Source organism: Hydra viridissima, unplaced genomic scaffold (genome assembly GCF_058129835.1).
Source record: "Hydra viridissima isolate aposymbiotic clone 2 unplaced genomic scaffold, HvirCarnegie_v1 scaffold_2, whole genome shotgun sequence".
In the NCBI taxonomy this organism is placed as follows: Eukaryota; Metazoa; Cnidaria; class Hydrozoa; order Anthoathecata; family Hydridae; genus Hydra; species Hydra viridissima.
The window spans coordinates 11,881,777-12,125,569 of NW_028324301.1; the positions used below are offsets into that span (position 1 = coordinate 11,881,777).

The following is a 243,793-nucleotide window of genomic DNA, read 5'->3' on the forward strand; positions in this document are numbered from 1 at the left end:
GATGAATAATAACTTAAGTGAGAAAGATTTATTTTTGAGAACAATTTACTGATTTTTTTAGTTCTAAAGTTAATTTTTGATTTTGAAGCATTATTTTCTTGTTATCTCAAAGTCAATTTAAAAAAACAAGATATTTTTGAAATTTTTTTTATATTTATGTTATATTCACTCTTGTTACTAAAAAAGTATAATCAAAAAGTGTTTATTTTATATGAGAAAATTGATCATTTTTTTTTTATTGAAAAAAAAACAACAAACATTTAGATTGAAAAATTACAAAGACCGAAAAATGGCATAGAACCAGTTGAGAAAAGTGCACAGTTAGATAAAGACAAAGAAGTCAGAAGTGATGTACAGTTTAATAGTCACAAAATTGGCAGCTACAGATTGTGATGAAAAAGACAATATTCAAGTAAATATTTCTAAAAAAAGACTAAATGAATATATAACAAACATACATGATATTATTTAAAAGCAAAATTTTTTTGGCAAAAAAAAAAAACTTCCTTCACATGTTTTGCAACATACTTATAACAGATTTATTATTTTAATTATATTACTTCTTGTATTTAATCTTAAAGGTTCATCTGATGTACTCTAACCCTAAAAATATTCTTAATAAAGTAAGGATATTTTAAATATAGGGAGTAATAATTTTTAAAACCTAGTATTTATAAGCAAACTCAAACTCATAATGAAAATTCAAAAGATATTTGACTAGATTTCTACTTTGATTCTGTTAATTCTATTTCTTTTTCAATTGTTATTATACTTTTTTCATCATTGGTTTTGGCTAGTGACTTTATCAATTATCAAAAAAAAAAAAAGAAAAAAGAAACATCTTTTTATTTTATTTACAATAGATTTTTTCATCAATCACCCAAGAACATCAAAGTGAAAAAGAGTCTTTACCCCAAACTCCACAGGTATACTGCTTTTGTAAACAAATTCATGCTTTTTAATATTTGAAGATTGATTAAAACTAATTGATCATTTGAGAGCAAAAATATTCAGCATTTCAAACTTTAATGGAAATATTTTATGTGCAACAAATGATATAGATTTTTAAAAATTTAATTTAAAGTCCTGTGATGAAGAAAGAATTGATACTCTAGAAAATGAAAGCACATCAAGATCAGATTCCAGTGAGGTATGTGAAGTTTTAACTTTAATTTACTACCACTTTGCATTTATGATATGATTTGATTTAAACAAAATGCTAATGATTTTTTAGGATGACATTGATTTTGAAGCTCTTAACTACAACTTAGTTTTAGAGGTAAATTTATTATTTTATTTGTTAAGCTGAAAACAATTTTAAATACACAAAATGTTTTTTTAAATACACAAAATGTGTTATTTAATTTAATTTTTTAAATGTTATTTGATTATGAATAACTTTTCCATGTTTAAAGTGATCAAAATCAAGTTAAGTTTATTGCTGTTTGATTTATTTTTGATTAATGTAGCAAATATCTTAATCACATTTCTTTGCAGATATCCGATATTAAAAATGCCAAAATAGCTTCAAGCACTTTTATGATAGATGATGTGACAGACAAATCTCAGGTAAAAATTAAGTTGACTTTTTAATAAAAAATATTTTAAATACTTAACATTTTAAAAACTAAGAAAAACACTGATTTTATACTAAACATAATAAATCTTTCTTAGCATTATATGAAATAAAATCAAGAAAAACTATTAAAAAAGAAAACATCTCTTACTTCATACTATTGTTAAATATTCTAGGTAGGTCAAAACAGCCAACCAACATTGCCTGATGAAGAAATGCCTAAAAAAGTTAAGGTACCTTTGAAAAATACATTTTTTTTACACAATTTATAAATCAATCTGAATAAAGTTAAATCCCAAAATTTTCAGAAATTGAAATTTAAAATTCTAAACTTTAGAATGTAAGAAAAAAGAAGCCACATCGATTTTGCATTTTTTGTAAAAAGTTTACATCATATTTAACAAGACACATAAAGCTTATGCACAAAAGTCATCCAGAAGTTGAAGTTGCATCATCAATTAAATCAAAAAAAGAAAGAGATGAAGCTTTTGGAATGTTTAAAAGAAAAGGGATTTTGGAAGTCAATGTAGCTGAAGCTGGAAAAGCGGAACCAAAATATGAAAGAGAACGAGAGGCTCAAAAATATAAAGAAATTAGTTATTGCAGTCAATGCCTTGTGTTTGTTTCAAAACGATTCTGGCACAATCATGTGAAGTCGTGTCAAAAACACTCATGTCAAAAAGTTCTTCCTGTTCCAGTGGGGCTTCTAAGATTACCTGAAGAAGCAAGATTAAGTGATGAATTTAAAAAAAACATTTTATCACATTTTCGAACAGATAAAATTGGTCAGATTTGCCTAAAAGACATAACAATTCTTAAAATTGGTTCAGTCTTTTATGATAAAGAAAAGAGGAAACTTGATAAAGTTATGGAAGCAAGAAGCTCTGTCAGAAACGCCATGAGACAATTGGCACATCTTTACAACCTATTTTTACACTTCAAAAACTTACCAACACAAAGTAAAGATTCTAGTAGTATGTTTTTGCGCTCTAACTTCTTTGCCTTAAGAGAAGCAATAGATATTTTTACAAAAAAGGCAGATTCAGGCATCAAAGCTGGTTTAAAACAAAATTTATTTTATTTAATAAAACGTGCTGCAAAAGTTCTTAAAGCATTATATTTATCAGAAGCAAATGACAATGATGCTAGTGAAACTAACAAGTTTGTTAGTGTTTTAGAAATGTGGGAGGACTTTATCTTTGGAGATGCCACTTACCAACTAAATAAAAACAAAAACGTAAAATCCCGTAAACCATCTGAACTTCCAGTTGAAGAAGATGTGATTGCTTTTCGCAATTTTGTAATTACAAAAATGGCAGATTTAGCAAAAGATTCCTACCAATGGTTTGACTCTGAATGTTTTGTTGAGCTTCGGGATTGCGCATGTGCAAGACTTACATTGCTAAATGCTAGAAGAGGTATGGAATTACAACTATTGTTTTTTATACTATTTAACAAATTCTAAAATAATATCAGCTATTAACATCATATCATTTCAGGATGAACTACTTCCATATAACTTGCATAATCTTAGTTTGTTATAATTACAAATACAATTTTATCTAAGCTTAAGAAAAAAAAAATTAGAGCTTGTAACTGATTTAATGTAATTTTAAATAGTGTTAATTTAGCAACATAACCTTGTGGTTTTTTACTATAAAAGATATTTTGTAAAACATAAAGGTTTTCAACTAATATTTATGAGATTGACATAAAAGCTTGTTGTTCTCACAAACTTTGTGGCTTTAAAGTCTGTTTACTTCATTTTTTATGTTAATTGTATACAAGATCTTTTTTTAAAATCTATGCCTACTTTTTAAGTGATATAACAAGGTCAAGAATTATAACACATGATTAATAAATCAATAGTTTCTGCTAAAAAAATTTAAAAAAAATCAAACAAGAATCCTCATAAAACAGTATTTGAGATTTTTCTTTGATTAAAGTAAAATTGTTCTTCGAATAGAATATTAACAGATTTAAATAATACAAATAATTAATTATATTGGTAAACTAAACAAACCTAGTAGAATAAACATATGAAATGGTTGATCATTATTATAAATATATGGCAAAAATATAAAGGCTAAGTGTCAATAAATATCTTTTTTTTTTTTTTCTTTTATAATAATAATAACAGTAATAGTAATAATAATAATAATTATTATTATTTATCTTTTAATTTATTTTATTTAATAATATCATTATAACTTTATATATTTTATTTAATAATATTATTTTTAATATTACTATTTATTATTACTACTATTATTATTATCTTTATTATTACTATTATTACTATTATTATTATTATTATTATTATTATTATCATTATTATTATTATTATTATTATTATTATTATTATTATTATTATTATTATTATTATTATTATTATTATTATTATTATTATTATTATTATTATTATTATTATTATTAGTATTATTATTATTAGTATTATTATTATTATTATTTTTGTTATTATTATTATTATTATTATTATTATTATTATTATTATTATTATTATTATTATTATTATTATTATTATTATTATTATTATTATTATTATTATTATTATTACTATTATTATTTTTATTTTTATTATTTTTATCGATACTATTATTACTATTATTGTTATTATTGTTATTATTATTATTATTATTATTATTATTATTATTATTATTATTATTATTATTATTATTATTATTATTATTATTATTATTATTATTATTATTATTATTATCATTACTATTATTATTATCATCATTATTACTTCTATTATTATCATTATTGTCCTTATTCAAATGTCTTAATATTATATTTAGTGTTTATATATACAAAATGTGGTATATATTAGAAAAACAAATAAAAGGATAATCCAAGTAGAAAAAATTAAAATTTTGAAGCTTTTTTTTTTATATAAAAGTAGTTATATAAAACAAACTTTAAATTTTATATTTGCATTTTACATATAAGGTGGTGAACTAGCCAGGCTTCATCTTGATGAATACCAACAAGCTATTGAAAACACATGGATAGACAAACAACGCTTGCTTGATCTAGATGAGATTGATCAAAAGCTAGTTGAAACTTTAAAAATAACTTTTATGTCTGGAAAAGGAAACAATCATCTAGTTCCTGTTCTTATTCCTCCAGATACCCTTCCAGCATTAAAAATTATAGCTAATAGCGATATAAGAAGAGAGGTAAATATACCAGAAGGAAATAAGTTTTTATTTGCATGTACAAGAAATTCTGAAGGACATACATCTGGTTGGAATGCTGTTCATAGTGTCATTCAAAAATTAAATCTAAAAAAACCAGAAAACTTGAAAGCCACTACAAATCGACATAGAGTGAGTACATTATTTTCTGCCCTTGATTTACCTGAAAAGGATAGAGCAGTATTTTTTAAGCATATGGGCCATTCAAAAGAAATAAATGAAAACACCTACCAAGTACCACTTGCCTTGATGGAGATAACTAAAGTTGGAAGACATCTTCTTAATTTTGACTCAAGTAGGTTTAACTTTTTATTATAATTTGAGAATTTATCATACAGATGTTTGATGTAGGAAAAAGAGCACTTAAGCTCAGCTCTTAGAAAAAACTAGAAAAAAAAAAAAAATTTTAACTTATATCTTTTTGATTTTATTTTCTTAAAAAGATGGAAGTTGTTCCAAGACACTTAATGAGAGCTCAAGTTTCCCTCAAACTATTAATCTTGTATCTAACAAAGCTGATGTTGAACCTAAAAATGACATAGATAAAGCTTATGCAGATTCATCAGCTGAAAGTCAAAAAGGTAGTTTACAGTTTTTGTTAAATTTGTGGTAAAGTATTTTATGTTTTCTTAATAATATAAGAAAAAGTCTTTTTGCATAAATTTGCACAAAAAGTCCAAACTTATGCAGAAATTTAAACATTTAAGAGCTGTTCTAATGTTTCTAAATTTACTGTTTTTACTTTAGTTTCCATAATATCCCATAAATTTTATCTTATATTTTGGCTAAAACTTTTTCATTTAATTCAGCTTTTAATAAATAAAAGTACTTTGTTTCAAAAGTTTCGCATTCTTATTTAAATTTTAGCTACCTTTTGAAATCATATAAAAGGTCAAAAATTACCTCAGTGTAACTGAATGATCTACATTCAAAATTTTAAACACTGTTCTTAATTTGACTGTCAGATTTTAGTATTGTTGAAAAGTATGGTTTTTTGTAACTTGTATCATTTGTTCTCTTAGAAATTGTGAAAAGAAACAAAAAGAGACAAAAAGTGGAAGAACCACAAAAAGATTTGGCAGGTATCTAATTATTTAGTAACAAATATAATTTTTAATTAGTTTTTTTGAAATGGTTAACTGTTTGAATGTTTCTGAGATATAAATAAAACTATCTGTAAACTAGAGAATCATATTTATAATAAATAATGTTTCCATAAAATTTGGCAGCCAACAATTATTGGCTTAGAAAAAAAACAAATATTTTAAAGCTTTTTAAAGATTAAACAAACAAAACAAAACTAAAAAACAAATGACTGAAATAAAAGAGAAATACCTCAAGACACATGGCGCTCCAGTGTTATTCATCACATTTTTATTTGCTAAAATAAAAAAAACAAAAACAAAACATACAGAATAAATGAAAAAATTAAAATATATTAAACATTAAAAAAAAGTCATAACAAATAAACCAGATTTAACATGACTAAACTTCTCCTAATAGTTATATATATACTCTACACAAGTATCATGTAAACATGATAGTGGTGTAGAGTATAAATACATATATATATGTGTGTGTATCTTTTTTTTGAAAAATATTTCTTTTTTATTTTGCACAAATATGCTCTAATTATTATTATCATTTTTTTCATTTTATATTTTAGAAAGAGAGTATCATGTTTGGGTGAAAAAAGAGATGAAAAAATACTGCTGGACAAATTTCAAAGTTGCATTGATGACAACAAAATGCCAAGTAATCTCCATTTTTAAAAACTATGAAATCTTTTACGCTAAGAACTATGCTTTTGATTATGTTTTACAATCTGAAACATAATCATGAGCATAAAAAATAACAAATAAATATTTTAAAACCATAGTTCTATATAAATTATAGATATACATTTATAAATAATTATTGATAATCTTAATTTCTGCTTAACTAATAAAAAATATAAAACAAACAAATAAGAGATATAAAAAGGCAATATTTCAAACTACATCATGAAAAAAAAAAGATTTAGAACACTAACTGTTTTTTCATTTGGATGTGCTAGCAAAGATGATCTCTAACTTTTTTTTTTTTTTTAGGTAAACAAGAGTTGCTTGAGTTTTTGGAAGAGTTTTTGAAGGAAATTCCATATAAAACAGCTCGAACCAAACTTACAAATGAACGAATGAAAAGTTTAAATAAAAAGAAAGAACGTTTAAAAGATATTAACATTTTATAATCATAGTTATTTTTCCTTTCTTGCGCTTTTTGATTCTATTAGGGATCCTAAAAATGAATTACTTGCTTGTATTTGAGTTTAGTCACCTAGATTTGCTTTAACACTTTGCCTTTGTCTAACAGATGCTTTAATTAATGCTACAGCAGCAAATAATCAGAATTGGAAAATATGTGTATTAACTTGAACTGCTAACAAACAAAAGCGCGTCAAAGATTATCGCATCGTGCTAATTTCTTTCCTTGTAATGCTGTTGAATTTATTATAAAAGTTCTCAAAGTACTTTGTTTTTTATTTCACGGCAACCGAAATTTTTTAAACATTTGAACGGAGAGGTCTTTTTCTTGTAATAGGGAAAGATGTTTTTGAAGCATAAAAGTTGTTACAAAAAGCCTACAAATCTGGTGGCGGATTTTAAAATTCGTTAGATATTAAAAGTCGGGCTCATAAAAAACTTAATTTTCATATTCAAGTTTTTTTTTTCGTGCCACGTACCTTTTTCCTCAAATAAAAACTTGTTCTTCTAATTTTTAATTTCTAAGTCAAACGATTTCAAATTTATGTAGGCTTATGCAAACAAAGTGTTTTGCAAATTGGCTTAAATTTTTTTCAAAATGACAAAATAAAAATTTTTGATCAAGATTCAAAAAAGAAAGCTGACATGCTATTGTTTTTTTACATGGTCGCTTTAAACTTTTTCTATTAATCTTTTGATAGTGGCTCCTTTTTTCATTACTTGGTAATCTTTCATGACTTGTGACACAAAGTAAAGTTCAAATGTAATATCATAATAATTCATTAATTGACCTAAGTTATAAAACTTAGTGCAACTTTTTTAACTTTACACATCTATCCGTAAAATAACTTTCTAATTAGGAAATCGTGCTTTGAGTGAAAATATTTCTTTATTAAATTTAAATTTAAGATTAGAAGCGAACTTTATCTATTTAAAAGTAAAATTTTGCATGTTGGTGATAATTTTTACATTTTTTCAAACACGCCAGAATTTGAACAACATTTAAAAGAAAACTAAAACTGACTGCAACATAAGCTATTTGCTCATTTTTAAAAACATCCCAAATTGTGTTTAAACATTTTTTAATTATTGCAGTAAACTGTTTTCTTTCTCTTTTACCTTTTATCGTCATTATCCTATGATTTTCTTAAACATCATTTCATAATATCAGAAATTCTATTTCCTTTGTATTTGCATATACTAGTTGAGACCGAGGAGTAGCTGCCTCTCGGAAGAAATAAAATAAGTTTTAAGATTAGAAATAGTAAAAATGTTTTTGGGGAGATGTCTAGACTCACGGAGATGAATAAGTTTAATTGCTACGCATAGTTGACAAACATACACAACAAAACACCGGATTGTTTTATATATGCTTGTCTTTTTACAATGTTAACACGTACTAAAGTTTGATGAGCGCGGTTAAAAGAATTTAAAATTTAAATAACCCTAAAGAAACATTTTTGTATAACGCAGGTTTACAAAATGGTTTCTATGGTTCTAATACTGATCAAACCGCGTTTAAGGTTTAATTCGAACCTTAAACGCGGTTTGATCAGTATTAGAACCATCCACTATGCCACGCGAACTTCAGGATAAGTTGTTGTTATTTTAAATATATACGCATTTTCCAAACAAAAACTTCCTTCACTGTATTACTGCTAACAAAGAAGACTAGACAACACTTACGAAATAATATACACAAAAATTTTTTTTTACACTAAATTTTATGCTAATAATAAATTGTAGGGGATGAGATGGGGAAAAAGAAAAACATCTGTGCTTTGTAATAAATATATGTCCTCAGGCCCATAATTGTGTCACAGTGGGGTTTCGAAGAGACTACAGCACTAACAGCCATAATCTACACCACCGTTTAATTCCACAACTAGGGTAAAGTGAGCACGTATTCAAATTTTGAAAGCTATTAACTATTAATTGTTTTAATTTTTTTCTTTCTCTTCTTCTTTTCATCATCATTTATTTCAATGATCATCTTAAATGCTATCCTTTCCTAACATCAAAAATTTTATTTTTACTTTTTACTTTTTACATGTTGCCTAAATAAATAAATAAATAAAGCTGATTAAGATATTATAAAGATATTCAATTTTAATCGAGTAAAGATATAACTTTCAGAAATACTTTCGAGACAATTTTTTTCTCGTATGATGAACATTCAAGCAATTTAAGAAAAAAATAAGCTACTTACGGCTTCGTGTTTATTGACGTCCATTTACTGTTTGCAGAACTGTTTTCAAACTTTTAAAAAAAAATTAATTTATTCCAAACAGTATAAACAAAGTGTATAAAAGTTATAAAGGTTTATAAATAATGAGTCGTATAACATTTTTTTTATTTTGTTTTTTTTGCAAAAAATATCGACCAAGAGACAACATGAACATAATCAGACAATTCCGTGTATTTATTTATCTATTTTTTTTTATTTAGTAATTCTTTTGATAATAACCAAACAAACAAACAAAAAAAATCAAAAAAATGCGGTTTCTTTAATTCTTATTAATTAATTTTATAAAGGAAGTTGTTTTGCAGTCGGAAACATGGGACGCATTAAAACGAACTTTTAAATACGTGTAGTCCTAGTATAGCTTTTAAAGATATTTTTTATTAAGGTCTACATAAAAAAATCAGAAAAATTAAGGGCTACACGAAGTTTTTAGAAAATATTATTAAAACTTTTTTTTTATATCAAGTTTACATAAAAGCTATAATCAAAGACGTAAATAGGCCAAAATTAAAATTTAATGAATATTTTAGCTAAAACACAGTGTCGCCCTTAACGCGGTTTTTTTACCATGTAGACCTAATAGCGCTCTTCACATGATATCTAAATAAAACAACTCATTTATAAACTCATAATGTACGTTTTAAACCAAAATATTTGACCAAATTATATCACATTTATGTTATCTGCACATAGTGTGTGTTGCAAAGTGAAATGTGCACAAAGTGACAGATCACATTATAGCAAGTACCCGAAAAAACAGAATGGTAGTCAAGCAAACTATCAAGAGTGTAACAGCTGACAGTTTTGGTGTCATCACAAGTTACAGTGTAGCTGTGTAGGTGCTCATCAAACTGAATAAACCTAAAATTATGGCATAACAAATGAGCTTTTTTGTCCATGATCACAATCTTGTCTATACAAATAAAGTTTGGCTCTCCATGTTCATTAATGTCTGCTATTAGTGACATTCCAGGTTTGTAAACAGTACCATAGGCTTCAATAAAATTTGCTAAATATACAACAGCATATTTATCTGCAAAATGTGATGATATTGTTTCTCCATTCGGTACAAGATTTAAAAGTGTTTCTGCAAATGTGCCCACAATAAGGCTTTGTTTAAAATAAGGCTCTGTTTTTTTCCACCACTAACTACATTGTGCAAGTTGATGACGAAATGCAAGAGTGTAGGCAATTTACAAAAATTGCACACATTGTGGGCTAATCTCTTAAAAAAGCTGTGTTTGGCTTCAAAACGCATGCACCACATCCTGGCTAATGGCCCATTTTTTAGGATTAGACTTGGATAATGTGTAAGCCTGTGGTGTTTGTACTTTAAATTCTTATTTGGAAAAAGATTTTTGAATAGGGTGTTTTGGTCAGAAATCAAAGCCGCCAAATATGTCATGTCAAATTTGTGGACTGCAGGTGAAAATACAACATTTGAAATTTTTAACAGTAGCAGCAAAAGTCTCCAGTGTTCGGAGTTACTTGGTACTTTACCACCAATCAACAAAGGCAGGACAATTAGTAAAGTCATTATTTGACTAGATCTCTGTCCAAGAAGAGAACTGTTATCTTTTAATCGATTTTCAGTTATCAGACTGGGTTTTTAATCTTGTAATGTTAATCCATAAGGAAAATGTCTAAGACAATTATTTAACAAATTTAAATCAAAAAGATGTTGAAAGTAAATAAAATTATAAAGAACCAATTTGATTTCTAAAGGAGCTATACCTTCTAAAATATCATGCATGATGTCCTCAGTATCTTTTTTTAGTGGGATGATAGTACTTAAGTTCTTTCAAAATACTTATAACTTTTATTCCAAACTCAGCTTTATAAACTTGCTGCGTAGCTAATTTGTTAATAATTTCTTCATATTGTGCTACAGTTCATTGAAGCATTGGAACTTCTGTAAAAATGTTTTGCATTGTTTTTTTTGTCAGCTGTGCAAAGATCACAACAAAAGTCACTATTAAAAGACTCTACATAGCCTAAACAAGTATGAAGTCCAAGATTGTCCCCTGTAATTTGACCAAGAATGCATCTCACATGTCTTGAAGTAGCTTCAATCAACTTTAATTTGAAATCCATCCTCCATACACTTTAAATCATCAACATTGGCTCTTAAAACTGCATTAATGCCATATTCTTTTATGTCATTGACATATGTCAATGCAACTAAATGTACATTTGCTAAATTGGAATTAAAAACAGCTGGAAAATTTTTTCAGAACAAAGTAAAATGTTCCAAGCTTATGTATGGACGCTTTTGATCCTAAAGGATTTACTGTTTCTACATCATCATAATACAGTTGAATAATAAGTTCGTGGGTGATAAAATTAACTGAAGGCAAGTGATGGCGATTTCAGTGTGCTTCGTAATTACTTCCATCTTGGTAGTCACATAAGATTCCACCTTCAGGTATATTTTCATTAAAAGTGCAGGCTGACCAGCAATCAGAGTGTCTTAAAATATACCTAAGGGTTTTGCTGATGGGTACAAACATAAAAGTGTCTTCTACTTGAACTTTGTTTCCCACCGATGTCCCAATACAATTTCAGTAGGGATATTTAATGCACCAACCCTTTCTAGATATGTACTCAGCTTTTTCATAGTATCAATATTCTGAGTGTTCAAGAGCGGCAAGAAAAATTTCTGCTGTGTTTTTATTCTCTAAACAATTCATTGTGAATACTTCACTGACTTTATGTTGCACAGCACAAGCAAAAACAGAAAACATCTCATCCAAGCCATTACAGATGTCATTTATATTGCTTAATGGAATAGCAGCAGATATAAGATTAAGAAGAAATTTGGTAGCTGGTAAATATATTCCTCTATGGTCAAAACATTCAGCTATATCAAGAATCGGTTGTGCATCAGGAGCATCATTAACATCATCAAAATCTTCTGGCACAAAGCTATCATGGGTATCAAAATTGCCTTGTGATGAATCAAGTATTTGATTAGCAACAAAAGGCACTTTCCAAACTTCCTTTTTATCATGAGAACGCACATGTTTTTGAAAACTATGAAAAGATGTAAATAATCTTTTGCATCCATATAAGTTCACTTGGCTCCTTAAGCACATGTATACCATTCATATGGCAAAGTAAAAACTTTATTGTAGGGAAATTGCGTGCACATTTAAAGCATGTTAACTTCATTTTTATTGATTGACTTTTTTATATTAGTGAGCCTGTAAACAGCAAAAATTGTTTTAGTTAAAAAATACCTTAGAATGTATAGTTGAAAATACACTTTTAATCTTTAAAAAATCTCCAAGCTTTGGAAACATCAATTTTAAATCCTCAATGGTAACCAGCATCATTGCATCAGCATCAATACCATTTTCTGAAAAAATATCAATTTAAAACAATACAATTTATTTTGCTTTCCTTTTTAGACAAGGTAGATATTATAACATTTAATTCAAAGTTTATATTTAAAATATATAGAAACAAAACTTAACTAAACTCAATTGTTTATTTCAAAGTAATTGTTTAATTTAATTGTTTAATTCAAAGTAATGTAAATTTAATTTAATTAGTACTGTTAAATTTGCATTTTGTACTAAAGGTATAACAGTACCACAAGGAAATTTAACATTTTTAAAATTATTTTTTCCAAACTTTATAGAGAAAAACAAATAGTACAAATCAAGTCTAATGTACAGAAAATTAACATACCTTCTAGAACCTGCATACTATTCTCTAACTTCTTTAGAAACAATTCATTGACAAATGCATGAAATAATTCAGTGGGTAATTGAGCCATTCTCAATTGTCAAGTTATTAAAAACTAATTCATTTTAAGAAATCAGTTAATTAAACTTTATTTATAATAAATAATAACTTATAAATTTTATGAAGTTATTGTAATATCATCATATACAATATATGAAGTATTTTAAGACAATAATAATATTATAGTAACTTCATATCCGTAATAAGTATAATATTTTAAAACCTTTCATTTTACAATACTTAGAACAAAAGTTAAGTAAACATACCACGCTAGAAATTTCACGACTGAATATTTCAAAATGGAGTAAACATGTTTTTCTTAATATGGTTGCCTGAATAAATCAGAGCACGAAATAACCTGAATCATTCAACTGAAAATCAGGAATTTCACTTGATTTTAAGGGCGGAAAAATTAACTGAATAATTCATGTAATAATTTCCCTGATTTCATCTTAGAGTGTATACCACCAAGATTCTCCTTAAAACATGCAACAGTTTATTCTTCTTTATTTAGGATTATCCTAATGCTTAGGGTGTTAAGTCAATCCCAATTGGGCTTTTTCTAAGAAACAATTTTTTTAAAAGTAGACAGAAGCATGAAAGTCATTAAGAAGTTTGGCAGGATATCAACATAACCCTTTTTTTAAACTTTCGAAATCGTTATTTGCTTTGTGTCTTGAATATTGCAACATGCTTTTTTATTATATAGATAAAAAAAAAAAAAAAAAAAAAAACATCAAAAAGATTTTATGAAAGCACCTTATAACTTTTCTATTAATCCCCTCTCTCCTTACTGAGTAAAGTCATTTTAAAATCAAATAAAGTTAACGGGAAAAAGCTCAATAATTCGTAAAATTTAAAACTTCATTCATGTATACCATTTTAAATTTTGCAATTGGATCACTGCCATCAGCATCAGCATTTTCATCATCATTGTTGAAATTCAATTTACGTTTTTTTCCTTTAATTACTCTTTCTGTTTCTATTACCTTCAAACGTTCAATCACAACATCTTCAGGCACTCACTTTCAATTTTTCTAATGTTTATTTTCTTTTGTTTTTTTACATATGAACCACAGTTAAATTGACTTTGAAAAAACTCTTTCATCGCACACTCTAAATTGGTTAAGACAAGGTTAAGATAGCTGCTTTAGTTTAACTGAATTGGAGTTGTGGGTGTTGATTGAATTAGTTGTTGAGTTGTTGTTTGTGTTAAGGGGGCAACCATAAAGTACGTACGCAGGTATGGGGGGAGGGGGGGGTTTTCCAAAAAACGCACAAATGGGTACAAGGGGAGGGGGAGTGTTCAAGACAGCGAGTACGTACGCGGTTTGACTATCTTTCTCAGAAATTATTTTTAAAACTTGATCTGCATAAAAAGCAACGAACTTTTCGAATGTAAAAGATCTTTTTTTTAAATTACGCAACCTGGTTTTTATCTTTTCAATTAAAACGTTACAACAAGTTAATTTTTTATTATTTTAAGTTAATATTTTATTATTAACTTTTTATTAACAATGTACTACTTCAAATTATTATTAAAGTTTAAATGTATTTTTTCTGATTATAAAAAACAAATATTTTTAAAAACAACAATTTTAATGCTAATAGAGACCAACACCTTTCATTGCGAAATGTAACTGCAATTAGTTTGAGTCGGGTTATTTTTTTACGTTCTTCGCTTTAACGACACTGAATCTTATGATGAAATCGTTTATTTCCAAATAAACAAAAACTTTTATCTTTCTAATCGAATAATTGAAAACGTTGCAACAAAAAAAAAACTGCTTACTCACAAGATGTCGAACGAATTTGTTGGGAACGAGGAAAAGTATCTTCAACTCCTTGAGTTATATAAGAAAGCATATTCAACACTTGAAAAACAAAAGCAGTATCAGCACGCACAGGAGTTGTGAAAAATAGTAAAATATGATCAGTCTTTGTATGAAAAAAAAGTAAACGAATTAAAAGTGAAAGCAAAAAAGTCAAAAGGATCAGTCATGTCATTCTGAGGAAATGCTTTATCACCGCCTAGCAAAAAGAAAAAAGATATCCATCCAGTGCCGTCTTCGTCAAATAAAATACAAAGTTTTCCGAACGCAACTACGACAGAACCTGAAAGGATTGAACTTAGTAAGCCATTTTTTGTAATAATTTACAAACTTTTTCTCATGATTTTCTATATATTGAATTCAACCGAATTGGTAATTAAACTACATTGTACGACTATATTGCAATTGCATAGTTTTATTCATCATAATTGGACAACTTGACCATTTTCTCTACATCCAATCTCTATAACTATCAAGAATTTATAATAGTTTATTTTTGATAATTTCCTAATTTAGATTTAACATCAAACGAGAAGGAAAGAGCAAATCCGGCGCAAGTTAAAAGTCGGAAGAAAATCTCAGATCTTGAATCACAGCTTTCATCCTTGATAATCTTACGCGATTCTGGTTTGTCTACTGTAACGAGGAAACAATTAGACAATGTGAAAGAAAGCATAAGAAGAGAAAAAACAAACTTGGAAAGGTAAATGTTAAGAGATATATCGAATAGAGCTAAGAAGTATAGACAGACGTCTTGGCCATAAAAACCAAACTTTTAAGCAGGCAGTAACTTTCAAAATTTTGTTTTTTAAATTGTCAATAAGAACTTCTAATTGAGGATTTACAAAGTTCGCAGAATCCAGAAAAACTTAAGTATAGAAGGTTTTATAACGGAATCAAAGATTTATGTAATATTTTGTTTTCAGATTGATTCGTGAATCGGCACGACAAAGAAAACGGAGGCAAAAACTTAAAGAGGGCATCGAAACAGTTTGTCAAAACAACCCTGAAGTATCAAGTGCTTTAAAACAGTTTATGCGAAACCATCCTGGACGACCACGGCTCGAAATTGATCAACCAGAACTTTTATCAACAATCATAAAAATTGTGCAAAATTCAGCAGCAGCAGATGAGCGTCGAAGAACAGAATGTCTTCGCAGTGTCTCCACTTTGGATAATCTTCAGAAAGAGCTGACGAAAATAGGCTTCAACTTGAGTAGAAGTGGTTTGTACCTTCGTCTTTTACCACGACTTGAAAACACTTCTGAAGGAAAAAAGCATGTCAACACAGTTCCAGTGAAGCTACTACGTCCAGAAAATTCACTGCGAAAAAGAAATGATGGTAGAATGTTTGCCAAATCTTTTATTGATGACATGTTTGAAGTTTGCAAATTGTTTGGACCAAAAGCTGTGCTTTTCATGTCCAATGATGATAAAGCCAGGGTACCGTTGGGTCTTACTGCTGCAAGCCTTCAAGTGCCGTTGCTGATGCATATGGATTACATGGTCAAACTTATGGATCCTGACTTTGTCGTTGGCCCACAGCACAAGTTAATCCCATCGATGTATGGCATATGCGAAGTTAACAATAATGGAAATGTATCCTACAGTGGAGACACTTTCATACGCATAAGAAGTGGGAAACACGATACATCGAATGCTTTTACACATGCTTTTGATGTTAGGGAGCTTTTTGAAACCAAGATGGTTAGACGTAAACCAATTATGTTAATGGAGACTGATGGAGCTCAAGATGAGGCACCACGCTTCCCTAAAACGTTAGCAGCTGCTGTTGATCTCTTACGCTTGCTGGATTTAGATGTCTTGCTTCACGGTGTGAATGCAGCTGGGCTTTCAGCCTTCAACCCCATTGAAAGAAGAATGGCACCTCTTTCTCGTGATTTGGCTGGAATAGTTCTTCCCCATGATTATTTTGGCGATCACCTTGATTCTTCTGGGAAGACAACCAAGAACTGGAGGTAGAAAATTTCCAAAAAGCGGCTGACGTTTTATCCCAAGTTTGGGAGAAAACCGTCATCGACGGTTACCTTGTTAATTGCCGGGCAGTGCCATTTGGAAAAGCATATAAACCGCCGAATCCTGATCCTGTTTGGGCAGAGAAACATTGCCAGCAATCGTGATACTGTCTACAAACTGTGAAATGCCAGGACAAGTTATGTTGTTCATCGTTTGAAACAAATTGGCTGAATACCATCCCCCAACGTTTCATTCCATTTCCGGCCATCTATGAGTACTGCGAGAATGGTTACAAAGCGATGGAACCGTCTCGATATTTTGAAAACATATCAAACCATTCAAACTTTGCACCTCTGACGCATAGGCTTTTGCTACAAGATATACCTACAGAAGGCTTAAAGTACGAAATTATACCATTTGATCTGTATTGTCCTTCATTGGAAAAAAAGCTTTTAAACGGAATTTGCGACAAATGCAATAAATACTGGCCGAGCGAGGCAGCAATGAAACGGCACAAGAAAGCACATAAAAAACAAAAAATAAAGAATGATATGGAGAGTGATTTAAGTGAAAGTGAAAAAGTCAGTAAGGAGATTACTAATGAAAGATTAGAAGCAGAGTTCATGCCTGTTTTCCATAACATTTTCAATTTATTTAAGTCACCATTTATGGAAATATAAATAGCTAAATTGATCTTTTTTGCATTTAATGATTTTAAAATATTTTTTTTGGAAGGGGGGGGGGGGGGAGGTCATACTTTTTAATAAATAACGCGTACGTACGCAGAGGGGGAGGGGGTGTTAAAAGCGTACAAGTGCGTACAAGGGGGGAGGGGGGTCCAAAAGCAGTGGTTTTACTGCGTACGTACTTTATGGACGTCCCCTAATTGGATTGATTGTTGTGTTGTTATTTGTGTTGATTGAGATGATTGTTGTATTGTTATTTGTGTTAATTGAGATGAATTTGTGTTAATTAAGTTGGGCCGCCAACTTAACTTCATACTTATCACTTGAAGCTTCATAGTATGAAGTTTCAAGTGATAAGTATGAAGTTAAGTTGGCGGCCCAATGTACTATACAAAATCATTTTCATATCCAATTATGAAAAATACAGACACTGTGTTTTGACGTTGTACAGCTGACCTTTGCACCAACAATCTTACAATCTATTTTGCAATTTATACACGATAGACGGCGATAAAAATTTACCAGCAGCAATAATTAACAGTGTAATTTATTTTGTTGTTGTTTCCTGTGACAGATTATGCTCTTTTAGCACTTTTTTTACAAACGATTACAATATTTCCTCGATCACCACAATAACCAGTTTCATCACAATTCCAAAAATGTGTAGATTTTGATGCAGCGATATTAAATTCATTGAATTGTTTTTTACAATTATTAAAATATTAATCAATTATTTTAATAGTGCAAGACGCAGCTCTAGATAATGATATGTTATCAGCTTTACATAAACTTATCTCATTTTTCCATCGTTTTGTGAAACCATGCCACTAGTCTTTAGTTGGAGTTCCATTCTGAAATAATTGCTGTTGACTTGTTTGGATTAAATACTCTTTGACCAATTGCAATACGTCAATTTTACTCATACTGTAAAATCTCGAGGATTGAAAAACTGATGTATCTAAAAATAATAAAAAATTTTTTTAAACTAGTACAATAAACAAGAGTGTCTAAGCAGCTCCACCAACAGAATGTATAATGAAAAAGAGGTCTATGCAGAGCACGCACTAATAAACTAACCATTAAAAATAATAACAATAATTAGGTTACAAAGGCGCTATTTTACTTTCGCACCCCCCTTTTTTATTGCAGGTTATGATAGAGAATTTTATGCTGATTCAGAAAAATATAAAAACATGGACCTGAAAATCAACGGAAAGTGCTCTAATTCGAAGTCAAAGTTGTAAAAAATCATGCTCCCCTTGTTGACTTGTCAACAATATTTGTCTTTTAATTGTCTTAGGTATTGTCCATCAAGAGCTGCCTGTCGGGTTGAACGTTTTTCAATTGACCTGAGCGCCGCATCATTCTGGCCAATCTCGGTTTCAACTGCGCAGACATTTTTTTTCGAACTATCATCTTTATCTTTACTATCTTGTTCAACATCGATCTCCAGAGGAATCAATTTTTGGATAGGTCAGAAACATAACTTTGGTATTCCTTTATTCGATAGAACCTTTAATTTTGCTCCACAAATTGCTTTGTCTTTACCTTCAATAACTTTCACAACTCTTGCCATTCTCCACTGACTTCGGGGTGTTAAACCTTTGTCATTAACTGACATAATATCATTTACTTTTAGTACTTTTCTTGTTTTTTATCATTAAACTTATTATATAAATGTTGTTTTAATTCATTCAGATAAACCTTACTGAAACGTTTTTGATAATCATTAATTAAGTTCCTTAAGTAGATGGCACGTTTCTTGATATTAACCAAATCAAAACATAAATTTGGTTTCACATTATTTCTTAACATATTTCATCCATACATCAAGTGAAAAGGAGTAAGCGCTTCTTCATTATCATCCTCACTCATGTAGACAAGTAGTCTACTATTAATTACAGAATTGGTATCGCATAAAACTGTATGCAGTTCTTCATAAGTAATGAGGGATTTTTCCATGACTTTTAATAGAGGAATCTTAACCGATCGTACTAATCTTTCATAAAATCATCCCCACCAAGGGGAAGTAGGTAGGATGAATTTTTTGGTTAATCTTATTATTTAAACAAAACTTCTTTATTTCAATAGATTTAAATGTTTTAAAGTTGTCACAAGTAATGGTATCAGGTATGCCCCTGCGTGCAATAAAACTTTTGAATGCTCGGAGGAAAGCAGGGACTTTCATGTCATGAGTTAAGTCCAGATGAGCAACTTTTTCAATGGCGCCACCTTTTTTTTGGCTGCCAAAAAAAGTACTCTCACAGCAACAATTGTTTTAACTCTAAGATAAACAACTGCACAATATATCTCTCTTGAGCTACCACAAAATCCATGTAACTCTGCCGAAATAATTCTATCCTCTACTCTAACAAACGCAAATCTCTTTACTCTTAAAACACCAACTCCTCAACATTTCTCAATAACTCTTTCCACTTAAACTCAATCTCTCCACTCACACTCGCATCCCATTCCGTTTTATCTCTACACAAAATTTGAAAAATTGTTTTTAGTCTGGCTGTTATAGGCGAAACAATGCCTAATGGACCGTAAATTGATGCCGAAATTTTTAAGATATTCCTTTTTGTTGTTTTAAGTTCCCGTGACATTTTTATAAAGTCATTAAATTTGAAAATAAATTCATCATTTTTCGAGTCCCATTCAATTCCTAAGACTCTTTTATACTCATGATCACTTTTACCCAATTCTGTTTCTAAGTAAGTAGTGTCATCAAGATTGCTTAATGAACTGTTTTTTTTCCATTTCCTTAAATTGCAACCACCTTCAGACATAATTGTTTTTGACTTTTTATAACTCTTTACCCTTCGTTACATTTTCAGTTCCAGATGTGACATTATTAACGTATAAATCTTCAACGAATCTTTTTACAAACTTACCATTAAACTTTTCATATCTTTTGATGAACTATTTTTAATGAAATTATAAAATATAATAAAGTTATAATTTTTTTTTTTTAATTTTTTTGGTCAAATATACTTATTTTAGGAGAATCTTTCAATTATATGACGCAGGTTGAGCCTGTTATAGAAGAGGAGAATTTTAAAATTGGTGAAGATAACTTTGATAGAAGTGTGCCTACTATTTTTGATGATGTAGCTGGATTATATGACTTAATGGAGCACAAAAGCAATGAATGTAAATTAGGATTTTCTTTGTTTAATCTAAATTATTAATTTTTGACACTAATACTCACCAAACACACACTACAAAAAAGATTGCTGTCAGTTTTTTTACTAAGTGTCATTAGTCAAACTAATTAAACAAATTCATACATTGCTGTACCTTATAGCGCTAAAAAGCTTATTTAAAAAAAAATTGTTTTTTTCAGGTGAAGTTCCATCAAGAGAAAGTCATGAAAGTAAAGAAGAATCCAAATGCCATTTTTCATTTCTTCAAATAAAGCTGTTACACTTCTGTTTGCGTTTGAGTCAAAACAAAATTTGAACAACTCAGTCTCCACTCCCAAATGTAAGTTATTAACATTATCAAATTTCTTAAATGTGATTTTATTCATACATGAATGTATGTTATCAGTTTCTAAATTTCATTGTTATAGTAAATATCATTTAATAATATCATGAATCTCAGGGTCCATATGTAGGAGTACATATAAAATATGTATTGGTGTCCATATCTTATTAAACTAAATAAGAAATGTACTTTTGCATTAGCTGAGTACTAGTTTTTTAATGGTACAAAACTGCTATAGACTATTTTTTCTTCAAGGGGTAATTGTAAACTGTTTAAGTTATGTAGCTATTAAAAATAATATTTGTTGTAACTTTAGTTAAGTCCCCGTGATTCCTCTCATTCAAGTTAACTGCGTATGCATGATAGTATGCTTGGTGTTTGCAGCCGGCTTAAAGTTGAACCATTTAGTACAAAAGGTTTGAATGTTTTGTATTACTAGGGCTAAGTAATTATTTTATAAAATGTTTTGGCTTATAAAATGATTGGCATTAATATTATATTTTAAGTAGTATTTTGTTTATTGTGGAAATTATAACAGGACAGTTTCTTATGACTGCGTACATTCTTCGTGAACTGAATATGATCCAGTCTAAGTTGACAAATCTTGAGCAGCAACAAGGAAGATTGGAGGTACGAGTTGCTAGTGATTCTGTTGATCAGGATGTCTGTCATATGCAATTTCCTATCTTTACTTCTCTGCAGCAATATTTTGAGACTAAAAAACACCCAAAATATATGGTAAGTTTTTATCAATCACACATGGGAAGCTTAAGTTTTTTGATAGCCTGAAAAATCAGCTCTAAAGTGAATGTAATCTAAATCTGCTGTGAAATATTGTACAAATATAAATCCGTCTGACTGTGAGTCAACAATCTGACTTATGGTGTTTAACTTGAGACAATATAATATAGTAAAACAATCAACATCTTTTTATATGCAGATATTATAGTGTCAATGGGACTATATCAATACAAACTATACAATCTCTAATACATATGAATCCATATAATTAGATGTAACTATAGTAATTGATTATAGATAATGATGGATTTAAATAAGTATTTATTTGCATATTTTTCTCTTTTTTTTACTACGTCTAAAGAGATAGAATTGAAAGTAGCATAATTTTTTAATAACGCCAGAGATCGCTCTGGTTGTCCTCTGCGGCGCTGAAAGAAAATGACACTTGAAGTTTTGATTAAGGAAGAGAGTAAAGACGACGAAAATCAATGAAGTGAAGACGACAGTGAAAACAAGGATCCTCGACAAATAAAGCGAAAAACTTAGAAATAACTTTTGTAATTAAAGATATCATGTAATGATGATTTACATAAATATTACTATATAAACTATGTTTAACTATTGAATATTACTAGTTTAAAAAAACAACCACACTTTACAACTCATACAGGATGAGATGTAAAGCGTGTTTTTATTTATTTTGGCCGCTTTAGGACTAAGGGTCTGCGTATCGTTATCGGTATATCGGTATGAACCGATATTTTGAACCGATAACGATATCAAATGATAACGATATCAAACGATATGAGTTTGTCTATGAAACGATAACTTATCGTTTGAACCGATAACCAAACGATAACTTATCGGTTGAAACGATATTATCGGCTTTTTTTTATCGGTTTATCGGAATACATAAAAATAACGAGAATACCGATATTTATCGGTATAATAACGATATTTTTTACAATATTCCAATTTATTATTTTTTTTAAATGCCAAATTTTAGTTCAAATATATAATAAATCTTCAAGTCGAGTCAAGATGTCGTTTTGCCTATCTTTACCGGTTTTACAAGTTAATCCTTCCCAATTGTATATATTATCTAGATGTCTAACTTCACAAAAATTCTGTAAAGAAAAAGTGAAGCAACACTGTTCTCCAAAATGAACCCCAGGTTGAAACTCTCCCCACTCCTGATTTTTTTACATTTAATCAATCATATGCATTAGTAAACACAATGTATGTTGCCAAAAAAATCTGAACTAAGTGCTAAATATGTATACTTCCAAAATTAAAACGCATAATTTTTGGCTTTTTTTCTTCAAAGTTTTAATAAAGTCAGCCATTATGGTAGTCAAAATAACCCATTAATATATATATAGATCAAAGTACCTTTGATATACTCTCTAGCCTGTGTGTGTGTGTGTGTGTGTGTGTGTGTGTGTGTTTATATATATATATATATATATATATATATATATATATATATATATATATATATATATATATATATATATATATATATATATATTAACACAAACACGCACATATTGGTATTATATAATATACTTCAGGTAGAATAATGTATTTGACAAAAAGAATGTATTTCAGGTAAATAGGAGTACTATTAGGCGAACCTCTGATATGTATCCAGACAAATAATTAGTCAGGGTCAAATACTTTATATGTAGCTGAAAAAATCTGTGAACTCTGCTATTTAAATCTTAGTATAGATTATTTATACTTATGATTTTATAATTTAAAAATACGGTTTAAAATAAGATCAGTTAAAACATTTTTACTCTTTATGTTATTTTATAGTTTGATTCAATATATTTTTTACTGTTTTTACTTATTTCCAAAAACTGTTATAAAATTCTTACTATTAATTTTAGAGGAGTTTCTCATGATTGTTTAAGCATGGGAATTTCGGCCTTCGAAATCGACGAAATTAAACGAAACGAAATTCGTGTTTCAATTTCGGATCGAAATTGAGAACGAAATTTCGATTTTTTGGATTGTTTAATTTCGCGAAATAATTTCGTATAATTTCGGGTCATTGAAAGTAACGAAATTGACACGAAATTAAACATAAGTTTTAATTTCGTAATTTCGAAATTCGTGAATTTGTAATGTTTAAAAATTTCGGTTTTTCGAAATTCGCGAAATTGTACTTTACCCACATTTTCGGATTGACGGTATTCGAAATCGAAATCACCGAAATCAGAAAGAACTCAGCATATTGAAGTAAAATTCGACAATTTTGATCTAATTTCGTTGATTTCGATATAATTTTGGAAGGTCGAAATTATTTCGTTAGTTCAGTTAATTTTGTTAATTTCGCGAAATCCCCTTAAAACCCAAAATTTTCCCCTACAAGATACAAAATTATTAAAAGAAGTAATAGTTTCGTTTATTTTGTTTTAATTTCGTTTATTTCGTTCTAATTTCGTATATTTCGATTTAATTTTGTTATTTTCCCCATTTTCACCTTAATTTATTATAAAATGAAATAAAATGAAATGAAATGAAATTAAATAAATTGTAATTTATTATTTCTTTTGCAGTAGAAACATTTAAATCAAATCAAATTTAAATCAAATTATCATCATCAATAAAATCATCATCATCTAAAGCATCAAGGATGCTCCTTTTCCCTTCATCTTTACTTGTGTCAAATGTTTTAGATCTGTTCATTTTTTTTTTTATCCATTGTCTTTCTTTTTGATGAAGTGGATTTCTGCAAAATAGATTGAGATTGAGAACATTCAGGTTGAGATTGAGACTCAGCAGATTGAGTTGGAGTGTCTGGGTCATCTGGGTCATCCACTAATTCTGCTGATGCACTGTAGTCTGGACTGTGTCTCTTTTTTTTCTTCATGACTTCAGACAAAGCCCTTTTTTTAGGAGGGCTCATAGTAACACTTGCATTTGGTGAATTTGGTGGTGCTTGTCTTTTGTTATTTTGATTTCTCTGTTCTTTTTGAGAGGCAGGTATTTCCTCCACACATTTAAGATCCCATTCATTAATGTTTGCATCAACCCTGTGATAATTTTCATTAATAAATAACAGTTTGCTGGTAGTTTCTGGGTCTAGGTTGTGTCTGTAACAATTTTGCCACCAGTTGAAAACATTCTTTCTGAGGTGGCTGAGGTGGCTGGAATGCATAGCCAATGCCTTGCCAATTTTGCAAGCTTTGGTAGAAGGTCTGCTTTATTTTTCCACCACATCAAAGGATCAACCTTATGATCATAATCTCTAGGCAATAATTCAAACGTTTCAAATTCGTGCTGCAAAGGTGGTTTACCGCTTAGCCCTTTTGATTTTGATGTTGTTGGGTTTTGACTTTTTTGGAAGTTCTTTAGAGCGCTACCAAGGAAATTATCGTCTTGTGAATCATCCAGCTCCAAGTCTGTAGCACTTGCACTCATTTCTTCAAGAGATTTATCTCTCTGTTCCTTCCATTCACGAGTAGAGGGATGACCTTTTACGAAATAAGACTGCCAGTAATCTTTGTAATTTTGACCAGTACCTTCAAAGTTATTTGTTGTTTTATTCCAGACTTTTCTTTCCACTTCAAGATGGTGTCCTCTGAACAGTGGGTGAAGCAGTGAACAAATGGCATAGGCTAGGTTGTCAGCTCCATAATTGCTCACTCTTTGAAGTAGGTGTCCTTTAAAACTTTCAAGAAACACAGCCAGGGGGACATACCTTTGTATGCCAACAATTTCTTCTAGCACAGCATCAATGTTGTCTTTGAGTGCTGTTAACAAAAAAATCACTTGATGCAAAGTTGGTTTCTCATCAGCTGATAACATTTCTGAACTAGTTTTTACCTTCATGAGGAACTTAGTCAATTTATGTAGCACATCAAATTCATCTTCTGTGGGTATGAAGGTGGTGAAATGACCTTCTGCAAAGGTACCCAATGACCTCTTTGCATGTAGCAGGCCATCTTTCATCTGTATAATTGAGTCCAACATCATGCAATTTGAGTTCCACCTGGTTTCACATGATTGGATGATCTTTCTTACTTTAACATTTTTTTCAATACAGTACTTGACAATTTCTTTGTGATCCTTAAAGCTCTGATGTGTTTTCCTTGCTAGTTCCTTACATTTATGAATGGCAGCATCAATTGCTGGAGATGCTTTGCAAGCATGTTTGAGACATGTGTTGAGGATGTGGGCAAGGCAAATAAAATGTTCATGCACTTTGTCACTTTCTTGTGTCATGGCAGATTTCATGGTGTTGGCTGCATCTGTCACCACTTGTCTGATCAGGTTTTGTCCATTCAATGCTGGGAATTGTTCAATCATGCTGTCAAATGCATCTGAAATGTTTGCTGCAGTTTTCTTTTCTGTGAAATTTTCAATAGCCAAAGCAATTTTTTTCAATTCAAACTCCTCTGTTGTATAGTGTACACTAAGGGAGACAAATGGGTCTCCATTTTGGGCGGTCCAGCCATCAGTAGTGAAACAAACCATCTGAATATTTTTTAGGTCATATTTAAGCTCTTCATTGACATTTTTCAGTAAGTTCTCATAAACATTATTAAGCTTTGATTCTGCAAATGTTTTTCTTGTTTTGATGTGATATTTGGGCAAAAATTGTTGACAAAAGTTCTTAAAAGCAGGCTTCTCAACCACATTAAATGACAAATTTAAAGATGCTAGCAAAATCACAAGTTGGGAGTCAAACATTAACTGCTGCTTGCTCTGCATAGAATACTTGATGCTCCTTGTGTAGTCCTCCAAAGTGCCTTGAGACTGACTTCTTTTAACTACACCTTTTTGAGACTGAGTATTCTTTTCAGCAGCTTCCTCCTCCTGCCTTACTCTCTTTCTTTCATCTTCTTTCTTAATCAAATCATATTCTTTGCAGTAAGCCAAATACTGGGTGTGTTCATGACAAGTTCTGTAAAAAAAAAAAAAAATATTAATGAAATTGAAACGAAATAAAAGAAATTATATCGAAATACACGAAACTCAGACGAAATAAACGAAATTAGATTGAAATTTAATAAAATTAAAAAATAACCTAATTAGTTTAAAAATTAGTTTTAAATTACATTAAAGTTACTAAAGTTACTAAAAAATTAATTACATAAATGCCTACTTAAAATTATATAACAATTATTTAAAAAAATGTCATAAATGCCTACTTAAAATTACAATAAATTTATTTATTTTAAAAAAATTAAATAAATGCCTACCTCAAGTGTGTAATTAATCCAGAAGTTGCTCCATCATTCCTTTTTATGGTCTTCTTACAAGTATTGCAAGAAGCAAGTTTAGTTGGCTTTGCATGTTTGTTGGTTTTAGGTGCTGGAGCAGTTTCCTCAGACTGAGTGAAATAATTCCAAATTGGATTGGTTGAAGCTCTTGACATGTTGAATAAGTGATCTGTGAAAGGAAAAAAAAATTAGTAAATTAAATCAAAAAACAAAGGAAACTAGAACTTGTTTAATTAAATTATTTAAATAAATATATCGAAATTGAATCGAAATAAACGAAATTGTGACGAAATATACAAAACGCAGACGAAATCAACGAAATTAGTTCGAATTTACTATTTAATTTATCTAATACAATTACCTCTTATTATTTAATATTTATTAATTAAACAAGTTCTAGGTTCTAACAATAACTGTCTTAACTTAAAAAATTTAAAGTCAAGTAATAATGTTTTAAGGTCTAGGACCAATTACTAGATGCCAATATAAAGTTGAAAATTAAATTATAACGTGACATAGTTAAAGTCAGCAACTGTGTCACATTATAAAGTATATCCAACTTTATCTAGCTATCTTTTAATTGGACATTGACCTGTTTAATTAATTAATATAACATAACATAAAAGTACTTATTACTTCTACATAGGTTTTATTAAATTAAAATATAAATATAAATAGTAAATTCGAACTAATTTCGTTGATTTCGTCTACGTTTTGTATATTTCGTCATAATTTCGTATATTTCGATTCAATTTCGATAGATGGCGTTGCATCTTGCAAAATAGTAAATAGTAATACCTACTATTATGTTATATAAATTAATTAAACAACTCAAAGTTTTTAACAATAACTATCTTAACTTAAATATATAATCTCCCTAAATAATTTAATAAAGTCAATGTCCAATTAAAAGATAGCTAGATAAAGTTGGATATACTTACTACTATATTACTAGTGTTATATACTGTATGCCTTATAATAATTGAGTAGAAATTAAAATAAAATAAATCAAAAAACAAAGGAAATTGTCCTACCTGAAGAAATAGTGTAGAAATGGTATTGCAGTTTTTTCCGTCATCCGGCTACTTGCCTTACTGACGTCTCCGTTAATAATTCGTCACACAAATACAATTATATGCCTAACTATTACCGGAGTTAGAGAAAAAATAAAATAAAATAAAGTGAAATAATAATGAGAAAATAATAAAATAAAATAATAATAATTCGGTAAACAACAGAACTCCGTCATAAAAATTTCAGAGGGGTTGATCACCACAGAGAGAACCTCTCAAAGTTCTCCAAAATTTTTATATATCGAAATTTTTGATGCTTCATTTTGGGAGAGCTCTCATTCTGAATGAATAATTCATTGAGAATAAGCGCCTTTTATGGAGTTTTTGCTCGCTGTTGGTATCTCCTCCTCTGATTAAAAAAATTGTTGTTATTATAATATATACGTTAATAAAGATAAAAATAGAGAATATTTAGAGACTGTCGAATAATATTTAGCGTTTTTGTTTTCATGTCTTTTTATTACGAGGTATTGTATCTTTTAGTGTCCTTTTTTGATGGTGTCGGTGGAGGTCCAGATCTTTTATTTGAAAATTTTTCATTGTTTTCTATCGCCTTTTGTTGTATTTCTTTCTGTTGTTTCTCTTTTTTAATTTCTGTCCTTGATTTTACTGTCGTGAAGTCTATTTCTCTTTCTCTTTCATCTCTGTCGCATCTCTCGTTTACTTTTTGTACATATAAATTGAAATTTTCTCTGGTTAGTTTTCTAAGTTCTGCATTGAGTTCTTCTTCGGGAATCGATGTAAACGTTTTAGAAACTAGTTCATCTATTATTTCATCTGCGGTAGGCTTTGTTTTCGTGGTAGTTTCTTCGGTGTTCTTTGGTGAACTCGTTGCTCTATATTTTGATTCTAATGTAGAGTCGTTTAGAGTTTCTGTTTTTGTAGGTTCTTTGATTTTCATATTTTTCTCAGGATGGTCGGGTTCATCTATCTCTGTATCTATGCTTTCATTCATCTGGGGTTCATTTTTCTTCATCGCGATGCATCTGATGTTTGGGGGATGTGAGTTCTTGCACACTCCGCAGAGGAAAGATTTCCCAGCAAAGTGCAACGCGATACGTACACCCCCAATTTCAATGAAATGTGGTAATTCTTCTAATGTAACACTAAGTCTAACTCGAAATAATCTCCTACCGTCTCTTAGGCTCTTATCGAATTCATATGTAGTGTGTGTTATGTTGTAGAATTCTTCTACGAAAGGGTCGAGTGCTTCGAGTATCTCCTTATCGTAAATCAAGGGGTCACACTTTATTGTTATTAAAAATCCTATATCGGTTCTTTTTCTCTTTGCTATGCTCTTGTTGCATTTACTTATTTTGATATCGGATTTTATAAAAGCATCAGCGTCATTAGTGTTGTGAAATTCGATGATCCATTGACCTCGGTTTTTGTAAGTGAGGCTCGAAACCTTCCCTCTACCAACGATTCGATGTATTTCGTCATTTATTTCTTTCGCTCGACTTTCGAGATATTTACGATTTAGCGATTCTGATGGATCCATATAAATATTAATATCCACGACTCTTTCCATTCGCGAGGCATAATGCTTTTTAGTTGATTCAGCGTATGTAGCCATTAATGAAATATTATCTTAATACACAGTGACTAAATTGTAGTATGTGTTTTTTCCGTAGTGTAGAAAGTAGTGTAGAAATAAATCCAAAAAGTAGCACTGTAGCAGTAGTAGCACAGAGAAAATAGTAGTAGTAGTTTTGGTTAACAAAATGATAATGAGTTTTAAGTTAAAATTGTCAATATTTATATTCAAATCGAATTTAATACAAAACCAGCGAAATTAAATCAAAATTATCGAAATTAATAAGAAACCAGCAAGATTAAAACGAACCTATCGAAATTTAAAAAAAGAGGCGAAATTAATACTCCCACTGGTTGAAATTTAATGAAAAATTTAATCTACCAAAAGTAATAAAATTAATTTCGACGTTTTATTAATTATTGCACGAAATCAACAAAATTATTTCGAATGTATCAAAATAAAATCAAAATTGACGAGATAAGACGAAATAGGCGAATTAGTTCCAAATTTGACGAAATTTAGGCGAAAATTCGGTATGTTTCAAATTTCGATTTTTGTTTTTTTCTAAATTCACGAAATTGCGAAATTCGATTTACCTGCCAGTCTCGTTCTTTCGAAATTCGCGAAATTTATTTTTCTGATAAATTCGAAATTTCGTCTTTCGAAATTCAATATAAATTTCGATACGAAATTTATTTCGACCCAAAACTTGTGGAAAAATTTCGACTCGAAATTAGTTTCGATCCAATTTTGAATACATTTCGGACCGAAATTTAGATCGAAACATCCGAAATTACGAAATCATCGAATTTCGAACTTCGAAATTCCCATGCTTATGATTGTTACAAAAGTCAAGCTGTAACCAATATTGTAGATATTAGTGAATCACTTGGAGATAAACATGCAGAACAAATAGCATCTGGATTGTTAAAGCATAAAATGGAGAGTGAAAGCATTTTAAGTGTAGAGCATTTTAAGATGTCTACAGGTGGAAATCTTCTCTCTGTTACAGTTGGAGTAAATGAAGTTAAGTCAAAAAAAAAAAGAAAGAAAATCATATCTTGTTCCAAAATATTATGGAGCTATCAAATGCATTAGAACTCTCTAAAAATAAAACCAAAAAATCATGTTCTACCCCAGCGTGCACAGACGTCAAAAAGACGTCCATAATTAGGTCGCGACGTCTCCGACCAAATTATGACGTCCTGTAAGGACGTCTTTGTTAAGACGTCCTAGTGACGTCTTTGAGACGTCTTCAAAAACGAGTAAATTTACACGTACGTTCATGTAAACTTACATTTTTAATTAACTGAGTTCGCGCATTAATGCGCATTAATGCGCTAACCAATGATTTATTAAAAATAACTAGATGTCTAACTTCCGCGTATTTTTTGAAGCAAAAATCGGCCATTATGGGTGGCAAATTTAACAAATCAAAAGCTTCGTATTTGTTTTGTTTTGATAAATAGCGTAAAGATTTTGCCCCCCATAATGGGCGATTTTTGCTTCACTTTTTCTTATACCGATTTACGGCAGTTAGACATCTAGTTATTCTTAATATATCATTGGCGCTAACTCAGTTAATTTAAAATGTCCGCTCGAGCTGCTCGTTATTTAATTTTCGTTTTTTTGGGGGTTATTAATCCCAAAAAAAACGAAAATCAAAATTTCAGAAATGACCACTTGGAATATGCTCATAAATTACTGGTCTATTTTGTTGCAAGTAGTAGGGAGTTGTATAGTGATTCTTTTTGTTCATATAATGTACACTGTCTTATTCACTTGCATAACGATGTTTGAAACTTTGGATGTAATTTAGATCAAATTTCTTGCTTTCCTTTTGAAAATCATTTAAATTCGTTAAAAAGGTTTATTCGTCAAGTAAATAATCCTATATCTCAAGTTGTGAAACGTATTCATGAGTTTGAAATAAATAATTCAATAAATCTTTCAAAGGATATCAAGACCAAAATTCATTCCGGAGAAATTGTTTTTGTAATAAGTATTTTAGATATGACTACTTTTATTTGTATAATGTTCCACAAGAGTCTATTAAGAAATTACTTTCCTGATCCATTTGATTCAAAGATGGTTGGAATTTATTTTTTATGCAAGTCTAACATTGGCAAAAGAAAAACTGTAAATAAGGTAGATATTAAAAGAAAGGATGCATGTCTACCAGTCAATGATGGGGTTGTTCTATGTACTTTACTTAACGATGTGATGTGGTAAGCCAACTATGTATATGATTTTAAAGAGTCTAAGTTATGTATGTATGAATAAATAATATATAGGCCTATATATATATATATATATATATATATATATATATATATATATATATATATATATATATATATATATATAGTGCATGAAATAGTTGATCTACCAATTCCTTCAATAAACTCATTGAAAAGAAAACTAAGTCATACTGCTGGTTAGTACTATATGCTTTTGTGTACTATCAAGGAAAGTGTAGCTTTTGGGGACCTGATGTCCCTAGTTTTTTTTTAAGTTTACTTTTTATATTGTTTTTTTAAAGAATTAAATATCATACCGAATGTTATGGATTCCTCTTCTTCAAGCAGACCATTGCAGCCTGAAACTGCAAAAGATTTAGCAAGTAGTTGCAAAAGGATTTATCCTTTACCAGATGCAGGTAAAGTTGCTTGTTTCCATTTCATGTTTTCTTTTGTTGGTTTGTGATATCAGTAAAATTTTATTTAAATTATTGTTTTTTTACTTTTTAGAGATTCAGAAAAAAGTTATGTTTCAACTTGCTGAAATAAAGAACTTGTTGATAGATAGAACTGCACATTTCTCTGATGATGCAGAAGAAATTTTTAAACAGTGTAAATGTTCAGACGAACTTATCATTTTAGAAAAAACAATTGCTGACGGGGATATTCAATACAGTACTTTTGTATGCTTGAATATAATTATTTACTCCTTTAGGTTATTGTCATAGTTGTTTTTTTTAATTGACTTTTTTTATAATTGTTTATCAAATTATCTATTTGTTTTAGGTAAAACAGTTATCATCAGTTGGCAGTAAAAATCCAGCTAATGCAATAAAAAATATTCTACTCACGTAAGTTACCAGCATAAGTTTTTTTTTGATGCTAATTCTAATACATATTTTTCAGAAGATAGATCATTGTTTTCTTTTGTTTTTATATAAAAAAAAAATTTATATTAGAAAAATTCAAAATTGGATAAATATTTACCCTATTTTGAATTTTTCTAATGAATATCTAAGATATAAAATTTCTAAGCACTGCTAGTGAAATATATTTTTGCATATTTAGACTGACAATAGACAATGTTTTGTCAGAATACAGCATGAATGGTTTAAAGAAAATGAAAATATTTAAAGAGCTTGTAAATCTATGTAATGCAATCACCGGTATCGATCTTAGCTTATTATTGTATTCAATTAACTCATGATTAAATTTTTTTTTTTTTTTTTTTGATGCACTGATTTTGTTGATAAATTTTTTCTTATTCTGTTTAATAGATGCTGTTTTAAAGTCTTATAAAAACGTGACAAAAGCAGAAGGGACAATAATAAAACATTCTTCCGAACAATTGAAGAGAAAATCCTCCAATATTAATTGACAATTATTATATTCTATATAATTAAATGTTGTATTTTTTAAATTTATAATCCTTTATAAATTTTTAATTCTTTATATCTCTCTATGTCTCTCTATGACTAGATAGAATCATATCAAATTAAATAAAAGGTTTTGGATCTCTATGACTAGATAGAATCATATCAAATTAAATAAAAGACTTGGAAAAATATCAGTATTTCTAAAGACTTTCTCTTGAGAAAGTCTTTACGTTTGTACATCTTTACGTAGATTCTTAGAATCTATGTAAAGGTGATAAGTAATCTTAAAGCCTGTACATCTATTAATAGATGTACAGACTCTACTAATAGATGTACATCTAATTAGATGTACAGACGTAAAAAGACGTTTATAGGACGTCTGAAAGAGACGTCTTCAAGACGTCTGAAAAAGACGTCCTCAAGACTTTCACCTGAGACCGAATAAGGACGTCTTACAGACAAGAAATCGGACGTCTTATAGACGTCCGAAGGACGTCATTGTGCACGCTGGGACTTTACACAGGAATCTAACAAGTGCTGTACAACCAATTAATAATGTTAAAATGACTGAATTGCAGGAAACTCTGAATATCTTTAAACGATGGTCAAAACTTCTTAAAAGTTATTATTAATGTTTTCGATCCAAAAAATCATTATTCTTCCTTTGAAATATATGAAGATTCTGGTGTCAAGGAATGCTATATTCTTGCCATTGTGGAGATGTTCTTAGAGGATAATTGAAATCTCCAAAAATTATTGGCACTTCTTCAACTTGAAGTAAACTTCAGTATGCCATTTGACCTAAAGTGTGCAAATAGTGTTTTTAAAACTTTTAAGTCACTCTCGTAAATATGCCTGTCTGTATTGTGAAGGAGAATGCTCCCTTGAAGCAGGGAAACTAAGAATGTTGGGCTCCATAGACTTACGTAATGATCAAGATGTATATGGTGGAAAAAAAAGATTGAAAATGCAGGAATACAAAAATGTAAGAAATCCTCATTTCATTTACTTAAAAGAAGATCAAGAAACTTTTCTTGAACACATAGTTCCTCCACCTGAGCTTCACATTATGATGGGAGTTGTGGATAAACTTTGTACTTTGCTTTAATATGTTTGGTCAGCTTTTCAAAGCTGGTTAAAAACACATTACATATTAATGACAGGGTATCATGGTGTAGGTTTAGATGGAAACAACAATAATTGATTTATGCCCCTGTTAGATATTTTGGAGAGGGGTTTTACCTTAAAAATCAATATTTTACCAATAATTGTTTGCGTAAGTTTTCATTAGTGAAATCAGCTGTGTTTGGTTTGGAAATGGGTACAGATAATTCTGTTAAAATTCAAGATTTCAAAAGTTCATTTTCTCAACTATATGCAAAAGATGTATTTGGCTATGACTTAACAGTTTAATTAAAAATACATATTTTAGTGTGTCACATTCTCACCTTAGTAGATTGCAATAGTATTAGCTTAGGTAGCTATGCAGAACAATGTGGTGAATCAGTTCATCACAAATTTAAAAAAACTTTGATGAACTATAAAAGAAACATAGGACAAAAAAGTTATGGAGAAAAGCTAAAATCTGCTGTGGTAAATTTTAATTTAAACAAGCATTAACTTAAATATCATTTGTGATATAAATGTATTTATATTATGGTTTTTTTGTAAATGAAATAAATGAATATTAATGGGTTATTTTGACTACCATAATGGCTGACTTTATTAAAACTTTGAAGAAAAAAAGCCAAAAATTATGCGTTTTAATTTTGGAAGTATACATATTTAGCACTTAGTTCAGATTTTTTTGACAACATACATTGTGTTTACTAATGCATATGATTGATTAAATGTAAAAAAATCAGGAGTGGGGAGAGTTTCAACCTGGGGTTCATTTTGGAGAACAGTGTTGCTTCACTTTTTCTTTACAGAATTTTTGTGAAGTTAGACATCTAGATAATATATACAATTGGGAAGGATTAACTTGTAAAACCGGTAAAGATAGGCAAAACGACATCTTGACTCGACTTGAAGATTTATTATATATTTGAACTAAAATTTGGCATTTAAAAAAAATAATAAATTGGAATATTGTAAAAAATATCGTTATTATACCGATAAATATCGGTATTCTCGTTATTTTTATGTATTCCGATAAACCGATAAAAAAAGCCGATAATATCGTTTCAACCGATAAGTTATCGTTTGGTTATCGGTTCAAACGATAACTAAACCGATATTATCGTTTCATAGACAAACTCATATCGCTTGATATCATTATCGTTTCATATTGTTATCGGTTCAAAATAATAACGATACGCAGACCCTTATTTAGGACGAACCCTTAAGGGAACTTTATATTTGGCGCGGACATTTTTGTGAAAGTCCTTAAAGGGACCCTGAAATTTTTTTAATGCGGGTTGTTCCATTTAATAAAAAGGGGCTACTAGTCAGTCCAAATATGACTCTTAAAAACCTATAAACAATCAATTCTGAGTACTGTTAAGCATCAACATTTTTATATCAGAGAAATCTTAAATAATTTTTATGCTCACTAGAAATTTCTACATTTAAAAAAGCTTGTTTGATATCTGCTAATATGGCAATATAATTTAATCGGAATCGCAGCAGCATATGAAATATTTTGGATGGTAAATTTGGCCCTGAATAAAGATAATTATTCAAAGACAACTGATTGTTAGAACAGGAAGCATCGAATACTGCTCTTATCTTAGTGGTTTCCTTATCTTTTCTTACAACTGGCCTGTGTGCTAGGTAATGTGGTTTTCCTAATTCCTTAGCGATTTCATTCTCAGGAACTCTTTCAATAATTTTATTCATCTCGTATTCTTTAAAAATGGCGTCATAATCACTTAACAAACTCTTATCACTAAATTGCCTCTTTAACCTATTCAGTCTAATCGCACAAATTTTTAAGTTATCTGGTAAACAATCGTGATTTGGTTTAAAAGGAAGCTTAGTAACATATCTCTCCTTTATGCATAATATCATTTTCAAATTTATGTATCACACTCATCAGTAGATTCCACTTTCTCCACATTCCAAAATTTTTGTAAATCACTCCTCAGTTCATCTATTTCGCTGCGCACATCTTCCACACTCCCATTGAATTAGCATCAACGCGTAAATTCATGATTACTTTCTCATTAACATTTCTTACAGAAGGCATTGGGCCACTTAAACTACATCCTAGCTACATTACAGCCTTCAACCCCTCTAATAACTTTACCTGTTATAAATTTGTGGTACAAATCACACCCTACCAATAAGTCAATAGGAAAATATTTAGAACCATCATCACAATCAGCTAGGATTAACTTTGAAATATGTGAGTAATTTTTGCACGCTCGAGATATCTCTTGCCTATGCAAAGGGCTACAAATAACTGGCACACACTGAGGCCTCTACATACACATACAAATTAGCATTTCTATGTTTTACCTTAAGTTGAACAACATCAAGCTTTTTAACCCCGGAATTATTAAATTGACCGAATGTTTTTATTATTATAGCTTCTTGCCTTATTGTTTTTAAGCTCAATCTTTCACATACATTTTTGGTAATATAAGACCTCTGATCTTTTATACCCTCCCTAGCTTCGCAATTATTGGGTACATATATTTGTAGAGATAAGCGCTAAAAATAATAAAGTTCTATATTCTAATTTAAAACTAATATCAGTTCTATAATCTAAAGGAATGTTTACCGAGTGCAGTGCTAGTCGAAATAGAAACTTATGCCTGCTTATATAAAAAAAAAATTGAACTTCCATTTTTTAACTTCTGTTTTGATTTTCTTTGTTTCGATAATTTTTATCTATTTTTTATTCAACAATCTGATAAATAAAAGTCTTAAGAGTTTTTTTTATAAAAAAAATTCCCCATTTTTCAGAAAAAAAAAATTGAACCACTGATTAAAAAAAAAAAAAAACCAAGTACAAATATCTTTGCAAAACTCTATCAACCCTACAATCTGAAAAGGTGAGTCTTGCATATTGACACAAAGGATTTGAAATAACTACTTTTTAATACTAGAAAAATCTTAACATCACCTTTGTTCCATGTAAAAGAAAGAACAAAAAAATATTTTCATGGAGTTTAGTAAAGTGCTTATGCATCACCAACCATACATCGGAGTTGGAATTCTTCGAGTTAATTCCTCTTCTGTTGGTTCCTTGTTTGGATCACCACCCATCTCAAGATACAAATTATTATATGGGTAGGGCTTTGGTGCTGCTGGATCACGGGATTGTGCTTTATAGACACATTCAGAAAACCACAAAAGCACTCCTAATGCACCAAAAACTATACTTAAATGAAACAACATTTCACGTGGAGTTAGAGAAGTATTTGTCAATTCATCTGGCATCCAAACATTTAAAACATCATCATTAATATGAACTGGTTCACCAAAATGTCTTCGCTCTTGTTGATCCCAGTATTTTTTGTAAGGATCACGCAATTGGTATGAAAATTCTTTGTAGTTTGGATAATCTCCATGTCCAAGGCCATCATCTTTCCATCCTTCATCAATCCACTCAGGACCTGATTAAAACAATTACAAATTTCAAAAACATGTTTATATATATAATATATACTACAGATTTAACCTTAAGATAATATTATTAAAAATATATTATAGAATGGCCTAAATTAAATCTATTTTTCTTTCTTGGTTCAGTAAAGAGAAACTGGACTCTCTTAAAATTGCTTTTAAAGGCTCACACCTTAACTTAGTCTGAAGCACAAACATTAGTTTCAAAACTTAATTAATTGCAATCTTTTGAACTATTAAACATGCGGAGTAAGAGAATATTTATCTTAAAAGTAAGATTTCGCTACATTATGAACCTATATACCATAATATCTGATTTTGAAGGTTAACATCTCTATTTTTTACTCAGCAGTTACTTTAACCTAAAACTATTTCTACAGACAAATTATTATGCAGCCAGATATTACATATAACCATGCTTTTTCATAATATCATTAAAACATTTACACATAAACAATTATAAAAACATACATTTATTTTAATTCTTGAAATTTGTATCATTAAATTTAGTATTTGGTTTAGGGAAATATAAAATTGAACAAAGATGGAGAGTAAATTTATTATTTGCCTAAGTTTAGGAACTAGAAATTGAAAATAAATAAAAATAGTATGAATAGAGTCAATAAATATAGCTAATGATATAAAATGAAGATATCATATTGAAAATAAGACATATTTTTTTATCACTGATAAATATTAGTTTCAATTTGATATTTTGGTTCTTTTTTGTATAAAAAAAATTATACAATCCAAAGACAAAAAGAAAATTGATGTCAAAATTTTAGAAAACTACTTAACTATTAAAAGATTCATTAGACTATAACCACCATTTTAAAAAACTAGATAAAACTTTGTATGAAAGCCTAGTTTTAGAGATATAAATTGATTGAAAAACCTTACATAAATAAATTGAATGAAAGCTGAGAGTGCTAGATAGCATATGTGGTATATAGGCATGAGGAATAAAAAAAGAAAATGTAATAAGCTAGATGATGCAAAGTATACATTTAATAGCTAGGTATTGCAAATAAATTTGAACTTAAAAACAATAAGAAAATTATATACCTGGAGGCTTTATTTCTGGGATGGAGTTATTATCTGCTTTACCTGCATAAGAACGAATTGCAGATAAATATTGAACAACGATCTTTGAGGGTTTTTTATTTAAGCGAAAAAATCTATTTATACTAAGCGCCATTTTTTCGAGAAATTCAATATTTTAAAAACGTCTACTTAAAAAACTGTCAGATAGGGCAAACTGATGAAGCCGCAACGTTCTTTGCAAAAATATTATCAAAAATATTATATTATCTAAATAAACAGTAAAAAAGTTCATCTAAACATAGAAGTTAAATATGTAATAGCCGGGTAAATGTATCATGAGCCAGCAATAACGTAAATTAAGAAAATCAATTTTAATTCCATTTCAATATTTATTAAAGTGAATGCAATTCTTGAATGTATAATTATTAGAATTAAATTTAGATATTAGATTTTTAAAATAAATAATTTGTCTGAAGCTATACTATTTATTACAATAATGAAAATTTTTTAATTTTTAATTTTAATGTTTGTTGTTAAATACTTTAGGAAGTCAAAGAGTAGGGGAGACCGGGGCTAGTTGGACACAGTTTTAGCTTTTGAGCTCTTTGCATTTCTGGGTGAACTTTTTTGAGGATATGAAAACTCTTGATAACTTTTGTTAAACGATATTTTTTTAAATTAACTTTTATTGCCCTTAAGTCGATCGAATAGACTTTTCTTCTATAAAAATAGCATCAACAGCATTTTTTGTAACATTTTTAGAATTTACAGGCCTGTTTACTTTTCTTTTATAATTTCTCATGTCTGTTATGTAAGTAGTGTCATATAACCTAAGTCAATTTACGGCTAATGCGAAAAGTTGTTATTAGGCACATGTTGCTAACTATCCCCGCGATCATTCTGCCAACTAAGCCCAAAATCTTTTTGCTCACAAAAAGGCTTATAAATCCCCAAAAACGCGAAATACTGAGAAACACAAGATGTGACAAGTTAGAGTGAACCATACAACACCAACATCTATTCGAGTTTAATTGTAGCTTATGCTATTGCTTTTTAAATTTGAATAAGTAATATAGTTACAAAAGTTACAAAATTAGTATAACTTATAACTTCTATGCGCATGCGCTAATAGCCTTGGAATTGGAATGTTAAAATCATAGTTGGGTATTGTAGCAAGATAAAAAATTTTCATAAAAATGTTGCTTTTATTTTTACATTACAGGTGCGTTAGTTTATGATTATTAGCTTTTTCTTAACATTTTTACCTATTTAAAAATGTAGGATAAATGATTTTTTCTCGGAAATTTTTACCAAAAGTTGTTATTTGTTTAATTCAAAAATATAAACTGAATAAAATGTGAGCAACAATAAGATGAAACTCAAAGTATGTTGCAAGATATAAAATTTTACCCAAGGACTGCTTTAAGGAGATAATTTTCGGCATATAAATAGTTTTTAATTTCGGCAGTGCCGAATTTGCCGACCTGTGCTTTCTCTGAAACCCAAATAGAAATAAGCGTTTGAAATATTATGTATAGAAGAAGTCGATTTTAGTATATCAGATAGTAATAAGATAATAACGAGTTAGTAAAAAATTGAATTCGTTAGTGTCTCTGTGAAACTTAATGAAATAATAGTTCCCCACAATATAAATTAAGTTTATGTCATATATAATAATATGTATATAGTAGATTAATAACTTATTATATACAATAATATACACAGTACTGTGAATAAGTTTTAGCCCACTTACTAAAACTCATGTTTTTTTAACAGATTTTGAATAATAGCTTCCGATTATTTTTTTATATAAAATAATGTATAACTTCAAACAATACTAAACACTATTTTAACAAACAAAAGTAATATTTATCAAAATTTTATATAGATTTTTGTATTTAGATATCTGACGTGTTTATTTTTATTGTATGCTGATCTGAACCCAATTCGTAACAGCTCGTTTGTTTTTAGTTTGCTCTTGCATTTTTGTTTATTTATTGCTGTGAAGGCTTACAAAACATGACATAAAGTATTTTTAAAATGTGTCTCTGCGAAATCGGAAAAAAACCTCCTTTTTTAGTTTGGGGTTGTATTTCATCATCTGGAGTAGGTGATTTAATCAGAACTGATGGCAAACTGATAGGAGAACAGTATAAAGAACTTTTAAGACATCATGCGCCATCTGGAATGAGACTAATTAGTAATAATTTCATTCTACAGCAAGACAATGATCCCAAACATTGTTCCCGAGTGGCCAAAAAATATTTACAGGACATGTGTGAGGAGGGAGTTCTCGAAGTAATGAACTGGCCTCCTCAAAGTCCAGATTTGAACATTATTGAACATGTTTGGGATTATTTGGATAAAAAAAAGGCTGAATATAACCCCAAAAATGTCGAAGAATGTTTTCGAATGTTAAAAAGAGAGTGGGACAATATTCAACAAAATTTCATTACAAATTTATATGAATCAACTCCCAGGAGATTCGCTTCTGTGATCAACGCAAAAGGCGGACATACGAAGTATTAATTGTTCTTTCTTTTTGTATCATATTTTATCAAATTATTTCTAGATATTTTTGTTTATAATATATGTGTCTATAAATGCAGTTTTAGTTGATGGTCGCATGAAATATTCTGCTGCTAAACAATATAAAATACTAAGGTAAAACGAGCGTCTGTTGATAATTGTGTTTAAAAGTGCAGGACACCCAACAACACTCTCAGCTTTTCAAGAAAAAGAACTTTTTGAAGTTCTTCTGACTATGTCACAGAGACTATTTGGTGTGCCTCCAAAAGATGTGAAACAAATGGTATTCCAATTTTGTGAAGAAAATGGAATTATTCACAAGTTTAATTGTGCAACTCAGTCAGCAGGAAAAGAATGTTTTAGGGGTTTTTTGAAACGTCATAATAAACTCTCTGTAAGAGTTGCTGAATCAACGTCATTACCTTGAGCCATTGGTTTTAATAGAATAAAAGTTAATCATTTTTATGATGAACTAGAAAAAATAATGTTTAATGCTAATGAAATGCAGATTATTCCACCATCAAACTTATTCAACGTAGACGAATTATGTTATCACTTCCGTCCCACTGCACGCACAAACTGCAACCACTTGATGTTTCATTTTTTAAAAGCCTCAAAATATTCTATGATCAAGAAGTTGGTACTTGGCTTCGTCACCATCCAGGTCGTCCTGTAACTGAATTAGAGGTTAGTGAATTATTTGGAAGAGCTTATGGGAAAGCTGCAACTGTTCAAAATTGTCAGTCAGGGTTTAAAAAATGTGGAATATATTCATTTGATAGAAATGTGTTTACTGAAGAAGACTTTGCTGCAGCTAACCCTAACTGATTACTTGTATGTTGTATCAAAAATTTCAAAACCAAACAAATGAAAACCAAACCAAAAAAAAACCAAAAAAAAAAAATTTCAAAACCTCTGAAATGCACCCTACTCTCGACAATGGGTTAGACTCTGCTAAAGATTTAGATCATATTGATTTTGTCACAGAATGTGTAATTGCTTCTCAGAAAGGTAAATCATTTTAAAAGATGTATTATTTTTACCATCTTCCACCATTTATTTAAAACACAAATGTATTTTTTTTAAATCAAGCAAAATAATAACTTATCTGTTGTTCTATTAGCCTAAAAAAAAGTTTCTTAAAAAAATAGTTCAAATTTTTTGTAATTTACATGTTGCCTAATTTTATTCTCCTTTTTTAATTAAATATTTTTATTTAGAATCTGCCTCACCAAACTCATCATTTACACTTCAGAAGTCATTAGAATTAGCCACCTCTGATAAAACCTCACAACCTCATGGTGTTACATTCGGATCACTAGCTGGACTTGACATTGAAAATACAAAGCGAACAGGTATAAAAAGGAGGGTAAATCATGCTCAAAGAATTACTGGATCACCATATAAATCTCAGCTAGAGGAATTTTTAACTTTAAAATATAAGAACAAGCAGCCACGTAAAAAGTCCATTAAAGAAAATATATCTACACATCAAAAGATGTGTTTGAATAACCTTGATGCTAAAGGTGCGATTAACAAACAACTTTGTGCAATGTGTCAATACAGTTATGGGGATCCTGTCGATCCATATTTAAAGGATAATTGGGATAAATGCCATAAATGCAGTAGATGGTGGCATGAAACATATTCTGCTATGTATGGTGTTTATGCTAAAAAAGTATTTACTTTTGATGACTGTATGAAACACTGATTCTTTAAAAAAAGTTGTATGTCATATATTGATAAACTGTTTTTTAACTTTCTTAAATAAATCTCTTTTTATAAAGATTTGTTTGAATTTTGTATTTTATTTTTTTATGTTTAACTATTGAAGTAATATAAAATATTATTTTATGAACTACTTATGAATTCTTATTTAAACAGAATTTAGAAGTAATCATCGAAACCATAGAGATTAGTAATGATTTTATTTACAATTTTACTTTGGAAGCACATTTTTCTAATAAGGTTTCTGTTTTGGGCGACGTATTCATACTTTACTAAAATAAGTGGTTCAAAAAATATGAATCTTTGCAATTGCAACGCCCTTAAATGCCAATTAGGTGTAACAAATTCCATTTATGAGACAATAACTTTATACAATGCAGATTTATAGCTGTTTATATCATTTTAATTATATCAATGCGTTTTCAACGAACGTCTTAGTTTTCTTAAGGTGGAAAACCCCTGAAAATTTTTTTTTTGAGTAAATATCAATATTTTATATCATCATCATCATCATCATCAACATCATCATCATCATCATCATCATCATCATCATCATCATCATCATCATCATCATCATCATCATCATCATCATCATCATCATCATCATCATCATCATCATCATCATCATCATCATCATCAATCCTCATCAATCATCATCATCATCATCTTCATCATCATCATTTTCATCATCATTTATTTGACAACAACATTTCTAATTTTAATCAAGTAATTTGTTTGCTTAAGCAGAGCAAAACAAACAAACTAATAGCTGGAAACTCTTTACTCTTCCAGGTTTTTTTGCAATCCGCCCTTCCTTTTGCTTCATATTCATGAACAACTTCTATGTATTGATGCAATGTTTCATCAGCTGTTTGGCAACTTTTCACTGGTCCACTAAATATATATACATTCTTGTATTTTAAAAAGATAATGAAAGTTCTTATCATGTCAAACATTAAAAAAAAAAAAAAAAAAAAAAAAGGCAACTCACATAATTCAGTGCAAATTGTTGAAAGTGTTAAAGAAAAAACTAACCACTCTGTTTAGAGCAATTTTTAATCTAATTTGACCAAAATTTTAACTCAAGGAAACTTCAAGCTTGTTTTAAAAAATTAAATCTTTAAAGTTGATCAGTAAAAAGTTGCCGAACAGCTGAAAACATTGCATCAATATATGTCCTTGATCCTAAAATAGCACAAATCTTTATTGTAATAGCAAACAATAAGGAGACCAAATATGAATACAAAGCAAAAGTAAATAAACCTGAAAGAGTAAGGAGTGAGAAGAGAAGTAATTAAATACATACATACATACATACATACATACATACATACATACATACATACATACATACATACATACATACATACATACATACATACATACATACATACATACATACATACATACATACATACATACATACATACATACATACATACATACATACATACATACATACATACATACATACATACATACATACATACATACATACATACATACATACATACATACATACATACATACATACATACATACATACATACATACATACATACATACATACATACATACATACATACATACATACATACATACATACATACATACATACATACAAAAAATCATTTATCCTACATTTTTAAATAGGTAAAAATGTTAAGAAAAAGCTAATAATCATAAACTAACGCACCTGTAATGTAAAAATAAAAGCAACATTTTTATGAAAATTTTTTATCTTGCTACAATACCCAACTATGATTTTAACATTCCAATAAATAAATAGTTTTAGGTGTCTTTTGAAGCAGTGCCGAAATTATCTGCCTGCCGAAATTACCCTACTTTACCCTATGTTTAATTATATATGCAAAAATTGTGCTGACTTCTCTGTCATTATAGATGTAGAACTTTTAATGCAGTATTATTGATGTAGAACTTGTTATTAACTGAAATTGCAAACTACTAACAGCTGAAAAAACAATTATTCAAAAAAAAAAATTGCAATGTCAACTGATGAAAGCGCCAGAAGAGAATACACATTTGAAAATAGTAAATAAGTATTTAAGAAATCTGTTCACATAAAAAAAAACTTGAAAAAAAAAACATTATTTTTTCTCAATCCTTGGCATGAAAAAAGGAAAGATGAAATCCGAGAGTGAAATTAGAATATAAAGAGTTTTCCTACAAAACATAAATCTAAAAGAAAATAAGGCCTAAAGTTTTTTTATTTTCTCCTTCAAGCCTCTCACATCTGAATGTAAACTTAAAACTTCAAAATTTACTGCGTTGAGAAAATAAGCAAGTTATATACAGAAGTTACTATCGACTGGACTGAGGTGTTTTGCTGAAGTCCTTCAAGCATTAAAAATTATTTTCATATAAATATTACATTACATAGGGCAAGTTAAAAGTTCTGATAAAATAAGAATTTAAGAAAGTTATTCAAACTACTTAATTATTTAATTGAAAACTACTTAAACAATTTGTTTTATTAATCAGTCTTTATGTATTCAAGGCAGGTTAGCGAAATTACACTAAGAGTTCTCTATTTGTAACATCTCAATAAACATCGTCCGTGACCAGTGAATTCAATGTTACTTGCTTTTTATAGCATTCTCTGCAACAAAGACAGCAACAATTCCATCAATAGAAAAATTTTCTGCAGTTTTAGTGAGACTTGTTCACTGTTCTCACACCTCATAATTGATGAATCTTCAGGTGAACAGTAAACGAGTTTGCAAGATTTCAAACTCCTTCAGACAGACTTTCTTTTTGAGGATCTTAGCAAACAGGATCTAGGCTAACAGTTATATTTTAAAGGTATCATAAATGATTTTCTAAAACCTTCCTGGCAGAAATACTTATCTCACTATAAAGATGATTACTAAGGTACACGAACCAAAAACACTGATTTTCTTTCTTTAGCATGGTCTTTCCTGGTTTGTTGATTCATCATCTGACCAAATATCAAGATCATCAGTTGTATCGCTCCAGTCCTCTGAGAACTCTTATTCTTTTTCTTGTCTTTGTTTACATTCACATTTGTACTTATTCGTAGTGGATAGTGTTGAATGACAGGGTCACAGATTTTACATGTCCTGCGGTCAATTATACTTCCGTCTTGAGAATTTTTTTACTTGAAGATCCCTCCACGCAATTCAGGCAGAATTCATCATTACAAACATTTAATTTGAACAACAAAGCCACACAAAGTGAGTGGAACAAGGAATAGGATGAAACTTTTGCTCGATCGATTTTTAAGCTATCCAGTGGCTTAGAAATGGTTATCGGATCAGGTAAAAAAACTTCGAGGAAAAAACTTGGCAAACTTTTCTCAATTGATTGCAGCAGGCCTGATCCAAACGGTTTACTATTTGCAACTTGATCAGTTTTTCAGATTGTTCAGATTGCCATGATTAGTTTTTCAAAACGTTTATCGAGTCAAAAAAAGTGTTAACTCAGTGTTCAAAGCTCATAAATAAAGCTCATAAATAAATAAAACACAAAAGGGTGATTAGTGGACACTGTCTAAATTTTGCATATTCTTACAATAAAAGAACCCAAATTTCAAAAATATAACGCCAAAAATAACGTTTTTAAACTTTTTAACTTGCTTATACCATCATACGTCTTAAATGAGTATGATCACAGACACGCTTTTCTTAGGAAAATTATGAAACAAAATGTGCTATACAATTTTTAAGGTTTAAAAATTTAATTTTTAGTTATAAATTAATTCGAGCGATGATCATACAAGATCAGAAATAGCAAACGATGATACTAATATGAATTATAGATAATATCAGTCAAGCTAACAAGTTGTAAATTTCACCATCACACGAAGCATTTAACGTCTTTTTATTAGAAGAACTTATTTTATTATTAAGAGAATATGAATGTTAGTGCTTTGTTTCAATATCAACAAAAATTTACAAAAAATGTTAGTAGTTTTTTTAGATAAGGGTCTCATAAAAGATTTATAAAATACGAATTTTAAAACCCCCACACTGCAATGGTTGAGCGCTATATTTTTTTCTTTCCTAAATTTTTTTCTTCTCACTTTTCTAAACTCTAGATAGTAGTCATATAATACTTAGTTGTCAGCAGAGCCTTTAGCTATTGAGCCTCTGTTTCAACCATTGAACCTCCGGTTTGTTATAAGTTAATTGTAAAACATCACTAACATCTGAGTTGTTGCATTTCTTCTCTTTTGGGATAAAATAGGGGAAGAAGTTCTTTGGCATACGACCCTTAATTTCTGTAAACGTTTGAAACTCTGCATTTAAGCTAAAGGCGGGCATTTTGAATACCTTCTGTGAGGAGTTTCTAAATGTATGAAACTTTAATTTTTTTGTTTATTTTACTTTCACTGATGCCTTTGTCTGTTGAAAAATGTTTAAAAAAGTGAATCTCCGTTGTTTCTTGTCACCCTGTAGAAATCAATAGCAACATAAGACTTAGATTAAAGTCTTTTTTTTTTATATTCACATGTACACATGCAATTACAAAATCTCTCTCAACAATATTTTCCGGGAAGCATCTAAAATAAACTACACCTCATATGAGGCATAGTTAAAAGCTATATTAATGGCATGACTACGATCGTTGAGAAATTTTCGTATACGAAAATTTCTGAAAGCCTCTACTTCCGAATGTAAGTGACCATTAAGCATTAAAGATTAAGAAAAATTTACATGTTTATTTCTATCGTTGAATATATTTGGACAAATTAGATAATATTGAATAATAATATTGAATTAGTTCCTCGTTTTTCAAATCAAATATTAAAAATTTTTTTAATATAAAATCAGTTCTTATTTTTTATCCACATATTCTTACTTCTTGAGTCATCTTCTTTTTGTATAATTCTATTTCTTGACAAGAGTCTTCTTCTTTTCTTACAATTCTATTTCTAGAAAAACCGTTTATTGATTGTTTACTTTTCAGTACCAATTTTATGTCTGCCACCGCAGTCTCCAGCCTTGCGGATCCATTGTTACGCCACTTCCTCCTTTGACTCTTAAGAGAATTAATCTTTTGGTTCTTCTCAAGATTACAAAATTCACCTTTTTGTTTATAACATCCTCTCAGTAACTTTAAAAACAAACCTTAAAAGAAAGGGTCCTAAAGATATTAAAAATCAAACATTGATATCTGTTTCATGTTGTATCAAATACAATGGCTCATTTTCACTCATGACAAGTAAGTGTTGTTATGACAATATCAACGTTTAAATATTCAATAATTGTAATTTTTTTTAAAAGAATTTAAAAAAAAAAAACTGATTAAAAATTTTATATTTACCATAAATGTCTGGGATTAAGAAAATTATGGAAGTCATTAATTGCTTTTATGAGCAATGCCGTTGATAATTTACAAGTTCATTAAACAAATATATCTTTCAAACTGCAGGGCTACGAAAACCGAAAGTATCGGGAGATTTAACCAAGTAGCACTTGGTTTTTTCTGCTTTATGACTGCATTTAAATAAGCATATACATATGTAAGTGTAAATCTTGCTTAGTTAAATGTAAAATGGTTTGAAAAATCAAAAAAGATCATTTTTTGAGAAGATAACAGCAAAGTTGGCTAGAATACTTTTTAAAAAAATACGTTCAGTTTTCTTATGTTAAGGTATAATCTACTTTAGTTAATAGAACAATAGAAAAAGTTAATACCTTTACAGATGAAAATTCCTTTGACATGAGCAAGTATCAAATTATGATGTATCTAAAGTAAAAGGGTAGATTAAAGAATATTAAACTAGAGGCTGGTTGCTCATAACAAACAACAGTCGAAAATCTTTTCTTTGATTTAGTTGAGCATTTGTTTTAACGGTAAATGCGAAACCAAAATGTTTACTTTACTTACAAAGTGTTTACATCTATGTCTACTGGTATCTTTTGTAAGAGGTATTTACATTTCTTTTTAAACATGAGATCATGGAATAAAACGTCTTACGATTATTTGGTTATAACTTTTTAACAAGAATAGTAAATATAAAAACTTTTTAAGGCTCATATTTGTTATGAGTCTAATCAAAGGGATTCAAAGCGTTAGATTTTAAAATTGTTACGTTTAAAAGATATTTAATGATAAAGTTAAAAATAATTAAAAATAATATACTTTACAGTCAAAATTGATAAACGACATAATTATGAAATTATCAAATTATCAAATTTGATTACTTGATCATGATGTCGAAGACTTATCAAACTTAAAGTTGCCATAAAAAATTAACCCGCATGTGCCTCGAATTTACAAGCTCGACACCTGTCGTCGATTCTATAAAAGATTTACAGACATGTTATTACGAGTCTCGATAAAAATTTAATAGAGATCTTAAAAAGGGTGAATGTTGTAAATCTGTAAAATCCGAGTAATTTTACAGAGAACTGATACAGCTCAAAATGATTTGTATTTTTGTAAATAAAGAGATTTAAACAAAAAAATCTGCCAGATTTTCATTGAATTTATAACGAAACAGATTTAATTACGAAACAGATTTAATTGCGTATAAAATTTCTAATTTTCAACTACAAAATTTTGTCATCTTAAAGTTTGTACAAACTTTCCAAGAAAAAAATTTTAAATCTCTTTTTTAAGTAATAATAAAAGAGTTTTAACTTCACAGGAATCATTTTTAAAGGAATTTATTACAGGGTCTGTAAAAAACGGTTTGTTAAAGGTTTATATTAAAACAAATGCGTATGAAAATTAAAACAAACTCGTACTTCACGAAGGTCATTTAAAGCGGATCTAAAAAAACTTTTTTTAGAAAAAAAAAAATTCTACAGAAACCGTTTGCGGAAAAAAAATTTGGTTTTAAGTTTATGACAGCTGATGAAAGTTCTACTGTCATCAATCAGCTATATTTCTCTAAACAATGAACCAATTTATTACTTTAACAAAAGACATAGTTTCTAGATTAATATTTAAAAAAAGGATATGAAAAGAATTAAAGTGAGGATATGAAAAGCTTACCTAGTAACGCAAAATGATGACTCATTGTAAAATATAAAGTATTTAAAGGGATTTTTAACAGTTATGTAATATGTATGTATGTATGTATGTATGTATGTATGTATGTATGTATGTATGTATGTATGTATGTATGTATGTATGTATGTATGTATGTATGTATGTATGTATGTATGTATGTATGTATGTATGTATGTATGTATGTATGTATGTATGTATGTATGTATGTATGTATGTATGTATGTATGTATGTATGTATGTATGTATGTATGTATGTATGTATGTATGTATGTATGTATGTATGTATGTATGTATGTATGTATGTATGTATGTATGTATGTATGTATGTATGTATGCAGGCATGCGTGCATGCATGTATGTTTTATAATATTTGCTGGCTTTCAGGATTTTAATTTTATTATGGAAAAGCTAAAATTTACTCAAATTTCATGAAAACTTTCCCAGAAAAAGCATTAATATAAAAAATGGGAGGTTTATCCAAAAGTCCTTTCTAACTCTTTTCTTAAGCTTTTATATTTTTCTAATATTGCTGGTTTTTGTTGCTTTACCTACTGATCATTTATTAACATGACAGGTTAAATAATCTCCGTGTGTACATCTATTCCTAATCGCTGTTTTTGTTTTAATTCTCCCTCCTCGCAATCGATAGACTTGTCATTATCTATTTAAATTGATATAAATTATCATGGTTTTTTTCCACTGTAAATTTAATAGAATGTGGTTTTTTCTTTGTTAACTTATTTTTTGAACTAAAAAAACACGAAAATGTAAGGTGTTTTTTTTCCCCGTGAATTCATCAACTGCTTCCCGTACTTAGAGTAATAGAGTTCAATTGTAAAAACATTTAGCATATTCACCCCTAGTCCAGACCACATATAACCCTTATTGAATGAACAGAAAAAACCCTCTTTGGGGTGGGGCTGGGGGTGATCCTACACTTTTTACTGATAGCCAAGGTTAAAAATTAAAATCTGGAATTGGCATCCGATAGAGAAAATTTACCTTTAATATTTGGAGCAAGATTTACTCAATTAAATGAATCAAAACTTTCCCTTTGAATTAGAATTTACCCTTTCCTGTAAATGTTTCCATGCTCATGAGCTAGTTAATACACTAGACACTAAATTATCTACCCGCTTTAAGTTCTTCAAGAAGCTATATATTCAAAGCTTTTGATCATACCTAATGTTTAAAATGCCGAACAAAGCGAGAAATCACGGTGGCAAATAAAGACATCATCTAAGAAGATTGCATCTAAGAAAAAAACAGCATCTAAGAAGATTGCATCCGTAGTCATCAGCATCTCCCAAAGGAACAATTATGCTTCAGCAAGCCAAAGGTGGCAAAAAGTTTCCAATCAAATAAGGTTTTATTTTCTTTACTTGTAAGTTATTGATGTATATTTAATGAAACACTAGAGTGATAAGTGTACTGAAGCAGACCAAGAATTTAAAATGTTATTGTCTTCTACTTTAATTCTTCTGATTTTGTAGGCTCTTCAAGTTCTAAAGAATCTGGATCTCAAGTACCTGTTCTAAGTACTCAGGACCTGATCAATATATAGTTTAATACTGGCCTATCAAATGTTGGAATTAAAAAACTGGCATCAACAATCAACTCTGTCTTCTCTCAACAAATTGTTGATAAGAACTTTAGAAGATCATTCAATGACGTAGGCCAAAGCCTCTCAGACAGCTTTACAGTTAGTAAGATCGACTTCCCAAGTATTGAACAAACAGTCATGAGAAGATTACCATACACCACACCTTTCATGAGCAAAAAACGTAACAAACATTCTATGGATCATATACAATAAGGACAATCTTTAAAAATCTACATAGTTGATTACAACAGCAAGAGAATTTAGGTCTTCTCAATGAATCCTTACTACTGAAATAAGTTATTGAAATTATATAAAAAATTGTATAAAGAAATTATTTGTACATGTCAAGGACATACTTTTGAGAAAAGCAAAGTAAGAAGTAAAATAAAAATACCAGAAGAAATAGCGGTTTTACTGTTACTCTATTTATTCTGGCATTTTTATGTAGCAGTTTCTCCTTTATTGTATAATCCCAAATTTTAATTTTTACATCTAGTTTATTACTATAGGGTGTATAATTACCCCCTAGAGGGTTTCTTCTGTTCAGTCAATTAGGGTTATATGTGGTCTGCACAAGAGGTGTATTACAAGCAATTAAACACGGCCAAATGAGTAATTTTAAAACATTTTGGACCAAAAATATTTTTAAAAATTGTACTGGTTCTTGGAATTTTAGCCTTTTCAGACTTTTACTTGTTATCATTAACTGAAAAAAGTTATTGAGGCTGCTCTATACTAGATGATAACCAAAGCTTTTACAGCTAAATATCTTTAAAATAAGTTGGAAGTTGCCACTCGAGGAAAAAAGCTTAGTTAAAAATATCTGACCCCAACAACTTAGTTAAATGATTATACAATTGTTATATATATCACTTATTGATCTATTTGTTATTGTTTAACAGCATGTAAGCTAATAAAGGTTTCTAAAGGCTTTTTTAATAAATTTGTAACTTATTCAGTTTAATATATTATCAAAAGTTAGTAAAGTTGCAAACTTGTAAAATAGGTTTTACATCATGCTTTTCTAAACTAGTATTTCATTTCATAAAATAATATTTTTTGCTACAGGAGCAAAAACTAGGATAATTGAATCATAAAAAGTAGGTTAATTAAGCACTTTTGCTCAATTGGTTATAATGCTTTCATTTGTTTAATTTAAGTTGAAACAAAAAGTAAATGTTGAATTAATAACTTTTAAAACTTTTCTTATAATTTTTTGTTTTGTTTCATTCAAGACCTAAAAGTGAAATTATCAAAAATTTTCTATTCTTTAACTTTCTAGAAAAATTATTATATTAACATAAAATACAAATAAAAAATTTATATTATCTATTAATAATTTAATCTTAATGTAAATTATGCAAAAGTTTTACTTAAGTTAGTGAAATGTTAAAAATGAATACAACCAAATTATCCATGTAAAATGAAAGAAATCAATGTAACTAAATACAACCAAATTATTCATGTAAAATGAAAGAAATCAATGTAACTAAATACAACCAAATTATTCATGTAAAATGAAAGAAATCAATGTAACTAAACAGTATATTACAAAAACATTTACGTGAATATACTACACCCTGTTTAATCTGTTGTAATTTTTTAATTAGGTAACTGTGTAGCTTTGTGCAACCAAAATGAAATGTGTCTGCGTTACCAAAATGGAATTACCAATCAATTTATCTACAAATGCACCAGTGGTAAAATATTTAATTTTTCCCCTTAAATCAAATGTTTAAAATTTGTGATAATAATGAATTTTATAATGCAGGAACAGTTTAGTCTTGAATAAATCATGTTGTTGATTAACCTTTTAGAATTAACTTGCATTTTTCAAGAGAGTGATGATAATCTATGTCCTGAAACTTCAGCTATTAGAGAGGTGCCACCTAAAAAGAATATTATTGGTGCTATAGTAAATTACGAGTCATCTGGTCCCCTGCTTGGTTATTGTAAGTTTATATTTAGATTGGAGCAATCTTTAATAAAATAATTTCAATATATTAGTTTCAAATTATCCTCTCCAAATTACTTTTTCTCATTTAAAAACTGATATTTTAGTGTTTTGTAACTAAGTGTTTTTGTTCTTCAAAATTATTTCTTAGATTATCAAATATAACAAGCAATTAATTATAAAATCTTCAAAATAAATGTTATAAAAATTATACAAAAAAAATTTAATGACATAAAAAAATTTTCAAATGATAGTTCTTTATAAAAAAAAAGTTTCTCCAAATTACTTAGTTCGATGCTCCTGTAAGATATTTTTTAAAATTAAGAGCAATAGTGTAACCTTTCAGGAAAATTAATTATGTGCTTGGGTAAAACTTCATCTGCTTGCCTGGTGTTATTATTCTACATATTCAAATCACTTTTAATAACCATGAACATATTAAAGTTAAACTTAAAACAATTTTTTAAAAATATCTTTGTTACATATTTGTGCAAAACTCTTATCAGTTTCAAATAAATCTTTATCATATCAGTTTATTTATTTTACTACATCAGTTTATTTACTTTATTATATCCGTTTATTTACTTTGTTATATCAGTTTATTTACTTTATATATCACTTTATTTACTTTATCATATACTTCACTAATCTTTAGCATGGTATTTCTAGATGATGTTAGTTGAGCTCTAGAACCTTTCCTTATGTGTACAGTTGTGCTTAGTTAACTCTCTTTCACAACATTATAATGAATATTTTAACCTTAGGGAGAGGATCTGACTGGGCTTATGGACTATATCAGGGTAGTCCAAATAATCCAAGTGCAATAGCTTTGAATGTTATTTCAAGAAAATCTTCAACAGACCGATACTGTTTAAGTTTTGACTGGTTTCTAAATGCTCCTGACACACCTTCTATTTGTAAGAAATTTTTGCTTTTCAATTTCAATCAAGTCATACTAAAAAATATTAAATTGCTAGTGTTAGGAAATTTTGAAAGATTCTAATGTTTAAAGTAATCGCTTTCTCTGCAGATGTTGTATGGGATAACCAAGATAATGATAATTGGGATTACAGCAATTTAACAAATATTACCAAAAATATTCCAAGCACTAACAAAATTTTAGTTATTGATACTAATAGAGGGGGCGATTCTTCTTATCCATGGCCTAATTCTCAAATAACAATACCAAGTTCAAGCAACAAGTACACACAGGTACACTAAAAAATTTTCTTAACTTCTTTGTCTTTGTGTTTTAAAATATTTTTCTAATTTATTCAAAAATCTCATTAGAAATTTCTTATTTAATGATTATATTAATTGTTCTTTATTTTTTATTCTAATTGAAACAAATCTGTAACTTCAAATTTTTAGAAAAAAACTTTTATAGTATTTTTGATAACCATATCAATTGAAAATAAATTACCTGATTGGCTTTAAGGTAATGATTCTAATTATTCCTGGAAATGGTAAGAATACATTTTGTGCAATCGACACAATATCATTGAGATTAGGAGCATGTAACTCTGGTAAGTTTTAACATTTTTGCTATTGTCAACTGCTATAGCTAGTTTTCTTTTTAAATCTACAAATATCTTTTCTACTATAATAATATTTGCATACAAAGATTGTTTTTTCTATTTAATTAGTAGTAAAGAAAATTTATTTTTTAATAATAGAAGTTCAATTTCCAAATAATGAAAATTCAGTTCTTTCTTAATACTTTATTTGAGAATATTTTTCTAGGATTTAAAAATAATCTTCATTGAAAGTTTTACTTTATAAATATTTATTTAAATTTTTATATTTTATTTCAGGTAATGGAAAATGGGGAGAATGGAATAGTATTAACAACACAGATTGCTGTTATGATGGAACTCGGCGTCAACGAAAATGCGATGCTCCTAAGGATTACAATGGAGGAATGTGTAATGATCCAAATGGTTATGGGATTGATTACAAACCTCCTTGCACATGCCATGGTAATCTATTTCTTATATGTGAAATAGAAACATTAGAAAAATTATTTAATGAGTTTTTGTTCAAACCTCTCTTTCAATATTTTTAAATATTTTTTTACATATTTCCATTAAGCATATACTTCTTTTACTAGTTCACTTTATCACTCGTTTCACTTTTATATTTATAAAACTATTTTTTTTCTTTTTCTCTTACTTATTAATTTTCATCAAGTTTGTCTTAATTAGATTTTTTTAACAATTTAAAATAAGTATTTGTGATTAAACTGATATTTAGAGTTGAAATTTTTGTTATTGGTCTTGTAATTTTAGATTGTAATGGTGGTTGCATAGACTCCTATACTGTTTGCATAAACAATCAATGTGTATGTGCAGAAAACTATAAAAGCATTGGTGGAAAATGTTCTGGTAAGCATAATGTATGCTCACTTTTCAAGAAAAGTATTTTAAAACTGAATTACTAGTTTTAGGCTGTTCGCTTTATCTAAATTTCTAGTCAACTCATCTGTCATGTCATATTTATTTCATACTACTTGCAAAGTTATCATTTTTACCAAACTTTAAAATGCAGGTGAGTGGAGCGATTGGGTCAATGGTACTTGTTCACAAGCATGTGGCGATGGAGTTATGAATCGTAGTCGATCATGCAAAAACAATGCTCAATGTCTCTACAATAATGAGTACAAAAGTTATCAAACTGAAGTTGGAGTATACTGTAAACTAAAGAACTGTGGTAAGGTTGAATCGTTTTTATTGAATTGTTTAATTGGTCAATAATCATTAGGTTATAGGCAGAACTTTAAATAAAGTTAGACAATTCTGAAAAACGTTATAAATTTGGGTGGTTCTAATTTGATCAAGTTTATCTTAATTGTATTTTTTCAATTATTTAAAATGTGTATTTGTGATTGAACTGATATTTAGAGCTGTAATTTTTGTTGTTGACCTTTTAGTTTTGGATTGTAATGGTGGCTGCAATGACTCCTATACTGTTTGCATAAACAATCAATGTGTATGTGCAGAAAACTATAAAAGCATTGGTGGAAAATGTTCTGGTTAGTCAGCAGATTTTTTTCTGTATATCAATTGTTTTAAGTAATAATAATTGTTAGCATAATGATTAATTTGGACTAGGCTTGTTTCATCTTTTTATGAAAAAAGCCTAGTCCAAAAATCCTCTGTTGTTTTGTTTTATATAATCAAATTTGAATAAAAGAATATAACAAAATGCTTGATGATCATGTAGATCATAAAAACTATTTTTACAAACTGTCTTAGAAATCATTTTTTATCTTACAGGAGATTGGGGTGAATGGGTCAATGGCACTTGCTCACAAAGCTGTGGTGATGGGTTGTTGACTCGTAGTCGCAACTGTCTCAACGGTGTTAAATGTCTAACTGATGGCTTATACAAGTCAGACCAGATACAGCAAGTGGCATGTAATTTGGGAAGCTGTGGTAATTTAGTATTTTGATAAGCCTGATTTTTTTTGCTAATTGCTTCATAGAGAAAATTACTTTTAAACTGACTTGATCTTCATGCCTAAATACAGCTTACTTCAATACAACTGACAGGTTTACAACTTTTTTTAAATTCAGTTTTATTGACTTTTGAGTTTGTTGTTTAAACTTGCATTATTGGATTTGCTATGCATGAGAACTGTGCATGGCCTACTTTATACATGGGCAGATATGTTGCATAAATAGGCTGAAAATTAGAAGGCCAGTTTTTCAGAGTTTTTTTTGCCAGGGACATTGTATCGATCAAGTTTCCAAATTAGTTGTGAGAATTATGGTAAATAAATGCGCTGTGGTTATATATCGAACTGGCTATAGATTTAAAAAACGTGTATCTAGTTTTCTTTTTGCAAGTTAAGCTGTTTTTAGTTTTCCCAAAGATACTAATTAAGAACAAAAATGGATTAAATTTGTTAACAGAAAAGATTGGAAACCAAGCAAACATTCAGTTATTTGTATGGATCATTTTGAAGAAAAGTATTTAAAATATGGAAAACAAGTTACTTTAAAACATGAGTTAAAACCTGTACCATCTATTTATTCTGAAGAAACTTGTATACCATCTTCTGTAATGCCTAAAGTTTCTAACTTTCGTAAACCACCAACTAAACAAGATTCTACTATCCCATATGAAATTCATTCATTTCAAGAAATGGATAAAATAAAAAACACTGATATGCTTCATGAATCTAACTCTCCAAATGGATTTAGTTTTCAAAGATATGAAAGTTTTGTTTTATATTATTGTTTGTTTTTTGTAGACTCCACTCCTATTATTGAATCAATAAGTGTTTAACAATTTACATGTAAAACTGCATTATAAAAGTTGTCCATTTCCACTTCCTCATTGGTTTAGAACTATCAACAATTGTAAACTCACAAGTTTATCTATTTTAAATAATTTAGTGTCTTTTATATGCACAACCTTGTTGAAGGAAATTCCTATTATTTATTTAATGAACTTTCAAAACTAATCTTTTTCAAATCTAAAGGTCGACCTCCATATTCTTCAAAAGTGTTATGTTTTGCACTAATGCAAAGATATCATCTCAGGTTTATTCACGTCTTCTGGAACAACTTCCTTTACCGTCAAAGTCACTATTAAAGAAGTTAGTATCAGGTGGAATTGATTCCATAAAATCATTAAAGTTATTGTTAAATGAGGACAAAATAAGCAATCATTGTGTTATTCTTTTTGATAAAATGTATCTGCAGCAATCTTGTGAATACCACAGTGGCAGGTTAACTGGACAAGATAAAGAGGGGAATCTTTACAAAGGAGTAATTGTCTTTATGATTGTTGGCCTTAAGAAATCAATACCTTATTAGTTAAAGCCATCCCAGAGACTAATGTCATTGGAGATTTCATTAAAGATGAAATAGAGGAAAGTTTAAATACATTAAGATCTGCAGGTTTTAACATTTGTGCATTGCTTGCAGACAACCATCTGACAAATGAATCAGCTTATTTAAAATTGCTTAGCATTTATGGGTCAGACAAGCCAGAAGAAAATTTTTTTATCACTTATAAAGATCATAAAGTTCATCTGATGTATGATAGTGTTCATTTGCTTAAAAACTTAAGAAATAATTTGATTAGTACTAAAAAGTTCATTTTCCCACCATTTCAGTTCACTGATTACAGTTTTAATATGAAAGTGTCTGCAGGGGATATCTCTTGGGCTTTGCTTCATAGAGTACATGAAAAAGACAAAACTCTTTCAGCAACCTTAAGAAAGGCATATAAATTAGGGGAAAAGACTCTAAATCCAGGTAACAATAAACAAGATGTCAACTTGGCATTAAATATATTCCATGAAACAACTTCAGCTGCAATTCAAAATTATTTTCTTAATGAATACTCAGCATCAAAGTTTATAAAGCTCTTTAATTTATGGTGGGTGGTATCCAACTCAAAAATGAAGTGAACTAGATTTACGTGCACTTGCTCACTGGGTTCAAGAATGGCAAAATTTACAGTACAGTTCCACTGAAAGATATTGTCTCACAACTCAGACTTCTAATGCACTAGTTATAACATTGCAAAGTACTTCTAGTCTAATTGAAGAACTTCTATTTGAAGGATATAATTATGTTCTAACCTCATGTTTCAAAAGTGATCCATTAGAGCAGCATTTTTCAAAATATAATCAAATGAGTGGTGGCAGGTTTCTAGTTGGATTACGCAAAGTAACTACTTCTGAGAAAATTTTGCAAATGAGATTGTTATTAAAAGAGAACTTTGACTTTTGGAAACTGCATTTAAAACCTTTTCATTCAGATGTGAATCTGAATTCAATTTCAGAACTTTTTAATAATGAAATTCAAGAATGTGAGTTAGATGAAGACAGTAGAGAGGTTACTATTTTTATTGCTGGATATATATGCAGAAAGTTACATAAAAAGTTGAATGTGAATTGTGTACTTTATTGCAAAAAAATGATGTTGTTGACATAGATACAGAATGTATTGACCTAGTATCCAGAGGAGATCTCTTAACTCCCTCAAAGTTAATTGCAAGTTATGCTATTAGTTGCTTTGCTATGCTTGATGCAGTGAAACAAAGTCTACTTATGTTGGAAACTACATCAGAAAAGTTAGAGAAAATATTTTATGAATATAGTTTGAACCAAAAATTTCTTTGTGATAGTCATTTTGAGTGTGGACTTTCTTTTGTCAATTGAACACTAATAAATATTTTTTATAATAATGAACAAAAGATTGTAAGGAGGAGTAAACACAAAGATACTGTATTATCTTTCAAAAGGAAACAAAGAGAAAAAAGAAGAAAAAAAGAAATGTATTGAATATATATATATATATATATATATATATATATATTCAATACATGTGTTATGTATATATATATATATATATATATATATATATATATATATATATATATATATATATATTAACTACATTTCTTTTTACTTTAATTTTTAACATTTTAATATATATATATATATATATATATATATATATATATATATATATATATATATATATATATATATGTTTAATATATATTTGTTGTAATATATATTTGTTGTAATATATATATATAACAAATATATATATATTTGTTTTATATATATATACTTGTTATAATTGTTTATACAAGTAAATTGTTTTAACTACAAAAATGCATCTGTTATAATTAAAATGTTAAAAATTAAATTTGAACTGAACTGTAAAATATAGTTTTACTTAATATTTGATAATTTAATTACTAATTTAATATTTAAGACAGATGATTTAACCTAAAAAATTTTAAATAAGAAATACTTAATAAACTTTAAACTTAGGAAACGTTAAGCATTACTTTTAAAACTATTTTGCATTTTAAAACACAAAAACTTAAAATACTGAAAAACTGGCCTTCTAATTTTTGGCCTATTTATGCAACATATCCGGCCATGTATAAAGTAGACCACAAAACTAAAATGAAATTTTACAGCTAAATAACTTCATTGTTATACAACATCACAGTTGTCAAAAAGGTAAATAATGTGTTCCCAGTTATGCAGGACTCATGAGTCCAAAGTTGACATTTAACTCACTGAACCCATATTTTGCACAAAATCAACATTCCTCACCAACAAAGTTATTTTGATGATTCAGAGTTTTTTTTTCCATTAGGTATTTGCTTCTTTTACTAGATGGCTTCTTTACTCGTATTTCAGTTTTAAACTTAATTTTTTTTTTCTTTTTCGTTTTCTTTTTCATATCTAGTTTGATCAAGTTTGTCTTAACTAGAATTTTTTAATGATTTAAAATGTGCATTTGTGATTGAACTGATATTTAGAGCTGTAATTTTTGTTGTTGGTCTTGTAGTTTTAAGTTGTAATGGTGGTTGCAATGACTCCTATACTGTTTGCATAAACAATCAATGTGTATGTGCAGAAAACTATAAAAGCATTGGTGGAAAATGTTCTGGTTAGTCAGCAGATTTTTTTCTGTATATCAATTGTTTTAAGTAATAATAATTGTTAGCATAATGATTAATTTGGACTAGGCTTGTTTCATCTTTTTATGAAAAAAGCCTAGTCCAAAAATCCTCTGTTGTTTTGTTTTATATAATCAAATTTGAATAAAAGAATATAACAAAATGCTTGATGATCATGTAGATCATAAAAACTATTTTTACAAACTGTCTTAGAAATCATTTTTTATCTTACAGGAGATTGGGGTGAATGGGTCAATGGCACTTGCTCACAAAGCTGTGGTGATGGGTTGTTGACTCGTAGTCGCAACTGTCTCAACGGTGTTAAATGTCTAACTGATGGCTTATACAAGTCAGACCAGATACAGCAAGTGGCATGTAATTTGGGAAGCTGTGGTAATTTAGTATTTTGATAAGCCTGATTTTTTTTGCTAATTGCTTCATAGAGAAAATTACTTTTAAACTGACTTGATCTTCATGCCTAAATACAGCTTACTTCAATACAACTGACAGGTTTACAACTTTTTTTAAATTCAGTTTTATTGACTTTTGAGTTTGTTGTTTAAACTTGCATTATTGGATTTGCTATGCATGAGAAATGTGATAAAAAGTTACAAGAAAGTAACCAAGTTATTAGTTGGAAATGAACAGGAATCAATGATTCAAAGGGATGCCAGTACTAGTTGGCTACAGTTTTAGTTCTTGAGCTGTGTGCATTTCTGTGGGACATTTTTGAAAGTAGTAAACTGCAGTTAAAAAAGAATGTAATTTGGCAAGCATGTTTATGTGTCAAACAATGTTAAAAAAGAGTTGTTGCCCAAAATGGACTTTCAAAAAATAAAAGAAATGTTTTTTTTTTTATCTGAACTACTTTTCCCTGTAATCCAATATAATATTTTGAATAAATGACTAATATAATATTTAGAACAAGAGAGTAAATTAAATATTTAGAACAAAAAATGTATAAAATAACTAGAACAAAGGAGTAAATGTTGGGAAAAAAAGTAAGCTAAAATGAAATTTTACAGCTAAATAAGTTCATTGTTATACAACATCACAGTTGTCAAAAAGGTAAATAATGTGTTCCCAGTTATGCAGGACTCATGAGTCCAAAGTTGACATTTAACTCACTGAACCCATATCTTGCACAAAATCAACATTCCTCACCAACAAAGTTATTTTGATGATTCAGAGTTTTTTTTTCCATTAGGTGTTTGCTTCTTTTACTAGATGGCTTCTTTACTCGTATTTCAGTTTTAAACTTAATTTTTTTTTTCTTTTTCGTTTTCTTTTTCATATCTAGTTTGATCAAGTTTGTCTTAACTAGAATTTTTTAATGATTTAAAATGTGCATTTGTGATTGAACTGATATTTAGAGCTGTAATTTTTGTTGTTGGTCTTGTAGTTTTAAGTTGTAATGGTGGTTGCAATGACTCCTATACTGTTTGCATAAACAATCAATGTGTATGTGCAGAAAACTATAAAAGCATTGGTGGAAAATGTTCTGGTTAGTCAGCAGATTTTTTTCTGTATATCAATTGTTTTAAGTAATAATAATTGTTAGCATAATGATTAATTTGGACTAGGCTTGTTTCATCTTTTTATGAAAAAAGCCTAGTCCAAAAATCCTCTGTTGTTTTGTTTTATATAATCAAATTTGAATAAAAGAATATAACAAAATGCTTGATGATCATGTAGATCATAAAAACTATTTTTACAAACTGTCTTAGAAATCATTTTTTATCTTACAGGAGATTGGGGTGAATGGGTCAATGGCACTTGCTCACAAAGCTGTGGTGATGGGTTGTTGACTCGTAGTCGCAACTGTCTCAACGGTGTTAAATGTCTAACTGATGGCTTATACAAGTCAGACCAGATACAGCAAGTGGCATGTAATTTGGGAAGCTGTGGTAATTTAGTATTTTGATAAGCCTGATTTTTTTTGCTAATTGCTTCATAGAGAAAATTACTTTTAAACTGACTTGATCTTCATGCCTAAATACAGCTTACTTCAATACAACTGACAGGTTTACAACTTTTTTTAAATTCAGTTTTATTGACTTTTGAGTTTGTTGTTTAAACTTGCATTATTGGATTTGCTATGCATGAGAAATGTGATAAAAAGTTACAAGAAAGTAACCAAGTTATTAGTTGGAAATGAACAGGAATCAATGATTCAAAGGGATGCCAGTACTAGTTGGCTACAGTTTTAGTTCTTGAGCTGTGTGCATTTCTGTGGGACATTTTTGAAAGTAGTAAACTGCAGTTAAAAAAGAATGTAATTTGGCAAGCATGTTTATGTGTCAAACAATGTTAAAAAAGAGTTGTTGCCCAAAATGGACTTTCAAAAAATAAAAGAAATGTTTTTTTTTTTATCTGAACTACTTTTCCCTGTAATCCAATATAATATTTTGAATAAATGACTAATATAATATTTAGAACAAGAGAGTAAATTAAATATTTAGAACAAAAAATGTATAAAATAACTAGAACAAAGGAGTAAATGTTGGGAAAAAAAGTAAGCTAAAATGAAATTTTACAGCTAAATAAGTTCATTGTTATACAACATCACAGTTGTCAAAAAGGTAAATAATGTGTTCCCAGTTATGCAGGACTCATGAGTCCAAAGTTGACATTTAACTCACTGAACCCATATCTTGCACAAAATCAACATTCCTCACCAACAAAGTTATTTTGATGATTCAGAGTTTTTTTTTCCATTAGGTGTTTGCTTCTTTTACTAGATGGCTTCTTTACTCGTATTTCAGTTTTAAACTTAATTTTTTTTTTCTTTTTCGTTTTCTTTTTCATATCTAGTTTGATCAAGTTTGTCTTAACTAGAATTTTTTAATGATTTAAAATGTGCATTTGTGATTGAACTGATATTTAGAGCTGTAATTTTTGTTGTTGGTCTTGTAGTTTTAAGTTGTAATGGTGGTTGCAATGACTCCTATACTGTTTGCATAAACAATCAATGTGTATGTGCAGAAAACTATAAAAGCATTGGTGGAAAATGTTCTGGTTAGTCAGCAGATTTTTTTCTGTATATCAATTGTTTTAAGTAATAATAATTGTTAGCATAATGATTAATTTGGACTAGGCTTGTTTCATCTTTTTATGAAAAAAGCCTAGTCCAAAAATCCTCTGTTGTTTTGTTTTATATAATCAAATTTGAATAAAAGAATATAACAAAATGCTTGATGATCATGTAGATCATAAAAACTATTTTTACAAACTGTCTTAGAAATCATTTTTTATCTTACAGGAGATTGGGGTGAATGGGTCAATGGCACTTGCTCACAAAGCTGTGGTGATGGGTTGTTGACTCGTAGTCGCAACTGTCTCAACGGTGTTAAATGTCTAACTGATGGCTTATACAAGTCAGACCAGATACAGCAAGTGGCATGTAATTTGGGAAGCTGTGGTAATTTAGTATTTTGATAAGCCTGATTTTTTTTGCTAATTGCTTCATAGAGAAAATTACTTTTAAACTGACTTGATCTTCATGCCTAAATACAGCTTACTTCAATACAACTGACAGGTTTACAACTTTTTTTAAATTCAGTTTTATTGACTTTTGAGTTTGTTGTTTAAACTTGCATTATTGGATTTGCTATGCATGAGAAATGTGATAAAAAGTTACAAGAAAGTAACCAAGTTATTAGTTGGAAATGAACAGGAATCAATGATTCAAAGGGATGCCAGTACTAGTTGGCTACAGTTTTAGTTCTTGAGCTGTGTGCATTTCTGTGGGACATTTTTGAAAGTAGTAAACTGCAGTTAAAAAAGAATGTAATTTGGCAAGCATGTTTATGTGTCAAACAATGTTAAAAAAGAGTTGTTGCCCAAAATGGACTTTCAAAAAATAAAAGAAATGTTTTTTTTTTTATCTGAACTACTTTTCCCTGTAATCCAATATAATATTTTGAATAAATGACTAATATAATATTTAGAACAAGAGAGTAAATTAAATATTTAGAACAAAAAATGTATAAAATAACTAGAACAAAGGAGTAAATGTTGGGAAAAAAAGTAAGCTAAAATGAAATTTTACAGCTAAATAAGTTCATTGTTATACAACATCACAGTTGTCAAAAAGGTAAATAATGTGTTCCCAGTTATGCAGGACTCATGAGTCCAAAGTTGACATTTAACTCACTGAACCCATATCTTGCACAAAATCAACATTCCTCACCAACAAAGTTATTTTGATGATTCAGAGTTTTTTTTTCCATTAGGTGTTTGCTTCTTTTACTAGATGGCTTCTTTACTCGTATTTCAGTTTTAAACTTAATTTTTTTTTTCTTTTTCGTTTTCTTTTTCATATCTAGTTTGATCAAGTTTGTCTTAACTAGAATTTTTTAATGATTTAAAATGTGCATTTGTGATTGAACTGATATTTAGAGCTGTAATTTTTGTTGTTGGTCTTGTAGTTTTAAGTTGTAATGGTGGTTGCAATGACTCCTATACTGTTTGCATAAACAATCAATGTGTATGTGCAGAAAACTATAAAAGCATTGGTGGAAAATGTTCTGGTTAGTCAGCAGATTTTTTTCTGTATATCAATTGTTTTAAGTAATAATAATTGTTAGCATAATGATTAATTTGGACTAGGCTTGTTTCATCTTTTTATGAAAAAAGCCTAGTCCAAAAATCCTCTGTTGTTTTGTTTTATATAATCAAATTTGAATAAAAGAATATAACAAAATGCTTGATGATCATGTAGATCATAAAAACTATTTTTACAAACTGTCTTAGAAATCATTTTTTATCTTACAGGAGATTGGGGTGAATGGGTCAATGGCACTTGCTCACAAAGCTGTGGTGATGGGTTGTTGACTCGTAGTCGCAACTGTCTCAACGGTGTTAAATGTCTAACTGATGGCTTATACAAGTCAGACCAGATACAGCAAGTGGCATGTAATTTGGGAAGCTGTGGTAATTTAGTATTTTGATAAGCCTGATTTTTTTTGCTAATTGCTTCATAGAGAAAATTACTTTTAAACTGACTTGATCTTCATGCCTAAATACAGCTTACTTCAATACAACTGACAGGTTTACAACTTTTTTTAAATTCAGTTTTATTGACTTTTGAGTTTGTTGTTTAAACTTGCATTATTGGATTTGCTATGCATGAGAAATGTGATAAAAAGTTACAAGAAAGTAACCAAGTTATTAGTTGGAAATGAACAGGAATCAATGATTCAAAGGGATGCCAGTACTAGTTGGCTACAGTTTTAGTTCTTGAGCTGTGTGCATTTCTGTGGGACATTTTTGAAAGTAGTAAACTGCAGTTAAAAAAGAATGTAATTTGGCAAGCATGTTTATGTGTCAAACAATGTTAAAAAAGAGTTGTTGCCCAAAATGGACTTTCAAAAAATAAAAGAAATGTTTTTTTTTTTATCTGAACTACTTTTCCCTGTAATCCAATATAATATTTTGAATAAATGACTAATATAATATTTAGAACAAGAGAGTAAATTAAATATTTAGAACAAAAAATGTATAAAATAACTAGAACAAAGGAGTAAATGTTGGGAAAAAAAGTAAGCTAAAATGAAATTTTACAGCTAAATAAGTTCATTGTTATACAACATCACAGTTGTCAAAAAGGTAAATAATGTGTTCCCAGTTATGCAGGACTCATGAGTCCAAAGTTGACATTTAACTCACTGAACCCATATCTTGCACAAAATCAACATTCCTCACCAACAAAGTTATTTTGATGATTCAGAGTTTTTTTTTCCATTAGGTGTTTGCTTCTTTTACTAGATGGCTTCTTTACTCGTATTTCAGTTTTAAACTTAATTTTTTTTTTCTTTTTCGTTTTCTTTTTCATATCTAGTTTGATCAAGTTTGTCTTAACTAGAATTTTTTAATGATTTAAAATGTGCATTTGTGATTGAACTGATATTTAGAGCTGTAATTTTTGTTGTTGGTCTTGTAGTTTTAAGTTGTAATGGTGGTTGCAATGACTCCTATACTGTTTGCATAAACAATCAATGTGTATGTGCAGAAAACTATAAAAGCATTGGTGGAAAATGTTCTGGTTAGTCAGCAGATTTTTTTCTGTATATCAATTGTTTTAAGTAATAATAATTGTTAGCATAATGATTAATTTGGACTAGGCTTGTTTCATCTTTTTATGAAAAAAGCCTAGTCCAAAAATCCTCTGTTGTTTTGTTTTATATAATCAAATTTGAATAAAAGAATATAACAAAATGCTTGATGATCATGTAGATCATAAAAACTATTTTTACAAACTGTCTTAGAAATCATTTTTTATCTTACAGGAGATTGGGGTGAATGGGTCAATGGCACTTGCTCACAAAGCTGTGGTGATGGGTTGTTGACTCGTAGTCGCAACTGTCTCAACGGTGTTAAATGTCTAACTGATGGCTTATACAAGTCAGACCAGATACAGCAAGTGGCATGTAATTTGGGAAGCTGTGGTAATTTAGTATTTTGATAAGCCTGATTTTTTTTGCTAATTGCTTCATAGAGAAAATTACTTTTAAACTGACTTGATCTTCATGCCTAAATACAGCTTACTTCAATACAACTGACAGGTTTACAACTTTTTTTAAATTCAGTTTTATTGACTTTTGAGTTTGTTGTTTAAACTTGCATTATTGGATTTGCTATGCATGAGAAATGTGATAAAAAGTTACAAGAAAGTAACCAAGTTATTAGTTGGAAATGAACAGGAATCAATGATTCAAAGGGATGCCAGTACTAGTTGGCTACAGTTTTAGTTCTTGAGCTGTGTGCATTTCTGTGGGACATTTTTGAAAGTAGTAAACTGCAGTTAAAAAAGAATGTAATTTGGCAAGCATGTTTATGTGTCAAACAATGTTAAAAAAGAGTTGTTGCCCAAAATGGACTTTCAAAAAATAAAAGAAATGTTTTTTTTTTTATCTGAACTACTTTTCCCTGTAATCCAATATAATATTTTGAATAAATGACTAATATAATATTTAGAACAAGAGAGTAAATTAAATATTTAGAACAAAAAATGTATAAAATAACTAGAACAAAGGAGTAAATGTTGGGAAAAAAAGTAAGCTAAAATGAAATTTTACAGCTAAATAAGTTCATTGTTATACAACATCACAGTTGTCAAAAAGGTAAATAATGTGTTCCCAGTTATGCAGGACTCATGAGTCCAAAGTTGACATTTAACTCACTGAACCCATATCTTGCACAAAATCAACATTCCTCACCAACAAAGTTATTTTGATGATTCAGAGTTTTTTTTTCCATTAGGTGTTTGCTTCTTTTACTAGATGGCTTCTTTACTCGTATTTCAGTTTTAAACTTAATTTTTTTTTTCTTTTTCGTTTTCTTTTTCATATCTAGTTTGATCAAGTTTGTCTTAACTAGAATTTTTTAATGATTTAAAATGTGCATTTGTGATTGAACTGATATTTAGAGCTGTAATTTTTGTTGTTGGTCTTGTAGTTTTAAGTTGTAATGGTGGTTGCAATGACTCCTATACTGTTTGCATAAACAATCAATGTGTATGTGCAGAAAACTATAAAAGCATTGGTGGAAAATGTTCTGGTTAGTCAGCAGATTTTTTTCTGTATATCAATTGTTTTAAGTAATAATAATTGTTAGCATAATGATTAATTTGGACTAGGCTTGTTTCATCTTTTTATGAAAAAAGCCTAGTCCAAAAATCCTCTGTTGTTTTGTTTTATATAATCAAATTTGAATAAAAGAATATAACAAAATGCTTGATGATCATGTAGATCATAAAAACTATTTTTACAAACTGTCTTAGAAATCATTTTTTATCTTACAGGAGATTGGGGTGAATGGGTCAATGGCACTTGCTCACAAAGCTGTGGTGATGGGTTGTTGACTCGTAGCCGCAACTGTCTTAATGGTGTTAAATGTCTAACTGATGGCTTATACAAGTCAGACCAGATACAGCAAGTGGCATGTAATTTGGGAAGCTGTGGTAATTTAGTATTTTGATAAGCCTGATTTTTTTTGCTAGTTGCTTCATAGAGAAAATTACTTTTAAACTGACTTAATCTATATATTTCAGTACAGCTGACAGGTTTCTGTCTCCACTATAGTTTTTTATTTTTGAGTGTTTGTTTAGATTGTGTTGGTGGTTGCAATGGCAGTTTTAAAGCTTGTATCAATAGCTCATGTCAATGTCAGCAAAATTATACTCTTATAGATGGACAGTGTTCTGGTATTTATAACTAAATTCTAAATTTTTAAGGCATTTTTGATGATGGTTCATGAGTTGATTGCACATGAGTTGATATAAATTCCTATTTCTTTTTATGTTTTTAATTGGTTATGTTTGTATGGAAGATTAATGTTGATTTTTTCAGTTTTTGTTTCAGTGTTACATAGAGACATAAAAAATTTAAAAGTTACTTTTAGATTTTTGTATTCTCTCTAATGGTGTTTGAGTAAGGTTACTTTTGCTGTTTTTATAATTGTTTAAGTGGTATGAGTTATGCAAGGTTTTCTTCTTAATGGTCTATTACAATGTTTTAGATTTTTTTGTGTTAAGTTTAATATTTTTATTTAATATTAATATTCCTAATTGTTTGGTTAACTCCACAATAAATCATTAATCAAACAAATTCATCAATCATCAATTGTTCTACAGGTGGCTTATGATAACATTTCTTTAAATGTAACTTTGCTGTTCAAAATGAAAACTATTTCCTTTGAGTTATTTATTAACATTTTAAATGCAAATAATCAAAAATGATAAAATATTATACTTTTTTCAACTATTGTTTTTTTTTTAAACTTAGTTGTTAAATAATCACACTACTCTATGCTACAAAGTTTCATTAAGACATGTACCAGAAAAAATCTGCGCGTGTTCTGATGTGGTGTTTATGGAAACCGTGCATCATTTAAAATAGCTAATTGTTTTAAAATGTGATTGTATTAATGTTGTTCAAAATTTAAACAACTCTGTTATTAAAACAATTAGCTTTAATTGAAATGTCATCAAATCAAGATAAGAACCGAGAAAAAGTTTTGCATTTTCTCGTTGAAAATCCTGGTGTATCAAACAAAACAATTTCTAAAGAGCTGCAGATTGCTTTGAGAACAGTGCAGAGCGTTGTGAAACGATTTAAGGACACTGGTACAATCAAAAGAAAATCAGGAAGCGGAAGAAAAAAATGTCTTGTTAGATGAGATCTTGGTAAAAAACTGAAAGATGCCTTAGACACAAAATCGGAGATTTCTGTTCGAACATTAGTGAATAAATTTAAGACAAATGCTTCTGCTATACAAAGAGTAAAGAGAAATTGTGGTTATAAATCTTATAAAGAGAAAAAAGTTCCTCGTCGTGAAGAAAAGCAAGAAAATGTCGCAATTCGATGTTCAAAGCTGCTCTATAAAAAATTATGTGCTAAAAAATCTTGTTTGATTATTGACGATGAAACTTATTGTGCTGCATATTTCCGATCTCTTCAAGGACACCAATATTATTCAGGAAATAATCGCAAGAAACTGAATTCCAAATATAAATGCATTGGAATGCAAAAATTCGCTAAAAAATTCTTAGTTTGGCAAGCAATTTGTGAATGTGGTGAAAGAAGATCTTGTTTTGTGACTACGGGAACAATTAACACCAAAATATAAATAAAAGAATGCCTCAAGAAACGTCTTTTGCTGTTTTTAAGAACACACACGGGGAACCCGTTATTTTGGCCTGATTTAGCATCATGTCACTACTCTGGGACAACTTTAAACTGGCTTAGAGAACATAAAGTAGATTTCATTAAAAAACACTACAATCCACCAAATTGTCCCGAACTACATCCTATCGAAAGATATTGGGCTCTTGTCAAAAGAAAACTAAGGTTCAATGTAAAAGAAGCCAAAAACATTAAAGACTTCAAAAATAAATGGATGAGAGCTACCAAGAAAATCCAGCCAAAGACTGTGCAAAAGCTGATGTCGAGTGTAAAACGCAAAGTGCGTGCGTTCTCATGTACAAAACTTCACAAACTTTCTTAAGTGAAATTTAAAAATATTAATATATGTACTTTCTAAATATACATAACATTCAATATCGAAATACAATAAATATCCTTTATAATGTACGCACAGATTTTTTCTGGTACATGTCTTAGATATTACCCAACTAAATCACAATTCTGACTCATAACAAAATAATTTTTTTATAATTTAAATTTGTTAACTTTTTAATTAGTTTATTCAAGTTTGCATTATTGGACTTGCTATGGCTACAGTCTTAGTTTTTGAGCTCTGCACATTTCTGATTGAAATTTTTTGAAAATACTAACTTGCAGTTTAAAAGAATATAAAATTGGCAAGCATATTTATGTGACAAACAATATTTAAAAAAAAGTTGTGACTCAAAAAGGTAATAGAAAAAAAAAGAAAACTTCCCCCATCTCAGGGTAAGTTACCTTAACTCTTTCTTTTTTCTACCTTTACTCTTACTTCTTTGAATAGGTTGACCATCACTTTTTATGAGACATCCTTTTTATAAAAACTGTTGATAGTTTTTATCCAACAATAATTTTGACCTAAACTTTTTTTGCCCTCAAGCCAATTTAATATTTAGAACAAAAGAGTAAATATAATATTTAGAACAAAAAAGTAAATATCAAGAAAAAAGGAAAAATTTTACAAAATTTTAAAGCTAATTAACTTTAATTTTATATAACTTTAATAGTAACTATTATACATCTAAACAATTATATACATAATAAAGGTTAAGCTTACCTGTCTAAATTTTATGGAATCTGGCATTTGTTTGGCCTGTTCTTGTTGCTTTTTGCAATATTGGGACAGGCTTCTTGACAGTCAAAGACTCTTTGACTGTCTTTTGAATAGACCTTCCTTCTATTAAAGTACCATCAACATTTTTTTAAAACATTTTTAGGAGTTATAGCCCTGTTTTATACTTCTTAAAGATGAATTAGTTAAATAGAAAAAATTTGAATTCTGGAAGTTTTTGGTGCGAAACTCTAAAGTTAAATGTGTCAACTTTTCACTATAGTGCTAGTCTCTCTGCACTATTATGCAGTATCCATTCAAAAAAAGTCTTAAAGCAGTTCTCTTTCCATCAAAAATTCTGTTCTTAGTGCATTTAACGTTCATAAATATTAAGTTCATTCCTTATCACAATAGTGAAAAAAAATTAAGATACAATTAAGATTATGGTTTAAAGTATATTGGATTTTCCAAGAAAAAATAATTATAATTTGAGGCTTGAGAATATGGTATTTTAGCTGTTCAAGTTTGAAAACTTAGAACCTTTTCAATAAATAATTAAAAAAAAAAAAAAAAAAAAAAGTTAACATTACCTTAGCATTGCTAATGTCATATTCCACTAAAGAATTGTGGTTTTGCTAAGTTCTTAGAAGAACTTTTTTAGGACCTTCATCAGCTATAAGGTACAAACTATGTAGGTTTCTTTAAATCCCTAAAGGTTGCTACTGAATCTTGATTTATACTTCAAAGTTAAGTTAAATTTTTTATTTTATTTACTTTTATTGAATTATGTCTAGAGGATCTTTAAAAAATTTCAGTGAAACACCAGTAAGAAATTATTTTGATTTGAACAAATAACTATGCCAAACAAAAAAAGAAGACTTAAGTATTGGAAAGAATATCTCCAGCCAAAAAAAGCAACTTTTATGTGAGATGAAAAAGCTATATATTGCATTAAAAGAATTAAAGATCATAAAAAATATTCAAAATTCTTTAAGTTTATTTCAGCTTGTACTTTAATTGAACTATTAGTCATGTGACTGAAGGCGTTAAAAGCTTTTGTTGTAACTTTCCTAATTAAATACCATTAAATGCAGTTTAAAAAAAGATTTACGTTCAATAATATATGGTGAATTTACAGAAAACTATTTGTTCTGAATGAAATTCAGAAAAAAACACTGGAATATAAAGCAGTGTTCCATGTACCTAACAGTTATAAATATAAAGTATTCTTAACTGGATAGTTTATTGCACCATTACACGATATGGTTCTTGATTATAAGATTATCTGAAAAACTATATCTTACAAATTAAAATTTACTAATTTAAAAAAATCTTTTTCAGAAGTTGTTACAAAGTTTGTCAAAGTTCAACAAAGAATTAAATATAAGTGCATAGTGGAACATTTTTGTTACAGTTTAAGGAAAATTTCTGTGTGTTGGGCTTGGTGGTACAGTCCAAGATAAAAGTTGATGCCTTTAATTTTAACACAAAACTTGAACATAGCTTCTGATGTTTATCAGGAGCTATGTTCAAGTTTTGTGTTAAAACCAAAGGCATCAAACTTTTTATATTCAGAAATATTTAATGTCAAAGAACAGCACTTGCACCAAAATTGCATCAATGTTGGTTTTTCCTAGGACTCCAGTTTTTTTGCAACAATCAAACTCTCTCAGCAATTATCATGTAAAAATAAATTTCAAACAAAACTTTTTTTTTAGTTCACTTAAAGGAGTTTAAATAAATTTAAAGCTTTAGAAGTTGCTGTAGCATTATATTAGCATTGCTGTAGCATTATAGTAGTGTTGTAGCAGGCTTTATTTTTTCAAGTAAAGGGCATTGAAACTAAAGCAAAAAAATTTTATTGAAGTTTAGGTTGGAAAAAAAAAGTTTTGTTTTGGCATAGATAAAAATTTTCATTAATCTTAACATTACATATGCATTGTAAATTTTTAAACAAAGATACCTTGTTAAGATTTTTAGTTGAATTTGAATGTGTATTTGCATATTTCATTTGCAAAGTAAGATAAGTGCTAATATAAGACAACAATATAAAATAAGACTAGATAAAAAGTTAGTAACTTTCAAAAATACTAATTCTGAGAGGATATTTTGTTACTTTGGTCTGCAAAGTTACAACAATAAAAGAAATGTTTTTTCTATTTTTAATTACTTTCCTTGAGTTAGTAAAGATTTTAATTAAAATTTTCAAAAATTACTTGTAAAAAGTATTACTTGTAGAAATTATTGAAAACCCACATTTTTATAACTTTGTGATCAACATTTCTTTTGTAAATCACTATTAAAAAGTTTAAATGACTTAAAAATTTATTGTAAAATCTTTCTAAAAATTCATTCATTTTGATCTAAAACTTTGTTTGCATTAGTTTTAGTTGAATTTAAAAAGCTATCTTTCAAATCAGATTTTAAATCAAGTTAAAATGTTCTCTTAAAAATCTTAAAATAACATTAAACTGAAAAGTTTTAATAAATATTCATTTTTTGGCTATTTTTATTTGCAGGGGAATGGAGTGACTGGACCAATAGTACATGCTCACAAAGCTGCGGTGAAGGGACATTAATTCGCAGTCGTACTTGTAAAAATGGTCTTAAATGTCTTACTAATGGTGTATACAAGTTAGTTCAAGTGCAGGATGTGCTCTGTATGGGAAGTTGTGGTAATTTAACTTTTTTTTAAATTAGAGTTTTTTTTTGGTTTTCTCCTACAAAAAGTATCTGTAAATTGTCCTACTGAAACTCATATGATATAAATGTACTTCAATAAGCTATTTCTGATCTTTTATGACTCATAATTTGTGATATTTTTTTTGTTTTCAAAAGTTGAAAAATCTTTTTAAAACTGTTATATATACTTTGATATTGCCAGCAGTTTCTGTCCTTTGTCAGCAAAATAATACTTTTGTATTTACTAGTTAGTATTTACACAAATCTTTTATTTTAAGCAACTCAATGATTTTTACACTTTTAATTAAATCATTAAGCTTTTTTTCAGAAAAAAAAACTGAGTTTAGTAGTTATATTTTCAATTGTTTTAAAATATTTTCCATATCTTATTTTTTTGACAAAAGCTTGGGTAAAATTCATAGATATTCATCAATTGTTTTTCTCTTAAGTAATAATGATTTTGGCTGTAGTTTATTAGATTTTTTTAAAACTGTTTTTAAGGCTTTCATATTTATTTAACCATTTAAACAACACATTGTAAGAATTCTTTAAATTTTGTTACATTTACATGTTTTTATCTTCATAATAGATGTAGTCTTTAATTTTGTTCCTTTTTTTTTTAAATATCTTTCTACAAAATCTGCTTCATTCATAACATCGTGGTTTAGTAATTTTATTAGTAAAAGGGTATATTTACACCTCACTGTAAAAACCAAAATTTCTTTACAACACTAATATAATTTCTCAAAGAAACTTTCTCAAATAAACTTGAGTTAACTATAAATTTAGGATCTTTAGTACCTTATGTAAATCATTTTTATGTGGCAAGTATATCAGAATTCCTACTTGAATGGTAACATTTTCTTTTGCTAAAGTTTGTACTTTTGTTTGAAAATGGTTTAGATTGTAAGTTTGGTTATATATACAACACAACAAGTGGAGACTGTGTTCGTGACGAATGTAAGAGTATTTTTATTATAAACTTTAAAGCTTGTTTTTAATAAACTGTAAATCTTGAAGATTAATACATGCTGAGTTTGTTGAAAGGCAAAAATAAAAAGTAGCTCCATTAAAGAAATATGATTTGAGTAGTTAATGTGTTTTTTTTTAATTCTTTTTCCTCTATGTTAATGCCATAAGCTCTTCACAAAATGATTATTTAACATTGATGGTTTTAGATTGGTTTGTAGAAGCTGAATGTAATGCAGCATGCGGCGGGTTTTTAAAACTTTCACGAGTTGATGGGTCAGGGATCTCTGAGAACATTCCTTGCAACCTTTGTGAAGGTGAGTTTAATGTCAATATTCTGTGATTTTTTGTTGTTGTTGTTGTTGTTGTTTTTTTAAATTCTTTTTCTTTCTTGTTGCTATTACTTTATCTTTCTACAACTTATTTATTTTTCTTAAATCACAATACATCTGATATTTTTCTCAAGTCAAACTAATTTCCTTACAGAGCAAGTATTTAGGGACTTAAGTTATTTTGTAGTACAATGCTTTTTTTTTATTTGGTCACTTTTTAAAATGTACTTAGGTGAATGTGTAAACAGTACAACATGTGTGTGTAATGACAACAATCAGTATGCTGATCAAGATGGGGTTTGCCAAAACTGTATGTTTAAATGATTTTGAGAAAAAAATAGTGCTGTTCTTTTGAATCTATAAGTAAATACACTTCTCCATCAGTGAAGGAGTAAATGATTGATTGATTTGTTTTTATTTCACCATTTTTAGTAGTTTTGTTGTTAATTTTTTATTAAAGTCTTTGTTCTAAGAAAGAAAGATCAGTATTAATTGCCTTGTCATTGACAGCATGCTTAAATACTTCTTGTAACAGGTCCTGCTAACCAAGTGTTCAGTTTAAAATCTCTTAATTGCGGTGAGTTTAACATCAATATTCCTATTTGAACAGTGAGATTTTCTTTTGCAGTAACCCATGTTTGTACTTTTGTTTGAAAATGGTTTAGATTGTAAGTTTGGTTATATATACAACACAACAAGTGGAGACTGTGTTCGTGACGAATGTAAGAGTATTTTTATTATAAACTTTAAAGCTTGTTTTTAATAAACTGTAAATCTTGAAGATTAATACATGCTGAGTTTGTTGAAAGGCAAAAATAAAAAGTAGCTCCATTAAAGAAATATGATTTGAGTAGTTAATGTGTTTTTTTTTAATTCTTTTTCCTCTATGTTAATGCCATAAGCTCTTCACAAAATGATTATTTAACATTGATGGTTTTAGATTGGTTTGTAGAAGCTGAATGTAATGCAGCATGCGGCGGGTTTTTAAAACTTTCACGAGTTGATGGGTCAGGGATCTCTGAGAACATTCCTTGCAACCTTTGTGAAGGTGAGTTTAATGTCAATATTCTGTGATTTTTTGTTGTTGTTGTTGTTGTTGTTTTTTTAAATTCTTTTTCTTTCTTGTTGCTATTACTTTATCTTTCTACAACTTATTTATTTTTCTTAAATCACAATACATCTGATATTTTTCTCAAGTCAAACTAATTTCCTTACAGAGCAAGTATTTAGGGACTTAAGTTATTTTGTAGTACAATGCTTTTTTTTTTATTTGGTCACTTTTTAAAATGTACTTAGGTGAATGTGTAAACAGTACAACATGTGTGTGTAATGACAACAATCAGTATGCTGATCAAGATGGGGTTTGCCAAAACTGTATGTTTAAATGATTTTGAGAAAAAAATAGTGCTGTTCTTTTGAATCTATAAGTAAATACACTTCTCCATCAGTGAAGGAGTAAATGATTGATTGATTTGTTTTTATTTCACCATTTTTAGTAGTTTTGTTGTTAATTTTTTATTAAAGTCTTTGTTCTAAGAAAGAAAGATCAGTATTAATTGCCTTGTCATTGACAGCATGCTTAAATACTTCTTGTAACAGGTCCTGCTAACCAAGTGTTCAGTTTAAAATCTCTTAATTGCGGTGAGTTTAACATCAATATTCCTATTTGAACAGTGAGATTTTCTTTTGCAGTAATCCATGTTTGTACTTTTGTTTGAAAATGGTTTAGATTGTAAGTTTGGTTATATATACAACACAACAAGTGGAGACTGTGTTCGTGACGAATGTAAGAGTATTTTTATTATAAACTTTAAAGCTTGTTTTTAATAAACTGTAAATCTTGAAGATTAATACATGCTGAGTTTGTTGAAAGGCAAAAATAAAAAGTAGCTCCATTAAAGAAATATGATTTGAGTAGTTAATGTGTTTTTTTTTAATTCTTTTTCCTCTATGTTAATGCCATAAGCTCTTCACAAAATGATTATTTAACATTGATGGTTTTAGATTGGTTTGTAGAAGCTGAATGTAATGCAGCATGCGGCGGGTTTTTAAAACTTTCACGAGTTGATGGGTCAGGGATCTCTGAGAACATTCCTTGCAACCTTTGTGAAGGTGAGTTTAATGTCAATATTCTGTGATTTTTTGTTGTTGTTGTTGTTGTTGTTTTTTTAAATTCTTTTTCTTTCTTGTTGCTATTACTTTATCTTTCTACAACTTATTTATTTTTCTTAAATCACAATACATCTGATATTTTTCTCAAGTCAAACTAATTTCCTTACAGAGCAAGTATTTAGGGACTTAAGTTATTTTGTAGTACAATGCTTTTTTTTTTATTTGGTCACTTTTTAAAATGTACTTAGGTGAATGTGTAAACAGTACAACATGTGTGTGTAATGACAACAATCAGTATGCTGATCAAGATGGGGTTTGCCAAAACTGTATGTTTAAATGATTTTGAGAAAAAAATAGTGCTGTTCTTTTGAATCTATAAGTAAATACACTTCTCCATCAGTGAAGGAGTAAATGATTGATTGATTTGTTTTTATTTCACCATTTTTAGTAGTTTTGTTGTTAATTTTTTATTAAAGTCTTTGTTCTAAGAAAGAAAGATCAGTATTAATTGCCTTGTCATTGACAGCATGCTTAAATACTTCTTGTAACAGGTCCTGCTAACCAAGTGTTCAGTTTAAAATCTCTTAATTGCGGTGAGTTTAACATCAATATTCCTATTTGAACAGTGAGATTTTCTTTTGCAGTAACCCATGTTTGTACTTTTGTTTGAAAATGGTTTAGATTGTAAGTTTGGTTATATATACAACACAACAAGTGGAGACTGTGTTCGTGACGAATGTAAGAGTATTTTTATTATAAACTTTAAAGCTTGTTTTTAATAAACTGTAAATCTTGAAGATTAATACATGCTGAGTTTGTTGAAAGGCAAAAATAAAAAGTAGCTCCATTAAAGAAATATGATTTGAGTAGTTAATGTGTTTTTTTTTAATTCTTTTTCCTCTATGTTAATGCCATAAGCTCTTCACAAAATGATTATTTAACATTGATGGTTTTAGATTGGTTTGTAGAAGCTGAATGTAATGCAGCATGCGGCGGGTTTTTAAAACTTTCACGAGTTGATGGGTCAGGGATCTCTGAGAACATTCCTTGCAACCTTTGTGAAGGTGAGTTTAATGTCAATATTTTTTTATTTATTTTTTTTATAAAAAGTTTTAATTTTTACAGTTGAAGGATGCTTTAAAAACATTATAAATCAAAGAGCACACGTGATATATTTAAGGGTTTTGCTCTAGAAATTCTGTGTTTTTGTTTAATACAACACTTATAGCTTTTCCATCAAACTTTGTTAGGTTTTATTTTTTATTGAGAAAAAATCTAATTGGTTAAGATAATATGTCTTCTCATCCTAAATTAGGAAGACTTTAACTAATCTTCCTGGTCTAGGATGAGTTTTTCAAGGATGGTTTTCTTACCCATAATATACCCATAAGATCTTTGTGAAAAAAGCAAAAGAGCAAAGATTTCAGATTTAGTTGATGAGCTCTATTTACCTCTTGTAAAGAGCTACTAAATATATTTATAAAGAGAAATATTGATTTCTAGACTTTAACAGTTACGAAACTTGAGGCTCACGCTCTGGAAACTCAAATTGATTTACGTAATTTACAATATCAAATGTTGAAACTTATTGATACTCTGAAGATGTTCAATTTACTGAAACTTTAGTAAAATTATAGAGTATGCTAATCATAGAATTATAAATATGGTTGATTTCAAAAAATATTTAAGATGAACCGAATTATATATGTGAAAATTAGATAGAGCTAATCATAGAATTATAAATATGGTTGATTTAAGAAAAAGTTGAGATGAACCGAATTTTATATGCGAAAATTTGATAGAGCTCCAAATCAAAGTGTTTAAAAGCACACAATTTTATAGCTGTAAGTTTACTGAAGAGATGAAGCAAGATGTTTAGCACTGCAATTATTCTGTTTCAAAGCTCAAAAAATTGATTTTTTCAATCTCAAGTTTCGACCTTTTTTTTTAGCAGATCTGAATAACAGTGGTGTGGTAATTACCGTTATGGTTACTTTTAAAATTGACATGGCTATGTGTGATGTGAATGTGATAAATTTTTACTGAGATGATTAACGCAAAATCATCTCAGTCATGTAATGCGTGTGGTGCTTTGCCCAAAGAGATATATAATATAAATTTAACGAGAAAAAAAACCCTCTGAGAAAACCCTTAAACTTGGTCAAATTGGCGCTATTGGATCTTTTAAGTTCATTTTACATTTAGGTTATAAAATGAAAACCAGAAGTTAATGACCACGTTCGCTAATGTATTAATATAATGAAAAAACATTTTTGGATCAAGGAATTTTTATTTAAAAACAGTATTTACAGACGTTGGAGACCCTTACGTGCATCTATGTTCGTTACACGCGTTTTTTAAGGCATTTGAAGATACTTTTAAGTTTCAAATTTAATTTCTTGATTCCAAAAACTTATTTTGGTGCATTTAACTCGATGTATTGTATTTTAGTTGATTTAACTTAAATTACTGTGTGATGAAATTATTAGATTTATTTGTTTGATCAGTTTAGTTGTCATCCAACCTGTATCTTATAGTTTGGTAATTTAACAGTCAATGTGCGACGGTCTTAAATTATAACAGACCATAAAGTCAGGCCACTCATGTTTAATAATTATACGCACGAAACTACACCAAAGTTGGGTTTTTAAATCAAATAAATCCAATGTTGGCCTTTTAAATCAAGTAGACTTATGAAACTTTTCTCACATTCCACTATGATTTTTATAGATTTAATTTCTTGACTTTTGTGATTAATTTGTAGATATTTATGAATGTTACATATTTACTTTTTTTTTTTTCTTAAATTCTAGGAACATGCGACAAAAATGGGACATGTACAAACTGAGTTTGACAGAGTTTTCTAATCTTTTAATGCTTGAAACTATAATTCTTGTTTGCCGAAGTTTAATGAATATTGTGAAAAATTAATTTCGTTACGATGAGTATTTTTTTTTTTCTTTTTTTTTTTTATGCAAGAACAAAAAAACTTAGGCTTCGCTTCTACTTTTGCGGTTTGAATCGTGTGAGCATTGAACTCTTCTTTTTAAATTTTAATATCAGGAACATTTAATATGATAAACTTTAACATCAGGAACATTTATAACAATAAATTTTAGCATCAGGAACAATTATTATGATAAATTTTAGCATCAGGAACAATTGTTATGATAAGTTTTAACATCAGGAACATTTATTATCATAAGGCAAACCATTTCTTTTTCGTTACCAAGCTTTAAAAGAAAATTGTTCGATTTAACTTGCACTTTCGATTTTTTTTTTCAAATCAACTTTTACACACAAGTTTCATTTTATTTTTTGCAAAATTTTTATTAAATTTGTTGTATAAAGCCTTATAAACGCGATAAACTGTAAACGCGCTTTTTGATATCGTGATTTAAGATCAGATTTAGCATTCACTACCAATAATTTCGCTTTCTTAATATTTAACAGGGGCGATTTTCTTTTGCAATCATTTTGAGTGTTTTTTTTTTATTATTATTTGCCGAATGAGCCTCTGCTGCTCACTTGTTGGTGTTTTTAGTTCACTTACTCAACTTTGATCAGGTCGAAGTAGAGAAGCGAATAACTTCGTTTGAAAGGTTTTCTGCAAACTTTAACTTAATAGGTTATATTTAACTAGCTTTAATATTTGTGTTTTTTATTTTTTTTTATCTACTTTATTTTCATGGATTTCTCTCAAAACTGATTGTTTTTATTACTTTTATTACTTTTTTTTTTTTTTTAACTTATGCAAATGGCAAACTATAGTCTTTGATGACGTTAAACCAAAGTCACAAAAATCCTAGGAATTATACTATGTGCAATCTGTCAAATTTGTAAGCTAAAGACATAAAGTTGTAAATCAAGACATTATTAGGTAAAGATGATGTTTCTCTGGGTCCATACTTTAGTAGTTTGCGTAGTAGAGAATAGTAAAGCGGTAAATTTTTCTAGTCTTCTTTATAGTAAAAAGTTTTGCTTTTTTTCTGCTCATTCCACATCAAAACGAACAAAATATTCTGATAATGCAACTTTTCATAGAACTTATTCATATTGATACTAGTTCCAAAAACATTTGAATTAAAAAAATCCCAAAAATTTCAGCTGAAAAGTAGAAAATTTTGGGTACGATCAATTACATAATATTAGGTGATACACAAATCCATTTTTATGTATAATATCTTCTGAAACGTAGCAAAGAGATTGAGACTGAAAGTTGTTTTGAGTTGTGAATATAAAACTATTGAGCCCTTTTGGCACCATGAATTGTAGCTCCATTGGAACATAATTCCTATCTGTGAAGGTCTTCTCGAAACCTGCTCTGTCAAAGGTTGATATAAACCGGTATTCATTTTTTATATCTCTTTAACATAGATGGGTATTCATTTTTTCTTTCTTTTTTACATGATGATGGGTAGACATTTTTCACCATTTACAGCAATAACACCTGGCATCATTGTTGACTGAGAAAAATTCTAAACAATAGATCATTTACTTTGTTGCGATACAGTCAACGTTAAATAGCTTCTCATTTGAGAACTTTGACCATTGATGGGCCATAGATCTTTAAACAACTTTTTTGATCGCTGTATTTTGAGAGCTTTAAGTCTTTCTGTCAAAAGTTAATTGGTAGGCCTTACAACACTGACCATCAAGTTCTTTTCATCAACTTTGTATTCTTTCTAATGGACAGGATTTTTCTCCATAGCCACTTTGAATTGGATATTGACAAAGAATTGTCATTACGCGTGCAAGATTTAGCTAACGCAGAAAGTTATATCTTAATATTTCAAGCGCCTTACATTTGCCGATTGAATGCATGAACAAACACAAGTAAACAACAAATTTTTCAGCCCAATGTTCTTCAGCGACGAAGCTCGGGTAATAAAAATTCAGCGAGGTAATAAAAATTCAAGGGCAATTATCGAAAAAACCAATACAACCACCAAGTCACTGTGTGGTATGAGCTAAAACGATGGAGTTACGGTTTTTAAATTAGCAAATTTTTTGTTCATCTTTGAAAGCCGTCAGTTTGGTGACGTTTCTTTAATTAAACGAAGTTGAAATCCGTTAAACTTTGAAGAAAAAAAAAATTAAAGGATTACAAAAGCCTATATAAATAATTGTAATGGTGTTAAAATATATTTTTTGTATATTTTGTATTTCTGTAATGTTATTCTAGAGTATGGTTCAAGTTTTTATCATTTAGAAATTAGAACTTAGAAGGGCGGAGATTAATAGCATATAAACAAACTAGTTATCACTTTATTTAAAGTCCATGTCTTTGAACCTGAACATAGGTAGCTTCTCATTGATTGTGATTTTTTCCAAACCTGAGAGATAGAGTAAGAGTTTAGGAGAATAGAAGGGAAGAGTGTAATAATTCTTGTAGAGTCACATTCTAATTCACTTTAAAATATAGCTTATGGGACTTGAAAAAAGTCATTGAAATTGAACTAAAAGTCTTTAAGCTTAAAGCCTGCACGAAGTCACGCGACGTTCGTTTGTTTACTTTTAGTACGCATTCGTTTCAGTTACTCAAACTCAATGATATATGAAGGGCTCAGCGGAAAAGTTGCCTAAGCGACAATTACTTCATTTTTAGTAAACTGTAAAAGACTTTAAGGATATTTTTAAAAATAACAGGAAAAAGTATCATTATCAGAAAAATAGTATTTATTATAAAGACAAGTGAAAAAATACACTGGTATATCTACTAAAAAATTAGGATACTATATTACTGTGTTCTGCAATAACAAAAATGTTAGGCAACTTTGCCTCTTCAAAATTTTTAAAATATTGTTAATAGAGTTGGTTAGGCTAAATGGATGTTTTGTTTATGACTTGTTAATGATTCTTTTATATATGTAGCATGCACTAATTTATTTCTTCGTCACCAGAATCATCTGTTAGACCCAAATCAGTTGCCTCCTCGTCACCTTTAAGAGCAAGATAATAAGGATGATGGACAGGTTGTATGAATTGTATTAGCTCAAAAAGATCACTTAGCTTTTCTCTTGTGAGTTTTCTACCATTGGGGTACAAGGGCTCAAGTTCAACATTGATAGTGGTAGATGGCCGTCCACGATTTCGCTTTGTTACGTCCAGCATTATGAATGTGTCACTTTCTAAATGTGTTTGCTTCATTTAAAATGAGCGTGGTGATCCTTTTTCCAATTTTATCCAGCATGTCTTTAGCCATGAAACTTTTTCGCCATTTGTTAATTTTTTTCTATTGGTTATCCCACTCTCCAATGATTTTGTACTGAGAAATTCATGGGTCTCCATTTTTCTTACAATAAATATTGGGGCCCTCTTCTTTGCATTTTTAATAAGGTCTATCCAATGATCTGGAACAAAAATTTGGTCCTTCCTTTTTTTGGCATTTTCAATCACAGCAAAGTCTCGGTCGCAGGAGGAAAAACTATGCCCTGGTACAAAAAATTTCTGTTCAATGGTTTTCAGAAATGGAGATTTGTGCAAAATATATTGTAACATAAGAGACATTTTTATATTACGATTTTGTCCACTGCAACTATCGCTATACAATATTAAATGGGTCACAGTTTCTGGTATGTGTCGAAAAACAAGCTCGAGGATACACGAACCTATCTCTTGAGTACCTCTGGATGCTTATTCCTCACTCCATACATACATAAACAACTTTTTTGATCGCTGTCTTTAAGTTTTCATCGTGGATTCCAAGATTGTAAGTCCACATTTGCCTTTTATAGTAGGCTATTCCTGTACTAAGCACTGGTGTCGGTAGAGTTTTTTGTAAGTCAAAAACTAATACCCTCTTGTTTGGATTTGTATGTGCATCTAGTGTATCTTCTTTCATTTTTTCTTTTGCCTTTTCAGCCATCTCTTGATGAATAATAAGGTCCCTCCTAACAGTGTTCTTTTCTTCACCCTCTGAAAGACACCTGATTTTATTGTTAAATAGATCACATTTTTGACATGTATCTGATTGCGGATGGTGAAAACGTAAATCGAATTTTGTATTGAATATGCATTGAAATACAAAAATTGAAAGTGGGGTGCGATCATTTTCATTGCAATTGCAAACATATTTCTCGTACATCATTGACATTCGTAAAGTTGGAGGCAAATAATTACTGTACTGGTTGTCTTTTCTGCTATAGTGAGATTGGTACCTTGGAAATAAGCAAATAAATCTTTGAAGATATTCTGTATCTTCATCACTACTTTTATTTTGTGGAGCCGATTTATCTTTGGTTCAACTACTTTGCCCTTTGATGTAACATATCCCTTCCCTGTTGACCTTTTCTGTTTCAAAATATTTCTTTTGTGTAGTTCTGGATGGGCAACTCGCTTACGACTATGTCTATGACTATGGGTTTCTCCTTGTACTTCCTGGGAAAAGCTGTCGTCCTCTTCTACTTCTCCAACAAGGTTAACATTTGAATCTGCAATGAAAATGTTAGGTAAAAACTATTTTCTAACAAGAAAAGAATTCCTAACAAAACAAACTAAATGGCCCTAGCTAGTCTAATGCTAGACCTAACACCAATGTAAACAATCAATCCTAGGCCATATCAATAGGACTAAAAAATTCCTTTCATAAGCCTATTTAGTTTTAGACAAATTGTACATACCATCAACTCCTGTTAGTTTAGATATAGGTCTTGCATTTTCTTCAACATATTGATCCCCAATACTTGAAACTGAAATAAAAAAGTGCATGTCAGTTTTGAAAAACTAGAAGAGGAAAACCTGCCTAAACAACATTGAGGCTAGAAACTATATTATTGTATGATAAACTCAATGAAAAGTATATCTTGATGCTGCATTAATTATATACATACCTTTGCTAACATCATCCTCTAAAGAAGTGTTGTTATCTGCATCTGAATTATCACAATCACTTTTCATTAGAAACTCTTCCAAATCTGAGCAGTTCATTTTCGCCTTGTTGATTGTTGGATAGGCAACTTTTCCACAATTCAAATTTTATTTTTCTGTTAAAGTAAATGTGATTATAGGTAGTAGCACTGTATGGATGGGCTTTGGGGTTTGGCACTTTTTCCACAACAAACTACATACTCAATGTACAGTTTGCAGTGATTATCCAGAAAATATCAAAAATGTGGGTTAGACCATTTTTCCGCTGAGCCCCTCATATATTAACTAGACATGAATCTGTGAATGTTAAAAGGGCGGAAGTCCAACAATGTAAACTTTCGGGAAACTAAAAAAAACAGCACTACTTACTCAGTAAATTTTTGTTAATGGTTTAACAACTTTTTTTTTGAAGGGGATAATGTTTTTTACCTTAAAAGCAAACATATATTTTTTTATATTTATTTTTAAAGAACCTACAAACCAATTAACACTGTGGACTTCAGCCCTTTTAACATTTAACAAATAATTACTGCTTTTTTTATTATGATTTTATTTTTGGGCTATAGAAAATAACGTCACAAACTGCAAAAAATCTTTACAAAGTGTATATTTATGAACTGTTTATACATTTTAACAAAAATTATAATGAAAAAAAGTTCAATTACAGAAACTTAATCAGCTATGCTTAATCATTTTCCCCAACATCTTCTGCTTCTCCATCGTTGCTTTCTGCTGTAGGCCATTTCAGTAGTTCATTATAAAAGTCAATATGGTCAAGTGGGATATACTTAATACACTTTCTTAAGTCATTCAATTTAGCAGATTTTATTGGAACCTTTCCGTTTGGGTAAAATAGCTGTTCTGGTAGGTTCACTTTGCTTTGAGTATTTTTTCTCATCATAAAAGTATGTTTGACAATACCATTGATAATTTCACTGGCTTTACATTGACCTATGTTGTCACAATCGTATTGAAAATAGTGAAATTTGCTTATTGCAAACTGAGTTTGTTGGTTTCTGGGTTTACCTATTGTTTCGATTGAGGTAACGTTTTTTTTATAGTGAACTGGCCACCAACTTTTAACATCGTAAATTAGAGATGAACTCTCTACATCAACCACTAAAAACTTTCTTTGATTACTACATTTTAATATAATTTCTTTTATTTTTTGAATGCTGTACACTCTGTCATGCCTTCTTAACTCTCTTTTTATAATCGAAAAGTCACGGTCACAGGGCAAAAGGCTGTGCCCTCTGATTGGGAAAAATTGATTGACCTTTTTAATCCACTTATTGTCAGTAAGCGCCATAAAAAGTTTTGAAAAGCAATGCTTTTTATTTTGCCCCCCACAATTATCGGCATAAAAGTTGAGTTCATTATACTCTTGAGGACAAGTAGACAGGTAGTGCAAAAGAAAGGAGCAAGTTTCATTTGGAGACTTTCTAGCCTGCCCCTCGTGATAAAGGTGTTGCAACATTTCTCTTCACATCATGAATAGAAAATACACAAACCGTTAACTGCCTTAGGTAAAATAACTCTTGCACAGGTATTTTGGGCAGTGAAATGTTTTGCATATAATCTATGGCTAGGGTTAAAACATTTACATTTTTTTCTTCCCTAGCGTCCTGTACATCTTGTTTTATGGCTTGGTAAAACTTATTTGCGCGCCTGTTATGTACTGCCAAGTCTGTTACTGCTGCTTGCTTAGCGACTTCATTAAGGTGAGGTGATTTTATCTTAAGCTTTAACTCTTCGCATATGCAACATGTGTCTACTTGATGTTGCCCGAAACGTAAATGAAAGTGCTCATTGTAGTAGTTGTAATAGGACTTGTAACTGAACTTTACCCCTTCATTTTTTTTCATGAACAGTTCATACATTAATTTCACGTTCAAATCTTCACTCAAAAAATACCTTTCCTTTCCGCCATAGTGGATCAATTTTTTTGGAAAGGAGTCTATGTGAGCGTATACCTTAGCTAGTATATCATGGCTGGTAATGTAACTCATATGTACTCCTCTCAAATCTTTAACTGCTTTTCCATCCATTTTTAAACCCCTTACTCTTCGAATCCTCTTTTCTGACACAGAAAATATTGATAAAAATGCCAAAACACATACCTGTACTCGTTTATCTCCAATCAAAACATGGTACTTAAATTCCTTTTTGTTTCTGCCGTTACTTTTTCTTTTTCGTATAGTATCTTCATTGGCATCACGACTATTTCCTTTGCTATCTCTTGAACCAGGCCTCTTCCTCACAATATCCATAACGTCAATCAAGCCGTGTAAAAATAAATCCTGCTCATCTTTTTTATTGAACTGGCTGTAGAAGTTTTTAAATGCATCATCGAGGTTGTCTTTGCCAATAGATTCAAAACACTTTCTTGAACAACTGAAAAAAAACATTATGATGTAATTTTACTTTATAAAAAAAATTATAGATAGCCTAGTCTAGGAAACAAAATAGAGTTTAAGTTAAAATACGATAAGTAATTGTAGACTACCCTAAAAATGTCATTCTATTGTCTTTGGCCTATAAATATTTACAACCTAAACACGCAATCAACCACCTAGGTCTATAGGCCGACTATAAATTACAGAGCCTAAATCTGACCAAATTTTAGACAAATTAAATTTGAAATACAATATGACATAGGCCTGCCATGAAATTAAGAATTATTGTGTATTATATCTTACCTGCATGGATCTCCGATAGACTTTGCATCAACTTTTTGTCCCCTGTGGTTTTTACATGTCACACCAGTAAGCCTAGCTTTTTTAATCTTGTTCCTTTTATAATCATCTGGGTTTCTTATTTTTTTTTTATAACTTGTATGATCGGACTCACAACCACTATCATCCATTTAAAAAAGCAGTTAATCAATTTAAATCACTATTAAAATGATCAAACGTAATAAATCAACTTTATTTACCACGCTGTTGTACAATCAAAACAACAAAGTGATGTTACGTATGGTCCGCAATCTTCAGAGCAAAAGTTTCTTGTTTTTTGTTAAAAGGGCTGAAGTCCGGACTTCAGCCCTTTTAACAAAAAACCAAAACTTTTAGACACTGTACAGGCTAGAGAAAACTTTTGACAGACACCTTTTTAACACAAAATGATGGAGCTATCTTTTGAATAAACAAATTTGTAAAAAGGTCAATTTTGTAAAATATGTGACTTCCGCCCTTTTAACATTCACCAATTCACATCTAACTCGCGCTTCTGCAGTGAATCAAATTTTTTGCTAGCCAGGCTTATTTTGCCCGACTGAAATGACGCAATGATATATCAAAGAAAAACAAAAATGAATTATTGTCACTTTAAATAAAACGGCTACCGGTATTAAAAACTTTAAAAACTTGCTTCACTTTTTCTTACCGAATTTTTGTGAAGTTAGACATCTAGTTAATATATATGATTCCTCAAACTATCTCGAAAGTAGTTATATTTTTGGAAGCGAATTTCAAAGCTGTTAGAAATTTCAAACAACTTTGAAACACAACATTTTCAAATTTATACAACTTTTTACGATTTTGAAAACCGCGTAAATATACTTGAAGGGTGCAAGGGAAAAACAGGGAATGTTAATTTTTCGAAATTTTGAGATAGCCCTGCCAGCCCATTGTGCATTGCGATAGCTAGCTTCTGTCAAAGTACTGAAGTGAAAAAACAAGTATAGTCAGGTAAAAATAGCCCATTAAAAATACCCCTGCTACAGAAAAACAGGGAATGTCAGTCCTCTGCAACATAAAAACATGGATAGTCAAATTGCCGCTTCATTAGAAACCTATGTGTTTGCCCACTGATCTCAAAATATAACTGGATAGCGTATTCAATTGCCTTTTTCAAAAAAAATTGAAGCCAAAATTGGCCTCCCAAGATGGCGGCGATCGGAGCTCCTAGCGGTGATCGATGTACATTTTATAAGGCTTTTTACAGAAATATTAAAGAAAATAAATAGAGTTTTGAAAGAAAAACTTGACTATGAAACTTTAAAGGAATGAAATGATTTCTAAAAAATCAGACAATTAATTAAAAATCAGTAATTATTTTGATACTAAGGTACAAAATATTCGATACTTTACGATTAAATATATACTTTACGATTAAATAATATTTATGCATAATCTATGTACCTTTTAGTTCTTAGTTACCCAATGCAGTGTGCTAGAAGGTTAATAACATGACTGTATGGTAAGCGGCAGTGGTGTCTACTTACAATTTTGACTAATTTTATATTTTCAATTTTTGTAGCAAGATACCAGATATGTACATGCTGCATGAACTATTAGCTGAGTGCTGTGAGTACACACAACTCAGGGGTTCCTTCTAGGATTATTTAATACATATATGTAATTAATAGATATAGTATTTAATAAAAATATTAAGTACAAAATATTATTTTTTAATGTTATTTTACTTATATTATTCTTTGTAATATTTTAGCTCTCAATAATTGAGTCAATTGTTTTTAACTTGTTATTCAAAACAAATCATTAAGGGAATGTTTTGATAACATATATTTTGTATGTTATCAAACATTATCAACATTATGTATCTTATCAAAAAATTTATGATACGTAAATTTACAATAAACTATCTGCATCAAATGTTGGAATGGATTAGTACTTTCTTATCATTTTGAACAAACCAGTTTTTTAAAATTCAAAGACAGAGGATGTTTAATTAAACCAACTAAAAGTGTTACTATCATATGCGAAGAAACTGAAAGATGTTTCCAAAGGTTGCTTGCCTCAATAAATGGCAACCTTCCAAATGAAATAGGAATTCAAAATGCCATTTCTGGTGCAGTTTTGAGATCAGTTGATTCCTCAAAAATATTTAATGAACAAACATCTCATATGTTTGACTCAGCTATAACTGATAACCATTTATTTGCACTGATTAAACTTATTTCAGAAAACTATGCAAATATATATCTTTATCAACTGGGTAAAAAACAAACTGCCAAAATAACTTGAAAAAAGCTTAGAAAGCAATTAACAAAACTCATCCTATTCAAAAACCAATCAAAAATATTTTTGATATATATATATATATATATATATATATATATATATATATATATATATATATATATATATATATATATATATATATATATATACAATAACTCTAGAAGGAACCTCTGAGTTGTGTGTAATCACAGCGCTCAGCTAATAGTTCATGCAGCATTTATAATTTTTTAGTGCCTGTCTGATGAACTAATGCCTAAAAAACATTTTATCTTAAAAATAAAATCAGCTGCCTACCATGCTGTTGTGTTATTAACCTTCTAGCACACAACATTGGGTAGTTAAGAACTAAAAGGTACATAAATTATATAACAAATGCTAACTATTTGAAACTTGAGATTTCTGCACAAGCAAACAAATACTTTTTCTTTACTTTTATTAAACAAACTAAATTTAAGCAAATTAAAATTAAAATTTGTACTTAGTTTTACTGAGAATTTTTATTTTATTATATCTATTCTAAAAAATGAAAAACAGAAAGTTAATATAGAGCAACTTATTGTAAGAATATGTTTTGTTAAATAAAAAAATATTTATATTTGAAATTTATGTAAATATGTAATATTCCGTTATTTTTATGAATAAAATCTTATGTTAAACAAAAAAACTAGATTTTTATTAGAAAATTATATATTTATCAATATTTGAGCTTAAGATATAAAACTTGATTATCATCAGTTTCTTAAATTTCATATCACCATTCCTTAATTCCGCCGCCATCTTGGGAGGCCAAAACTGGCTTCAAAAAATTTTTTCGTATACGCTATCCAGTTATATTCAATGACGTATAATAAATAACTAGATAGGAAACTCCGGGTTTTTTTATAAGCTGCAAGTGAAGCCGATTTTTTTGTTTACAGTTTTAATCGGCCATTATTATATCGGGCAAAACAGTCAATATATCATATAATAAAAACAGTTATATCCCGACATAATTTCTGTTCATTTTCTTTAGCATTCATTTAAGTTAATTATTTCTTTTAGTAATTTCATCATACAATGGTTAATTCTTGTGCTGCGTATGGATGTTCTAGTAGATATGTAAAAGGCGGCTCAAAATCCTTCCATAAATTTCCTATTAAAAATTCAGAATTGTGTAAAAGATGGATTGTTGCTTTGAATCGTGAAAATTTTATCCCAACTAAATATACTTGTATATGTAGCGACCATTTTTTAGAAGCAGACTATAATTATTGTATCCCAGATAAAAATATTTCAAGTGTTGATCATCATTATAAACCAATTTTAAAACGCCGTGGATAGCCTACCGAAAGTCGGTAGCCAAAAATAAATTCTTATCCTACCGAAAGTCCGTTTCATTGGCTTAGAATTTCACGTGTCAAAACGAATTTATTAATCAATAAAACGCGCATTCGGTTGTGTAAATAAATGTAACCAGTGAAGGTAATATTAATAAATATTTTCATTAACTTATTTCTACAAAGTTTAAGTGATAAACTTTGCAGAATGAACTTTTTTAGTGTATAATATATATTTTTAAAATATTAAAAGTTAAAGCCTTAGAAGACTTTTATAAAATTTTATTTTTGAAACTTTTAAAGCATTATAGGTTTTGCACTTACAGGGGGATGTTAGGGCCTCAGCTAAGTGCGTGCTATTTCCGTAAATGTTCTTATGTATAACATATACATTTAATTCACAGTTTTCTGTAAATTAAGTCTTCTTATTTTGATCAACAGAATGATTTTTATTTTTTATTTTTATCAATAATTTTCAGATTTTCTATTGATTTTAAAATCAATATAAAGTATTGAACATTATTGAAAAGAAAAAAAGGCATCTGTTTTATAGTCACATGGTCAGTGTACTGTGATCATTAGAATGATCAGAATGCCTGCACAAACTAAAAAACTCAGTTAATGTATGTATATCCACTGCACCTATCCCTAAACCAATCGATGTATGTACATTCAACTCGCCTACCCCTAAAAATCAGTAGATGTATATACACATTATTTAAAATACTGACAACTTGATTATTTTTATACTGACCAATTCATTAATCATCTTACCAAAAACGTCTATTATTAGAATTTATTCATACTTTAAATAGCTTATTGCAAATAACTTTACTACAAACATTGCCTTGGTTTTTAGTTCATAAATTACATAAGTTTCAAACTTATGTAACTTATTTAACGAAATGCACCACGAGAAGGTAAACCATAGGACTTTGCATTTCATATCTTTTGATTAAAGAAAAAAACAAAAAGACATTCAACGGTTGAAAAAATCTAATTAAAACGAGTTACTGATTATGAAAAGAACGTCAATACTTTAAAAACTGTTTTTTATTTTTTATTTACAAATAATTATGGTTCGATCATCTTTTTGTTAATGACTGTTTAATTCAACATACAAAAAAAAACTAACAGAATGTCAAAATATATATCTATACAATTATAACTAAGTACTGTCCATAAAATCTAACCAATCTATAAATAAATACTATCCATAAAATCTATACAATCTAGATAATACTATCAACACTTGTATCTAATTCATATAATCTATATAATACATGCTGCATAAGTACGCTAAAATAGCTATTACCTTGCATAACAAGAACGACAATACCAATATCTTGCTTTTAAAAGAGAATCTTCCTTCTGGCCTACACATTTTCTGTGTGACCACAAGAGGCATGAATCGCATGCAATTGCACTGCCAGTTTTATTTCCTTTATTTGTGCTTTTCTGGCATACAGCGCAAGGCCAAATGTTTTGATTTTTTTTAGCGTCAATTACTTTAGACAGTTTTCCATGCATCTGAGGTAAAATATTACTAAATTAATGAAAGAAATTCTAATGCACATTCATCAAAAATTGAGGATGAAATGCAATCTGGTCTTTTTTCTATAGCACTGCTATCAATTAGAGTGCCAGAAAGAGCTTTCTGTACATCATCAGCTTTTAAAACCCAACTAAGCATCACTATAAGAGAACAAACAGATCTTTATTACTAATATTACTAATACCATAGAATTAACTACTAAAAGAAAAATTGAAGTTCAACTTTAATGAATTATTAATACAAATTTAAAAAATAATTTCACAAATAAGCTCTACCCTAATTAACTTTGTACCCATTTGGTTTTGTTTGCAACTAGATGTTATCAAATATAAAACTATACAAAACAGTATACAGATGTTTACAACATGTAATACAATCATTTTTAACATACTAGCATGTCTTTGAACAGAATCAAGTTTCAAAAAAGGAACTGGGACATCAGAAGACTGTCGGTAATGTTTTTTAGGCAGACCTATAGTTGTAAGTGTAGCACCTTTAGGGCGCCCACATTGGACAACACATTGAGGCAAATGAATCTTCTTTAAACCAGAAACTAAAATAAATGTATAAGATTATATAATTCTTATTCTTCTTATTCTTACATGACTAATACTTTACGTATTTTATTTTCAATAGCAGATAACAACTTCTAAATTTATATTTAACTGTAATACCTCCTTCATTTTCCTCAACTAAACATTCTTCTTGGTGTGGTTTTGTGTTATCCACAACAGATTGTTCTGACTGCACTTTTCTGATTACTTTATCTTTGTTCTGAGGGTTTCCATTCAGGTCTGCTAATTTCTCTAGTTCACTGTAAAACGATTCTTCAACAGTTGATGATGTTGATGTACCCTCTTGTACTCCTGCAATGGAAAAATCAGGAGTTAAGAATATAGAGTCTTTCTCAACAAGTTCATTTACAACCATGACCTTCCCATGTTCCCAACCCTTTTGCAATGCCTGAAGAAGGTTCATTCGCTGTTCAAAAGTATGTCCAGTAGACTCTTATACTAAAGTAGCTAGAAGTGAAGTTGCTTGAAGAGCAAGCTTGAACTTTTCATGCTGAGAAAGTATTTTTTTTCTTAGAGCAGCATGAAGCTTTACACAAGACTCTTCATTTCTGGCAAGTGTACTAAAAACTCGCTGATGCTGACGATAATACTCCCTGGTCCATCTTTCTGTACATAACTCAGCATCAAACAGATTCATTCCTTGCAACTGGCGAAGAGCAAAGATATGGCGACAAGGCAGACTCATGGACTTGAAAAATATACAAGCACATGAAATAGAAGTTACTTTAAGCTGACCTTCACTACTTTTGACTATATAATTATTATGTTCACAATATAAAAATTTGACTTCGCAACGCAAGGTCATTTGTTTTAACACTAGCTGAAACGCATATGATGTCAGAATTTCTTTAAAATTTGCCTCAGCAGAATTAGGCTCAAACATATCAACATATATTTTTTGCATTTGATAAATAGTTTGGTGGTCTCTTTCATTCCGCATTGAGGTTAATAAAACATAAAATTTATCAAGGAAGTTTTCCAAAGTACTATTAAAGTCAATAACTTCTTTTAGTTTACCATTAAAATTCTCTAAACGGTTATTTGTGGTGTTCATAAAATTTGTACAAGCATAATTTAAACCAAAAACCCACTCATTATGAATGTTGTGCCAGTTATCATTAAAATAATTCAACTATGGTAGGTGCTGATGAAATAAATATCCCATAAAAATCATTGTATTGGTCCTCTGACGTTGCATAAGCTAATTTCTGAATGAGTTCAAGACATGATGTTCGTTGTCCACTTGTGATCCCAAGCTTGACAGTAGTAATTTCACGATTGAAAGTTCTTAAAATAAAAATTAGATTATTTTATTATTTACAAAATACATAAATTTGTAACACTTGAGTTTTATATGAATCATTACATATAAAACGTTTGCATGAGTTGGATATTTCTCATATTGTCGTTTTTTCCATTACACACTTTATCAACAGTTGATGTGGCAGCAACTCCCTTGCGGCCTCTTCCCTTAATTGGTGGATGTATGTACAGAGATATCTGCCATCCCCATAAAAACAAGTGACGACATATTGATGATCTAACTATATTAATTGTGCAATTTTACAATACATTTATAAGCTCAAGTTACCTAAGAGTGTGAAATAAGCAAAGTAACAGAGATGCATCTGGAAAAGCAGCACGTAAAACATGTCTCTCTGTCAAGTCTTTGTTTGACCAAGAAACATTGTTTCTCTTAAACGTTTCCACAAACCAACTAATAATTAAAAAAAAGAGTTTATTGTCAATAATTTAGTTTCAAGTATAAGTTATAAAAATATTTTTGTTTGCTATGACAGTAACTTAGCTAAACAAAAGAGATACCAATTAAATAATTTCTATGCTACTCATGTAATCTAAAAGAGTAAAATATGAGATTCATCTGTAACTGACAACTTTAAACATCACTGGAGGACCATAAGACTGTCCCACAGAGCAAATTTCCCCCAGTTGCAATAAGACATTAGAATTTCAGGTTCAAAGTAACAGGACTGAAGAATTTTTTTTCTTTCCAAATGTCAACTTCTTTAGGTGCTCTAAGTCACCACAGTATAGTTTAAAAATGTGACACAAAACGAATTTGAAATGTTTTTTGGAGGCTACCTATCCATGGAAATCAAATATATGTATGCATGAGGAAAAAAAATCAAACCTCAATGATGCAGCATCCTCATTCGTAAGTAAACCTACAGCAGCTACTTCACTTTCACCTGTTCAATGATATCAACATTAAAAATATTTCAAATCAAATATACAAATTTATTTAAAAAAAAAAAGCAAATAATGAACAACTTTGCAAAATATATTGATAGTATGTACTAAAAGCAAACAAAATGTATAAAGCAACATAATAACCAGCACTATCTTCACAAAGTATAATATAAACAAGCAGTCGAATTTGTAACAATTTATAAGTTGCATTTATACATATTAACTCTGGATATGCATTGTATGCACTATGCATAAATGTGTTTCGGAAAAAAATCCCTTTTAAATTATTTTCAGAGTCTGTTAAAACTTCAACATTAGCATCTAAAAATAATATAATTTTTTTTTATATATAAATTCAATGAAATATATAATTATATAAATTCAATGAAATATATAATTATATAAATTCAATGAAACAGTGAACGAAAGAGTTCAAAGTTATTTCAGAGATTACTTACTATATTTTTCTTTTAATGTTGCAACAAAAGTTCCGATATCATTCCAGGTGTCAGTTTTATGAGATAAAGCAGAAATATTAGATATATCTCTAAGAGTTATTATTTTGCCTGAGGAGTTTATCAAATCTTTTTGCAGCAGTTTTTTGTTAGGTTTTAAATGAATTAACTCTGTAGCTTTTTGAATAGCATAATCAGGGAGTCTTCTTTGATTAGGCAGGTGCTTATAAAGAATCTGAATTTAAAAATAAAGATCAATCTGTGAAAAAACATTTGGGTAATAAAGGGGAGTATAAGAAAAGAAAAAAAAGTGTAACTTACTTCAGATACTTCATGGTTATGTGTTTTATCCATATCTTGTAAAACTAAACATTGCCCATCTTCTGACGCTTTAAAATGCAGGTAGAAAGGACAGTTTTTTAAAAAAGTTCTATAATAATAGTTATAATCAGAATCCAAAATATGGTCTATTTTAGATATATAATAATTTTCATTGAAATAAAATCATTCACAAATAAAGCCACCTTAAATGTGAGATTTTTTAAGTAAAATTTTACTTGTTTTTTAAGTTTTTTACAGAACAAAATTATCTCTAATACTTCAAAAGTTATAAGAGTTTTAGTAACACCCTCTTGAGTGAATATTTTCAAAAAAAAAAACAAAAAAACAAGAAGCCTTAAAGCTCATCTTGAAACAGCCATTCATAGCTTTTTTTGTTTAAAGTTGTATGCAACTAACCTAGGGGTTTTATGTCACTAAACTTGAGGCATTAGTTACTAGTTGTATGTAACTAAACTTGAAGTATTAGATATTTTTGCTAAAGCACTAAGTGATGATTACTTGCCACATCTAATATTGGATTTTATAAAAAATAGAAATCAGTGTGTAGTTGTTGATGAATTCTATTCAGACTAGGTAGACGTATTAAGTAGTGTTCCTCAGGGTCCTGTAATTGGTTCTGTAAATAATATTGTTTTGGTATTCATAAATGATATCTCTAAATTGGTTTAAAAAAATTGTAATTGATTTTTTTGACATTATCCTGCAAAAAAACAAACAATAACTTACGAGCTTTTACGTATTCCCTCGCCACTATATTTAAATTTTTGACCACCATGTATACAACAATACTGAAATAGTATTTAACCTGAGGTGCTATAACAGCAGCTTTCTTTGGAACAGATTTTCTAGCAGCCTCAATAGTTCTAGCATCTCTAATCCATAACTTAACAAAATTAGTATCTTCATACTTTTTATTAGCTTCTTTTAACAATAAAAATGATGAAAAGGATTCAGAGGAAGTAAGAGCGATTGCCATTTTCACTATATGATATATAACACTTCGAATTGTTATGACACCTGAAATTAATTTTTCTACCGAAATTTCTTAAAATTATTTCTTCTAACGAAAGCGTGTTTTATTGGTTGATTTGACACGTGAAATTCTAAGCCAATGAAACGGACTTTCGGTAGGATAAGAAATTATTTTTGCCTACCGACTTTCGGTAGGCTATCCACGGCGATTTTAAAATTGAATGCTGTACCATCAGTTTTTGTATTTTCTGCAAATACACAAAAGCCAAAAAGGAAACTCCCAACAATACGAACACTACCGAAAATTGAACCGTTGTCAAAAAGAAAAAAAGTTGATGTCTATCCTGCTATAAATGACACCGACAAAGAAAATAGTTTAACACATAATTATCAGCCAGAAAACACAACTCATAGTACTGACCTAACTAATCAATCTTCAACACTATCTGTAAGATCTTTATCACCAACAAAAGAAAAATTTAAAAAAAAAGTCAAAGCTTTACAGCAAAAGTTAAGAAGAAATGAAAAAAAAATTAGTTCTTTAAAAGACATGATTTCTCATTTACAATCTAAAAATTATTTGACTACAGATGCTGCAACTGTTTTAAGCGAAAATTTTTCTGGACTCTCTTATGAAATCATTAAAAATCAATTTCTCAATCAAAATGTTAAACCAAAAGGTCACAGATACAATGATGAAGTAAAAAAATTTGCTTTAACTCTTCATTTTTATTCTCCACGTGCATATAACTTTCTTCAACCAATGTTGTGTCTTCCAGCTGCCAGGTCAATATCACATTGGACATCATCTGTAAATTGTGACCCTGGTTTATTCCATGATGTTTTTGCCTATCTTGGTGATAAACAGAAAACAGATGTAAACTTTAAATATTGTGCCCTCATTATTGATGCTATGGCAATCAAAAACAGTATAATCTATGACAAAAGTTCAGGTCACTATATTGGTTTTTGTGATTTCGGCAAGGATATTATTGTATGCGAACCTGATACTCCAGCTACTGAGGCATTAGTTTTCATGTTAGTTGGCTTGCGAGGACATTGGAAAACACCCATTGGTTATGTTTTATCGAATAAAGTTAAAGCAAGTGATTTAACATCCTTTATCAAAAACATTTTGAATTTGGCTTTGACACATGAACTTTATATCAAAAGTGTTACATTTGATGGTACAAGTACCAATTTAAGTTCTGTTATCCCCTTTGGATGCCAGTTTGGCAAAGACATTGACAATATAGTCAGTACCTTTTCATATAACAACCAACTGATACACGTTTTCCTTGATCCATGTCATATGCTTAAATTAGCAAGAAATTCTCTTAATGATTTGGGTGTTTTTATTGATGGTGATGGCCAGTATATTAAGTGGAGTTACATTAAAGCTTTGTTTGAATTACAAGAGTTTGAAGGATTGAAATTTGCAAACAAACTTTCAAGGAAACATATAGAATTTCATCGACACATAATGAATGTGAAAATAGCTGGCCAAACTCTCAGCAGCTCTGTTGCTGATGCAATTGAATTTTTAATGGTATCTCAACATCCATCATTTTTGGGAGCAAATGGTACAATCCGTTTTATTCGAGTTATTGACAAATTATTTGACATGCTAAATTCAAGAAATACAAATAGTAAAAACTTTAAAAAACCTTTATATCTTCATGATCAACTTTATTGGAAAGATTTTTTAAATGATACAATTACTTATCTAAGCAAGTTGACTGATAAAAATTGCATTCCTTTACTTTTACATAGAGGAAAGACATTTGTTTTAGGTTTAATTATAGCAGCTAAAAGCACTGAAAAGTTATCCACCGATCTGTTGACACTTCCAGAGAAACCATTTAAGTATGTTCTTACTTACAAGTATTCCCAAGATCATCTTGAACTGCTATTTGCTTGCATTCGTGGCAAAAATGGTTACAATAACAATCCTGATGTTGTACAGTTAAAGTCATCTTTAAAACGAATTCTGCTGCGAAATTCCATAGTTGGATCGAATCATGCAAACTGCCTAATGTTTGAACCCTATTCCAATGGTTCTATTTTTTCTCTTAATTGGAGTAAAAGGTTGTGTTCTGTTGATAATTTTGATCAGGACAATATTGACTTAGAAGTTTTTTTGTACTGTGATGAACTTCAAATGAGTAACTACAAAGAAGCAATACTGGGATATATCTCTGGTTTTATAGTCAGAAAGTTGATAAATAAGATTTCTTGCAATATTTGTGCCCAATCATTAACTGATATTTTATTATTTGAACATGCCTATGTGAAATCTTATTCTTCGTTAAATAATGTAAAAAATCGTGGTGGTTTGTTTTTGCCATCAAGGGATGTTATTTCTGTTGTTGAGTCATGTGAAAAAATATTTAACTTCATTAGTGGTAAAGATTTTAAAAAACCAAAAATCACCTCTGACCGAAATATAAAGCAGAAAATGATTCATTGTGTAAAAAAATTAATTATGATAAAAAAAGTATTTAAAGGACTTGATAGCCATGACATAGAATATTGGACTGTTAATGAAGATCTACATTCTAGCCAGCTTGTTAAAAAGATAAGTGAATATTACTTTAAAATTCGAATGTTTAGATATGCCCAGGATTATACCACTAAAGTGCTAAGGAAGTCATCAATTGGATTAAGACAACAAACGAATAAATTATTGTTATTTAAGGGTTTATAAATATTTAATTTTAAAATATAAAAAATTAAAATACATTACGATGTTTTCGTTTAAAGTTCTAAATGCAAATATGTTTTTAAATATGTTTTTTAATTTGTGGCTATTTAAATAGCCGCTTGTTTTAGTTTGTAAGCCAATACAATCCTCTTTGACCAATACAAATTTATATTGGCTGTAGACTCATCACATTTATCATCTCTTAGCTAATCATCTTTAATTCCAACTTTAATCAAAACTTTATAATTGCAAATTTCCTTTCATTCGACTTTGATCCACTGAAAGCTTTTGCCCGATATAATAATGGCCTCCAACATATTACGCAATATTAAATTGGCTTCACTAAAAACGGCGAAGTTGCATATCTAGGTAATATCTTTATATCATTGGTTATATTTTGAGATCAGTGGTGTTTGCCGTATTTTTGTCACGTGACGGCTATTCAAGATGGCGGATGTAAACACACATCCTGAGGTCACTAAAAAACCAAAAAAACGGCCAATTAATGGAAGAAAAAAAGAAAATGCAAAAAAAATGAAGTTATCAAGCCACTTAATGGGAGAAGCTTGCAACTGTGCAAGGTTACAATGCTTTGAAAACATCAGTCTGCAAGCAAGGCAGACAATTTTGTACAGGTTTAATGGGCTGGGTACAAAAGACGAACAGGACGCCATGATAGCTGCAGCCATAATTCCAAAAACAGTGAGATTAAGACGACCTAGGAAAGAGGAGAATGAGGCCGACCTGCACAGTTACTCATATCAGTATCATTTGCTGATTCCTGATGGAGATTTATGCTCAAGAATGCAGATTTGCTTCAAGGCACTCTTGTCAATATTTAGAGTGACAAAATCCAGACTTGAGAGAATTCAGAAAACATTGACATCATCAGGTGAGTAAATCTAGATCTTTTAGTTGTATTTTTATGCTTAATCTTCAAAATTAGCTGTAATTTCTTTATTAGAAGTGTAGAATAACATCTTTATATCTGAAATCTATTTCACAGGTTTACCACCCACTGACAAGAGAGGCAAGCACAACAACAGACCAAAATCTTTCACGGAGGAGAAAGTAACCTCCATCATAAACCACATACGTTCATTTCGAGTACGACAGTCTCACTATACTTTGAAGGATACAAAAAAACTGTACCTCCCAGAGGAGCTGAATTTGACCAAAATGCATGCAATGTACCTGACAGCTCATCCAGTGGAAGCATGTTCAAGAGAAAGTTACAGGTATCTGATTTCTATGTAGTACTGCTAGTTAAAAAAAAACTTTCCTCTTCTGGCTTTTTATATAATTTAACTTAAGATTATTATTTTTCAAAAATTTGTTAAAATTTTTTTTTAAGCTATGCTCAGAGTGGATAATTAAGTAAAATAAAGATTTAATGAATTTTTTATATTTTGTCAACTTTTTATTTTGTGGCTCATTGACTGTTAAAATTTTGTAACCTTATACAAAAAATAATATAAAATTATGTATCATCCTACCTTAAGCTAGGTTCTCTGCTCTTTCTTTATTGCTCAGCCACCTGTTCTGCCTCAGTTATGACCTTATTGTGTTTAGTGGGTGTGAAACTCTTAACTTAACAAATAAAATAAACAACAAAGTTAATGTGTTTTTTCTATTAAACAGGCGTATCTTTGTTGATAAATTCAACATTGGATTTGGGTATCCACGCAAGGATACTTGCTCAACTTGCGACCATTTTAAAATAGAAGTTGCCAAAGATCACTCGGAAGAGGAGTTGAGGCGACTGACAACAGAAAATGAGCTACATTTGAGGAAGGATCAAGTTTTTTATGATCGAAAGACTACTGCATTGCGGAAAGCCCAGATACTTCCAGATTTTGCTGCAGTTGCGTTTGATTTCTGGAAAAATCTACCAACGCCTAATATAACAACGAACGATGTTTACTACATGCGACAATTATCAACGTATACTTTTAATGTACACAATTTAGGGAGTGGTGATGTCAACTTTTTCTCCTATGATGAAACTGTGGGGAGAAAAGGCTCTAATGATGTGGCTTCTATGCTACTTTATTTTTTCACAGAGCTGCTACCTGCTAAAGTTACAAAGCTGGAACTGTTCTGTGATTCGTGCCCTGGTCAAAACAAAAACTGGACCATCATACGATTCCTGCATTTCATGGTTCACCATAAAAAACGTTTCACTAATGTGAAACTAACCTTTCCTATTTGTGGACATTCCTTCATGGAGTGCGATAGGGACATGGCTGTCATCAATCAAAAACTACCAGTGAACACACCAGAGGAATGGTACCAGCATTTCAGGGAAGCAAGAAAAAACCCATCCCCTTTCAAGGTTGTCACAGTAACCAACACTATGCTACTGAATGTGGAAAATCACTTTTCCAACTTTTATTTAGCATCTTGTCCAGTCAAGACACAACCTCTGTGTGAATTGATCTTCTCACAAGACCACCCTTGTCTGATGCAGTTTTGTGAAAGCTGGAATGGATTATTTACCACAGCTGTCATGTCAAAGCCTGTTGGTAAAAGAAGAACCTTACAGGCAGCCCTTCAACCATCCAACAGGTTACCTCTGCTTATTTCAGCCGCTAAGTTCAAAAACCTGCAAAAATTAAAGCATTTTTGCCCACAGAAGGCACAAGATTTCTATAGCAGTCTTCCACATCATGGACAATCAACCGCCAACAATGATGAGATTAATGCCTCTGACATTGACGATGAAGAGGAAGATTAATTATGAATAGCTGCTGCCCTCTTTCCTTATCCTTGCTGCCCTTTTTCCTTGTATTTTTTCTTTTATAATTGTAGCTTGTAAATGTAGCATACTTGTTATTTCTGACAATGTTGCATGTTTGGTTAAGTCTCTTTGTCATTTATGAGTATCCACACTAGATGCTTTAGTCTTATTAGAGAAGAAAATTTTGTGCAACTCAAAAACAGGGAATGTCAATTTTGGAGATGGGTGACATAACGCTCTCTAAAATCCAAATAATACATCAAAAACTTTTTATATAAACTTATTTCAAACCTTGTCTGGATACAGATTACGGACAAACAAAAAAAAACTACTGTACGCTTCACTGACAGGTAGCAGAAGTCTTAAAAACTTGATTTTTAGTTTTCTCAATTTGCGAAAAATTGACATTCCCTGTTTTTCCCTTGCACCCTTCACTTTATTCGAAGTAATACGATTTTAAAAACCGTCTAAATTTTATACAACTTTTAGACGGTTTTTAAAAAACGTATTACATGATTTCGAAACACGTTCACTCACGACTTTAAGCGACGTCGAAGCTTCGTCTTCGACTTCGAAAAAAGTCGACCTCCACTGTTTTATCTCTAGCATGCATTTTATGCTCAAGGAATTATTGGACTGGTAATGGTGTTGAGATTTCGGTCACAGTGAATAACGAATATTATCGCGAAATGTTAAACAATTTTGTGTGAACAATGTCAGATGATTAAAACATCGATGGTTTCAACAAGATGGCGCTACATGCTAAAGAGCCCACACCACAATAGCTCTACTACGTGAAAAGTTTTACGGGCGCATAATCTCGCGAAACAGCGAAATTAGTTGACCATTGAGATTATGATAGCATAACTTTTCACTTCATACTTTTTGCGAAGAATTTCTTCAGATTTACATGCACATATACACAAAAAATTTTAAGATGCGCAAAAACGCAAAGAGAGAAGTTATAAAAATCATAATGAATTTAGGCGTAGGGTAGGGGTAATGTGGGTCTACGGAGTAATTTGGGTCTAATTTATATCTATATGTTATATTGATAATGGCTTTAGGTATAAAGCTGTAATTTTTACCACTTTGTTATAGCATATTAGGATTATTAATTTTAAAATATAACCTAGCTACGCTGTTAGAAACGGCACTTCTTTGGCTAAAATGCTAGATACATCAACAAAGTCATTTTTTTCTCCGTTTTTAAACTTCAGAGAAAATATCCAAATAAGGCATAAGCGTATGAAAAATGGTTATTTTGAAGATAAATTACTTTTTTTTTTAAGGATAGTATATCTGTAAGACACTAACGCACATGGTTTGTTTAAAATTTGAAATATAATCAGGTGGGGTAAAGTGGGTCTATGTATGTATAATATTATGATATGTAATTATATTATTGAAGTTGTTGCTAGTAACATAAACCTATTAGTTTCATCAGACCTAACAATTTTTGTTTTAATAGTTCTTTAGTACTATTAAACTCCTATGTTTGAAGTTTATATCTTTGAAATTTATGTTAAGAAACGCGTATTTATTTGTATGAAAGAATACGTTCTCCTACGTCAAATAAGGTCAAATAAAATATTATACAAGACCTATTTGGTGTTAAAATATTTTTTTTGTGATATGTTATGATTTATGCTAATATTTCACTAAAATTTCATTAATATTTATGAAAGTTTCACAGAATTTTCAAAAAAATAAAACGACTATCATGCTGCTAAAGAATGTTCTGTTCCTAAAGAAAACATTGAGACGAAGAATAAAGCAACAAGAATTTAATGCAACCAAGCGTGAAGGTCGAAAAAGTGTGCTGAGTGATAATGATGAAGCTATGATTGTAGCTGCAGCGCAGTATTGTCAAAGATATGATCTTCCATTAGATTCTCTTGACATTTGTAATTAGTTGCCCAATTTTGCACAACAATGAGGATGAAAACTCCTTTTAAAAATGGAATTCCTAGGAAAGATTGGATAATTTCTTTTAAGAAGCGTCATGTTGATAAACTTCGATTACTCAAACCTGAAATACATTTTCAAGAGCTAAAAGTTTAACACGTGAAATTGTAGATAAGTTTTTTACTATTTTATCTGATGTAATTCATAATAATAACATTGTACCAAGTAGTATATACAACCTTGACGAGACCGGGCCCTCCACAAATCACTTAACGAAGAGAGTATTTGTACATCCATAAAGCAAAGGTGCTTATGAACTGGCTGCTTCTTCTGGTAAAGCTATGTACTCTGTACTGTTCTGTGTTTCTGCAGATGGAAGATATCTTCCACCATTTGTTGTTTTTAAGGGAGAAAGCTATCTGTATCCTAAATGGATAGAAAATGGACCACCAGTGTGTGCTTTTGGGGCAAAAGCAAGTGGATCGATGCAAGACTTTCTATTTGAAAACTGGTATTATACTTGATTTTTATAGTTTTAATTTTTTTCTTTCAACTTTTTTTTTTCTTTCCCTTTTTACACTGAATTTTTATAATTCAGTGTAATGAAGACGGTACAATATATATATATATATATATATATATATATATATATATATATATATATATATATATATATATATATATATATATATATATATATATATATTTACACTGAATTATAAAAATTCAGTGTAAAAATATATATATATATATATATATATATATATATATATATATATATATATATATATATATATATATATATATATATATATTAGAATAGTATTAATTTCTTGAAAAATGAAAGTTGTGCTAATGGTAGCAGAGTTGTGCTAATGGTAGCAGGTAATGTGGGTCTATATAGGCATCTTTAAATAAAGGCTCCCCAGACTTATTGATAGTATTTTAAGCAATAGTTTTTTGTTAAATTTGTTTAGTAGAATGTCCAATTATAATTTTAAGACATCTTTTGTCAGAAAGCCGATACCTAAACATTGATTTTTTTTAAACTCAAAGTCAGAAATAAGCAAAAATAGGCTCAGATTACCCCACCCTACCCTAACTATTTAGGTAGAAATGGAGTGATTTTAAGAACGGATTCTTGGACCTAAGGATAAAATCTGTTTTTAGGATGTTCTAAGAAAGGATACACTGGTATGTTACGGAATTAATTACACTGGTATGTTACGGAATTAATTCCATTTTGAGTTCTATTTTGGAGGGATTTGTTAAAAGTGATAAATTTTATGTCCACACGTTGTCCTATTATTAAAGTCGTTATGAAATGTGGTAGGAAAGAGACTGTGTTGTTGATTCCAGATAAATGAACGATTTAAGGATTGGATTAAGCCATAGAAACAAAACATTTTGGATGTAAGGTATGGGATGTCACTAAGAAAATATCTTAGGCAGAAATGAATTATTCGTATTATGGGTTTTAGATTGTCCTCAAACTTGGCATGCATTTCGTTAATATGACCCGAAAACTGAGTGATATATAAATTAGTATCGTCGTGTCAAACTTTCGCTAACATGCCGTTGGAACGGGTGCGAGTATATTTATGTGTATTAGAAGAAAGTTCCTCATCACAACAACAGGATAAGTTATATTATGTAAAAACAGAATGTTTGAGATTTTATCCGATGATTTAAACAAAATATCATTTTTTATTGATCATTTAAAATAATCAAATAAACATGTACTACACAATAAATCCAGTTTATCTGCTACCATTATGTCGTATGACCGTAAAAAGTTGCGTGACTGCCTAAAGTAAAACTAGAAAATTTCTTTGTATAAGACTAGCAACAGTTTTATACATTAATTTCCGTTTTACCAAATTTTGTAAAAAAGAGCGAAAATTGATTTCGACTGAAGATTACCACAGCTTCGTTCCCAAAATCTTCGTTGAAAAATACTTGATGTGTGTGATGCAAAATATAAACTTACCACATAGCACCTTTAACACAAATCTGAAGATAGTTATTGTGATAATATGGAAAAGAGTTACAAAGCTAAAACACCTTTCACAGTTTTAAATAATACATAATTGAAAAATGTAAATCTTTTTTTATAAAAAATATATTTCACTTAACTTGTTTGTACATAATTAAGCGGTGAAATGGTCGTTGGTTTTAAAATTGTTTTTCACTTGGCGCAAATCTAATCGTGTTAACAAAATAAAAAGCAGTCTTATAAAAAAGCTTGGTGGAATTTACAAATTTATGTATTACAACAGGCGGCTGATTTCGAACGACTTTCTTTCTGTATAACGACGCCTGATGTTGATTGATCTTGAGTAGCTCCTGCTTGGTGTTTACGCAATATGTCTTGAGTCAGTCGCATAAAAGCCTCTTCGACACAAATGTTATCTTTAGCACTGGTTTCATAAAACTTTATATTGTGTTCACGAGCGATCTAAATGCGTAGCGGAAACCGGAAAAATAACTTAAATGTTTTCAAAAACGTGAGAAAATTTGTTGAAAAAATCAAAAGTCCCCAAGAGTTCCTATTCTGGATTTGGAACATAATCTCTAGAGAATGGCGTCAAAAACTGGTAGACATCACGTTCAATCATTTTGAATTGAACGCAAAACTTAATTTATCTGAAAAGCTTCTGGTGTGATTTAGTTTACTAAACCTATATTTACCAAAATAAAACAATTTCAAACTAGCGATTATATTGTAGATAGATTAAATCGTAGGACTATTATTACTAAAAAACGTTTTACTAAATGTACACATTAGTTAAAACAAACTAATATAACTAAAATTTAGATTTAAAATTAGATTTCTAAAAAAAGACTTTTTGTAAAAGATCATCAAGTCGTTCAATTAGCTCAACTATTTTTATACAAAAACTCATTTAAAGCTTTGTTTTATTAACTACTGCCATTTTTATTAAACTTTTAAATATTTACCCCTTCCCCTTTTTCTTTGCTCACCATCCTTTTGTCATTCATATCGCATTTGTTCCCAAGAATCATTCTTTCAACCCCTTCACTTGCATGCTAAAAATAAAAAGAATGTCATATGTAAAAGAAAACTCACAATCGATAAAACAACATCTAAGCAGTATCCTTATAGTTACCTCATCAATATTACGCAACCATTTTGCTATGTTATCAAATGTTTTCTCTTGTGTTATGTCATAGACAAGCATAATACCCTTTAGATAAAATAATAATAAAAATAATAAATTAGGCAAATGATACACAACTACATTATGATTGCAAAAAAAAAATTCTGTTTCATAAGAAACATTTGTTACTATGAGTTTGCATAACTTAATTTACATTGTACATGGATTATTTAAATAAAACCTATATAAAACTCTAGATATTAATACAATTTAAACACATTAACATGTTATTTGGTTTCTCTCAAATGAATACTAGGTATTATTGCAGCAGTAGTAGTGGTGCTAAACTAAATAACTCACCAAACTTAAAATTACAAAGTTACAATATTGTGAAAATAATATATAAATCTATTAGAACAAAAGGTGCAGAATATTACCAAATATCATCAAAAATGTGACTATAACTTATTGTATAAAAACATAACTATAAGTAACTTAATGCATTTTATGGATTCTGTAAGTCTTAAACAGTCTAACCAGAATACATATCAGCAAGATATGTATTCTGGTTAGACTGTTTAAGACTTACAGAATCCATAAAATAAAAAATGTGATGGACAAGGAGCTAGATACTGTGCAAAGTAGTTTTATCTTTAGATAATATTTTGGTGGAGAAAGGAGGTGTGTGTGTGTGTGTGTGTGTGTGTGTGTGTGTGTGTGTGTGTGGTGGTGGGGGGGGAGGGGGTAGGTAAAAGTTTTGCCTTAAAAATTTTTAAAATCTCTAGTATTTTTTGAATTATAATTATTCTTTTTTTTGTAAAAATTTTTTTTTTAAAAAAAAGACATAGTAAAGTTTTTAAATTGTTTACAAGCTTTATATAAATTCAAAATCTTTAAAAAGTTTCAAAATACAGTAGAAAATAAACAAAACATGTTAATTATCAAAAAATGGGATCTAATTTTGATGTTGTGACCAAAAAAAATTTTTTGTTGGATTGATAGCCATAAATGCATCAGCCACACCTTCCATGGAAGAAAGCTTTGATTTTAAATTTAATATCCTAATGAATTCTTAACAAGAAAAAGGTGACCAATCAGAGTGTTAGCTGAGTATTGTTTAGAAAATGTTCATTGAATGCTTAATGCTCTTAGTAAATTCCTTTAATATGTAAACCCATATTCATCATTTCAAAGAATGATTAATTAGATGATCTTTGTTATAACCTGAAGCAGTCAATGAGACCAATCTATCTAAGGATGGTAGATAGTATCACTTGGTTGTTTTTTGGACATTGAAAATTGGAGTACTTTGCTCTTAATAATTTCTCAATACTTAAAAGAATGTTTGGTACTTCAGAGTTTTAGAGTTTATTGCCTGGGAACTATTTGGATTTATATATATATATATATATATATATATATATATATATATATATATATATATATATATATATATATATATATATATAACTAATTCCAAACTTAGTTTTACTGACCGCAGTTGTAAACTGATTATATACTTGGTTTTTGTTCATTCATTTTTACTTGAATTAAAGTTTACAACATGTGATTAACTTTAATGTTAAGTCATAAATATAAAAATTACTCATGGCATAATAAACCATTGACATCAATTTCATGACAGCACATATCCATTGCACTGAAGGTATATCCATTTTAGTGAAAAATTCTGTAATTCTCATATTATTGGCAGGGGAATATCCCAAAGTTATGGCCAGCCACAAAATGTACTTGATTTCATAAATTAAGACTGTAAATTTTTATACACCTAACTTAGTACTAACAAAAACATATATGAGTACCAGCAAATAATTTTTTTGAGGGGTTATATATAATCAAACTTACCATAGCTCCTCGATAATAAGAAGTAGTGATTGTATGAAATCTTTCCTGACCTGCTGTGTCCCTGAATAATAAAATAAAACACTTAAAATATATTTTTTAAGTTAAACATTTTAAAAATACCCCTCAAAATAAATAAAAATTAGCAATAGTCATCAAATTAGTATAACTAAATTATTCCAATTGTGATTGGAATTTTCTCTATGATTTGCATAGAAAAGTTAGCTAATACAACAACTTTAAATGCTGAATACTTTTGAGAAAAACTATTAAAATATGCTTCTTTTGAACTTTTTTAAATAATCTAAATAACAGTCCCTTTAATCATTTTTCAATAATTTAATTTGAATTGGGATTGTGAAATACAATTTTTTTAAAAAAAAAAAGAAAATTCTTATTCTATTTAAAAATATTTTGTAATAGAATTTTATTTAACACCTGGAAAGTTGGTGATACTATATTTTAAGAAGGAACTTAGAACTAAAATATGTTGTCAGCAGAAACTTAAATCAACTAAAATCTTTGATAATTATTTTTTGTGAAAGGCTATTTTTTGTAAATTATAAAAAGTACTCACCATATTTGTAGCTTTATCTTTTTACCATCGACTTCAACAGTCTTTATTTTGAAATCAATGCCTTAAGAATATAAATCACGGTTTTTTACATAAATATTATAAACTTACTGCTACTACTTAAATTTTTATTTTTTGTAGATAATAAAAAAAAAGTTCACAAATTTTGGAAAATGGTTTGCAAATTTTTTTTAATTGTTGGAGGATCACAAGTTTATCATTATAACAATTGTGAGAGCAAAATAAGTTGAAGCAGCAATTGCAATGAATATGATACACTTTCAAGTACCAACTACTGTAGCTACAATATGAAACCACTATCTTTTTTTTTAAAATAGTAATAGCAATCTTATAAAAATACCTTTAAAAGTAATTAGAATAGAAAACAGAAAATACATGGGCAAAAGTAATGCAAAATACTTTTAAATAAATTCTAAAAAATAGAATATAAAATAAAAAGAAAGTAATTATTTATTTACACATATAAATATGTAACAATAAAGTATTTGAAATATTTATATTTAATACAATAAAAAAACAAAACACTTTATAACCTTAAATCCAAAACTATAGTGTTTATCTTTTCAAAATTGAAAACCTGACATTTCTAATATTTTGTTAGACATTTTTAATCTAAATACTTTTTTAATGTAGTTTTGCTATTTTTATTAAACTTTTGTATATCCAGCAATTAACAGCTTATAATTCTGAATTTTTCATTTCCAGTTTTGTAACATAATTTAAAATTTCATCACCTTTAAAAATAAAAATGTAGCATAAACAGATGCTATAAATAAAAAAAGAAAAGTGTGCCTGGAAAAAATTGTAAAAAAAACTATTTTGATTAATTAGCAACAAACATCAATATGTGAAATGTTGCAGATATTGCTTATTAGACTATTGATTCAGAAATTTTTAACTTTTTAGTATATGAAATGAGGTTTTTAACAGGGTTATTGATGTTGATTTTAAAATGCTTAAATGCTATATAAATATTTAGTTTTAATAATTGATTTTAAGTATAAAATAGTCAATCAAAAAAGTCCTAAACTTCGCAGTAAACAAATAAATAAAAAAAATTCTTTATTTGACCTCAAAAAAATGCTTCTAACATTTAAAATTTCTGTATCAAGGAGCTGAGTTTATGTCAACAGATTTTGATTATTCGTGTACTTTTTTCTATATTTACTTACCAATAGTTGATATAAAAGTTGTATTAAAAGCGTCATCTGAAAACCTAAACAAAAGACATGTTTTTCCCACACCACTGTCACCAATAAGCAATAACTTAAATAAATAATCATAAGCCTTTTTTGCCATTATTGCGATGCTACAAACGGAGTGCAGACATGTTTATAAATTATTGTATCTGCCCCGGCGTGGTCGCATTTTTAAAATAATCTCTTAAATAATTGTTAATATAACATCACTGTAAGTTCAACCATGAACTTTAAGTAAAACTCAGCTTTAAAAATTAGTATTATCCAATAGATGAGGAAAAATTTTATGGTGCATAGAAATAAATTTTATTAAGTCGCCTACGCAACTCAAGGGCGTAACAAGCAATTTTTTTTATAAAAATCACTTTTTTATCTTTAATTTTTTGTTATTTTCTGTTCTTATTTTTGTCTTGTTAAAGAGATAGTAAACGGCAGTTAAATATGCAGTCGTAAAAAGCCGACATCCTCAAGCCGTCGCATTATCCAGGTGACGAAATTTGTTTTTCTAATCTTCAAAGTAACTTTTCAAATTGATTAAAAACATATCGCCTGATATGATCCAGTTTTTCTGCCCTGTGCTATTGATTTCAGGCTCGTCAGTAAAGGAGGATTCTAGATAAGGCTCTCTGATATTGTTGATTTCGAAAAATGACTTTCTGGACCACACAGTTCATGACGAGTCGAAAAAAAAATTTAAAAAAATCGACTTTTAGAATAGACTTTTGTTCAACAAGGATTTATTTTCAAACGGAATAAGTGAAAGAATTCTTAGAAAATGATTTTAAAAATTTTTGTGGTTTTGTGTTTGTATCAGCGTACTACTATTGAAATCATATAAAGTCTGAATTGTAACATTAGGAAAAATATTTTTATCAAAGTTCTGGACACTTTCTAAAATAATTCTGCAACGAATCAAGCTAATTTCTTAAAAATTTCACCAATAAGAACACCAAAATTTCGGCAGACGATTCCACTGACTTGGGTATGGCATCACGAAATTTTACTTATTAATTGTCCGAAAACTTTTCTGAGGTGTCCAGACTAGATTTAAAAAATATTGGAGATATTCAAAACCGATGAAAAGCTTGTTAGCAATTATTTACATGAGAATTTGATTGATGCTGTGAACCCCCGACCTGGCAACTCACCCAAACTCAATCCCATTGAAAATGGCTGGAATCTTTTTAAAAATAATTTCTAGATGCTATGATCCTTATCTGCCAATGGCCTGAGAGAGAAAAAATTTCAGGGTTCAACTTATCACTCCTGAATATTTAGGGAAGATTATTCACTCAATGTCTGTCCGTTTAGCTAATTATCTGAAAGCTCGAGGACACTACATCAAATATTAAATTGAAGAGTAACCATTAAATTTAATATTTGGCATATTTAAAAAAATTAGTAACATATTAGGCATAATATGATAGGCAGGGCCATTCCAGAGGAGAGGGGGAACAGGACATTAGGCCAACAAATTATTCTGCTATTAAATCCCTAATCTTAACAAAGTAAATAGTCAAACAATTTCACTCTAATAGTAGTACTAAATGGTAATTGAAACCAGGCTTTTTAACTTCTCGCGAGGTTAGAATTATTTTGTTCTATCTCCTATTTTATTAGTTGGGAGAAAATAAGTTATTAATTTTAGTAAGTAATGATGGCTTTCAGAATACGCTCTATTTTAGAAATTTTTTTCTAAATAATTTGTTTGTTTAAACATAAATTATTTAAAGCATAAGTTATTATTTCTTTAAAAATTAAGGCTAAAGTTTTAAATATTTTTTACTTTAAGAAAAAACTCTAAAACTTTCTCCCAACGTTTAAACTTGGAGATAGAACAAAATAATTCTAACCTCGTGTTCTGTTAAGTTAGGTGAGTTACGAAAAAAATTTTCAACAAGATGGCTAATACAACAAAGTGTATAGGGCAGACCGGGGCTAGTTGGCTCCAGTTTTAGTTTTTGAGCTCTGTGCATTTCTGGGTGAACTTTTTTGAGGATATCAAGTTGCAGTTCAAAAGAATATGTATTTGACAAGCATGTTCAAGTGTCAAACATTAACACGTTCGCTGCCGAGCTATTTTTAACTACGCGTTATTTATTTGCCGAGCCATAATGTCTGCAATGATTAATTTTTGCCGAGGCTGTTTTGCGTGGTTTCATTCTCATTGCCAAGGCTAGATATCAACATTTCAATAAAAAAAATATTTTTAATCTGAAATAATTCTATAGTATTTTTTGTTCTGAATATAACTGACAAAAAAAAAGCACTACGAGTATACTCGTAGTTTGGCAATGGCGAAGGAATTTTTTTCTCCAGTGCCGAAGTACTCGTAACACTGTAATGAGTATAACTCATTGCGGTGACTACATCTTTTCAAGATGTAATTGAGAGCTTGAAAGTTGTAATTAAGAAACGTAAGATGTAATTGAGAAATACAACAGGTAATTTAGAAGTCGCAAAATGTAATTAAGAAACACAACATGTAATTTAGAAATTTTAAAATGTAACTGAGAAACCCAACTTGTAAATAAGTAATCGCAATATGTAATTTGAAACATATATTATAAGCTTTTCTCAATTACAACTTTCATCTTCTCAATTACATCTTTCGTTTCTTAATTACATCTTCCATGTTCTAAATTACATATTGCGACTTTTAAATCACATTTTGTATTTCTCAATTACATCTTTCGTTTCTTAATTACATCTTCCATGTTCTAAATTACATATTGCGACTTTTAAATCACATTTTGTATTTCTCAATTACATCTTACGTTTCTTAATTACAACTTTCAAGTTCTCACTTACATCTTGAAAAGGTGTAGTAATGTAGCTTATTTGATGCATTATTATTAAAAATAGTGTTTCAATTTTTTTGCACATCCACATGCACATTGGCAGTTATCATGAGTAAAAAAGGTAATTTATATTTTGTTTTCTTAATTCTAAATTGTTGTGTTTTTTAGACTAGAAGCTAAAATATATTTGATAACTACATTATACTGTATGTTATTAAAAATGTGAAAAAAAATTTGAAGTACACAATAAGATGTTTTTTAATACATTAAAAAACATTTTAGTGTGCACTTCGAATTTTTTACACAGTATACTAGTTAATGTGTTTTATAGATCAGTAATTTCTTTTTTATAAATTGATAATTTATAAATTTATCTATCTCCTATTAGCTCAACACAGATATTCCACTATTGGATCAGCACATATGATTATGGAAGACTGTGAGGATAGTGAAGATGATGATATTGAAGATTCGGATTCATTTTTCGGTTATACTACTATGTCTTCGAGCTTGACTGCATCAGAATCAGGTTCTGAAGATAATAACGCTGAAGAAAGTGATGACAATCAGTACACAGACGTTCATCTAGCAGCCACTGCAGAAGATTTTTTAATGCCGCCGAAAAGAGCTAGAACAACGGGTGGTCCATCTAGAAATTCAAACCAATGGAAAGATGAGCCGAATATTGTAAAACAAATTCAATTTTCTGCGGATCCTGGTTTGAAGATAAACATGGAGAGCAAGAAGCCATTAGATTTCTTTAGACTATTTGTTACAGAAGAGCTTATAAATACTATGGTAGTTAAAACTAATCGCTACGCAACGCAAGAAATAAATAAGCAGCGTCCCCTCAGAAGAAGCTCACGTTTTAAAGATTGGAAACCAATAAATTCAGAAGATATGCGGCAGTTCCTTGGAGTTCTTCTTCATATGGGGTGTGTCAAAATGCCATCTTTAGAACACTATTGGTCTAAGAACAGTCTCTATAGATTTCCCTTATTTTCTAGAATAATGTCACGAAATAAATTCCAACTAATATTATGGTTTTGGCATTTTATTAACAATGAAGATTCGGGTAGTGGACGCTTGTGTAAAATTATTGGACTTCTCGATCACTTAAATAATGCAATGGATAACATCTACTGTCCTAATAAAAATATATCAATCGATGAGTCAATGATGCTTTGGAAGGGACGTCTTGTATTCAGGCAGTATGTGAAAAATAAAAGACATAAGTATGGTATCAAGTTCTATGAGCTTTGCGAATCAAATGGTATTGTACTAAAAGTAAAAATCTACTCTGGCGAGACAACTCTCGATAAACATTTATTGGGAGCTATTGTTTTAGATTTAACGGAAAAATTTCTGGGAAAAGGTTATCACCTGTACACCGATAGCTTTTACAATTCCTTTGAATTAACAAAGCACATGATAAATCAAAAAACACATATTTGTGGTACTTTAAGAACTGATCGAAAGTCAAATCCAAAAGAGTGTACAAAAGCAAAACTGAAACAGGGAGACGTTATAAGCAGAAGCAGAGAGGGTGTAGTGGTTGCTAAATGGAAAGACAAAAGAGACGTGCTATTGATTAGCAACTTGCATTCGTTGCAAATGATTGAAGTGACAAACAGGAGAGGAGAGAAGAAAATGAAACCCAACATTTTCAAAGATTACAATCAATATATGTCAGGAGTAGATAGGGCGGAACAAATGGTATCATATTATGATTGCCTAAGAAAGACAATCAGATGGTATAAAAAAGTAGCAGTTCATCTCTTTGATACTTTTTTGTTTAATGCTTACTATCTAAACAGCAAATATGGGGATCACACAATTTCCTTGCTTAAGTTTAGAGAATTAATTGTTACGGACTTATTGGGTGAACGTTTGAATGAAATTGTGCCTCGAATCACCAATAATAGCTTCCACTACTTGTCTTCACACAATTTCATCACACAATTTCCTTGCTTAAGTTTAGAGAATTAGTTGTTACGGACTTATTGGGTGAACGTTTGAATGAAATTGTGCCTCGAATCACCAATAATAGCTTCCACTACTTGTCTTCAATACCACCGAATGAAAAGAAAAAATTCCCAACCAAACCATGTCGAGTCTGCTCTAAAATAAAACGTAAAGAAACACGATATGAATGTGCTGTTTGTGAAAATAGACCTCCGTTATGTATTGGCGAATGTTTCAGAATGTATCATTCAACAGAATAGGTTTACACTTGAATTTTTATGAAATAAAATTAAATCAATATCAATGTTTTATTTTTATCTGTTTTAAGCTATTTCTATCTTTATCCGCATTTTTTGTTAGGTTCCCTAGATTTTTAAGGTGGCTCACCCCCATTAAAAATCAAAAAAAAATTTTTTTTTTTTTTTGAATTATGTTATATTAAGCATCGAAGTACAAAATTCATAATATATTTTTACTATTATATGCTTAAAAAGTAACAAAAAATACCGTTATTGTGGTTAATACAGTTTCCTACTCCTTAGCAACGCCATAGCAACGGTGTAAACAACAAATTTATTCATTACTTCTTGAAGGTTTTAACTTAAAGTTTTGAACTATTTTTCAATGTTAGATCTATTATGCTTTTCTACTGTTCTGTAAAATGTAATATTTCTTAAAAATATGCTCTGTATCATTAATTCGGTTAGCGTTCAATCGGATGATTCAAAATAACATTTTGAATTTTTAAAAAAACGCAGACCTGGAATGTTTTTATATGCTCGTACGCATGCGTCTGAAATGATAAACAACCACGTTGGATTTTTTATTAAACGAGTTTCGTTGACATAAATAATGAATCTATATTATATATATATATATATATATATATATATATATATATATATATATATATATATATATATATATATATATATATATATACATATGTATATATGTGTGTATGTGTTTATGTAACATTACATACATTTATGTTAAATGTTTAAAAATCATTGAGAAATTAAACAATTGTATATATTATTAATACCAGCAAAAAGCAACCCGTAATACGGGTTATGGTCGGTCTGTTACTTAATTTATAGTGGCTGTTTTCCATAATTTAAAGTTGCGAAACCTTAACTTATACCCTTTTAGAAAAATGCCTTCAAATTGAAAAAGTTAAACCATCTGTAAAGTTAAAATAAAAAGTATGCGGAGGTAAAATAATTCACCAATTATTTAACATTATTTGAGTAATTTACAACTGACATGTTATATCAGTGTAAGGCAGAACAATTTTCCTCGACATAACTAAGTTCAAAACAATACATTTTTAGTTACTGACACAAAATAAAACTTCATCATGCTTTAAATTGACGAAAAAGTAAAGCTAAATTCTTGTTATATTTTTTGACATGAACTTTTACTTATAAGATTAATATAAAGCAAACGTAAATTATACATGAGTTATTAATTTTATGGTATCTCCTTGATACATGTGTCTTTAAAAAAGGAAGTTGTCTTCAAAACGTTAAATGCACACAACTAAATAAATTTATTAAAAATAACTGACCATTTGACCATTACTATATATGGCACTAATCTGACCATTTTTGTATATGGCCTCTTTTTTTCAATAGTTTTTAGTAAACGGTAATTTGCAACCATTTACTAAAAATTCCCTTTTGTTACTCGAAATTTAGTTCTCTTAAATATTTTGACACTAATAAAGGGCCTCTCCTTCCCCGTTTTTGCCTTAATGGTGGATAATAGAGTTATTTTTATTAAGAGTAACCAATTAGAATTTTTTTTTTCCTCAAAAGTGTTGCAAATGCAAACTAAGCTATTAATTAGTTAAACACCTTATAAAATCATGTTGTTACATTATTATACTCGATATTTGACAAATGCGCAAAACTACAATATTCACCCCCCGTTTAAAAAGATCCCCTCAGTTACGTACAACAAATTATTAGGCATAAAATAGAGAAAATTTAAAAAAAATTGAGCTGATTGCATATATTTTTATCATTTTAACTGACAAAAATTTACAATAAAAGGTAATCAGGTTTTTTTTTATAAATCGTATAAATGCGTCAATCATAAATCTTAAAGAAAAAAAAAATGGAATTATGATACCATAATTACAAAAAAAAAAAAAAAAAAAAAAACACCACATAAAATCTGAAAATCGATTTACGTATTTATAGTAACCTATAAATCCTAAAATCCAGCGAAAATAACAAACCAAATTAAAATATGAAAGGCAAAATTACAAAACCAATTTAAAGTTAACTATATTTATCCTTTTACTAAACATATAAATACATAAAAGTATATTTGTTTTTATATTCAATATTAGTTATTCAATTACTTAAAATTTAGGACATTAAAACACCCTAGGTTTAAAGATCAAGGTTGCATACTCTCATACACATTACGCTAAACATTAACAGACATTATTATGTGTTTCCAGAATAATTAAAAAAGGCTAGACAACACAAAAATAACTTGTATTGGCTTTTAGTGAATGATTTAAAGCAGTGATTTTTAATAAAATTACCTATTTACCATTTTTAACAATAGACACCAACATGAAGATAAGGCAAATGTCTATTAACTCAAAAGATAACAAAAAAACATCACAGCAACAACACACAACAATAGCACACACCATATGTTAATATAATATGTATATAATATAACTTAAGTAAAATAACATTCATATATTACAAAACATAAGTAACAACATTAAACAAAATGTTATTAAAATACATTGTTATGTATTTTTAGAATAGTAAAGGCTTGAAAACAGCTAGACCTAAAGCAGTAACAGTTTGACACTAAACACTATCGTGTAACCCTCTGTTAAAAGTACATCATTAGGCTGGCAAAGTTGACAAATCTTGCTCTACACGTTTACCAAGTCACAGCTCTTTGAAAACACTGAAACGACATAATATAAACATATGTACCAACTATAAACACAATAAATGTGTTTAAATATCTATATAAGGTTAAATATATACCTTATATACATATTTAAACACATTTTTAAAACAATTATAATAACACATATTAACACATACACAAACAATAAAAAAACACTTTACATTTATATAAAAACACATTGATAAAACAACTATAAGGCACTTATTACCACATACACATAAATATCAAAAAAACATATATGCAAAAAATAAACGTGTGTAAACAAAAATTTTAAAAATGAAGCGAGAAAATTTAAAAAGATTCAAAGTAAACAAAATATATATTTACAAACAATACTCTTTACCTTCTTTTTTTTCATAAGAACTGTAATCCTCATAACAAAATTTAACCTTTACATACAATAACATGTGACATGCCATGTCAATGTTGGCACAAAATTTTAATTTATTTTTCTAAATTTTCTGAAAAAGAACAAAAATTAATTTTAAAGTAGTAATAACCATTTTATGGAAATAGCATTAGTATAGCTTTAAATAACATCCATACCCCTATTTTCCTTCTAAAAAATAAAAAAATTAAAATAAAACTAAAAGAAAAACTAAAACAAACAAAATATAAACGATTTAAAAAATTAAAATCCTTTCTACTTTAAATACTTTCTACTTTATCTAATAAAAATTTAAATCCTTTCTACTTTATATAAAAAAAATGTATATATAACTATTTTATATACTTACTTCAACTATAATATGATCTTAACAATGATTATTTATCTTAATATGATACTTTATGTAATATATCTAAACTAATAATCAAATTCCAAAAGGAAAACAGTTTTAACTCGCTTAAGAGATCTTTCTCCAATAACAAGGAAGGAGGCGTGAACTTCCTGGTTAAATGCACTTCCGCGGTGCCCTGTGGCAAGACCATTGGATCTTCTTGGGGCACCTAAATAACAAAAGAAAAAAGAAAAAACACAATACAGGTCTCAATTTTATGACAAACTCTTTTTATAGTCTCAATTTTATGACAAATTCTTGTTACAGCTGTGACAATTCCAAAGTTCGTCTTCTGTTTCAAAGGCACTCTGCGGTATTTTTTCGCATTCGCGATGATACCATTTTTGACAAGTGTTACATTGAACCATTTGTCTTAAAAATAAATTTTGTCTAATGTTATAATTTATACTATTATCATATTATTATGATTAATAAGTATTTTTGAAAATTAAACAATATCTCAAATAATATATTTTACCTGCTAATGATTTTATCATCTTTAGGAGACCAAAACATGCGACATGAGCAATGTAAAAGTACGCGGAATGTCTTTGCTCCACATCTGCGAAACCCATATGGATTATCAGTGGTTGGGAAAACATCTAATTGGTTGTTCAATATACAATTTAGAAGATGTTTTCGCATTTTATTTTGCTCAAATGTTATTGTAGTTGATGGTACACCCTTTGCCTCAAGGATTTGTCTAGCCCAGGCAATAGCATACATTCCACAATCAACACCATTAGTTTGCTGTTGAATAGGTAATACTTTAATAACAATATATTTTAGTTCAGAATGCAGAATGGAGCATATTTGTCTTTTTGTGTCAAAAGAAACTGAGCCATGAAAAAGGCTGTCAAAAAGAAATATCTCTCCTGGTTTGCAATTGTAAGTGGTCACACAAACCCAGTGGAGATTGCCATCATGTAGAATTTGAACAAATGGTATGTTTTGAAGTATCTCAAAGGATAGAACTTTTCCTTTAATAGGATCTTGCAGACCAATATTGATATCCAATTGCACTGACATGACTTGCTGACAAAAATGAATTATATTATCATTAAGCATTTGCCCTTTTTCAATTTCATTCCATTCTATATTTCCAATCAAAGATGATTTCAGATATTTAATACGCTGAACAGTGTTTTGCTGTTCATTAGCATCATCACATACATTATCTTTTAAAATCTGATTGATCAAAACTTCTTCAGTTTGAATTGGACTCTGAACAATAAATTCACTGGGAATTGTAAAGTTTTCACAACTTTCATCTATGGAGTGACAAGTAATTATCTCAGATTCACATGACAACAAAGATTCATTTTTATCTATTACACTAATAACTGAGGCTGCTTTATACATGTCATAGTTTTTACCAACTCCTCTAGTTAGTTTTCTTTTGCGTCTTACTGGTAGCTGTCCAAGTCTTGGTAAATTTGGTTGAGACTTGTTCCAAATATCTGGTTTATTTTCTGGACGCAAGAAAATACCTTGTTCTGCTGGAAGACTTTCTGCTAAGTTTATTTTGAGTTGATTAAGCCCTGCAAACAAATTATCAATAGCTTTTTGCGAGGTGCATAAATAAGTCATTTGTGTTATTTGATTTATAAGTTCACGACATTTTTCAGAAGTGGGATGATTGTTTTTAACTTTACAATTTAGCTCTGTATTATTTTCTTTCGTATCCTGAACACTTTCTACTGTTTGCACACTAGATTCAATTGATAGATCTTGCATTGATTTTGCATGCGTCACAATATTATTTTGAAACAAAATGTTGCTGGAATGAAGAAACTGTTGAGGTGAAGTAGCATGTTCATTACCTTCCAAACATAAATCTAATGTGAAATAGGGTGAGTTACCGTATAGAGTACCAAATGCAGACCATGTCAGATTTTCTTTAAGGAAAATAGCAAAGAAATGTTTGCATGGATATGCTGAATCAAACCAACTAGGACAAGAACAAGTGGGCAAATTTTCACCATCACCAAGGTAACATTGGTAAATTTCTCTACTATTTGAATTAAAGGAAGCAACGCTGTACAATCTTTCTGTTACAGAAATAATACCACGTAAGTCAACACCTTGTAATTTATCTATTAACATCATGCAATGTTTGACTAAAGGGCGAGGACGATTAACTAAATATTCTGGTATGTTGTTATTGTATTTTCTGTAAGATGAATGCGCCCTTTTATTTTTATCGCAATAGCTGAATATAATATGACATATCAATATAATTCAAAAACATATATCAAAAATACTGTATATTAATATAATAAAGATTATTCTTTATTATTGTTTTTCTTATTTTAATGTTGTTAGTTATTGTGTAGCATTAGTTTCTTTAAAAATTAAAAAATTTTATTATTATTTAAAAATTTTTGAAAGTTTCCTTATTTTATATAAAAAGAAACTTAAACAAAAACTTTTTGGCAAGACTAAAATATCTGAATCAAATACAATACAAATACAAGTTTTCCAAATTACCTCATTCTTAATGAGCTTATTTGGAGTACTTCTATTCGCATTGTATTTAATTAAAAAGTTCCAACCTGCCCAATATGACATTTCTATCAACCCCTCCCGCCTCTTATATGTAATGTGACATTATTTTTAAACAAAATATACCTCTTAGTTTCTCTAGCAATTGAGTGCTAAAAATATACTAACTCTGCTGTCATAAAAATTTAAGTAAAAAACTTTTTGTACAGCCACACTGTAGCTAAACACCCCCTTCCTTAGGTGATATTTGGTCGCACTTTCTAATACACTCTTCCCCTCCTTAAGACTGTCACTTATTATTTCAACAGCTACATAAGCATTTAAAAAATATAAGTTTAATAAAATAGAAATCTTGCAGTGAAAATTTAGTAAAACTAAATTTTCACTGCAAAATTTAAATTTCATGGTCTGTCAAAACCCTGCACTGTAAACTAACCTGTCATAGTTATGAGGAAGGAATTCTTCAATGCAAATATTAAGCATAGAAGTTAGCGAAGAATTCTTCCTTTTTTCAAGAAAACTGTATTTGAAAGTTTGGTTTTGTCTTTCAAGGCCATTGTTGGTGTTAACATTTAGCAAGAGACGATCTTGCCTGTATGCATACACCCATCTCTAAAGGAAAAAAAAAAAGAAACAAATTACCAGCAGTTAGACATTTTTTATTCTCAGTGATTATAAGAAGCTAAAATATATATTAATGTTTTGTTTCATTACCACTAAAATGTAAGTAAAGATAGTCTATAAGTCATTACAAAAATTCTTTTTGCTTAAACCAACAAACACTTAAATGCGAAACAAAATTCATACTAACCTTTTGAATACACAACCAAATATGTTTCAAATATTCTGCCAGTTTTGGACTATTTTGCCACTCTTGCGACCCTTCTAATTCCTGCACTTTTTTTTGACAAATTTCATCAGTTTTTGAATATGCAATAGCTCGAAGTTTTTCCTTTACTTTATTTTTCACCAAACAACATCCATTAGCAGTGTTAGAAAGCCATCGTTCCCATGCTTGTTCACGATGAAAGTCACAAATATATACCTGACATCCTAGTAAATGAATCATTTGTTAATTTTAAAAATAAATACATTTTATAGCACCAAAGATAAATTTGCTAATTAGATGTTTACTAGAATTAAATGGATTACTAGATCACCACTATTGGTACTTATAAAATAACAAATTTTCAAAAATCTTACCAGGGAAAACAGATTCAAGTGAATTTATTTCTTCATTGCTGTAATCAGTTAAAAAATAAGTTGGTTGAAACAATGGATTCCACTCTTTGATGTACATTAGGGCTTCTGTTATTGCCTCAGTTGTTTCGTTTTCACAAACAAAAATTGCAACAACTTGATAATCAGTGTTTGTTTTGACAACAAGAAAAAAAAGCGGAAGCGCATATCGCGTTGTACGATATGTTGCATCCAGAAAGGCAAGCTCATTCCCATATCGTAAGAGTAATCGTTGTTGCCATGCATCTTGATAAACAAACAAAAAAGAATCTTTAAGATATGGAGCATTGTCTTCTGGACTGTATTCTCCTTTCGGCCGAAACAGTATTGTTGCATGTGGAAAATAAAGTTTCCATTCATTTATCTTTTCGCGAAGACATTCTTGATCTATCATAGATCTGCGAAGACTTTGTCTTGCTTTCTTTATATGATTAGCAATTGTTTCATCTCGTGGAAAAAATCGTTTGTTGGATTTCTTTGCAATCACATCTGAGTTAAGTTCCAGATTAACAAAGGCATTCAGGTGACGTCTCATTTCCGGAACCGAATTGACACCATTTTTAACAAGTTCAGCAATTTTTGCAATGATTTCTTTTGATAAAGGCTGATTAAGACCTGCTGCCTTTATATATATAAATATATATATATATATATTTATATGTAAATATATAAATGTAAATATAAATATATATACATAATTCTCAAATCTTGGCTAACTATCAGAATCTTGGTTTTTTTTTTGTCTTGGTTCTCGGTTCATACGAGACAATATTTTTCCGAGACAAGATCTCGTACGAAACCAAGATAAAACCAAAATTTTTAAAAAATATAAAAACTATGAAAATAAGCTGAAGTTTTCCAAAAAATTTGTGTTTTATAATTTTTTATTAGACCAAGTTGTGCGAGACAAGCAAGATCTGAAAATGTAATATATATAAAAACACACACACATACATATATACACATACAAAATATTGTAAAAAAAATAAAAAAGTAAAGTAAAAATAAAATCAAATTAACTTTTAATCAAATGTAAAAGTGAAACTTATTATATTAAGTATAAAAACAAAATTTACATCATTAATAAGATGGTTTTTATGAACGGAAATGTCAGGTAACAATAAGATATACTTTCTAAGCATTGAACATTCACTTAAAGTTGTCAAAACTGAATGCAATTTCTTTGATGTTTCTCTTCTACCTCTTAGAGAATCTCTATCTAACTACAATAAAGACAAACAGATTTAGTAAAACATTAAAAAAAAAACAACCTAATTGCCAAAAATGAGCACTGTAAAATATACAGACTTAAGAAATTTGAAACCTCCTAGAATATCACTTGTAATTAGAGTATCCAATACTGGTATTTAGGTATTATAAAAATATAATACAGGAATGCCGGTATTAAAACGGGTATTAAAGATTTAAACTTTTTAAAGCAAAGTAAATAAATTTAAGAATCACGAAAACTTGAGAAGAATGCAAATTTATTGACCTATTTGGTAGAACCTTTATCTTTTATTCCATGAAAGTAACCTCATAAAAAACAAAGAGCATCCAGAGTTTTGTTGCCCATTCTGCACCGCAACTTGTTTAAAATAATACCGGCAGCAGAAAATGCTCTTTTGGATTCAAAGGTTGTTGGCTGAATTGTTAAAAGAAGATCATAAACCTGTTGGAGATATTTTCTTTGCACACCTTGATCTTTGAAGAGGCTCATTTCTTTTTTTAGACACTTAATTATATTACTAGCGCGTTGTGCTAGTAATATAATTAAGTGTCTAAAAAAAACAACCTTATAGTTTATTTGTTTACAAATGGCCTTGCACATGTCTTTTTTCATTGATTTCACCGAATTTTTTCCTTCCCAATCTCAACTTTGCGAACATAAAAGTGAAGAATTTTCTGGGCTTGTTCTTCAACAGCAGAGCTTTGTTTCCAAAGTCCCTTCTGATTTACAAATCTCATTTTTCCTCATTTTTTGTCTATTATATCAATTAAGAGTTATCTATTACCTCCTTTGTGTTTTCATGTTATGGGAGGTTCAATATTTCTTTTTGATTGTTAATCAAATTATCCACACTTATACACACATTGGTTGATCATAGTTTTTTACCAGATGTTTAGGATTACAAATACATAACCTTCTATACTTATCTACAATAATGCAAGGCCTATGATGCTTTCTGTGAATTTCTCCTACACTCAATAACTTATCATCTAGGCTTCTAGCCTATCTTTTTTTTTTCTTAAAATTTAGACTACCTTACCTTAAAAGCAGGGAATTCAACTATTTCTTTTATAGAAATATTGGCAGGACAATCAAACTTCTTGGTATCCTGCATAAGAACTCGCTTTTTCTGGAAAGAATGATCTGCTGTCTGTGCATTTAAAAAATATAACTAAAATGTATTTAAAACAATTTAACATATGTATTTAAAACAATTTAACATATGTTTATTTATCTTCTAAACTATCTTCTATCTACTATCTTCTAAAAACACAATAAAGATTATATATTTATTGTATAACTTTTAAACTGTGAAATCTGAACTAGCACATTGTAGCAAACAAAATACCAAATAAAATCTAAACTTTACTTACTGCTTCTTGGTTTTTTTTCATTCTGTATTTATTTTTTGCTGCACAATTTTTGTCTTTACCCTGTTGGCAGTAAAGAATACTAGATGAAGAAAAAATAAAAGGTATTCCTGAGTAGGGATAATCTTTATGCTCAAAATACACCTTGTGATTTTTTTTCATTATATCTAAATGAAAAAAATTAAATCATGAATTAAAGTACTTTCTTTGCACAAAATTATTTTGAAGTAATAAAAACTTTTTCAATTAAGCTATTAAGATATTTACTTTATAACTACAAAGTCATTAAACTAGTTTTTTTTTTAATTTGGTGGTTGTTTAATAATTATTATAAATTAGATAATTATTTTTTGGATAAATATAAAAGTAACTGAAGTAATAATATAAAACTCAAAGCTATTGCAAACCTTTTAGGTTTTTTTCCATACTTTGTTTAAAAGCAACAACATAATGCACTGTGTGTAACATTTCATGTTCTTTAATTTTTGCACAGACATCTCCATATGACGCTAAAATGTGCCTTAAATTTGCAGTTGGATATGAAATTACAGCAGTTTTTGGGTGGGAATCTATTTGTAATAAGCAAAGCAGTAATTACTAGGATATACAACACACAGTAGATTTGCATTATATTCATACAATATTAAAATATATTTCACTCATTAAAAAGTAATTTAAAACATTACATAAATACAAAACATGCACAATATGTATATGCAAAATATGCACAAACGTATGTACAATTGTAAATATTTTATTAAAACTTTTAATAAAAGAGATCTTTGTTTTCTTATTCCTGAAACATAATTCTACAAAAACTTCACATTAAAGAGTTATATTAAAGAATAAAAATTACCCGATAAATCTTCCAATTTGAGAGAAAATTCATCTTCACTCATTCTTATTCAAATAATTTGTGTAAACCATTCAAAAGTTTGTATAAAGCGAACTTCGTTCAGATTTTTATAAGGTTAGTGAAACTCGCTTAATAAAAATCCAGCGTGGTAGTTTTTCATTTTAAACGCATGCGTACGAGCATATAAAAACATTCTAGGTCTGCGTTTTTTTAAAAGTTCAAAATGTTATTTTGAATCATCCGAAAGAACGCTAACGCATTAATTCAATGTAATTTAACTGAAAACTATCTATCTGGATATGGCGAACAAAAGGAATAAAATTAGAAATTTAAAGAGAAAATATCATGGAAATAGGTATACAAGGAGAGCAGAGGAAGTAAATGGTTGTAGCAGGAAATCAGAAACAACAAGTGCATCAAAGCTTAAGAAAAAACATAACTTTAGTGCTGCAACAAATTGTGATTCCGAAGTTGACAATTTTTTCTTTATTTGTAACTTTAGAATTATTAAAAATATATTTGAACAGTATTCCACATGCAGTGAGTGTAATAGCAAGCTAACTTTTTTTCATAATGAATCTATACGTATGGGATTTTCTATTGGAATTATAATACAATGTTCAAACTGTGACTTTGAAAGTACATTTTATTCATCACCATCTGTAAATCAAAGTGTTTCTAGTTCAAAACCATATGAAATAAATTTACGTGCTGTTATGGCATTTCGTGAAATTGGACGTGGTAGAGAAGCTATGTCTACTTTTACTGCTATAATGAATATCCCTCCACCTCTTACGAATCACAGTTATAATATTACAAACAATAAACTACATAAAGTTTATAAAGAAAGCAGTTCTCAGAGTATGAAAGCTGCTGGGTAAAACAAGCTATAGACAAAAAATAAATTTACCTGTAGCAATTATGGAGGAAATTAAACCTATTTTTCAAGAATTATCAAACCCTGAAATGCTAAGAAAGTGTTTACATGGGATGACACAAAACTGCAATGAGTCATTTAATGGTTTGATATGGCAGCGATGCCCTAAAACTACTTTTACTGCAAGGAAAATTCTTGAAATATCTGTTTATTCTTCTATTTTAAATTACAATGATGGATTTTCTTCTTTAAGTTGCATTTTTAAAATGCTTGGGTTTTCTGGAGGTGTTTATTTTGAAAAAGGAGCTTTCAAAAAAGATAAAAACCGACTATCAAATATGTCAAGAAAATCGACTGATGTTAGTAAAACACGAAGAAAACATATAAGATCAATAAACAAAGGTTATTTAGACATTGACAAGGAGAATGATGATATGAAATCTTATGCTAGTGGCAGTTTTTAGTAACTTTTTATAAAAAAAACTTTTTGTTTTTATGTTTTTTTTTTTTAAATGTGTTTTTTAAGACTTTCTTATTTTAATATATTTTTCTTACGAAAACGTTAATATCTTCAGTTTGGTTAAAGCTTTTATCTTCAAATTTTCACAGTATGTTGATTAACTTACTTATGAGGGCTGGGACTAGAATTATAACATTTTAAGCATAAATAAATTAGTTTGAATGTAGTTTGTTAGACTGACACAGGCACTAAATCAATTTCTGCACCTTTATTGCTGCCATTTTAGTTTTTTTTAACATTTGAAAAAAATTTTAGTTCCAGCCCTGGAGCAACTATTTAGCTACCATTTGGCAAAATATGGTGTATTCAGTGCAAATTTTACTCAAGATATCATTGTTTTAGCTAAGGTAAGATTTTAGACAAATTATGCTGACTCAGCATCAAAAAATGGAAATTTCATTTTTCTTTTAAGAAGTTAAAGTTTTAATAGAATTTCCTTATATAAAAAATAAAAAACAAGTTTTTAACCTTTATAAATAAAAAGTTAGATTTAGAGGGGGTGAGCCACCTTAAAATAAAAACTTGAATGTAATATTTTCTGAAATCAAATGTGAAGCTAAGAAAAAAAAAAAAAAAAGAACAGACAAAGCCAGTCATGCACAAATGTTATTTGAAATAAGTTAGTATAACTACGAGTTTACTCGTAGTTGGCAAGCTCATGACGCCAACTTACTACGAGTATACTCGTAGTTGGCAGCGAAAGTGTTAAATCGAAAAATAACGGTTGGTATGAACCAGTCCTATTCATTCATCAAGAAACTTATTTGCGGCTTTGAAAGAAACAGTTCTAACTTGCGCGCCAAATTTAACTTTTTAAAACACTTTATTTTTTAACAACAGATTATGCACATAAATTGTACAATGAAAGTGAGCTATTAGAATAGATAAAAACTCTAATCCTTCATAGTGACCATGTAAATGTATGAAGCTACGGATATAAATTAATAACTTTTGAATGTGTTCAAATGGCATATGAACTGAAGTTAAACTTTTTATTGGGGTCCATGCAATTCTAGTAACGTTTCCATATAGACAGACGTATATAACTAATATATATATATATATATATATATATATATATATATATATATATATATATATATATATATATATATATATATATATATATATATATGTATGTATGTATATCTTTTTAAACACAGGCTTTAACAAAGATCTTTATAAATCATTATGCTTAAATCAAATGTTATGCAAAATGGAGAGTATAAGAAGCTTTTAGACAGAAAAACAAATGCGTTGCGACTGAAAACATCTCGATACTCAGTTCTAAAAGAAAGAAGAAAGATAGCTGAGATTGTCAATTTAACTAATGGTGAGATTTTTTTAACAACATTTTTTATCATAAACAGCTTGAGTTTTAGCTTTGCAGTTATTCTGTGAGAACTGATTGAATGTTTTGTTCATTTTTTATGGAAATATGAACAGCTTTCAGAATGGTAAATTGAGAAAATGTTTTTTTTGTACAAAGGTTTTAAAGATTTCACTGTTAAATATGTCTCTTAATAAAGGCTAAATATGGTGTGTCAATTTTGACATCTGGGAATCAAGGTATATTGTAGCAGGTTATAACAAGTTGTTCTTGTTTAGTCTTTGGACCTAAAAGATCAACCAAAATATCTCCCATAAGCTGATTTGGAATTGTTTTAATGTAATTTGGTGCTATGGTGTTCAATATACTGTAAATATCTCATCAAGATATTGGTGAGATACTAGTAGCATATCTCTTTCATCTTTTTGTCCTAATATATAGTTTTCTGAAGAAATTCTAAAGAATTTTTTAAGTGAATGCTATTTAGTTTTTTAGTCAATTTAGAGTTATGTTGTTTTTTGCTTTCTTTAAACTTGCTCTAGTGTTATTGCCTTTGTATGCTTAGTTATATGTAAACTGGTACTAGATGTGGTGGAGCTGAATTTTTTCTATATAGATTAACCTTTCTTAGATTTCTAGCTATATTTAAGTGGTTAGTAATAACTGTTCTCTAGTAGTAATATAGTGTATATGCTGCTGTAGGCTTAAGAAAATTGCTAAAGCTTTTAATTTGATTCATGATAACCTGCTAGCTTTGGTGTTGTTGATATTGATGCTAAGTTGCAAGAATGTTTTACTAGCCTTTTTTAACAAGATTTGTTAAAATAGGCTAGTGAACTATTGAAAAACGTTTTAAAAAGTTCATCTGAATCCATCAAAATGTAAATTTAGTTTGTACATATTTTATAGTAATAATCATTTTAAATGGTTCCTGTTTCTAATTGAAAGTTTTCAATAAGAATATACTTTTATTCTTTTAAAATGATTTTTTTTAGTTTGTTCAAAAATGTTTTTTCAAATAATTCTAATTTAGATTCAATAATTGAAACTGTTGTCAAAAAAACCACTTTGAATAAAAATAAACAGTCAAACAGTTCAAGATCTTTACTTCTTCAGCAATGGAAATTGAAAAAAGAACAGCTGAAAGTTCAGGATTCAAAAAAAAAAGCAAAAGGTATAATTTTTAAAAGTAAGTTGTATAAAGTTTAAAAATTACTTCAGCGGGATAAACTATTAATTGATATCATTGATTACATTATGCCAAGTCCCACTTTTAGCAACTTATAAGAAACTGAGTCATGCACTATGATATTTTAGAAGTTTAACTTATGCTTTGGTTGATATTTAGTAGTTGTTTTTTTCCCCAATTTTAATCAGTTAATATTTATTTTAATTTAACTCTTAAGATATACTATGTAGTGTAAACTGGGGTAACTAAAAAAAAAAAAAAGAATGGTTTAGCAATTTTGTTTTCTTTGTGAAGCTTCTATTTACATGTCTTGTGTTTGTCAATCATGTTTACCTAAAAATACACACATGATAAAGTTTTTTTTTGCATGAAGAAATGCTGCAGACCTGTTTTTAACCATGAAACAACTTGAACTTAATAAATATATATATTTTTTTAACTTAATAAATATATTTTTAATTTCTAATAACAATAGTTTTTAATTAATTTAGCTTGTCTCTCCTAACATCTTAGTTAACTGTCATCAAAATTTAACTTGTCTGCTCCCAACTATGAGGAGAAAAGTAAACTCTTTTTTTTCTTCATAAAAATCACATTTTTAAAAAACTTTAAAATTTTTTTTTTTTTTCACAATTTTTATTTATGTAGATTGAAAGGTTCTCTATAAAAAACAATTTTTAAAAATATATTTTTTTTTTCTTAAAAAAGATAATTGAGTTTGAAGTTAAACAATTTAGTCTTACCCCAGTTTACTTAATGCATTTAAGTAAATTCATCATTTTGGTCATATAGGTCATTCTTAAAATTATTCTTATACCTTTATTCTAATTTTTAATGTTGTTGTTTTACTTTATTTTGTTTGTATCATTATACGTGCCATATATATTGGTGTGTAAGTGAAGACTTTAACTGTTTAGAATGGATTAAAAATAAAATTATAAACTTTGATTTCTTTTAATCAAAATAAACTTTCTCTTTTTAATTAATATTATTTCATATTTGTACTTGAAGAGAGGCTTTCTTTTAATGCATTTTCTATATTATAATTTGTGTATGTTTTATGATTTTTTTCAGCTAAGTTTGTTGTAAAACATGTTGAATACAAAGATAACATATTTGCAGATCCTGAAAAAGAGAATATTGATGTTAAGTTACTGAATCAAAAGAAAGTCAATCAAAAGGCATCTCAATTTGTGAGTTAATTTTTTTTTAATTATAGATGAGCTTTTAAAGCTTTTTAAGAATCATTAGTATATTGTAAGTATTTAGTTAAAAATTGGATTGGTTAAAGTATTTCTATTTGAAAAATTTAAAAAAAAATTTCAACCGCCATTAAATGAACTGATGAGGTATTTTTTTTTAGTGGAAACATAAGTACAATGAGTTAGCAACTTTTTCTAAATTCACGTGTGTGCCACTTAACTATAATATATATTAAGATTAATATGTATTTAAGTTTTGTTCATAGACTGAATATGCAATTGGTATTAATTAATAGATATTTTGATTGCAGATTAGTACAACTTTTTTATAAACCAGTCTTTTGATGGTGTTTATAAGTATCATCAGACCACTTCTATTCTTTTTTTTTTTTTCTTTTTTCTTTTGTTACTTGCAAGATAATGTAATGTTGTGTTTGTAGGAAGATCCTAAATGGGTTTTTTTTCTGCCATTTTCTGAGGGTTGTGATACAATAGAGTTAGTACAGTGTTTTCTAGATGTTGCCTGTACAATTTTGATTAAATTATAAAACGTATTGACACATTCACATATTCAATCAAATTCAAAAATTATATGCACTTTTGCCATAGCACATATTTAGTATTATCACACTGCATTCCGTGTATGTGTTGTAATAGTTGGTACAAGTGTGTTCATGTGATCAATGTTTGAGACTAATAGCTCCAGTAAGTTTTGTGTTGTTACATGTAAACATGGATGCTCCACTATCAGTTTGCACCAAGGCAGAACAAAGGGCCATCTGATTCCTTTGATTACAAGGAGTATCAGGAGCTGAAATTTATTAGAGGCTCTTATAATACAGGGACAGTGCACTTCTACCTAGAAGTGTTTATAAGTGGATAGATATGTTTAAATGTGGCTGCACAAGCATGATGCACAAAGAGAGAGAGCAGGATACCCTTTAATCTCCCATTGATGAGAAGTTTCAGCAAGTTCAACATATGGTAGTGGAGAAATGGCAAGTTTTCATTGATGGCGTTGCTTGTTCTCTGCAGATTAGTATGACTCTGCCTTTCAAATCATCTATAATTAACTTGGCTTTCTGGATTGTCAGTTAGGAAGAGAAAAAAGGTCTTTTACTTTAAGAATTTCTTGAACAGGGCCATACAATCAACAGTGCAAGATACAGTGATTTACTGGCCAGACAGCTGAGGTTAGCAATTTGCACCAAACGTTGAGGCCTATTGTGGAATACAGTTTTGTTTTTGTATGACAATCCATGCCCACACGTGGTTGTCCTTACCTTCAAACAATTAACCAATTAGGTTTCGAGATTTTACAGTCTAGATCTTTGAACTGCTTAAAGATGGTTTGAATTTCTACAGATGAAGATGTAAAAAATAAATGGTTGTATAAATGGTTGCATAAATGGCTGCAGGACCAACTAAAAACATTCTTCTTGGCAGGAATATGCAAGCTTGCTAACTGATGGATCAAGTATATTGAAAAGCAAGGAGATTATGTTAAAAATTATGTATTTTTTATCATTATTATTGTTAAATATGTTAAACGAAAGTGCATATAATTTATGACTCTCCCTAATATATAAATCATATTTTGGTAAATATTTTAATATATCCTGATTAGACAAACCCTACAGTTTATAATAACAGAAACTAAATATGAAAAAAATTCAAAATTGGGATATCCTGAAAGCTAGATGTACTATGAAAGCTTTCAAGCTCTTTTTTCAATCAGCATAAAAGTTGTGTGAGATAAACCTAAAATCTTGTTAAACAGTTTGATATTGTAATTTAAAAGTTTTTTTAGATTCTGAAAGAAAAAAACTCAAATGTAAATCAAATTTACAGGAAACCAGCTGATGTTAGTAGTGTTAGACCAGTTGAAGCAAATATAAAAAGCATGAAATGTAAGTGAAAACTTTTAAAACATATTCAGGTATGTCAAATGTTTTGTTAAAGTAAAAAAAGCCATTTGTTGCTTACACCTGTTTGTATGAGAATCTTTATAAGAGTTTTAGAAATTTCTACTAATTCTTTGATTTGCATTTAATGAATAATGTATGATGCTTTTAAGTCTAAAATAAGTTTAATTTTAGTCTACTTAATTTATTTTAGCAACTTCTTAATATTGTTAAAAGTTATCTTATTTTGATCACAATATTCTTAACTTGAAATTAAATTCTAAATAATTTTCAAGTTATAGCTTTGATAACTGGAGTTCTTTTTTTAAGTTTTTAAGCAAAACAAACTTTTTTTTTTGCTGGTCCATTAGTAAACACGCACGCACACACAAGGGTATGAAAGAACATTGTATGTATGTATGTATGTATGTATGTATGTATGTATGTATGTATGTATGTATGTATGTATGTATGTATGCATGTATGCACACTAGGGTGGTTCAAAAATAGGTCATTGTAAAATTTCAACTAGAGTGGAAGCTTATAAGGTGCCCAGATATTGGTTTTATATATAAAATTTTTTTTTTTTTTTTTTTTCGTTCATGTTCAAGGGTGGCCCACGGGCCCTAAACTTTTTAATTTTGATGATTTTTATCGATTTTTCAGAAATTTCAACGCCCGTGGGCCACCCTAAAACAATGGGGAAAAAAAAAAAAAAATCATCAGTAAACTCAGAATGAGTAATAGAAACAAATAAAAATGCACTCTTAATAAAATTTTTTATGTAAAAATTCTGAATGAACCTGAAAAATTTAGGAAAACCGAAATTTTGCTTTTTCAATCATTTTCTTTTGTAATTTCAATCATTCTCTTATGATGACATTTTTATCATTTTTTACAGTTAAACCATCAAAAGTTTAAAATAACATACCACAATATTGCATTGTATATATAAATTTGAGAAAATATTTCCTACATAAGTATGTAAAACTTATCAACATATATGACGAACGGGCGCTACTCACACTTTCTCTCCTCTTCCCCCCCCCCCCCCCCCCCTATTGATTCAGGGACTGGAGAACAGCAGTTCATTGCTATTTATGATCTTCTATAGAATTATGGTCTCACTAACCAAGTACAATGTATCTGTTTTGATACCACTGCATCAAACACTGGAAGGCTCCAAGGTGTAAATACCAGAATGTCAGAAAAGTTAGGACGGCCACTTCTTCTCCTTGCCTGCTGGCACCTTCTGTCGGCAGGCACTTCTGTAAGATGTACCCAAGTAGTAAATCTACAGAACCAGATAATCAGCTGTTCAAAAAAATCAAGTCAGCCTGGAATGATTTAGAGAAAGATATACTGCCCCTGAAGAGGATTGAAACTCCACCTGAAACCTAGATAAACCAACAGCAATAGGAATCTGAACAGTTCTACAGAGATTTAATTAACAATAAGACATACAAGAAGGTAAAATGAACCATTCATTCTAGTACATTATTTTTCTGTTAACTATTTTTGCATGTATTTTAATGTTTAAAAACAATTAATAAAATACAGGATTGGAAATCAAGAAAAGATTACCAGGAGTTAGTTGAGCTCTCTTTGATGATTGTTACTAAGGAGGAGAGGTTCAGGTTTTATATGCCTGGACCTGTACACCATGCCAGGTTCATGGCTAAAGCCTTGTACTATCTGAAAATGTACCTTCTACTCGATCACATTCCTGGTCTAATTAAAGAGAACAAAGAGGAAATATCTGATATGGCTATGTTTGTCAGTATATTTTATGCTAAATGGTTCCTTACAGCTGAGTTGCCAGCTGCTTCTCCATATCAGGTAAAAATGATAAAGGCTTAGAATAAAAATAAAAATAAAAACATGTAAACTATAATGATAGAATATTGCTTATTTACGTTGAATTTTCTATAGGATATAAAAGCCCTCTGGGAAATGAAGAGGTTTATGGAAATAAATCTTCTTGGATCTACTGAAGTAGTCCAATCAATGTCAAAGCATGACTGCTACTTAAGTCCAGTTCTAGTTGTGTTTGCTTTAGCTGATAAGAATTACCCTGATAGAGACGAGTTAGTTCAGAAACTCTATAATACTCATTTGGACAGACCCAATGTCTTCAAACTGGAGCGTATTGAAGTAGATAAGAAGGCTCTTCACTCAGTAGACTACTCCCAAGATCAGCCTCCATCCCTAGCATCTCTTGTTACTGAGCAATCTTGGCTAATCTTTGATAAAATTGGCCATGGGATGGGGGAAGTGCAGTGGCTTAAAACCCCTTCACAGTTCTGGGAGCTGAATGATTTTTATCTAGAGTTTGAGACTACCATCAAATTTATAGATGTAGTCAATGATTCTTCTGAGAGAGCTATCAAATTGGTTTAGAAGCTTATTGTGAAATCCAATAAGGAGGAAAAGAGACAAAATATGTTCTTGTTTAACCATGTCTACAAGAGAAGTAAACAAGGATCCAAGAAGAGCGATCTTGCAGCAAATGCTACTTCCAGCATTATTTGACTTTTTAGTCAACAAAACTGTACCATGATCAACAAAAAAAAAGGATTTTTTTTAAATATTTTCTCAAATTTATATATAAAATGCAATATTGTGGTATGATATTTAAAACTTTTGATGGTTTAACTGTAAAAAATGATAAAAATGTCATCATAAGAGAATGATTGAAATTACAAATGAAAATGATTGAAAAAGCAAAATTTCGGTTTTCCTAAATTTTTCAGGTTCATTCAGAATTTTTACATAAAAAATTTTATTAAGAGTGCATTTTTATTTGTTTCTATTACTCATTCTGAGTTTACTGATGATTTTTTTTTTTTTTTTTCCCCATTGTTTTAGGGTGGCCCACGGGCGTTGAAATTTCTGAAAAATCGATAAAAATCATCAAAATTAAAAAGTTTAGGGCCCGTGGGCCACCCTTGAACATGAACGAAAAAAGAAAAAAAAAATTTTATATATAAAACCAATATCTGGGCACCTTATAAGCTTCCACTCTAGTTGAAATTTTACAATGACCTATTTTTGAACCACCCTAATGCACACACATGTAAAAACCATACAAAAACATTTTTGACAAACTTTATTTTTAGATGCAGTTGCAAAGACTAAAGAATCATGCTGCAGAAATGAACCAAAAAATTTTCAAAGAAGCTTAGAAAATATAACTAGTACAACAAAAGGGTCCTCAAAACAAAATCTGACATCTGTCATTGGCAAGACAACTACAGAACCAATGAAACAAATAAACAATGATAAAAACTCAGCATTATCTGAGCTTTTTAGCTCTAAATCTATCACAGAAAAGTTTAAAGAGTTAAGTTTTGAAGATTTACAGAGTAGTGCTAATTTTTTTACAGAATCACAAACTTTTGTTGTTGGTCCGTTTTCCTTCAAGCCTCCTGTTGGTTTAAGTGGCTTAAACTTTGATTTTAATTTAGATGTTTCATCAAAAGATGTTCTGGTTCATAAACCACCAGATGTTGAAAACAGTAAATTAAGTGAAAATAAAAGCACTGAAACATTTGAAAAATTAGAGAAAGCTAAAATATGTTCTGTAAATCATGCTGCATCATTAAGGAGATCTGAAAGAGTAATAGCTACAAATTCTCCTGTGCATACAAAAGGGTTAATTCCTGTTAATGGAACAATCAAAACTCCACTGTCATTGTTTAAAGAAAGCGAAGGCATAAGTCAAAGAATGTTAGTTAGCTCTCCTAGTATTAGTAAAAGAAATATTTCTCCCAACCCAAAAAATTTTTTTAGCATGAAAGAAGATCCAGTAGCTCAGAGAATTGATTCTCCTCTTTGTAAAAAAAGTGATCCTAACCCTATTGTTTTAGACAGTGTGGAACACTTTTCAAAACTTGTTACAGCTGAGGAGGCAACGTTTAAAAAGTCCATAGACAAATGGAACAAGATACTTGAAGATGGATCTGCACCTGAGCAAGGTATGCAGGACATTACACCTTAATGTACAGACATCAACAATATCATAATATGTATTATTGTTTTAAATTTGCATTTTTATGTTTTTTTGATATGTCATGTGACAAACTCAAGGTTTAGAACTTTGTAAAACTTAGTTTATAACATGTAAAAAAATGTTTTAGTATGAAATATATTAATATATTTTACATACAGGGGTGCTCATTAGTAAAAAATTGGAGAAAGAAAATTCCAGCCATCTCTTGGCATTGGTCTTGAGTTTAATAACATGGTTTCTCTCGTCTCTAATAACCTTGTCATTGTACCTTTTTGGCTCATCAAAATAATTTATAACTTTGAGAACCTCTCTTGCTTTTTGCTCTTTTATTTTTGATAAAGTTAAAGCTACTTTTTACTTTTTTTTTTTAACAAATGTTCAACAACATACAGGGTTTTTCAAAAGTCATTGAACAGACAAAAATCATTTTTGTTTCCAACAATTTCAATCGTTATTAAAACTAAATATAACAATTTTTCTTTTATCAATTTTCCTTTTTAATTGATTATTAATGTAAAGTCTTAACTATTAATACTTTGGAGTTTTTCATAAAATTAATTTTAATCATTACATTTCTAATAGGAGTGTTAAAAATACTGTTTTCTTTTTGCGCTGTGCAATTGCTAACTAACTATTAATGCTAACCTCAAAATACTATTTAAATAATTATTATGTTCCATTAACAATTTTAAACAATACAAACTCTTATTGTCACTTGAAAAGGTTACAAAATTCTTAGCAACTTATTACATGAGCAACTTTGTCACCTATCCAAACACATAGCAAAAGAGGTTGGACACTAAAGAATTTCATTTCACAATTTATTATTAACAGTTCTTTATCATAATACATTAGATTAAACAAATTCAGGTTTTGTTTTCTAACTGATGACAATCAATAAATTTTAGTTTAAATAACATAACAAATAATTGTTTTTAGTACATGGAGATATAATGGCAGCAATCGGACAAGCACAGCTTTTTACACACAAAAGATTCCGTCAGTTTAAAGAGCTCATTGAACTGCACAAGGTTAATATTTTGTATATCATAATATTGAGTCTGGGAAAAAGTTTGTGGCATTTTTTTAGTAAGATTCAAATTGATTTTTTTATAGTGTGAAAAAGAATTTATTTAAACCAAATATTCTCTATTATTTAAGACAACATTTTGCCATTTTTTTGGGTAGAACCAAGATGTCAATTGTAAAGAACTTCTATGGTTTCTGGTTGAAAAACTGAAAGAAGTGGTTTTCACAGGTTTCTTTTGAAACGTTGATTCTATTTGAGATTTTTTTCAGATTAATTGAGAGAATTCTGCAGGGATCAAAATAGTTGATAGTCAGGGTCTGGACTCTATGGCGGATGCAACAAAATTTTCATTCAAGCTCTCACAATTTTTGACAGGTCATCAAAGAAGGGCATTGCCATGATGAAAGACAACACATTTTTTATTATTCAATTTGGACTGTTATTATTCAATTTGGACTGAGAGTCAATTGTCTGACCAACTGGAAGTAGCTCATTGTAGACAATTCCCTTTCTAGTCCCACCAGACACACAGGATCACCTTGTTAGACATCAATCCTCTTTTTGCGAACACTTGTGACAGCTTACCATCTTTTATCCACAATCTTTTATGGTTCTAATTGTTGTACATGATCCATTTTTCATCACTGGTTAGATACATTTTAGAAATGGCTCAATTTCGTTACATTTCAGCAGTGAATCACAGATGTTAGTTTGGTATATCATGATTTTCAATTATTTCATGTTTTTGTAGAATTTTGCTGATGTTGATTCAATATATCACTTTTTTAAGAATTTCATCAGCTTTTTCACTGATTGGACAATCATGAGAGTGAGTCATGTTAAATATTAAAATTATCAGAATGAAAGAGAGAAATACTTTTGTGTTTTAAAAAAAAAGCTTCTGAATTTTTGATTATGACTAATAAATGTTTAATGCATATTATTTAAATGTTCTTTATAAAATTTTAAAAATTTTCATTTTTATCATTTACAAAGAATGCTCTGATACTCTAGTTTTTAGTGTTTAGTACACTTAAAATCCAAAAGAGTTTTGAAAACTTTTATTTTAAAGTTTATAATTTCTAATATTTATTTATTTTTGTTAGCATTATTCTTTAGATTTTCTCTTTTATTAAGGATACAACTAGAAAATATTTTTGAAATTATTTGCCGTTGAATTGAATTTTTTCCTTGATTTAAAATAAATTTGGTTGACTTACAGTCAAGTTTTTTTCTTTACACCCTCTATAATTATTAGTAAAATTGAATTGTTTTTCCATAGGAATCATTAGCTGATTGCTTTTTTTATCTTTTATATTTCTTAATTAAAAATTGGTATTTGAAGGAAAAAAGCTAAATAAGCTCTCAGTTAATTTTAACAGTTTGACCTTTGTAAGTAGTGAGTACTACTGTATTTTGCAAATAATACATTAAAGTTTGCATACAAGAGATTAGAAAGCCTATTTTGTATTCACATCCTTTTTTTCTTTTCTCAGATTATGGCTGCCTTACTCAGTTCTCATTGTAGATGCCTAAACAGCATTAATTCCTTTTGCTGTATGTTTCACTACTCATAGTCAAAGTCAGTGGACTTGTCAAGCAAACCTGTGGTTTGGCAAGAGCCAAATTCTAAACAAAATTTTTAAGTCTAGCATTAAAATTGTAAGCAGTTTCTTATATACTTGGAGTATATATTAAGCATATGTTTATAAAAAAAAGAATTGCAAAAAGATGTCAACAAATTTGAAAAGTTGTCTACCAACAAAAAAATGTGTAAGCTAGATAGTCTCATCTGTGTTTTCATCAGGGCAACACATTAAATAATCAAGTCAAAATGGTACAGCTGGAAAATTGTCAGACCTTATAATGAACTTATTAACTGTGACATTTCAGCACTTGATGTATATAAACAACTGTTGATAACACAAAGACCAATATGGAAAAAAGATTAGACATTTTATGAAGATCAGAAGAATGGAACATATCACATGACCATTAGCATTGATCTAGGTGTTTCAAAATTTTTAGAATACCAAGAGGAAAGACTGAGCAAACATTTTAGCAAAAACTCAACCAAAAATTAAAAGCTAAGTGACTGAGGTTAATGATTTAGTTGGTTACGCTGATGAAGAAGGTCAAAGCAATACAGAACTTATTCCTTTATTGCTCTAAGAAAAAGAAATTACATTTAAAAAATCCATTCAAAGTATCATTCAAACAGCTCTCAGAAGCTGCAGTATCTGTGACATATCAATAATATTTTATCAGTTCACCAAGAACTTCTATTTCATTTTAGTTTTTAATTTTCAGACCAAAACTTATTGGTGTGTCTGTAATTTAAAGTTCATCAAGTAAAACTCAATGTGATTTGGCTTTAAAACTTGTGTAAGAATTGAAGGATTTAGAAAACATTGCTGGTAATGCTTTGATAACTAGTAATACAAGGACTAAAAAAGGAGCTGCAGTTTTAATCAAAATTGAGTTGAAAAAATCTCTCTGTGGCTGGCATGTTTCATAATCATAATAAACTACACATCAAACATGTTTTCACTATTATATAAAGGAGATAGTGGGAGCCTAGAAGAGCCTCTTTTTAAATGATTCTAAGCTAAACTTTCAAGGATTGATACTTGTTACTCAAATTTTAATTTGTTTGAATGGCCTATTGGCAATCATGCCTGAAATGTGCTTACCAATCCCTTAAGGAGAAAACATTTCCACAAAAACACCTTGAGTTATTAGAATTGTTCAAATTATTTGAAATTTACAAAACCAGATGCACCTCATAGCAAAGTTAATTGCTCATTTTTTATATCAATTAGAGGTGAAAAATGCACTGAAAAATAAATTAATTGGCAATTTCTATGGGTGTGCACAACATTTCAAAATAGACAGGTTTTGAAATCAAAACTAATCAATTTTTGATTTTTATTTCAATAACACATTTAGTCATGATTTTGAAAGTTTGATAGTTCTTAGTACATACTCCAACATAAATTTAAAGACTAAAAAAGTATTAAAATAGTCATTTTTTCAAGATGGGCAATCTCTTGAAAAAATTATAGACATGTTTTTTACCATTTATTTACCTTGTTTTGTGAGTAATATAATCATTTTTAAAAAATTGTCTGGAATGAGAAAGAATGAATAACTCAATAACTCAGTGGCAATAAACAGATCTTGAAATTGAAGTGTAATAAATGAAGTCATATATATATATATATATATATATATATATAGAGAGAGAGAGAGAGAGAGAGAGAGAGAGAGAGAGAGAGAGAGAGAGAGAGAGAGAGAGAGAGAGAGAGAGAGAGAGAGAGAGAGAGAGAGAGAGAGAGAGAGAGAGAGAGAGAGAGAGAGAGAGAGAGAGAGAGAGAGAGAGAGAGAGAGAGAGAGAGAGAGAGAGATGTTTGTGTGTGTCATTGTTGCAATATTACAAACACAATTGGATTATCTGTTTTAAATAATATGGTATGCTTCTTTTTTGGTCACTAAAATAGATATACCAAGTATCCTTGCTCTCTGTGTATATGGGACAGTAGAGACAAAACAATTGATGAACAGGGATTAGCCTATTAAATCTGACCTCAAATCTAGCTGCTTTGATTTACGATGTAACAATATCCTTTTTACAAATTATGTTTATTTATATAACATATTCAACCTTTTATTTGATTTTTGATTGATGTGATAAGGAGTAACTGGGATGATTTTGAATTCAGAGGTCAAAAGTTTATTCAAAAACAAATATCAGATCCAATTGAACAAAAATTTAGTACTGCAGTGTAATCAATTTGGATTTTATTATTGTTGTTGTTAGTTTTTTTATGAACTGCATACACTAATATCTTAAATTATAAAAATTGTATTTATGCAGGGCTCAAAATAGGAAACATGGTTGCCTATTTATTGTTTAAGTTATTAACTGTGGCAGTCAGTGACCAATAGTTTCTTTTAAAAAAAAAAACATGTGGATAGATTATTTATGGGAAAATATTTTTAAAGATAATTAAGTTGTTCTCTCATTACATTAGTTGTTTTCTTGATGTAAAATAAATTGTTCATTCCTACCTATTGTTAATAATATTTTAGGTTTTTCTAGATTTTTCTCTTTTTTTGCTAAAGGATAAAAATGCAGAGAAAGTTGCACTTGCCTCTGATTTGGATGGATTTTGGGAAATGATATATTTTCAGGTTTAAAACTTTGTTACAGGTTTTGAACTACGAAGCAATTTACTCGTTCATGTATTGTTAAAAGTTTGATATTTTTATTAGTTTTTTTAAATAGGTAAAAGATGTCCATAAAAGATTTGTTGAGTTAGATCTTTTGCAACAAAACAATTGGAGACAAAGTGAAGAAAAAGCAAAACCTGATGTTAGAAAAAAGAAACATGTTGTGAAGGTTTTTGTTTGTCCTCTGTAATTTTCTTGAAGCTTTTAATTATTTTGTATTCAAAGAATATTGCTTTATATGTAATATAAATTTTAATTAGAAAATTGTGGAGTCTAATGTTTTAAATAAAGATAAGAAACGTGTTGACTTCAAACAGTTCAGACAACAAATGATGTTAAAGAACCTAGAAAACAAGGTAGTATATTCATATACATCGTTGTGAATAAGTTTCAGCCCACCATGATTTTAAAATTATTTTTGATTTTTTCTTATATGAAGGACTTATTAAATAAAAAAAAATCAGGATTATAAACATATATTACAAACAAAAGTATCTAAAAATAATTTAATTAAGTATGATACAAAAAGAAAAAAAAAATACTTCGTATGTCTACCTTTTTTGACATATTTTTAAAATACTCTGTCATGTTTTGTAAGCTTTGAGGTCTTCCACTTTGTGTTTTATCCTCGAGAAATCTCGTGATTTTAATTTTTTTTTTATAATTTCTCTAATAGCTGTCCTTGAATATTTTGTTTTTTGGACAATTTTTCATTGAGAATAGCCCTCTTCATGAAAGACATTTTTTTTTAGGTTCCAGTAGTGGAATTTTACCCATTTTAACACTTTGAACACAATAATATTTTAAAAAAAGAAAGAAAAAAAAACTTTAATTAGAAAAAGTTTTGTTCTTAGAAAAACGAAAAGTAATATTAAGCGCACAATATAAATGAAATATCTTTATAAACTGTACTATAATAAGCCTTCACAACACTTAACAAAAATGAATTACGAATAAGAATTCGTTCCGATCAGTATATTAAGAAAATAAACACGTTAGATATCTAAATACAACAAATTAATTAAAGTTCTGATAAATATTGCTTTAGTTTTGTTAAAATAGTGTTTCATATAAAATATTTAGAAGCTATTATTCAAAGTATGGTACTGTATATACGTGTGTGTATTTGTGTGTGTTGTGTTGTCTCGTCCGTGTTTTTTTTAGCACATCATAGTTGCTGTATTTGATGTTTCACAGTTGGTTTCTTTACTTTATGTGGTGGTATCTCCTTTTTAGAGAGTTAAAGATGATTAAGTACAAAATTAAAAAAGAGAGAGAGAGAGGGATAAAAGTAATTTTACTTAATTATGCAAATTTCCGAAAAGCTTACCGAATTAATTTTTAAATTGAAATACTTAGGGAAAGGAAGATATTGTAAATGAATCATTGCCGTCAACATTTAAATCTTGTCGATCATTGCCAGTTTTAAGCAAAGATGAATATGTAAAAAGCGATCCTGCTCTTGTTGCAGCTAATGAAGAATTTTCAGCGGATTCATTGGAAGAAGCATCTCCAGACAAGCATTTAGTTACTGGTAAAGGAAATGTTACTCCGTTTAGCAATCTGAGACGTTCCACCAGAAAGACACCATCGAAGTATCGCTTTGTTGAGTTCGCGTGTCAAAAAGAAATGGTAAACGTTGCTAAATAATTATCAACGTTTCATAATTTAATTTAAAGATTAGTCGACGTTCCATTCATTTCTTTTTTATTTAGACACCAAAAAATGTGGCGTGTAAATTGTTTAATGACAACATTGTACCAGGGTTTGATGGTTCAATACAAACTGTAAATTTTGCGGAAAAACATTTTTTTTTAAATTTTTAATGAAATTTTGAACAATCTGCGATTTCATCATCGCAGATTAAATTGCTCAATAAAATGTTACTTGAGATTTGTTAAGATTGCTGAATGTTGGTGAAAATTTTGTTGAATATTGAAATATTAACGGTAAAACATTTTAGCTTATGCTAAAATTATAACTTTTGGTTTAGACTTCAGAGTTTACAAAGTATCTATCCAAGTCAATCCCTTTAGAAGGTAGGTAATCCCTTTAGAAGATAGAAAATCCCTTTTAAAGGTGGCAGTTTAGAAGGTAGCGTTTTGTTTTTCGAGTATTCTTTATCCTCATTTTCTTAAAGTTTATTTTTAAGGTTTTTTTATATATATATATATATATTCAGATGCTTCTATGAAATGTGATTTGCTTTCTTCATTTAATGAAGCGGAACCAGAGGTGGTGCCTCTACCTAAACATATAGATGACCTTATGATGTTCTCTCCGTTACGTAAGTATACAATTGATGGTTGTATGTTCGCCTAAAGTGCATTTTTTTATTTATTATATTTTTTTTACATTTTTCTATAGATTTTTGAAGAGTGTTTAAAAGTTGGATGATTTTGAATCGGATGTTTTTATTTTAGTTTTATACTATTTTTCTTTTTATTGACAGCAATAAAAGTTTATAAATTTTACATTTTTGTTATTGTCTGGCTTTTCCTTTGAGAACTTTTCTCAAGAATTATATCAAGTAATGGAAATGATTTGTAACGATTTTACGATTCTAAAAAGTTCGAATTAGACTTGATAAGCTTTGATTAGTGCTTCCGTGTGAAATGTTTGATGTCGGTTCTCAGTTATCTCTGAAGTATCGTTACTTAAAGAGCGAACTGTTTTATAAGTTTTTGTTGATAAAATTGGGTCGTTGCTGTCAACAGAAATTCGATCATCATTATGCGATAACTTAATTAATTCAATCGCATAGGTCTTTGTTTTCTTGTAAAGAGTTTCAGTGACATTTTCTGCAATATATGTATCTTTATTTTCTTGATAGTAAGGTGCGGGTTGAATATATGTATCTTTATTTTCTTGATAGAAAGGTGTGGATTGAATAGGTTTAAATTTTGTCAATTGTACTGACGCTGTTAAGTCGTCCGCGGATAACGCATCTTTAAAGCGCCATCTTTGGTGAGCGTGGATTTGAGAAGATAATCCTAGCTCTGATGTACCAGTAGATTTTGAGGAGAGATAGTTCATCGATTTAAGTTTAATTTGAGTGTATTCTCTCTTCACTTCGTTGTTCAATAAGCAATAGCATACGAAGATAAACACACCTTGAAATGAGTTGATCCCAGTAAAAATGTACTGGAAGATCATTGTTTGCTTGTTAACAGCTAATAAACCAAAAACCCATGTTAAACCAAATATAGGCATCAATAATAAAGTGAGGCGAGCCATTTTCCGAAGTCTGTCGAATTCGCTTTCCTCCACTGTCATTTTTAGGGAAGCTTTTAAAGTCGCCGTAAGAATCACACTATTTGCAATAATTATGAGCAAGCAAGGTGCAGCAAAAAACCATATGACGTGCTTGTCTGTCGACAACCAACAAAAATCTTCACGAGTAAGTTGTTTGTGATACTTGATGCCAGCCAGTGTAACGATTGTTGCTGGTAGCACTATAACAATATACAGTTTATTAGTTTTAACATATTTAAAATTCTTCAGAAAAAAGTTTGTTGAAAAGTACTTAATAGTAAATGAAATATTTAATCAGATTGAATTAGAGATTTCAATGTAAAAAGCGTAATATAATTACCCCATCCAATAATCATGTAGACTGTTACTTTTCGTGCACTTCTAAAAACTTTAACTACCATAAGATAAACGTGAATTCCTTCAACTAGCATCCAAAAAAATGTTGCTAGGTTACTGTATAACAGAGCAAGAGACACTCCTAAACATATACCCTAAAAAAGAAAAAAATAAGCCTAAAATGTAGCATGAATAGATGTAAAAATGTAGCACAATTGAGATGTAAAAATATATTTCAACAAAAGTTAACAAAAAATCTGTTTTTTTATTTTTTTGTATGTTGCTATTGCAGCTTTTTCTCAGAGGTTTGGAGACGAGAATTACTAACTTGTTATTTGCTTTTAAAAGACTAAAGCTTTCAAGTTCTATTTTAAAAATTAAAAAAAAAAGCTTTAGGCTAATTTATTTACCTTATATTCGTAAACTGAGTCTGCAGTTAAAAACAAGCTGTTTGATAATGCTATTGCGGCTACAAGATTAATATGGATAAGGTTTCGATCGATCTTTGCTAGACGGCTAAAAATTAAAACAACCTTTCTATTCAGACTGTTAAAACCTTTATAGTTAAAGTACATTTTGTTAAAGGGGATCAGTTACAGTTTTTTTAATTTAGATTTTCCTTTTTTTTTTTTTTTCTTATCCCCTCCGAAATTATCTTTGACAGCATAATTGTAAATTAGTAAAAAAAAAACTGTTATTTTGTTTTCCAATAATTTTTAATAAACAAGGTTTTGCCTTTAAAATTTTTTTTGATCCTATAAAATGTTTGTTATTCTCTCGATATCCCAGTACTTACAGATACGAGAAAATTTGAAAAACTTTCAAAATATTTATCGTCTTTAAAAAACACGGCAGAGAAACAACAGCCTTATTATTATGAAGAAAATGCTGAATCTTAAGTTACTGACTTTTGAATGGCGGCAAAACATAAGCTGTGAACATCACTACCCTAATACAACAAATCGTGTACACACACGTTTCGTTCTGTCGAGCCTAACCTAAACAAAAAGCTTGACCCAAACAAAAAGCTGTCTTGAAACATCTTGAATATAAATGTAAAAGTTACTGATGGTGTTAACACCGATAATTTTTCAAATATCACAAGCAAATCTTGCCAAACTTAATTTTTACTACTTTTTTCTTTACATAAAACTTTTCAATTTGATAAATCTTATTTTTGCAAGCTAAACTAATAGCATTTGTTGAGCAAAATTTAACAAAAAGTATTTACGCATGTTATGCAATTTACCACATGCTTCTTTAATTTAAATTAACTACTGATGCAATGATGCGGGGAACATTCTTTCTCGAATACCTTATTTCAATTGAAAGACTTTATATAAGTAACTATTTTTTGTTTTTAAGGATTTAATTCAAAGCTGACTTTGGTTTGTTGTGTAGAAACGGCAGTTTAAGACTCGAGAATATGGTCTTGCACTTAACAATTTCTCTATAACTACGCAACATAATCCTTTAAAACTTGACTCAACAATGGTGAATGGATGTTTGCCTTGAAAAACAGCAGTTGACTGGTTATTTTTGTTATAGTAGCTCTCATGGTTGAAAAAAGTTTGGGCAATGTCATGGTGTCTACACATTTCTGATGCATCTCGTTTGTCTTCTCAATAATCTTTCTTTGAAACTTTTGTGTCATCTTATTTGAGAAACATAAAAAGTAATTATTTGTAAAAAAAACTTCTCGATACTTTTCTAGATATTTTAGAGCTGTAAACTAAATTGGTTCGAGAAATGTTACAACAGTGAAGAATTCTGATATTGGAAAGTTTTTCACTATTTATTGTATCGCATCAAGATATCGAGAGAACTAATTACGAGACGCAGACCTTTAGTCGAAAAGCATTCAAAGGTAGCTACGGATCTTACTTCTCAACGGAACACAATAAAGACCTTACAAAACTCAACAAAAGTGTAAGAGATTCAAGTTTATGTGTTATTTAATGAGATTATAAAGTGTTTCTTACCCACACATCATGTAAATCAGTATAAGAGCCAAACAAGCGGTTATAGATGCTCCACAACCGATATAAGTAATCAAGCTGAGAATAAATTGATGGTTTTTAGATATCTGAAATAATACAAGATGTGAATGATTTAATTCAATATTAATAAAAAATTGAATAATAGTAAAATAAAATAAAAAAAGAACAGGCGAGTACCTCGTGGTCTTCTATTTGTAGCAAAATGGAAAATGATGTCATGTGATTGCACTGGCACGCAACGAGCGTATCATTAACGTGCGATATTTCGCAGCCCTTTGAACTCCAGTCGCTAAATAGTATAAATAAATTAGATTTTTTCTTTAGATATAAATTTTCTTTTATAGTAGATATACTGCTAAACTGTTCTATAGTTCTTAATTTTAAGCATAATGATGATTATTGTGATAAATTTGTATGAATAGCTTGGTTTATCTAAAAGGAAGGCTTGATTTATCTAAAAGGAAGGACTTTTTTTAAAAAAATATTCATGGTTATATAAATATTTATAACAACTTTGTTTAATTAAATTCACTACAATAAGTAGAAATGTTTTAAACCTTTTGTTCCAGTAAACACAAAGATATTTCGACGAGTTTCTTTCTTCGACTTCTAATACGAACACTAATGGTGTTTTTAAAGTAGTCTCAACTGGAGGCCTGGTTGAAACAGAGATTATTTGCTCGCTGTAATATATCTTCTGTCTGGAAAAAATGCCAAATTTACAATAATAGATTTCGTTTAAGTGGATACGAAATGTAAATAGTGACACCAAAAATAGTGAAATGTAAATAGTGACACCAAAATAGAAAGTGGTTAATTTAACAATCTAAAACATATCTTCATATATATATCATAATCTGTTTAACAAGTTAGCTCATATTTACCTCTTGCTCTTCATAGAAGGTAGTCTTTTGTATGACATTACCGCAATCGCCCTTGTATCTGAAAAGTTTAGTTGAACAATTAAAGATTAAAATTTTTTTTTTTTTAGATTATTCACAAAATGATATATTTAAAAAAACCACACCTGTTGATGAGTTGTGGAAGAGATCGTGAGGCAAATAAATACTTTCATTTTTTCTTTTAAAAATGTAGCCCTCGAATAGCAATGGATTCACTGAACTTATCTCGAATGCTATGTAAACAAATTCTGTTGATAATAAACAGTTAATTCAATAGTTAAGTAATGATTTATGATATTAAATATTAATCTCAAAGATCGAACGTTAAAAAAAAACACCTATATCATTTGCTTCAAAAGTCCAAAATATTCCAATTGGAAGAGTTTTTCCTATTGATAGCAAAACATCCTCAATAAAAGTGATCAATTCATTCGATTCATTGGTTATCTGAAATAATTGACCAGAAAATCTAACATTTGAATAGTAAGATGTTTATTTTAAAAGATAGAAATTTAATCACAAAAGTTATTCACCTCAACATTATTAAAATTTCCAACATCCATAAGTATTACTGAAGAGCTTTTGAGGAACTCCTAAATTCACAGAAACAATAGAGGTACATAAGTATACAGCCATTATGATTGATCCAGATCCTCACCAATTATATATGCAAGACATAAAGAAGATGTAAGAAACTTATGACGTCACGTTGTTAACAAGCGTTGATTTACATTAACCCATTCTTTGTCTTGTAGCTGCAACGCTGTTGGTTTTTGTTTTATGAAATCATTCATATCTGTAAATTAAAAGTAAAAATAAATTAGTATGGTAAATTAGAAGTCATGATTGTCATATAGGCAAAGGAATTTTTTTATAGAAAAAAAAGCGCCTTTTTTTCATATGTTTCTAGAGGATTCTAAATTTAAATAATGAAGAAATGTAAATACTTTTTCTAATTATATTGATCCAGGAGATGTTTTTTTCCAAGACTACAGAACTTGCTAAACAAAATGTAATAGAACAATATACAAACGAAATTAATATAAATTTTGGGACCAATCAGCGTTTGATTATGATAATCACTTTTAAACCTTTTTGATTTGATAAACTTTTCAGAAGTTAAAGTAAAAACAATTGTGTTAATTAAAGATTTACCCGATTTTTCAATAATAGGAGATAACGTTTCTTCATGTCTACTTTGATCAATGCTCAATAATGTTTCTTCTACTTTGCTTGCAAATGATGAGTATTGATTTGTGAAAGATTGATTTTTTGCCTTGGAGAAATCTTGAGTAGAAAATTCTTTTCCATTTAGCAAAAAACCATGAGTCGTCTGAACTGTAGGTAACTCTGTAAATGCTAAAGAAAAACAGTTAGGGTCACAAAGAGTTTTATTGGTTGTCTTGTTGGAGTTTATATCGTGCGAAAACCTTTGCGATGCTGAAGCGCTTAGAACTTTTGGTATATATTCTGTGGTTCGAACAGTTTTTGAAAAGATTGTAAGACTAGTAAGCAAAGGTGTTTTGGTATTTTCCATATTTTTAGAATCAAAATATTCCGTACACATTTGAGAGTATAATAAAACACTTTTAGAAAAACTGGTCTCATTTTTTTTTAAAACTTCACCTCCTCTTGCATCATTAGATATGAACGTAGTTTGTCCTTGGACAGTCTCAGTATATATGCTACTTGTCAAAACTACTTTTTGGTAGTTGCTCCTCAGTTTACTTAATGTTTTACAATTGCTTTTCGTTAACAGTTCATTTAAGTTTTCGTTTGTTGTTGCGAAAACCTCATCACTTCTCATTATTAGTATTGGCTCATATTCGCTGCTTGTTGGCTGTTGATATGAAGAATAAAGAGCTGTTGATCTTATGGAAGAATAATTTAGTAGTTTCAACGAAGATTTAGTTAAGTGGAATGTCGAAATTATACCATTTATAATGGTTGTATATGAAATGCTCTCTGTGGAAAGATTTTCCGACAATAAATAATTTATAGTTTCCTTATATGTTGATGAACTTGATCTCAACAATTGGAGAAGAACCGATGAAGATTCGGAAGCATTATTCGCTGCGCTTGAGGTTAAATCCAAATAATTGATTTCAGAACTTTTTTCATGAAGAAACATTGAGGAAAAAGTAGCGTTTATAGAGCAAAAGAGATGTTTGCTTTCATTAATATTGGTGCTATTTTGAATTTCGTCGGAACAGCATATGGTGTACATTATTTCTGTAGCGAGGCTCTGGGTGTTAGATGTTCTTTTTGAAATCCATCTTGTTTCGGTCGCCTTCGGTGAGTTATAAAGTAAAGCGACGTAGTACGTACCGAATGGGTCATAAGCCGTAAATTTGCTCTCAGGAATACTTAGTGTCACTGTTTCAAACTGAGTTAAAATGAAGCCAAATTTTTCAGATTTACTTACTGACAAAGTACTTTCAAGTTTTGTGTAAATTTGAAGAAAGCAGGTTAGATTGAACTTCGTTTTCGATTTTTGATATTCTAATAAACCTATTCTGGATTCAATTTTAGAGCGAGTGTTTATATCATGAAACCCCTCATTAAAATTTGACTTTAGTCCAGAGCAGTCTTCATCATGGTATACCTGAACACTCATAGAAAGTCGACCATCTTCAAATTCCATGAGTAAAGAACGAATAACATCAACTTGAATTTGAAATTCATTTTCTGTAATCTTAGCTGTAGAGTCAATTATAACCGCAAGCCCTCTTTGCAAATCACATGCTAAGCAAAAAAATAAAAAATGATTGCAGCGCAAAAAAAAAAAGGATAACACTCTCTTTTTCATCAAAAGTTATAAAAACTTTGGAAATATATTTCTGCACAGTTTTACTTAAATGTTCTTAGACACAAACGAAAATATCTACTTGAGAAATTAAACGAAAATTAATTTTCTGGACAATACGCACGATCGGCGTTTGGATTCTTCGTTTGTAACGTTTACAAACGAAAAATCTACTAACTTCAACGTTATTCTTTTAGGATAAATCAAATGGTCTTGAGTATATTTAAATAGAAATCTATGCATTTAAAACAGCAAAAGCTTTTCATATGACGAGTCTATACTCATATATAATGTGTTATTTATGAATAAATAAGTTTAATGGATTTAAATCGAATAGCAATTCTACGCAATTTCTTAAAGGCGTGTATTAAAATAATGTAATGTAAATTAGGTATTTCAAATTTCTTTCTTTTTGAAATCTTATCGATTGAATCTTACAAATGAATCTTTTTGAATTTAAAATATTCTATATAGAATATTTTAAACTCGATTTATTTTAAATGACTAATATAAAAGCTTGTACTTTATTCGTTATCATTCGTTAATAACGGAAAAGCAAAATCTCGATGTTACATACAAAATGTAAAACATCAAAAACTCATGTAAAATTAATGAAACTCAGGGTTTAAGAAAAATTAACCTTGTAAATTAAAAAAAAAATCTAAAAAAAATTTCAAAGCATTGAAAGAAAAAAAAACAACAAGATGCAGCGATGTTCTTGAAGAAAGCCAAGCTTTTATGTTATATAAATTTTTAATGCAAAGAATGTTTTGATTGAAGAGTTAAAAATGTTTATAGAGCATAAAAACTTTTCATTGCATAAAAACAGTGTTTTAAAGCATAGAAATATTTTGGTGCAGGAAAATTTCCCTCTTCTAGTTGCGTACTATAATATCATATTCAAAGTAACTTAGCATATATATATATATTACAGCTTGTTAACATAAGCTGTAATATATATATATGCTAAGTTACTTTGAATGAATAGAGATTTAGCGTTTCCATTCCAATTTAGAAAATCAATGAAAAGTATTTTCTTTAGGATTTTAACGCGTCATGTATCTAAACAGTTAAAGAATCGTGTGAAAATGCCGTCCGCTCCCGGAGGTGGTTTTTACATTTAAAATCTTTTATCGAAGTTTCATCTCTTAAATTAGACATTCGAATTGCTTTAAAAATTATAAAGCAATTGCATCATCAAAATAGTGAACTAACTTTTTCGATTTTAATTTTCACGGATCATTCCAATAATAACAATAAAAAAGTGATAAAAATCACGCTGTATAAGCGCTCAAGGAAAAAAAAAAAAAGCACGAAAATATATTAGAAATTTTAAAACAAACAATTTGCGATTTGTGACTACTAAAAAAAATTGAAGAGCAAAAATATATTTAAAAGTTTATTTATAATAAAAGACGAAGCAAAAATATTTTTAAAAAACGCCCGAAACCTACTGTCCAACACGGTTGTTTTGACAAATATAAAAACAGAGCAGGCGAGCAAATGATAAACCAGCATGTTTAATCCACCGTTTTGATGTAATTTTTCAGTAACTGTCTGTTGCAGGAAGCTAAATTTGCATTATTGACGAAAACGTAGCGATATAGAACAAGTAGTCAAAATATGGTTTTTGAATTATACGATTGAATTAACTTTCTGAATAGAAGGGATTACATTTAAAGAGTCGCATCAACGTGATACCAAAACATAAATTGCTATGATAATAATGCTGATATCGGCTTTAGAATCAGAAAAATTGTTTTGTCAGTGTAAATTGAAACTACGGTTTTTTATAAAGTACATCTCTTAGACTCATATAAATGTTTAAAAGGCGCATGAAAAGAGGAAAACAACCATTCTAACAGAAGCTACTGTTTTATCTACTTCTTGATCTCAATCTTTCGTTATAATTCTTCAAAATGTTAAATAGATTTTTGAAAATCGACAATAAATAGATCGCGTTTTACACATTTTATTAATGTAAAATGTTAAATAACTTTTACCAAATATAAACACCAAAATGTAATTATTTCCTCAAAGTAACAAAAATTAATATTTTAGTAATAACTATATTAGAGGAACTGAGATGGGTAAAGATATACGCTCGTTGCATTTGTGTGCTCACAATCCACAAAATGTGCATTGGTACAGCATTACGTCCAAATTTCCCACAAATGATACAGATATCATTCTTGAATTTCTATTTACCACTATTATCATAATATCCAACAAATATAAACAGCTGTAACTTTAACCGAGTTATTGCATTCAATACTGCAATAATTAGGCAATTAGTGCTTCATTTAGTACTAAATTGGTCATCTTCATTCAGACCTAGCAAATAGGATTCAGATGAAACGTTTATTAACAAACTGGACTACTCAAGAAATAGTTTTATATTTCTATGTAAAGTTCACGAGTTTTTATTGACAATTACAATTTAAGAAACTTCAAAATTACTTCAAGGTAATCAAAAACTGTCATATTACGTGAACAGCTCTATAATCGCTAAATCAACAGGAAGCGGAAATTAACTCAAATTACAAATTAATAAAAAATGGCATGTTAATACCGGCCGAGGCTAGATTAGTACTGTGTAGACCTTAATACTGAATGGTTTGTGCAAGGTTAATTAAGTATAAAATTTCAAAGTATCGTTTGTTAACGGGTGGTAAAAAAGAAACTTGATCACAATCGCTTAAATTAACTTTTCATGCTTTTAAAAAGCTAAAAAAATATAACTGAAAAATATTAGTGCTACTTCTATAATGTAATTCGTAAATCAATTTAAGAAAAACCGTTTTCTGATTGGTTCAAGCGTTTTTACCGTAGTATAGACGAATATGTAAACTATATATAATTTGTCTTCTATACATATTTTACCGGTTAAACTTCCCAAAAATGATATAAGCGATTGCTATGATAGTCAGGGCCGGATTTAGGGCCTCCACATAAAATCGTCATAGAATTTTTATGCGTGTTTTTTGTGGTTCGTGGAGTTAAAGTACGTATAAATGACAATAAAGTAATGTAATTATAGTAAAATAACAGCACCTAAAATTAAATACCAACCAAACAAATTTTTTTGGCACATACTATAATAAACTGTATAACAAAAGTAATATATTTATCTAAACTAGCAAAAAGCAACCCGTAATACGGGTTATGGTCGGTCTGTTAATTTATAGTGGCTGTTTTCCACAATTTAAAGTTGCGAAACCATAATTAATACCCTTTTAGAAAAACGCCTTCAAATTGAAAAAATTAAACCATCTGTAAAATTAAAAAGTATGCGGAGGTAAAATAATTTACCAATTATTTAACATTATTTGAGTGATTTACAACTGACGTAGGCCGTATCAGTGTAAGGCAGAACCATTTTACTCAACATTTCTTCGTTCAACACAATACGTTTTTAGTTAATGACACAAAATAATAACACTTCATTATGCCTTAAATTGACGAAAAAGTAAAGCTAAATTCTTGTTATATTTTTTATAACATGAACTTTAATTAATGTAAAGCGAACGTAAATTATACATGATTAATTTTTTGGTATCCCCTTAATACATTTTTCTTTAAAAAAGAAAATTGTCCTTAAAACACTAATGCACACAACTAAATAAATTTAATAAAAATATCTAACCATTCGACTAATTTTTGGCACCAATCTGACCATTTTTATATATGGCCTCTTTGTTTCAATAGTTTTTAGTAAACGGTAATTTGCTACCATTTACTTAAAGTTCCTTTCGTTCTTCGAAATTTAATTCTCTTTAATAATTTGACACTAATAAAGGACCTCCCTTCCCCGTTTTTTGCCTTAATGGTGGTGAGGAGTTATCTTTATTAAGAGTTATCAAGTTTTTGATGAAGACATTTTACCAGAATAATAAAAAGTAAAACAATGATTTACATGTATAAGAATTTTTTCTTTCCTCAAAAGTGTTGCAAATACAAACTAAGCTAATTAATTAGTTAAACACCTTATAAAATTTAAGTAACTCGATATTTGACAAATGCGCAAAACGAGAATTATCACACACCCCCGCCCCGTTTAAAAAGATCCCCTAAGTTACGTACAACAAATTATTAGGCATAAAATAGAGAAAATTAAAAAAAAAAAATTTAACTGCATATATTTATATCATTTTAACTGACAAAAGTTTACAATAAAAGGTAATTAGGTTTTTTTTTTTTTATTAAATCGTATAGATGCGTCAATCGAAAATCTTAATAAAAAAACAAAAAAAAAACATCACATAGTAACCTATTTTGACATGGCAGTCAATATAAACATCAAAAATGTAACTCATAAAATCTGCTTCGAAGTACAAATTTGATTATATATATATATATATATATATAAAAATCAAATTAAGATATAAATTGCATTTCTGGCATAATGTTGTCTTGGATTTTAGTAAATAAATAAAAGCAGTAAGTTCCAATAATGAAACTACCTATTATTCATTTTTAACATAAGTCACCAACATGAAGGTGTCTATTGTTAAAAATGAATATCAACACAAAACATCACAACAATAACACATAACAATAGAATATTTACACCCTTGATACTAAAATCAGCGAGAATAACAAACCAAATTAAAATATGAAAGGTAAATGTAGAAAACCAATTTAAAGTTAACTATATTTATCTTTTTACTAAACATATAAATACATAAAAGTAAGCATGGGAATTTCGGCCTTCGAAATCGACGAAATTAAACGAAATTCGTGTTTCAATTTCGTATCGAAATTTATATTGAATTTCGAAAGACGAAATTTTTAAACATTACAAATTCACGAATTTCGAAATTAAAACTTATGTTTAATTTCGTGTCAATTTCGTTACTTTCAATGACCCGAAATTATACGAAATTTTTTCGCGAAATTAAACAATCCAAAAAATCGAAATTTCGTTCTCAATTTCGATCCGAAATTGAAACACGAATTTCGTTTAATTTCGTCGATTTCGAAGGCCGAAATTCCCATGCTTACATAAAAGTATATTTGTTTTTATATCAATATTAGTTATTCAATTACTTAAAATTTTAGACATTAAAACACCCTAGATTTAAAGATCAAGGTTGCATACTCTCTCATACACATTGCGCTAAACATTAACAGACATTATGTGTTTCTAGAATAATTAAAAAAGGCTACACAACACAACCTAGCTCTGAAGCAGTAACACCGCCTGGCACTAAATGCTGCCAAGTCACACCTCTGCTAGAAGTACATCACTTGGCTGGCAAGGTTATCAATCTTGCACAACATAATGCCAAGTCACACCACTTTGAAAACATGGAAACAGCATAATTTAAACATATATACAACTATAAACAAATATGGTTTTATAGAACACATATAAACACATTTTATAACAATATTAAATGACAGATATATTTATCAAAAACTATATAAAAAAAAAAAAAAAAAATTAAAATAATAAAGTTATGCATACAAAATGTGCTTACAACCCACAAACAGTAAATTTTTGAAATGAAAATCTAAAGACTATAAATTAAGAACATTAGAAAATATAACATTATTTGTGTAACACTTTTCACCTACCATATCTTAAATGAGATGTTTATTAATTTTGAAAAACAAACTATTAAATGCTCTCGTTCTTGAACATGCAACATATTGTTGACCATGAGAAACATGGTTTTTTGAGATATACCCCAACTCTATCAAATGTTTGACCTTGACTTTTATTAATTGTCATTGAATAAGCCAATCTGACAAGAAACTCACGAAGTTTCAGAACAAAAGGTAAATTAGAACCTGATGGAGCCAACTGAATTCGAAGAACAAAAACCTGTTTACCACCAGAAACACCTGTCAAAACCTCTGCATCAATATAATTATTTTGAAGAGCACAAACTTTCATTCGAGTACTATTGCACAAACCAGCTTTGAGATCTAAATTTCTATGTAGCATAATTACACAACCAATTTTCAATTTTAAACAATAAGGTAGCATACCTGAAGGAGTTAAGCTGTTCAAAAACTCAACAGGAAAGTTATTTCTTTCATTAAGGTCATCAGTATCAATTTGATCAGCACTTAAATAAATTTTGACCTTACCCAGCAGACATTCAAGCACTTCTTCATTGATTGATAATGAATCAACATTGGTTAGTGTTAAAAATGACGCGTTTAGAATAATCATTTTGATCAGCATCTCCAAACATCTTTTCAACAACTGATTCATTTTCTCTAATAATTCACTGATTTGGTATTTCAATGCATCCTTTAGAAGGATCCTCCTCTTTGACAGGTATTGTTCCATTCCCAAGTTTTAGTAGCCATTGGGAAAATTCACCTTCCCCATCTTGTACTCTCATATTTTCAGTTAATGCAAACTTCTGTACCCATTGTCAATGCAAAGAACATTTTATACACAATTCTACTATTTCAGCTAGTTGTCCTCTTTTCACAATAGGCAGAATTTGCACCACCAAAAAGAATGATTTTTCCTTGGAACGTAAAGCTATTGTTGCAAATATCTTTTAACAATCTATCAATTGCATTTAATTGTTTACATGTTCATGTAAGACATTATACTGCTCGCTTTTTAGTTTGTTTTTGTTATTTCTGATGAAACCAAGGTGCTGGCCTTCAATTTTAACATACACATCAACAGCATATTGCTGAAACAGTTTTTTGCCATAAAAGGGCGAAGAAAAAAATGGAAAAAAATTATAAACTTTCAGTCTAACTGAAAGTTTATGATTTTTGAAAGTTTATAATTTTATAATACTGAGATAATGTAACATGATTTCTAACCAATATAGCACGTTCAGGGTTGTGAACCAAATGATTATGCCAACCAGCCCTCTGAAAAAATAGAGGATGAACCATAGGATCTAAGTTAGCAGACATACTTGATATAGTTTTAAAAGGATGACCTCTTGGGTAATTAACATCTTCCCTGGAAGCAGGTAGTGCACCATTTTCACCAACAAATACAAATGCAATTTCATTATGTGAAGGGAGATTATAGCGACTTATAGCGATTATAGCAATTTATGCTGGAACATCATGATTCCAAAATATTAAATATAGTAAACAGCACTAAAGACAAAAAATCAAATTGAGATAAAATAAATTGTATATATGGCAAAATAATTTGTATTGGCTTTTAGTAAATGACTAAAAGCAGTGATTTTTAATAAAATTACCTATTTAACATTTTTAATAATAAACACCAACATGAAGATAAGCCAAATGTCTATTAACTCAAAAGATAACAAAAAAACATCACAGCAACAACACACGCCATAAGTTAATATAATATGTATATAATATAACTGAAGCAAGATAACATTCATATATAACAAAATATAAGTAACAACATTACGCAAAATGTTATTAAAATACATTATTATGTATTTTTAGAATAATTTTTTATAATAAAGGCTTGAAAACAGCAAGAGCCAAAGCAGTAACAGTTTGACACTAAACACTATTGTGTAACCCTCTGTTAAAAGTATATCACTTGGCTGGCAAAGTTGACAAATCTTGCTCTCAGGTTTACCAAGTCACAGCACTTTGAAAACACGGAAACAACATAATAATAACACATGTATCAACTATAAACACAATAAATGTGTTTAAATAAGTATATAAGGTTAAATATATACCTTATATACATATATAAACGCATTTTTAAAACAATTACATAACACATATTAACACATACACAAACAATAAAAAAACACTTTACATTGTTATAAAAACACATTGATAAAACAGCTATAAGGCACTTATTACAACATACACATACATATCAAAAGAGCATATATGCAAACAATAAACGTGTGCAAATAAAAATTTTAAAAATGACAAGAGAAAATTTAAAAAGAATTGAAGTAAACAAAATATAGGCGCTACTCGACTTTCTCCCCCCCCCCCCCCCCTAATTTTATGATTGATTCTGATAGAGAATTTTATGCTGATTCATAAAAATATAAAAAAATAGACCTGAGAATCAACAGAAAGTGCTCTAATTCGAAGTCAAAGTTGTAAAAAATCCCACTAAAAACCCTATTATTCGCCATTTTGAAAATAATAAGTTAATGAACTTATAGCTGACAAAAGCAATACATTAATAGCATGGTTTTTACATTAAAAAAGTCGTTAAAGTATGTTTATCTTGCGCAATTTTTTGTGGCAATGAAAATAGCCGTTTTTTGATTATTAGAGAATAGACTATTTTGCAAGTAATATACTTTTGTAATAAATTTTAAAAGAGAATTCAACAGTTTTTTTTGCCTAAAAGAAGAACTTTTGAAACTCAGTTCATAGTTGTTCTATCACATGTAAAATTTAGAACATGTAACCTTCAAACCGTTTTTTTAATAAAAAAAACCAGCGTACAATACAATAATAATTATTTATCAATTTTTCTACATTCTCAAATTCTACGTTCAGACTTTATTTGAAATCTTTTATTAATTTCATTTCCTTACAACACTTTCGTTACCATACTTTAAAATAATAATGGTAAGGCTTATGGAAACCAGGTCTGTTTATTGTGCAATGTAACGGTAATTAATTTTCGTTAAAAATGAAAGCGTTTTGAAAAAAAAAGGCGAATATTAGGGTTTTTAATGGGATTTTTTACAACTTTGACTTCGAGTTAGAGCACTTTCCGTTGATTTTCAGGTCTATGTTTTTATATTTTTATGAATCAGCATAAAATTCTCTATCAGAATCAATCATAAAATTAGGGGGGGGGGGGGGGAGAAAATCGAGTAGCGCCAAAAATACATACTTCCAAACAATACTCTATTCCTTCCTTTTTTTTTTTTTTTTTCTCTTAAGAACTGTAATCCTCATTACAAAATTTAACCTTTACTTACAATAACATGTGACATGCCATGTCAGTGTTGGCACAAAATTTTAATTTATTTTTCTAAATTTTCTAAAAAAGAACAAAAATAGTTAATAGCATCACAGAAATTTCAAAGTAGTAATAACCCTTTTATGGAAATAGCATAAGTATAACTTTTAATAACATCCATACCCATATTTTCCTTCAAAAAAATAAAATAATAAAAATAAAACTGCTAAAAGAAAAACTAAAACAAACAAAATATAAACGATTTAAAAAATTAAAATCCTTTCTACTTTAAATCCTTTCTACTTTATCTAGGTATGTGCGTATCTGCGATTTACGGCACCGATTTTAAAGTTAAAATCTGTGACCATTTTTTCACCCCGTGCTCGAGGTAGGTGTCGTAAGGATGGATTTTTCTCGTCTTTTTTTTAGAATTTTATATTGACTTAGATAATATTTTAAAAGTAGAGTGTTGTAAGTTTATTGCAATCTGTCTTTTTTTTGCAGTTACTAACGTTTTTAGTGATTTCATTGCTATTGAAACTTCATTCCTGTTCTGGAAGTGAATTGACATTGAAGGGATGATGGGTCTTTTTTCTAACTTTTGAATCAATTTTATATATCTATTTTCTATGTACCTGCCAAATTTTATTAAAAAATAATGACACGCTCATATTCTATTTTTGCACGCAGTAAAGGTACCAAATATTCTTCTGTTGGAGAGGTTGGGGGGGGGGGATTCAAGATTATGAACCTTTTGTATATTTGACTTTTTTTATTCATTAAAAAATTGTTTTTTTAGAAAAATGAAACTTTATTCAAAATATTGGTGATTTTTTTAAAGTATTCAAAACATGATTTACACACAAAAACACAAAAAAAACACCATATTCTGTTATTAGTTGAATAAAAATATAACCGAGGCAAAGTAATGCGCTAAAAACTAAACAATGAAGTTCTATTATAAAACCACCGTAAGCCGAACGCTAATTTTTTAAGTTGGTTGCAGTTTTCTTAAGCATTCCTTGTAATGAATTTTTGTCACTTAAGTGGGCATAACTTTTAGTATAATCATTAGTTTTTTATGAAATTTTCACCATCGTTATACTGATTTAAAGCTCTTTACAATGATGTAAAATAATTAAAAAGCTGAGTAGTTTAAAAATTTTGCACACATACCTACTTTATCTAATAAAAATTTAAATCTTTTCTACTTTATGTAATAAAAATGTATATATAGCTATCTCATATACTTACTTCAATTATAATATGATCTTAACGATGATTATTTATCTTAATATGATTCTTTATATAATATATCTAAACTAATAATTAAATTCTAAAAGGAAAAAAGTTTTAACTTGCTTAAAAGATCTTTCTCCTATGACCGCGTGTATTTATAAAACGCTCTTTCAAAGCCTAGTTACTAATTCAAAGCCTAGTAACTAATGACGAAACGACGTTAAGCATTGAACATTAAACATTAAGCATTTCTGTAGGAATTATATTATAGAAGAAGAAGAAGATAAAAAGATAAAATAAAATATTAAATGAGACCGAAAAGTTTAGTTTTCTAACTTTGAAGAGTACTGAATATGATATTCTCAGAGAGATTGACTTTAACCAATTGATTCAAGACTTTGCAAAGATGAAGTCTCGTAAAGTGCCGGGCTTGTAATTATAATTTCAATTCATCTGTTTCCCTTCTCCAGATATCTTCGACTTTGCGTGTTAATTGTGTTTAACTATTTGCTTGTTTATTAGTAATATATAAATATTTCATCAATCTGTTGTGCATGTACTGTTCCTAACATAATCACATTATTATGAATAAGAGTGCTACCTTTTTGTGTTTTTAAGGTAGAGTGTTTTATTTAACTATACGGTTCAACTATGTTAATTAAAGATGCTTAAGAAATGCACATCACTATTATTAAAAATATATAGAGTTCTCTTTTTCGTGTTTTTAAGGTAGAGTGGGCCTCCTCAAAAAATATGCCCAAGGCCTCCACATATTTAAATACGGCCCTGATGATAGTGACGATAAAATGAAACCGATGTAAAGCTAACAAATGTTTTTTCAACGAGGAGCTAACTATAAAACATTTTTCAACTATTTTGTAAAAAATTAGTTTATAATTATAAAACTGAAAGTAATTTTCCTGGTCGTCACAGTTGCTACACTTAAAACGAGGTAATTAAAAAAACTGACGAGCGAAAACATTTTTGATGAAAATGTTGAACTGTGAATTGCTTCCTCTAAAGCCTCGCAACGCCTCGCTAGCATGAAAAACTATTTAACGTTATCCATGTTGCATTGGTCGTTTTGACGATAATTAACCCTTTAAATTTCACGGAAAATCTGGAACATAAATTTAAGGTGGTCCACCCCAATTCAAAACGTACTTTTTACATTTTTTTGAGTTTTTTTTTTTGAGTGATTTTTTTTAATTTCAGTTATTGTAGAACATAATTAGAGCATTTTTTCTAGTTGAATTAGTATATTAGTAGGTCTAATTGATCTCTTTAATAGGATAGATATATTTTATTTACCTAACAACGCCCATAGCAACCATTTTTCAAAGAGTATTATAAAATTAGCATCTCAAGAATCAATAAATACATAACAAAAATAAAACTGTTTAGTCTTACATGAGTTTTTGATAACTTTGGCTATATTTTAAAAGCCTATCGCGATGTGCATTTACTGTAAAGTGATATATAAAGTGACAACAGCAGTACAGACATTTAAAGTTTAATTTTAAATAGAAGTAAAAATTGTAAGTTCTTCACAAAAATGCCAAGATCTACTAAATATGTTAAAAAAAGAGTATTTCGAGGTAACCAACATGTTAGGAATCAGAGCATACATAGTTTTGAAAACAAAAAAGGAAGTGCAAGTGAAAAAAAGTTGCAACAAAATGTTGACTTAACGATGTAGAAAATGAGCTTGATGAGGATAATTACAATATTATAATAAACTTTAAAGTTTTAAAAACAATGTTTAATAATTGTATATGTAAAGATTGTTGTTCAAATGATGGAAAGCTGTTACTAAAAAACAATTTACAAAACAAAAATGGGTTCTCATACGAGTTACAGTTATCATGTGATACATGTGAATATATATCAAAATATGATACATCTCTTCAAGGTTATAAAAAAATCTTAACCTCTCCAGGAAAACCTGTTGCAGCTGTAAATTTTAATGCCATTGTAGCTTTTAGAGAACTTGGCAAAGGTTATGAATCTTTGCGTACTTTTGCAGCATTGATGAATATGCCACCTCCTATGACGCCAAAAAACTTTAACTATTTGACTAACAAATTATACAAAGCATATGAGACTGTTGCTATTCAAAGTACTACTAGAGCTGCATTCCAGACCAGAATGAATCTTTGTGTTGATCATAATGAACCTATAAATTGTCAGGTATCTGTTGATGGTACCTGGCAAAAGCGTGGACATCAATCACTAAATGGTATTGTAACCATAATTTCAAAAGAGAATGGAAAGTGCTTAGATGCCATTGTTCTTTCAAAAAAATGCAGAGGTTGTTTGTACTGGAAAACAAAAACCCTTAATCCTGGATATCTTCATTGGAGTTTAAATCATGTATGTGATGCTAATCATGAAAAATTATCTGGAGCAATGGAATCATGTGGGGCGGTGATATTATTTTCTCGATCGATAATGAAGAATAATTTAAGGTACACTTCATATATTGGGGATGGTGATACCTCTTCATTTACTGATGTTGTTTCCTCAAAACCCTATGGCAATATAAGTATTGAGAAACTAGAATGTGTTGGTCACATTCAAAAACGAATGGGAACTCGTCTTCGTAACTTGCGCCAAAGTCAAAAAGGGAAAAAACTTATTGATATTAAACTTGGTCAAATTAGTCTAAGTGGCAAAGGTAACCTCACAGACAAAGCAATAAATTTGTTTCAAAACTATTATGGCATGGCCATACGACAAAATGTTGACAATCTCTACAATATGCAGAAATCCGTATGGGCTGTGCTTTTTCATAACTCTGACATTGAGGATGAAAACGTCCGCCATCAATTTTGCCCAAGGACAAAAACAAGCTGGTGCTTGTGGCAGTCTGATAAACTAACTAACTTATCTAAATATCAAAAGAAATTGAGCCTTCCATTAGCTATTCACAAAGTTTTAATTCCTATATTTAAAGATCTATCTAATCAAGATTTACTAAAAAAGTGTCTTCATGGTCAAACACAGAATAATAATGAAAGCTTGAATAGTGTTATATGGAAAAGATGCCCAAAAGATATATATGTTAGTAAAAGGTCTTTAGAACTATCTTTAAATTCAGCTATTATTTCGTTTAATGATGGTTTTCAAGGAGTTTTAGAAGTGTTTAAAATTTTAGGTGTTAACACTGGGAGGTTTATGATTGATGCTTCTAAATTACATGATGCATTACGTATATCAAAAGGAAATTATAAATCCACCAATAAATGCAAAGTTAGAAGGCAAAAATTAAGAGGAATTAAAAAAGGGTTCTTAGATAAAGAAGCAGAAGAAGAACCTGTATCATTTTATGAATCTGGAGCTTTTTAAATAAGATTTTATTTTTGTTTTGTGATTTTCTCCACATTAGCTTTTTAGCGAATCAAATAAAGTTAAAAAAAGATATCTCCTGATTGGCTTATTCTTTTTCTTTGAAATTTTCCCAGTTTGTTTAAAATATATTGGAAGAGGACTGGTAGCAGAATATTTATTTTTGCTTTTTTTTAAGTTTGTGTTTTTGTCATCAAACAGTGAGACCTTCATGATAAAACAAGGAACCATTATGGCAATGCCTATAACTTTTGAAATATTCCAGTTAAATAGATAAAACTGCTAGGGTACCTGAGTAAACATGTTAGTAGCTGAAATACCAAAGGGCATTAAAAAGGGTCATTTACTTCCTGAGAAATCTTTTTTTTAAAAAACACACCAAAACAGGGAAAATGTTGAATAAATGAGGCAAATTGTAAGATTTTTTTTTTTTTTTTAATACTCTTTGTTAGTAAAAAACAACATAAATAGACTAAATTGAAAAATATAAAGTCAATATTAAAGAAATTCATTTGAATTGGGGTGGACCACCTTAAAGTTTAGAAAAACTTTATGAACCTTCTTAAGCTAAAATGGAACCTTCTAAAGCCAAAATGGTAAGTAAACAAATAAAAGTTGGCGCATAATTTGTTAATTCATTTTTTCAAATCACCATAGAAAAGTAACCATAATTGCTGATAACTTTTTTTTTGCATTAGAGAAACAACATTTCTTTTACATGAAAGGAAAACATGTCTACAATTAATATCACTTACAAGTTGATTACATTTTTTTTTTTTTTTTTTTTTTTTTGTTACGCCAGTCAATCTGTAGCCATTCGAATGGATATTTTCATTGATGCTACCATCTGCGAAAAAGAAAAAATATCAGTATCATAAAGCATAAATGTTAAATAAATTATACACACACACACACACACACAATTTATTTAACATTTAATTTCAATATATCAGACCTTCCAACCTTTTTTTTTTAAAACCTTGAGATTCATTAAAAAAAACCTTGAGATTTACACAAAAACCTTGGGAAGCGTAAAATTAAAAAAAAAAAGGGTTTTTTTTCAAACAAGAAAAATTAAAATAGAATGAAAAGTTACATTTTATAAATAAATAATATTTATTCATTACGTTTAGCATTGTACATTTTAGTTGCTTTTTTTTGATGTTTTTAACAGCTGTTCAGATGGTTTCCATTGAAAACACGGTATAGTAGCCTCGGGAAACATTGTTTTCATAGCTAAAATACTTGATAATGTCCTATCCAACTTTAATGCTGATCTCTCAAGACATTTGTTTTTTTTTACAATACTAAACAATCGTTCTAACTCAGCGTTACTGTGGGGAATAATGAGAACAATTTCAGCTAATTTTGGTAGCAGTTTAAAACGTTTAACTAAAGTGTTGGGAATAACCATTTTTGAAATATGGTACCATAAAACGTCAATTCTGTAGTGAAACAAAGGTTCACCTCCAATATCATCAAAAATATTTTCAGGTATCTTAGCTTCCTCAAAAACATCATCAAAATCATTGTTCTTTAAAATTTGATAATCGCTAAACTCCTCATACAAAATTCATCAGGTTTGATACCATTCATCAAGTGTGGGAACCGGTCATAAAAATACTGAACTTGCTCCCACTTTGAGTTTTCACGGTCTAAAACATCCACCCAACCAGAATTAACACTTAAATCGTCATTAAGAGGAAATTTGTGCTTAATATATTTAAGAGACGACTTAAAAAAATAGTGAGCAGCATCATGAAATTCTTTATATTGTTTTTGTGAAATTCTTTATATTGTTTTTGTGAAATATCTCCTGTTTCAAAGAGTTGCCTGAGTTTTTGTTTTGTTAGAACTCCAAGATAAATATCTTGAATATCAATATAATTTTTTGAATCTTCTAAGTCTATTTCTAAAACCGATGAAATGTTTTTCAGTTTGTTTGGTAGAATAATGCGCTTAGCCAGCTTTTTGCCTAGACTTTCCATTGCTGATTTTAGACAATAAATTGTTGGCTCTTCTCGCTGCAATAGTAGATTGAAATGTAAAAACAAAGGTAATGCTGAAGTTAGAAAAAGCATTGCTGGTTCCAAAATTAGATTATGAAATTTGTCATATAAACGCTTAAACCTTTCATCAGCAAAACTTTCACTTGAAAAATAAGCTTTCAGGCTTGTATACTTGACAATAGCTCTTGAAATACATTTCTCTAAAGATAGCCATCTAACTGATAGATGCTTTAGAATGCCTTGATATTCTTGATTACAAAATTCAAATTACTCTCTCAATTTGCCTTTTCGTTTTGCACTCTTATCAAACCAATAGTACAAGTCAATCATAACATTTTCGACATTTAATGCAATATAATCACAAAAAACATCATGTGCTTTACTAGCAGCTAAGTGTGCAAGATGACAAGGGCAGCCACCAATAAAGATATTATTATTTTTTTCTAAAAATCTTGATGCAACTGAATTTCTTTTTCCAATCATAGAGTTTGTATTATCAACACTTAAACTTATGCAATTTTCCCAAGGAATTTCATATACTTCAAATTTTTTTTCTATAGAAGAAAAGATAACAGCAGCCTTTGCACAATCAACTCCAGATGTTAAGCACATATCAAAGAAATGACATGTTATTGTTTTTGAGCGGTTAGCATCAAATATTTTGATACATATAGGATTCATCTTATCAATGCCAGAGTCATTCGATCCATCTGTGCCTAAGGAATATGGATGAACTTTACAATGTTCCACAATGTAATTTCGACAATGTGGAGCAAATGATTCGTTTATAATAGCCATTGTTTTAGTTCGACTTGCTGCATACCTCTTGGCAATTTTACTGTCTGGAAAAACCTCTTTAAAAAGAGATGTAAGATGATCGGAAGTGGCTAAAGAAATGTTGTGCTGAACCAAAAAATTTGTTACCATGACCTCAGCATTGATTACTTGATTATCTAATGTTGTGTCAGTTTTTAAAAAGTTATTTAAAGAAGTTTGCTTTTTTAATGCAATTACATTTGCTTTGTGACTGTTTTTTTTTTTTGCAATGATCAGATACATCTTTAACTCCTTGATGATGACAAGTTAGTTTTTTAACACACGGAACACAGTAAAATTGGTAAATATTACCTTTAACAGCCCTAACAGGGTAATCTTGGCACCATGTTGAGTTAAATTTGCATTTATATGTTTGTTTTGACGCCATTTTTAAAAATTCGGATTTGATTTATAATATAAAAAAACTCATGTTTAAAGCTATTTATAAGTCGGAGCCGGTTTTATGATCTGTTTTGTTCACTTAATATTAATTAGTTTTTGATGTAATCACAATCTTTTTCAGAATATATATTGTTATTATTTTAAGCTAAAATATTAAGAGTAAATTGAAAAAAAAAGTTCTTCGGAAAATTTTTAAAATTTACCGTGAGAATTTTGGATCAACCGTGAGACCGTGAGGTTCGTTATAAAACCGTGAGTCTCACGGTAAAACCGTGAGAGTTGGAAGGTCTGATATATATATATATATATATATATATATATATATATATATATATATATATATATATATATATATATATATATATTGAAATATATATATATATATATATATATATATATATATGTGTATATATATATATATATATATATATATATATATTTCAATATATATATATATATATATATATATATATATATATATATATGTGTGTATATATATATATTGGTATAAGTGAATCACCTTTTAAATTACGGTACACAAACCACATTAAGTCATTTAATACTGTAAGATACAAAAACGAAACCGAACTATTCAAAGAAGTGTGGCGCATAAAAGAAAAACACGGAAAACCATTAATTAAATGGAGTATTATCAGGAAATGCCAACTTTATCTACAAAACACAAGAAGATGCGCCCTATGTTTAAATAAAAAAACTAAAGTTGCCATCTATAGAGGCGCAAATTTACTAAATAAGAAGCAAGAGCTGGTAAGTAAGTGTAGGCATATGAATAAATACACACTTGCGTCATTTTACAGTAAAGACTTATTTGAAGCATTAAAATGAACAATTCCTTTTAAGGACATTTGTAATGGTTTTTTCTGGCAAAAATTGATTTACAACTTCTTATAATTATCCAACTTAAAAAATCCCATTTTATGAAAGAAAATCTTGTTGCGATTTGATTTTAAATGTATAATACCCTCTTCAAAAAAAAAAAGAAAGAAAAAAAAGAAGAAAAAAAACAAAAAAAAAAACGGTAGTAATAACAATTTTAAGCTTGTTTATTTCATTTTTATTTTCTCGTACATGTTCTAAAGTACAGTTATAGTTAGGGGCGTCAAGAGAATAACTAGGCCCGGGACACCTTAGTTTGGTGGGCCAATAGTCTAGGAACGACAATAAAAGGAAAGGCAACCCTCATTCTCTTATAAACGTCTCTAGTACTCCTTTTTACGGTTTGAAGAGTCAGACAACAAAATTCATAAACGGAGGAAAATAACATTTTAAAAATACAAATGAAAAAAGAAGTTCTCAAAATGACCATTGGTTACATGACAAATTTTGAAATATTACGTTTTGAAATATTAATTAAACATAATTCAATCTTAACTTTAAAAATCTCCATGATGTATAAAGTATGTTATTTTTTTTTAAATTCATTTTAAAAATCCTTAAAAAGAGGTTGAACTTTACATCTTCCCTTCTCTATCGGATGTAAAACGATGATAAAAGGAGTCACAGAAATTTCACCTAAAAAAAAATCTGGTTTCAGTTACGTCCGAAACGAACTTTTCATAAGAAATATAATATAAATACAGATACAAAAAAGTTTTTTTTAAAGTATTCTTATAATACTGATAACATTGAAAGATGAAAGAATATTAGATTTTTAAAATACGTATATACGTTTGTAATGAGATGATTAAACATATACGTTTATAATGTATTTACGTATATAACACTTTTATTTCTTCAAGATTTATAAAAAAGCATGAAAAAGTTATCTTTAAAAAGAGCAAGCAAGTAAGTTCCAGCTTAACTTTATTTGATGAAATGAACTTTAAAAAGTTAATAAATATGAATTAGATGCCTTAAATTTAAATTTAAAATAATTTATATATATATATATATATATATATAAATTATTTAATATATATATATAAATTATTTTATATATATATATATATATATATATATATATATATATATATATATATATATATATATATATATATATATATATATATATATATATAATGTACACAAACTTATATATATATATATATATATATATATATGTATATATATGTGTATATATATGTGTGTGTGTATATATATGTATATATATATATATATATATATATATATATATATATATATATATATATATATATATATATATATATATATATATATATATATGTATACCATTAGTATTTAAATCCATTTAGACATGAAGTTACATTAATATCAGCAACTCCTATCAATTTAAAAAACAATCTGGAATTTTCTATGTATCAGGCAAATTGTGCATTTGATCCTAACTCTAAAGTTCTTGTACCAGCTCCACCCAAAGAGCTTCCCCCTCCAAAACCAACCAATTTACTGATAGAAGTAGGGGAACAAATCAAAGAATTTCCCTCGCCAAGTCGACCTGCTCCTGCATTACCAGGATTAAAATCAGAAAATGAACTCCATGTTATTGAAATAACTCCATACCTCTCTCCTTGTAAAGAAAGTGTATCTTCATATTGTAATAATCCTAGGGAAGAAAAGCTTTCTGCAGGACTTCATCCTGTTCGTCCAGCACCTGAAGTTCCACTTGTAGCTAAGGAACAAAAGTTAGTTTTTAAATATTAGAAAAATTTTATATTTAAATTAGTTCTAATTTTAAAATGTTAACATTTTAAATAAGCTTGTATTTCATTTGTTTAGTTTTCATTTTAACTATTCAACATAAAGCTCAAATCAGCTAAATTTTGTTTTAGAAGTTTAAAATCTTGACTCTCTTTGTTTCATATTTTCACATCCTTTTTTTGGAATCAAATTTTTCATTTCTATCAAATTTGGTTTTAATTGTTGTTCTTAATTTCAGTGGTTAAGACATTGGTAAAATTAATTGCATAAAACAGTTTAAGGTACAGCTTTTGTGATTAGAAATGAAAAACACTTTAAACTAAAAAGTGTACAAACTTAGTAATAACTTTATTTCTAAAATAAATTAAAGTTGTAAATAAATTTGTATGCCAAATGTTAATTATACCATAATTTAGGGTATTTAAAGAGTGTATTGCAAAATTTAAATTAGCATATAAAAATGTAATTTTTAAACAATTTTTAACTGAGTTATCTTAATCAATTCTAAAATAGTACTTAGTAGTAAAGATCATAAAAATACTTAAAAAATAAAATTGAAAAAGATATAATTTAAATTATCAAGATTACTATACTTTTGGAGCACAAGTTTTAACCCTTTGCACTCAAATGGCAGCAACATGTTGACTGTAAATTTGTTGACAATATGTCGTTGACAAATATTGTTGTCGACAATATGTCAACACAGTAAATTAAAAAAGTACGCTCAAGTTATTGGTAGGTCATACAAAAAAAAAGTCTCGTGTGCAAAGTGTTAATCTTCTAAATGATAGATTTTTTTGGGAAATTCTTTGTTTGAATAAGAAAATAAAAAATTTTTCTCAAGAAAGTTCTTTAAGGTTTAGGTTTTAATACATTCTAGACAATAGTTTTAAAGTTGAACATTATTTTAAAACTATTGTTTAGAATGTTATAAAATAGCTTTTAATATTATAAATTTTTTTTTAATTGAAAATTTTAAATTAAAAAAAAATCAAAATTATTTTTTAAAAGATTGGAAGGATATAATATTAGAATGGATAATTGCTTATTACATTTAAAATGGTAGTGAAAGGAATTCTAATAATACAATTAACATTTTGTGCAAAAAGAAATTCACTGTCGATTACATATTTTTGGAAGACATTTTTTTGCAGAGCCAGTGACCACACACAACATTTTCACATGCTAAGATATCTTCATGAAACAACTTTCTATATTCCTTCCATTTAATTGCTTTTGATTAGATTGGTTGCTTATCATAATTATCATCTTCATCACCAACATCACCTTGTAAAAAATGCCTCATTTGATGCTTTCTAAAATTGGCCATATCTTGTTGAGGTATAAATATTATCACTGATGCTAATGGTGTTGCAGGTGTTGATAGTATCTTAGTTTTAGTAGATGGGTTGAAAATTTGCATAACCTTTAACTAATCTTAGTTTATGTTGTTTTTATTCATATTTTTTTGAAATCCTGCAAACAAATTTTCTTAGATTTCATTCAAACAAGTGAAAGCTTTGCCATGCTCAAACAATTTTTTAAAGAAAGGTGGAAAATATTCTTTATTTCAGTACTTGCATTTTGTTGCAGTGTTATACTCACTAATTATTTTTTTCCATGCCTGCATAACATGGCAAAAGACACCTTTGTTTAACAGTTGCAAAACATGTGAAGAATGAGCTGGAATGTATGTTAAATGTATATTCATATTTTGACAAATGTCTAAAGAGTTCAAGTTAACATAGTTTATGTGACCAATTTAAAAATAAAATATGTTGTCCGCCAGTTTTTTTGTTTTTTTTACTATTGGTATAAATACTTCAAAATAACCAGGTAGTAATTGTATCATTTTCCACCCAATCAGAAGTAGGAGTTGTATAATTTGTGTTAGTAGGTCCACCTTTTACTAAAGTGTCATACCAACAATTCTTCAATTTCTATACAATAAAGAGGGTAACAAGACTTCATCAGCATTGCAGCAATTGTTCACAGTAAAACTAGTTTTATTATTTTTCCCAATGATTTTAATATGTACCTGGATCCTTGCTAACAAATGATAAATACCTTACTTTGATCACCATTAAAGCTTGTTTCAAATATGTGTGACACTTCAGTTATACCAATAACTTGATAATGTTTAGTAAAATTTTCAAAAAATGAGTTAATTACTTTGGCAGTACACAATCCAGATCTTAATGATGCTAAGTTATCAGCTTTTTTGTACAAACATTTCTTTTGACCATATATAAATCAAATAAACCAATCTTTGCATGTTCCACAACCATGAAAATAATGATTATTATTGTTTATACATCTGTTCGATGATGTTTTAGAATACTACATTTAAATGCTGCTTTCCTCAGTGGCGTTCTGTTTGTTTTGACATCATTTAATTCATCAATCACATCATTTCCTGTGTTTCTTTTGGATATTTTGTTTTCAAAAATGAACTTTTGTTTGCACCATTTGATCATATGAGCAGAAATAATATATAGTAATGACAGTCTGGAAATAACAAATATGGAATTGGAAATACCAAATTCTAATGAAATTAAAGTTAATAAATGGTTATGTTAATGGCCCATTTAACCTAAAAATTAACCAATTTTAGTTTTTTTAAATTTTTGATTTTTACTGTTACTTCTGTGAAAAACAAAATATTCTACTAGAATTATAACTTTATTGTTCAATAAGTAGTATTATAATATTATTTTCTCCCAAAAAATGTTCTCAGAATGAGAACCCAAAAATTCATTGATATTTTTATTTTTTAACTTGAACTATTGTTTTGATTGTTAGTTAGCTTTTTGTATGACCTTAAATAGGCCATGATCTGTTTAACATGGATAACTTTCTAACAAAAAGTCACTTATAAAAAGTTTTTTTATAAGTTGCTTTAAAATTCCAATCAATTCCATTTTGATATGATACTGATTTAATATTGATCAGTTCATCATTAACAAACCTTTTAGTGTTAAATAATTTTATTAATTGATAAAATAACTGAAAAAATTATAAAGATTTTTTTTTTTTACTTTTTTAGGCATGTTTACACAAGATCATTGACTGATCCAATTAATGATTTAAAAAACAACAAAAAAGTGACTTCATTAAAAAAATCTTCGTCAGAGAAACAAAAAGATAACAGTATCATAAATGACTGTGAAAGGTCTCAAAAAAATGAAGATGTTGATAAAGTTGAAGGCAAGAAAAATTTTAAGCCTCCTCCAGTTAAACCTAAACCTAATAAAAGTGCTTCAGCATCCAATCAGCAATCAGCAATTGATTGTAATAATCAGTACAACAATAATACTGACCAACAAAAGCCTGTAGCATTCATCGATGCAGGTGATGGTCTGCGTTCTTCTGATTCAGAAAGTCTTTGCAGTGAAAAGTTTCCTCTTGAAATACCATTACCACTGAATGAAGAAGTTGGGGATCAGATTTTAGAAATGCAAATGAAAGAAAGAAAGAAAGATGATACTGATGCTATAAGTAAATGTGAGTCTATTAATAGTCGAAGTTCTGAGGAGCCTTGTGGTAATAAAGTTAAAACACGACCATTATCTTTTCCATCAAACAATAGCACAGAGAATGTCAAGCATAGAAAAAGTAAATCTTTAAGTCTCAGACGAAAGCAACAATCTCCACCTACCTCTCCTCCTCCACCTCCAATTTGTTCAAATTTAAACAGTATTGCTGGAGTTAAAAGTATACAAGAAAACTTTAAAAATTTTGCAGACATAACTGACACAGATTCTATGTTTGATGCAACAAATTTTCCAGTATTGCATCAGGTATTTTTGACTTTTACAATATTTGTAAACAAAAAATTAATAATAGACTATGATAGAATATTATAAAGTAGATACAGGTTTGATAATGCTAAATAGTATAATGTCATCTATTTATTTATTTATTTTTTTTTAAATTTAAATAAATAAAATGTGATTAAAAAAAAAAAACTTCTTCTATTGCAATTATCTGTTTAACATTGATTTCACAGAACTGTGAAGATAGAGTTGGTTCTTTTTCATTTTTAGAGAGTACCTATAAAAAGTGAGAATTGTATTAATGGTCCTAGATGTATAGCACTTTGTTCTATTGAGAGCAAGTTAGACAGTGACTTAAACTTCAATAAAGGAGATGTGCTTAAAATTCTTTATCATGTTAATAATGATTGGCTTTATGGTCAGCTAAAAGGAAAGAATGGATTTGTGTTCAAAGAGCATGTAAACATTGTGGAAGATCTTCCTAAGTATACTCCTGACCCTGAAACAGTAAGTTTGATTGCTTTGAAAATTAAAACTTTTACTTTAGTTTTGAAAGTTTTTATTTTTAATCTTTATTTAAAAATTAAAGATTTCCTTATAGACTCAACAAAAGATGGTTGCTCGATACAACTTTATTGCTCGTAATAATAAAGAATTATCCCTGCATGTGGGAGACATAATAATAAACTATAAAAAAGTTGCACATGGGTGGTTTTATGGTGAAAAACTTTCTGATAGGGGTCTTTTCCCCATAAGTTATGTTGATTTTTTTCATTAGTTTTTTTCAGGAGTTCCTTAATCTTTATTAAACTTTGTAAATTTTCAGGCTTGTCTTGATATTCAAATTTTAAGCACAATTTTTGTTAACTTTAAGTCTATTTATCTTGAACCTTTTTTCATAAATTTATCTGGGAATTTTATTCTTAAATTTAAGTATTTTTAACCTTTGGTTGTTTTAAATTTTTTTCTTGTTTATATATTTTTTAAAACAGTTATTTTACACTTTCATGTACATTTTCATAATTTCAAATTTTTAATGAATAATTTTTAAATTTTTGAACTTCAGTTTTTTATTCTTTTTTTTTATTTTTCATTTTGGATCTTTAATTTTCCATTGTACTAATATTTATAGTGCATACTCCTGTTCTGTTATTTTGTTTCATTATTGGTATGAGAGAATTTTATACTTTTCTGTATGTTACATTTTTTTCTTGATCTGTAAAAAATATTTTTATATTTTCTTTTAAAACTATTTTAATTGTATATTTTTAGTAATATTTTTTACACATACCTAGCTACTGAAAAATTATTTATATACTCCACAAAACTTTGTATTTAATGGCCCTTTTCTGAGAAACTCAATTTGTTATTAAACGTTTTTTAGGTTTTCAAAAACCTCTTTCTATATACTTGCATTATTTCAAAAACCTAATTAAGTTAAAAAACTGATAATGTTTAGCTTTAGAAAACATTGAGGATATTATATTTTATTTGTTGGTATTTGTTGTAATTAGCTTGTTGTTAAGCTAACTTACTCATTCTTTTCATGCTAATGGGTTCAAGTAGTAATGCACAAACTTGTTTAAAAATTTAAATTGTTAAAGTATAGCTGAATTATGAAAGGGCGTTTCAGGACTTTGTTTGGTAGGAAATCTCCTAACAGTGCTAGTGCAAGTGATGATAAAAATGCAAAGGAGTTCATTTTCTCCAATGATATATTGGAAGTATGAGAACATTTTTACTTGGAGAATATTTTCAAATTTGAAATCTTTTTTTAATTTTGTTTTCAAATAAAAAGTCTATGGTTAAAAAAGTATTGCTTAAAGATGCTTCATTTTTAGGATCTAAGTAAAGAGTATCCTGTTCAATACAGATCTCGTGCATTGAAGGAGCTAGGTGAAATAGTTTCTACAAAAGAGATTGAGGAGGTAATATTTTGACATCATAGCAGCTTTCTGTGATACTAACAGCATATGGTATTTCTGTCATAAATCTTTTAAATCTACATTTGTAAGTTTGAAGATAAAATATTGGTGATAAAAAAGCTATTAATTTAACAATTTTTTCTTTGTTTAAACAATGAACAATTGACAAAGAATTGAGTGAGAAAGAATAAAGAAAAAAAGGTTTTGTAATAAATTTAAAAAAGATCTCAAATATACAATGAAATTAGAACTTTCGCTTTAGTCTTTTGTATTTGTTTTGTAAAAATTTTGTTATTTGCATTTTTTGTATAATTCTTCCATTAATTTAATTGCTCTCTCATCACAGATTAAGTGTATGTTAATGTAACTATGTAAGTCTTCTAAAATGTAACTATGTAAATCTTCTAAAATGTAACTAAAAAATGTAACTAAAATGTAAGTCTTCTAAAATGTAACTATGTAAGTCTTCTAAAATGTAACTATGTGTAGTACTTCATAGTGTAATTTAACTCAGAAATTTTCATCCAACAGCTTTTTGTAAACATTGCTTCCATTCCTACATTTGAGATAAACCATTGTTCTTCCAGAGCAATTCTTCATATGGTGTGATATTGAGTTTAAAGTTGCAAAACTTTGATTGCAAACTTTGGTAAGTTAAGAACATTGGACTCAATCATGACTTCTCTCCAAAACTTTGCTGGCAGTAATCTTGCTAAATTTAATATATGGACTTTGTTTAGTGTTGGTCTGCTGGGCTCAACATTCAGTAAAGTCTTTATCATGGAGACAATTTGAAAGAATTGATACCCTTCAGTAAGTTGTAAAAAACAATTCAACTGTCCAATTATTTAAAATCATTGACCCACTGAGAAAGTTTAATTCAGTTATTCAAAGTATGTTTTAGCACTAAACTGGATGATGAATAAGTGGAAAAAATTTACTAATTCAAAAGATAATTTTTAACAATACCAAAATGAAAATGTCCCTCTGAAGATGCACACTATGTTCCATCACTTCAAAGACTTCTTTTTTTGCTAAAAATCTCCACTAGGCATATACAGTGAACAAATTATCTGTTTTTAACACATTTTTAAAATGGAAATCTAAAAAAAAAAAAAAAAGAAACTAAAATTGGTTGCATAAAATTTTATGTTTGTTAACCTGAACCAAAGTGTTAAATAATTTTTTTATTATATATATCCTAATTTTCATCATGTATTTATGTAATGGTTACATTTTAGTTTGCCGTTATAACTATTATAGATTTGTAAAATTCTTATAGGTATTTTCAATATTTTGTTAGTCTAATTTCAAAAAATATTATTAAAATACTTTATTAGAGCAGATTAGAGGAAGGCATAGCTTAATTTAGAATGTTAAAACTTTTAGCATGCCATAGAAGCAATATGGAAGAAAATCGAAGATCTTTTTCATCCTTCTGTTGCTACTGAAGGTCGCCAGGCTGCATTACAGTTTATGATCTCTCTGGTTATGGGTCAGGTACCAAAGATTTCTTAATTTGCAGTTATTTAAAACAAATAAAATGAAAGTTTAGTGATATGTATATTATTCTATATTACAACATATGATATGTTATTATATATATATATTATACATTATATATAGTAGGATGTACATTATCATATATTACAACATATTTGACTGGTGAAATGCAAAAATATCAAATATTACTGTCTAACCTTATTATTTCATTTAAAATGATATGACAAGGTTAAGTAATATAGAAATACTACATTTCAAATATGAAGACAATAGAAAAGTATTTAGAGGTCAAAAAATTATTTAGAGGTCATAAAAAAGTGTCAGATTTTCAACAACTTTAGTTTTTTGAGATTAATGAAACTTTGAATATATTTGTGGAATCAAGCAGTGATACTGATACAAATGAAATGTTAATACATAATTGGGATCATCTAGAATGAATACAATGTCTTTTGATACAATGAGGAGCAACACAGCAACACAGTGCATGTATATCAGACTAGCCAGTAGTAGATCCTCTCTTCTGGGTCTACTACTGGCTAGTCTGATATACATGCACTTTTTCTCAATTCTATAGATGAACAATAATTTTGAATTTTTGTTATTTTTTTAAAAATAAATAAAATATCCACTAAAACATGTTTAATGAGTTTCATAAAAGAAAAGTAAAGAACCATTAAAGTGGTAATATAATTCTTTTAATTTTACAAAAAATCCCATCAGTCTCAGTTCAACAGATGCATGTCAGTTTTAATAAAGTTTTCAGCAATTTAGGTCAAATTTACTTAGTGAGATATAGTGAAAATACCTATTGGAAAAGCTCTAACTAAACTAAAAGGTGGATTTAGTTCGTTTTAGTTGTTAGGGTCAAAACTGATTCTATTTGAAAATAAATACCAGCATTAAAAGTTTGTTTTCCAACAAGATAAACCTAGAATCAATGTTAGTAACAAGATAGTAGCATGGCTTGAAGCTAAAAAAATTGATTTTATGCAGTGGTCATCTCAAAGATTTGAGTCCTGTGGAAAATGTTTGAGGTATCATTGTGAGACAAATTTATGCAAATAGTAAACAATATAATAGTGTAGATTTCCTAAAAGTAGCTATTTCTGAGTGTTGGGAAGAAATGTAAAGTGAAGTTCAGTAAAATTTGATTGAAAGTATGGAAGAATTTATTATGCTATTCAAATCAAAGTAGTTAAAGTGATAAGCTAGAGAAATATAAATAAAGTTTGCTTAGTTTTTTTTCTAGTTTATTACTTGTATCATTATCTACTGTAACCGTTGTTTACAATATCTTATTAAATATTTCTTGATGTCTGTCAGGCACCTCTACAAAACATCAGCATCCCAAGCATTGCTTTATGATCCCAAAACCTACAGACCTTGTTGCCAATGTTTACGATAATATTTCCAGTATAACTATTTTGACTTGTCAATCTGGCCATCTATTGGATTACCATTCTCAACTAAGACTCCAAGTTTTTGTGGATTTATTTCTAAATGTTGCTCGCAAATTTCTCTCATAAAGTTGCACAAGGGTTGTAATATTTTTTCTAAAGAGACAAAAATCTTGAGTGATTTGATCCTGTGTAAAATCAAAATACCACATATACAACAACAAAATTAGAGTGTTTAGAGGCTTCTTCTAAGAAATGAACGATGGCACACAGCTTGATTAAAGTTTTCTGTATCACAATGCCGTCTCCATTTATCTAGGTTTTGAAAAAATAATAATAATAACAACTAAAAACATGATTTAAAAGTACAGAAGTTTTGACAAGTTTTATAAAGGAGAATGAATAACATAACCAATATTTTAAAATTTAAAAAAAAAGGAAGGATGTGCAGTTCAAAATAAATAATTATTGAAAGAAATATTTACTTAAGTAACTTTTGTTAGTATCATTGATGACATGATGATTAACAGTATCATTGATGTATCACAGATATAATTGATGACTTCCAACATTTTTTTCTAATATTAAGGGGTATGTTAGGGTGGCATTTGCTGTGTAATTGTTACTTTTTCTTTTCTTTCTAGATTTATGATGCTAAATTTAACTCTTTCCATATGTATGTATGTATGTATGTATGTATGTATGTATGTATGTATGTATGTATGTATGTATGTATGTATGTATGTATGTATGTATGTATGTATGTATGTATGTATGTATTTCTAATATTCAGTTTTTTTTTCCATCTTAAAAATAAGTTTCTGTTTTCTTGTTTATAAAAGTATAAACAGCTGGGCCTTCTTCGTGGTCACATCTTTCGCTTGATAGAAAATCATGACGTTAATGAAGATTTGTACTTTAGGTTTGTGTTCTATTTTTGATATTGATAATAACATTAATCTAATTGAGATTATATTTGTACAGATGTAAGGACAACTGTGTTGTACATTGATATAAATATTAAACAAAATGTATACAAACTATACCAGTTCATTTGAGTTATACTCCAAAAAACATTTTTTTAAAATGTACAGGAGAAATAATGTTTTTTAAATATACTATAGTAATATATCTTCAAATAACTTAGCTTTTTTTTTTAAATATTCACAGATAATTGCAAAAAAATATTGAGATTTTTACTAGTTAGAGAATGTATTAAAACACCATGAAATTCCTATATATTTACAAATATTTCTCTTTGTATTCAGAGTGACACTGCTTAAATGGCTTACTGATAATGGAAAAGACATTTCATATTATGAGCAAATAGGTAGTATATACTTGTGTTGTGTGAATACAAAAATAGTTTGAACAATTGTTACACTTTAGATTCTTAATTAAATTTAAAAAAAGTTTAATTACAAATAACTTTGACAAAAAAACAAGTTTCGAAAAAACTTTTGGTATCGTAACTTTGTCTATCTCAAACTTGTGTAAAAATCTTTTGCAAGGAAAAAGAATATCATACCAGTCTGTTTATAAAATACATTTAAACCACATATTTTTTTGGTTAATGTTAAGATTATCATAGTCTTCTTATAAGAGTACACTGTATTTTTGTAAACTCTCACACTTGGTTGCAATATTCTTTAAATTTTGATTCAAGCAGTTCTGCACCAGCCTGGGGCCTGCAAATGGTATAGTTTTCCTGGTACCTCTTGATAATACTTGTTGTATACCTTTGAAATCGCTAGTTTCACTTGAGCGAGTTCAATATAACATCCAGAAACATAGCAGAAATATTTTGTTCAAGCTGTTATGTTGAAAAGAATAAAATACATTTTTTATTTGTCAAAATTTATGTTAAAAATAACATCATTAGAGTACAATAAATCTTTGAATATATCGCAGCCTATTAAAAGAGATTTCCAATCAGGTATGTTTTTGCATTTGTATGTAGATATATGCATGAAAAAAATGCTAAAGTGTTTAAAAAATTGTTTGGGTTCATCGACTCAACCAGATTTTCTGCTATTCAAACATTTTAAAAAGAATTGGAATTTTATTAATGAAAATAATTTTTTTTGTTTTAACAACATTAATGACAATTATCTAAGATGATGATCAATTGAAAAATGATTCTATCCAATTTGTATAGAAATGTTTATAATCTGAAAAAAAAAAAAAGAAAAAAGATTACCATAAATTACTTGAAGTGACACATTTTTGGGTAAAATTATTGTTGTTTGTTTACTGTTCTCTTTTTATTAGCATTCATTATTCCGATACCAATCTTGATTACAAATATTAAATGTTCTTTTTTGTGAATGTGAGGCAGTTTCTGGCAGTTTTTATTATGACAAGACCAATCTTCAAGTTAGGCCTCAACTATGCTTTATTTATGTACAATATTTCACTTAACTTATAAAAAAATCAATCAACAGAGAAGCTTTTTTTTATTATGTTTATGAGCATTTTTTTTTCTAAAGCAGTTTCAAAAAATCCATCTAGACTTGTTTTATTGTGAAATTTTTTTTTATATATTTTAGGACCTTTTCTTGTTCAATTTATGTCAGAGGCATTAAAATCAAAAAAGTGAGTAAAATATATTGTATAAATAAAGATGTTTGTTAATAATTTTGTAAAAGGTTTGTTGAATCTGATTTTAATTTTTTGACCCTTTTTAACCCAGTTATTTAATTTTTCTTATATATTTGTAATATTTTTTACATGTAAACAACCTGATACAATGGTAGTTCGCACATTTGTAAAATGCTTTCACATTTTTCATATAAAGTAAGACAGTAGAGAACTTAGATTGCCTTGGCTTACATTTAAACTTTTATTGAAAATATCCAATTCTTTGATGCTGTATAAGAATTCATCAAATGTTTGGCTATTTTACAGTTAATAAATGTTCAGCCAAAATTGGAGTTTTTTTTTTCTTCAACAAACTCTTAGATTATTTACAATGTCAAAATCATGAAACTTTGTTCATACAAACATGTTAATTTTTGCTTTCACTTCTTCAACAAATTTCAAAATAAATTTGAAATTCAAACTGTTCAAAATGAGTTTGAAATTCCAAAGATTTTGTGTTCAGCAAAATTTTATCACTGAATGTTCAGGCAAAATCATAAAAAAGAAAAAATTATCCTACTTTCTTTTTTATGATTTTAATCTTTCATGATTTTGATATTCTTTTTGTTATGTAATTTTTAATATTCTTCTAGTGCAGATGATTTTCTTCAGTTATTGGTTAATATTGTTCGTTTCAACTCCAGCTTTCTTGACAAAGAAATAATATGTTCTCTTGTAAGGTAAGTTGTCAACTACAAGTATGTTCTCATTTAAAATAAGTTTAAATCTTAGCATGGCTATGCTTTTTATTGCCTGATTATATTAAACATTTTTATTTCAGAAAAGTTTTATTTAAAGTATAACTCAAAAAACACTTGTATTACTTTTGTAAATAAAATTTTGCTTATTTGAAGTGACCAAAATAAGTATTATTGTATTTTTATTTAGCTGTCATTCATTGAGACTTCTTGATTGTTAAAAGTAAAATCTGTTTTTAGAATTTTATCTTTCAGACATTTATCCTCTTGTTTTAGAAATACTTGTGCATTTTGTCACATGGCTAACACTGAATCAGAAGTTGAGGTAGTTTTTTTTTAAAATTAAAGTTCTACACTGTCCTCCAAAACTTAAGCTTTTTTATGAATTATACAAAGTAGTATTTTTTTTATTAATCATTTTTAATTTTTTTCATGAGCATCATTTCATGATTATATGAAATTTCATGATTATATAAAATTTTATAAATTTAATTTTCATGTGAATTCTCTAACCAAAAAACTTCATCCATTTTTTTTTTTATGAAAAAAACTGTTGAACTCCAAAAAAAAAATACTAAAATTGATAATCAATGGCATATTTTTTTACTTTTTAGGATCATAGATCATCTTTTTTAAGAGCTTTATAAGTCCTTTTTATTTTCGAGCCAGTTTAACTTGATGTCATAAATTTTAAATTAGATTGAGATCAGGTGACTGAGGTGGCCACTTCATTGCTTCAGTTTGAATTCAATTTCAAATGATTGTTTAACAAGTTTAAATGTGTATTTCAGGTCAATGTTTTTTTGATATGTCCATAGAAGAGGTATATTTTTATCAGCATGAAGAATCATTTATTCCTCAAGAATTTCACAATAAACAATCAATTCATTTATTTGATAGAGCTCTACTAAAACTAGAAAAATAACCTCTAACCATTGCACCTTTTCAACAGTGCAAATTCAAGATCTAAAGTCCAGATTACTCCTGATAACAGACTGCAAAAACGAACACTTAATTGTTTTTTTTTGGTGCAATTTAAATAAAGTAGTTTACAAAGTTGTGGATATTTTGAAAGACAATTTTTTTACATAAAAATACAAACACATACAAAATCACAAGTTTTATTCATTTTTAGGTAGTTGTATTAAGTACAAATCTTTTCCTTACATGCAACAACTTTTTAACAACAATTTAACTCTGTTTAAAGACTTTTTTTTTTTTAAGAACAAAACTGTATTTAACAAACGAAGTTGAAAAAATAGTATTTTTAATTTACTTATGTTTTGACAATGATAAAACTTTAAATAATTTATAAAATCCATATTAATTTTATAAAAAGCAAATAAATAAAAAAATTCTCAAGTTTTGTAAGAAGTAAATACTTTATTATTAAACATAATTTTATATATAGATTTTTGAAATATATTTACTTTTTACTTTGGCTAAGTTACACAAGGATTTTAAATAATTTTCCAGTTTCTTTAAATCTAAATATATTCATTAAATTATTGTCTGATGAAAAAAAACTTAGTTAAGGAAAAATATTTTTTTAATGAAATATTGATACTTCTACTTTTGTATTTTTAGGGTTGCTTGTCATTATTAGATGCCACAGTAAAGTATGGTGGGTTGCCTTCTGAAGGACTTTTTCCTTTGATTGTTATACTTTGTCGCACAGTTAACATAAAAAAGTTTAGTCAACCAAGTTGGAAGGTAAAACGAAATATTAAAAAGTTTAACCAACCAAGTTGGAAGCTACTTTAAATAATATTTATTAAAGCAATTTTTATGAAATAAAATTATGAAAGTGGCTTTAAAATTTTTACTTTAGCTCATGAGAAGTTTGATTGGAACAACACTTGGTCATACAGCTTTGTATAAGATGTGCTGCATTCTTGAGGATAAGTATGGCCATTACTATTTTTTTTTTTTGAAATGTTTTAATAGAACTTGAAATAATGGCTGTGAATAATGTTATGTTAATTTTTATCTTTTAAAATTAAATTAATTTTTCCTTGCTTTGACTAAAAATGAATGCATCTGTTTATATTTTAAGTCAAATATTTATAATAACAGTAAATGCTGACACAAAATTTATGTTTCTAGAAGTAAGTAAAATATCCTTACAAAATGAATTTTTAAAGAACATTAATGTTTTTTAAAAAGATTTATTTTAGTAAATACATCTGACAAATGAGAATTTTTTCTTAATTTTAAAAGAGTATATAGGGCTATTTTTTCTCCTTTAGCAACAATGTCTCCGATCTGACATTGCTTCGTGGTGCTGTATTTTTTGTTGGTATGTGTATTTGGGGATCAAAACGTGTAACATCATTACGGTATCTACCTCTTCATGTGCTTCCTGCATTCAAGATTTCTTTGCAGTGTGCAAGTTTTGTGGTTGCACATGAGGTTGGTCTTTCTTTGCTTAGGTTGGTAAAAAAGTTTGGTGCAGAACAAGACTTGATTACTTGGGATATTATTTTGGATATTGTTGAGATTTTGCTGAAGCTCTTAGAAGTATGTTTGCTATGCTTTCTTTTTTTATTTGCTAATAAATATATATAAGTTAGTTAAGCTATATAATTTTTAAGGTGTTTGCTAATTTCTGAAAACTATAAATTTCAGAATTTAAATGCAACTGAGTTTGAATCATTGTTTGGTATAGTTCAATCTATATTAACAGCCATTGAGAACCTGTATAGTGAAAATAAATTGCGTGGTTCTGTCAGTAGGTTTTTTAGCATTATTGAAGCATGTTCAAAGGACCGACCTGTAAGATCAGATTTTTTTATTTCTTTTATATTACTTTTTTTTTCCTGAGACAAAAGTTTTCATTTTTATACAGTAATTCCGGGCAACTTCGTCAGTTTTGGAACTTATTTTTTTCTTTGTAATGATTTCAGAATGGAAAATGAAAATGACCCTGTTAGTTTTGTTACAATGCAGCATGCCTCTTAACGATCCATTTATTTTTTAACTTCCCATTTGAATAATAAAGTAGCTGAAATATCATTATGAAGAGTGACGAAGTTGCCTTAGGGGCAACTTCATCATGTTCTGAAATATTAATTTATTATGAAGTTGGACAGCTCTTATGCAACTTCGGCATGTTTTAAATTATAATTCAGCATTTATGACACTGTAGAAATATCAAAAATGATGAAAGGTAAGGAAATCTCCTTAATTTACATTGATTCTGTTGCGATCATAAAAAGTGATATTAATTTACAAAACTTTAAGTTTGACAAACAGTTTTATATGTATTAAATAAAAGGCTTTGGATTTAAAACATTTCTAATTATAATCAATGAACATACAACAACATTTACAATAACATATTACAATTTTAAGTTTGACAAACAGTTTTATATGTATTAAATAAAAGACTTTGGATTTAAAACATTTCTAATTATAATCAGTGAACATACAACAACATTTACAATAACATATTACAATTACAATCCAGAAAACAGTATTCAAACTTAGTCCTCTAAACACCTATCACAAATGTACTACGGCTCCTTAGAAGAACTGTTACAAACTCTGCATATCCACTGGTGGCATGAAACACATTTTATCCAATTTGGACCATGATAACCGTTATATTCACATTTACAAATTCTACACTTATTTTTGTCATATACCAGGTGTCTAGATGGACCAGGTTGTTGTATTTCAGACAAAATTGCACTGCCAGGATTAATTTTCTTCCCTCTGGATTGTTTATTTTGCTCTGTTTGACCTCTGTGTTCCTTTAACATGTTGATGATTGTAGCATCAAGGTTTAACCGATATTTTCAGCATCTTGTTGAGAAGAACCTCCTGGAATAACTTGTAGAACCTGGTCTGGATCAAATGGATCAGACCAGTTTTTCTGAATCCCCATTTTGAGATCACCTTCCTGGTTGCATACAATTTTGAGTAAAGCTTTGTGAGCAGAATAGGAAAATGTTGGTTTGGAATTGTTCCCCTAACACGACTTTCTTTTCTCCATGTTTCTAAAACGCTTTGCCAGTAACTTTTAAGCGGTTTGAAAAAGGCAATGTCTAATAGCTGCATCAGGTGAGTTGAATTTGGGGGAATAAATAATAAAAGTAAAAATAAGTGGTAAAATAAATGTTGTTTTCTCTGCACTGTGATACAACAGTAGATGTAAAATGAGAGGCAAGATTATCTGCAATTACAACTTTTTTTCCAGGAATGTTTTCTACATTGGGAAAGAAAATATGATGAAACCACAATTCAAAGGTACAAGAATCAAACCACCCAGTATTTGTTACATCACATCTGGAACCTGCTGATCCACCATTTCACCAATTTCCATAGAGGTTTTCTGCTTTATAGACCACAAAGAGAGGAAGGATGTCACCAGAAGCAGAAATACAAAATATAAGAGATATTGCTACTTTTGAATGTTCCATAACACGTTCGACTCGCTTTGTCCCTCTTAAAACTACAACTTTCTTAGCACCAGGATTGTCGGTCAAATTGGTTTTGTCAAAATTAAAAATCTTCTCTGGTGGCATGTTTTCTAGCTTCTCCCTGGCGTTTTCAAAAAATTCTGTAACCATTTCAGGAGAAACTGCTGCTCTGGAACGGCTGATGTTTGTAGCTAAACATTGTGTGAGATTATTACGTAACATAAAACTGTTCATAAAATCATCACCAGGCATGTTGTCGGCAAATTCAATTACAGTGCAACCTCCTTTATTCAAATAAACTTGAATTATCAGCCAGATAGTAAGCTTTGTCTACTAATAGGACCACTTCATCAATTCAACCAACGTCTTGACAATAATTTTCTCTTCAGTAGCATTCAGAGCAGTAGGATGTCCAACTGTTTTATTATGTCGACCATGCAACTTGTATTGAAGAGTTGTACGCAGCACTTAATGTTTCTTGCTGGCAGATGCAACTGACATTCCATTACCAATACCTTGAGGAGCATTCTCAACCTTACTTAGTTCATAATGCTGGTAATTCCTTCCTCCGATTACTTTCCTATTTTTCTTAGGCATTTTTTTTTAGATATTTTGATATAAACTGGAAAAGACAATTTTACAGCAACGCTTATGCCGTTTATAAATAACTAAAATGATCTATTACATGCACAGAATAATCTATTACTGTCATTCAATCAACTTGTGATTGAAGCTATCAGTTTACTTGACTGTTGAACTTTGAAACACTGAATTCAAAAAATATTTTAATTCCACAGCAGCTGACGAAGTTGTACTGCTTGATGAAGTTGCTCCGAATTATGATATATAGTAGCAGTAACAAGTGCAAAGTACCAATAAAAAGTAGGAAAGTCATAAAAAAATACAAGTTCTTTTAATTTATTAAATTTTACTTTAAAACTCTTTGAAATAGACTATAAAGATGTAAGTCTATATCTTTGTAGCCTATTTCAAATTTCCTTTACATAGGAGTCTTCCATTAATATACTATTATCATACTATCAAGAGCAGATTACTCCTAGCCGAGATGATTGGCTTGACATCTTTCATAATGTGTTGGAAAACTATTTAAGGAATGATAAAAGGATATCTGTTCGAATTAGAGTTGTGAATATGATTGCATTTGTATTTTCACATTACAAGCACAAATATGAAGTGAGTAGTTTTTTAGTGATTTTTGTTTTTTAGTGATTTTTAGATTTTGTGTTTTATTTGTCTTTGGATGATTTTTTAGATATATTTTTGTTTTTTGTATTTCAGGATGAGCTGTTAGAGCTGTTTTTAAAAAATTACTTATTACCTGTAGAAAAGGATCAGGAAGTACGTCTCGTCATATCACAATTACTTGCCAATCTTTTACAAGTATGTAGCTCTGTACAATACTCTGATTTGCTGCAAGTAATTGATAGTTTTCTTTCTACATTGAGCAACCGCAAAGACAATATGCAAGATATTGAAACTATTATTGATGCTCTGATAAAAACTTACAAGGTTTGACTTTAAATACTGTTTAACAAACTAAGAAAGTTGTTTTTTAAAAAAAAATTATTGTGAAATAACTAATAAGAATCCTAATTTTTTGGATGTGAACAACCATTTATTTTATAGTTATTAAGCATGGGAATTTCGGCCTTCGAAATCGACGAAATTAAACGAAATTCGTGTTTCAATTTCGGATCGAAATTGAGAACGAAATTTCGATTTTTTGGGTTGTTTAATTTCGCGAAAAAATTTCGTATAATTTCGGGTCATTGAAAGTAACGAAATTGACACGAAATTAAACATAAGTTTTAATTTCGAAATTCGTGAATTTGTAATGTTTAAAAATTTCGTCTTTCGAAATTCAATATAAATTTCGATACGAAATTGAAACATGAATTTCGTTTAATTTCGTCGATTTCGAAGGCCGAAATTCCCATGCTTAATAGTTATTTAAGTTATTTTTAGGACAGCTCAAAACATAAAGAGTTTAACTTTATGTAAGTAAGAGAAATTATTTTACATAATGTAAAATGCTTGTTTTAGGACAAGTTGTTTTCTCCACAAAGTATGTTTGTTGTAAACATTTTCACACTTTTGGTAAACCATGTAACTCTTCATTACTTAAATAATTTGCCTCCTCTGATTGGAGGTAGTATTCGCTGCAAAGTATTTGCGTCTATACTGAATATGAGAGCAAATCACAATCATTTCATTGGTGTTGCTGATGGAGATAATACAAGGTTCTCTGCACATGCTATATTCAAATCACTAAATGAAGATTCTGCAGGTTGTGGAGAAATATGGTCAATCTGTTGTGATTACCAAATTGCTTTTGATGCTATTCTTAAATGCTTAAAAAATGAATTAGACTGGAGTGTCTTAGAATTAGTTCTTAAAAATTTACCACACCAGTTGAAAAACAAAAGTTTATTTATCTACTGCCAATGCAATATAAACAAACTTTGTGCTGCATTGTCAAATTTGGTAAATGATAAAATGTATTTAAATAAAGTTCAAAATTGCCCAGCTACATTTGGTATTTCAGAACTTCGAAATTTAATTTTTCCTATTCTTGCTGTTATTGCAACCTATCATAACTATCTTTCAAAAGAGCGTCAGTGTGAATTACTAAAATGTTTAGAATTTGGTTTAAATACTTATTGTGCAAAAACATGTGTTTCTTGTTTAACAATATGTACATTGGAGATGCAGCCTGTAATGGAGCGAATATTGCCATCAATTCTTGTAAAACTGTCACAAATTTCAGCTACAGTAACAATGGCAGTACCTGTTCTTCAGTTTCTTTCAAGTAATTCTTGATTTTTTTAAGTATTTGACTACCTTTTCAATATTTAAATTTAGTTCTTATTTTGCTTATTGACTGTCAAATACCATAATTTATAAATTTATTAGAAATCTTTTAAATAGTTGTTACAAATCATTTATATTTACATCAATTATTTACTTAATACAATCAATAAAGAAGTTTTACTTTAGCACTGAAGGAGATATCTTGTCTCTATGCAAATTTTGTTGAAGAACAGTATATGAGCATCTTTGCTATGGCTCTTCCATATACTGATTCATTTAAATACTCTGAATATATTGTTACTCTTGCGCATCAAGTTATTGCTGATTGGTTTACAAGGTGTAGACTGGCTTTTAGAAAAGGTTTTGTGACACTTATTACTAAAGCACTAAAATCAAATTCTATAACTAATTCTGATAAGAAAGATGAGAAAAAAAAAAGTGAATTGCATAAGCATATGACTGAGGTGTGCTTGGACATGATGGCTCGATATTCTTTCTCTCATCATTTATGTCAACCACAGCGTTCTCCTGTAATTAAGTATCTACTTGATAAAGGTGATTCTCAAACCTGGCTTTTATCAAACATGCTTATCACTATCACGACTAGCTGCGGAAGTCAAGAAAAATGTCATTACTGCACATCAAACAAACCTAATCTTAAGAAGCTTGAAATGACAAGAAAAATAAATAAAATTAATGCTTCTATGAATAGTGAGATTTTTCCAAATATGCAATCACCTTCTGCTGGTCCTACATTTACTAATGTTTTTAATTCCTTTAATCAAATTACCTCAGAGCCTATATCAGTGGTAAAAGCATCTTCTTGTCAAGATGTTTTTGGTGAAAAAGAAAGTTCATGTGAAGAAGAGGGTGCTGAAATTGAAGTAACTCCATTGGTAGTTAAAGTTGCGCAAGATTTAGTTGAATATCAAGATGTTTTTTCACCCTCTGAACAGCTGCTGTTCAGTCGACAAGTCTCTAAAGTTTGTGTGAGTGAAATCTCTGAGAAAGATGATGATGACAATGTTATTAATGGTGAAGATGAAGATGAAGATGACGAAGATGAAGAAAATCAAAATAATGACAATCATGAGCAAATTGAAAATAATGATGATGATTATTGCAATCAGATTAAACAGTTTACTATGGAGAGCAATGAGGAAAAGGAAAATGGCGATGATCATGTTTTACAGTTTGTAAGTGATAAATTTAAATACATAAAAAACAACTTGAGCAATCTTCAAGTGAAAGACAAAGAAACAACTGCTTCTCCTTGCTTTGGTAAAATACAAGATACTAATTTAAAGGTGTATCATGAAAAAAATCTGCATCCTAATGATGCTAGCACAAGAAATAACATTTTAGGTGAATGCAAATGTATTTCTGAGGGATGGGCTGAGATTTATATTAGAAGGCCAACTGGAAATGTATCCTGGATAATGAGAATTGAGAATCACATTAATTTACCTGCAAGTACTCTATCTGACCTTTCTTTATTGGCTTCAAGTCTTGAAGGTCACACTTTAAATGAAAAACTTGGTATGTTGAAAGTCTTTTTAAATAATACTTATTCTTTTGTTTTAATGATTTCAAATTATATTTGACTTATGGTCTATAAATTTAATGTAATATGTAATATATGTAATGTAATAAATAGGTTATCAAAACTCTGCTAGACGGAGATCATCTCATAGTAGAAGGTATAGCACAGGTTCAATTGAAATGGTGAAATCGAAAGGGGTAATTATTTCCCTTGTAGTTTTTGATAATTACTGGTAGTAACTAACTGTCTAGCTAAGATTTATTTAAATTTAAAGATTTAGTTTATAAATATTTTATTTTATAATGAGCAGATAATTACCTTTATTTTTTAAATAATTTTATAATAAATTTTTTTTAAATTAAAGTCGTCTAGCTATACTGTAAGCATGAATGCATATAGTAGTTCTGGAAAAAAGCAGCAAAAAGTTCAAATACTTTTGCATTTTACACACTAAAACAGAATTTCAATAAATTTTTTTTAGAGAGCCTCAGGTTTTCTATCATTTTAAATCAAGTTTAATATGCAAGAGCTGCTTAAGCTACCACAGTTTTATCAAGAATTTCTTTTGTGTATAATTGATTGCAATAATAAAATATGATAACCATGAAATGCTGTTTATTTAAACAATGTGCTCTTCTGTGAATCTTGAGATTTGTGGGTGTGTTCCTTGACAACACATAACAAGATTTTTCTTTTTTTTTTGTTAAAATTTTGGTTAACCTCTTGTTTGGATCTTTCACCACTTTCAGTTGTTAGAATGCCTTACTGTTGTTTTCCCAATGAGCTTGATCTGTTTCAATGAATGTCATTGGAATTTCAAAGTAAATAGAAGAATTCTGTTATCCTTTCTAGTACAAAAAACCCAAGGATGAGTTTTATTGATTTGTTTCAGATGTCTTGTCTTCTTTTTTTTATTTTTTATTTTTTTGTGCTGCAGTCATCATTTAATTTGTATCTTGGAGGCCATATTTTAAGTGAACTTGGTACCTAGTCTTCAAGTAAATTTGAACAACAAACAAGGTAAAATCTTGCAGCCCTTTTGATTAATTTGTGCCAGTGGATAATGGTTTTAAAAAAATATATTTAATTTGGCTTTTTATCTGTAAAGCACCATGTATTGAGAATAGCCAAAGTTTCAAAAGGTAATCATTATGAGTAAATCTTAAAAGAGAATGTTTTATTTATAAACTGTATCAAATCGGAGGGTGAGGTAACCATCTATAAAAAATGAAAAAACAGGCCACCGTAAAAAAAGAAAAAACAAGCTATCATAATTTAAGATAATTGATATCTGGCACTCAGCAGTGGCACAACGTTTGTGATCAATGAGATTTAATTTAGCCAATGTTAATTAAATCAAAGTTAAGTTTATAAAAATCAAATTTGTTGTTACACGATTACATTTATGAATATTTAGTTGTATTACAACATTCTTTTATTAAACTATAACTTTTGTAAATCTGCCGATTTCTTGTAAAATAAATGTTTTTTGATTGAAAAAAAAAAAAAAAAGAACTTTTTTCCATTTTATAAATAAAACAAAAAATTTTTAAAATTCTACTTTTGAATATGTTGCATAAACGTTTTCCAAAAGTGACTAATGTTAATTGGCTATTTTTTCCAGTCACCTGTTACTGATGATGTGGGGTGGAGTTTAAACCAAGAAGGTGCGTTTTTTTAACATTGTGTAGAGATTGCTACACAACTTTGGTGTTTCTTTGTGTTGTAGTTTGTTATATGTTTGCTTTATACATTTGTTGTATTTTGTTGTGTTGTACATATGTGTTATTTCTCTGTTATAGATCATTTTTTGAAATAGTTTGAGTGTTTAAGATGATATTTACTTCTTGATGTTCTTTTGTTGAGTGATATTTAAAATATTTATATTCATAAAAATTTGAAATGTATACGTTAAATTTCAATCGATTGATAGTTGGTAATGTATAAATAATTTACATTTAGATAATTTGCAAGAGTTGACAGAGCGATTTGCCAAAGCTCCTTTATCCAAATCATTTTCCAGTCCAAAAAAGGTTGAACAGGCTGCGAGCGCTACTGTAGAAGACACCCAATCTTTCCATTCAAGACTTCGTGCATTTTCGGCTGTCGAACCAGTGATGCATGATGATGCAAACGGTGCTTTAATTGAAGAAAGGGGTGTTAATAATGGGATCAGTCCTTATTTTATATTTCTACAATTATTTTACCCGCTTATTAGTTGTTGTTCTGATAAAATGCCACTCTTGCTTGATCATAGCGAAGTGAGTTTTAAATAATTGGTTGATGTAAAAAAAATTTTAAATTTTGAAATTTTTCATATGGACCGTTTTCTTTCTTTTTAATTTTTATATTCTTAAAAATCTATAAAAACCTGCTTAAATTTTAATGTCAGGTTGATTGTCACATGAATATTTTGAAGCTAGCAATTTATTTTGTAAAAAAAAATGTCTTGAAAATATAAATGTAGTGCTTACATAAAAACTAGTGAATTGAAAAAAAATCGCTTCAGGTCATCGAAAGAGCTGTGAAAATATTGGATAAAATTCCAACCTTTAATACGCACAAGTTCGGGGTAATTTTTGTTGATCGTGGTCAAGAAAAATCTGAGGTTGAAATACTTTCTAACGAGTTTGGCTCAACTAGGTATACTGATTTTATTTCTGGGCTAGGCGAGTTAGTCCAATTAAGCGAATGTTTGGGCAACGGCGTTTTTACTGGAGGTATGGATTGCTCAGGTGCTGATGGTAAGTTCGCATATACTTGGAAAGATGACACAACTCAAGGTAAGATTTTGAATAGTAACTTCTTTTTAGTCATTTAAAATTTGTGTCAGTTTACATCAGATATTATATCTTTCTAGGGGTTTTCTGTAAAAAATTTATCGTTAGTGCATTAGCTGAAAGTGCTTTGAGTTAAAAAAACATCAGCAGTTATTTAATTTTTTAAGTGATCTTCCATGTTGCAACACTAATGCCAAACAAAGAGAGAGATTCGCAATGTTCTTCGAAAAAACTTCACATTGGGAATAATTTTGTGACAATCATTTATGACGAGTCTAAGTTCGGTTGCGCATTTGGAACTATCAAGGTATGTAACATTCAGGCGTTCGGAACTATTGAGGTAAATGTACAATAGTTAACAAATTTTTTTGTCTCGTTATAATATTGCAAATAACTTTTTTTTTAAATTATCCTCATAATTTGGAAGCTAATACATATTTCCCCATAGAATATATATTTATGTTTATTTCTAAGTAAATATCTTGTTTATTGAGTCAAAAAATCGTTTACACATGCTAGAAATTTCTTTAGTAAAACAATTTTATTTGCAGGGCCAAATGAGTCTTGCAGAAGTATTAATCCGACCATTAGAGAACAACACCAATGTTGTAACGATTCGTGTAAAAGATAATTGTAACGGTGGTGCGATGCGCAACCAACCTTATGTAATTTCAGACCAGAATCTACCTGTTCTAGTTAGACAACTTGCTATACATACAAATGTAAGTAGTTTTTTATCCTGTCATTAAAACTTGTCTCTCGATTTATAACTTAATAGTTTTCGACCACAGCAAGTGTTTTGTTAAGCTAGTAAGTCTGAAGAAGATGTGTTGGGCCAGATCGATATTCAGGTAGATTTTACGAAATAACTCTGAGTAAGTAGGCAAAAAATGAACTTTATAGTGTAGTATTAAAGCACAATTTATATCATGTAGTATTTAAGCATACGGTAACTCCTCAAATAAGTGTCCGCCCTCAAAGAAGTGCCCATCATTTAGATGAAAATTATGTCAAAGTATATGCTTCATCGAGTCTACAACTTAACTATTGGTAGTTTATGTAATTTTAGATTGAAATGAAAAGAGAAATGCGAAAAAAAATGCCGTCACGTTCGGTTTTAAGAGTTTCTTTAGAATTAAAAATCGAAAAAGCGCCTGGACGCTATTCGAAGATTTACGATAATTTAGTGTTAATTGAAAAAGTATAGTTATTCATTTTTTTTTTATCATTACAATATTTGAATAATTGAGAGGCGATAAAACCTACAAACTGCTGTTTTTGTTTTGCAATTAATCATATTACAATACATATAGGCTAAATATTGTATACTGTATACTCGGCTGAAACATGTAATTGTGTTAACATTATTTTGTCTAGATGTTATTTTGTTCTAATTTAATCACGGTCTGTTTATTACTGAGGTTTTAGTTGAACTGAAGTTATAATAACAATAGGGTCATAAAATGTTATAAATTGTTCCTAATTATTTCCATTGTAATATATACATTACGGTGTCTCTTAAATTCATGAAAAAATAACTCTGCAAAAATTTCCTTACAAATCGGGTAATATTTAGAGGTGGCCGTCATAAGTCAAAGATTTAAAATGGTGCTATATGTTGTAATACGAAATACTTCAGTATTGATGCTTGCATATTGATAATTGATTATAGTTTCTTAATTCACCTTTCTTACACAGAGTAATTACTTTTTAAAAGTAATTACTTTTAAATGATATTAGGGAAACACGCCGAAAGTAGAACATTTATTTACTTGGATGAACAAAAAAATTTAAAAGAGCTAAGTAGCCGTCATGCAATTAGACACTTTCCTCACAAGGTTGAGAAAAAGAGATGCCAGTTGACAATGTATTCAGACAATCGCAACAATATGGAACATGTATGGATTTCCAGTTTGCGCTGAGTAGTACCGTATTCAGAATTGTATCGCTGTGCTTTGACAATTGCAGCACCAACTACTAATTCCATTATATGAAGGTAACATCCCAATAATAATAAATCTCCACCAAGCTTTTGCTGAAAGAAAACTGCAAGCACTTGAATAAAGATGCTATCGTAGTAGATGCTACAGCAACTAGCATATTACCAGTTTACTATGGCATCACACAAGAGGAGAATTCGTGACCTGGCAACTTTTGCTCTTCTAATCTTTCTCAAGGTCTGGATTAATGCCTCAGTTATAGTTGAAACACCTCTAAATGACTTCAGACTCATAATAGAACTCATGAGATAAGCCATTTTCTAGAGCAAAAAGCAAAAACCTTAGGATTCATCTATGGTACATTTCAGAGGAGCGTCAAAGGGTTGAGAGTAATTAATGACAGGGCTAAGCGAGGTGTGTGGCCTTCATTTAAGAATTTAACAAAGTTAACTAATAGGGAGAAACAAATGCAATTCCTTCTTAGAACTATCTCAGTGCACCGACGATAACTTCTAAGTTGTAATAAAAAGATTTTTATGGCGAAATATGAAAAAGAATAAGTTAATATAACAAAGGAAAGTTGTCAGACGTGCTAATCTTCTAAATTAAACATTTACCGTTAGATATTCTGTTATATAAACATTAAACATCATAATAAAATGGTCAATTGTTATGGAATCTTTGTTTTCTATTGTATGATGTATCGAAGATTTTTGAAAATTCCGAGGTTCACCCCTAAATATTAGTAAAGGTATTGAATAAATATCATCAATCCACGATGCCATTTATTCAATCGATAGACTCCACTAAAACCAGAAAAACAACCCAAAATCATTGCACCTTTACCAGCGCCATAATTGATTGTTCCTATTGTGTATTTCGTATCCAAATGTTTACTTTTAGGTCTACGTACCTTTCAAATTTTATTTTGGTTCATCGACAATACTCTTTTCTAATCGTTATTAATCCAGTGTGTTTACAACTTTTTTTTCCAGCTTTTTGATTCTTTGAAGAAATCAAAGGCTTTTTCGCTATTTTGAATCTCAGAAGTCCTTAATACTAAAGGGTGCTGCAGCGATTCGCGAGCTAGTTTATAAATAAGTTCGCGAATCGCTGCGTACGCAATAAGGCTTGCAAAAAAGCCCACTCAAGTGTCAAGTCACTAAAGTCATCAATTACCCGTGATTGGAACTTAATATCAAGGGACTATACAATGATTACCTGCCAGTCCTTTCGTCCTAGGCTTGAGGCACTGACCAAAAAAAAGGAGACCAAGTTGAATGTTAAGGTGGGAAAAGCATTTATCTTCAACTTTTCTTTTATTAATATTCCATGAATATAATTTTTTAGTGCTTTAAAAATTAATTCTGAAAAATGTTCTAAAAAGTTCGTGAATCGCTGCCGCACCCTGTATTTCTATCTGCGAACTATTTTTTGGGACATTGAGAAGTTCAGTTTTTGGGACATTGAGAAGTTCAGTTTTTGAATGGTATTATTAGTATTGTTCAAAGTATTTTTTTCTGACGAATATTTTTCTCTCAGTGATTACGTGCCTTTATGTTCTGTTTCTAAAGAACTACCTTTATTAATCGGTTGATTAATCGACATATAATTGACTTGTTAATTTAGTACTTGGTAGCGATTTCTTTTTGTTTGACTCCTTTTTTATATTCTTTGATAATGCGTTCTCGAAAAGCTAAATTATACTTGTTTCTTGCCATTACAAAAAGACTTATATTCAAAAAAATCGATTTTAAGAGGGGAAATCCTAATATTACAGAGTTCTTACACCATAACATAGCAAAATCGTCATCTAAAGTCAATATCATTGCTGATAATAAAACACAGACCAGAAAAATGAATATTTGTTTTCTAGCAAATAGAATAGAGCAATTTACAAGGTTGTTCGTGTTTTGGTAGACCACTTTTTACATAAAAATACAAATACATACAAAACAACATGTTTATTCATTTTCAAGTAGTCATTATTTACAAATCTTTTCTTTATATATAATAAAAACAATTTGATTCCATATGCAATAATTGAAGTTAAAATATAATTTTTTATTTTGTTGCTTATGTTTTGGTTTTGTTGTTTATGTTTTTATATATATGTTTGTGTTTGTGATTGTATGTATATAAAAAAAATGCTTAAACTATTTTTTTAAAAAATCCCCAGATGGACCCAAAAACTATTTAATAATGAAATATTTTGAATGGTAATAGTATAGGTTGTGACGTAAGGCAAAATGATTGCATCTGCGTTCTTTACTTTTACTTAGCATTACGAAATGATCTCTTAATAAGAATGTTACTTGAGAGGAAAATTTGTAATCTCCCATCTTTCTCTCCCATCTTTCCCCGTTTTTAATCTCATCCTATTTGTGATTTCGTGAATAACTATAAAGTTATTGTTTTAATAAGTTTTTTTTAAATTTTTAAGTTTTTTTTTTTTTTGCAGTAGAGGCCATCTGCGTTCTCTAATGCAAAAATACACAATTACAGATAAAACTTTCATGCAAACGATTCACCAACCAAGTTGGTGGTTTTATGGTTCATCAATTTCTTGTTGAATTATATTTCATCAATTTCTTGTTGATTTAATTTCTTATTTGTAGTTTTAATAAATATAAAATTTCTTAATTGCTGTTTCAAATATAGTTATTTAAAATATTTGACCTTCCTCCAACTGTTTTTTATTGATAAAATTGAAAACGAAAAATTATCGTAATAAAGATCAAGAAGATATCATTAACAGTATTTATTGTGTATTTAAAAGGTGTTCTAAGATGGCTCGGTGTCTAAGATGGCGAGAGTAAATAATAATGAGTTCGATAGAGAAAATACGTCACAGTTATAAGAATAAATAAAGTTTAAATAGTTATCCTCAAATCAGATAACTTTTTTTACACGATATGATTTTCATGATGTTTGCTGTTTAGATTGCTATTGTAACTGAACAGAGGGAGAAAACGACCACTAACGCTTTTGCGTCCAATTGGCTGGAACGATTGCTGCAAATCCATCGAATTAAATCTAAAGCTACTTCGCAAAAACCTTTATCAAGCTACGAAGATACGACGGACTTCGTCAATTATACCTAACAAATTTTGTCAAATTTTATTAAAAAATTTTTCGTAATTTCCTTTTTTTTTTTTTTTTTTTTTTTTGTTGAGGAGGGGGAAGGCTTTCTTATTTAAAGCTGTATTGAAATTTGGTTACAAAAATGTTTCTAAGAACTTTTCTTAGAAATGTACCTCATAAATAGAACGCCACAATTTCTTTATCTGATTTTTAATCAGTCTTTGATTTGCAAATGACAAGCCTATCTCAGATGGTGCGAACCAGATGGTGTAAATCCGACCGAAATTTTACAGTAAGAACTTTTCGGAAGATGTTTGACCCAAGACATAAAGCGCTTAACGATAACAACAAGAAGATAACTGTTCTAAAATAAATCGTTATCGACAAGCGAAGATAGAGAGCAAAAGGTTTCGTTTACTTCTAACAATTTTTCTTTTTTTCGTTATATGAAAATTGAACTTTGTAGCTTTGCAGTTTTGAAAATTATCAACGTGCGAGGAAAGCCACCATGTGCTTTGTGAAACAAAGTTTATTTTAAAATATGGTTTTGTTTTAGGCGTGGTCCGTTTCTTTAATACCCGATTTCTTAGGTAGCAATCAATAAATGTAGTTGTTACGCATGTCTGTTTATTTCAATTACCTTCTTGTCAAATTTAAAAATTTTGGCTTATTTTTTAATTAAATTTTCGATTTCAAAATTGGACCTTGTTAGGGTGTGACTTTATTGTGTGACTGTTGTCTTTTTTGTTGTTGTTCTTGTTGCTTTTTTTTTTGTTTTTTTTTTAGTTTTTTATATTATCGATATGACTCTTAGCAAAAAACAACAAACAAATATATTGCGCAAATTTAGCTTTCATCACATTTTCAGTTGACCAGTTGATCTTGAGATGCTTTGTAAAATTGAACATTTAACTTTAGATAAACATTGTACACATGATTGTCTAAAGTTAATTGGTGGAATATTTAAATTTATTTTTTGGCTTTTTTGTTCACATCTGCTATTCAACTAGAATAGTGTTTACAAAACGACGGTTGTTAAGACAACGTCTCTTTTGCGCAACATCAAAACCCTAAATGTTCCAGATTTGCTTTAAATCAAAATAAGAAATAACTGTTTTTTTTATTTCTGCAACGTACTGAATGGTGATGAAGTCTTTTGATTTTACCACAACTCCACTGCTATATGCTTGTTTATTGTAAACACTTTTTACCTAAGTTTATATTTTATGTGTGATAATTAAATTCCATTTTGTATTTTTTTCCATCATAGTAATTGGTATATATATAAGAAACTGATCCGATGAGACAATAAAAAAAAAACTGATCCGATGAGACAATAAAAGAAATACACCTTTATAATATATGAGCATAGCCAAAATAAACACAGTCAGTTGAGCAAAATAAATTTTCTTTTCGGTTATTTTGAGATAAGAATGTGACAGAAAAAAATCTATCACTAGTCGAAATGCATTTTTCCTAAGTGTGTGTGATGATGCGCGTGTGTGAGTGCGTGTTGTTTATTATCTCATGTTTTCATGTGATGTTTGTTGTAATATTGACATCGATAGTTTCTTAATTCTTTTAAGTAATTTAATTTAAAAAAAAAAATTAATTAGTTATAATATTGTATTATTGTTTTTGACATTGACTTAAATGAATCAGCGTTCACAAAGAGGAAAAATCATGCTTTTCGTTCCTCAAACATAAATAAGAATTCATAAGAATTTACATTAGGAATTTCTTCAATATCGTGCAGAAGATTAACCAGCCTAATAATAATCTCCACATAACTACTTCCAATCAATTCAATATTTAGAATAATAAATAAGTCTATAAATAAATCAATCACTTCAGAAAGAAAATCTCTGCAATCATCTTGATGAAATTAACAAGAGCACCTGAACCTTGACTATCGATTTCAATATATATAGCATTATCAGCTTATAAACGAGATAATAAGAACGAGACAATGTCAATCATGCTAATTAAGACTTTTACGTAGTTTATTGTTGATTAATTAAAAGTTGACATTGGCTCTTATTAAATTAAAACAAGCACTACCTCCACTTATATGACATTATTGTTATCCGGACTAAAAATTCTGATGAGATTATTTAAAATTCTGATGAGTTTCTATTTGAAATTTAAAACGTACTCAGTTAAACATTTACGCAGCGTTGTTGTTGTTGCTGTTGTTGTTGTTCAAATTTATCTCCTTTGAACAACCTTTTTAGTTGAACAAATCTATTTGTGAATTTCTTTTCGAGTTAAAGATTCCAGGTTTGAAACCCCCTTTCGCTTTCTTGCGTACATTTTAACATTGATAAGCAAAGTAATATATGACGCACTGTTAAAGTAATAAAGGTCTTTTGTTGTCCTAATGTTTAAATCTTTTTACCTAATGAGTATCTTTAATGATGGTGATAGTGGTAGTGATGGTGAAGGTGACGATGACGACGACGACAAGGATGATGATGATGATGATGATGATGATGATGATGATGATGATGATGATGATGATGATGATGATGATGATGATGATGATGATGATGATGATGATGATGATGATGATGATGATGATGATAATGATGATGGTGGTGGTGGTGGTGGTGGTGGTGGTGGTGGTGGTAGTGGTGATGGTAGTGGTGATGGTAGTGGTGATGGTAGTGATGATGGTAGTGGCAGTGATGTCAAGATAGCGGTGGTTGTAATAAAGATCCTTAAAACAACAAAGCAAATACAATTCATGAAATTCAAATTAGAAACAAATGAGGCCTACAAAAACTATTTATCTTTTTTTTTTATTATTACTATTTTTATTACATAGCTAATTATTCTAAATATTAAAAAAAAAAAAAATTTTGTAGTTTTTATTTAGTTTTTGGTGCTGTGAGTGTAACCAGGCATAATAGCTGTTAAATGTATTTTCTAATTTTGCGAATGTTTTTACAACGTTTAAAAATTTCTCTCGACCTCATTTTTTTAATTGAACTTTTCTCATAATAAATTTTGTTTTACATCCCATCATCTCAATGATGTTCCTGTCAATCTCATTGATGTCCTATTTGTGGCGAAAGAAAAAGTTTTGATTAACACCAAATAAGAAAGCTTTTAAAACAGTGAAATACTTATTAAATATTATAATGCTCTACAATTAGTTATGATTAAAAAAAAAAGAGAGATTATTTTTAAAAGTTACCACTTCCTTAAAAAGAAATTATTTTGTTTGGTCTCTATTATTTTATTTTTTTTTTGTTTTATTCCCTTTATTTTTATTTATTTGTCTTCTTTTATAGTTCATTTCAGTTTAAAAATTTAAGCTAACTCGTAAATTGATAAACCATAAAATGTATAAAAACAAAATATTAAAATCAAACAAACATGCTAAAAGTAAATATCCATGCCACACTGCAATATTAAGTGTCCACATCTTTATTAGATCTCAATAAAATATATTTTTAAAATGTTTTAAAATCATTTTTGACTTAATTAAATACTAACACTCTTTACTCAACGGTTGAAATTTTATATTAGTCTAGTCATTTTTAAAATCTGCGGCGCCTAACTGCCCATTGCAATTAATAAACACTCAACATAATTTATGCAAAAGCGACTTAACGAGACAAAAGGGTTGCACATAAATTGAGATTTATTGTGTGCAGCTTCGTTTATTGTAGACCAAGATATTGAGTTAAATTATGAACAAGCACAAAGCCGAATTATAATTAAATTTTGATTGATGTGCAAATAAGTGTTATTTATCAATTACATTTCAATACATTTTGCATTTTGTAAGAAGAGTCAAGATAATAACAAAAAAATTACTTTTCGGCTGCATCAGGAAGCTAACATTTTAAGCCTTATCTTGGTAATAAAGTTTTAAGATTTATATTTGATGGTATGAAATCAACGACAAAGAATTTTAAGCAAAAGAATCTCGTGGTAATCTGTTGTATCTTATTAACTTTAGTGCATTTGATCCGCACTGATGAAAACAATGGAAATGCACAGCGGAGAGCATACTAGATGGTTTCATCCGGCAATGTATATGTATCCGGAAAGTCAACCGCCTGTCCTACCAAACGAACTTTCCCCAAGCTACAATAATGATGGTAACGAAAATTACTACCACGGAGTACCTCACAATGAGCTGGGAAGGAATTTCTCTGGGCATGTGTCATATCACTCTCTTTGTCACCCGCCTTCCCCCATACCTCATTCCCCGTCGAATAATTCAGAAACAAATCCAAATGTTTCATCGCGGCTTTATATCCCAAATGCATGTACAAACAGCAGAAGCTCACATTTTGTACAAACCACCAACACATGTGGAAATCAATCTCCTTCCATGTGGCAGCATATGAGCTCCATAGGAACAGGACCAGCATATAGTTCCACACTTCCACAGTTTTCATCACCACACAATAACATCATGAAACAAGAGCATGTTAAAGACCACATAACTCCGCATCTTGAGATCTCATCGCACTACAACTCCGAAGATATGAAACTAAAGCTAGGTCAGTCTTTGCCCAACTATTCAGCTTATCCACCTCAACTTTACTCGCATATGTCACAACCAGAATTTGGATCAAACGGAATGTCATTTGATATGTTACCAGGATTTCCTAGATGCAGGACCGGAAGTCGGTCGAATTCTGGTGATTGTAAGTTTACTTATATATATATATATATATATATATATATATATATATATATATATATATATATATATATATATATATATATATATATATATTGTTTTAATTGTTATTCAATGTAAGTTTAGGTGAGGTGCAAAAAATTGTTTGCATTAACTCAAGCTCAGCAATATTTCAGTAAATTAAAACCGTTTTTTTTAAACATTTTCTACACCACAACATACTTTAATTTCTTAGCCTTGAAGATATGTTTTTTAATTTCTTAGCCTTGAAGATATGACAAAAATTTATTTTTTTCACAATACGTACTTTCATACTCTTTATACTCAGAGAAAAAAAAAGCTAAAATTTTTAAAAGTTAAAAACAAAAAACGCAGAAAACGTCTAAAACATCGAATTGTTGCAGTTTATCAAATAAATTGAATTCTTCCAAAAACTAAAAAATTCGAAAAAAATTTTATAAACTTTTTTAATTTTTTATTTTTATCTGCCGTTTGTCATTTTTATAAAAGTTTTTCTTCATATGTTATCATATATATTTTAAATGATGTATATATATTTTACACAGCGTGCTGCATACTTTAATGGTATTTTTAAGTAATTTTATTTTAAAACTACTTTACACTTTTCTTAAAAATTATTAGAGACCTATATTCTTAATAAATATTTTATTGGAGCAATATTGTATTTTAAATATATTTGAAAGAATATTCTGAACACATTTGGAAGAACATCAACAGCGAATGGAGAAACATTGTGGTTTGTTAAAATATTTGCGCTCTAAGTCAACCATAGCATTTGAAATCGATGAGATCAATATGACAAAAGATCTTTTAAGGAGCCAATATTGTGCCATGCATTCTTTTAAAGCACTAATTTACGATGGAGCCAAAATATAGTTAAAGTATTAAAAAAAATGATGGCTCTAATAATAATATTAACAAAAAGGAATTTTTATTTTCATGTTATTTTTCTACCGGAAACTTATAATATAAGATAACATTATTCGAGTTACATAAGAATTAAATGCACAGCCTCCTTTAGTCTGACTGTTTGACTTAGATATTTTACCATTATGAAACTTACATATACTAATTTCTCTGACGTCAAAATACGATGTTGGATTATAAGATGAAAAGAGAGTTCAACGTTGGTGTCGGAAGAGGGAAACGATATTTTTTCGTGGAAAGAACCGTTCAAGAATAGTTTGATTTCTAGGCTGACAAATATCCTTAAAACCTACAACCACGTGGTTTAAATTGTGATTACTTAAATATTTCATTTTTTTAGGCGAGGGAAGAGAATGCATGAACTGCGGTGCAACTTCAACTCCGTTATGGCGCCGTGATACACGAGGACACTATCTTTGTAACGCATGTGGCCTTTACCACAAAATGAACGGTGCTAATCGACCTTTAATTAAGCCAAAAAGAAGATTGGTAAGCTTAATTCACATAATCACGCATTCATACACGCACTTACAACTCGCACATACATAAAGAGGATAGCGCGCGCCTACACACTTAAGATATTTTATTGTATTAATTTGGTAAAAAAATAGAATTTTTGGTTTTAAGCTCAAAAGTTTCTATCTTAGTCTCAAGCTCGTCGGACCGGGATCGTTTGTTCAAACTGTAAGACTTCCCAAACCACTTTATGGAGAAGGAATGGAAGCGGTGAACCAGTATGCAATGCATGCGGACTTTATTACAAGCTACATAAAGTAAATTATATCTTCTGATACAACCAATGTTTTTCTCTAATATATTACAGAGAATTCTGATACAATCATGTTCTTCGTTAGAATATTTAGAGCTTCTGCTGCAAAAATCTTCTTTGATGATTTGTCACTAAAAATGTGATTTTAGTTTGAACATTTTTTTTTTAGGTTAATCGACCGCTCACTATGAAAAAAGATGGCATTCAAACAAGAAATCGAAAATCAACGGGTAAAAATAAAAAGTTAAAAAAAGAAAGCTCTATAATGAACGATTCAATTCAACAGATGGGATATCAACCGTTACATTCCCAAAGCATGTTATCGGAGGGCATATATAATGGTCAGACGCATCTAGGAAATACCGAGCTTAGAACGGTTTGCTGACTTTAATGACGTTTCTACCACCTAACTTATTATTCTAGCTATATTTAATTTTTTCATAATAAAAAGTATGAGGCCTATTGCTAATATATTTTAGCATTTTGCGCTTTTTGAGATTTTCGACTAATTTAATGCTTCTCAAAAATGTTATACATTTGTATATATGTGTATACGTGTGTGCACGCATGCGTTTAGAAACGGGTTAGAAAATCTTTTTATTAGTATTGTATATATATAATAATCAACAAAAAATATTTATTTGTAGTTTGAATCCTTTTAATTTCTCTTTTAAATTAAAAAGACATCGTGTTTAAGATTTACGATGGTCACGTGTTTTCTAACGGTTGAAGTTTTTTTGATGAACTCTTTCTGGCTGCCATTTTTTTGGCCGTCGTTTTTTTGGCCAACATTTCAAAGAACTTTTTTTCCACAAATTTTTTTCCTTTAACAACAAATAAAATTTTTCTCCCGTAACTTGAATAATTTTTATTTAGTTAAAAAAACTGATATTAAATTTAATGAAATTTCAAGGAGGACGTTTTTCCATTTAAAATTAACAATGAAAAAATTGAAGGGTTTTTCACCTTAAGAATTAAAAGTTGTAAAAAGTTTTACTACAAATTAATAGTATTTGTTTTCAATAAATATTCTGTTGCAAATTTTTGAAATTACTTATGATTACAAACTCAAGGCCTTTCTTGAAGCGCTTAGTTTTATTGTTTCTCGGACTCGTTTCCCGGCTTTAATTTTTTCTTTATAGTTATTTATGTGGCCGGCCAATTCAATAGGGAGGTGACAATTTTTTGAAAATGGCATTGGTCAATTTAAAGGGTAATCGAACTAGGCAAATCAGACTCTGATACTGTCAAGATATTTCCTGGTCTGCTGTGTGTTGAAAGGCTAGAACGAATGTGAAAGAGGCGGTTTCGGGTCTGGTCATGCATATCCAAAACCCGCCTTGTTGATATAAATTTAAATACCTAACCCGCGGTGGGTAAGTTAAATCTTAGACATATTATACTCCCCCGCCCCGCTCCTCTCCGCCCAGGAGAGATTAAATGCTGTTAAAAATTTACTGTATTGATATACTTCTACATTGTTTACGTAGTTTTTTTCATGATCGGGTGTAAGTAAACTTATTTCATGATCGGGTGCTAGTAAACTTTTATTTGACTAAAGTTTTTCTCACTTTTATCAAATAAACTGAAACTTTTTCTTTCGGTTTGATTTCAAAAGTATTTTTCTCAAAAATCTGAAAAAAATTAACTGTAAAATCTTTACCGAGTTTTCAGATTATTTTACTTTAAAAACTATTTTTCAATTACCAAGTTTATTGTTTCAATCGTCTTATTTTGTAAAGTTTAAAAATAAACCTCTTTACTAAAATCTGATTCGCATCTTTTTATTGGTAAAGTCATGGCAAAACAGTGTGATTAATTTTAAAATTAGGTGTTCCAAGTTACTTTTTATTTATTTTCAATAGCACAATTGGTTCGTCATTTTTCGGTTTTTATTTGAAGCCAGATGCGCATTTGTATCCTTAAAAAATCAATTGAAAGGCTTTTTTTTTGTTTGGAAGTTGTTTGAATGTGGTTGAATTTACATTTTGAATCAATAATTTAGTTTGTCTTTTTTTTGTTTTAAAATGTTTTCCAGTACCATAAATTTTAGAAGAAGCGCAACATTTATTTTTAAGATTTTTTTAACATTTTTAAAATTAGGAAGGCGCTGTCGTTTATTATGTGTTTATTTCTTTTGGGGGGCCCCATACAACTCCACCATTTTAGAGTTGTTTTATCAGATCTTAAAAAAAAATTTTGCTTCATTGGCTTATTGAAAATGCACCAACATCAAGTAATAAGATTTTTAACGCTTTCTGAATGCTTCTCTTAACGAATATGAGGATGAGTCTGGTTTTTTGTAATCAGTGTGTACCCAACCCCCTTATATTTAAGAATGTCAGTATGTTCTCTGTACAACCAGTGTTCCCATTCCTAAACATTTCCTAATGCTACAAATAACCATGCAAACTTTTTCTAAATCTAAATTGATTAAGATGCCTACATCATGTCTGAACTTTTTGCCTTATGGCGACACATGAGTATACATACTGATTAGGGGTGTCCAAAAAAAAAAATTTTTTGAGTTAAATGTTGCACAGTTTTAAATATTGCTTCTTTGATTGAAAAAAAACATCTGTGCAAAATCTTAGTTGTTTTGGATAATATTTAGAGGTTGCTCAAGGAAAATAAAAGTTTACTGTGTTAAAAGCATTCGCCGCAACAACAATATTTAAAAAACTTGAGTTATAGCTATGATATACCATTAATCATTTTCAAAAATAATGCAAATAACATTCAAATGTTGCACTATTTACAAGATCAAAAGTTTAGTCTGTAGCAACAGTGGCATATGTCATCAAGATGCTTTTGCGGCAATCTGGAATGCGTTTTCTGTTATCCTCAACAACTTATTTTAGTTTCTGCATTTCAGATTCAGTTTTTATGATGTATTGATTAAATGTGCTCATAAGAGCAACAGAACGCTCAGCAGTGTTATTGATAACTTTCACAGATTTAACAATTGCTTTAGTATAGCAAAATTCAGCAATTTCCTCCCAGGTCTTTGGATCGGTTCCAGATAAAATGGTTACATCGAGACCAAGCGACTGCAAAGCAGCAGCTGATGATGATGTAACAAGCTCATGAAGTTGCTTCTTTTCCAACTTGTTTAATTCTGCTGCTGGACACTTTATACCCCTGACACTCCAATCAGCTCCACTTTGAATCATAGCTTCAACAATCAACTTTTTTCTGTGTCACAAACCGTCAGAAAATAATGAAAGTGGAATCATTTCTGACCCAAGGTACCAAGTGTGATTTTGAAGCTTCTTTATAACAGCATTTGAAATGACCTTTTTGATCTCAGAAAAAGGTCATTTGATGGAGCATCACTTGCACTTGGACTGGCAATCCATGCTGGTACATAGATATGAGCAGCAACGTTACAAAATTCGCACAAGTTATTCTGTTCTTTCATAGTCAGCCTGAATTTATTTCTTAAGAGGAATATCTTCATACAATAGATGACTTTAGCCATCCATCTCGCCATGTGATAAGCTCCCGGCATGCGAAAGTGATACTTCTTGGTGGCATAGTCTGATAACGGAAAACCCAAAATTAAAAGGCGCAGCTCGATCATCTCTTTGTAGTCTTCTCTTGGTAAGTACAAAGAGTCATCTGATAAGAAAGGCTGCAGCCAGCCTCTGATCTAAGTTGCTGAAGCTATGGTTCAGCAAGATGGGCGTCATCTAATGGAGCATAATTGGCTTGATTTATGCTTGGCCAACACTTCTGAAATCGTTCAAGTAGAGGTATGTTGGGCCCACTGCTGGGTCAAAGCAAAACTGAGTATATTTCCCCAATAATTACTTCATGCATATGGTGATGGTAAGAAAAGTAGAAAAGATTTTTCTCCATCAACTTCTCTAGCAAGATGCACGCACCATTTTTGGAACCCGTGTTTGACGCTGTCAAAACACATACCGACAATATAATTTGCAACATTCCATATGGTCAGTAACTGGAAGGTTGCTTTTGCTTGTGCCAGTCCAGTTCTAGATGATATATTTACAATACCCAGTATTCTCTCCACATTACAACCAGTCGCATCAATAGCAATTCTATCAACATTGGACTTTGGATTTTAGTGTTGATTTTACAGTTGGTGCTGTCTCTTATCATCTTACCATCCCAGTAGACGACCATATGTTGTTTTTCACTTGACACAAATTTCTGCCGAATATGATTTTCAGTTGATGAACGGTGCATGATGCGTTTGCAGTAGACTGTTGATCTTGATAATGGTGTACTTTGGAGATCCTCTCCACTTACTCTAGCAATTGCAGCTGCCAATATAGTGAATTTTTGGTCATATAAATTGATTCAATCAAGTGTACATGATAATCTGGAGAAGACAAAATTTCATTAAGAATATGTGACTTTTTATTTTTAGGACTTTGTTCACAGTCAGTTGATTGGGTTACTAGTTTTTTGTGATAAACCGGAATTTCTATTTCATAATCATCATTGCCATCAGGAATGTCACTGACTTTTGTTGCTTTGCTATCACTATCACAATCGAGACTAAAGTGACTATAGCTAGGGGTAAGGACAGCATTTACTTTTTGTCTTCTCTCTTTCCCATTCTGCTTTCTTTTTTTTCTGCTTGTTGACGCTCTGCTGTTCGCTTTTCTTGTTGAGATAATTTTACATCTTCTCCAGCCATCTTTATCATACGAGCATTCTTTTGGTCTTCCAGAATTATTTTATCTTCATCAATTTTAATTAGCTTGTTTGCATCCTTGTGTGAAATGTCAAACAGTAAACCTAATTTGATACTAAAATCTTTCTCTCTAGCAATCTGTGACTTACTAGCTCTTCCTTTATTCTTTTTAATTAAATTATATTCATCAACACATGCTTTCACTTTGATAAAATATGAGGCTGGTAAGTCATTGGAATTCTGGCTTTTTTCCAGATGTGAGCTAAACCATTAGATTTTGCTTTTGCACTGGCTGGAACTGTTTGTTTCAATGCTTTGTGATAGTGGAAAAACGTCCTTAACACATCAACCATCGTTGGAAGGACACTGTTTGGTAGGTTCTTCTCAGGTTGACCAATCAACCATATTGCAGTTCGATTACGTGTCAAAGGAAAATTTGAAGAACTTATCTTTTCACTCATTTTCAGCAACAAGCTAAAATTAAATGATACCAAATTAAACTCAACTTGAGAAACTAAATATTAATTTGCAAACATAATTTAAAATATGTGATCAATATATCAATGTGAATGTGATGAAATCATAAGTATTACAAAACTACAAACGCTAAAGTAAGTTAAGTCACCTAGTAATATTTAGCACTAAAAAACAAGATATTGGCATAATAGCTACAAATATTATTTTATAGGATTAAAATAAATAAGAACCTCAAAATCTTTAAATATTTCAGTTGTTCAGCAAAAAATTACAATTATTGATAATGTTTTTCAATCAAAAACATCTGATGACGCGATGGCTGCTTGTCACATGACCAAAGAAGTTAGCTCATAAAAGACAATGGTACATCAAATTTGTTTAACATTTTATCTAAATTGAACTTGGGATAAAATTAGGAAAATATTTAAGGCGTAATGCTATTATTGTAAAACTAAAAGGCCATTGAGCAACCTCTAAAACATTAATTTATTTTAATTATCTTTTGCACAGTAAATTTTAATGCCATTTGGCACATAGTAAACTAGTGTGCATTCAGATCAGAGAAAGTTTTTTTCTCTAGTGGTTATGTGAACACCCCTAATACTGGTAATCCTTAACGTATCATCAGTTGTGATGAAATCCTTAACGTTGTGATCAGGCCCACTGAGAGGGGGGTAAAGGCGGTGCACTGCTCCAGGGGCCATAGAACAATTGGGGCCCATTAACCTAAGCTTTTTTTTTAAAATAATTACAATAATAATTACAAAAATTTATTAGTGACATACTTAAAAAACACATATTTTGCATATTTAGAAAAAGATATTCATACACTTAAAAGATCGGCATATTTTGGTCCCACTAAAAAATTCTAAAGAGAATCTAACTAGAGCTTGACAGTTAGAAACTAACTAGTCGCTGTCTCCAGAAACTAGGTTGAAATGTCTCCATACTTTCCTCTATTTATTCTCGTTATTTTCCCATTATTAATTGTAACTTACAATTTCTATTTAGAATTTAGAATTCTATCCTATTCTATTTAGAATTTAGAATTCTAGTTAGATTCGCTTTATAATTTTTCAGTCGGGTCTTTTCTCTTTTTCAAATTTTTTTTCATGCAGACTTAATTGAAAGTACATTTCTATTGTTCCTATAAGTTCAATGTGCAGCTGATAAATTTTAGTCTTTTCTCCTTTTTAATTTAAAAGTACATTCAAGGTTTTGCTAATAATTATTTTCTTCCAATATTGTGTAGTGTTACTGCTTTTTGATATTGCTAACGGTAACGATTTTTATTTATAATAATTAATCAAAACCTTGATTAAATTAGGTAATAATTATAATTGACTTATTTTACTGTTAATAAATAACCTGTAAAGCAATATTATAAAGTCTTATAATTAATTGCATATTTTTGGAATACTCTATTCTTTTTTATATTTTGTATTTAATAGCATGACATTTTTGCAACTTTAATTTTAGAAATTATCATAAACGATGCTGCCTCTTCACAAGTCAGGATGTCAAAAAAGGAAAGAAAGACAAAAACATATTATGAATGCAAAAAAAGGGTATGCGGACGCTTTTTGATGTTGGAGTCACTGCATCAAATCTCAATGATAATGAACAAGAGGACACTGTTTCTAAAGCAAATGATGTAGATAAAATAAGCGATGATTTAACTGACTGTTTTGATGGGGAAAAAATTGAAACGTTTGAAGATAATGAAGGTGATTCAAATGGGATTGAGACTGTAAGCCTTTCTGCTTCTAATTGTGGTCAGGTCCTTCTTGATATTGGTAATCTTTTGAGTGAAATTCCCTCTCAATCTGAGATAGAAAAGTATGTCACAAATGACCAAGTCAATTTTCCTAACATATTACCCAAAGATATTAACAATCAGGCTTTTCCTCAGACAATTTTAAATTTTAAGAATGTCAACGGTGAAGTTCATAAAAGAGACTGGCTGGTTTGGAGTCAACATAAACAGGCAATATTTTTCTTTCCATGTCGATTATTTTCTGGTAATATTTCCAAAAGCTCTGTTACTGAGAGAAATTTAAGTTCGCGATTAGTATTGGCTTCACCTGATGGATATGCAGCAACTGGTAAATGGCGAAAGTTGTGTAACAGGATTCCAGAGCATGAGAGGAGTAATGTCCACAGAGAATGTTACCAAGCTTGGCGAGAATTAGAAAGACGTTTTTTATTTGAAAAGGGAATTGAAACTTACTTGGAAAGCTCGATAATATTGCAATCAACGAAATGGTCCAATATTCTTAAAAGAATATTAGATGTTATCTTATTTTTGAGTGAACGTGGATTGACTTTTCGGGGATCCTCCTACCGAATTGGAGATGTAGATAATGGCAACTTTTTTAGCCTTATAGAGTTACTTTCACATTGGGACCCTATACTTAAAGAGCATGTATTATCAGTGGAAGAGTCTCAGCGAAAAGGTAAAAGACTTCAAGTTCATTATCTATCATCTGATACTCAAAATGAATTCATTGCAGAATGCTCAGATTTGGTGCAACAGCATATTTTACAAGAAAGAAGATCTGCTAAGTATTTCGCAATAATGATCGATGCAACACCAGATTCGTCACATACAGAGCAAATAACATTCATATTACGATATGTAATATTAAAAGATTCACAATATGAAATTGTTGAACGATTTGTAACATATGTAGATTGCAACAATAAAACTGGGGATGTAATATCTCAAATGGTAGTGGAAACATTTCAACATAACTCCATTCCTCTCTCAGATTGCAGGGCACAAGCATATGACAATGGATCAAATATGACTGGAAAATACAATGGTGTGCAAGCCAAAATACTTCAGTTATGTCCATTAGCACTATTTTCCCCTTGTGGATGTCACACACTTAATCTTGTGGGAAATGATGCGGCAGAATGTATTCCTGAAGCTGTAACATTTTTTGGAACGATTCAAACAGTATATAATTTGTTCAGCTCAAGTCCAAAACGATGGGAGATATTATCAAAACACATCAAATGATTTTCAAAGACAATTGCATCACGACATTGCAAAAGTAAAATCTTCAAATAACTTGTTCGTCTTTGCAGATAAAACTAGAAACATATATGAGCTAGATAAACCTTCGTATCAGAAGCTTTATACTGAAAACATTACTAAAACATACAAAAAGTCTGATATAACACAGTATAACAGTATTAATATTGAGGCTAAAAAAATTGCGAAAAATTTGGACATAGACGATAGAATAGAATATCTAGCCATGAACACAGCATTTATTACCCTAAAAGACCACAAGGAAAATTTTGTCAATAATCCTCAGTGCCGTTTAATAAACCCCGCTAAACCAGAACTCGGGAAAATTAGCAAAGTGTTATTAGATGATATTAATAGCAGAGTGAGAAAAGCCACCCTCGTGCACCAATGGCATAACACAAGAGAAGTAATAGAGTGGTTCAAGTCCATACCAGACAAAAAGCTATGTACTTTTATTCAATACGATATTAATGAGTTTTACCCTTCTATTTCAAAACAATTACTTCAAGATTCTTTAACACACGCTAAGAAGTTCACCATAATTCCTGATGAATCAATCAATATCATCTACCATACTAGGAAAACTTTACTTTTCACAGGAAATAATATGTGGAGTAAAAAATCAGGCGACCCTGATTTTGACGTTACAATGGGAAGTTTTGACGGAGCCGAACTGTGCGAGTTAGTAGGCCTATTCATATTATATACTATTGCCAGAGAATACGGGCTCAACACCACAGGACTATATAGAGATGATGATCTCTGCTGCTTCTATAATATCAGCGGCCCTCAGTCAGAAAAAATAAAGAAAAATTTTGTTAACATTTTTAAAGATAAATTCAACCTTACTATCACTATTAGATCTAATTTAAAAATTGTAAACTTCCTCGATACCACACTCAATCTCCTTGACAGCACTTTTCAACCTTACAGAAAACCAGGAGATAACCCTATATATATTAACGTCAACTCCAATCACCCACCTAATATCATCAAATCAATACCGAAAATGATTTCTAACCGCATCAGCAATATATCTTCAAACAAAGAGGTTTTTAATGGAGCCGCACCGTTTTATAACAACGCTCTCAATTCCTGCGGATTTAAAGAAAAAAATTTTTTCAATCAAAACATGCCAAAACGTGGTGCAAGATCTCGAAAGCGAAACGTTATTTGGTTTAACCCTCCGTTCTCACTGAACGTTAGAACAAACGTAGCAAAGACATTTTTGGGTTTAATTGATAAATGCTTTCCGAAAGAACATAAATTCCACAAACTTTTTAACCGGAACACCGTAAAAGTTAGTTACAGCTGCCTCCCAAATGTTAAGAAAATTATTACTGCTCATAACAAAAGAATACTATCTTATACTATTGACAATAATAGCCAATCATGCAATTGCCGAGAAACCGCTACATGCCCACTAAATGGAAAATGCCTTAAGAAAAACCTTATTTATATTTGCAATGTAAAAACCCAGCAGCAAGAAAAGGGGTATTATTACATTGGTCTAACTGAAAAAACTTTTAAAGACAGATGGTATAAGCATAGGAATTCTTTTCGTTATGAAAGTAAAGCAAACTCCACGGAACTTTCTAAATTTGTATGGGAGTGTAAAAGTAAAGGTTTAGAACCCATCCTTACGTGGAACATTCTCGATCAGGCAGAACCATTTAAACCTTGTGGCAATCACTGTAATTTGTGCTTGACTGAAAAGTTCCACATCATTACGTCGAAACTAGGCTTGCTCAATAAAAGAAGCGAGTTAACATCAAAGTGCCGCCATGAAAATAAATTTTTAATAAAAAACTTTAATGCCATCATAGCAGACACTCCATAGCACTTTTTTCGTATTTTTTTCGTATTTTTTGTCGTTACGTCTTTTTACGGTTTATAACATCTGATGATCGCTATTGCGTGAAACTTTAAGTAATGTAATATAAACCAAGCTAATTATTTAGTTTGTATTATAGTAATAATATATATATATATATATATATATATATATATATATATATATATATATATATATATATATATATATATATATATATATATATATATATATATATATATATTAGGGCCCTGCGAATCGGCATTTTTAGTTTCGAATCGAATCTCGAATCGAAGCAGGTCTTGATTCGCGAATCGAATCGAATCACGAATCGAATCACTAATTGAAAGAAATTTAAGTTTTTTATCTTTATTTTTATGTATACTATACAAAATATTACAAAACTTGAATGTTATTTGAACAAACTCTTTTTGTTACTTCTAGCCCAAATTAACCGTTCCGCATTTTGCTCGGAAAGACTATTGCGTTTACTGTCGATCACTCCTCCTCTCACAGAGTTAACTCTTTTAGACGAACAATTTGTAGCTTGAACAGCAAGAAAATCAGTTGCAACTTTTGATAATAAAGGGAAAATGTTACGTTTGTTTTTCCAGTAGAGAATAGAACAATCTGGACGTCCCAACGTTTTCTCTTCGATGTATGCAGTAGTTTCAAAATTTAATTGCTCATCTAAAGTTCTTTTCTCTGGTAGAGTACGATTTTTAGAGATATGTTCAAACATTTTTATCAAAAATTCCATTTGCTTCAGATGACAAATTTGCTACTTCGAGTTGAATTTCAGCGGGAATCATAGTGATATTTAAATCGTGTTTTTTTCCAGATGTCATTAGATAAGATTTTACCATTTGTTTCTCTGCCAAAGTAAGCATTTCTGATTTAAATCGAGGGTCTAAGAAAGTAGCGGTAAGAAAAACGTCTTCACTTAAATCAAACCTCATTTCCAACTGCGTAATAAGATCGTCAACAAATTTACCCATCCTTCTTTTATCCATCGAGCGAAGATAATTTTTCAAAGTTGTAATGCACGGATAAACTAAACTAATGCTTACGCTTTTTTCCGCACTTAGTATAGTGGTGGCTTCAGATACTGCATTAAAAATAGGAGCGACTACTGTTAATAATTGCACTTGTGTTTCAGTTAGACAAGTCGGTGGCACTTTCATACAGTTTTTTTTTGTGAACACTCAACTAGAGCAATCTCTATAGAACCATTACTTTTTTAAAATCCATTCCAATAAATTAGAAGTGCTGTTAAAGCGCGTTTCCACATCCATTGGAGGCTTTGACTCAGGTTTTCCTTGAGAAATCTGATACTTTTTGAGAGCTGCCTGTCCAACTGATGATGAGTGAAAAAATCCTACTATTTTATGAGCCTTGCTAATTAATGTAACAAGAATTGGTTGGTTGTGTATAGCTGATTTCACACAAAGTTGGAGTTTATGAGCACAACAGCCTAGCCAATCAATCCCAAGAAGTTTAAGTGTGCATGGCATACTAGGAGTAGTATCGGTTGTAGCTCGGAAAATATTATCTGAAGTCAAGTCAAATTTTGACAGCACGTTTCTTAAAATTTCTTCAGTGGAAGTAGCTTTGTAACAAGCATTTATTACTTCCAGATTTACAACTGATAAACAGCATGATTCTAAAACCCAAGAGGATGAAATAAAGTGGCAAGTAGAAACAAGAAAGTTATCGCCATTGTCGGCTTTAAAGTGATCAAAAGTGATGCTAGGTTTGGAGATTAACTGGCTTTTTATACTTTGTTGGAAGTTAATATATAAATCATCGACCATGTCACCTAAATTTCGAGATAAAGTGGTCGGGTGTGGTGGATGATATTGCCCTTGAGTAAGCACCGAGCACAGATTAATAAAGCCAGATCCAGAAGTTGTCTCAAATGATCTTCCATCTTCAATTACAAATCTAAGCACTGCATGGTCGTAGTTTTTTTTAATAACTCTATCTATTGGAGGTCGAATAAAATACGAATTTAACGAGGAACTTGATGATTGCTCGATTGTGTTATCGGAATTCTTTTTTCTTTTAGTAGCAGATGTGCGCTTTTTTGTTGCTTCTACGTGTAGTTTTTTATGGTCACGTTTTAAATGGTTCCATAGATGAGATAAAGTTCCAGTTTTCTGAACAGAATACTTTTTGTTGCAATTTTCTTGTTTGCATTGCCAGAATACTCCTTTTTTTTTCAAAGAGTTCTTTAACTGCCAATTTTTTAGAAGTCATTTTATAGCTTGATGCGAAAATAGCTTGATGTAGCACAAACAAAAAGTATCGAATTTAAAATTACTTTAGTGAAAGCGAAGTTAAACATTAACGACTCAAAAAATAAAACCTAACTTTTGCGTTACTAATTTGCGTTCCGCTCTGTTTAAATCCCTAATCGACAATTAATTTTAATGAAAAGTATGTTTACGTTCCAAAATTACTTTACCGCAGAATTTTCTGATAACATAAATATTGATATTTTGAAAACTTTTTAACGCCGTTTGTATGAAAACATAAAGTAATTTAAATAAAAAAATGATTCGAAAATTTCGAATCATTTTTTTCGAATCGAATCTCGAATCGAAGCGACATTTGATTCGCGAATCGAATCGAATCGAAGCGATTCGCAGGGCCCTAATATATATATATATGTATATACATAAATAGGCTAATTTTATATTTTTAAATAAATAATAGTGGAGCTGTAGCATCCCAATATCTAGGAACTTTTTCTTTTCAATTTTAGTAGTTTATTTGTTTACAAAAGTAAGAAAACGTATAGAAAACAATACTTTTTGACCAACTTAATATACTCTAAACTCAATCTGAAAAAGTTAAAAACTCATACGAAAACGTTAGTATTCGCCATTTTTTCAACGCGATGACGAGTTTAAAAAGTAAAGTAAGTTATTAAAAAATTAAACACGGTTTTCACTGCTGTTTAAATTTTTAAATTTTAAGCAGTTCATCCAAATGCTAATAATTGCGAAAATTATAAAACTACCAAGCAATAAAAACCAGGTCTATAATTTAAACATTTTAGTAATTTTTTTTAAATTCGTCAATACGTTGAAAAAATAGCGAGTTTTAGCGTTTTCGTATGAGTTTTTAACACTTTCAGATTGAATTTAGAGAATATTAAGTTGGTCTAAAAGCATTGTTTCCTATACTTTTTATTACTTTTGGACGACGATCTTTTGTAATCTGCAATAAAAGTAATAAAAGTAGGTGGGTACGAAAGTAAAATAACGCCATATATATATATATATATATATATATATATATATATATATATATATATATATATAAAGAAGTACATGATGATAATGTTTCAAGAAGGTATCTTATTTGATAAGACGAATGAATTGGTTTTAAAATGCAGACATAGAAACAAATTTCTTCTTTCCAAATTTGACACTGGCGACTAGGCCTAAATTCTTTCTTTCTTCCTCTCTTTCTTTTTTTCTTTTCTTTTCTTTTTTTCTTTCTTTAATTCTTTCTTTATTTCTTTCTTTCCTTTCTTTCTTTCTTTTCTTTCGTTCTTTCTATATTTCCTTTTCTCCTCTCTTTCTATTATGATGTCAGAGCACACGGCACAGTAATTTTTGTAATTTTGTAATGGTTTTTACATTTGTGATTTGTATTTCATGGCTGATGATTGCCATTAGACATGAAACTTTAAGTACCATACATAGTTGTTTCTTTGTTTTTTATATATATATATATATATATATATATATATATATATATATATATATATATATATATATATATATATATATATATATATATATATATATATATACATATATATATATATATACAAAATTAAATTTAATCTACAATAAATAATAAAAATAAAATAGTATTAATTAGTAATAGTAAAAGTATTTCTTATTACTAATCATTTGTTTTATTGCAGCACTTTATTTCTATTTTATTTCTTGTTTGGCTGGTATAAACTGAAAATTCATTTAAAGTTTTCCATTTGTCTGTGGGAAAACTTATATCATTAGTATATTAACACTTATTACTAGTTAACTAATTTCATTTAGGTTGTTCGAATGGACTTAATTAAAGGTCCAGTTGTATATGGAGAAAATGTTGTTGTACAGTGGTCGTCAAGTTATTTCAATGCAATGTTGCAGAACCAGGCATTAAAGTCTGGTTCTCCTACTTGGAAAAATTATGAGGCAAAGGTCTTAAAATCGGGGGTAAGCAGAATTTAGGATATATATACATTTATATGCAGGTGTAAAATTTCCATTTTTTGTAATGAAACAAGTATTATACTATTTTATATTTTAAATAATTAAGATGATTTGGAGGAGTTGAACAATCAAGCAAACACCCTTGTAAAAGTTGTTCCACCATTACCAAATCAGATAACTTTAATGGTGTGGTTATGATGAACATTTTTAAAAACTGTTTTTTATAAATGTTAAATACTATTTTAAAATATTTCATTCAAATTCATCAGCTTATTTTAAAAATGTAATTGTAAAAGTTGTGCAAAAACCAAAATATTGCGTGTTGAAGAAAACATTGAAGTTATTGAAAACATTGTATATGTATTGTATATTGTAAATACTTCTAATTTTAGCAAGTTAAATTCAGTATTTGTTGCATTCTTGTGTTGGTTTATTAAAAAACAAACATTAATCTAAACTCAGTATCAGCGTTTTTCTCTCTCTCCTACATAAAAATCGTATCTATATATATACAGCGTTCTGATTCCCATGAGGTTTATAATACAATCGCCATTAGAATACTCATAAATGAATGCGTGGTAAAAATCACGTAGATAAACGTGATTTTTACCACGTATCCGTGACACTTTTAATTCACCAAATTTATAGAACAGTATTACTTTATGTTCTTATTTTAGAATGCAGATAACGTTGCTATAGAAATTAATCTTGGTGAACTTATTCAATGGAGTTTTGCAGTTAAACAAGCCCCATGATTTATCTTCCTTAACACATCATATACCAAAATTGACAAAAAGTCTTTCCTCTAACTCAAATCAATATGCAAGTGACTTCAATGTAACTTGCATATTGATTTGAGTTAGAGGAAAGACTTTTAACTAATGTAACAAAGTTTTCATTCATTTTTTCAGAAGTGGAAGGCACCCAGCAATTTATATGGGTCTAGTAGAGCAACCTCTCACACTCTCAACTCTTTTGATATGTCTGATCAACTTAATCATTTGTTTAGCATTACAAATAGTAATGCTTTTAATGACAGTCTTGTTTCTAAATCAAATCTTTCTGAACGCATACCAATCTGGAAAGAACCAAATACCCAGATGGATCTAGTAGAGTAAGAATTTTCATGTTACAAAATTTATCTATTTTTTTATTTATATGTTTAATTATATAAATTTTATTCATAGTACTTTTACTTTGTAATTTAGAAACAATTAGTGCCAGGTCAAAAAGTATACATTGACCATAAAAAATTCAGCGAATGTAGCAAATCGCATGGCACAAATAAATTTGTACACGATCTTTTGGTGTCATTGGTGGGAAACACAGGCTAAGAAGTGTCAGTATTTCTGGCAAGCAAAGTAATGCTCACTCTGACAAAGTAGCAAAACCCAAAATTTGTCAAGACTTTGTTGATGGTGTTGTTGGTAAATAGTTATAGCATTTGAATTTTTTTATTAAACGGAAGAAATCAATAAATAATTGAACTCTTTTGTATTTTAAACCTTTGCCTGTCAAATACCGGGTGTGTCGTCAAATGATATGTGAATAGCAATCAAATTGAAATTAAATATTGCGTTGAAAGTTAAGAAGAGTTAAAATATGAAAGATGTTATAAGAATGTACATAGTGTATTTCTGTCTTTTTTGATTATTTAATATATAGTCTTTTGTTTTAAAAGTTTATAAATGCACTTTTTCTTGTTTTCTCTCCCAATAGGAAATATTCCTCATATGTAATATACAAATTGTTTATAGAATATCATAAAAAGCCTATGAAATTTGTATATGAAGCAATTTTATTGTCTATAATATATGTAGTATATTACTTATGTAATATATAATATAGACTATAATCGATGGAATATATCCCAACGATTCTATAGACCATCTAAATGATAATAGAAAATATTTTCTATACACTCTCGAAAAATACGATCTATCGAAACTTCTATAGACTTTCTGTAGTTAAATTTCTATAGGCCTATAGAAAATAATATTGATCTTTTCTATAGAAACTTCTATAGACTTTCAATTGCATATTCTATAGACTTTTAGTAGTTGAATTTCTATAGAGAATATGTTCCAAAAGCCTATAGAAAAAAGGATTGATTTTTTGTATAGAAAATCTATACAAATTTTGTCCTGGGAAGGGTTTACAGTTTTAAATGAAGATGAGACCATGGAGGAATCATGCTTTAGAAGATTTGTTTACTATGTGGTATTAGATAGTGTTATTGGTGGCCTTACTGTAAGATTCAAAGCAGCACAGAGCATTTCAGATAAGTTTAGCTTCATGTGGAATTATCTCAATATTGATTTGGATACATTGGAAATGAAAGCAAAATTATTAAGTGAAGAGTATTCAGCAGATTTTAGCGAAGATATTGTAATGGAAATGAAACAGTTAAAATCTGTACATTATGCAAATCTTGGATCGAATCAATTAAGCCCATTTGAACTCCTAAATTCGATTAGTCGAACTAATTTACATGGCCTATTTCCAAATATTTGTGTATGCTTGAGAATATTCTTAACAATTCCTGCTACAGTTGCATCCGCCGAACGCTCATTCAGCAAACTAAAACTGATTAAAAACTTTTTAAGAACTACAATGCTTCAAGAACGGTTAGTGGATTTGGCAATGTTGAGTCTCGAATCTTCAATATCTAGGTCAATTGATTTTGACAAAGTTGTTCGAAATTTCGCTTCAAAAAAAACTAGAAAAGCACCTTTGTTTTGTAAATGAACTATTCTTGGAGTAAACTATTTGTTAAAATTCTGTTTTTATTAGTAGTTGTATATTTGTTGAGATTGATTATTGTATTATTGAACATGGTTGAAACGTAACAAATAGTCTGAATTTTTATTTCAGAAAAATCCTTTAATCCAATAATGAAAGAAAAACTAATTACATAAAAAACAAACATTCATTAAATTAATATTCTTTAGTAAATGAAATAATTGTAGCTAGAAATAAAACTGTAATACAAGATTGCATCCTCATTGTGAACAATTGCCGATTTCAACAAAAGCATACAGTAATAGTTTAAAATATTGAAATAATGGGTAAAGGGCCCAAAAATATCTCTTGCACCGTCTAAAATTATGGCTCTCGGCGGGCCTGGTTGTGATGAAAGCCACAAAAAAATTTGTTTTAGAAATAAAAACCGTGATTTGAAACTATTTATCTTCATATTATCAACCTCTTATTAACTATTTATCTTCACTTCTTGCAAAACTCAAATTAAGTTTATCTATAAAACAATAAGAAAAGTGAACAATAAGTGAAGTGAACAATAAGTGTAGTGAACAATTATTGAATTGAACAATTAGTGAAGTGAACAATTAGTGATTATTCAAAGGCACTGCTGCTCTATAGCTTACTTTTCTTCCCAACGTTCGGTTTTTTATCTTCGAACATTAAATGAAATGCTCATTTAAGCTATCAGTTCTATGAATTAAAGCTGTTACATAAGGGTTTTCTGTTGTAACGAATAACAATAAGTATGCAAACCATAAGTAAGTCGGTGATCATTTTAACATATTACTTTGGTGGCCCCAACACCCCCAAAAAAGTCCCACTCATGAGTCTTCAAAGTTAGTTATCTAATGTTCAATCAACCCACTAAATCAATCACTCCATAACCCCCCGTTAAGATTTTGCAGGTAAAAGAGGTTTCACTAATTACAGTGACACGAGTTCAAACTCTTTCATTAATATAATCCCAACTAATATAATCCTAACTAATAAATTGAAGCCTTTAAAAAATTTTATTTTCTTGTTTTAAAAATAGGAAAAATCTAATATTTCTTCTAAATCTGACTAGACCAGTAGATAAAGCGTTAAAAGAAAAGTTAAATACAACTGAGAAAAGACGCAAACGCGAAGACTCGTATATGATAAAGCGATAATAAGAAAAGCTAAAAACAACGATCGGAAATGACACATACAAGATGACTCGTCCACTCTTCACATAAATAAATGATAAAGCAAAAAGAATTAAGTTAAAAACAACAACTGAGAAAAGACGTAAACGTGGAACTCGTAAACGATTAAGCGACAATTAGAAAAGTCAAAAACAACGATCAGAAAAGTAACAATTAGAAAAGTCAAAAACAACGATTTATCACGTAAGAAGACGATAAAACGGAAAGAAGAAAAGTTAAAAACAACTGAGAAAAGACGTAAACACGAAGACTCATCAACCTGCCATTTAAATAAATGAAAAGATATCGCAACAGGAAAACAAGCAAAAACTATAAAAGCTCAAAAAAGAAGGAGTCTGACAGTTAAGTGGAGTTAAGTGAAGTTAAGAGAAGAGATGGTTAAGGTAGAGTAAGAGATTTAAAAGAGAATTTTATGAGAAAAGAGTTTTAAAGAGATTTAAAAGAAGATTTTTATGAGAAAAGAGTTTTAAGAGATTTAAAGAGGATTTTAAAGAAGAGAAAAAATTTTGTGATAAGAAGAGTATTTTGATGAATAAGCAGTTTAATAAGCAGTTTAATAAGCAGTTGAATAAAAGAAGAAAAGAAGAAGATTTTAATATTGATTGCTGGAAAATAACCAAAAGATTTAATTAAAGAAGAGATATTTGTAATAAAAGAAGATATAAAAGAAAGATGAGTATTTGAAATAAACAGTATTGAACACTGCAAGAAGCGTAAGAGAATATTATTTGTATTATATAAAAGTTATAAGAGTAAGAGTGCTACCATTATACATTAATAGAACATTTGTTGAGTTTTATTATATTATAGAATATACTGAGGACGGCGATTATAAGTTTAGCTCTTTTAGATTAAACCTTGCCCATTCCTAACCAAACTATTCCCAAACCTCGCCCTTACCTAACCAAGTACTCCCCAGACCACTAACCTCGTTCCCAACCTCCATATACCTAATCCACATAACACTGAACCTAAACCTTCCCCTTCCCCTTACCTTCATTAGCTAAACTAAATAACAAACTAAACTTTAAACAAACATTAAAATTAAATTAATTAGATAAAAGAAGAAACATAATAATTAAAACGCCACCCTCACAATATTAACGATATTGAATGTGTGGTTGCATTAAATTTTATTGTCTGACTAAATTGTTAAGAAATAATAAATAATTCTTGTGTCAGCGATCAGTTCTTGTGCTAGGAATCAACTTTAAATTTCTAAAACCTGTTTTATTTTCAAACAAAAAAAAAGATTCAAAATATTTTTTAAATTTTAAAGGCAACATTAAAAACCCTGGTGTTAAAAAGTCGGAATGGGTTAGTAAATTAATTTCAGTTGTTCCCAAGAATTTCAACTATTCCAAAATCTTTCCTGTTCAAAAGCATTTTAAATGTGATGACGCTGGCTAAGAAAGTGTAGCGACGTTCCACATTGATTAATTTTTAGAGTTTAGAATTCCAAAATTTTTTACTAAAAATACGATGTCTTAACTTGAAGTTAAATTGTTAACTTAATATAAAATTCCAAGGCAGCTGCTCATAGGAAAATTAAGTTTCTTACTTTTGTGAAAAAGATTTACCGATTCACTGAACTAAAACTCAATATCAGTAGATTGCATTGAGGGCGTCTGTCTTTATCACAAACTTAAGAAACTTGTACCGCCCAACTATAAGTTTATGGAAGAGAAAACTAAGTTTACCCAAAAAATTTTAGTCACAGATACTTCAGCAAAGATTCCCCAACCTTGTGAATTTCGGATTGATGACGTAAAGTACGCACAGTGTTGCGTAAAAAATTTAAACATTCGAAGCTGCAGGTTTGGATAATTCTTACATATTTATGAGTTCTTTAGTTCCCATTAAACAATGATCAACAAATAATAGTTACAAAATAATCTGCCAAAATCCACGCCCTAACTTTTTGCGGTATTGTCGACCCATTAGAATGCGATTTGCTAAAGAAACTTGGGTTGTTGCTATTACACTTCCATGCTGTTAAACTTGGGTTGTTGCTATTACATTTCCATGCTGCTTTGATGAGTGTTTTTTAAATGTGTCATATATATCAACATTTTAAAATAAACAAGCTCATAGTCAAGAAAATGGTACATCAAAACTCAATTTAGAGACCAACTTGGCTTATTGGTTGATACTCCAAGACTTGACTTTGGTAATACCAATGACAGGACCACGCCCAGAAGTTTACAAACCCCGAGGTGTAATCAAGTATTACGGCGTAAAATAAAACCCTAACACTGAGTTCCCCTCACAAGATTAATACGATCAAGTTTGCCGAATATCTAATGAATATGTTGCTCATATCTTCGGATAAATTAATATTAGACAAGTATCATTACCTGTTATTAATTGCCAACTGAAGTCCTAAATTGTTTAAAGAAGATATAATGAGGATGAAAAAAAGTATTAACAAAAAAAGAAGACAAGTTTGGTACATAGACTGTGTTATTTACTATTTTACTTTAGAACTTAATCTAAATTCCTGATTCCCGTTGTCAAGAATTTCGTCCCTCTAAATATCCGCTCACCATGCGTTGCACTATGAATCCAAATCTCAAAAATGTGGCCAAAAGTCGTTTTTTAAAAGTATTCCAATATATAAATATTTTTTATAATTTAGAAAGAATATTTACCCAGTAGCTGAAAAAAATATTTTGCAGAATTTTTAATACGTCCTTTATATGTTTTGGGAGTGATTTATTGCGCTTAAAAAATAAAATAAAAATTTCCAAAATAATTCACGAATTTTTGTATTTTTTTAAATAAGACAATTTTTATATTATTATACAACATTTGAAAATTTTTTAAAAATTTCATTTTCATATATTATTGTTAATATGGTTTTAATCAAAAAAGAAGTAATAACTCGATTTTTTAGCTTTAGATTTTGGGTTTTTGAAGAAAGGAGAAAAATTTTTAAAATATGTATTTCCCCGGTTACAAAAAGTGATAAAGCTTAAAATGTTCACTTTTCACTCCTCCTAAATTTCTATCACATTGTTATGAACGTATTGGGTATAAAACAAATAATTTTTTAGCTGCTCGAATTTGCTCCATTTTGGTTTTATGTCAATTGTTTCAAAAAAAGACATTAGAAAAAGCCCGGGGGGGGGGGAGGGGTGAGAACAACAAATGCAAGACTTCATTTCAGCATTTTTATAACTTGAGATCTTTTAAAGTTTATATATATACCTTAAAAGATCTCAAATATATATACACACATACACACATGTATAAACCAATATTTGCAACATTTAGTAATATAGTAAAAATTATTTTTAAAAAATATTTATTGTTCATCAAGCAAAAGGTTTAAAACTTCAGAATCTAAGTTAACAGTACTAATAGATTTAGTTTTTTTGAAGATGAATGATGACACTATTGGATCACTACGTAACAGCAGATAATGATATTGGTTTTCATTGCATTTTTTCTAGAAATTTTACATGTATGGTTTAGTCTTGCATTTCGAATGTATTTGTTTTGTGCTTCCTGTGCCTCTTCTGAGTAAATACCTATTGGGAGTTCAAAGCAATCAGAAATTTGATAACCATGCTCTAATAGCTTGTGTACTGTAGGTGGCATTATGTACCAGTTATATTTTTTAATTATTATTTCAGAAGTAGCTAAACAATATTTTTTGAAGGCCCCCAAATCAAGGTGGTATCCACTGCACACAGCCTTCATTATATTTCTCAATCTAACAATTATTTTAACATCAACTCCTGTAATGTCTGCAAAAGTATCTGCATTGTCAAATGCTCTTCTGGCTGTGTTACCTGTGTTTGAGGAACCATAGCCATGCTTTGGCATATCAACAACAAGGCTGAGCTTGCTTCTAAACCTATTCTGAATTTCATTTTTTTGCTCAATAACAGAAAGCTTATGTTCTTTTGATCTAGCCTGATACTTTTTAATTTTCATTTTATATCCTAAGTGTAGCACATACTCAAAAAGTCTAATCCAACAATGTAAAGTAGATAGTCCCATAGTAAGAGATTTTTTATTTGGAGTAAACATTCTGATTTTTACTAGATTGTTCATCTCACTCGGTTTTGCAAAACAAATATTGCACGATTGTGATGAATTCGAAAACATGATAGCATTTACTGACTTGCCATCCAACATAGTCAAGTCAACAACAATTTTAATTTTTATGGAACAGTGCTTTTTACTACTGAGAAGATCTAGATCTAAAATATAGTCTTGCAGATTTTCGATTTGTTTTCTAAGATTTATTTCTTCTGCTGCAATGAGTTCATTTGTTTCCTTTAGGTATTGTAGTTCAAGAGGTCTACAAAAATGAGGGCTGGATGGTTTAGGATTATTCCAGATGTTTGAACCCCCAATTTTTAATTTCAAAGGAACTATTGCAGTTTGAAATACTGACTGTTCATTCTGCACTCCAGTAGTAAGATCAGTATCATCAAACCTTTGATTATAAATACTTTGTGAAGATGCACCATCCATGCCACATTTCAAATTGAATACTCCATGTGTAACTGTTTCATCTAAATTTTGAAGCTGCTCAGAATTTAGTTTCAAAATTCGAAGCAAGGTATGGTTAACCATGTTCTGCAAACTACACTTCGCAGACGTTTCTGTAATATGCAAACCCTCTGGATAACAATCTGCTTTTGATTTTAGGATTGCTTTTAATGGGGGATAAATGTCAGCATTTTGCATCAGAGATGAGTTTCGAATAATCTGGTATTGTAAATCACTCAAATCACATTGAATTTTAAGTGATAAAGCTTGATCAGCAGACATCATAATTGGCTGATAATTATCAGATTGGTAAGTTTGGCCTGGTAGATCTTTAGAAAACATTTTAACATTTTTTCCCAAATCAGATTTTCCAGGACTTGATTTTGCACGTACAACAGCAGCTTCTGCTAATTCTTCAGTTGTATGAGTTTTAGCCAAACTAAAATAAAAATAAACAACATCATTATTTGATAAACTATTTCCATTATGATAATTTCAAAAATTGATACTATGGAAAACTGCCTTAACCACACAAGTGTGGAACTGTGGGTGTATATTTTTATTTAAAATTATGTATTTAATCAGTGACTTTTAAAAACAAAAATAGCAATTCTAAACTAGAAACTATCTTGAAACTTTCCTCCTTTTTGTTCTTAATGAACACTCTATCCATTCTTTTTCTGGTCGTCCAGTTTTTAAAGTTGAATCAAGTTTAGTATTTTGATTCTGAAACAACTCACCCTCTAACCATGCCTCTTCTTGTTTAACTAATCTTTTAAAATTACGATTATGCTTTGCATATTTAACCCGAAATTTATAAATAAAAAGTCTAGTTTTTTCTGAGAGTTCTGCATCAGACAGTTCTTCATTGGTTAGCAATTTATTTTTTGCTTCAGTTTCTAAAACGGCTTGCAAATTCGCATGATTAACACCAACTTCTTGAATTACGCTTATAAGTTCTAATCTTTTCATATTTAATCAACAACAAAGAAAAAACACCTGTATAATCTTCTAGATGCACTCTTTGCAATTAATATTTTATGAAAACAAAGCTATAAATTTTCTTTACAGAAAACGACTCTATATTGAGTTTAAATACAGTTTACATCTGTTTAAAGTAAAAAGATTGCACAAAGTTCACTTTCTGTTAAAAAAAAAAAATCGGAAAAAAGTTTGGGCCACTTTTTCGCAATTTGGACTCATTGTGCGTTGTGACGCGACAAATTGGTTGGCAATAGTTTCCAATAAACACCTTGGAAATATTTTTATTCATTTTGAAAATATTCATTTTGAAAATATTGGAATGAGTTGGATTGGTAGGTTTAATGATATTTCTTCAATATTCCTTTGGAGAAGTTACTCTCATTTTGTAGTTACTCTCACGATAATAAGAAGCTAAGATTGCTTGTAGGAGACCTTTCTATACGTTTTCGTTGAATTCATAAAAAATGAATTATCAACATTAGTTCTAAAATTTATGATAATGATCCTGTAAAGCCAATTCTTCTGGTTTTATCATTTTATTATGTTCGGTAAACTTTATTACGTTCGGTAAACTTAAAAAACAAAAGAAATCTTTTAGGATTATATTTATCGTTAATGACGTCAAATATAATGACAAAAATTTGCAATAAAAATTTGCAAATTTGCAATAAAAATTTGCAATAAAAATTTGCAATAAAAATTTGCAATTTGCAATAAAATGTCAATTGAAAGTTCTTGGTTTAAGTATGCATCTACAGGTGAGATAGATAAGTTAACTTTAGATTTGAACTTATCAAGCAATGCAGCACAAATGGCTTTTCTTCATTTTCGAGATAAGAAAGGAAGACAAGCGGTGCATCTGGCGGCGAAAGGCGGACATCTCAGCATTCTCTCTCATTTAATAAAACTTGGTGCATCAGTTGAGTCGTAAGTAGGGTGCTTATTTTAGGGGAAGTTACTTAACATACAAGAACGATAAAGCTGTAGAGGACAATTAACGGTAAATGGGGAATTTGCTACCATACTATAAGTTATGTAACCAGTTAAATCATCTATCTTATTAGCAAATCATTAGTAAAACCATCTTGTTAACATATCGATTACTTATAACCCATCTTGTTAATTTCTAGAGAAATACTTTTTACATTTTTTTTCTTTAAAATTCGAAACCTTATTCTATTGTTTTACAGTTAAAAATGCGTAAAAAAAGTAAAATAGCGCTTCTTTTTATGAAGGGGAAAAAACATTTCTTCTGAAAAATATGAATATTGTGTGTGTTAACATAAACAATATTCATATTTTTCAGAAGACAAATATTAATTTATGGGTGGTATCCCATGAGGATATAAAGTCATGTCGCTAATCAATATCGACGTCATTATGCAACATTATTTTTATTAGCGCTAGAAAAAAAAGAACTTTTTTAAGAAATTTTTTTAAAGCTTTTAATCATAAAAAAATTTCTTGCCCCAAAAATTAAAAGAAATTCAAAAAACTGAATGCTTTCTTTCTTCAAACAAACGTAATTTTCCTTGAGATGAAATGTGGTATAAATATAATTTTTTTTTTCTTTATTTGACATACTGTCTTTTACTTACGAGTAATTTGTCGATGAATTTAGGCGGTGCCATAGAGGAAACACAACCGTCCATTATGCATGCATTTCTCAGTCACTTCCTTGTGTAATTGTATTACTTCAGAATGGCGGGTCACTCTCTAATTTAAATTACAAGGGAGAATCTCCTATTCAATTTCTTTCCAAGAAAAATACAAAGCTTCAATTTTTACTTGGAAAAGCAAGTAAATATTTTTTAACAATTATATATCTTTAACTATCATATATTTACATCTTACATTTAAATTATACTTTGTAAAATGTTTTAATAAGGAGGGTTAAAAAATCAATAAGCTATTCTTTAAAATTCATATGTTTTCAGATGAGGAATGCAATTTAATTGACACGATAAAGTCGGTATGTTAAATTTGAATGATTAAGTTTTATATTTTAAATAATTTAAATAATTTTTTTATCTTAAATGATAAATTTTAATAATTTTTATATTTTAAATGATTAAAAATGATAACTTTGCACAAAAAGGTTCAGGTAGTAAATTTTGGATAATAAGTTTCAGATAATAAATTTTAGAAAATAAATTTCAGATAGTACGCAAGAAACTTCACAAAGGTTCGATGAAACTGGTAGAAGTTATAGAAAACGTTGAAAAACATTCAAACGAAATTTCTCTACGATCTAAAGAATTTGTTAATGGAAAAAGCGGTACTTTAAACGTGATGATAAAAAAGAAGGAAAAAACAAATGAACTTGATTCCTCTTATGACAGTGAACTCCACGTGCTCAGGTTATTTTATTCTTATTGTAAATTTTTAACTTTATTGTAAATTGAAGTTATTATCTATCAAAATAATATGTAACTATTTCTCTTTTGCGGTTAGTTTCATTCGACACGATCGGATTTTGAGTCTTCTGGGTAGAACTCCAAAATCGGAATTAGTTTTTGAATGTTCCACGTTTGATTTCTTGTATCGGGCATTATTCTATCATGGTTTATGGCTTGATAATGTTCAAACGCTTCAAATTTCTCGAGATGTTTCAAATGCATTAGTATATCTTCATGGAAATGGACTTGTACACAGTGCTATTTCGTCATTTAGCATTTTGTTAAACAAAGATTTATCAGCGAAGGTTTTTTTTTTTAGGGGGGTGGGTGGGGGGGTGGTGTGGTGGTTTATTATCTTTTTTACTCTTATCAACAAAGCAACAAAAATACATTTTATATTTAATACTTAAAATCAGTTATAAGATTTTGTATATAATTACTATACTATACTTTGTTACATACTTCTTATTTTATATTTCTTTTCGCTAAAGCTCGACATCTTTTCCTGAAGCTTGACATTTTTCATCTCTTAGTTATGCTTAGTTATCTCTCCTAGTTATGCAATCTTGAATACTGCCAGTCGGAAAGGTTAGCACTACCAATCTGCCATATAGCGTCCCTATACCCATACATTTGCCCAGAACAACGTCGTGGTATACCGGCAAGAAAGTCAAACGACATCTTCTGTGTTGGTCTTACAATATTTGAATGTCTTACGAGAAGCAGAATACTAGAAAGTAAGTCACAATCAATCACAGGTCGATCAAAAAAATTAAAAATAAGATTAAATTGGAAAATGATTCCAAAGTTGTACGAGAATTCGTTGCTAGTTCTTACAAAATCTTGTTTAGTGAAAGCATCAAATAGACCGTCATCAGTTCAGGTAATTTTACTGGAGAGTAATTCTTAAGCTTTTATTTAAGTTGTCCGTTTTCATTACTTTCACGAAAATTAATTCTTTAACTGATAGCAGTATGTTCTTTATGAATCTTAAAGCTCAACTTACAAGCTCCTTTAAATTTCTTTTGTATAAACAATGTGAACTTAATTTTAAAAATTTTCTTTTGTTGACGAAATTATCTCTTTAGCTACGTGATTGGTTGGATGCCTTGCTTAAAGGAGGTCTGTTAACTCCAACTCCACAAACTATGAGCAAAGAAATAAACAGAATGAAGAACATTTAGTTTATAGTAGTGTTATCAAAGACCCATTAATGTAATAACGCATCCTCAAAACATTTTAAATAGTAATTGCATCAGTTTTTTTATGTTTACTTTTATGTGTATAAATTAGGTCATGTGGATATTTTTATATGTATAAATTTTGCCTTGTGGATATTTTATGTGTATAAATTATGCCTTGTGGAAATTTTTATATGTGGACAATTCCACGGTGCCTGATGTAACACATATTGACCTTTATCAATTAAAATATATCTGTTATGAGTTACTATTTTTCTTTTTTTTTTTTTTTTTTTTCAGCAAAATACTTATTTACATAAAAAATACTTATCTAAATTTTCTATTCGATGGGCGCATTTTTTTTACAACGGGGGACCCTTAATTTACAAGTACCGGATGTAACTTAAAAAATAGTTTGTTTTATTTTAAAATTTTTGTGAATCTATTGGGTGCTAGTAGTTGAAAAAATCTGAATAAGGCAATCATATGTAGTGCTATCGATCACACTGTTAAAAATTTCCGTTAAAAAACGGAAAAATATTCTGTTACTTGCACGGAAAGTATCCGTATATCCATGTATGGGATGTACAGATACATTATGTACGGAAATTTTCCGTATCTGCGGCTAAATTTTCAAATACGGAAATTTCCGTTGTATTAATAACTGCAGTTATATTTAACATGTTAAACCGCCATAAGTGATGATTTTTCAAAGTTATTTTTGGGTACATATTTAGCTTCAAAAAGAAATAGAAAATTTTACAAAAGTTGACAATTGCATCTTCTTCTTCTTCGATTATTTACTGAAAAATTTGTAATGCTTTTATCAAAAGTTGGATTTCACTATAGATATAATATTTATAATATAGTTTTTTATGAAATATAATAATATATATTATTTTATTCAAATATTATAGTATATATATATATATATATATATATATATATATATATATATATATATATATATATATATATATATATATATATATATATATATATATATGCAGCATTGCTATTTTGAAATTTGTGTATAAATTAGCAAATATTATTATGTATTTTACAAATAATTTGTAGATACTCTATCTTTCGAATAGAGCAATAAGGAAAAGTTTTTACTATATTAATAATAATAATAATAATAATAATAATAATAATAATAATAATAATAATAATAATAATAATAATAATAATAATAATAATAATAATAATAATAATATATATATATATATATATTTATATATATATATAGAGAGAGAGGCTTAGTCGGGAAAGGCATGCGATCGCACTCTGATCTTGACCACGCATGCAATATTTAGTTGCGACATTTAATAATTTTTTATGTTGTTTTATGAAATTAAAAAATAATGTAAAACATTTCTATATTAAAACAAACATTAGCAAATAATATTTCTAATTTGTTTTCAAAATTTTTTCTATTTTCAGAATAATATTATTAATTTGTATATGTCATTATGCTTTTGTGCAGTTTATGTCAGTTTAAGACTACTTCTTTGCAGTATTATGCACAACATTACAGTGTACACAGTTGTGCATATAAGATTCCATGCGGAATTATTGGATGCAAAAAATCATTTAGTACTTTCAGAGCTTTTACTACACATATACATCGAATCCATGATGTTAACAATATTAAAAAATCAATTAATAACCTTGTTAATATAGAAAAGATAGGAATATGTTCAGTTGTGACTTGTCAAGTTGAACTTCCTTTTAATGAACTTATAGTGCATTTAAAACTGCATATTAAAAATAAGGTTTCTATTAAATGCCCATATGAAGAATGTGCTCGCTGTTACAAAGTTATGTCTTCATTCACTGCTCATTTATCATCAAATCCACAAGATGGCGTTTGAGCAAAATCAAATAAATATTTCATCTTCAGAAATTACTCATAATCATTTAAATATTGATGAAAACATTGACGCAAATGAATTTAATAATAATCATATGATTCATAAAATTGGTTTATTTTTACTTAAGTTGCAATGCAAATATCATATTCCATCAACAACAGTTCAGTTTATTGTGACTGAAATGTTAAATCTGAACACGTTAAGTCAATATCAAACTGAAAAATTATTAATCATGAAATTGTCAAATTACATTCCTGAAAAAGATGTACATAATATTATTCAAGCAGTAAAAATGAAAGATCGATTTGTAATTGGATTTTCAAAAGACAAAGGCTTATTGAGATCAGCGTATATCAGAAAAGAATACTATAGAAAAAATATGAATTTTGTTGGACCTACAGAAGTTTCTTTAGGAAGAAATGAACATGGTTTTGAATGCTACGCATATTATGTTCCAATAAAAGAAACATTGAAAAGAATTTGTTAAAACTCAAATTTTGTTTCTTTAATCTCTTTAATATCAATCCAAGTTCTTGTGTATATTCAGATTATTTTCATGGAGAAGCATTTTTAAACAACTCTTTTTTTCAGAAGCATCCAAATTCATTACATCTGATTTTATATTAAGACAGTTTTGAAATAGTTAATCCCCTTGGTTCCGGAAGAAATAAACATCAAACTTCAGCCATGAACATGATTGTTGCAAAATTGCCACCTCATATGAGAACTGTCTTGAATAATGTTTATCTTGTGCAGTTATGTTGGGATAAAGATTTAAAGTCTTTCTCTCAAGTTACAGTTTTTAAAGAATTAATAAGAGGCTTAAAAAGTCTTGAAGTTGATGGAATTCAAATTGGTATAAAGCAGTATAAAGATGATGTTTTTGCCATTTTGGGAGATAATTTAAGTAGTCATTTTTTAGGTGGATTTTCACTTGGATTTAATTCAAAAGAAGGCCATATTTGCAGGTTTTGTCTCATGAAAGAAAATGAGCTTCAAACATTACCTTATACAGCTGACATTTGTTCTGTTGAGCATTATAAAAGTTCTATTCTAACTTTAAAGGCAAAACCTGAAGATCGGTTTGTTTTTGGTGTAACAAGAGACTCTATATTTAATAATTTAGATTCCTATCATGTTTGTGCACCAGATTTACTAGCTTGTATTGCACATGATTTGTTTGAAGGTGTCATTCAATATGATTTAGCTTTAGCAATAAAAAAACTAGTAAAGGATGGTTGCTTTACTTATTTACATATTAATGGTGCAATCAGAAAATTTTCTTTCCGTGGTGATGACAGGGCAGATTGTCCAGCACTATTAACATCTAAAGGTGATAAATTAAAAGGTCATGCCGTTCAAAATTGGGTTTTTTTACGTTTTCTTCCCCTTCTATTAATGGATTGAATTTTTAATTTTAACGATGCTGTGTGGCAACTTATACTTTTGCTACGACAAATAACAGAGCTCATTTGTGCAAGTAAAGTTTCATTATCTCAAGTATTATTTTTGTAACATTTAATTAATGAGTACCTTGAACAAAGCAAAAAATTATTCCCTGATATTCCACTTCATCCTAAACACCACTACATGTATCATTACCCATTTTTGATTATGAAATGTGGCCCTCAAATAAGACTTTGGACATTAAGAATGGAGAGTAAGCACATTTTCTTTAAAGATCTGCTAGAAGTGCTCAAAATTTCATTAATATCACTAAACATTTAGCTGGGGCTCATCAGCTGTTGCAGTCATATGTCTGTAGTGAAAGTTCATTTTCTAATAATGATGATGGTGGTTCAGATGGTGTTTGTTTTGATGGCTCTATGTTTTTAGTCGAAATAACAGAAGCAGTTGCTGCTATTCCATTCACAGAAAAGTTTTGTTCATTTAAAATGACATATAAGGGGACTACTTATACTAGGGACCAGTTTGTAGTAATACATCAGAATGAGGGAGTTTTTATCTTTGGAAAATTTATTTTATCTGTTTTTTCTGGTCTAAATCAATTTTGTCTTGTGTTAAAAAAATACAATTCTAAATGGAAATCTGATTATGGCTTGTTACAAGTGGAATGTGACCTGGCAAGTAGACCTATTTCTCTACCAATTGACAAATTAGCTGATTATTGTCCATTATGGGGTTATAAGATTGGTTTCAATGTGTATTTAACTTTAAAGCATGCTATATTTGATAAATGATTAAATGTTTATTTATCTGTGTAAGATAAATAAACATTTCAAATAATTTAATTTCTTAACTAAAATTAAATTAGTCTTAAATAATAATTCTTGAGTATTTTTGTTTGTAGTAATTACATTTGTATTTAGTATTAGTTTTATTCAGATAAAATGTTTAAATACAAAATGTTTTTTTATGGTAATTATTTTTTGTTTCTATTCATGAAATATTTATAATATAAAATAATTTTTTGTTTCTGTTCATGTTTCTATTCTTTGTTATTCAAATAGCTTCTTAATTATCTTTATTATTTTTATTTTTTTCATAATGATCTTTTTAAATGGTTTTTTATTAATAAATACAATAATTATTCACACAACAGCATCATTATTATTTTCAAAGAACACTTAATGCTTGGACATTAATCTGTACTATTTTTTTATAAGTATATAAGAACTTTGTTTTCTATTATTTACTAATTTAAGAGTAGTAAACCAAAGTACAGAACAAAAGTAAAAGAAAGTATTCTAGAAAGAACAAATTTAATTAAATCAACAGTATTTTGACTTTTTCTTCTTTAATTTGGTTTTTTTATTTTTTTAAATTAGCATTTATTAAATGTAAAGATTTAAAATGTTTTATATTTTTGATAGTTAAGAATTATTTTTTATATTTCTGATAGTTAAGAATTATTTTTAATTATAATAGTATTAAGTATAAATACATATAATGTAATTTTATAAAATATTACAAAGATTTGCATGACTTCATTTTGGATTTATTTCTCAGAGAATATGGAAAATTTATTAAGAGAAAAATTAGTTACTGTCTTTCCTGCTCATCAAGAAGTTGACAGAGTCATCAATGGTTTATTGTTGTTAGGCCTTGAGACAGAAGATGATTTAAAATATTTGAAAGAGCAAGACCTAATAACATTGCTTCCTCCAATTAAATCTAGACGTTTTTTGTCTGTTTGTCAACCAGTAGAATTATTACAAGCAATTTCTCCATCTTCTTTAAGTTTGCTCTCTCCAGAACCCTCAAATTCAAGTATGGGTACATCTTCAAATTGGGCCCAATTGTTTATTGTGAACTGGGAAAAGTTTCCATTAGATTTTTTGAAAGATTTAAATAATAAGTAAAAGCCTACTGAGTCGCATATTCAACAAATGGTTGGACTGTTAATGAGCGATGTGTTTTTATTTGATCGTAGGCCAAATCGACAAAATTTGCGTATTATAGCTCAAAAAGTTGTTTCAAGGTAAATTTTTTTTTTATTTCAATACATAAAATAAATACTACCCATAAGATTTAGTTTCATAAAAACTGAGTTAGTTTTAGATACTAATAAGCTAATATATAACAATTTTAGATTTCCTGATGCATTTCTTGATGAAATAAATGGTAAGGTGATATCCAATGGAGTTGAAACATTAATGTTTAGGATGGAATCCAGGAAAGAAAATGCAAATCGTAATGTCACTTTTTTATCAAGTACACCTAATATTTTAACAAAAAGAATGAAGATGAATGTTCACAGTATTGAAAATTGGGACCCAAATTTATCTAGTGAATCTGTGGAATTAATAAATATCAAGGTAAGAATTTAATAAATCAGTTTTTAATCAATTTTACTTAGAGATTTTAATAGTTTTCTTTTACTTTAACAGGAACAACTTCAACAAATCTATACAATTCTGCCATGGAATACAAATGATGTTAAAAATTGAATGTCTGATACTTATTCGCTACAGCGTCAAACAATAAATGCAGTCATTCCTTTTGCAGAAGTATTGATTCAATGGCCATTTATATCTCAAATAGAATATCTTCTGGACCATTTTGCCACTCTGATGAATTTTTCATTAATGGAAAGGTTATATAGTACAATCAGCACCAAATCAAGACTTATTTACTTATTTTTTTCAAATAAATGTAGTAAAGATTTAGTAGAGCAAGTTCTGCTTGAAGCAACAGTCATAGGTACAGAAAATAGGGGCATTCAGCGAGTTTGTTTGGCATGGCTACCTCTGCTTATAGCTTATAGGTGATAAAGTGGATCATTTGTAATATCAGTAAATGTGTGTATTTTTTTGTAAATAATCTTTTCATTTTAAATGATATAAATTTTAAATGTTATTTATTTTGTAGTCAGCCTTTAGCAGCAATTCTAGAAATTGAAGAAATTTGTCCAACATCACATTCAATAATTGTTGTCAAAGGTACTTTTTGACTAAGACTAACATTGAGATTTATAAATAGAAATAGCAATATAAAAAGAATAACAATAACAGGATATTTACTTTATTAATTGGTTCACAGGAACTTGGTTTGATTCAGAATATTTTTATGTTTTGGTGGAAAAGAAAGTGTGCTATACCTTCACTGATGCTTTGCAAGCTGTTGTGGCATTGTTTGCTGTTCATTATGTAATGAACATGCAATATCATCCAAATTTTACTACATTAGAGTTTATTCAAAGGTAAGATTATTTCAAAGTAATATTATTGACTTATTAGTATAAGTTTGATTAAATATTTTGACCAAATAGTTCTAAAATTAGAGGGAAATGCTGGGCATAGAATCATGTTAATTAAAGTAATTTTTGTGTCATAATACATGGTTGACTACAAGTGAAAAGAAATGCTAAAGGAAAAAAAAAGGAGCACTTATTTGCCCTCGCATTGTGACGTTAATTTGAGAATTAAATAGTTTCAGTTTGACCTCCATTTGACTAACATTTTTTTAAATTAGTACTTATGTATTACTTTCTTTAGTTATTTAAAAAAAAATTCTTTTTTAATATTTTTTGTTGTAGTTGCTGTATCAAAAAGATGTACTTTTATTTTGAGATATTTAAATATTTGATATTATTTAGCAGAAACTAGGTAATAAAAACTATGTGTTTACAGAAAATCAATTCTTGTTTAAGTAAAATCTGTTGCATAAATATTTATATGTATTTATGCATATATATATATGTGTGTGTGTGTGTGTGTGTGTGTGTGTGTGTGTGTGTGTGTGTGTGTGTGTGTGTGTGTGTGTGCATAAATATATATATATATATATATATATATATATATATATATATATATATATATATATATATATATATATATATATAATATATATATATAAATATATATATACATATATATATATATATATATATATATATATATATATATATATATATATATATATATATATATATATATAATATATATATATAAATATATATATACATATATATATATATATATATATATATATATATATATATATATATATATATATATATATATATATATATATATATATATATATATATATATATATATATATATATATATATATATATATATGTATGTATATATGTATATATATATGTATATTGTAAATGTTTAACTTGCTTCAAAATGTAATTTTAACTTTGAATAATAATAAACTAAATAAATAATTTATAATAACTTTATTTAAGAAACGTCCGTGTGTACACTAGAATACTTCGATGTTTTCTCAAAGTATTTGAAAAGAATATAGCGTATCCAATGAGATATATTAAGTTAATATATATCATTGAGCATTTCTGATATCACACGGACGTAGGCGGTGACATAAGCGTTCGTTATTACCCGACTAAGATCGTTCGTTATTTCCCAGCGACCCAACCAAATGAAATTAAATGAATATATTGAGGTTGTATTAATATACCCTAAATATAATACGTGTTAAAAAACTCCATGATTATGATACTTTGCAACTTTATAAAAAAAAGTTTAGGTTTTATATACTTAGTATAGCCAATACATAAATGTTTCGCAAGTAAAAATTACATGAAACAAAGAGAAAAACTTAGAATAGATCTATCGTGAACAACTTGCGCATCTATACTACACTACTGTACGTCTGGAACTGATCATGGAACACACTCTCGCCAGGGGGAAAAAAATTTGTCAAGTTTCCTAATCGAACATGCCGTAATGACCTTATTCGGATTTACCCCGCGTTCGCCAATACCCCACTCTCCCCTATATTAGTTAAAAATAAATTTTTATGTATATCCTTAATGTAAATGTATATAGGATTATGTAATATAATTATATTATTATGTGCTAATACTTTATTAAAATTTTAATTTTTTTTTTTTTGAAGTTGTTTTTTTACAAATGGATTATTTAATCACGGAAAATTTAATATATTTTATTGTAAATCAAAGATGATTTGTCTTAGATAATATTTTCGATAACATACAATCTATTTTATATTTAAAATGTTCACTTTTTAAATTTTCATATGAACAACATTCCTTTCATTTACGAAAACTATACGGCAGCTGAGTTGCCACAACCTTTCTGTTGTTTAACGGGGAAAACGCGTTGATTTTCAACGGAAAATTCAGTTTATATGAGGAAAATTTCCGGCAGCTACGATGACGAAACCTCCCGTTATTTACCGGAAATAAACGGAAAAAACCCATTGTATTTAAATGGAAATATACTAAGCATCTGCGTATCGTTATCGAAATATCGAAACTAACCGATATTTTTTACGATAATAGTTTTCGATATGAGTTGGTATATCCG

The 243,793-nt window shown here is 29.2% G+C and overlaps 25 protein-coding genes, 1 long non-coding RNA gene and 12 pseudogenes across 57 annotated transcripts in view; 21 read left to right on the forward strand and 17 right to left on the reverse strand.

Moving 5' to 3' along the window:
- LOC149891934 (uncharacterized) overlaps window positions 1-3,090 on the forward strand; it is a 6,925-nt gene extending 3,835 nt beyond the window's left edge. The window contains exons 9-14 of the mRNA XM_090080491.1: window positions 864-926; window positions 1,085-1,150; window positions 1,235-1,279; window positions 1,498-1,569; window positions 1,753-1,809; window positions 1,914-3,090. Coding sequence (XP_089936617.1) covers window positions 864-926; window positions 1,085-1,150; window positions 1,235-1,279; window positions 1,498-1,569; window positions 1,753-1,809; window positions 1,914-3,041 — 1,431 coding nt within the window. The 3' untranslated portion in view covers window positions 3,042-3,090. The remainder of the gene's footprint in view (window positions 1-863; window positions 927-1,084; window positions 1,151-1,234; window positions 1,280-1,497; window positions 1,570-1,752; window positions 1,810-1,913) is intronic.
- Window positions 1-13,317, reverse strand: part of LOC149891933 (uncharacterized) — a 32,205-nt pseudogene extending 18,888 nt beyond the window's left edge. Inside the window, exons 1-3 of the transcript XR_016449460.1 lie at window positions 13,302-13,317; window positions 12,979-13,090; window positions 12,525-12,643 (exon numbers count right to left, since the gene is read on the reverse strand). The product of XR_016449460.1 is annotated as an uncharacterized LOC149891933 (transcript). The remainder of the gene's footprint in view (window positions 1-12,524; window positions 12,644-12,978; window positions 13,091-13,301) is intronic.
- LOC145200609 (uncharacterized) lies at window positions 3,077-7,030 on the forward strand. The gene is made up of 6 exons (XM_090080493.1): window positions 3,077-3,113; window positions 4,550-5,092; window positions 5,241-5,378; window positions 5,820-5,879; window positions 6,464-6,552; window positions 6,888-7,030. The coding sequence occupies exons 1-6, from the start codon at window positions 3,077-3,079 to the stop codon at window positions 6,924-6,926; spliced, it is 906 nt and encodes a 301-aa protein (XP_089936619.1). The 3' UTR covers window positions 6,927-7,030.
- Window positions 9,903-12,501, reverse strand: LOC149891935 (uncharacterized; annotated as a pseudogene).
- A 1,703-nt stretch (window positions 13,318-15,020) lies between the features above and the next one.
- LOC149891936 (uncharacterized) lies at window positions 15,021-17,537 on the forward strand (annotated as a pseudogene). The gene is made up of 3 exons (XR_016449870.1): window positions 15,021-15,168; window positions 15,384-15,570; window positions 15,794-17,537. The product of XR_016449870.1 is annotated as an uncharacterized LOC149891936 (transcript).
- Window positions 17,538-24,291: 6,754 nt separating this feature from the next.
- Window positions 24,292-28,176, reverse strand: LOC149891937 (uncharacterized). 2 transcript variants are annotated; one of them, XM_090080709.1, is made up of 3 exons: window positions 28,035-28,176; window positions 26,980-27,169; window positions 24,292-26,681 (listed from the first exon to the last, which is right to left on the reverse strand). In XM_090080709.1, exons 2-3 carry the CDS (start codon window positions 27,153-27,155, stop codon window positions 24,857-24,859), a joined length of 2,001 nt encoding a protein of 666 aa, XP_089936835.1. In that variant the 5' UTR covers window positions 27,156-27,169; window positions 28,035-28,176; the 3' UTR covers window positions 24,292-24,856. The 2 variants fall into 2 exon arrangements, with proteins under 2 accessions (XP_089936835.1, XP_089936837.1); XM_090080711.1 differs by lacking the exon at window positions 28,035-28,176 and having other exon boundaries at window positions 26,980-27,281.
- Window positions 28,177-31,124: 2,948 nt separating this feature from the next.
- Window positions 31,125-33,254, forward strand: LOC149891938 (uncharacterized). 2 transcript variants are annotated; one of them, XM_090077262.1, is made up of 7 exons: window positions 31,125-31,838; window positions 31,979-32,047; window positions 32,153-32,269; window positions 32,361-32,533; window positions 32,637-32,701; window positions 32,919-33,016; window positions 33,128-33,254. In XM_090077262.1, the coding sequence occupies exons 3-7, from the start codon at window positions 32,176-32,178 to the stop codon at window positions 33,226-33,228; spliced, it is 531 nt and encodes a 176-aa protein (XP_089933388.1). In that variant the 5' UTR covers window positions 31,125-31,838; window positions 31,979-32,047; window positions 32,153-32,175; the 3' UTR covers window positions 33,229-33,254. The 2 variants fall into 2 exon arrangements, with proteins under 2 accessions (XP_089933388.1, XP_089933389.1); XM_090077263.1 differs by lacking the exon at window positions 31,979-32,047.
- A 2,495-nt stretch (window positions 33,255-35,749) lies between these two features.
- Window positions 35,750-36,238, reverse strand: LOC149891939 (uncharacterized). Its single transcript, XM_090078035.1, has one exon. The coding sequence runs from the start codon at window positions 36,236-36,238 to the stop codon at window positions 35,750-35,752; it is 489 nt and encodes a 162-aa protein (XP_089934161.1).
- A 937-nt stretch (window positions 36,239-37,175) lies between these two features.
- On the reverse strand, window positions 37,176-39,107 carry LOC149891940 (NADH dehydrogenase [ubiquinone] 1 beta subcomplex subunit 8, mitochondrial-like). The gene is made up of 2 exons (XM_090080496.1): window positions 38,867-39,107; window positions 37,176-37,791 (listed from the first exon to the last, which is right to left on the reverse strand). Exons 1-2 carry the CDS (start codon window positions 38,997-38,999, stop codon window positions 37,364-37,366), a joined length of 561 nt encoding a protein of 186 aa, XP_089936622.1. The 5' UTR covers window positions 39,000-39,107; the 3' UTR covers window positions 37,176-37,363.
- Window positions 39,108-42,293: 3,186 nt separating this feature from the next.
- Window positions 42,294-43,085, forward strand: LOC145196156 (uncharacterized). Its single transcript, XM_080073515.2, has 2 exons — window positions 42,294-42,385; window positions 42,595-43,085. The coding sequence occupies exons 1-2, from the start codon at window positions 42,295-42,297 to the stop codon at window positions 43,083-43,085; spliced, it is 582 nt and encodes a 193-aa protein (XP_079929641.2). The 5' UTR covers window position 42,294.
- Window positions 43,086-47,782: 4,697 nt separating this feature from the next.
- LOC149891941 (uncharacterized) lies at window positions 47,783-51,193 on the reverse strand. Of its 4 annotated transcripts, none has more exons than XM_090080381.1 (3): window positions 49,294-49,455; window positions 48,784-48,835; window positions 47,783-48,213 (listed from the first exon to the last, which is right to left on the reverse strand). In XM_090080381.1, the coding sequence occupies exons 1-3, from the start codon at window positions 49,333-49,335 to the stop codon at window positions 47,927-47,929; spliced, it is 381 nt and encodes a 126-aa protein (XP_089936507.1). In that variant the 5' UTR covers window positions 49,336-49,455; the 3' UTR covers window positions 47,783-47,926. The 4 variants fall into 4 exon arrangements, 1 of the variants encoding a protein (XP_089936507.1); XR_016450252.1 differs by lacking the exon at window positions 49,294-49,455 and adding an exon at window positions 51,110-51,193 and having other exon boundaries at window positions 48,040-48,213; XR_016450253.1 differs by lacking the exons at window positions 48,784-48,835; window positions 49,294-49,455 and adding an exon at window positions 48,410-48,575 and having other exon boundaries at window positions 48,074-48,213.
- LOC145191984 (uncharacterized) lies at window positions 48,784-80,878 on the forward strand. Its single transcript, XM_090080379.1, has 40 exons — window positions 48,784-49,017; window positions 53,321-53,410; window positions 53,528-53,662; window positions 54,429-54,581; window positions 54,695-54,876; window positions 55,103-55,190; window positions 55,479-55,643; window positions 55,953-56,048; window positions 56,212-56,373; window positions 56,594-56,695; window positions 56,940-57,098; window positions 60,996-61,097; window positions 61,342-61,500; window positions 62,510-62,611; window positions 62,856-63,014; window positions 64,024-64,125; window positions 64,370-64,528; window positions 65,538-65,639; window positions 65,884-66,042; window positions 67,052-67,153; window positions 67,398-67,556; window positions 68,566-68,667; window positions 68,912-69,070; window positions 69,218-69,313; window positions 74,364-74,519; window positions 75,430-75,486; window positions 75,705-75,812; window positions 76,060-76,137; window positions 76,363-76,404; window positions 76,493-76,549; window positions 76,768-76,875; window positions 77,124-77,201; window positions 77,427-77,468; window positions 77,557-77,613; window positions 77,832-77,939; window positions 78,188-78,265; window positions 78,491-78,532; window positions 78,621-78,677; window positions 78,896-79,003; window positions 80,753-80,878. The coding sequence occupies exons 1-40, from the start codon at window positions 48,960-48,962 to the stop codon at window positions 80,785-80,787; spliced, it is 4,263 nt and encodes a 1,420-aa protein (XP_089936505.1). The 5' UTR covers window positions 48,784-48,959; the 3' UTR covers window positions 80,788-80,878.
- On the forward strand, window positions 51,286-52,058 carry LOC149891942 (uncharacterized). The gene is made up of 2 exons (XR_016450255.1): window positions 51,286-51,473; window positions 51,601-52,058. It is a non-coding gene; the product is annotated as an uncharacterized LOC149891942 (long non-coding RNA).
- A 2,728-nt stretch (window positions 80,879-83,606) lies between the features above and the next one.
- On the reverse strand, window positions 83,607-85,910 carry LOC149891943 (uncharacterized; annotated as a pseudogene). Its single transcript, XR_016450254.1, has 3 exons — window positions 85,772-85,910; window positions 85,562-85,630; window positions 83,607-85,372 (listed from the first exon to the last, which is right to left on the reverse strand). The product of XR_016450254.1 is annotated as an uncharacterized LOC149891943 (transcript).
- On the reverse strand, window positions 84,494-85,182 carry LOC149891944 (uncharacterized; annotated as a pseudogene).
- A 490-nt stretch (window positions 85,911-86,400) lies between the features above and the next one.
- On the reverse strand, window positions 86,401-88,797 carry LOC145180292 (uncharacterized; annotated as a pseudogene). Its single transcript, XR_016450250.1, has 2 exons — window positions 88,508-88,797; window positions 86,401-88,202 (listed from the first exon to the last, which is right to left on the reverse strand). The product of XR_016450250.1 is annotated as an uncharacterized LOC145180292 (transcript).
- Window positions 88,798-93,199: 4,402 nt separating this feature from the next.
- LOC145186321 (uncharacterized) lies at window positions 93,200-98,314 on the reverse strand (annotated as a pseudogene). Its single transcript, XR_016449855.1, has 8 exons — window positions 97,974-98,314; window positions 97,227-97,294; window positions 96,909-97,140; window positions 96,392-96,449; window positions 95,831-95,956; window positions 94,339-95,526; window positions 94,056-94,217; window positions 93,200-93,804 (listed from the first exon to the last, which is right to left on the reverse strand). The product of XR_016449855.1 is annotated as an uncharacterized LOC145186321 (transcript).
- Window positions 98,315-101,344: 3,030 nt separating this feature from the next.
- Window positions 101,345-103,786, forward strand: LOC149891945 (uncharacterized). Its single transcript, XM_090078954.1, has 3 exons — window positions 101,345-101,815; window positions 101,930-102,161; window positions 102,565-103,786. The coding sequence occupies exons 1-3, from the start codon at window positions 101,371-101,373 to the stop codon at window positions 103,658-103,660; spliced, it is 1,773 nt and encodes a 590-aa protein (XP_089935080.1). The 5' UTR covers window positions 101,345-101,370; the 3' UTR covers window positions 103,661-103,786.
- A 1,590-nt stretch (window positions 103,787-105,376) lies between these two features.
- LOC149891946 (uncharacterized) lies at window positions 105,377-106,095 on the forward strand (annotated as a pseudogene).
- A 1,566-nt stretch (window positions 106,096-107,661) lies between these two features.
- On the reverse strand, window positions 107,662-112,531 carry LOC145185916 (ras-related protein Rab-10-like). The gene is made up of 6 exons (XM_090080219.1): window positions 112,324-112,531; window positions 111,134-111,194; window positions 110,560-110,620; window positions 108,703-108,780; window positions 108,533-108,622; window positions 107,662-108,029 (listed from the first exon to the last, which is right to left on the reverse strand). The coding sequence occupies exons 1-6, from the start codon at window positions 112,448-112,450 to the stop codon at window positions 107,835-107,837; spliced, it is 612 nt and encodes a 203-aa protein (XP_089936345.1). The 5' UTR covers window positions 112,451-112,531; the 3' UTR covers window positions 107,662-107,834.
- Window positions 112,532-120,899: 8,368 nt separating this feature from the next.
- Window positions 120,900-128,194, reverse strand: LOC149891947 (uncharacterized). Its single transcript, XM_090080187.1, has 9 exons — window positions 128,046-128,194; window positions 127,597-127,758; window positions 127,193-127,356; window positions 126,859-126,969; window positions 124,553-125,210; window positions 124,161-124,402; window positions 123,786-123,961; window positions 121,323-123,056; window positions 120,900-121,216 (listed from the first exon to the last, which is right to left on the reverse strand). The coding sequence occupies exons 1-9, from the start codon at window positions 128,086-128,088 to the stop codon at window positions 121,090-121,092; spliced, it is 3,417 nt and encodes a 1,138-aa protein (XP_089936313.1). The 5' UTR covers window positions 128,089-128,194; the 3' UTR covers window positions 120,900-121,089.
- Window positions 128,195-130,584: 2,390 nt separating this feature from the next.
- On the forward strand, window positions 130,585-146,816 carry LOC145191001 (uncharacterized). 3 transcript variants are annotated; one of them, XR_016450180.1, is made up of 14 exons: window positions 130,585-130,775; window positions 131,806-131,946; window positions 133,036-133,154; window positions 134,974-135,073; window positions 138,187-139,044; window positions 140,019-140,110; window positions 144,235-144,303; window positions 144,385-144,511; window positions 144,603-144,698; window positions 145,702-145,974; window positions 146,058-146,129; window positions 146,336-146,381; window positions 146,525-146,629; window positions 146,710-146,816. XR_016450180.1 is itself a non-coding variant. In XM_090080189.1 (14 exons), exons 1-14 carry the CDS (start codon window positions 130,634-130,636, stop codon window positions 146,715-146,717), a joined length of 2,235 nt encoding a protein of 744 aa, XP_089936315.1. In that variant the 5' UTR covers window positions 130,585-130,633; the 3' UTR covers window positions 146,718-146,816. The 3 variants fall into 3 exon arrangements, 2 of the variants coding, with proteins under 2 accessions (XP_089936315.1, XP_089936316.1); XM_090080189.1 differs by having other exon boundaries at window positions 144,398-144,511; XM_090080190.1 differs by lacking the exon at window positions 138,187-139,044 and having other exon boundaries at window positions 144,398-144,511.
- Window positions 136,114-137,713, forward strand: LOC149891948 (uncharacterized). The gene is made up of 2 exons (XM_090080217.1): window positions 136,114-136,906; window positions 137,000-137,713. The coding sequence occupies exons 1-2, from the start codon at window positions 136,676-136,678 to the stop codon at window positions 137,465-137,467; spliced, it is 699 nt and encodes a 232-aa protein (XP_089936343.1). The 5' UTR covers window positions 136,114-136,675; the 3' UTR covers window positions 137,468-137,713.
- LOC149891949 (uncharacterized) lies at window positions 140,275-143,300 on the forward strand (annotated as a pseudogene).
- Window positions 146,754-156,110, reverse strand: LOC145202454 (uncharacterized). Of its 2 annotated transcripts, none has more exons than XM_090080185.1 (14): window positions 155,096-156,110; window positions 151,991-153,580; window positions 151,783-151,836; window positions 151,567-151,631; window positions 151,369-151,428; window positions 151,174-151,282; window positions 150,961-151,068; window positions 150,818-150,875; window positions 150,491-150,634; window positions 150,111-150,222; window positions 149,916-150,019; window positions 148,344-148,449; window positions 147,938-148,088; window positions 146,754-147,797 (listed from the first exon to the last, which is right to left on the reverse strand). In XM_090080185.1, the coding sequence occupies exons 1-14, from the start codon at window positions 155,157-155,159 to the stop codon at window positions 146,920-146,922; spliced, it is 3,603 nt and encodes a 1,200-aa protein (XP_089936311.1). In that variant the 5' UTR covers window positions 155,160-156,110; the 3' UTR covers window positions 146,754-146,919. The 2 variants fall into 2 exon arrangements, with proteins under 2 accessions (XP_089936311.1, XP_089936312.1); XM_090080186.1 differs by having other exon boundaries at window positions 155,092-156,110.
- An 8,883-nt stretch (window positions 156,111-164,993) lies between these two features.
- Window positions 164,994-167,168, forward strand: LOC149891950 (uncharacterized). Its single transcript, XM_090080195.1, has one exon. It carries the CDS (start codon window positions 165,499-165,501, stop codon window positions 167,086-167,088), a length of 1,590 nt encoding a protein of 529 aa, XP_089936321.1. The 5' UTR covers window positions 164,994-165,498; the 3' UTR covers window positions 167,089-167,168.
- A 628-nt stretch (window positions 167,169-167,796) lies between these two features.
- On the reverse strand, window positions 167,797-170,574 carry LOC145189204 (uncharacterized; annotated as a pseudogene). The gene is made up of 3 exons (XR_016449676.1): window positions 168,792-170,574; window positions 168,216-168,655; window positions 167,797-167,935 (listed from the first exon to the last, which is right to left on the reverse strand). The product of XR_016449676.1 is annotated as an uncharacterized LOC145189204 (transcript).
- A 1,294-nt stretch (window positions 170,575-171,868) lies between these two features.
- LOC145193763 (uncharacterized) lies at window positions 171,869-177,684 on the forward strand. Of its 2 annotated transcripts, none has more exons than XM_090080193.1 (5): window positions 171,869-172,121; window positions 172,550-172,939; window positions 176,002-176,755; window positions 177,002-177,238; window positions 177,333-177,684. In XM_090080193.1, exons 1-5 carry the CDS (start codon window positions 172,090-172,092, stop codon window positions 177,507-177,509), a joined length of 1,590 nt encoding a protein of 529 aa, XP_089936319.1. In that variant the 5' UTR covers window positions 171,869-172,089; the 3' UTR covers window positions 177,510-177,684. The 2 variants fall into 2 exon arrangements, with proteins under 2 accessions (XP_089936319.1, XP_089936320.1); XM_090080194.1 differs by having other exon boundaries at window positions 177,321-177,454.
- Window positions 177,685-178,168: 484 nt separating this feature from the next.
- On the forward strand, window positions 178,169-201,557 carry LOC145197410 (tuberin-like). 3 transcript variants are annotated; one of them, XM_090080182.1, is made up of 23 exons: window positions 178,169-178,455; window positions 178,573-178,659; window positions 180,046-180,156; window positions 182,402-182,481; window positions 182,828-182,889; window positions 184,109-184,154; window positions 184,793-184,879; window positions 185,174-185,222; window positions 186,485-186,610; window positions 186,729-186,802; window positions 187,147-187,417; window positions 187,526-187,672; window positions 190,330-190,515; window positions 190,621-190,851; window positions 191,386-192,151; window positions 192,340-193,692; window positions 193,811-193,893; window positions 195,321-195,363; window positions 195,659-195,957; window positions 196,206-196,479; window positions 196,644-196,783; window positions 197,028-197,198; window positions 201,359-201,557. In XM_090080182.1, exons 1-23 carry the CDS (start codon window positions 178,348-178,350, stop codon window positions 201,518-201,520), a joined length of 4,956 nt encoding a protein of 1,651 aa, XP_089936308.1. In that variant the 5' UTR covers window positions 178,169-178,347; the 3' UTR covers window positions 201,521-201,557. The 3 variants fall into 3 exon arrangements, with proteins under 3 accessions (XP_089936308.1, XP_089936309.1, XP_089936310.1); XM_090080183.1 differs by lacking the exons at window positions 178,169-178,455; window positions 178,573-178,659; window positions 180,046-180,156; ... (7 more) ...; window positions 187,147-187,417; window positions 187,526-187,672 and adding exons at window positions 187,679-188,066; window positions 188,702-188,962; window positions 189,099-190,203; XM_090080184.1 differs by lacking the exons at window positions 178,169-178,455; window positions 178,573-178,659; window positions 180,046-180,156; ... (7 more) ...; window positions 187,147-187,417; window positions 187,526-187,672 and adding exons at window positions 189,290-189,876; window positions 190,119-190,203.
- Window positions 201,558-201,661: 104 nt separating this feature from the next.
- LOC145197519 (uncharacterized) lies at window positions 201,662-208,627 on the forward strand. Of its 3 annotated transcripts, none has more exons than XM_080073881.2 (5): window positions 201,662-201,907; window positions 205,471-206,167; window positions 207,452-207,600; window positions 207,759-207,884; window positions 208,050-208,627. In XM_080073881.2, the coding sequence occupies exons 2-5, from the start codon at window positions 205,489-205,491 to the stop codon at window positions 208,263-208,265; spliced, it is 1,170 nt and encodes a 389-aa protein (XP_079930007.2). In that variant the 5' UTR covers window positions 201,662-201,907; window positions 205,471-205,488; the 3' UTR covers window positions 208,266-208,627. The 3 variants fall into 3 exon arrangements, with proteins under 3 accessions (XP_079930007.2, XP_089936338.1, XP_079930006.2); XM_090080212.1 differs by lacking the exon at window positions 201,662-201,907 and adding an exon at window positions 203,647-203,780 and having other exon boundaries at window positions 208,050-208,626; XM_080073880.2 differs by lacking the exon at window positions 201,662-201,907 and adding an exon at window positions 205,233-205,368 and having other exon boundaries at window positions 208,050-208,623.
- A 2,105-nt stretch (window positions 208,628-210,732) lies between these two features.
- LOC149891951 (uncharacterized) lies at window positions 210,733-211,361 on the reverse strand (annotated as a pseudogene).
- Window positions 211,362-214,593: 3,232 nt separating this feature from the next.
- On the forward strand, window positions 214,594-216,048 carry LOC145186391 (zinc finger MYM-type protein 1-like). The gene has a single exon (XM_090078037.1). The coding sequence runs from the start codon at window positions 214,594-214,596 to the stop codon at window positions 216,046-216,048; it is 1,455 nt and encodes a 484-aa protein (XP_089934163.1).
- A 3,081-nt stretch (window positions 216,049-219,129) lies between these two features.
- LOC149891952 (uncharacterized) lies at window positions 219,130-220,156 on the reverse strand. Its single transcript, XM_090078038.1, has 2 exons — window positions 220,100-220,156; window positions 219,130-220,056 (listed from the first exon to the last, which is right to left on the reverse strand). Exons 1-2 carry the CDS (start codon window positions 220,154-220,156, stop codon window positions 219,130-219,132), a joined length of 984 nt encoding a protein of 327 aa, XP_089934164.1.
- An 803-nt stretch (window positions 220,157-220,959) lies between these two features.
- LOC149891953 (uncharacterized) lies at window positions 220,960-223,616 on the forward strand. 6 transcript variants are annotated; one of them, XM_090080224.1, is made up of 4 exons: window positions 220,960-221,146; window positions 221,974-222,132; window positions 223,041-223,243; window positions 223,338-223,616. In XM_090080224.1, exons 2-4 carry the CDS (start codon window positions 221,983-221,985, stop codon window positions 223,345-223,347), a joined length of 363 nt encoding a protein of 120 aa, XP_089936350.1. In that variant the 5' UTR covers window positions 220,960-221,146; window positions 221,974-221,982; the 3' UTR covers window positions 223,348-223,616. The 6 variants fall into 6 exon arrangements, with proteins under 6 accessions (XP_089936350.1, XP_089936352.1, XP_089936353.1 ...); XM_090080226.1 differs by having other exon boundaries at window positions 220,960-221,142; XM_090080227.1 differs by lacking the exons at window positions 223,041-223,243; window positions 223,338-223,616 and adding an exon at window positions 222,807-222,979.
- Window positions 223,617-224,208: 592 nt separating this feature from the next.
- On the forward strand, window positions 224,209-224,877 carry LOC145186392 (zinc finger MYM-type protein 1-like). The gene has a single exon (XM_080062501.2). The coding sequence runs from the start codon at window positions 224,209-224,211 to the stop codon at window positions 224,875-224,877; it is 669 nt and encodes a 222-aa protein (XP_079918627.2).
- Window positions 224,878-226,209: 1,332 nt separating this feature from the next.
- On the forward strand, window positions 226,210-235,417 carry LOC145190023 (putative serine/threonine-protein kinase DDB_G0281745). Of its 6 annotated transcripts, none has more exons than XM_090080209.1 (7): window positions 226,210-226,792; window positions 233,191-233,369; window positions 233,507-233,541; window positions 233,730-233,929; window positions 234,024-234,273; window positions 234,525-234,851; window positions 235,057-235,417. In XM_090080209.1, the coding sequence occupies exons 4-7, from the start codon at window positions 233,760-233,762 to the stop codon at window positions 235,150-235,152; spliced, it is 843 nt and encodes a 280-aa protein (XP_089936335.1). In that variant the 5' UTR covers window positions 226,210-226,792; window positions 233,191-233,369; window positions 233,507-233,541; window positions 233,730-233,759; the 3' UTR covers window positions 235,153-235,417. The 6 variants fall into 6 exon arrangements, with proteins under 6 accessions (XP_089936335.1, XP_089936332.1, XP_089936333.1 ...); XM_090080207.1 differs by lacking the exon at window positions 226,210-226,792 and adding an exon at window positions 231,707-231,901; XM_090080210.1 differs by lacking the exon at window positions 226,210-226,792 and adding an exon at window positions 231,707-231,901 and having other exon boundaries at window positions 233,191-233,365.
- Window positions 229,239-231,618, reverse strand: LOC149891954 (uncharacterized). Of its 2 annotated transcripts, none has more exons than XM_090080196.1 (2): window positions 231,326-231,618; window positions 229,239-231,024 (listed from the first exon to the last, which is right to left on the reverse strand). In XM_090080196.1, the coding sequence occupies exons 1-2, from the start codon at window positions 231,334-231,336 to the stop codon at window positions 229,476-229,478; spliced, it is 1,560 nt and encodes a 519-aa protein (XP_089936322.1). In that variant the 5' UTR covers window positions 231,337-231,618; the 3' UTR covers window positions 229,239-229,475. The 2 variants fall into 2 exon arrangements, with proteins under 2 accessions (XP_089936322.1, XP_089936323.1); XM_090080197.1 differs by having other exon boundaries at window positions 231,211-231,557.
- Window positions 235,418-239,919: 4,502 nt separating the features above from the next.
- LOC145194015 (uncharacterized) lies at window positions 239,920-242,236 on the forward strand (annotated as a pseudogene). The gene is made up of 5 exons (XR_016450184.1): window positions 239,920-240,468; window positions 240,580-240,805; window positions 240,878-241,254; window positions 241,359-241,429; window positions 241,530-242,236. The product of XR_016450184.1 is annotated as an uncharacterized LOC145194015 (transcript).
- The last annotated feature ends 1,557 nt before the right edge of the window (window positions 242,237-243,793 follow it).

Bases quoted from the DNA above. Each gene is read 5' to 3' on its own strand.
- LOC149891948 (XM_090080217.1), top strand. From the start codon at position 136,676: ATGATTGTTACTAAGGAGGAGAGGTTCAGGTTTTATATGCCTGGACCT. The intron at 136,907-136,999 runs GTAAAAATGATA...AATTTTCTATAG, and splicing joins CAGCTGCTTCTCCATATCAG to GATATAAAAGCCCTCTGGGA.
- LOC149891945 (XM_090078954.1), top strand. From the start codon at position 101,371: ATGGCGGATGTAAACACACATCCTGAGGTCACTAAAAAACCAAAAAAA. The intron at 101,816-101,929 runs GTGAGTAAATCT...TCTATTTCACAG, and splicing joins GAAAACATTGACATCATCAG to GTTTACCACCCACTGACAAG. The intron at 102,162-102,564 runs GTATCTGATTTC...TCTATTAAACAG, and splicing joins TGTTCAAGAGAAAGTTACAG to GCGTATCTTTGTTGATAAAT.
- LOC145186391 (XM_090078037.1), top strand. From the start codon at position 214,594: ATGCGGACGCTTTTTGATGTTGGAGTCACTGCATCAAATCTCAATGAT.
- LOC149891938 (XM_090077262.1), top strand. From the start codon at position 32,176: ATGGATTCCTCTTCTTCAAGCAGACCATTGCAGCCTGAAACTGCAAAA. The intron at 32,270-32,360 runs GTAAAGTTGCTT...TTTACTTTTTAG, and splicing joins TTATCCTTTACCAGATGCAG to AGATTCAGAAAAAAGTTATG. The intron at 32,534-32,636 runs GTATGCTTGAAT...TATTTGTTTTAG, and splicing joins ATATTCAATACAGTACTTTT to GTAAAACAGTTATCATCAGT.
- LOC149891937 (XM_090080709.1), bottom strand. From the start codon at position 27,155: ATGTCAAGAGCTTCAACCAATCCAATTTGGAATTATTTCACTCAGTCT. The intron at 26,682-26,979 runs GTAGGCATTTAT...TTTTTTTTACAG, and splicing joins GGATTAATTACACACTTGAG to AACTTGTCATGAACACACCC.
- LOC145202454 (XM_090080185.1), bottom strand. From the start codon at position 155,159: ATGCTGGTTTATCATTTGCTCGCCTGCTCTGTTTTTATATTTGTCAAA. The intron at 151,283-151,368 runs GTGAATAACTTT...CAATTATTTCAG, and splicing joins GAAATTTTAATAATGTTGAG to ATAACCAATGAATCGAATGA. The intron at 150,020-150,110 runs GTACTCGCCTGT...GTATTATTTCAG, and splicing joins TACAAATAGAAGACCACGAG to ATATCTAAAAACCATCAATT.
- LOC145185916 (XM_090080219.1), bottom strand. From the start codon at position 112,450: ATGGCAAAAAAGGCTTATGATTATTTATTTAAGTTATTGCTTATTGGT. The intron at 110,621-111,133 runs GTGAGTACTTTT...TTTATTATTCAG, and splicing joins AAGATAAAGCTACAAATATG to GGACACAGCAGGTCAGGAAA. The intron at 108,623-108,702 runs GTAACTATAAGG...TTTTATTTTTAG, and splicing joins GGTTGCGTAATATTGATGAG to CATGCAAGTGAAGGGGTTGA.
- LOC145197519 (XM_080073881.2), top strand. From the start codon at position 205,489: ATGAAAACAATGGAAATGCACAGCGGAGAGCATACTAGATGGTTTCAT. The intron at 206,168-207,451 runs GTAAGTTTACTT...TCATTTTTTTAG, and splicing joins TCGGTCGAATTCTGGTGATT to GCGAGGGAAGAGAATGCATG. The intron at 207,885-208,049 runs GTAAATTATATC...TTTTTTTTTTAG, and splicing joins TTTATTACAAGCTACATAAA to GTTAATCGACCGCTCACTAT.
- LOC149891950 (XM_090080195.1), top strand. From the start codon at position 165,499: ATGTTTAATAATTGTATATGTAAAGATTGTTGTTCAAATGATGGAAAG.
- LOC145191984 (XM_090080379.1), top strand. From the start codon at position 48,960: ATGTTTACTTTACTTACAAAGTGTTTACATCTATGTCTACTGGTATCT. The intron at 54,582-54,694 runs GTAAGAAATTTT...CTTTCTCTGCAG, and splicing joins TCCTGACACACCTTCTATTT to ATGTTGTATGGGATAACCAA. The intron at 78,266-78,490 runs GTATGTTTAAAT...TTCTTGTAACAG, and splicing joins AGATGGGGTTTGCCAAAACT to GTCCTGCTAACCAAGTGTTC.
- LOC149891940 (XM_090080496.1), bottom strand. From the start codon at position 38,999: ATGGCGCTTAGTATAAATAGATTTTTTCGCTTAAATAAAAAACCCTCA. The intron at 37,792-38,866 runs GTATATAATTTT...TGTTTTAATCAG, and splicing joins CCCAGAAATAAAGCCTCCAG to GTCCTGAGTGGATTGATGAA.
- LOC145197410 (XM_090080182.1), top strand. From the start codon at position 178,348: ATGAAAGGGCGTTTCAGGACTTTGTTTGGTAGGAAATCTCCTAACAGT. The intron at 182,890-184,108 runs GTAGTATATACT...TATATATTTTAG, and splicing joins TTCATATTATGAGCAAATAG to GACCTTTTCTTGTTCAATTT. The intron at 192,152-192,339 runs GTAATTCTTGAT...GTTTTACTTTAG, and splicing joins TGTTCTTCAGTTTCTTTCAA to CACTGAAGGAGATATCTTGT.
- LOC145196156 (XM_080073515.2), top strand. From the start codon at position 42,295: ATGCACCCTACTCTCGACAATGGGTTAGACTCTGCTAAAGATTTAGAT. The intron at 42,386-42,594 runs GTAAATCATTTT...ATTTTTATTTAG, and splicing joins TGTAATTGCTTCTCAGAAAG to AATCTGCCTCACCAAACTCA.
- LOC149891952 (XM_090078038.1), bottom strand. From the start codon at position 220,156: ATGACTTCTAAAAAATTGGCAGTTAAAGAACTCTTTGAAAAAAAAAGG. The intron at 220,057-220,099 runs GCAATGCAAACA...TATTCTGTTCAG, and splicing joins AAAAAAAAAGGAGTATTCTG to AAAACTGGAACTTTATCTCA.
- LOC145190023 (XM_090080205.1), top strand. From the start codon at position 232,288: ATGTCAATTGAAAGTTCTTGGTTTAAGTATGCATCTACAGGTGAGATA. The intron at 233,930-234,023 runs GTTATTTTATTC...TTTTGCGGTTAG, and splicing joins AGTGAACTCCACGTGCTCAG to TTTCATTCGACACGATCGGA. The intron at 234,852-235,056 runs GTAATTTTACTG...TTATCTCTTTAG, and splicing joins ATAGACCGTCATCAGTTCAG to CTACGTGATTGGTTGGATGC.
- LOC149891939 (XM_090078035.1), bottom strand. From the start codon at position 36,238: ATGATATTATGCATAAAGGAGAGATATGTTACTAAGCTTCCTTTTAAA.
- LOC145193763 (XM_090080193.1), top strand. From the start codon at position 172,090: ATGAAAAAGTTATCTTTAAAAAGAGCAAGCAA. The intron at 172,122-172,549 runs GTAAGTTCCAGC...AAATCCATTTAG, and splicing joins TCTTTAAAAAGAGCAAGCAA to ACATGAAGTTACATTAATAT. The intron at 172,940-176,001 runs GTTAGTTTTTAA...TTACTTTTTTAG, and splicing joins CTTGTAGCTAAGGAACAAAA to GCATGTTTACACAAGATCAT.
- LOC145191001 (XM_090080189.1), top strand. From the start codon at position 130,634: ATGCTTAAATCAAATGTTATGCAAAATGGAGAGTATAAGAAGCTTTTA. The intron at 139,045-140,018 runs GTATGCAGGACA...AATTGTTTTTAG, and splicing joins TGGATCTGCACCTGAGCAAG to TACATGGAGATATAATGGCA. The intron at 144,304-144,397 runs GTTTAAAACTTT...TTTTTTAAATAG, and splicing joins GGGAAATGATATATTTTCAG to GTAAAAGATGTCCATAAAAG.
- LOC145186392 (XM_080062501.2), top strand. From the start codon at position 224,209: ATGTTCCAAAAGCCTATAGAAAAAAGGATTGATTTTTTGTATAGAAAA.
- LOC149891954 (XM_090080197.1), bottom strand. From the start codon at position 231,557: ATGAAAAGATTAGAACTTATAAGCGTAATTCAAGAAGTTGGTGTTAAT. The intron at 231,025-231,210 runs GTTTCTAGTTTA...TTTTTATTTTAG, and splicing joins AGGAGGAAAGTTTCAAGATA to TTTGGCTAAAACTCATACAA.
- LOC149891947 (XM_090080187.1), bottom strand. From the start codon at position 128,088: ATGAGTGAAGATGAATTTTCTCTCAAATTGGAAGATTTATCGG. The intron at 127,759-128,045 runs GTAATTTTTATT...TATTACAAATAG, and splicing joins CAAATTGGAAGATTTATCGG to ATTCCCACCCAAAAACTGCT. The intron at 123,962-124,160 runs GTTAGTATGAAT...TTTTTCCTTTAG, and splicing joins TTTGGTTGTGTATTCAAAAG to AGATGGGTGTATGCATACAG.
- LOC149891941 (XM_090080381.1), bottom strand. From the start codon at position 49,335: ATGGCAACTTTAAGTTTGATAAGTCTTCGACATCATGATCAA. The intron at 48,836-49,293 runs GTAATCAAATTT...CTTTTACTTTAG, and splicing joins GTCTTCGACATCATGATCAA to ATACATCATAATTTGATACT. The intron at 48,214-48,783 runs GTATTAACTTTT...CTTTCTTTTAAG, and splicing joins AGGAATTTTCATCTGTAAAG to GTTTGTTTTTAAAGTTACTG.
- LOC145200609 (XM_090080493.1), top strand. From the start codon at position 3,077: ATGAACTACTTCCATATAACTTGCATAATCTTAGTTT. The intron at 5,379-5,819 runs GTAGTTTACAGT...TTGTTCTCTTAG, and splicing joins ATCAGCTGAAAGTCAAAAAG to AAATTGTGAAAAGAAACAAA. The intron at 6,553-6,887 runs GTAATCTCCATT...TTTTTTTTTTAG, and splicing joins TGATGACAACAAAATGCCAA to GTAAACAAGAGTTGCTTGAG.
- LOC149891953 (XM_090080224.1), top strand. From the start codon at position 221,983: ATGGACTTAATTAAAGGTCCAGTTGTATATGGAGAAAATGTTGTTGTA. The intron at 222,133-223,040 runs GTAAGCAGAATT...TCATTTTTTCAG, and splicing joins CAAAGGTCTTAAAATCGGGG to AAGTGGAAGGCACCCAGCAA.